Source organism: Malania oleifera, chromosome 4 (assembly GCF_029873635.1).
Source record: "Malania oleifera isolate guangnan ecotype guangnan chromosome 4, ASM2987363v1, whole genome shotgun sequence".
Classification (NCBI taxonomy): Eukaryota; Viridiplantae; Streptophyta; class Magnoliopsida; order Santalales; family Ximeniaceae; genus Malania; species Malania oleifera.
In genome coordinates, this window is record NC_080420.1 from 97,815,137 (window position 1) to 98,044,021 (window position 228,885).

Sequence of the window (228,885 nt, forward strand, 5' to 3'; positions counted from 1 at the left end):
TTTTTAATAGGCATTATGATTTTTATATTAATTTTAGTGCGCTGCTTACAAAAAAAGGCATATTTTTTAAAAGTTTGCATTAGTTTAATGGGTAAAAAAGATGTAGAAATGTAATTAAAATGAAGAATCAATTGATTAAAGACATAAAGTTACTTAAAATGAGTCAATAGACCCAATAATTTATATTACAATACAATAATTTATATTACAATTTACAATTTAAAAAAATAAATATGGAATTGTAAATCTTACAATTTAATTATTTAAATGGTAGTGTACTTGAGTCACTTGAGACTTGACTAATTGTGTAGAAATTAGGATTTATTATAAATTTTAGGTCTAATATTAAATTATTAATAGTCAAGGTATTTAAAAAAATAATTATGTAGAATATTAATTAATAATTTATACTAAATCTGTACTCTAACTCTCTATCTTTATAAATTTTATGTTTTAATAATTTTATACTAATTTTTTAATTTTAATTAATAAATTCTACTTATATAATCATTTATAAATTTGCATACTAATTAAATAATAAATATAAACTGAAATTATAAAATAAACTAAATTATTAGTTTAGAATAAATTGGTAATTTACAATTACATTAACTAATGAAGTAGAAGAACTGAAGAAACATGCCAACTCTCGAGTCCTGAGTCCCCACCGGAGTTGCGAGAGAGCTGCAACCTGCAAGCCCCCAAAATTTGGGGGAATCGAAGGCTTCAACACTTATTTTTGGAGCTGCGACTGCGAGCCTGCGAATGGAGGCGACCTGCAGAGCACAGCTCCTTCAAGCGACAAATCGAAGATTGAAAGCTGATTTTTGGGTTCTTACACTGGACAAAGGAGACAAACTGACGAAGAGGGAAAAATCGAAACACCTTCAAGGGAAAAATCAAACACCTTCAAGACGAACTGCCAGTCAGCTGACCTGCGATGGCTACGAACTGCGAAGAACATCTTCAAGGCAAAAATCGAAGCTGATTTTGGGGATTTTGAAGCTTCAAATCCGTAGATTGAAGCTGTACCAAAGAGACGAAGAGTGAAAGAGGGAACAGCACAACAAATCGAAGCTTCGAAGCTGCTTTCATTTCTTTGGAGGCTTCAAATGAGGAGATCTAATCTAGATGATGGAGAGAGACACACAAAAGGTACGCAGTAGTGTAAGGGGCTGTCAGCTGTAATGTGTCGTAGCGGACGTTACGGGTCGTAGCGGACGTTACGTGTCGTAACGGACGTTACGTGTCGTAACGCTAGTGTAACGGCCGTTATGGACCGTTACGGTTCCGTAATGGCCATTACGCATGTGAATTTTCTGCTCACCGCTAATGCAGGCTGTAACGGAATCGGAGAGATGATTTTCTGTTACGTAACGGCCGTTATTTAATACCATGCTTCAAAACCGTAAAAGAGACAACATCACAGCAACACAGCTTCTGCTCTAGCTCCGGCTATCGGCCAACAACTACACCCGACACCACTCCAGCACCTGGCCAGCCACCGAGCACCACAACAGCCCCACAGTCTCTGGCAGGCCTTGCAGCCCCTCAGGTCCCGACAACCCCCACTATTATTCTCCATGCAAGCCATATGCGCACACACGTGCACCTATATTTTTAATTTTTTATTTTATTTTCTTTTCTTTTTCTTTCATATTTGGTTTATTTTTCTATTTTGATTTATTCTGATGTTTGGGTTTTCATTGTACTTGCAGGTAGCGCGCTTAGGTTGTATTTATTTTATATATATATATATTACCATTCATTCTACTGGGTTTTTATATTTATGTTAATATCTAATATTCATGGTTAATTTTTTTGTTGTATTTGTTATATAGGTTAATTGTCTTATTATTATTGTTGTGAAATTTTTATAGTTGGTATTTTTTTTGATATTTTAAAGTTTAACCTTTTGTATTTGTTGAATTATTATTATTGTAAGATCCTTGATGTTATAATACGTGGTCATATGTCTAGTATTAATGTTTCAGGTTTTTATTATTGTTATAGCTATTTTAATGTTCAATTGTCATATTGAGGGTCACTTTTGTTATCATTGCATGTTTAATATTGATATATGTAGAATAGTTGTTATTATTGTACTTATTTATTTAAAGGCGTTATTGTTTGATATTTACATATTTAGGGCTTTTGTTATTGTATGTCATAGATAATGTTCACATCATGGTCATATTCAATATTAGTATTTAGGGTTTTTGCCATAATTAATGTTCATGTGTAGAGTTATTATTATTGGTCATATTTGGTGTTTACTTCATATCTAGCATATTAATTTTTAGGGTCGTACATCAATTTTTGATTCGATTTATTTCTATGATTTCCCATTTAGTGGTCACATTGAATATTTATAGATTAGTATTAGCTTTAAATTGTTTCCATAATTTCACTGTTTGCTTACCATTGTATAATTACTCACTAAATTTAGAGTTAATCGGTTTCCATGTTGTGATCATAAGTTTGAATTTTTTCCTTAATCTTCGTAATTGCTTCCATATGTGTGTGTTGTGCATATCCTTAATTGTGTGTTAATATTAAAGGTAACTGTTATATTGTATATTACCTTTATTACTATTATTAATAATATTGTTACTATTTATATTACTACTTTTATCATTATTTATTATTACCATTATTGCGATTTTTATTATTAGTACCGTTATTATTATTTATTATTATTATTATTATTATTGTTAGTTACTATCGTTTTTTATTATTATTCCATTCGCATGTCCAATTGCAATATTTTTAGTATTTATATTAACTTATTATTATTTTAGTATTATGATTATTTTCGATTTTTATCCCTATGATTTAAAAAGGGGGTACGAGCTTTCGGGCTTTACGTACCTTTAGTTCTGAGAGAATATATATTATGTATATTTTTGTGATTAATTTCTTTACTCATATATTTTGTCAATTCATGAAAGGAGTGACTTTAAAGACTTTTTAAATTACCTTGGGATAATTTCATAATTAATTAAGTATCGTTCGTAAGAACGAGCGCGTAAGAGGTGCTTGTATTTTCCCCTCACATAACCGAACTCCCAATCCCGATTTTGGAAACATAAACCAATATTCTACCCTTAACTGGGTAGTAATTAAGTTTTCTAACTACACTAAAAAGTTAGTGGCGACTCCAATATTCTCATTTTTCTCGAAAATGTTAAATCACATTTTTTATTTCGCCACCCCGGGGAACACGCGCTCCGAGACGTCGCGATAGCTTGACGACTCTGTTGGGGATCTTAGAGAGTCGAGCCAGTAATTAATTAGAAATTATTTCAAGTTCAAATTTAATAAATCTTTTAGTTGCTCCTCATTTTGTGAATATTAATCGTAAATATTTTATTTTCAAATTTTTTTAATATTAATTGTAAATATTTTCTTTCCAGATTGTTTTGGATAAGAATATTAATGGTAAAAATTTTCTTTCTAAATTTTTTAGATAAGAATATTAATTGTAAATATTTACTTTCCAATTTTTTTCTAGATAAGAATATTAATTGTAAATATTTTCTTTCCAAATTTTTTAGATAAGAATATTAATTGTAAATGTTAGCTTTACAGTGATCCCAAGAGAGGGGGTGAATTGGTATTTTTAAAATTTAACCCCTAAGTATTCCTCCTAATAGCAGTATGTTCACAACCCTATGGTCAGTCTAGTGCAAATAATGTAAATATATTAGAAATTAAATAAAGCAGTTTAATCAATCACACAAGCACCAAAAAGCTATAAAGAGAGGATGACACGCAGATATGTTATCGAGGTTCGGTCAACTGCCTACGTCCCCGCCTTGGCTAACTAGGACAAGGATTATCACAATAACTTGCTCACTTAAATGGGTGGAGCGGCACCTATACAAACCAGGTCAAATTAACGCGGGGCTGACATCAACCTTTACACCAATCCTTACCAAGCTGGATTACCGCCCCCTCGGGCCACGTCTTGAATCACTCAGATATACAATCAAAAGGTACAGTATAAGGGTGCTTTCATTTAAAACAGATTTGTACCCAAATGCGCGCAATAACATACACTACAATAGGATTCAATATGTAATCTCAATGTGGTCTAAATATTTCAACTCTCAAATACGTTTTCTATCAGTATAATGCGTACGTGAGAGTATCAATAACAATCTGTGTATTTCAAAATATCTCAATCAAATGTGTTCACACAAAATACCAAGCAAGCCTCAAGAATATCAATCAGTAGAATATCTCAATCACATGAATATGTATATGCTTGGATTGCAAAATAGATAATCTTTGTATTCAGTAAATGATATATATACTTGAATAAATATTGCCACAAAGATTAATGTAACAAACACAAATATCTTTTCACAAATAGTTCAATAAAGGTTCCACAAGATATTTGAGTAAGTTTGAAAGTATTTTTGCAAGCCAAAAACCAATACAAACTTCCTAAGATGTTGCAATGAGAATGCAACACTCAAAAGTTCAACACAAGTCTTTTTAGGATAGGCTTATCAGAAAAGCCTCCTAAGAATACTTAGGTTATGCTCTCGTGAAAAAATCGATTCACACACTCACGAAATAAGAGAGCAAACCTCTAACCAATAACACTCAAATACACTTATAAATGATACTGAGATGAAGTAGGTAAGTTTGAGTGGCTTTGGAAATAGTATGAGCAATTAGAAGTATTTAGCTTAAGAGTGAAACTTGATTTTTGTTTTTGCTAATCGATGCTTAATTCTCCCAAATGAAAGAGTATATATAGACATATCAAAATTTTTGACCGTTAGGGACCCATTAGGGATTGTTAGAAAACTTTAATGATGTTTAAAACATTTTAACCCTATTTAAAAATTTTAACTGCGGTAAAAAATTAGGAGCAACCCGAGAGGTCCGGTCGACCAAAAATGTTTCGGTCGACTAGGTCTCATATGGTTTGGTTGACTAGGGGTATTTTGAACTAAGGGCTCGGTCGACCAGGAGAGGGTGATTTCTCAATTTTTCAAGGTTCAGTCGACCAAGCCATTTTGAACTGGCTAGTTCGGTCGACCAGACCACTGGTATTTCTCCTGAGGACCCTCAGTCGACTAGGTAGTTGGAGTACAAAAAAAGGGTCAATCGACCAGATGGTTAAAATGTTGACCCGGGGAGGTTTCGATCGACCGAGGCTTTTTAAACTACCTAGTTCAGTCGACTAGGGCCTTGGTCAACTATTGACCTAGGCCTGGTTCGGTCGACCAGGGCAGAATGAACTGCCTGGTTCGGTTGACCGAAAGTGCACCAAGTGTGAATTTCAGTCCCATTTCGAAACATATGAACCCTATTCAAGTGCCTAACAAGCATATGTGCAAATGTGAGTGTCCTAAGGTCATTTATGTCCAAAATCAAGACACCGAAAAAGTCCGGTGTCGGTCAACCGAACCCTAAGGTCTCTCTATGGTCACTTTAATTCATATTTGGTTTTGAGCTTACAAGATAAATCATGCATGTGTTGTGGGTGCTTATTAAAAACCAAATATCCTAATTACTATTACAGACCAAATAGATATGAAATGCATTACAAAAAGAGATTTGGTCTTCAACTCTTCATTTTCTCCATGTGCATGTGCATTATGATTTTGACAGTTTTGGTTCCTACACATAATCTCAAACACCCATTAGATATATAATGAGTATTTGTCATTATCAAAACCGAGCATGACCTATAAGGTCAATAGTAAATATTTTCTTTCCAAATTTTTTTAGATAAGAATATTAGTTGTAAATATTTTCTTTCCAAATTTTTTAGATAAGAATATTAATTGTAAATATTTTCTTTTCAAATTTTTTAGATAAGAATATTAATTGAAAATATTTTCTTTCTAAATTTTTTAGAATAAGCGTGTTAATTGTAAATATCTTGTTGTCATAGTTTGCATAAACATATGATTAATTGTGAATAAGCATGTGACATACATATGGGGTAGCGAGATTAGGCTAAACTTGGATTCACACACTTTCACGCTTTATACCCGGGCTTTACCTGCTAAGATTAGAAAAGAGTGTAATACCGTTTGTCCCCACGTGGCAGGGCTTGTGGGGACTCGCGAACCACTTCGCTTAGTTTGAACATTGTCCAAACCCCTTATGGGCGAGGATGGGGCTCAGATTGGGAACCTATTGTCAGTAGGGTTAGAGCCTACCCGCACATATTTGTCTATAGTTTCCCCTAACTAAGATAAAGCCATGAAGAAACCCTATAAAATAGATGTATCTACCTTAGGTTGGGATAGGATCCGCATCCTTCTCCAAGTGACTTAATCTGAGTCTTTTGTATATATGTTTGGTGTTCTGTTATGCATCTTGCATCCATTTTAAACGTGCATACTACTTAGTCATTATTCTGAAAGAGCCCAATAATGAGACTATGGCCCATCATTTCAAAAAATAAAGCACTTGGTGTAACGACTTGATTAGTTTTCACATATATATATTTTTTATAATACAATAAAACCAGTATAACACATCCAGCAGATCATGATCCACCTGAACCTGTGGGTATCAGGGATATAACTAAACACAGAACAGAAGCCTAAGCAGCAAGAAACATAAAATCATAATATCATAAACACAAGACCATCCATCTCAACACCAGAGTTACTACATCCGTTGTATTTAGGTATATACATCCCAAAAGGAAAGTACTAGGACAGTTGCCACAAAATTCATTCGTCCCTATCAAAACTTACCCTTCAAAGAGGGCAAATCAACGATACTATCTCAACGGAGCTTTATCCGCTCTCCTATCAGGGGCTCCTGAAATGATCATATAGTTTAGGGGTAAGACACCTCTCAATAAGGAAAATAAACTAATACTAGTGTGTGGCAACATGAGTTCATTCATGTTATACATAAAAGCATATATAAGCATATCAAGTACATATGTTTGTATCATTTCTAGGAAAAACATGCATAGTCATAGCAAGGCAGAACATAATGGATTTCCATAGCATAATTCATCTCATATAATAATAATAATACGAAAACAACCCTGGTAGGTTAGCTGGCTCTTGTCATGTATTACCCCCACATGACTGGGTTGTGTGGCCCAAAGGCAGGACTTGACAATGATTGGCCAACCACTGCCAAGTCAAAAGTGCACCCTGTAAGTCCGATGGGTTTGTCATACCTAGTCCGTATACCAGGGGCGCTCACACTTCTTAAAACCACATCGACTATCCATCCTCACGCTACCCCGTACAACAACGTTAACACAATATTATGATGATCACGAACACATAGCAGCGGTATCGTGCAAAGGCTAGCCTAAACCAAGCCAACCAGGTTCTGATAACACATAGCATAAAATGAAACTGTGATATATGAATATTTCATACCATTAATTACCAAATCAATATCATCATATCATTTTGCATATATACGTATATCATGAAAATCATCGGCCCGTATGCTGATATTTCATATTTTACCATAACTCGGCCCGTACGCCAACAAACATATCCATAGCTCAGCCTGTACGCTAGCAAACATATCCATAGTTCGGCTCATACGCCGAAAAATCATATAAAAATCTCAGCCCGTACGCCAGTTTTTCATTATAAAAATCCAAATCTTTATCATATTCCCAAAAAATAGTATTTCATTATAAATTCTACTCATGCCACACGAAATAGGTTTCATATATATATATATATATAAACATATCATCTTATACAGCAATATTTCCCAAACATAAAGCATATATTTTCATGAAATCAGATGCTGTAATAACATACATACATTTTCAAAAAATAACTAGCTTAGTTTATCCCCTTACCTGATTCTTGAAAGAGCCCCTAAAACAATTAAGTTAACACCCGCTGGGTTCCCCGTTCAACACCCTGAAAATGATATTTTCTAGAACTAAATTTCAGTATTTCTATGCGTACTACGCTTTCTACAATTGTCGTAAAGTCAAAAACTGAGTAGAAAGTCTTACCTTGGATTTGGGATGAATTTTGAACTAACCCCACCAACGATCTACTCCGTCAATTATGCAGAGAAGTTCCCTAGGAGTGTCATGGTGGCTTTGGATCGTCGAACCAGTAAGAATCGGGCCCAAGATCTTAGAGAGAAGGAAGGAGGGACGAAAAATCTAAAGAGAGGAGTTTCTCATGTAAATTCTGTTGAAAAATCTGGTTTTAACATACTTATACACTGACCTTTGTCAACAAGCCACGTCACCTCATCGACGAGGTCAAGAAGACAGTTCTTCGACAAACTCTCTCCTTGTTGACGAAATTCAGAATCACTCAAATCCTCTCTCGGTATTTTCTCGTCGACGAACCACACCTTTGTCGACGAGCCCAATATGCCACGTTGTCAACGAACGCAAAGCATTCGTCGACAAAGACCTGCTTTGCTTCCTTTTTAATTTCCTTTTCTCTCTTCCTTTTATTATTTAAATATTATAAATTCTCTGGGTCACTACATTCTCCCCTCCTTATAAAATTTCGTCCTTGAAATTTGTTATTCACGTAGTTCATCATCCTTTAAAACAAAATGGTCTACTTATTTTATTATTTACCCTCACTTATGGCAGAGGAATACTGTGGTTACATTCTAAGTCTTGGGAGATTACATAAACAAAATAAAATTCCCCCAAAACTAAAATGCTACTTACTAACTATTACATGTACCTAAAAAAGAAATATTACCTAACTACTTAAACTCCTTTAAATAATTGTAGATACTTTTGCTTTATCTGCTCCTCGGATTCCCAAGAAGCCTCTTCCACTGCATGATTCTTCCACAAAACTTTTACCAGAGGAATCTTTTTATTACGTAACTCTTGCACTTTCTTATCCAGAATCTGTACTGCTACCTCTTTATACACCAGTGAATCACTGAGCTCTAATTCACCATAATTGATAATATGAGAAGGATCTGGTACGTATTTCCTCAACATGGAAACGTGGAATACGTCGTGCATCCTAGATAATATAGGTGGCAAAGCTAGCCTGTAGGCCATCGGCCCCACTTTATCTAAAATCTCAAATGAACCGATAAACCTAGGGTTAAGTTTACCCTTCTTTCCAAATCGCATAACCCCTTTCAACGGATTTATCTTCAGAAATACATAATCCCCAACTTCAAATTCCAATTCCCTACGGAAGTTTTTAGTGTAGCTTTTCTGTCGACTCTGAGCTATACTGATTCTGTCTCTGATAAGCCGAACCTTATCACGCGCTTGCTGAACAAGCTCTGGTCCTACAATTCGCCGCTCACCCACTTTATCCCAAAATAAAGGAGAATGACATCTCCTGCCGTACAATGCTTCAAATGGTGTCATGCAAATGCTGGTCTAATAATTGTTATTATACGCAAATTCCACCAACAACATGAATTGAGTCCAACTACCCCCAAAATCCAATACGCACACTCGGGGCATATCCTCAAATATCTGTATCATCCTCTCAGTCTACCAATCTGACTGAGGATGGAATATTGTGCTAAACGATAACTGAGACCCTAGAGCTTCTTGCAAGCTCCTCCAAAAACATGATGTAAAGCGTGGGTCTCAATCTGACACAATAGATACTGGCACCCCATGTGAACGTACTATCTCCTAAATGTAAATATCCATCAACCTATTGAGGGAATAGCTTATCTTTATAGGTAGGAAATGGGCAGTCTTAGTCAAACGATCAACAATCACTCAAATGGCATTTTGGTCGTGCAATGTTGTCAGCAATCTTGACACAAAATCCATAGATATATGATCCCACTTCCATTCTGGTATAAATAACGGTTGTAACTGCCCTACTGACCTCTGGTGCTCAACTTTTACCTACTGGCACGTCAAGCACTGGGCTATATACTTGGCAATCTCTTTCTTCATACACTCCACCAGTACGACTCTCGTAGATCCCTATACATTTTCGTACTGCCGGGATGAACTGTGTACAAAGATTTGTGAGCCTCCTCTAAAATAGTCTTTCTAATCTCAGTATCGGCGGGAACACATAATCTGGAATGGAACCGCAAAGCTCTGTCATCTACAACACTGAATTCCTCCCCCTGACTACTTTGCACTCTATCCATCTCCTCTGCTAACTCTAGGTCTTCTTTCTGAGCAGTTTTAATTCTTTCCTACAGAGTAGGTTGTACTACTAAATTGGAAATGTGAGCCTGAGAACCACTTTCAACTAATTCAATGTTGAGTCTCTTCAGATCCATCATGATCAGATACTGGATCTCCATAGCCGCCAACACTGATTTCCTAGATTTCCTGCTCAATGCATCAGCTATCACGTTAGCCTTTCCTGGGTGATAACTAATAGTGCAATCAAAATCCTTAATAAGCTCCAACCACCTTCTCTGCCTCATATTTTGTTCCCTTTGAGTAAAAAAGTACTTTAAACTCTTGTGGTCATAAAAGATCTCACACTGCTTGCCATACAGGTAATGCCTCCAAATTTTCAATGCATGTACCACTGCAGCCAATTCAAGATCATGGGTAGGGTAGTTCTTTTCATATTCTTTCAATTGTCTGGAAGCATATGCCACCACCCTTTCATGCTGCATCAACACATTTCCAAGTCCTTTCAAGGATGCATCATTGTAAATGACATAACCCTCAACCCCTGACGGGATAATCAACACTAGTGTTGTAACTAGCCTCTACTTCAATTCCTAAAAACTCTGCTCACAGTTGTTGTCCCACTCAAATTTGACATTCTTCCTAGTCAGTCATGTCAAAGGTTCTAATAATGTCGAGAATCCCTTAACAAAATGATGGTAATACCCAGCTAGCCCCAAGAAACTCCTGATTTCCTAAACATTCCTTGGCCTAGCCCAGTTCACAACCGACTCAATCTTACTAGGATTCATAGAAATACCATCTCCAGAAATAACATTGTAATGATTCGAATAATAATAATGGTATTTAAATAGAGAGGAAGGGAAATGGAAACAGAAACAGAAGGAGGCAGCAAACTTCGTTAACGAACACTTCGCATTCGTCGACGACATTGCACTTTGGGAGTAATAACCGAGGAAACTTATCAGGTCCTCATCGATGAACACAGGGGATTCGTCGACGAGGGTACAAGAGGGCCTCGTCGACAAAGACAAGTTTTGTCGATGAGAATATATCGAGAGAGGATTTTGGGGAAATCTGAAATTCGTTGACAAAGGTGCAAGTTCATTGACGAACTTTCTACAGCTCGTCGACGAATCCGGCCCTATAAATAATTGAAACCTAGATTTAATTACAGAAAATTAAGACAAATCACTCTTTCTCTCTCTCTCTCTCTCTCTCTCTCTCTCTCTCTCTCTCTCTCTCTCTCATTCTCTCTCTCTCTCTCCCTCCCTTTGGTTTCTCTCTCATCTCTATTCAATTTTGGCTCCGTCATTCACCGGATCGACCATCTGAGGCCACCACGACGCTCCTGGGGAAATTCTCTCCAAATCTGTCGGAGCTGATCGTTGGTGGAAGTAAGTTGAAATTCATCCCTGAGTTGAGGTAAGACATTTTATTTAGAATTTGGTCTTTCCACAGTTGAAGGAAATGATATACTCGAATAAATACCAAAGTTTAGTTCTGTGAGTTATTGTTTTTAGGGAGTTAAACAGGGAATCCTGCGAGTGTAGGACCGAAAATTTTAGGGGGTTTTTTTCAGTGTCAGGTAAGAGAATAAACTAAAGCAGTTATTTTTTCATGAAAATTATTATTATTTATCAATAAATTAATTTTTAGGAAAGCATGTATTATATCTATATATTATGAAGGAAATGCACATTTAGGAAAAATACTGCTATTATGTTGAAATGTATATATATATGTGTGTGTGTGTGTGTGTGACATGCCAAAAATTATGATTTTAGAATATAATGTATGGTTTTATACAGCAAATGTGTGGCATGAATATTACTTTACGTGAGAAATATTATGATATGAGAATGTTATGAATAAAGCATGTTTTCAAGAATATGAAATAATACAGTACAAAATGATGTTGGAAATACATGATAATTGATTTATTATTCAAAATGATATGTATAAGGTATTCGGTGCGAGGCCGTAATTGATAGTCGGCGCGAGGTCGTATTTATAAAATGTTCGGCACGGGGTCGTATTTATGAAATTATAGAAAATGTTATCAATCCATTTATGTTAAACGCTATATTATCATGTATTATATAATATCAGAACCTGGATGTTAGTTAAGTTCAGTTTAGGAACACGATACCGTAGCTTATAGATCAGATATCTATGATCAGATTGGTGCTAACCACCCCATGAGGGGGTGAGAGATGGATAGTTGATGTGGCTTTCAGTGTAGAGTGTAGACGTCCACCTGGTAGTCCAGACAAGGGTGTGGTGGGGCCATCGTACTTATAGATATTTTTGACTCGGCAGTGGTCGGCCAGCCATTGTCGGGTCCCGCTTTCGGGCTGCACAACCCGTTATAGGGGGTAATATATGACATCAACTAGTTATTCATCTTGGGTATATTTTTCAGTATTATTAGCTATACCAGACAGTTATGATTAGTATGATTTATTAGAAATATGAAAATATACGTTTTTGCAGTTATTAAATGATAAATGTTTTCTAGTATAAAGATGTACTGTATAAATATATTATTATTAAATATTCATGTTGTCACACAACTGTATTTAGTTTATTTTCCCTTACTGACAAGTGTCTCACCCCCGAACATTAAATGATTTTCAGGAAACCTAGAGAGACCGGCGGGTTAGGGCCGCCGCTGAGTGAGTTGAGCTTCCCATCTAGAAGGGTAAGTTCTGATCTAGGATTAGGAGATTTTTGTTGTAAGATCCTAGGATTATTATGGTATTTTTGGAGATTGTATATAAACACAGTATTTTTGGATTATAGTAGACTCTAGTATTATATCTATTGTATTTAAGATGATAATGTTTTACATTTACTGCTGCCTAGGTCCCGCTGTGTATGACAGATATCCCCGCTACCCACAGGTTCGGGTTGACCATTTTATTTATTATGTTTTATTTTACATTAAGATAAGCAGGTTGTTACAAACATGCCCCAAAAACATGACCTTCTCAAGCCATAAGTCACATTTACTGAACTTAGCGTACAACTTCTTTTCCCGTAGCATCTGTAGAACCTGCCTCAAGCATGTCTCCTCCACATAGCTCCTCGAATAGACCAATACATCATCAATGAAAATAACAACAAACTGATCTAGATATGGATGAAAGATCCAATTCATCATATCCATAAAATATAGTAGGAGCATTTGTCAGACCAAATGGCATAATAAGGAACTCGTAATGTTCGTACGTGGTCCTGAAGGCCATCTTCAAGACGTATTTTGCTTTCACTTTTACCTGATGGTAGCCCGATCTGAGGTCAATCTTTGAATACACCCGTGTACCTTGAGCTGGTCAAATAAATCATCTATACGGGGTAGAGGATATTTATTCTTGATTGTTACGTTATTAATCTCCCTATAATCTATGCACATCCTCATAGACCCGTTCTTTTTCTTCACAAATAATACTAGAGTTCCCCATGGAGATACACTAGGTCGTATAAAGCCCTTATCCAGCAAATCCTGCAACTGATTTTTCAATTCTGCCAATTCTGCTAGCACCATTCGGTAAGGTACTTTGGAAATCGGCGTTGTACCTAGAAGTAGATCAATAGGAAAACCTACCTCACGATCAGGTGGCAAGCTTGGTAACTCATCTAGAAAAACATCTGTAAACTCTTTTACTACAGGCGTGCTAGTAAGTTTCAATTCATTCGCTATCTTTTCCTTCACAAATGTCACAAACCCCTGACAAACACTCAACAATAATCTCTTCGCCTGAATAGTTGAAACTAACTAAGGTGGAGATTGCACTCGCGACCCTACGAACTTAAATTTTGCTTATCCCGGAGATCTGAATATCACTTCTCGTGAATGACACTCTATGCTGGCAAAGTTAGCTGCTAGCCAATCCATGCCAAAGATCACATTGAACCCATGCATATCCAGCACTATTAAATCGGCCAACAAGATTTTTCCTTGAATCTCTACTAAACAACCCCAGAGCATCCTATTACACCTCACTGCTATCCCAGTCGGTGTAGATACCAACAGTTCAGTATCTAACAATTGTGTTTCTGCCCCATATAGTCTAGTGCACTTCGAAGACACAAACGAGTGTGTAGCTCCTGAATCAAATAATGCAATAACTTTAAAAAAAAAAAAAAAAAAGCATACTAACCATCCCTATCACCACATCCCTGGCTGTCTCAGCATCACCCAGCGTCAAAGCGAACACTCTAGCTAAAGCCATATTCCTCTGTTGGCCCCCACGTGTCGCTTGATAACCTCCCCGATATGGTCTGGGAGCAGGAGCTGCATCGGGTGGTATAGGGCAGTCTCGCACCATATGACCCAGTGTACCATAGCAGTAGCAGACAACTCCACCTGCTCGACACTCTCCCTAGTGTCTCCTCCCGCAAGTCTGATAGACATGGGGACACTGCACTACTTGAACCTCGCGTCCTCCATTCTCTTGCCTCTGTCCTCTACCATGGTTTCCTCTCCTCCACTGATTCTGTCTAGGACCCTACTGGTAGCCTGAAGATGCAGGTCTCTTCCTCTGTCCCTGCTCCTCTGCATCCAGACACTCACCAACCTCTGTCAAGGTTGCTCTATTGACCAGATTAGAAAAATCCTAGATCCGTAGCACCACCACTTGCTTGAAAATGCTCTACCTCAAACCTCTCTCAAACTGCCTCGCCTTCTTCACCTCATTAGGGAAAATATATGGAGCGAAGCGAGAGAGCTCAATAAAACACGTCGCATACTGTTGGACTGATAATTATCCCTGCTTCAGACTCAGGATGTAATAACCCAAGGAAATATTAAGGGCTTCGTCGATGAATACAGGGGATTCGTCGATGAGGGTACATGAGAACCTCGTCGACGAGGGAAGGTTTCGTTGACGAGAAGATACCGAGAGGGGTTTTGAGGCAGTATGAAATTCATCAATGAGGAAGGAAGGTTCGTCGATGAAATTCCTTAAGTACTCGTCGATGAGATCACGTGTCTCATCAATGAATGCGGGGCTATAAATAGTTAAAACCTAAATTTTTCAGCTAAAATGGGCCCAAATTCTTTCCTCTCTCTCTCTCTCTAAATGTCTCCCTCTCCTTCTCTCTTCAATCCCGGCTCCGTTTCTCATCGGATCAACGATCTAAGACCACAATGACGCTCCTGAGAAAGTTTTCTGCAAGTCTGCAAAGCGGATCGTTGGTGGGAGTGATTCGAATTTCATCCCAATCTCAGGGTAAGGCATTTTATTCTGAATTTTCCTTTCCCATAGTTATATAAAATGTTCTATGTAAAAAAATAATGATATTTTATTCGAGGCGATGCTGTTTTCAGGATTTTGAGTAGGGAACCCTACGAGAGTTGGACCAGGCTCAATAAGGGGCTTTCGCAGAAATCAAGTAAGAGAAATATGCTATCTAGGAGATTTTACTTATATTATTAGAGATTTTATATGCATGTATACTAGTTATTGTACAATTTTTATAGAATAAGAGTATTAAAGAATATGTGGCCTAAGTAAATATTATCTGATATAGAATGTTATGCAGTTTTTCTGGAATATCATGCTATATAGTATATACGAGCATATGTACATATACAGTTTTATTCATATCAGTATATTGAGATATTTACACACACACACACACACACACACACATACATATATATATATATATATATATATATATATATACATATACATAGATGTTTATTCAGATTAGTATATACAATATTTACAGATTATCATGTTTTCCTAATGCCATAACACTCAGTTTATACAAACAATTTATATAGACAGAATATACAGTTATATCATCAAGATGCTACAGATATGTTGTTCAGATATTATAGTATTTAGTTGCGCTTAACTTACCATGAATGTGTTCATTTCTTAACTTCTCTTTCAATGTATGTCACTCATCCATTTGAGCATTCTCATCTCTACAACTCTTACTTTTAAAATATGTTGTTTCTTAGTCACCCAACATTCTGATCCATATGGCATAGCTAGTCTTACAATAGTTCTATTAAATTTTTTTTTAATTTTAAGGGTATTTTATGAATAAAAAGCACACTCGAAGCACTTTGTGATTTACTCAACTTGCTTTAACTTTATGCATTACATCTTCGTCAATTTCTCCTTTAGGTTCCATAATAGATCCAAGGTATCAAAATCTAGTAGTATTATTGATTTCTTCATCATCAAGTTAACTTTGTCTCCAATATTCCTCCTATTACTGAAATTACATTTCATATATTTTGTCTTAATTCTACTTATCCTAGAGTCTCTAGATTCTAAAGCTTCTTTCTATAATTCTAACTTAGATTCTACTCCGTCCCTAGTTTTATCAATCAAGACAATATCATCTGCAAACAACATACACAGTAGAACCTCATTTTGGATACTCTTAGTCTGTTCATCCATCACTAAAGTTAAAAGATAAGGGTTCAAAGCAAATCCTTAGTGCACACCTATTATGATTGGAGATTCACTGGTCTCTCTACCTATAATTCTAACACTAGTCATTACTCCATCATACATATCCTTAATGGCATCAGCATACCTACCACATATGCCTTTTTTTTCTTTGAAACTCATCACAGAACTTCCTTAGGTACTCTATCATATGCTTCATTTAAGTCAATTAATACTATATGCAAGTCTCTCTTCTTTTCCCTAAACTTTTCCATTAATCTTCTTAAAAGATATATAGCTTCTATACTTGATCCCTTACGCATAAAGTCAAATTGATTTTATGAGACCTTCATTTCTAGCATTAATCTTTGTTCAACTACCCTTTCTCATAGTTCCATTGTATAAATCATAAGTTTAATTCCATGATAGTTGTAACACTTTTGAATATCTTCTTTATTTTTGTATTTATGTATTAAAATGTTTTTCCTCCGTTTGTCTAACATTTTCAATTTTATAATGTAAGCATACAAAAAAATTTAATAATGCTAAGTGAATGTGTGTGGATTAAGCAAACTTTGAGTTAGGAGCCATTCTATTTGTTGGATCTCCTAGAACAGTGGTGCACTAGTCCAAGCATTCCAAAAATAATAATAATAATAATAATAATAATAATAATAATAATAATAATAATAATAATAATAATAATAATAATAATAATAAAGGCTTAAAAGAATGCGTGTAGATTTGGATACTTTTGTGCCAAGAAAGTTACCTTTGTGTCATAATTATTGTTAAATTTTCCCAACACATTGGACACTGGTGCGCTTGTCTCAACACTCTTTAGTAGATTTTGCTTCAATTAAATTTTCTTAAGAAAAAATGAGAAAGAGAATACAAAGTACGAAAAATGACATATTGATAGTATAACAATAACGAAAAGGTTTTAGCATGATCAAGTTAAGGGGTATTGCTGAAACATAAAATATTCTAACAAATAAATATATATTAAAATAAAAATTTAAATGAATGAAAATTTGCATGGAAAGAATAAAGACCCCACCCGAAGAAAACAATCTAATAAATCAAAATAAATTTTTACAATTTTGATAGAAATCCTAATAAAGTTTTAAAAAACATATTAATGGTCTAAGTTAAACTAATCTTTGCATACTAAGTTGTGGCAAGTAAAAGTGGAGAAATCACATAGATACGAGTTCTAGTACAAAGATCAAGCGAACATTCTCATAGGCAAAGATCGAGTGGACATTCCAAGTAAAAAATATCAAAGTGGACAATCACTCGAAAGAACTCAAGCACAACCAACAAAGCAAATGTAAAGTCATAATGTAATAAGGGAGTGTTTGAGGTAGGAAATATTGTAACTCTTGCAAGATTGTTTCACACATGTGTATTGAGGGAGAGTTAAGCAAATTGCATGTGCATACTAGTTCGTAAGAGTACATAGGATATCACTAAGTCATAAGTTCGGTACTTATGAGTTTTCAAACAAAAAACAAAGATTTTTATAAAAATATCCTTTGCTCAAATGCATTTTAATATATGACAAGTTTTAAATCATATTATTATCATAAACTTTCACAAACTTGGTCCCTGTTGGGTTAAAACCTCATATTAGCACCTAAAAATCAAGTTAATGAAGAAATGGGGCAAACCGTCGATGGTTTGGCCCAGGTGCTTCAATGATTTCAAGTAGAAAGATAAATGAAATTTGGCCTAAATGAAACCGTCCATGGTTTGGGGGAATCCGTCAAAGGTTTGCATTAAGATTCTACACCCAATGGCTAGTTTTCAAAGTAGATAATTATTTTATAAGCCCAACGGCCATAAAATAGTTAGTAGCTCAATTTTCCTATAATGGCAAGACCAAATACTTGTTTATAGATTTATCTTAGAGATTAACATCTTTTGAATATCATTCACAAGCACTTTGCATTTAGTTCATCGTCTCAAGTGCTCAAAATCTCTCATGCTCTCTAATCTTGTAGTGATTCATTACTTGAGAGATTTGTTTGAGGTTTATATTGTATCAAATATCCGCTCATTGAAGGAGCTTCGTTTGTAAATTATTTTTATCTTGTAAGGGTTCTTTGTGAACCAAGTGTTAAAGGGATTGGTTCCCTTGTTTGGGCTCTTTGTGAGCAATAGGGATTGGTTCCCATGTGAAGGTTCTTGGTGAACCAAATTGCAAGAGTTCTTGGTGAACCTTGTTGAAAGGCTCTAGGTGAGCAAAAGGGATATGTTCCCATGTGTAAAGGTTTCTCCGCCGGTGAAGGAGGTTGTTTAGTTGATTGTGGAATCCTTAAGTGCATCTCAAGGTGTGGACGTATGGAAGGGGCTAAACCATGATAATATTGCGGAGCTTTTCTTCCCTACTCTTTAATTTATATTTTGTGCATGGTTTAAATTATGTATATTGTGATATAATCATTTGCATCATGCCAAGATTTTATATTTTGTAAAGAAAATCGAAAATATGCAAAAGAGTCTATTTACCCTCCTCTAGACACGACTCTAAGGCCAACAATTGGTATCAAAGCAAGACGCTTACATTATCGAAGTAACTTATAGAGTGAAAAAAATCAATGGAGTATATGGTGAATACTTTTTCCCAAGGATAATCCGTAGACAGGCCACCAAGGTTCAGTGGCACCAACTATCCAACATGGAAGTATAAAATGACCATCTTCATTCAGTCGCATGATCTTGAGATATGGCAGGTCATCAAAAATGGAGACTTCATCTTCACCAAGAACAATGATAAAGATGAAGAAGTATCGAAATCAATAGAAGAGTTGTCAACCACAGAAAGAAGGTCAATACAACTTAATTTTAAGACAAAGAATTTTCTTTATTGTGCACTAAGCAATGATGAATACAATCACATTTGCAAATGCGAAACTACAAAAGAAATAGGGGATAAGCTCAAGGTCACATATGAAGGTACGTCTCAAGTTAAGAAGTCAAAAATTTACATGTTAGTTAAAGAATATGAAATGTTTAGAATGGATGAAGGAGAATCAATCACATTCATGTTCACTCGGTTCACACACATCACAAATGATTAAAAGCACTTATTCTATGGAGGATAATGTACAAAAAGTTTTCCAATCTTTACTCAAGTTATGGCATGCTAAATCAATCATCATTGAAGAAGCGAATGATCTAACCAAAGTCTCACTTGATGACTTAATTGAGTCACTTATGACCTATGAAATTAAGAACAACATGACTTTGGACACTAAGAAGCCTAGGAAGGATATAGGCATTGCATTAAAATCATCAAGTTCAAAATACAAAGAAATGCTAGAAGAAGATGAGGATAGTGAGGATGATATAGAATCACTCATAAAAAAATTTAGGAAATTCCTAGTAAAGAGACAACAGTTTGGTAAGGAAACTGGAAGAGAGGAAACAAGCAAAAATGATAGCATTAGGTGTTATAGCTACAAGAAGGCTGGACATATAATAACGAATTATCCCTTAAACAAAAACAATGGAAAATTTCGACAAAAAGATTATAATGCCATGAAGACCACTACTTGGAATGAAATCGATGGACTTTCCACCAATGAAGTAGAGGAAGGAGCACGTTTTTGCTTCATGGCTAACAAACAAGAGGAAGTAAGTTTCGATGACGATGAACTTACCTATGATGAATTAGAGATCACATGTACTAAATTATTCAAAGAATTAGCTGTGATCAAAAGAAGGAACAAAAATTTGGAAGAAAATTTGTCAAAATGCTAAAAAAAAAAAAAAAAAAAGCGGGAACCTTGTCTCTGTTCCATCTTGAAAGAAGAAAATAGTTCCTTTAAGAGGCAAAATGAGGAGCTTATTGCAAATGCTGAAGATTTAAAATTCAAATTGAAAATACCTTAAAAGAAAATATCCTCTTGAAAAAGTTTGAGTCATAATTCCTCTTATAATTCCCATGGTCATTTTAGTATCTCATCAAATAGGGCAAATAAATCAAATCATTCACATACAAACAAGACTTGCCTATATTGTGAAATGAAAGGTCACATTTTTTCACTTGCCCATTTAGAGGTGCTAGAGACAAAGAAAGAAAGTTAGAATGGATAGTTAAAAAAGACCAATCCCTTGGGATCCAAAGAAGAATGAGTACCAAAACGAATTACCTAAATTTTAGACTATTGCTTCCTTAGAACCTAGGATTAGTTAATTGCTAGGAATTAGGTAAATTTAACCATACCTGGGCAAAAAGGGATAAGTGATGACTAAGGAATTTATTTAGTGCAAAATTAGAAACATTAGCCACAATAGCGCTCAAGGTATAAAATCACAATTTACGCATAACAATTGCTTGATTGCTACACTAGGGACTCTAGAAAATTAAGCCAATATGATGAACTCAAATGATAAATCCAATATGATCTTTTAACTATATGTATCATTGTTGATTGGTTTATTTCTTTTAAAAGTATTGGCTAAAGTTTATGGGATAAAGTAGAATGCACACTCTCACAAGCTCTTTATTCAAGTTTGTTTTTTAAGAATAAATTTATTGATGACAATAGAAAAACCTTGTATTTTTTAGATGAACAAACTAGATCATCCACTTTCGATTAAAATCTTAGAAATATGCCCAAGTAACCCACCTCTGATAGACAAGAGATGTCTTCCCTAGTCATATGAACACATGATGGTAAAACTTATGAATATGCATAGTCAGCATATTTCTTGCATAAATATTTAGTCTTAGGGAAATTAATCATAACAACATCAATACTACGTACCATCCAACCCCTAACTCATTTTGGAACATTTTAAGCCAAAAGAATAGTTCTTTTCTTTTTTATGATGATCAAAGGGGGAGAAGTAGGTTGGTATTGTAGGTTGGGTGCTATAGGTGGGTGTATTAAGTACAAATTTGTAGTGTTGCTTAAAAGGATTATAAATGAAAGTTTAGATTTGTTACTTAATCTGTTTTAATGAAAATTCAGTTTATTTGTTGATTTATATTAATATAAAATGAATTTTCTAGTTTGTATAATTGTATGCTATAGCTCCAATGGATATGAAATATCTAGATGAATGTTTTAATTATGCCTTATATGCATATAGTAAGGGGGGAAATTTCATCTTATTCAACAATATGCATAAGTTAAGGGGGAGCTTACACTTATATCCTATGAGAACATCAATGGTTTGTCATCATAAAAAAGGGTGAGATTGTTAGCATGAGTGGCTACATGATCCTAATTGTCGAATTTTGATGATAACAACTCATTAGTAGTTTTAAATTAAACTAATCTTTGCATACTAAGCTGTAACATATATAAGCAGAGAAAACACATAGATACAAGTTTTAGGGCAAAGATCAAGTGAACATTCTCATAGACAAAGATTGAGTGGACATTTAAGTAGGAAATATCAAAGTGGACAATCACTCGAAAGAACTCAACACAACCTATTGACCCAAAGTGCATCTAGAGTGGGGGTGAATAGACACTTTTCGAAAATCGTGTATTTTTCTATAAAACAATGAAGCTTGGCAAGATACAAGTGATTTATATTACAATAAATTGCAAAGTAAATAACACAAACCAATAAAGTAAATGAGAGAGAGAAAAGAGCTTGACATCGAGATTTAATGTGGTTCAGCACCCAGCCTATGTCCACACCTTGAGACCAACTCAAGGATTTCCAAATTCACTATCCAATCTCCTTTCAAGATGGAGAAGCCTTTACAAACCGGGAACCAATCCCAGTTGCTCACCAAGAGCTAAAACAAGGAGTTCACCAAGAACCTCCTTACAAATGGTTAACCAAGAATCTTCAATCCAACAACCAAACAACAATAAAAAAAAAATGTAAAGAACACACAAAAATGCTCCTTCTTGAGTTGATGATGCAAATAAAATCCTCACACTACTCTCTTGAGCAAATGATGTATAACAAAAATGAAGAGCAAGAGAGCCTTGAGCAAGTATGAAAACCTAGAATGAATGCAACAACCAAATCTTTCACTAATAATGCTCCAAAGGTTCTCCAAAATCATTCTAATAGCTCATATTTATAGCCAAGAACCCCAAGTCACTGTTTTCTATCCGTTGGGTGTGAAAGCCCTTTGTTGGGCTCGAGAACTAGCCTTTAACTGCCTGTTATTTTCAGGTGCTCAAGGCCAATTGTCGAAAGGTGCCATTGATTCATTTACGAGTTGCACTCGGTTGTCGATGAGTCACACCTTTTTGTCGATGAGTCACCTGGGTTGATAAACATGTAGCTACTAGAGTTTTTCATTGACGACTCAACTACCATTTGTCGACGAGTCACTTGTACCAAAAACTCAATCATGCTTACTGGTTTTATTAGTCTATGAATGCACTCCATTAATCAACTATTCCCCTATTTTTCACACTAATAAGCCTATAAATGAAGTAGCCCATGCTAGGACAAGTGCATTATGAAATATATTTGTTGGCCTAATAAGGCTTACGAATCTTATTTTGATGATAACAAATCAAGGGAATTTAACAAGTTTTGGTTAAAGTAATGATGTTTCAGGAAACAAGCATATAAGTTCAAGATCAAGGTGATCACAAGCCTTTATTGAAAGTCTACACTCCAAAGAAGTGATTAGATGAAAGCTTAATTGTTCAAAGATAAACAAAATTGATGCAAGCTTAAAGAATATTGAAGCTTAAGGTCAAGATGGACTCAAAGAAAGACATACATGAAGACTTTGCATTTAGATTGTTTTTAAATCTTAAAGTCTTATGCAAGTACTTCAATTAAAAATCAATATTGGATGCTTTGAAGTTCATAAGGATTAATTATTGACTTAGAGACCAAGTTTTGAAAAACCCCAAAAAATATCTTCAAAAGACTCAAAGTAATTTGGCAAGTAAAAGCTCACAAAAGTTTTTGGAAACAAACAATATAAAAGCATGAATTTTTTCCTGTCCTGGAGACTGACCAATTCTGATCAGGCAACTGACATTTCTACTAAATAAATTTGAGAAGACAGAATAGGCCCAGTCAACAGACCCTGTGAGTACAGGCGACTGACCCCATTCTGACTTTGATATTTCACTGAAATTCAAAGTCTGGGCGACTGACCCCGATAAGTCCAGTCGACTAAACTTCGTAATGACTATTTTTAAACAGTGAAAAAAAGTTTCCAAATTAGATTTCTTGGTCCCCAATCTTTGTAAAAACTTGGAAAACACTCAAAGAAACTTGAGGAACACGAAATAGAACCTTTTTAACTCTATAAATACATGGAAAACCAAAAGATTTTATACAACTACATACAATCAAGAATTACATTCAGCAATCAAGCCTTATTGCCAATATTCTTCAAAAGCTTTTTTGCTCACACTTTTTGCTTAGATTTTACTGAGTCCTGGTGATCTATTTTCACGAATCTTTGCGCACATATACTGAGTTTTTAAATCAAAGAAAGAAGATCCTGATGATTAATTTTTCGAGCTTCAATTCAATTGTTTATTGATATTTTAAATTGAAGTATATTAGTTATGCTTTAACCTGTACTAATCAAGTATTTTGAGAGTGATCTTTGTACACAAGAATTGTTCTTGTTTGTTTTTTTTTTTTTTACAGTTCAGGATTGTTGAATCATTGGATTACCAATCATGGGGTATCGCTTGGAGAGGAGGGCTTCATCCAACTTGAAGGAGTGTGTAAACAGTTGTTCTGTCCGGTTGAAGGAGTGGTATAGTGAAATCTTTGGGTGGTGTGCCTAAGGCGAGGATGTAGGCAAGTATAACTGAACCTCGTAAAAATCTTGGTGTCACTCTCTTTCTGAATCTCTTTAATTTTCTGCACATATAAATTGCATGGATGTTTATTGAACTGTTGGAAATTAATTTGTGATTGAGAATTGTGTATACCTTCTAAGGGAGTACGTTGATTGAATCTTGCAGAAACCTTCTAAGGGAATACAGTGATTAATACAGGTCATTTATTCATCAGCTACATACTTGAGTCAAATATCAAAATCAAAATCTTGGAGCTTGCTGGAATTTCTATATTAATTCATATTGTGAATCTTATCTTGATTACATTGACTTATTGAGTTTTAATTTTGATTGTTGAAATAAGCATTAAGAAAGTTGTAAAGCATTCAAGTTCATTTATAAAGATTTAAATTAAATTGTGTCTTGGCTGAACTTGTGATTTAAAATCAAACCTTACATATGTAATTGCTAAAACTAAAAAAAGTTGAGAAAGAATTAATAAAAGGAGTCATAAAGAAATTTTTAAATCCCAATTCATCCCCCAATCTTGGGAGTACACCTTACTTTTCAATTGGTATCAGAGCAAGGTTATAACAAATCTTAAATTAGAAGCTATATAAAGATCTCTATGGCACACCTAGGTGTATCTCTTTTTATTGAAGGTCAATCCTCATCTAGACCACCTATTTTCTGCGGTGTAAACTACACCTTTTGGAAATGAAGAATGAGAATTTACTTACAAACTATGGATTGGAAAGCATGGAAAGTTGTCACACAAGGTACCTTATCCCCACTAAAATTTTGTGGATGGTAAAGAAATTCCTAAAGAGGAAAAGGAGATGACCAACAATGATCATAAGATGTAGCAAGTAAATTCAAGTGCTATGAATACATTCTATTGTGCTCTTGATGAAAATGAATTCAATAGAATCATGACATGTAAATCAGTCAAAGAAATATGGGATAAATTAGAGGTAATCTATGAAGGAACAATTGATGTCAGAGATAGTAGAATTGACATGCTCACAAGCGAGTATGAGACCCTCAGGATGAATCCAGATGAAACTATTACTAGTATGTATACTAGGTTCACCCATATAATAAACTTCTTCAATGCTTTAGGGAAAAATTACTCAACCTATGAGATGATTCAAAAAATCCTTAGAGGACTTCCTCCAATATGGGAACCAAAAGCCACTGCTATAACAGAAGGAAGAAACTTGAAAAATACTTCCTTAAATGAATTGATAGGTTTGCTCTTCACATATGAGATGGCTATAAACAAAAGAAATTCTGAAAATAACAAGAACAAGAAATCAATAGCCCTTAAAGCTGCTAAAGAAAGCTCTAGTGAAGATGAAGAAGATAATAAATTAAATGATGATGTTATAGCCTTTATCACTAAAAGACTTGGAAAGTTTTTCAAAAAGAATAAGAAGTTCCCTTGAAAGTTTAAAGGTTCTAAATCTGAAAAAGGAGAAACAAGTAGAAAGGAAATAAAAAATGAACCCCTTACTTGTTATAATTGTAAGAAAGTTGGGCATATTAAACCAAATTGTCCACTGCTGAAGAAAGACAAGAAAAAGAAGAAGAAGGCAATGAAAGTTACGTGGGATGATACAAGATCAAGTTAATCAGAGGATGAATCAAGTGATCAAGAAGTGGCAAGCATCTGCTTCATGGCGAAAGATGTTGTTGACTTTTTGAGTCTTATCTCGTTTTGATTATGAAAAATACAAGTTTCTAATCTATGCCCTCAGTTTGTGTGCAGGTTCATATTAGCAAGATCATATGATGGCATGAAGTGACTTAAAGAATAAAGACCCAGAATAGTCATTTATTGTAATTTATATTAGGTTTAATTCGGGTCTGTAATAGTGAAGTAGGAATGGTCTGAAATAATTTATGCATGTCATGAATGGTAGGAACTATAAGCTCAAGACCATAGATAGACCTTAGGGATCAACCTTCGGTCGACCAACGCCGTATTTTTAGGGTTAGCCCAAAAACCTTAGATTAACCCTAGGTCCCTACACATAACTTTTGCTAAAAAAATCAAGACCAAATCTTAAGTGTGAAAGGGCTTCGGATGACTGAACTATGTGTGTTGAAAACGCCTCAGTTGACCAAATATTTGACTAATCAAAAGGTTGACCTGGGTCAGGCGACGGAACAAAATTGAACTGAGTGTCCACGACCAACCGAACTTATAACCTAACTTTTTCCAACAACTAGGGCGCCTGAACTTCACGTTCAAAATACCCCTGGGTGACCGAATGTTCAATTTTGACATACCGAACTTGAGACCAAGCAACCGAACCTTGAGCTTTTGGAAAATCGCCTTAGTTCAGCAAACCGACCCTTTCCTCGAGCACCCAAATGTGAAAAACAACTTTTTCACCTATGTCTGTTCAAGCAACCGAACCTAAGGTTCGGGCGACCGAAATTCTCAGGTTGCTCAATTTTTACCGCGGGTAATTGAGATTAATTAAGCGTAAATTGAATTTAAAATTCATTAAACAAATTTAAGAATACCCTTTTGTATCCTAACGATCATGTTTTTGTTGAAGGCTATATATATACCTTCATTTGCAAAAATTAGAGACAGATTAGAGATTAGATTAAATTTGTTTTTCTCTCTAAAATTCCTTCAGCATACAAGCCTATATAGTCCACCCTTTTTCATCCCTTTGAAAAATCAACCTTAGTGAGAGTATCTTGAGTTATTCCGTATAGTTCCTACGTGCTTATACTCTCATATAAGTGTATTGATTTTTTATTTTTGTGAGAGTAAGCCTAGAGGTCTTCCCCAGTGATTTAATTCATAAATTCATTTGTGAGGAAACCTTCTTAAGCTTGTGAGTCTTTGCATTCTCATTGCAAGATTCAACAACTTGTCTTGTCTTGTGAAGAAAAATATTTTTGACAAGCTTGTTTTTACAAATATCTCTTATGCTTAATATTTTCAAAAAACTTTTTTGAGATATTTGATCATTCTATTGGAAATCTCTGAAACCCTATTTGTGATTGAGATATATTTATATATATTGTTTCAAAGATCAATTGATAATACACTCTTGCACTTGATTGCTTAATGACATTAACTTGAGTATTGTTACACACGTATTTGCACTGAGCTTATAGTTCTTATATTGTTGATGTGCATTAGTTATTGCTTGTGTGGATTGGTACATATTTGCTTGTGTAAAAGCATTTTATTTGTATGCCAAATTTGAGCTGATCAATTGTATTCTAGGCGTGGGGCTAAAGAGAGAGACTTGCTCTGGTAAAAGTCCTGGATTGGCTTTGATCCGGTTAGGAAAGTTAGGTGCACCATCCTAGTAAGGTATAGCTGTAGGTTGAGGTTAGCCTTGTTAATTGACCTGATTGTAAATGGTGTCGCTCTACCCATTAAGTGAGCAGCAGTGGAAACCCTCTTACTTGTGAGCTCGAGGCGAGGACGTAGGCAGTATTGGCTGAACCCCGATAACAAATCGTGTGTGCACTTTACATTTTCGCAATTTATTTATTGCACATGTATGTTATATTATGAATGTTGCGCATGATTTTATTTCCGCATCTTACATTTATCTGCGCATTTGGGTTTATGTGTATATAGACGGACCCTAGGTTGAGTATTACTGCTGTTGATTTGGATATACCTAAGAATAAATGTTAAATACCCAATTCACCCCCCCCCCCCTCTTGGGAATACACCAATTCCAACAGATGCTGAGGTAAACTCCTACACTAGTTCATCTGAAGGATTTAGTGATGAATCTTGTAGTGATTCGTGTGATAGCATGCCTTCATATAAAGAAATTCAAGCTGAACCATTTGCCTTACATAATAGGTTCATAAAAGTAACTAAAAGAAACATAGCCTTGAAATAACAAAATGAAAATCTAAAGAACCAACTAGAAACCTCAATGTCTGCTAAAAAAGAAAAAGACTCACATATTGATTATCTTAAAAAGAAAATAAATAAGATGTCTCAAGATTTAGTAAAATTACAAGTGAATGGTGAAAGCAAGAAGGAGTTAGAAATAAGTAACCTTAAAAGTAAAGTTGAGGATAAAGAAAAAATAATCTACAATTTCACTAAAGAAAAAGAAAATTTTTAGAAAATGGTTAGACATCAAAAGATGACTTGTGATAAAGAAGGAATTGGATTCAATGGAATTGAAAGCAAAAAGAAAAAGAACTTATACATGGGATGTCACACCCTGAACTCGCAGATGGGTCCTAGGTGTGAATATAGTAACCTGACCTGTCTCTGTATCAATTAAAACGATACTACTCTGAATGAGGGTCCGACCCCATGGGGTACACATGAACCCTATACACATTCACATACATATCCATACTCATCAAATACGAAGCGAAAAATGTTCTTTCTATACATACATCATACCATACCAGAGTTTGTACATAACTAGAATATACGTTCCCAACATTTCAGTACATACTTCAGTGTCTACAAAACCCAACAAGGACAACCCAGTTACAAAACTCGTACTTACACAGGTACTAAACGCAACTAACCGACACCCCCGCTTCCAGACGCTAGGATGCTAGTTTTGGCTACCCGAAGGACCTGAAAAATATTTGTATATTCGAGGTAAGACACCTCTCAATAAGGAAGAAAATAGGTTATATCAGTATATGGCATACGAGTGTTATTTCGACGTAAAACATGACACAATACAATATAGTACAATACAGTTCAATATAGTTCTAGTATTTTTCACAAATTCGTTCCAGCACTTATGATACCAAACATATGGTCAATGTCGTCACACTCAAGCACCCAATACCCTACAATAACCGAAGCCTCACAGCGATATCGTTGTACAATGTAGCTCACACCCATCGGTGATTAGCCAGAAAGAACATGCGATATTTCACACCCTCGAATATAGAGCCGAATACTCTCGCCCACGGTAATTAGCCGAGACATGGTGTCAGCATACGGTAATTAGCCTCCCCTAGCTGATTTACAAAACTTGGAACAATTTTGGAACTCATGTTCCTATACTCATCGGTGTACGGTAATTAGCCGCCCCTAACTATTTTACAAAACTTGGAACATTTTACATACAATAGTTCATTCCATACTTATTTGGTATACGACAAATCATATCGTTTTCAGTTCAAGAATACATTTTAATACAAATATGGGTATGGTCGTCACAACACTTCAGTTTCAATATAATATATGATTTCTCCAACAAAATAGAGATGATATGCAAAACCCCCAAATTTTCCCGAAAATTGTAACCCAAAAATCCCTCATTTTCTCCTGATAGATTTTCCCAAATAAGTAACCAAAACATACATACGATCGTAAACTACAAGTTTACCGATCCCGATTTCAAAAATAAACTGATATAAACAGAATCCCCTTACCTTTTCCCAAAAATCAAAACACGAACTCTACGACTCCAAAACTACGAACCAAGTTCCCAAAACCTATACAACGAAGAACAATACTTCCTTACAATCCGATTCTCTACATATCTACCAAAAAAATGGATTCAGGGTCTTACCTTGGTTTTCGTCCAAAACCACAAAATCATCGAAACGAAATTCTAATCAACTATTCTTGAAGAGATTCCTCCCCTGATCCACGCAGTAACATCAGTTTGTCAAATCAGGCAACGAACAGTGAAGAAATAAAGAGAGAGAGAGAGAGAGAGAGAGAGAGAGAGAGAGAGATTTCGCTGGTTCTAGAGAGAGAGAGAGAAAGAGAGAGTTTTTGTTTACTTAGCCATGAAGCAATGAAATAGGATATTTATAGCCCCCCCTTTGACCCGGCCAACCTCATCGACGAGATGGTGCCTTCGTCGATGAATCATCCATACATTTCGTCAATGAACTGGCTCCTTCGGCGACGAACCCTATTCCGATCTTTTACAATACTAAAATGAGGAATAGCTTCCCAAGAGGGGGGGTGAATTGGATTCTTTTTAATATTTTAATGATTTATTGACTTTTAATTTTAACAACTTAAAAAGCAATATATATATATATATATGTATATAAATTATAACCACACTCAAGAATATAGAAATTTAAATTTACAAATCAATCAATGAAATCATGATAATTCAATTACTCAAAGATGAAAAAAACTTTTGTTGATTTCCCTGTAAACTCTTAGCAAAACTGTGATGACCCAAAAATATATATATATGATTAAAGTACAATAATAATAAAATAATAAAAATAGTCATTAAGTTAATATCAATACAGAAGTGTTTTTCTGTAGGATCCTTGATTCCATGTTTGATGCCTAAGAAAGACCTTGTCTTAGCGAGTGCTCAGAGACCATTGCGGCTCAGTCGCTCCCTAGAGGTCGGCCTGGTCAAAATGGAATTTCATAGGATAAACAGGATAGATACTGTTTGTATACGTAAATAAGTATATATACATAAAATAGTGTTTTGACAGACATAATTTGTAGAAATACATAATAAGATGATAATAATATAGGTATCATATGTGGGGCCCACAAGACTATGTAGGGTCCATATGAGTCCCGGAGCCACAAGACACTGTTTATATACGTAAATGAGTACATAAAACAATGTTTTAACTGATATAACTTGAAGAAATATATGATAAAATAATAATAATATAGGTATCCTATGCGGGGCCCACAAGACTGTGTGGGGCCCACATGAGTCCCGAAACCGTATGAAGGTTTTCACAAGTCTCAAAACTATGCAGGATGCATAAAATCGTATAAGAGTTATTGGAATTACGTACGATCCATTTGGGTCTCGAAATTGTGTGGGGCCCACAAGACTACATGGGGCCCACAAGACCATGTGGGGCCCACATGAGTTTTTAAAATTTAAATTTAATTCTTGATCAAAAATAAAATAAATAAAATAAATACTAAATATAGTTTAAAATTAATAACAATGATAATAATAATGATTAAGAAAAATAATAAAATAATAAAATAATAAAATAATTAGTTAGGTAATGGATTAATTAATAAGGTAAGTAATTAATTAAAAATTTATTTAGTGAGAATGGTGGCAAGCACTCCCAAATGGCCTCCACTCAAGTTTAAAATTAATAACAATGATAATAATAATGATAATAATGATTAAGAAAAATAATAAAATAATAAAATAATTAGTTAGGTAATGGATTAATTAATTAGGTAAGTAATTAATTAAAAATTTATTTAGTGGGAATGGTGGCAAGCACTCCCAAATAGCCTCCACTCAACCCATACCTTGCCCATTCTTTAATTTTTAAAATTATAATTTCACCCATCTCCCCACACTTTTATAAATTCTATTTCTTCTCCAAAATTTTCCTATAAATAGGGAGCTCTCAACCTTCATTTTTCACAACAATTTTCCAAGGAAGAGAAGGATTAGTGAGTGAAAGAATTTGTGGTGGAGAGAGAATTTTTGAATAAATTCTTAATCACCCACTTTTTCCGATCTCATTTCTTAAAGATAATTATTGTGTTCGTAGCACACGGTAAAAGAAGAAGGTAAGTAAATTTTGATTGTGTTAGTTTCTTTTTATTTTAAATTCATACCCGAGCTTATTTTGTACGTAAATTTTAATTATGTTACTTAGTTCCACAAAATTTCCATGAGTTTATTTTTACGCATATTTAATTATACCAGTTCTATCTTTAATATACTTGCATCTATTTTTGGGTTAAGAAATGTTCCAATCCCCTCGGGTAAATTTTCAGCATTTCTTTCTATTCAAAAATAAAATTATATATATTTTTAACACAAAAATTGTGTGGCATGAGTTTATTTCTACGTTACATTTTTTTTTTGTAAATATGAGTAAAGATGAGATTTTCATGATATTATTTTAAATTGCATAAATTATAATAAGATGATTTTCAAACCCCTTATGGCAACGAAAGTTCAAAGTTACAGATGCTCGGTACCGCAGCTTAAAGTTTATACGGATCAGAGTGCACCCACACTGTTTACAGAGTGGTTATTTATATTAGTGGATTTCTCCTGAGTGCACACCTGGTTTAAGTCCAGGACTTAATAAGGAAAATCTCACTTAAAGTTTACGTACGTTGATAGTTTGGTCGGCCAGCCAGCTAAGTCCAGTCTTCGGACCGCACAACCCAGTCATGGGGGTAAACATGACTTACGGCAAACAGGCCTAAGGGTGGTTTTTACAATATATGTTTATACGTATTTAATTACGTGTACAAAGTTACTGATAATTTGAAGGAAAAGTGTAAGTTTACGTGAAAAGGATCATTTTGGTGCTTATATGACGATCTAAGGAAAACGTATAAGGAAAAGTATATGTATGTTTATCATTAAATATTTTTACAGTTTTAAAATTAAAAGTTTAATTTAGCAGTTATAGTATATGATTTAAAAATTTACTGTTGAAATTGATGACAAAAGTTTTATGCAGAAATTGTTAAATTTATGTTTATTCTAAAAGAAATCTTGAAGTTATAGTATTCATTATTGTTTTACGAAATTCTTTAAAAACTCATTTTGGCCACACACTAATAATAATCTTATTTACTTACTGAGCGTCGTCTCATCCCAATCATATTTTATTTCAGATAACTCCGAAGGACATGTCGGGAATCAGGCTTAGCAAGCATGCGGGTGGGGATTAGAAAAATAAAGATTTATTTAAAAATATTAGTATGGTTTCAGATATTTATGTTTGTGTAATTTTCCTTCTTTTGAAATAAATGATTGTAATATGGAATATTAGTGCTCTGGTTTAATAAGAATCGAGTTTATTTGCTTCCGCTGTAAATCGGTAGTAAAGAGTTAATATCCCAAGCCCCTCGGGGTCGGGGTGTTACAAAAACACTTTACTTGATTAAGATTTCCGCAGATTAATCAACGTACTCCCTTCTTAGGTTTCCACAAAGGATTAATCAAAACGTACTTTCTAAATATCAAGTACTTTTTGTTTCTTTCTCAATTTAGAAACTGCAACCTGCACATATAAATTATATGACAACAGCAAGTAAGAAATGTAAAGTAAATCAGAGAGAAAGAGACAAGAGTTTTTACGAGGTTCAGCTTCAACATAGCCTACGTCCTCGCCTTTGACAAAAACACCAAAGGATTCCACTATATATCAGTTCCGTTACCTGGTGGAACAATACCAACTTACAATACATTCCTTCAATTAGGCTAGAGCCCGCCTCTCCAAATAACAACCCCTTATTTGGTTCAACGATTCAACAACTCAAAATCGTTTAAGAAAGATAACAAAGGAATATGTGTACAAAAGAGAACTCTCACAGTAGAGTGAATTAATATACCAATCAACTCACTTTATACCTCAACGTAATTCAAATATAAGAAATTTCAAGCTCAATTACTTGGTATGGATTATCAAATAATTTTCTGAAGAAGCTAAAAGATTTTGATCCTTGGAAAATTTTGCTTCAGATTGTAAATCAATTTTAGATCAGAGATTTTCTCTCAAAAAAATTTTAGATCCTTTGAAAACAAAATTTTGAATACTTGAAGATTAGTTGATCTAAAACCTTTGAAAAAACTTACTTTGATCTAAAAGCCTTTGAATATCTCTAGATCAGAAAAGTTGTTGAAAAGCAGATCTAGAAACTTTAGAGGATTTCTCAATTTCAAAATTCTTTTGAATATTTTATCAAAGTTCTTTCTCTTTTTCTTAATTTCTCTTTGAGTTTAACTATTTATAGAGACTTTAGAAATCATCCATTACTCCCAAAGATTTCTAAAATTCATTTTCAAATATTTTGAAATAAATGTATTCAAAAACGTGGTTCAAAAAATCTTTTTGTTGAGAAATTTATTGCAAACGTTCAAGTGGCAGTCGCCTGCCACAACTTGGCAGTCACCTGTCACAAAGCAATTTTCAAAACAGAATGCAGGCAGTCGCCTGTCTAGCTACTGACTTTTAAAAAGACTTCTATTTTAATTTGGCAGCCGCCTGTCTCAACAAGGCAGTCGCCTGGCCTTCTAGTATTTAAAAAAAATTCATTTCTTAAACCCTTTCTTTTTACTGATTTGAAAAATTATTCTTTAGAGTATATGTTTAAAACATATTTTTAACTTTCTATGAGCTTCAAATTTTTTTATACTTGAGATTTACTTTGAAGTACTTACATTTGAGAATATCCTTAAAAGTATAATTTAGTCTTCGAATTTGTTCTTCCGTCATCTTTGTAGTTACATTCTTTCCTTTGAGCTTTTCTCAATATGACTTCATTCTTCATGCTCTTTGTAAGCCATGAACTTTCTTACGCACTTGAACTCTGTTATTTTCCTGAAAACTTTTACTTAAAACATATTAAATATATCATTTGATTTGTTATCATCAAAATAAGAATTGTAAGCCTTATTAGGCCAACAAACACATTCGGTATCTCTTCGTCAACGAGGCTCTGAATTTCAGCGATGAAAAGTATGAGGGCCTTCGTCGACGAGAACAATGACTTCGTCGATGAAGCCTGCAAAATTTACCTTTTTACCCTTTTCATTTTTTCCATCTACATACCTCGGGTCGGATTCTTACATGGGATATTTCATAGAGGAATCAAAACACTATGCAAGCACATCTTCTACAAATGCTGATGAACACACTACATGCTTCTTGTGTAAGAAAAAGAGACATATAAAATTTGAATGTCCACTTAAAAAAAATAAGTCAAAATCAAGAATGAATGGAAAATCAACACTGCAAAAAAAAAAAAACATGACTTAAAAAGGATTAAGAAGGTTTGGGTACAAAAAGTAACACCTTGAATTATTCTTGTATGTGTGCTTTAGGACCACTCCATTAAAGGACAATTGGTACTTGGACAGTGGGTGTTCAAGACATATGACAGAGCATAAAACAAAATTCACCACCCTAATGCAAAAAGATGGAGGGTATGTCACCTATGGCGACAACGTTAAAGGTAAAATTATTGGAATTGGAAAAATAGGTAAGGAACCTTCCTTAACCATTGATAATGTATTGTTAGTAAAAGGATTAAAGCACAATTATTAAGTATAAGTCAGTTAAGTCATAAGGGACTTGACATAATCTTTAAACAAGACAAATGCATAGTTGAAAAAACAGAAAATTATGATGTTATATTCACTGCTTATAGAGTTAATAATGTATATTGTATAAACCTTGAAAATCTAGTTTCTCAAGAGATCACATGCCTAGCAGACATGGATGAAGCCAGTTGGTTATGACATGGAAGATTAGGACATGCAAGTATGGATCTGTTATCAAAATTATCTAAAAAGAAGTAGGTTAAAGATCTACCCACAACAAAATTCATACAAGACAACTTTTGTGAGGCTTACCAACTTGGGAAGCAAACCAAAACAAGTTTCTAAAAGAAGAAACATATTTCAACTAGTAAACTTTTAGAACTTATTCATTTAGACTTATTTGGTCCTACTAGGATACAAAGTATATGAGGAAAGTAATATGTTTTTGTCATAGTTGATGACTACTCCAGGTTTACCTGGGTACTTTTCTTAGCCTCAAAGATGAAGCATGCAAAATGTTAATAAACTTGTGCAAAAGACTTCAAAATGAAAAGGGATATGATGTTTTAAATATAAGGAGTGATCAAGGAAGAGAGTTTAACAATAAAGAAGTTGAAAATTTCTGTAATGAACATGGAATAAATCATAATTTTTCAGCACCTCGAACTCTTCAACAAAATGGAGTTGTAGAAAGAAAAAATAGATCTCTTCAAGAAATGGTTAGGACCATGCTCAATGAACATAAGCTACCTATATACTTTTGGGCTGAAGTCATAAATACCGCATACTACATAATGAATAGAGTTTCTATAAGATCAAGTTTAAATTAAACCCCCTATGAACTATGGAAAGGAAGAAGGCCTAATATTTTTTATTTTCATGTATTTGGGTGCAAGTGCTTTGTATTGAATGATCAAGATGACTTAGGAAAATTTGATGCAAAATTAGATGAAGGAATATTCTTAGGGTATGCATTAAAAAGCAAGACATTCAGAATTTACAATAAAAGAACTCTCACAATTATAGAATCAATACATGTAACTTTTGATGAGCAAAATCCATTAACTAAAACAATAAATGGTGAAGAAGTTGAAACAACACAAAAGTTAGAAGACTTGAAAATAAAAGAAGTAAAGGATGAGACGAATGAACCAACTCCAAATGATGAATCTTTAGAAAATTCTAAACTACCTAGAGAATGGAAATTCATAAGGAATCATCCAAAAGATCAAATTATAGGAGAACTTCACGTGGTGTAACCACTAGATCCTCATTAAAAAATATATGTAATCATTATGCATTCCTATCTCAAGAAGAACCTAAGAACATTGAAGAAGCTTTAAATGATGATTCTTGGATAATTTCTACGCAAGAAGAATTAAATCAATTTGAAAGAAATAAAGTATGGACTTTAGTTCCTAGACCCCATGATCATTCAATAATTGGAACAAGATGGGTATTTAGGAATAAAAATGATGAAAATGGAATTGTAGTAAGAAATAAAACTAGACTAGTGGCTCAAGGATATAACCAAGAAGAAGAAATAGATTATGATGAGACTTTTACTCCCGTAACTAGAATGGAAGCTATAAGAATGTGTTAATTTAGGTGTAATCCCAAGAGGGGGGGAGGTGAATTGGGTATTTAAAAATATTTTGGTACTTCAATCCTTTATTGAAAACCCAAACTTACAAGTACAAATTTGGATACACACCGATTTCAGTATTATACAACTCAATTGATTTAATCCGTGGATATCTCAATTAATTCAGTATTACCCAATTATTCTCACGTAATTTATATATTCATATATATATCAATATTTAACACATGCACAGTAGATATAATATGAATATAAGTGCGGAAATATAAAGAGGGATAAAGAGATAGAATGCAGATACCGAATTTTTAACGAGGTTCGGCCAAACCCGGCCTACGTCCTCGCCTTGGGCAAAACCCCCAAGGATTGCACTAATCTGTTCCTTTAACTGGGATGGAGCTTCCCATTACAAACCCGCTGCTTACAAGAGACACAACTTCCTCCTACTCTACTGCTTACTAGAGGCGCAACTTCCTCCTACTCCGCTACTCACACGAGGCACAATTTCCTCCTTCCCGGTTCACAACCCGAACCGTCAATACAATAGATAGATGAAATTCCTGAACACTTAGATGCTTCTGAACAAACTAATGAGTACAATAAAAATTCCTAACACATATTGATATGATAAAACTTGAAGCTCAGTATGTATGTAACGATAAGATCGTTATATGAATGATATGCTTCACAAATTTACCTTTTAAATCAATATCTTCCAAAAATGATTTTATAAATAAATTCTTTGGAGAAACATATGATTCGATTCCAGAATACTTTACGTAAGATTAGAAAATAAGATCCTTTCAAAAATAATCTTTAATAATACGCATATCTATGTTCTTGCTATCAATAATTTTTCAAGTTGAATCTTTGAATAAATATACGACCTTGGATATTGCAAAGATTTAAATACTATGCTTCAAAAATAATATTCTTCAAGGATATGTATTTAGAGGCTCTTAGTATTTGCAATCAAATAATTCCAATCCCTCAGAATGAATATTCAAAAATAAGTTTTTGAGATGAAAAAATCTTTGAGTATTATGTAGATCTAAGTTCTTGCTATCAAATAACTCGTACGATTCAATCTTTGAATAAAAATGTGACTTTGAATATTTCAAAGATTTAAATAATATTTTTCAAAAACTTTTTGCACCAGTAAAATATATCTCTTTAAATAAAAATACAACTTTGAATATCACAAGGAATCAAACGTTAGAAAGCTATTCCCAAAAGATTTTTCAAATAAATAACTATGGGAAAATAAGTTTCTTACTCCCAAAAAGATTTTTCAATAAACGAATAATTGAGAAGATGATCGATAAATAAAAAATTAAAAGTTCAATAAACTATTTTTCCAAACCTCAAGATCAAACCTAGATTTAGCAGAATTTGTGCATGTATTTGCTTAGATCTTGACTATGCGAATGTCCAATTTGTAGTGCAGGCAATGATTTTTAGCAAGAATATTCAAAACTTCTCAAGAGATGTGCAAGAATGTTCAAGTCTCTCAATATTATGCAAAAAGTGAGGCATTAGGGTTTCTAGGTTAATTTTATAAGATTTCTCGGCCTTAGATGGATTTATGGCCGTTGGATCAATTTATTTAAAAGAAATTCCACGCGTATCTGCGCTGAACCGACGTTTTACGCAAGCGACCTTCAGTGTTTTAGACATAACTTTTACCATATAACTCCAAATTGGACATTCGTGGTGTCAACAGAAAGCTAAGAGAAAATCTCATGACTTTTATGTTGAACATATTTTAAGATAAAAATTTATGAATTAAGAAAAATGCCTATCAATGTAATGTAAGAAACATAAAGGGAATTTTCCTACTACGTACACCTTTCAGTGTTTTGGCCATAACCTTTTCTATATAACTCCAATTTGCACCAGTAATAATCAAAACACGCCGATCATGTAAGAACAATAAGCTCAATGGTGTATATGTACAATCAACACTCAGAATAGTGATTATCTCAAATCAAGCACAAGAGTGTATCTACAAGCAAATCTTTGAAACTAAGTAATGATAAAATTCCAATATATGTTTAGGGTTTCAAAGATTCAAACCAATAGAAATTTAGAATATCTCAAAAATAGTTTTCTTAATATAAAAGCACAAGGAGATATTCATATCTGAGCTTATAAAAATATTTTTGCACACAAAAATACAAACCCTGATGAGTCTTGCAATAATAATGCAAAGACCCACAAAGCTATAAGATTTTTTCCAACCAAAGATTTATTAAATAAAATCAACGGGAAAAATCAAGCTAAACCCTCAATCCAAAAACCAAGTGAACACTACACAAATGAGGGTTTCTAGCAACAAAAAATAATGAATAAAACACTCACAATGCTAGATTTCTTAAGGGAATAGAAGTATATGAGTGTATGGACTTAGTATGAGAAAATGAGATTTGAAAATTTCAGAGAGTTTTTTGCTAATCAAAATGGCTAATCATTCTCTAATCTAAGCAAATGAACCCCTATATATATAATAGGTTAGAATTATAACCGTTGGGGGTATGTAGGGTATTATTAAATTTGTTTTTCAAATGTTTAGAAAAATTAACCCTCTTTAACCCTTCTTAACCATGGTAAAAATTTAAACAACCTAAGAGTTTTGGGCGCCTGACCCATGATTCGGTCGTCCGAATAAATACAATAGAAAAAGTTGATTTTTGAAGTTCGGGTGCCTGAGTGTGGGTTTGGTTTGCTGACCGAAGGCGATTTCTATTCTTTCAGAAGTTCGGTCGCCTGGTCCAGAGTTCGGTTTATCGAACTTATATGTTCAGTAGCTCGAGGCATTTCTGAACATGAAGTTTGAGCTGTCGAGTTAGTGGGAAAAGTCAGAATTATGGTTCGGTTGACTGGGGACTACGTCCTTTTGGTTCGGTTGCCCGAAACCAAGTCAAAACTTTGACTGGTCAATGGTTCGGCGCCTGAAGTGTTTTGAACACAACTATTTGGTCACTCAAAGCCTCACTGATTTTACCCTATAAGTCCAGTTTTACTTCAATTAATTCCCCTGATAATATATGTGTTTTTGGGGACATCTTATGTGTATGTGTAAGGACCTAAGGTCTCTCTAAGGTCTTTTGAGCTTATTGCATCTACATGCATGATATGCAGTGATTATTACAGATCTTTTTCTATATTACTATTACAAACCCGAATGAGCATAAGATAAATTACAACAAGAGTAAATTTTCTGGGTCTTTAGACTTTAAGTCTTCTCATGCTATTAAGTGATCTTACAAATATGAACCTACACACAAACTTGATAGACATTAAAGTATTTGTCATAATCAAAATTAGGTATGACCAATAAGGTCAACAAAAAACATCACTAATAATAGAGTATTAGTGACAGATTATAATCGTCACTAAAACCCTAATACCATCACAATAAATTCTAAATTGGCTTGGCTCAAAATCATCACTAATAGTTTAGTATTAGTGACAAATTTCAAAACGTCACTAATAATATATTATTAGTGACGAATTTAAAACTGTCACTAATAGTTGGGCTTTAGTGATACTTTTGAAATTCGTCACTAATACTCTACTATTAGTGACGGTTTGAAACCTTCACTAATACTTAAAAAATGGACAATTATTAGTGACACTTTTAAAACCGTCACTAATAATTTAAAGTTAATAATTATTTTAATCATGAATTCCTATAAAAAATTGTAATTACATTTTCGCATACATAACATTAAACCATAATTACTAAAAAATTCATAAATTATTCAAAATTCTAATTCAAATTCAAATACAAATACATTATACAAATTCAATTAAAATACAGAAATTCCATCTGTTCAGATAACAAAAAAAATACAAAAAAAAAATTCAAAATTCAAATTCAAATAGAAATACATTATACAAATTCAAATTAAAATACAAAAATTCCATCTGTTAAGATAACAAAAAAAAAATACAAAAAAAATAAAATCAAAAGCTGCATCCAACTATAGTGCATGACATCGTGCTAATGTTGTGACAGCTGCAAACCTTACAAATTAAGAAATATAAAAAAAAAATTAGTACACAATTTTTTAACATATATATATATATATATATATATAGATATATATATATATATATATATATATATATACGTACCATAAATATCAATGATTTGATAGCAAAATAATTGGACAATCAGACACTAATGCGAAAGAAAAAACAAGAAAAAAAAACTCGAGAGAAGTATAATAATTTAAGTGCGGTTATGGGAAACGCACATCAAAAGAATTACTGATGAGTTCACAAAAAGATTTAGTCATTCGGTATTATGGATAGTAATCTGTAATATTATTCACATAAATGATGAAGTTTAATATTCGTCTAACTTTCACTCATCATTTCAAACAATATTTAACATTCATTTTATCATAATTATTTTTGTACGTAGTTCTATTTTAGAAAAAATTTAACGAAATTTCGGCAGCATGCCGTCTGTAAATTGGACATTTTCCCATAAAACTTGTACCTAAAACCTGATTGTTTTCAGCAAATAAATCATTTCAAGTATCTAACAACCTAAATCCACTACCAGCATGCAATTCACAATATACTGCATCAGCTATGTAGTTGGCATTCAACACAAGCATATATTCTAGTAGTAGCAAACAAAGTTCCTGGTTTTTTAAATTATTGCCAAGGGCGGTGGGGTTAAGAATTTTTTAATAAAGCAATAATTGTCAAGGGTTTAAAAGATGAAAACTTGTAGTTCGTAAGCTATGAGCAGGGCCGGCTCTTCACAATATGAGGCCCTAGGCGAATGATTTAATCAAGGACCCTTAATATTTTTTTTTTAATTTTCATTTTTATTTAAAATTAATTTTTCTAACTTTTTTAGATGCAAAATCACTAATTAAAGTTTTATATTCAAGATTTTCATGTATTTTTTTTTCTATTGATAACATAGTCAATCCATTTAATCTTTCTTGCGACATAGTTGATCGCAAATAATTTTTTATAAGTTTAAGTTTTTGAAAAACTTCTTTCTGCAGAAGCTACTGTCACAGGTATCGTTAATAAAATTCTATAAGCAATAAATGCATTTTGAAAACAATCTACCTTTTTTATAAAGTTCAATGTTTCAATTGGTGTACTCGTTTCTTCCAAACTTTCTTTTAAAATTCTCAATTCTGAAAATAAATCAAAACCATTAATATCTGAATGTGTTCCACATTTTAAAATATTCTCAAGTGTCAAACATTTTTGTTTCAAATTATTCTCATTTAATGATTTTAATATTTTTAAATCATATAAAAAACCAAAAATATTTTCATATGTTTGAAATTGTTCAAATCTACTCTCAAATGAAATAATAGCTTGATCTATTATGTATAAGAAAAAATTAATCCTAAAAGATTCTTCAGCTGAGTGTGTTGTATCATCATTAGCATTCTCATCAAATTGTTTTTTCCTATTAATTACACGTTTTTTACGAAATATAGGTTCGATATTCATTTCAAGTGCAATCTCTTTTACTGAAATCATAAAAGATATAAATCCATTCTCTCTATAATTTTTTAGAAAAAACAATAAAAGCTTTTAATTAATTAATGGCGACATCAATACACATATCTTTTGATTGTAAATTTTTACTAATACAATTAACAGCAAATAGTATGTCATACCAAATAATCATTCCTAATAAGAATTCAAAATTTTCCATTTCATAAGTTGCTATACAATAAGATTCACTCTTTGTTTTTTGATCATCACTAGTTTTTTCTAATTGAAGTAAAGCATCTCTAATTTGAGAAACTTGAAACCTTATTGCTTTAACACTCTCTATTCGACTTTCCTAATGTGTTTGTGATAATGATTTTACAGTTAAATTTGGTACATATTCAGTTAAAATTTTCCATCGTTTCGTAGAAAAAGAAAATAATGTATATATTCATTGTACTACTCCAAAAAAAGTTATAACTTTAGAACAACAATTAGTTATATCACAAAGTACTAGATTAAGACTATGACAACCACACGGAGTATAAAATGCTCTAAAATTTATATCTAATAGTCTCTTTTGTACACCTTGTTGTTTTCCTTTCATATTAGATCCATTATCATATCCTTGCCCTCTTATATTCTCAATACCAAGTTCAAATTTTTGTATGACATTTATTAATTCATTAAAGAGTCCTTCTCCTGACGTATCATCTACTTTTAGAAATTCTATAAAATGTTCTTTTATTTTAATTGGACTTGTAGAAAGATTCAAATATCGTATTATTAAAGACATTTGTTCTTGATGACTTGCATCCGGAGTGCAATCGAGTATGATTGAATAATATTTTGTTTCATTGATTTGCTTCATAATTTTCTTTTTAATATTAAGAGTTAATAAATTTATCAATTCATTTTACATATTATGACCAAGATAATGATTATGAATTTCACCATGTTGAAAACATCGAATATGTTCTTTCATTATTGGATCAAATTCTGCAATCATTTCAATTAAACTTAAAAAAATTCCATTATTCTCTTGATAAATTCATTCATTTTTCCCAAGAAATGCCAAATTATTTTTAGCAAGAGCTTTCACAACAAAAATAATTCTTAATAATACTTTTTTCCAGTGTTCTTTTTCTTTGTTAATTTGTTCTTCTATATTTTTATCAATTATTGTATTTTTTAACAATCTCAACTCTAAATCAGCCCATTTACTCATATTGAAAATATGTTCTTCACTAATTTCGTGACTTTTAAGCTTAGTATTAAGATTTTTCCAATCTTTACGCCCTTCATTAGCTAGTTATTGGTTATTTAATTTTTGGCCAAATAACTTACAACAAAAACAAAATACTCTATCTAAATCTTTACAATATATAAGCCATTTTCTATCATGTTTCTCTCTATTTGATAATTTTCGAATATAATATATATTTGAAAAATGTCTTGAATTTTCATCTTTTGGAAAAATTAAATCATTATCCCTAATAGGACCTTTTTCAACTAATAAATTTCGTAATTTGGTATCTATATTTTCTTAATATTTTGGATCATAAATATTATCATCATTATTTATTTATTTTTTTCTATATTGTTAAAATGTCTTTCAAAAGAAATATCATTAGTGAACATTTCCTGTATATCAATGTTATCTTTATCACTATTATTATTATTATCTATCATTATATTAGATTCTAATTTCATCTCTGGAATTGATTGCTCGTTTCTTGGAGGATTTTCATCTTGTTCATTTATATTTTGCTTAGAACTAAAAATAAATTTATCAAGAGCTCCCTTTTGAGATGATACTAATTCTTCTATTTATTTTTTTCTTCGTTTTTCATATCCGAATTCATATTTTCTTGTTGACATAGTTAAATTTCAAAATTAACACTATAAATTGACAAATTATGTAAACAAATAAAAATAAATTTAATAAATCTATAGAAATAGTAGATTGAAACAATATAACCTGATTATTATTATTATTGCAAATCGATCGGCGAGCGAGACTTTAGAGATATCGGATTCTTACCGGATACAGCGCTCTAACCTCAAAGCTTCCAAAATCTAAGAAAAAATAGAAAAATAATATACAAACATTGAAATCAAAATTAGAATTGAAGAAAATTACAGAGAATCGGAGGCCCAAAGATGATGAACACAATAGTTGGAGCAAAAATCATAGAGAGACCAAAAGATAAGAGTGAGAGAGTGTGAGATGAAAAAAAATTTTTAGAGAGACTAAGAGAGAGAGATGGGAGTAATTGATAATTTGAAATATAATAAAATTTTTAGTTGGGAAGTATAAGACTTGAAAAAAAAAAGAATTAAATTGTATTTATTTTATATTTTAAAATATAATTTTATTTATTTGTTAATTGGGAAGTCAATTATGGGAATAGAGCATAATAAATAATATTAATATTATTTAATTAAAAAAAATTTTGGGGCCCTAAAAGTATATTATTATATTAAACAAAAATTGAGGGGCCCCAAAAATTTGGGGGCCCTAGGCAGGTGCCTTAATGGCCTAAAGGCAGAGCCGCCCCTGGCTATGAGTTTCAAGAAACAGCATCAGCAATGCAAAGAATTCGTCTTCATAGTCCAACACCCTATGCAGGAATGATCTTCTTAATGTCAATACCTAAAAGATCACATTTATCCTTAAGTTCAACAACATAAAGGGAAAGTAGGCAAGATAAAAAATAGGAACAGTCAAGCATTAGAAAATAAATTTCAATAATAGATGCTAGTCTAAATTGTTTGTAATGATTTCTGTTGGGAGATTGTTGTCTAAAGAAGAAAATTCACCTACAATCAGCGAAATTCTTTCTTGAGTTTTGGAATTGAAACATCGAACTTACAACTTTGTCCAAAATGCCAAGCTTTGGATAAATGTTGAAAGAATTTTCAAGTTTTTGTATATTAGCTGGTAGTCCACAAGTATTTGAGTTCTACAAACAACAAAAAAGAACCCTAGAAGTGTTGGTTATAAAGAAAAATTTATATGAAAATTAAAGCACAACTCTTCCTCTTCAAAACACTTATTGTGGCCATTGTCCTCGTTTGAAAGCAACAAAGCAAAATTTCTTATCTTCGAAGCCACGCAAAGGCTGGCCTCTGGACTGCTACAAAAAAAAAAAGTCATAGTTAAGTGGGAATGTAACAAACGATGATGAACTCCATGCTTCCGAAGTTATATTATCTTTAAAAATTAAGATTAATGGGAAAAAGATTTTGAGGAGAGTTCTGTCTGAACACTCGGGCCTTGGGAGACAAGCATAAAATCTGTACTTAATAAAACATTAAAAAAATACTGAAAAACAATACGTAATATCACTATGTATACATCCTGACTGAAACTTCTTATGCATAGCATGGTACACACAACAAGCATAGAACATATACATGTGACATGGAAAATTCATTTTCTATTATTTATCAAGAAAATTAAATTTTAAACCAGATATAGTGCATTAATTGGCATCAACAAAACAAAAATGTGCACACTTATGCCCATGTAGTATGGTCCAAGAGTTTTTGGGGGGGGGGGGGGGTGGAATTTCAGGCAAAATAGTATGAGTGGTTTCACAAAAACCCTAATATGCAACATAGTTTAAAAAGGAACCTTGTATGTATGCTGTGATGATGTCCTCTCCAAGCGCTGAACAACATGACAATATTTTCTAGTATTTGCTAATGGGCAAGGTCCATCATGAGGACACTGCAACAAGAATGCCAATTCAGACATCTTAACAAGAGAATTTTAAATTTTTTTCACAAACGTTGCAGTTGGCCAGCATAGTAATCCAAGAGCAAACAAAAATGACAGACGAAAATAACTCACTTACTGGAGCAACTACAAATGCACCACTTTTGGAAACCACCAAGTCCTTTGAAGCTTGGTTAGATGCACTTTTAACGTTGTGACACTTCTATATGTCGTCATGAGTAGCTAATTAGTGAATGAAAATACAATGACAATATAAATCAAAGAGTTGCTAAAAAAAATAATTAACCCAAACATAAGCTTGGATTTGTAACTAGGATAGACTATCCCCAAGTTTCACCATAGGAATATCTACTCACTTCCAATTCCATGCTGGATAGAAACAAAGCTTTTACATCAGGACTTCTTTGTAAATTAACACATCACTATAAATATTTTTACATTCTTATTGTATTCCATCCTATTCCTAGGAATAAGTATCCCGCCAAAAAAATGTAACCTAAAATCTATTCTAGAATGAATACCAAGCAAGACTGGCAAACCTTGTATTCAAAGATTTCAAGTAGACAATCATTGTATCCTAGGTCTTATGATGATGGCAATGACTGAGGCAGTATGAGGAGATATACATGTGTACTCTCTGAAATGAATAGTATTATATATCTGGGGCAACCACAGAGATCACGAGCAAACATAACCTCAAAGAGTATAAATGCCAAATCCCTTCAAAATTCCAGCCACGCTCACTTCAGAACCCAAAACATTTTTTTGAGTACCCAACTCCAATCATCTTGCCAATGTCATTTCAGTTATGTTTTTGTTTTTTCTGCTTTAGCATGCGAAGATTCTTTCAATCTGGTTTTATTTTCATTCACTGAGATAGCTCTTAGGTGTTTTTCAAGCACTCATTTTTAGTATTTCTAGTCTTCAATTTACATAGCATGAGAGTAATATCCCAACTATTAAGAGGGTCAGATGAATATATACAGGTACACTTCATATTGTTTCACTTTAACAAATCACCAATGTTGATTTTAATTACTGAAGTGATTAAAAATGTTTCAACAATTTCCAGAGCCACAGCCTCCTCTACTCTCACAAATTATCAAACCCAAAACGTCTAATCACTCCACAGCTTGCAGCAACTTGGTTTCTAAAACAAAAACTATCTTCTTCTAGTAAAATAAACTATCTATTTCATGCTAAATAACAAAATCAATTCATTCTGGCATTCTTATTATAAAAATGAGGGGAGAGACTTTTAGAAACGAATCTAAAGAAGGATAATTATTAGGAACAAGAAATCTTTTGCAAAATTTATGAAATAGATTGTGGAAAGCTATTAATAATATGCAAGGCTCTTCTTCTTTTTTTTAATATATCTTTTTTGGGGGAAAAATATCAGAACCAAATCTTTTATAATCAATCCCAAATGTTCATAACATGAAAAAGTAAGGGACAAGATTCCAATCCTCTCCGACTTTCTAAAGCACAAAATTAGATGCTGCAGTATCTATCGGAGAACTTAGATAGGCTTCCATATGAATTCAACTTTGAATAATCTGAAAGATGCAAATAATTAGCAAAAGCAAGAGTTGGGAAATAGATAGCACAAACAAATAGAGGAGAGAGAGAACTCTTCCCCTATTTTCTGAGATAATTGAGCAATTGAAAAGGAAACATCAGTTTCAAAAGAAAATTTTATTTTACATCTTACATATTGAAGCTTAAAGGTTTGAATCCTCATCAGTTTTTGTGGTGTTTTGGTTCCCACTAACGGTAAAAAGCCATTGCAACTAATTTAACTAGTTTACGATACAAAATAGACTGGACTTAATTATGTAGAAAAAATAAAAATAAAAACAAGAGATCTGAATTGAACCATATAATTTCCTATTACAACCATTTCTCAGAAACCAGACAGAATGAAAACCCAAAATCATCATTCTCCAAGATTACTAGTGACGCGGTTATGGTGCTTTCTCAGGCAAAAACGGTATCTAGGTGCGAAGCCTAAAAAAAGAAAAAAAAAATTGCAGACCAGTCTCCGCCAATTCAAATTACGAAATGCTTCAGATAAGCCTAAATACTACAGCCTTGAGTTAAATTATTTAGAAAAATATGGTTTACAAACAAAAGCCAAGTTTGTGAGCTCAGATCAACTCCCCTCCAAATCTAGATAGAGATGCAAAACCTCTAACTTCCTACACGATGCCAGCTTTGAAATCGCCCTCAAAAGCAATTCTTATAATAATATAATATAATAATATATTAATATAATATTATATATATATATATATATGTGTGTGTGTGTGTGTGTGTGTGTTTAAGTGATAACCTAAAACTTCTTTGAAGCTTAGGAAATCAAATTTCCCGAAGAGAAGCAGAGAATGCCCCCCTAAATACCAATCTCTCTTTCCTCGCCTTCTCTCTCTCCTCATTTTCTCGGCGAATGTTCGGCCAATTGAAGAACGGAAAATACCACTGGGTTCCATTCTCGGCCACCAACATTTTCATCGTAGTGGATTCGTGATTGGGGCGTTGTAAGCACCACTCCTGAGATAAGGTAAAGTTATTATTATGTATGTACAGTTTTACAGAAAATAGGGAATATATGTATATCTATATTAAAAGTATTATGTATAGAAACCTAAAATACATATATGTTAAGCAACATGGGAAAGATGATGGTTATATTATTTGTACTATATTTACAAATTCAGTTATATATGATTATATAGAAGCATATCTTCTTAGTATTGTAACTCATTTGCCACATACTAGCATAGCATATTTCGTCTTACTGAGTGTCGTCTCATCCCATTACCTTAACATTTTTCAGGTGATCCAGGTAGGTGAGTAGATCAGGCTCGCGAATAGAGGGGCTTCAGTACTACCTTGTTAGTAGAGTGAGTATTTTTTAGAGTATTTATGTATAGCCCTAGCCCAGTTGAGGGTATTTTCGGAAACAGTCATATATGTATATTTTGGGGACACATTTTAGCACTCTAGTATTGTATATTTTCTTAATTGTGTTTATATGAATTTCATTTCTTGTTGCTTAGGTTGATGGTTTGGTTTAATTTAGTAGGTATCAGAGCATTATAAATTTTACAGTATTAAAAAAAAAATTAGAAAATAAATAGCAGATCGTTACACCTTACTTTTCAATATTTGTTCTAATAATGATTTAAACTAGTCCTAATGAGGTTTTGACTGAGAATAAGATGTCTTGTTTAAAAAATCACATTTGAAAGCTCATTTTGACATCTTATGCAACGGCATGAATCATTATGCATGTGAAAACTCATTTTTAATGTTCTATACTAACATAAACTATATGCACATGCATTTGCTCATCTCTTGCAAGTTATTCTTACCAATCATAATGCCACAAGAGTTACAAGACTTTCCTACCTCACACACAACACAATATATGTATATATATATACACATACATATACAAGGCTTCACATAGGCTCCGTTTGGTTGTGCTTTGAGTGTTCCTTGTGTAGGCTCTTTGTCATGCTTCATTAAGGTTGGTCTGATCCTTATGCTTGCTTTGGTATTGTCTCGTTTACCTGTACTAAACTTTAGTACATAGATTAGTTAACCCGAGGGTCATTAATGGGTTGTTATCATCAAAACCTACTAGATTGGGATACCTTAGCCACTGAGGCTAACACAACCAACAAAGCAAATGAAAATTCATAATGTAATAAGGGAGTGTTTGAGGTAGGAAATATTGTAACTCTTGCAGTGTTGTTTCACGCATGTTTATTGAGCAAGAGTTGAGCAAATTGCATGTGCATACTAGTTCGTAAGAGTACATAGGATATCACTAAGTCATGAGTTCAGTACTTATGAGTTTTCAAAGACAAAACAAAGATTTTAATAAAAATATCCTTTACTCAAATGCATTTTAATATGAAACAAGTTTTAAATCATATTATTATCATAAACTTTCATAAACTTGGTCCCTGTTGGTTTAAAACCTCATATTAGCACCTAAAAATCAAGTTAATGAAGAAAAAGGGTAAACCGTCGATGGTTTGGTTTAGGTACTTCGATGGTTTCAGGCAGAAAGATAAATGAAATTTGGCCTAAATGAAACCATCGACAGTTTGGGGGAATTTGTCGACGGTTTACATCAGGATTCTACACCCAATGGCTAGTTTTCAAAGTAATTAATTATTTTATAAGTTCAATGACCATAAAACGGCTAGTAGCTCAATTTTCCTATAAATACAAGACCAAATACTTGTTATAGATTGATCTTAGAGATTAACATCTTTTGAATATCGTTCACAAGCACTTTGCATTTAGTTCATCATCTTAAGTGCTCAAAATCTCTCTTGCTCTCTAATCTTGTAGCGATTCATTACTTGAAAGATTTGTGTGAGGTTTATATTGTATCAAATATATGCTTATTGAAGGAGTTTTGTTTGTAAGTCATTTTCATCTTGTAAGGGTTCTTTGTGAACCAAGTGTTAAAGGGATTAGTTCCCTTGTTTGGGCTCTTTGTGAGCAATAAAGATTGGCTTCCATGTGAAGGTTCTTGGTGAACCGAATTGTAAAGGTTCTTAGTGAACCTTGTTGAAAGGCGAAAGGGATTTGTTTTTGTGTGTAAAGGTTTCTCCATCGGTGAAGGAGGTTGTTTAGTGGATTATGGAATCCTTGAGTGTGTCTTAAGGCGTGGACATGGACAAGAGGTTGAACCACGTTAATATTATTTGTTGAGCTTATCTTTCCTACTCTTAAATTTATATTTTGTGTATGATTTAAATAGTTTATATATATATATATTGTGATATAATCATTTGCATCTTGCTAAGATTTTATATTTTGTAGAGAAAAATGAAAATATGCAAGAGTCTATTCACCCCCTCTAGACATGACTCTAGGGCCAACAGAAGCCAAATGGTGGATTTGTATGTTTCCATGTGTGTGGGGAAGAGAAGGAGAAAGCTTATGTAGAGAGCCACGAATAATAGAGCAATGACTGATAAAGTAACATATATTTGCTAGCAATATTTGAAATGGAGAAGGAGAGCGAAGGGGATTTGGGTGACAAAGGTGTAAAAAGAGGAAGGTATCATGGTGAGAAAAAAAGGGGAATTTTCAAGTGTGAGAGACATTGGTATGTGATATGCGTGTGTAAAAGAGAGGAAATGGACGCTATAGGAAAGAATATTATAGTGTCTTCATTTTAATTGACTTTCATGAGAGAGAGAGACAAAGAAGTGACTGTTTTTTTATTTATTGAAATTGACTTTCATCCAATAATCTCTTGAAGGGCAAGGACTTGGGCAAAGAAATATGATTGGATCAAGTAATGTGAGAAAAGGAGAGGGGGGGACAGAGAGGTGAAATTTAAAGAGGCAACACTTGAGGGGGAAACATGTCCCTAGCTTCAACTAATGCTTTTTTTTTTTAAACCTATACATAAATAAATATTTGAATAAGCTAATGACATTGTAAAAGGATAAAAATTAGCTAATCAGAATTTACTCTTATAATTTGAAAATTTATAAATATGTGAAAAATAAAAAATTAATTTTAGAGGCTTTTGAAACCATAACAATGTGTTTTATTGTGTCGATATAGACATTTTAAACTTTATTTGTTCCAAACATAGGGAGCGTCTTTGGTTGATATACAAAACGATTGGAGATTCTATGCATTAAAAATTTATCAAATTTTTTTTTTTTTGGGTTTTGATTGGTTTCTCTTTTTTTCTTCGTCCTCTATTTATTAATCTTTCAACTTATTATTCTCATTCTATGTTAGAAAATTAGAAATTCTAACCATAAATATAAATTGTATGAATTTAGATAAAATATGTTATAAAATTTAATGAATTTGATTATGCTAGAGAAGGATTGAGAAATGTTGTGTTTGGCAGAATGAATTGATGGATTTGGACAAATTTTAATACAATTTTGTATTATAACTTATCCAAATTCAATATAAATCCAAATTCAAATCCAAAACCTTTCTAAACATAAGATTAATGATTACACCTCTTACTTATTGAGATGCAATCACATGCTACTAATTTGTCATATATATATTTTTAAAATTTATTTGTTATTATCTTCTTCTTATTTTTTGTTAAGAAATTATAAATTTAATTAGGATAAATCTAAATAAAATGTAATACAAAATTAAATTGAATATGAGGAAGCAAAGGGTGGAATTTTGCAATAATTTTCCATTTTCCCCATAAAGAAAAAGAGACTATTCTTTTTTTTTTTTTCTTCACAGACAAGGCCAGTCCAATGGTCTGCTTACGATGTCATCTTTTATAAGCGCAGCCGAACACTGCTTTTCTCGGCAGCTCCTAAAACCCTAGTCCCCCTCTTCTTCTCTGCTTCTCTGTGGACTGTTGCAGCATTGCGGTGTTCCTAGGCCGTACTGTGGCTTCATCTGAATTGCATTTCCATAGCCCGAATCGGCGCTCACTGTCAAAATCTCAGTTTGGAATCTACCAGTTGGGTTAATGGCGAAATCATCAGAGCAGCTGGTTTCTATCTCCGCCTCGATCTCGACCTCTTCCACTAAGCAACGGGTTCGGATGTTTCGAGATGAAATCCCGTTGGTTCTCAGTAATTCAGGTGGCTGAATTTCATTGGAGTTCCATTTGCATTTTCTCAGCTGTTCATTTCATTTTTTTTTCCATTAATCCTGTTTGTTTTGAACTGTCATTGGTTGCTGAGAAAATGTAGGAAAATTGGAGAACTTGTGGCCGTCGATCTTAGGTTATTATTATGTTGAAACATTACCATGCAAGTAGTTTTAGTTGATTAGAGTCCAGAACCTTGTAAGCCGAGTAGAGCTGGAAAGGTTGGTTGTTTAGAAAACATAAGCAATGGAAATAATTAAAATTCCGCGCAGCAGTTTTTAATTTTAAAAAAAATGTTTGTAGGGTTGTTACAAAGAGTAGACGAAATAATTGTCTACTTTCAGTAGGTAAGAATTAATCTCTTCATATCTTTAAAAGTTATAAAGTTGTTATGGAAATTAGAAAAAGTAAAGCAAACAATCAAAACCATTTCATATATATAGATTTCTGGCTAGGTTAATTTTATATAAATGCATCAAAACTTTTAATAGGTTGTATAACCATTTCTATTTTTTCAGATATGTGTGTCTGCTTATTAATTTTCTTTCCCCTCATAAAAAAAGAAAATTTGCTAAGGTAGAGACTAGAGAAGAATAAGGATAAAACCTGTGGGCATGAAGTCCTTTGAGATAAGATACTGAAGAATAAAAAAATATAAAGAAAACAAAATCAAATGATTGTAGTCTTTCAATCCTGCTTGATATGAATATGGCAACACTGCTAGAGGTCCTAAGATTTGAGACCAAAGAAAGGTGAAAAATCACTGTCTCCAATAATCTGCTATCAGAAGATACGTCTCTTTCAAAAAACAACACACATAGCTGTATATTACAGTATTTTACAATCCTTGATTCAATCCAAGCCCGTGGAACTCGTAAGAAATGCCATTCATTGATTCGGTCATTGTCTTAGTGATCAAATCATGCTGTTTACTACTTCCCCTCCCCCCCTGCTGTGTCTGAGTATTCATCTTGTGGTGCACTGTGCTTGTGCCTATACATATCTCTGTTATTATCTAGGATGGAGAAATTGGGTTAAAGATAGATTCAACTGCTTGTAGGGCAAAACAAGGAGGGATGAGGATAAGCACTAAATTTCATTGTTTGGCAAATGGGAGTAGAACCGAGTCGCCTTGCATTATCTCTAAAATAGAGGTGAATGCAATGTCGTTGATTTTTAATAATTTATGTGTAGAGAATTGGTATTGTTCCCTGGTTCTTGATGATGTGATGTATTGGTATATCTTTGTACATTTTGAAAGAACAATTTTAGAACAACAGAGTTGGTGGTTTTAGGCAGTATGGAGTGGACTAACTCCTGAGGAGAAGGAATGGAGCGAAGAAAGATAATGGTAATAGTCGGTTCCATTCCTTCATTTGATACTGGGAATTAGGAATTCCATATAAAAGAAATCATTTCATTCTAGTGGTGAACATTTGATGGCAGAGACTGCAGTGAGAGAGTTGTAACAATTATGGTGGTATAATGGTGGTTACACGACATTGAGTTGGTGATGCTTGTGGTTTGTAGGGTGGTCATGATGGTGGCAACACTGACATGTTGGTAATGATTGTGGTGGCATTGCTAATGGAGGTAGGGCTTTTAGGGCATAAATTAAATCTTAGTTGTGCAATAAATGCATAATAATGACAAAACAGGACTGAAATGCCTCTGCATGACCATAGCAGTATTAGTTTGAATAGTATGCTACCATACATGCTATAGCAATTGTAGCAGTTTCCATGAACAGGAACTGCTATAGCATTGGAGAAAGATGCCACTTCTTGCTTTCTAATCATTGTTCCTACGTCACAGTTTAACAAAGATTGAGGAATATTGGCATGAGAAGCTGGGATGAGAATGTGTTTGACTAATTACTCTGAAATGTGGTACTGCTTGTGTTGGACAGCAGAAATCATGTGGTTGACAGTACAGCATATTTTTGGTTTCAAGCATGGGGTATTTAATGAGTCATGGTACTTTAAGATGCATGAGTTTTATATTTGCCTTTAGGTTATTAAAGAAAAACCTGTTGACCTCTTGATGTGCTATGGCCCTTGCACTTTATCTTCTCATAACTTGTATGTTGTAAGGGTTTTATTTTTTACTATTTTTTAACCATGCAAGAAAGACGAAAGTACTTAGATTGCTGATTTTACTGTACTTTCACAATTGAGAAAAAAACGAAAATCATAAATCCATTAACTTCCTATTTCTTTAATATTTTTGAGATAGAACTGTGTTGGAAATGACCCACTATCTCCCCTGCCCCCCCTCCTCTTTCTTCACCCCAACCCTGCAATGAAAAGAAGAAAAAAAGAAGAATAGAAGTGTACTGTCAGCATTTTTTGTTATTTTGGAATGATTGGCTGTTGGATTTTTTTTTTTTGTTATTTCTATGTGTTATGTGTATATATGTAAAGTGTGACACTTCACTCTTGATTTGGATTTTAGAATGCTGATCACTATGGGATTAGGATTTTTGGTTACCTTAGTCTGACATGGCTATAGGTCCATTTTAGTGTGTTTGTTATGCTTTGCTACATATAGAAAGGAAATTAGGGATGTAGTTTGGACTGTTGACATGTATACACTGTATTTTGATAAAATTAACTTTGAACACTGATTTGAGCTTTGAATAAGTGAACTGGGTTGAGAGCAACTTAGAATCATTGAATACTACATACTACATAGTGTAGGTTGTTTGGTAAGTTACTTGTTTAAACATCTGAATAGGTTTTTGCCATTTTACCCTTTAAACATTGTAAGGTCATTTGTTTGCTGGGAAACTAAAAGTGCTAAAAGTAGAAAAAATACAAAAAATATGAAAAGTTGTTTATTTACAAACTAAATTAACATACTTGCTTCTCATAGATTAGAGAAGAAATTGAAAAAGGAAAAATAGGAAAATAAGAAATATTCAATGAAGAGGAAAGAATGTTCAATTAGAAGAAAAAGATCCTCCTATAAAAAGTTGAAAGCAAAATCGACTAGAAAACAATCAAAATAAAACTGCCTTCCAATCTCTTTGAACATCTGAGAAAGGCATCGATGCAGGGGCAGCATCAATGATCTGCAGCCATGGGAGAGATGAGAAGAAATTGAAGAGAGAAGGTAGGGGAAGAGGAGAGCGGAGATACAAGGGGGAAACTCACGTTCACTTCAAATTTAAATTCAACAGCCACCTACAACATGGCTTTCGATCCATGGTTTTGAATCACAGCAGCGGTCCGCATAACGGTAACAATTGCGGCTTAAAGGTTGCGGATGTCATGACCATTACATAATGGGTAATGGACACTGTGTCCATGAATTCATTTTTTGCATTAGCAGACTTCTTAAAAACATATAGATTCATATGTTTTGATCCCAAAATCATATATACCAACGCATCATATGTTTTTTTAGTAAATTCTAATAAACTTAAATATAACATATACTACAAGTTTTGGATGTCATTTTGGTTGGTTTAGTTGCTTTTGGTGAGAAGAACCATGCGTTTGCTACTTTTCACTACTTTATTGATTATATAAGTGAAATTCAAACTAAGAAATCTTAAATATAAAGAAACATAAAATATAGAATGCCCTCTTTTGTACTGCTAAGGAAGTTAACTCCAAAGACCTGGCACTGCTGATTTTAATAGTAGCAAACCCATTTTTACCCAAATTTATTTAGAAATTGAACAAAAAAAATGTTTTACAGATAACAGAAAAAATCTGCTTCAACTATTTGAATCAGAGAAAAAAAAAAGCATCTTGTGTATAACAGAAAAAATTGCATCTAATATTGGAATGTTAATTTAATGCACAAGGCTCCTGCGCAATCTGCTTGGGGGGGGGGGGGTCTAGGAAGTGGACATAACATCTTTGCCATTGAGTCGAGGCTCGCCCTCAAATATTGGAATCATATTGAAAAAAAATCCAAGTGCGCCTTGTTTTAGGCATCCAAGTATTTGTTCAAGGTGTTGAAGATAAATCCAATTGCAACACAAGACCATATGTAAGAGCAATTGAGCATCCAAATATATGTTTTTGCTGCAGTTACAGCTTCAAGCTTGGAGCCTCATCGTGTTCAATGTTTGCACTCAATTCCGTCAGATATCCTATTATCCACAGCATCTGTTCATAATAAAAATGAAAAATTTTGGGAAAAAAGGAGCTACAGCGATAACATAGTTGCTGAGCCGACAGAGTAATGTGGAGAACTTCATGAATAGCGAGTAGAGTTGGCTGGCAATGACTGTATATCTTGAAAAAGATTTGGTAGAATTGGAAAAGTTGCAAGAAATTTCAAGAAAAATGCTCCGAGCCTTAGAGATAACCACCATTTGATCTATGCAGAGCTTCACCGATTAAAGAAGTGGGGCCTTGTCTTTATTGTGCTTGAGATGGGCAGAGAAATCAAAGGAAGGAGATGGAGCATTGTTGAACAAGAAGGGTGAGGCCGTTAGGGACTAGTTATAGAGGGGGATGTTGCAACTTTGAATGAGGAGAAAGGGGCACTTGTGTCTAAGGACCCTCTTAATGAAATTTACTAAGGGGCCTTGGTATCACTGTCAAATGAAAACGAAAATGAGAAATGAAAACTAAAAACTTGAACAAAAAATAGAAACGAAGACCAACAACCTGTTAATATATTTAAAACTAAAACAAATTAAAAACTCGATGGAACAAATGCTCATTTTGTCCTTGAATCATATAACAATTAAAAATATGATTAAAATAATAAAAAACTAATATAAACTAAACATATTATAATAAAAATAAAAATTATTATAATTATTTTATCTAATTATTATATTTTAAAATTCACTTTACAATATCTTATTGTACATGACAATTGAAAAATAGTAAAGATATTTTTTAAATGGATTTCATTATTTTTAAAAAAATTTAGAAAATTTATGAACTTTTTATTTTAATTATATTTTAAATTCACATGGTGATTTTATTTTAATTAAAATTTATGAATAAAATGAATGATTTAAAATAAATTCTTGATATTAAAATTTTTGGTAGGTTGCTAGAATAACTGTAAACCATAAAATTTGGTTTTATATTTTAAAAAACAGCTGAAAACCGACGAAGAACAGAAGACTCACAACTGTAAACATACACGTTTCATAATCTGTTACTTCGCTGTATAGGAACAAAAACAGAAAACAGAAAGGATACAAAAATAGACCCTAAGTTTTTAAAAAAACCTTTGGCCGAGGAAGGGGCAGTAGGAGGTTATTCAGAAGTGTTTCCAAACAGCTCCAGTTTACTTATTATTGAACTATTAAGAGGCATGCCTCTATTCGAAGGCTATAAACTGCAAACAAAAGGCCTTTTAGGCTCTTAGCATGCTGTGTTACCCATAATTTTTTATTACTATGTTCAGATATATCTCAACAAAAGGGAATTTGGTTAGCCTTTTTTCCCTCTCTCTTTCTCTCTCTCTCTCTCTCTCTCTCTCTCTCTCTCTCTCTCTCTCATCTTTTCTCCTACTTGAATGCGTATTCTTTTATTGTTATTAGCTCGACAAATATTAAAATCAAACATTTGCTTGTGTTTCATTGTTCTCTCTCTCTCTCTCTCTCTCTTCTTGTTATGAAACCTTACAATTTTTTTGTATTCCTCTTTGCTTATTTTTCTCTTACTTGAATGCATATTTTTTTAATGTTATTAACTCCACAAATATTAAAATCAAACATTTGCTCGTGTTTCATTGATCTCTCTCTCTCTCTCTCTCTCTCTCTCTCTCTCTCTCTCTCACTTGTTATGAAACCTTACAATTTATTTGTATTCCTCTTTACTTATTTTTCATATTCTTTGTTCGGGCTAGATATGTCTACGGAGCTTGTATCACTATTGGTAGATATAATCTTCAAAACATTGTATATTTATGATGATCGGGCTTCAAGGAATGCTGTAGATAATGTGATTGTGAAAGCTTTAGTGGAGATTACATTTATGAAGAGTTTTGCAGCTACCCTTGTTCAGTTCTTGGAAAGGCAGTTAAAGTTCCTATCCCACTTGGGCTGCTACAGGCTTCTCAAGTGGTCATGTCTACTCTTAAGTAAGAGTCAGTTTGCTGTAGTTTCGAAGAATGCATTGTGTAGAGTAGCTACAGCACAGGCAACCGCACTTCAGATTGTGATGCACAGATCTTTTCGCGAGCGAAGGGCTTGCAAGAAAACATTTTTTCATTTGTTCTCTCAGGTTTAGCCTAAAAATAACTTTTTCCTTTTGTTTCACTATGAAACTATTCTTTTGCAGCATTTAATTTCTATTCCTTTTTGTCTGTTGCATTTTCTATTTTTCTAGTCAGTGGACATCTACAAATGCTACATTATGGAGCTAAGGGATGCTCGGATTCCGTACAAAGATAGTCCGGAATTAATATGGTTGTTGCTGGAATTCTCAAGAACAACTTCTTTGTTTGAACAATTCAAGGTAAAAATACTCAACCCTCACTGTTTGTAACAATGGATTTATTTCATATATTATTTTTTGGTGCCTAGTCTTGAGTATTGATGCCATACACTGTTTTGTGCAGCCAATATTTCTTGATATTTATGTTAAAGCAGTTCTCAATGCAAGAGAAAAGCCAGCAAAGGGTCTTAGTGAAGCTTTTCTCCCACTATTTACAAAGATGGTGCATGAAGATTTTATAAGTGTTGTGATTCCATCTTCTGTCAAAATGTTGAAACGCAACCCTGAGATTGTGCTTGAATCAGTTGGGGTCCTTTTGAAATCAGTCAATCTTGATCTTAGTAAGTATGCTGTGGAAATTCTGTCCGTAGTACTACTGCAGGCCCGCCATGCAGATGAAGGAAGAAGGCTTGCTGCCTTAAGTATAATTGGGTCTTTGAGCCAGAAGTCTAGTAATCCAGATGCTGTAGAAGCAATGTTTAATGCCATTAAAGCTGTAATGGGAGGTTTGTATTCTCTACTATTTGTTCCTTTGATTCTTTCTGCTAGAAATTCAAAATATTCATTTTGTTGGTTTGCTGCTGACCAAGGTCTTAAATTTCGATTTCAACTCAAATTTCGAAGCTCCAAAAGTCTGGAAATATCGACAGAAAGTTCGATTTCGATGTCAATTTCAATTTCAATTTGAAAAAATAACAGAAATTAGTAGTAAAGCATGTAATTCTTTGTGAAACTTTAGAAATGGTTAAAAAACATAATAATATAAGTTTAAGGACTAATATATTACAAATTAAATACATATATGTTTTGTATGTGGTGGAAAAGTTGTAAAATAGTATGTGTATCAAACATATTTGTAAGATACTGTACATTAAATAAATTCAGTTAATACTGTTGAAATGTGGAAAAAAAAAAGCTGAATATTCCACTAAAATATGAAAAAGATTACATTCCTTTTAAATAGATGATAATTCTCATCTAATTACTAGGGATATTTACAACCTACTGAAAATAGAATATCCTATTTAAAATGGAAAACAGTAAATTAGGAAAGACTATCTACAAAATCGAGTAACAGGCCACCCAAATCCCCTAGGATCGTGGAACCAAAAATAGCTAACAAACTTATTTGTTAGCTGTAAATCTCCTAAAGACCAGCCTCTAATTAAGGCTGACAGATATATAATAATTCTACACTCCTCAAGTTGGGCTGTAAATATTGATTAGGCCCAGCTTGGAAGTCAAATCATCAAAATTCTTTCTTGGCAGAGCCTTGGTAAGGATATCGGCTGTTTGAAGACATGTAGGCACATACAACATCTTGATTATTCCTTTATTTTTTCTTTTATGAAATGTAGATCAATCTCCACGTGTTTTGTTCTATCATGATGCACTGGGTTCTTTGCAATGCTGATGGCTGACTGATTGTCACAGAACATCTTCATGGGTTATTCGCCTGAAATCTTTAATTCCTTTAGAAGCCTTCTTAGCCATATTCCTTGACAAATGCCGTGTGCCATTGCCCTGAATTCAGCTTCTGCACTGCTTCTTGGCACAACTGATTGATTCTTACTTTGCCATGTAACTAGGTTTCCCCACACATATGTGCAGTACCCAGAAGTTGACCTTCGATCATGCATTGATCCTGCCCAATTTGCATCACTGAATACTTCAATATCTATTTTTGATTCTTCTCAAAAAATAATCCTTTACCTGGTGTTAGCTTTAGATATCGTAGGATTCTATAAGCTGCCTCCATATGTTCCTCATTGGGTTTGTTCATGAATTGACTCACCATACTCACAGAGAAGCCAATATCAGGTCGGGTGTGAGATAAATATATAAGTTTTCAAACTAGTTTTGATATCTGCCTTTATCCACTGGTGTACTGTCTTCCTTGGCTCCTAGTTTGGTTGTTGAATCCATAGGAGTATCTGCTGGCTTGCATCTGAGCATCCCAGTCTCTTTCAAAAGATCTAGAATATATTTCCTTTGGGAGACAAAGATTCCCTTCCTTGACCGTGCCACTTCCATGCCTAGGAAGTATTTGAGATTCCCAAGGTCCTTGATTTCGAATTCTTTAGCTAGAAGACTTTTGAGACAACTCATGTCCTCCTCATAATCTCCTGTTAGAATGATGTCGTCCACATATACAATGAGGATAGGAATTTTTCCTTCAGTAGAGTATTTAACAAATAGTGTATGATCTGATTGACTTTGAGAATAACCATACCTCCTGACTACCTTTGTGAATCTCTCGAACCAGGCTCTTGGGGATTGCTTGAGCCCATATAAAGATCTTCTAAGTTTGCAAACTTTGTTGTGTGTAGCTTGTGTCTCGAATCCAGGAGGAATTTCCATGTAGACTTCTTTAGCTAAAGTCTCCATTGAGGAAGGCATTCTTGACATCTAGATGATGAAGAGGCCGGTCTAAATTTGCTGCCAAAGATAAGAGGACCCACGCTGTATTTAACTTGGCTACAAGGGAAAATGTCTCTTCGTAGTCAATTTCATATGATTGAGTGAATCCCTTTGCTACCAACCGAGCTTTGAATCGGTTAACACTTCCATCTTCATTGTATTTCACAGTGAATATCCATTTGCAACCTACTGGACGTTTTCCAGTTGGCAATTCTGTGATCTCCCATGTTCCATTCTTTTCTAGTGCACTGATTTCTTCCCAGACAACAGACTTCCATTCAGGTGTACCAAGAACCTCTTGTATGTTATTAGGAACCTGGATTTTGTCGAGGTTGGCAACAAAATATCTAAAATTCGATGACAGCCCCTGATATGACACAAAAGTGATTGGGTGTTTTGTGCATGATCACACACCTTTTCTCACAGCAATAGGACAATCACTATCATCATTAGTTAACTCATTATGGGAAGTCTCGGGATTAGAGTTACCTGGTGGATTTTCACTTGATCTAGGGCTTGAATCAAACTCTTGGATTTGCTTACGTGATGCTTCTTGTTCTATCTCCTTTTGGTTCCTTCTCCTCCGTGAATAGGCAATCAACTCATCATTTTTTGTTGGTTGAATAGTGTCCAGATGCTGATGTTTCACAGGAGATTCTAAGGGATGTGAAGGAGAAATAGAGTCAGTAGTTGGAATAGATTCAGAAATTTGTGATAGGTGAGGAGGGTCAAAATTAGAAGAAGGGTGAGATAACTCTTCAATATCCCAAAGCTGGAATTCCTGTGTAATCTCCCCCTGAATTTCCGATTTGGGGTAATATGGTTGTTGCTAAAAAAAGGTGACATCCATGGAGCGATAATATCTTTTAGTAGCTGGTGAATAGCATTTATAACCCTTTTGGTTTGGAGAGTACCCTGGAAAAATGCACTTAAAGGGCTCTAGGATCAAGTTTACCCTGGTGTTGACTATGAACATGAACAAAAGCTGAGCACTCGAATACTTTGAAGGGAATGGTGGAGATGAGTCGAGTATTGGGAAAGGACTGAAGTAGAGTTTGACAGGGAGTTTGGAATTTGAGAACACGAGAGAGCTTCCTGTTTATGAGGTAGGCTGTAGTGAGAATGGCTTCACCCCAAAAATGTTTCGGTACATGTGTAGAGAACATGAGGGAGCGGGCAACATCTAGTAGGTGCCGGCTTTTCCTTTCGGCAATTCCATTTTGTTGAGGAATGTCAACCCAAGAACTTTGTGTATGATACCTTGACTCAAGAGATAATCATCAAGAATGGATTTGAAATATTCTTTGGCATTATCAGTTTTCACAATCTGTATTTTTGCTTAGAATTATGTTTGGATCACAATGTTAAAATTTTTGAAAATCTGACCTGCCTCCGACTTCTCTTTAACGAGGAATATCCTGGTATGTCTAGTGTGATCATCTATAAAAGATATAAACTAGCGAGATCCAGTAATATTCTTGATCCTAGATGGCCCCCACATCACTATGAATCATTGAAAAGCTTTGGGATGCTTTGTAGGGTTGGTTGGGATAAGAGTTGCGAACATGTTTTGAAAATTGACATATCTCACATTGAAAATCATTTGGATTTTTATTTTTGAATAATGAAGGAAAGAGTTTCTCGAGATACAAGAAATTTGGATGTCCTGACCTATGGTGCCATGACATAATTGCACTATCATTATTAGAACGAATGACAGAAAAATAACTTTGACTTCTAGACACTAACAATCGGATTTGTGAGTTCTTCCTTGATGAGGATCATTAACCTCGAGAAGATAGAGCACCGAACACATCTTAGCACTGCCAATCATCTTCCCCAAATCCAAGACCTGAAATTCACACATATTTGGGAAAAATGTAGTAACACAATTGAGATCCCGAGTGAGTTTACTAGTAGACAGTAAATTGCAATCCAAATTTGGCACTAATAGATTTGAGTTGAGTGTTAGATTCTCTGAAATTTTAACAGAACTTGTACCAGCCACCTTTGAGAGTGAACCATCTGCTATCATGACTGTTAAATTTTCATAAAAGGGACTATAAGTAGAATTTTTTTTTTCTATCTCCAGTCATATGGTCCGATGCTCCTAAGTCTATAATCCATGGACCGAGCTTCTCCTTTTTAACATTAAGAGCACTTAAAAAATTACCCTTGTGTGCCAAAGAACCGATACCAACCACAGTAGTAGGGGCTGTTGAAGATTGGCTGAACATTTTTCGCAATAATTCTAGTTGCTCCTTGCTGAAGAGATTGGGCTCGGGTGGTGTTGGTTTTTCATCTACTGATACAAAATTTCCCCGTCCTGTAATGGGCATGAGGCTGCTATCTGAACTGCTGCTGTTGCCTGAGATCATGGCTTCCTGATTGGTGGTGACGTCTGAGACTGAAGAGGTGGAGTCGCGTCACCCAGTGGCCATACCGTATTTGGTCATATGGGAAGATTAGGGTTTAGAGGATGCTCTGATACCATGTTTTAATGTGGAAAAGATTATTGAATATTCCACTAAAATATGAAAAGGATTACATTCCCTTTAAATAGATGATAATTCTCATCTAATTACTAGGGATATTTACAACCTACTGAAAACAGAATATCCTATTTAAAATAGAAAGCAGTAAAATAGGAAAGACTATCTACAGAATCGAGTAACATGCTACCCAAATCCCCTAGGATCAATGAACCAAAAATAGCTAACAAATCAACTTATTTGTTAGCTGTAAATCTCCTAAAGATCAGCCTCTAATAAAGGCTGACAGATATCTAATAATTCTACAAATACAAATGAAATTCATAAATCATTTAAATATTATTTATTATACAAATAATGATAATTTAGACATGAATGGTTAAATTAATGTTACTGTAAGTTTATTTTTTCATATCATTTCAAAAGCACTTGTAATAAACTTTTGTTTCGATAAATTAAATTAAGATAGAAATTTCACTTCACTCCTAAATTTCTCATTTGAATTCTAGTCAAAATTTTGACAAGTTTCGCTAAAAATTTGAGATTTTGATAAATTTTGGATGATTCATTGAGATTTCGATGGAAATTATGTAAGATAGAAATCAACTGCCATTTCGATTTCGAGGGTGACGGAAATCTGAAATTTCAACGAAAATTTCAAAAATTTCATGGAAATTTAAAATCATGCTGCGGACTGATGTTTTTATAATTGCAGTTTATGAATGCAAAATAAGTTTGGAGGAGAAATTTTTCTAAACATTTTGACTTTCCACAGGCTCAGAAGGAAGACTTGCATTTCCTTACCAGAGGGTTGGGATGATCAATGCACTGCAAGAATTGTCTAATGCTCCTGAAGGGAAATATATCAATGGCTTGTCACGTACTATATGTAGCTTTATGCTATCTTACTACAAAGATGATGGTAAAATGCTTCTCAATGATCTCTTGCTTTTATTTATCTCCATTTATTAGGCTCTGAAATCTTATCATATCTCTGTGATATCCCTTCTTTGCCTGCTTCCCTTTGTCTCAAATATCCTACACCTCTTTTTCTCTGTTTATTTTCTTTTCCTTTTGTGTTTTTGAAAATACTTTGCAGGTAGGTTTTGATTTTATCTAATGTTATGATTTTCAGGGAATGAAGAGGTAAAAATTGCAATTTTGTCAGCTATGGCTTCATGGGTGGTACGATCTGCAGATGCCATCCAATCAGATGTAGTATCTTTTATTGCGTCTGGATTGAAGGAGAAGGAAGCTTTAAGAAGGGGTCATCTTCGTTTTCTACGAGTTATAAGCAAAAATGCTGATGCTGTTTTACGGGTGAAGAAGCTGATTAATTTATTGCTTTCTGTGCTTTTCTTTATTGATTCTTGCCTAGGCTGATCCTTTTTCTAGTAACTGGAATTTTATATTACCATATGCTTCAGATATCATCTTTGCTGGGAACTCTTATTCAACTGGTGAAAACTGGTTTTACTAAAGCAGTGCAGCGTTTGGATGGCATTTATGCATTGCTCTCAGTTGCTAGGATTGCTGCTATTGATATCAAAGCAGGTCTAGTCCGAAGTCCACAATTGCTCATGCATTCTCATTGATTATTGCATATATATGTGTGTGCGTATGTATATATAAATTAATTGCCCAGTGAACTTTTTATCCTTTGTTTTGCAGGGGAGTCTCTGGAAAAGGAAAAAATCTGGTCTTTGATATCTCAAAATGAACCGGCTATTGTACCGATATCTATGGTATTTATTCTTTGATTCAGGTTAATGTTCAGTAAATGTGTAAATTCTACTCTATAGTTTGGTTGACAGAGTTGAGATTTCAAAAAATGTTTGTTTATTTATGTAGTGCAACATATATGTTGCATCTATGTTGCCTCAAGCCCATTGCATGTATACATAAGCATGTGAGATATCAGACAAGATAAGGTGTTTGTTATTGTCACTTATTGTGGTTTTTATTTATTTATTTGTTGTTTTGGGAGTTTTGAGGAATTTTTTGTTGGATTTAATTATCCTATTCCTTTTGTTCAGTGTTCTTAATATTTCTGCAATGCACAGCTCAATTCAATGAGCTAGCTTGAGAGGACCTGGTGATTTTTATATTTCATGTGAACTCAATATATTCCATCATTTTTTTTAATGCGCTTTCTGTTGTTCTGCAGGCCTCAAAACTATCAATGGAGGACTGTGTAGCTTGTGTCGATCTTCTCGAGGTGCTGCTCTCAGAACATCAACACAGGTTGACTGATTTATTCTGCATGGTATCATCCTCAGATGTTTCTTAATTTCTATTTAGCATTAGCTAGAAAGTAATCAGAGGAATACTCCTTGTCCTTTTACAATGCAGAGTGTTGGAAGCTTTCTCTGTCAAATCTGTATTACAGGTGAACTATTGGCTGGTGCTAGTTTGATCCCTTTTTCTAAGAATTTCAGACACTGATTGAATATTGCTGCATGCAGTTAATACTTTTTTTAATATGTCATCCAAGTTGGGATGTTCGAAGAGTATCCTCTAATGCTGCCAAAAGGATTATTACTGCTGCTCCACAGTTGTCTGAAGCTCTTTTACTTGAATTTATAAGTTTTCTTTCTATGGTTGGAGAGAAAATTCAGTTGAAGATAAGGTACGGCTAATCTGGAACGAGTCTTTTTCAGTTTGTGTATATCTGTATGTTAAAAATTCTTCCCCCATTCCTTTTAAATTTTATCAATTGAAGAGAATTTTATGCCAATTATAATTAATATGCTTATAATTGCTTTGTGCACAGGATGATATGTTGAGCATGGCATATTGCACCAGTAAATGATATAAATGCATATTATTTTATTTTTGTATAGTCCAATCATTCTGAATTTTGATTGATTAAAAACATTTTTCCAATGTTCTTATAAATTTGCATGGTTTAGTTTACCCAATATATCTTATTGAAATGGCTTGTTAGTTATCCAAAGGGTGAGCTGGTGTCCTCTTGTGAGCAGTGTTGCTGTTGAGTTGGTGTGGGTTTTCATCATTCGTTTAAAGCTGATAAAAAAGTGTTCAATATTTATAAGCTGGACTTGGTACCAGTTTGAATTATAGAATTCTTGGGAATTGCTATGGTCATGAGCAAGGAAGAATTTCAGTGGGTGTTACATCATCTTGTTTCATTTTGGTATGATGAGCCCTGTGGCTTAGATAAGGGGTTTGGGTGACTCTTGCTGAGGTTTGATGGAGGATTCTATTGCCTGAAATTGCTTGCAAATGATTGGGGAAGATAAGAAGCTTTCTATGCAAGGAGCGATTTATGATAATGGGTTATAGTATTCCCATTCTTTTTCTAGAAGAGAAGGAATTTTCAGGTAGGTGGCTGTTTCTAACTTAAAGAAATTAGATGAATTTGGGGAAGAAAACAACAATAAAAATGGTTTTATACATCATTGTGGAAATTGTGGATCAACAAAATTTTGAAGGATCTGTGAAGGAGAGATAGAAACACAGTGAGTATCTATAACAATACCACATCAGATGTGTACTAGGGAGGTCTTGGGTTTATAAGGATGGTTTAGTCTCCAACTATATTAGGAGCCTTTTATAGAACAAAATCATGAGGCTAGTGGGTCAAAGTAGACAATACCTTATTGGAGTTGGGCCGAGACTCTTACATTTGGTATCAAAGCTACCCTAGGGCATTGCCATGTGGGTGAGTTCTACATAGAGGTGTGACCCACTTTGACAAGGGCGACAGTGATCGGACAGGAGAGCCTGTCAAGATCTCATGTTGGATGTGTATTGGGGAAATCTTGGGTTTATAAGGATATTTCAGGCTCCAACTATGTGAGGCACCTTTCATAGGACAAAACCGTGAGGTTAGTGGGCCAAAGCAAACAATATCTCACTGGAGTTGGGCCGAGATCATTACACTATCCAACATGACCAATGTTGATGCTTTTCTAAGATTTCCAGTGGAGGAGTTGAGAGATTTGGTGGAATCACAATTCGAGATGATCATGGGAATTTTCTGGCAAAGGCAGCAGTTGGGATAAGATTCCAAATAATACAACAATAACAATAACAACAAACCCCTGGGCCTATGGCCTGGCGGTAAGGGCGAGCCTTAGAACATGCTGGTAACCCCAGTGGTCCGGGTTCGATTCCTGCCGCTCGTGCTGCACATCCGTGATTTGTCTCCTGCGTGTTGGCTGTGGGCATGGATGGCGTAGGTAACAGATTAGGCTGGGCAAAAAAAATGCTTGGGATACTGTTGTTAATCCAAAAACAACAGCAACAACAACAACAACAACAAGCCTTAAGTCCCACTAGGTGCGGTCGGCTACATCTTTTTTTCTCCGATTCACCTGATTGAGAGCATTTTCTTCTACTAGATTAAGGGCTATTAAATCCTTCTGCACTACCTCATTCCTAGTTATTTTAGGCCTACGCCTACCCCTTTTCATGTTAGAAACAATAACCAACTCACTCCTCCTCACAGCTGCTCTACTAGGCCCATGGTTATGAAAATCATGATCTGGATTATAGGATCGTACGATTCAATGATCCATATTCACCTAAATGATTCAAGTCGCAACAAAAATCAGAATCAAGTAGTATCGTGGTAGAATCGTAAGAGAATCGGTAGAATCGTAGAATCGTAGTAGAACCGTGTAGATCCCACTCTGTTTCCTGGATTGGGATTTGTTTTTCCTTTTTGGGCTTCAATAATGTGGCCCAGCACCTGAATTTCTCTCCTGTTTGACAACCATAGAGCCCTCCAGTGACTGGTGTTTGATCAGCGGCAGCTAGCAGTCTTGCTGTTTGATCAATAGTTCTTTGGTGTTCAACAACCAGAGTTCCTGGGGTTCGACAAAAACTCAGCCCCTGTCCTCATTCCTCAGTCCTCAGTCCTCTTGCTTCTTTGGTACTCGACAAGAACACATCAGTCGTCTTCAACATAGAGTTCTTGTTTGATCAGCAGCAGCCAAGAAAAGAGCCAAGCCAGCAGGCCCAGCAGAGCTGAAGAGGTATTCTTTGAAACAGATTTTTTGCTTTTTGAAAAGACTCAGTAGTGAGCATTGTTTTTTGCTGCCTTTTCCTTTTCTTGCTCTTCTTCTTTTTCATATTTTTATTGTTTGAACTTTTTATTCTATTTTTAATTTCTTATACTTATTAACCAAGTTTTTAGTCTTGAGACTTGTCATAAAATTCCACATATATAATTTTTTAATCTTTATTTTACATTGAAAGTAGAATCTTATGATTCTCGATCCGATTCTATGATTTGATCCTGCAGACCCTTCCAACGATCCCACATAGAATCCCAATTCTAACAACCTTGACTAGGCCTATGTTTCAAATGCCGAAACCATTAAGTCACCACCCCTCCCTGTTCTTGTCTTCAACCAGTGCTATGCATAAATTGTTGCGTATATGCTCGTTCCTTAGTTTATATTTAATGTTATACCACTCATCCACCTTAACGTTTGCATTTTGGCAACTTTTACTTTTTGTACATGCTTTTTAGTTGCCCATTTTGGCAACTTTCACTTTTTGTACATGCTTTTTAGTTGCCCAACATTCTGAACCATACAACATAACTGGCCTTATAGCTGTCTTATAAAACTTTCCTTTTAATTTTAAGGGTATTCTACGATCACACAACACGCTTGACACACTCCTCCATTTTACCCAACCTGCTTTAATTCTATGTATTACATTTTCTTCAATTTCCCCTTCTACTTGCATAATAGATCCAAGATATCAACATCTATTAGTGCTAATAATTTCTCGATTATCATTTAATCTTCTCTCCACTACTCCTTGCATTAATAACATTACATTTCGTATGTTTTGTCTTATTCCTACTTATCCTAAAACCTTTGGACTCTAATGCGGTTCTCCAAAGTTCTAACTTAGATTCCACTTCGTTCCTACTTTCATCAATCAACACAATATCATTTGCAAACTACATATACCAAGGTATCTTGTTATGGATATTCCTAGTAAGAAGATAAGGACTCAAAGTAGAACCTTGATGCATACCTATTGTGATTGGAAAATCTCTTGATTTCCCTTTTACAAGTCTAACGCTAGTCACTACTTTATCATATGTATCCTTAATTACCTCAGTATTTCTATTGTAAACCCTCTTTTTTTCTAAGGCCTACTAAAGAACTTTCCTAGGTACTCTATCACATGCTTTCTCTAGGTCAATAAAAACCATATGCAAGTTCCTTTTCTTTTTCCTAAACTTTTCTATTAATTTTCTTAAAAGATAAATAGCTTTTGTTGGTGATCTCCCGGATATAAAACCAAATTGATTCTCTGAAATCCTCATTTCTAGTTTTTTCTTTGTTCAATTATCCTTTCCCATAATTTCATCATGTAACTCATCATCTTAATTCCACTATAGTTATTACAATTTGGAATGTCACCTTTGTTTTTGTATAAAGGTATTAACATGCTTTTCCACCATTCTTCTTTCTTGGTTTTTATAGTAATGTTGAAGAGACTAGTTAACCAAATATTTCCTTAAGGGCTCTAATTTTGCGAATAAATCTCCTATTTTTAGTCTTCTCCTCATTTGTCACTTCTAAGTTCAATCTTTCATTTTGGTTTTCATTAAACACCTTATCAAAGTATCTTTGCCACATCTCTTTTTTGTCTTCTTCTCTAGTTAAGACATTATCATTCTTGTCCCTTATATTTTTACATCACCTAAATCTTTGCCTTTCTTTTCTCTTGGCTCTAGCAAGTTTATAAATATCTCTTTCTCCTTTTGTATCTTGTTTACTATATAAAGTATCATAAGCTCAATGTTTATCTTCACTAATAGACTCTTTTTGCATTTTTTTTTTTTTGCCTCTTTATGCTGTTCAAGATTTTATATATTTCTACAACTTTGCCATATTTTATACCAATTTTTTTTTTTTTTGTCTTAACAGCTTTTTGGACTTCTTGATTCCACCACCAACTTTCTTTACTACTTGAGTATCTTCATTTGGACTCTCACTTAAAATCTCTTTTTCTATCCTTATGATAGAGTTAGCTATTTTATAATCCGAACAGTATTTGTAACTACCTTACCCCCTATTGTCCAATTACACTTTTTGATAATTTTTTCTTTGAATTTTATTTATTATCTCCCTACAAATAATTATGGATTTTATTCTAGCAAATTTGATCGTAACCGAAGGGATCAATGCTATAGGGGGGAATTTTCCAAACCCAAGAGCAAGTGGTGTCAGGTTCAATGCGATGGGCCAAGTCCTCCGGGCCCCTTAACTTTTCGTCAAAAGGCTTTGGTTAGATGGGCTATTAAAAACATTAGTTAGATACAACTCAACTAGAGCAAGCCCATCTCAATTTAAGGAAATTACAGCAGCTGTACCTTTAAAACCTAGGTAAGAAGTGGTCTGAAAAGAGGAGAGGCTGTAGGTAACTTAGAAATTCAGAGGGTGCTGGGGCGATAAAACCCTGTATGTACATGGCTGTAAGGACAAGGTGCATGCTGCAGAGCAGAAGTTGGTTGACACCTCTTTGTCGTCAATGGGAGACGACTGCTTTCATGATGAGATCTATAAGTATCCCTTGGGATATGGTGATGGGTGTTGGGCGGGGGGGGGGGGGGGGGGGGGGGGGGCTTGATTTAGGATCAGAAAGGGTGTGGGAGGAGTTTCAGAGCAAAGGTAATGATGTGGGAGATAAGGTTATGGTTAGGGAAGTTCTTGTGATAATGATATCGACGATAAGGTTTACATCCGCCATTGGGTTGGGCAGGCAGGTGCAGATATGGAAAAAGGGTTTGAGCCCATGCAATGTGATTTTGATAGGAGATTGAAAAATGTTTCAAGAAGAATACTGTAGGTAGTTTGTGCTTTGTGGACTCTTTTTGAGTTGTAAAATGGAGGAGACATGTAAAAGGAGTATCAAGGGAGAGGAGAAGCAAAAATGTGGTGATGTGTTGGATAGTGAGAGTGATGACACTAGTCAGTTTGGTCATGATGATGATCTGCTTTTGGGATGAGTTTTGGGAACAAATATGGCTATGTTTCTTATTCGTCTGACTTAATTGGGGATTTATAGTATGTTCAGCCATCTCTGATGGAAGGTTTGGAGGGTGTTCGTACCTTTGAGGATAATAATAGAATGGGTTTGGAGCAGCAGTGTGGGGATGGGATTCTGCCAAATCCTGTGATGGAGATCAATGGGAAGGACTTAGAAGCTCAACATCTGCTGGATAAGTTGGTCTTTTGGTTGTCTAAACCCAGAGGCAAGAAAGTTCATTTGGATGGGGGTAAAGAAGGATAAATAAGGGAAAGAGGAATTAGTTAACCTGCAGTGTACAGTGAAATGGTGATTTATAATGGGAAGGTAAAACAAAGGCTTTCTTTTCTAGTTTTTTAATTAGTTTCTTCTTTTTTCCTTCGCAATTTTTTTTGTGTTTTTCGTAGAGGATTTTTTGTGCTCTCTTTTAGATTGTAATCTCTTATCCTTTCCTAATACATTTTTTTTTTTATTGAAAAAAAAAAAAAAAAAAACTCAAGTACATTGAGTTGGGGGAAAGCACCTAGGAGTCCATCACTATGAGAGGAATCATCCCTCTTCTTAAGAAAGGAGTCTCTGATGCATTTCAGCTTAGTTAGGGGAAGATCTTGCGATGTCATCAACTTTTACCTCTTGTTATTGATGGATAAGGTATTGGAATATTCATATGCATAGCACTTAACCTTCTTATTAAGGAACCATAGATGCCTTAAAAGAATGTGATACATCTTGCGTTGAAGAATTTCATACTGCACTGACCCCACAAACAAACTAATTTTAAGGTAAGCTAGCACAGATCGTGGATTTTCAAATTGTATTCACCCCAGCAATCTTGTATGGACTAGGATGTGGCTCGACTATCAAATTCAATTCTTTACAGCTTGTTTAGAAATTACATTTGCACAACCAGCTGGATCAATAATCAAAGTGCAAAGTTTTTTTTTGACAAATCACCCACCTGATTTGGACAGAATACTAAACAATCTTTGTGACCTGGTCCCTGGTATCCTTCTTCATCCAAGTCACTTTGGACTTCTTTCTGAGATTTAATTACTAGTGGTTCTTCATTTTCTTTTCTTTCCTTTTTTTGGGGCAATTTCTACGACCTGGGAATTGGGATACTGAGTAGTTTGATGTCTAAAACCTTGGCCCTTGAAAAGCATAACTGTTGATCTTAGAAGTTGACTTGGAGTGCTCTTGAATCTTCCATGCTGTAGTTGTTTGATAACCTTTATCCAACTGCACAATCAACTTTTTTTGCAGAACTTTACTAGTCTCAAGTGTCAATGTAGCTCTAGGAGAATTACGATGCATATTCTCCTTTATCTGAGTGGCAACCTGTAATAAAACAATATGTTGCCAGTTTAGGTGTGGTTGCTGGCAACTCTTTTCTATACAAAGCAATCTTCACACCTTCTTTCCATTCCGCATTTGCATGAGTAGCCAAATGACAGAATCTACTAGTGTAGTCTACTACTGTCTTGTTTTCTTGCTTCAAATAAAAAGGTTGTAGATGGACACACAACTAGGAGAATTACGATGCATATTCTCCTTTATCTGAGTAGCAACCTGTAATAAAACAATACGTTGCCAGTTTAGGTGTGGTTGCTGGCAACTCTTTTCTATACAAAGCAATCTTCACACCTTCTTTCCATTCCGCATTTGCATGAGTAGCCAAATGACAGAATCTACTAGTGTAGTCTACTACTGTCTTGTTTTCTTGCTTCAAATAAAAAGGTTGTAGATGGACACACAACTAGTAGTTTAGGGGAAATATCTTTGCTTGCTTGGCTTCCTTCCCTCTCATCCCATGTTCTAATTTCAGCATTTCTTCTCCTTCTAAAGATCCCATTTTTTAATCCACCAAATTCTAGCTCTTCTCTTAAATTTTTATTGGGCTAGGGATGATGTATGAGCTTCATTCCTGTCAATATATTGAAAAAAATTCATCAAAGAAAATGCCCATCTATGCTAACATATTCAATTTAATTCCCTTGTTTAAATGATCATTACAGTCTTCACACTGATCAAAAGTGTGGAGAACAAAATTGGTTGAACGACTTTCCTATTTAGTAGGATAGTCAACCGGTCCCTTGCCCATACTTGCAATTTTAGTTGTTCGTCTGTTCAAAGCATTAATAATGGTTTATGGTGTCCAAGGCATTCTAAATGTTCTTCACTCTACTGGACAACAGTTCCACCTTTGCAAACAATTCAACGGTAGTCACCAACTCACCATACAACAACAACAAGAAGCCTTAAGTCCCTCTAGATGGGGTCGGCTACATGAATCCTTTTCTACCAATTCACCCAATCTAGGGCATTTTCTTCTGCTAGCTTAAAAGCTATGAGTCTTTCCTCATTACCTCATTTTAGGTTATTTTAGGTCCACCCTATCCCCTTTTAATATTAGAAACAATAACTAACTCACTCCTCAAAGGTGTGCTGCTTGGACGGCATTTCAAATACCTAAACCATCTAAGCCGCCCCCCCTTATCTTGTCTTCGACTGGTGCAGTGCCTAGTTTATTGCATGCATTTTCGTTCCTTAATTTATCTTTTAGTGTTATAGCACTCATCCATCTTAACATTCACATTCGACAACTTTAAGGGCTTGTTTAGCTGTGAAAAACAGTTTTCATTTTCCATTTAGCTTTCCAAAAAATTGCAAAAGAAGTTAGTTATTTTTTTTATTTTTTATTTTTTTCCAACATTTGTATGAAATAAATGAACAGCAATAAACAATTTTGACACTGTTTTCTTGTGGAAATAGTTTTATTTTTCATTTCTAATTTTTCAAATAATTACAAAAAACTACGTTGTTTTTCAATTTTCCAAATTCATATAGAAAAGTTGGAAAACATGTTTTCATTATTTTTCTAGGTTTCTAATTCTTACTTTGTGTATGGGAGCATGGAATTTGGATTTTGGACTTCAATTTGTATGGATTATAAATAGAATTTCTTCTAAATCCACCCAAATCCAAATTTAGGCTCCAAAATCCATGATTCTAAATATTACCTTAAATAAATTTTGGAAAACTGAAAAACAAGCTGTCTTTTTTGTGATTATTTTGAAATTTAGAAATAAAAAATGGAAAATTATTTTGCACATTTAGACAAATTCTTTATTTTCTACTGTTTTAGTACAAATCTTGAAAAGTTAAAATATAAGTCAAAATTTTCATAAATCTTTGGAAAACTAAAAATTGAAAAATAGAAAATGTTTTCCACAACTAAATGGGCCCTAATTTTCTGTACATGTTTCTTAACTGCCCAACATTCTGATCCATAAAATCATGGCTGGCCTTATAACCATCTTATAGAATTTTTCTTTTAATTTTAAGGGTATTCTATGATCACACAACGTGCCTAACACACTCCTCCATTTTACCCATCTTGCTTTAACTGTATGCATCACATCCTCTTCAACATCTCCTTCCACTCGCATAATAGATCCAAGATAATGAAATCTACTATTACTATTAATATCTTTATTATCAAATTTAATCTTATCTCCTATATTCCTCCTTTTGTTATTGAAATTACAATTCATATGTGTTGTCTTATTTTTGCTTATCCTAAAACCTTTGGACTCTAAAGTGGTTCTCTAAAGTTCTTACTTAGATTCCATTCCACTCCTACTTCCATCAATCAAAACAATATCATCTGCGAACAACACATGCACAAAGGGATCTTTTTTGGATATTCCTAGTGAGTTCATCTACCACTAAAGCAAAAAGATAAGGGCTCAAAGTAGAACTTTGATATACACCTATTGCAATTGGAAATTCTCTAGACTCCCGTCCTATAGTCCTAACGCTTGTAGTTTATTAATCACTAAAGCAAAAAATTGCTTTGCATATTTAATCTTTTACTTATTTGTTTCCTCAAAGTTCAAGCTTTCAATTTGGTTTTTATTAAACAACTTATCAAAGTATCTCTGTCACCTTTCTTTTATGTCTACTACTTTATTTAAGACATTGTCATTCTTGTCCTTGTACATTTTACATTACTTAAATCTTTGCATTTTTTTTTTCTCTAGCTCTAGCAAGTTTATAAATGTTTGTTGCTCCATTTTGTGTCTAGTCTAGTATATAAAGTATCATAGACCCTATCTTAAGCTTCTCTAATGGCCGTTTTTGCATTTTTTCTTGCCTCTTTATACTTTTCTAGGTTTTCTTGCGAAATTTTATACCAGTTTCTTTTTGTCTTAGTGCTGCTGGATTTTTTCCCTGCAACTCTCTCTCTCTCTCTCTCTCTCTCTCTCTCTCTTTTGAACTTTATAATTTCTTTTGAATGAAGGGTATGTTTCTCGATTAAAATGTGTGGATGACTGTGTTTTTTATTTTTTTGGGCTTAGGATGGGCTTGGATTGTTTATGCTAGGAATATTAGCAGGTTGGGTTTTCTTCACTGGATCAAAAATTTCATATTGTTTTTGAAAGAAATTATGCCATTTGAAGTATATAAATGTCTGGGAGCTAGAGGATTGGAAATGAAGGGGTTGAAACAAAAGAAATAGGAGAAAGGAGAAAGGTCTTGCAAGTGCTGTGTGCTGGTTGCCAGTGCATGGCATGTATGGTATTTTTCTGTGCAGCAGAGATTTTTCTGAGATCTGGTGGGCCACATACTGAAGAGTTTAATGAAGCTGGTGATCTGAGCAGTGGATCCTGTAAAAATAGGCAGCTGAAAGTGGGGAGCGGTGGCCAGACCTTCTGGTAAGTGCGTGAGATCGTCTTTTGATGACGTTTTCCATGGTGTCTCAGATACTGGCTGATCTGGGTAGTCAGTTGTCAATGGTGCTGATAGTTTGTGTGCCAGTGGCTTGAAGATAGTGAATGAAGAGGGGGGTGCGTGCAGTGGTTTCAGATAGGTTCTTTTAAAAGAAAAATCCTGCAGTGTTATAAGAGGGGCAGTAGTGACTTGTGTTTGTGACTTTGGTGGCTGTGGCAATTTTGACCAACTGATTGATGTTGGTTTGGGGGGAGAGAGAGAAGGATGGTAGGATCTAAAAGGGAGAAAAACACTTGGATTGAATGGTTCTTTGATACCTTATGATGTGGTATCAGAAGTGAGGGAAGCAGAGAAGAGAGAAGGTTTTTTTTTTGGGAGGGGGGTAATTTAACTAAAAATCTCATGATTCCTGGTGTGATTCTTCTCCACTTAGTGCTCAATTTCCCTCTCATTTTCAGTTTAGTGGCTTTAGCTTGTAATAAAAGATGCTTTGGTGAGTATGGTTGTTGATGACTCTGAAAATAGAACAGTGAGGGGCATTCCCTTGTGGGAAATAACCATGACTGGGATCTGGGATTTGCATCTTTCTATGGTTACTTATACAGCAATGCTCCTCATCTAACCAACCTCAATATCCCTAGGTGGAGGCTTAACAAAAAATGGCTACTTCATAGTTAGTTCCTTCTGCAAGAAGCTGGACGACTGTGTTGAGGTCATGATCAACTTTCCCTGGAAGGCTATGCAGAAATCTCCAGCCCCATCCGAAGTTCTTTTTTTGGCTTGAGAGGTAGCTTGGCAGAAGATCCTCACTATTAACAAATTTTCAGAAAATGGGGAATGACTGTGGTTAGCAGAATCTTTTTATGTAAACAAAAATGCTGAAAATCTGTTGGCCATGTCTTGCTTTAAACTAGACATTTGTGGAATTTGGATACAGGTCTGCCTGACCAGCACTGGGCAACAGATGAGACAATGGAAAAGGAGATCTGGGCCTGGAGAGGCATACCTTCAAACAATGAAAGGAGAAAGGCCTTTGAACTTGATCCCTCTCACCTTTTTTTGGGTTGTGGGGAGGGAGACACACAAGAGCCCTCAAAGGAACATATACGTCTCTTGCTAGCTGGTTTAATGGATCGTGTATGTTGGACACTAGCACAATTCTTTATTTTTTGGATACCTTGTCACATGCCGACTTCACACATTTTGGATATCTTTTGCTTGTACTTGTGTTGAAGTGATTCATTCAGTGGGCCCACCCTACACCATATACGAGTTAATTGATTTTGCATATTTTTTGATTGTCCTGGTCTTTTTCTCGTGTGTGCACACAAGTGGACAGGGTTTTTGATGAAATTGGTGTTTTTCAAATGTTTTGCTGAAAATAGGTGCCTCTGAAGACATTTTGCAATACTGATACTGCTTTCATCTTTAAGATGGAAAGGGTATTCACCAAAAAGTTACATCGCAAGTTGAGCTTACAATTTGTGTTAGAAATCTGCGATGTCTGTACCATCCAAAAAAAGCCTCCCCCCCATCCAGTTAAGCCTGTGACTTCTGTTCCACTGTCTTTTCTTTTTTCCTTCTATGATTGCTTATAAACCCTTAAGGAAAACATAACAAAGATGATGAAAGGGCAGTAAGATGCCCTTGTTACTGTTGCTGTGCTGCCATAATGCTTTTCCCAGTTTGTTTCTAATGATTGGGGCAACAAGATAATTTTATGGGTTTTATGCTGCCATAAATCATGTCCAGAGCCAGAAGCATGATCATAAGAGTAACTATTAGTTAGTAGACACATTCCTTGCAAATGAAAGGGGAAAAAAACAGAAGAATGGGAATCGGCAAAGAAGACCGTCTTTGAAATTGAATAAAAAATTCCTTTAAGAATGAACCTTTATTACTAAAATCTTTAAATAACTTTGCAAGGTTAATGTGCTGAGTGCTTGGCCATGATTTGGGGCAGCTTTGCTATTATCTAGTTCTGGATACTCAATTCAATTCTTATTCTAATTAATAGAGCTAAAGCAGTCATTTCATTTTTTTAAAAAGAACCAGATATAAGTGAGAATTCTATTAAAAGAATTGCTGAGACAACCTATCAGAAAATTATGGAAAAACAACCCAGTGATTCATTCCAGGGATCAGAGATGAGTGGTTGCAGGGTTCACTGAATAAGGATCAAATCACATCCAACAAATTTGAAAAAAGAAGAAAAGAAATTGAATGACCAGAAATTGGTGGCCCAACTGTTTACCTGTGAATTCTGCCGGCCTCTCTCCCCCTTTGTTTTTTCATGGGGGCTGCAATTAATGTAAAGACAGCATGAGACTTTCTTTTTGGAAAGCAAAAAAAGATTGTAATAACTATCGTGGAATTAAATTTATGAGTCATACGATGAAATTATAGGAAAGGGTAGTTGAACAAAGATTAAGGTTAGAAACGAAGATCTCAGAAAATTAATTTGGTTTTATGCCTGGGAGATCTACCACAGAAACTATTTATCTTTTAAGAAGATTAATGGAAAAGTTTAGGGAAAAGAAGAGGGACTTGCATATGATATTTATTGACCTTGAAAAAGCATATGATAAGATACCTAGGGAAGTTCTATGGTGGGTTTTAGAAAAAAAGGGTGTATGTTGTAGGTATACCGATCTCATTAAGGATATGTATGATGGAGTAATGACTAGTGTAAGGACTATAGATGGAGAAACTAGAGAATTTCCAATTACCATAGGTGTACATCAAGGATCTGTTTTGAGTCCTTATCTTTTTGCTTTAGTGATGGACCAATTGACTAAGAGTATTAAAAAGGAGGTTCCATGGTGTATGTTGTTTGTAGATGATATTGTATTAATTGACAAAACTAGGGATGGAGTAGAGGCTAAGTTAGAATTATGGAGAGAAGCTTTGGAATCTAGAGGCTTTAGGATAAGTAGAAATAATACAAAATATGTGAAATGTAATTTTAGTAATGATAGGAGGAATATTGGAGACAAAGTTAAACTTGATGATGAAGAAATAAATTGCACTTGTAGATTTCGATACTTTGGACCTATTATGCAAGCTGAAGGAGAAATTGAAGATGATGTAATGCATAGAGTTAAAGCAGGTTGGGTAAAATGGAGAAGTGCTTCAAGTGTGCTATGTGATCGTAGAATACCCTTAAAATTGAAAGGGAAGTTTTATAGGACAGCTATAAGACTAGCTATGCTATATGGATCGGAATGTTGGGCGACGAAGAAACATAATATCCAAAAAGTAAAAGTTGCCAAGATGAGAATGCTTAGATGGATGAGTGGTATAACATTGAAAGATAAATTAAGGAATGAACATATTCGTGGTAAGTTAGGTGTAGCTCCTATAGAAGATAAGATAAGAGAGGGAAGACTCAGATAGTATGGACACTTGCAACGTAGGCCTTATAGTGCACCTGTGAGGAAGAGTGACTTAGTTATTGTGGGGGGTAGTAGAAGGGGTAGGGGTAGACCTAAAATAACTTGGGAGGAGATAGTGAGTAAGGATTTAATATCCTTGAATCTATCAAAAGAAATGGTCCATGATCGCATAAATTGACGGAAAATGATTCATATAGCCGACCCCACTTAGTGGGAATAAGGCTTGGTTTTGTTGCTGTTGTTGTAAAAAAAGATTGTAGATTCAACTTGTGATTCCGCTTTTCAGTTGATGCACTACGCTTCCTCTTAAAAATGCTATCGCTCCGGAAATTCTGAAATGTAATGGAAGACATCTATTTTGGCAGAAAATTTTGAAAAAAGAGAAACATGTTCCAGAAGCTCCAAACACACACACTCATGATTTGTTATACTTATTTTTCTTTAATCTTGTTGAGAAGTTCTAAAACTATGGGTCTATGAGTTTTTTATTTGAACTGGTTGTGGAGTTGACATTGTTGGTCTGTAGTGATGCAGAAAATTCATTGGATGCTCAAGGCCCCTTCATTCCATCTGTTGAGGTATTGGTGAGGGCTTTACTTGTAATATCATCAGCGGCTTTAGCTACTGCTCCGAGTGCGTGCATGCGTCTCATATTCTGCGCGCATCACCCATGCCTGGTTGGGACTGCAAAGAGGAACACAGTATGGAAGGTAACTTTGTTATTCATTGTATGAGGTGGGGTTATAATTATATATTGAATTTTTTTTTTGTTGTTTTTGTGCCTTTAAATTCTTTGGGTCATTCGGTACATGTCATAATAACCTGGGAGCAATTAAGTTGAAAATTATGTCTCATCAGCATTCTTGTTTTTCCACCTTAATTTTCTTTCTTCCTTCTCCTGAATAAATAATAGAAGTTTCATTTTTCTTGACTAAACAATTAGTAAACATGTAGAAAAAAGTATACCCAAACAGCCAAACTTATTGAAAGTACAACCTGGAATGTAGAGTTTATATAATGCAGTTGCAAAGAAAAAGATAAATAACATTGAGAATTTTAAGGTGAAGTACCACTTGAAGGGTGGTTTAGTGACTGACTTTTTACATTGCATTGGCAATATACGCCTTTTTTGTTTGGAATGTATTTGTAATTTTTTTTCTCACTTAGGAGCTATTAAATGCTGTTGCGTAGGTTCAAATCTTGAGAGTGATCCCCTCTAGCAAAAAATGCTCTAGGCATGATTGTATTTTTAGCACCCCTCAGCTCTTGGACCATGCTTGCTGTCACAGTCTCACTTTTGTATGCCTGTGAAACATCTACGAAAGGGCCATAATGGAAGCCTTGAAGGGGCATGGATGTACATAAGGATAATTCATGGAAGATGCTTGTACAAATTATCTATTCGGTTATGGAGATTTCATGGATGTACCGTGGGACAGACATTTTGATGGCGTTCCAATAAAAATAACTGGAGTGTTGTGTCACGATTCACTCTCAAGTGAGAGGTTGAGATGTGCATTCTCTATGCCCTTGGATTTATATGCTGTCCTTTACCAATTAGGTTATCAAACACTAAAAATCATTTGTATGTTCGAAGTAGCGTAGGATGCTGCTATATTGATAGCTCTATCTTATGTATGTGTAGTGGCATGTAGGCATATGTGAGGATTGTGCTGTGGGGTGAGATCCTCATTGCTTTTGGGATGTGAGCACGATGCCCTTACTGTTTGTGATATGCCTCCTCAACCCAGTTAGGATAAGAGGTTTTATGTGGACTACTTGGCCACCGGATGGATCAATGAGTGTTCTCGTGTGTTCGGATGAATATGGTTGGATATGACTTGGTGTAGTCTTATTGCCTCATGGGTTTGCTTTTGTTGGATTTTGCCAAGGCAAAGGTGATCCTTATGGCCGTGGAACTCTACCCACTTGTCACGCTTGGCTTGACTAGTATTTGTAATATTCTTTTTTTTTTAATACTAATATTTTTTCCTTATTTCTTCCCCAAGCCCCATACAACTTGGAGAATATGAGGGGTTACATCGTGCTTTCAAGGATCTTATCGTAGGCTTTTAGTTGAAAGTAGAACATCTCATCTTTTCTATCCACTAGAAGCATGATGTATTGTCACTATTTATTATTATTATTTTGGATAGATTGGTTGCAAACACTTTCCTTATTTTCCTTCAATCACAGTCATTTCCATGAGGATATTGAGCATAGCTTTGAAGTACAAAAGATATGATTTCCTTAGGTTTATCCTTCTTTTCTTCCCCTTCAATTGGGGAGAGTTAATTGTATTAGGTTTTGGGAAGATGTTTGGGTTTTGTTTTGTTTTTTTTTTTTTTTTGGGGGAGGGGGGGGATGCTCAGTTATGTCACCTCTCTTCATGTCATAATGATGTGATTTCTTCTTTTCTTTTTCTCGGAGCAATTCCTTTTCTTGGGATTTTCCTTCAGCAGGGATTTGAATGATATTGAGGTGGAGGAGCTGTCTTCTTTCCTCATTTTACAGGACAGTTGCCAAAACTTGAATAGGTGGAGTTTGGTCATTGGATTCTTTGGGGAATTGTTCTTGTAAATCTTTCTTTTCTCATCTTATTAAGATTAATGTGATCTTTCCTTTCAATAGGGATGAGCTCTATTGCTGAATATGTCTTTAATGTGTACAAATAGTTCAGAGGGCGTGTCTCAATTGTTTATTATCCATTGTTCTTTTGCTTGGAACTTGTGGAATTCTCCATTTCTGGGGTGTGTGAATGGTTATGGATCTTTCTAAATTCAGTGCAAGCTATGTCAACTATTACTTTTGCTTGTTTTGAGAAGGCAAGAATGCTAAAAGGCTGTAGAGAATGCTTTGGGGCTTTGCTGTGGTGAATTTGGCTGGAATTTTTACAGAAAAGGGATTACCTGTGGGATTTACGTGGGACAGAATTCGATACTTGGCTTCTCTTTTTGCTTATATTTCAGGCTGTTTCAAGGGTTGCTGTTTTCAAGACATCGTTAGAGACTAGGTCACCAGAGTGCTACACTAAGATCTAGTTTTTCTCTTTTGTTATTCTGTCTGAGGATTATTCTCATTTTTTGCAGATTTTTCTTCTGCTTTTCAATAAAGTTTCGTTACATAAGATGAGTGGATAAGAAAAGCTCAACATCTGACTAATGATCTCTCCTCTACCCTACAGACCATGTCCCACCTAACTAAATGATCTCTCCTCTCCCCTACACTTGACCAAAGAAAATCTCTCATAATCCTCTCTATCTCATGAGCTATTCCTCCCAGAATCCTAACAAGAAATTCGAAATACAACAGGATATTGGGAAGGCTAGTCTGAACAACTGTTATTCTACCACCTAAAGAAAACAAAGCTAGCCTATCAAACTGCCTTGCTACCTTAAGCACCACCGGATCTGAAAAGGCTAATGAACGAGGCTTGCAACCCAAAGGAACTCCTAAATAGATCAAAGCCCACTCTAAAACACCACACCCTGTCAGATAGTCAGCTCCAAAATTCTCCCAGGACTAACATTAATGGGCCAATACCACTCTTACAAAATTAATTTAAGGTCTAGAGGCTCTATCAAAAATCTGCACTGTTCATGAATGAGTAGGCATGATCATCTAAAAAGATAATGGTGTCATATGCAAAATGCAAATAAGACATGAAACCTCCTCCTTTCCTGTCTTAATACCTCTTTCAATCCCCCTATCGATAGCCTTATCTATCATCCTACTCAGCACATCTACCAAAAGAACAAAAAGAAAATGGGATGATTCCTTTGCCTAACTCTCCTAGAAGAAGAAAAGAAATCTTTAGGTTGCCCGTTAATATACAGAAAAATAAGCATTAGACTCTAGACAGACAGCCCCTAATCCAACTCGTCCACTTAACTCCAAGGCCTTTCCTCCTAAGCACCCACCCTATTCAAGAAATCCCAACTATATCAAAAGCCTTCTTGAAATCTAATTTAAAAATTGAAACTAATACAAATTTTTTTCCTACGTTGAATATCCTTCACTACCTCATTAGCAACCAAGATAGAATCAACAATCTGCCTTCCTCCCACAAAAGCACTTTGAGCAAGATGAATAGTATCACTAAGGACAGAACTCAACTTATTAGCAAGCATCTTAGCTATGATCTTATCGATAACTCGAAAGCCTTTCCTCTTAAGCATCCTATCCAAGAAACCACACCTAACTATATCAAAAGCCTTCTCAAGATCTAATTTAAAAATTAGAACTTGTATGACTTTTCTTCCTATGATGAACATCCTCACTACCTCATTAGCAACCAAGATAGAATCCACAATCTGCCTTCCTCTCACAAAAGCACTTTGGGCAAGATAAATAGTATCACTAAGGGCAGAACTCAACTTATTAGCAAGCTCCTTATCTATGATCTTATAGATGCTAGATAATAAACTAACTGAAAACCAAAACATTAGGGCCCATTGGTATCGTTGTTGTTTTTTGTTTTCTGTTTCTGTTTCTTCACAGTGAAAAAATAGATTATAAAAACGCGATTGTTTCCATTGTAAATTTTTTTTTTCTATTGTCGGTTTTCAGCTGTTTGCCAAAAATCTGAAAACCAGATTTTATGGTTTTTAGTTGTTTTGGCAACCTATTGGCAAAAATTTTAATATCCAGAAATTGTTTTTTTGGATTAAATAATTCATTTTATGCACTTTTAAATTTAAATCAAAATTAAATGATCTTATGAATTTAAATATAATTAAAGGAAAAATATACATAAATTTAAAAAAATAATAATAAAGCCAATTACAAAGTACTTTACTATTTTTCAATTATCATGTCCAGAAAAATGTTTATTGTAAAGTAAATTTTGAAAGTAGAACAATTAAATAAAATAATTATAAGAAATTTTATTTTTATTATAGTAATTTTTTAATGTAATATTAATATTAATTTTATTATTTTAATCATATTTTTATAATATTTTGATTTAAAGATGAAAATGAACATTTTTGTAATTAAAATTTTAATTTGTATTAGTTTTATAAATGTTAACCAAACAGGCAGGTTTCTAGTTTTTAGTTGTTTTTGGTTTTTGGTTTTTGATTTTTGTTTCCGATTTTCGTTTCTCTAATTTTTGACAGTGATATCAAATGGCCCCTTAGTTGACCTATTCTTTTTCCCCAATTTACCGTTAGCATGAAACTCATAAGAAAATCCCTGTGGTTGACCTATTCTTCTTAGGCATTGGATTGAATCGACACTTTTCCCCAATTTACCGTTAGAATGAAACTCATAAAAAAATCTTCATTAAATCCCCCCCCCCCCCCCCTTCACTACATCCCAACACTCTCAAAATAAGCTTATATTCAACCCATGAGGCCTAGGAGCCTTAGCCCTCTCAAGACTAATGACTACGACCTTGACCTCTTCTCCTTAAAAAGCCTCTCCAACTAAGACATTGGAACATAAAAAATAGGACTCCACTCCAACCCCTTGATCATAGGTCTTTCTAAATGTTCCTCATACCACCACATTTTCCAGCCTAAAGCCAACAGCTGTAATATTCAAGGAAACAAGACCACCACTCTTAGTGAAATCAAGGTCCTTGATGAGCAGGAGCTAAGACAACGACACAACACCGAAGAAAGGGTCAAAATAGTTTTGTTGAAGAAGGAGCTAACTGAGGCAACTAGTCTCGAAGAGATCTCATGGAGGCAAAAATCTAGAGCCTTATGGCTCAAGGAGGGAGACTGGAACACCAGATTTTTCCACCGAACTGGAAATGCTCACCGTAGACTGAACACCATTTCTAGCAATGAAATTGGGGAGTACACCTTAACAGAGGAAGAAGAAATTAAAACGGGCATGTGCAACTCCTATAAAACCCTGTACTCAAAATTTGAAAGCTGGAGAATTGTAGTGGATGGCCTCCGCTTTAAATTTCTTAGATCCTCCGCTAGAGAATGACTAGAGAGACCTTTTGAGGAAGCTGAAATTTTCGATGTCATCAGTGAGTGCGGTGGAGACAAAGCACCAGGGCCAAATGGGTTCACTTATTCATTCCTTTAGGCAAACTGGGGCACACTTAAGCAGGTCTTCATCCACACCTTTGGGAATTATTTAGATCAGGTAGATTTGTGAGCAGCATCAATGCCACTTTCCTTACTTTGATTCCGATGAAATCTGGGGTAATCAACATTTAGGACTTTTGCCCTATCAGTTTGGTGGGAAGCATTTACAAGATTCTTGTTAAAGCCACAAGGACCAAAAGAGCCATACCAGAAGTCGTTAGGCAACATCAGCATGCCTTTGTGGCTGGTAGATGATCATGGATGCAGCCCTCATTGCTAACAAAATGGTGGATTCTTACTGGAGGGAAAAGAAAGATGGTGTAGTGTGCAAGCATGACATGGAGAAAGCCTTTGATCATGTCAACTAAAACTTTCTCCTTTATCTTGCAAGGAAAATGGGCTTTGAGGAGTGCTGGTGTAGATGGATCACTCATTGCATCAACATGCCAAGTTTCTCAGTGCCTATAAATGGGTGCCTTATTGACTTACATTCTTTTAGAGGAGTAAGACAAGGGGACCCTTTATCCCTCTTTTTGTTTGTTGTGGTTATGGAGGTTTTGAGTTTTTGGTTGGGAAAAGCTACTAGAGAAGTGCTTATCAAAGGCCTAGGAGTTGGCAGGAGTGGGAGGTCCTTGGAGGTCTCACATCTCTCGTTGCAGTTGACACAATCATCATTTTTGTGAATGATGCTCACCACATTTTGAATCTAAGATGTATCTTGGCAGTGTTTGAGGTGGCTTCAGGTTTGAAAGTTAAACTTGACAAAAGTGAAATCATTCCGATCGGCGGAACTGCAGATGTGCCTATTCTAGCTGGCCTTTTGGGATGCAAGATGGGAACGCTTTTTGTCAAATACCTTGGGCTACTTGGCGCGAAGTTCGAAGACAAAAGAATGTGGGATCCCATCATTTAAAAATTTGAAAAAGACTGGCAGGATAGGAAAAGGAATTTTTTGTCAAAAGTGGCAGACTCACCCTCATCAAAAGCACCTTGACAAGTCTTCTTGTTTACTTCATGTCCCTCCTGCCCTTCTCGGCTTCCATTGCCAAGAGACTTGAGGGAATTCAAAGGAGGTTCCTTTGGGGGAGTTTGGGGGTGGAATTCAAGTTGGACCTTGTCAAATGGGGTATGGTGAAACAACCTATTCATTCAGGAGGCTTGGGTTTGAAGTCTTTCAACTTCTTCAACAAAGCCCCACCTAGGAAATGGTTATGGAGATTAATGATTGAGAAGGAACACCTTTGGTGGGGAATCATAACCGCAAAATACAGGCTTGATCATAATGATTGGATCTCCCAGGCGGCAAACGACTGCACGATGTAAGGATGTGCAATTTCATCAGAAAAAGGTTGGGATGATTTATTTTCATGCATCAGATTCCATGTGGGAAATGGGGAACATTTACTTTTGTCATGATGTGTGGCACGATCAAGAGGCCCTTATTGTCTTGCTCCCTGCCATTTATAACTTGGTTTGCGAGGAAGATGCCTGCATCAACCAGCACTTCCAAACTTCAGATCAGGGGGTCTTTTGGAACATCCCCTTCCTCAGATATATCAAAATAGCACAAATCAGCCAGTCTGGAAGACAGCTGCCCCCACAAAGTTGCTTTCCTTGCTTGGTAGGCAACTTAAGGTAAGATCCTGACTTTGGACGACTTGCAAAAAGTGGGTTATCCGTCGCCAATAGATGCTCCCTTTGCATGGTTGATGCTGAATCGGTTGAGCATATCCTCTTTCATTGCCCTTGGACTAGAAATCTGTGGTATTTGGCTCTGAATTTGAACGTACAATGGTGGGTCATCACCAACTCTGCCCGGGGAGGGGGGACTCCAGGCCTGGAGAAGGATTTGGGCAAAAAAGGAGAAGATAAAGGCTTCGTCGAATTTCTGATGTGTTTTGAAAGAGAGAAGCAAGAGAGCATTTAGTAAATCTCAGCATTTCAGACAAGCAAAGAGCAGTGGTTAAAGGCAGTAACTATCTGGCATGGTTGAAATGTTGTATTTGATTTTATGTAATCTTTGACCTTTGTGGCACCCTTCAGGGTGGTTGGTTTTTTGTATCTTGGCTGACATCCCCTTGATGCCTTTTCAAGAAGTTCTTTTTATTTATCAGACAAAAAAATGATATTTAATGAATTGTCTTAAGGGTGGTTTGCAACCCCCCCCTCCATTAAATATCAAACAAATATTTAATCATATTTGTTTGAAACATTGAATATTCTAGGCTGCTAGATATATCAAATTTTCTATAAAAATTTAATATAGAAATTTGTATAAATTGAAGTAGATATTTGGTCCATGGAAACATATTTTTAGGTAATGTATTATATTTTTGTTGAGCTGTGGTCAGAAATCATATTTAAGATATATGGATGCTCTTTCAGAAAAACAAGATTTGTGTTTGAATTTGAGGCTGGAGATCAAGCTGGAGTAAAGCTTGTATTCAGTCAACTATTTGAAAAATTGTTTTCCTTACTATGATGCATTTCCTGTAAATAGTCAATTACATTAATTCAATTCCATTTGTAGGTTTCCCTTAGGACAAACTTTGTTAATTTCTTTCCATTTTTGATTAGAATTATTTTGTTAAATGATAAACATTTATTAGATTAATTTCTCATCAATTTTTTAATTTTCTATTTAGAAGCAAGATTTAAACTACTCAAGAAAAAATGAGATGTAGCCTATTCATGCTAGACATAGTCAAAGAAAACTAAAATACTGTCAATCTAGTTTACAAAAGAGACATGGGCTTTAAAAAGTTTCTTCTCACCCTGACTGAAGAGTGTAAACTGTTAACCATTTCTGTTAGCTTTTTCTATGGAATTTTCCTCGAAGGCTTTAATATTCCACTTAATGCCAAGCAATTCCAAACAAAGCCAATTTGATGGCATCCACACCTTGTTGTTCCCCAGCTGTCTAAGGAGATTGGTTACATGTAAGTTCCTCTGACATTATCCAAAGCAACCCAATGAATCCCAAGAGAGGTCCACACCAAACACCATTGCATTCTGACTCAGACCCATTTACAGTGCAAGGGAAGGTGGTTCACCGGCTCTACTTGAGTTTTACAAAGATCACATTGCCTATTCATGCGCTGCCTCTCCCATATTGCCTCCCTTGAAAAGAAACCTTGGAAAGGCTTCTGTTCTTCCAAATAGTTTTCCAAGGGAAGGATGTCCCCACAGGCTCCAAATCACCTTTTAGCATTCTCCTGTTGTAGGACACTGATTAAACTCTATTACTTATCTCCTTCCCCTTGCTCTGATGGTGTACTCATAGATCAGTTTTGACAAACTTAGGTTCTTTTTGGTATCATTTAAGTTTTCTATTTCTGTTTGTGTGCAATAAAGAAATAAAATATGACAACGTGCTTTTTTACACTCTCAGTTTATTGTTTTTGTTCTCTCGTTTTTGCTATTTTTGAAAAAATTGAGAATTAGATTTTATGGTTTTCAGTTATTTGGCAACTTGTTACTAGAATACTTTAATATCTAGAATAAATTTTTGTGAGTTGAATCGTTCGTTTTATACATAATTTTTAATAAAATTAAAACAAAATGTATGTGAATTTAAAATATAATTAAAATAAAAATATCTATAAAATTTTTAAAAATTTGAAAAAAAAAAAGGTCATTTAAAAAATACTTTACTATTTTTCAATTTTTACGCAAGTAAGATTGACTTATAACACTAAAAAATGAGCTTTGAAATATAATAATTGTGTAAAATAATTATAATACTTTCTCTTTTTGTTATAATATTTTTTTAATTTGTATTTTTTGGTATTCTTATTACTTAAATAATATTTTTAATTGCCATTTGATTCAAGGACAAACATGAGCAATTGTTCTATCAAATTTGTAATTTGTACTAGTTTTAATTTGTAATAGGTTGCTGGTTTTCGGTTGTTTTTAGTTTTCATTTCTGGTTTTTTTGTTCCATAATTTTTTATAGTGATACCAGATGGCCCCTTGCAAAGATGCTAACTTCCTGATCCATGGATTTCTTCCTGAATGCTCGGGTTCACACCACTTGTTTTCCTCTAACCTACTGCCAACTTCTGACAAAATCTTCTCCATGTTATGCTACTGAAAAAAGAACAAAAATTAGGCATTCAAAGTGGTGCTCTCCCACATCAAGCATCATGCCAAAAAATGAATTTTATTGTAGAAACAAATATGATTCTGGAAATGAAATTTTTTTTTTAGTTTAGAGCCAAATTTCTATGGGGTCTGCAGAGTTAATATTAGTGGAACGTGTTTTTTCAGATTTCCAGTGGGACTTGCAGGCCTTATTAACTTGATTGTGCTATTTATTTATTTTTTTGGTTTTTATTTCGTTGTAGGAGGATCTCTTGTCTGTCTAAATGCATATTCTTATCTCTTCTAATAACATCTTCCATTTTCTATAATTTTTTTTCTTGGTATATAATTGATTTTATGATGTTAATTAGTCACAAAAGTACTAGCAGTAAATGAATTAATATAGTTTTTTCCTTGCCAGCAGCATTTTAGAAGTGAATACACTGAATATCCATAGTAAATGACCAAATGTTTTTATAGGCTCTTGGTTAAAACAATTGTATCTGCTAAATGTTAAGAATTTCCAAAAAACTGAATTCATTGGACCAGTACCCATGATCTATAATATAAGTTTGCAACAGTTGCAAACATTACAGTACTAGTATATTACCACAATTCCTTTCTCCATTTGCCTTTTGACTCCAAATGTGCATCAAATGTCATGCATTCTACTGAGTCATGCAAACTTTAGTGGCTCCACTATAAGATAATTTTATTTGTCTATTGATTCAATTTTCTGGATCATTTTCAAAATAAACCAGCTACAATGTTTTCCACTAGATACTATAGGCGTATCCCCTTTGACAACTCTTGCAGTGCTTATACATTCTAGACAATATATAGCATATGCATTCATGTTTTTATGCTACATACATGCAGCCAAATTCAACTACTGAGATTGATTGCATTTTTGCTAATTTTTTTTTTTGAGTCTTATTGTTTTGTTTGTTTACAGAGGCTACAGAAATGTATGCAGACACTTGGTTTTGATGCTATTGGCATTGTTACTGCTGATGTGGGGAGTTTGTGCAAGGTAATTTTTTTTAATAATTAGAAAGATATATTGTAAATTTAAAAAGTATTTCATGGAAGTAACTTAATTGTTTATTTGTTATTCATTTTTGAGCTGAACTCGAATTGTATGATCTAGTTATGGGAATCCCTCAATATCTAAATTTTTGATAAATCTTGGATTAAAGGTTTTGTGAGATTCACCCTGCAAAGCTACTGTTTTCTATCCCGTGCAATTTTATTTTTGGTGGAATTGGATTGTCTCCAATACTTTGTGGTTTAAATTGATCTTAGATTTAATCACTCTTTTTACTGTTTCAATGACATTGTGTACCAAAATTTCTATATCCTTCTACTCTTTAAACTTGATTTTTCTTTAAGGTTGCTTTTGGTTTGTGGAATGCTTATTCCTAGGAATATGTTAGTTGTAATAGATTAGTTATAACTAGTAGTTAGTAATACTAAAATAACGTTGTTACCATAAAGCAAACTTTTTATGGACCCATAACAAGACATATACAAGGAATAACAACCATTTCCAAATTTCACCATATGAATTTCTATTCCTTATTACATATTGGATTTTAAAAAATAAGAAATATACAACGAATAGCTATTCCCTTTATTTCTAAATTTTTCTATATTCTGTCTTATTCCAATCCCGCGAACCAAACATAACCTTATATTTTTTTAAAATTTCATTAGAGAGGGATATTTGCAAAGTTTCAAGAATTTCATTCTGTTTTTTAATCAAAAAAGAAAAAATTATATTAATAAAGAAGCAAATTACAAAGTAGGAGGATAAGGAATCCTCTTATAAGAGCAGGAAAAAACTAAAAAATAAAAAATAGTCAAATAGGATAGCCAACCAACCATGCTGGACATTAAAAAAAATGCATTCCTTTGAAACAACCTGCTACAATAGCCCATAAGTACGCCAAATATTGAACCTTATACCTAACCAAAAGCTGAGGAGTCATCTTCTCCTTAAAAATGAGAATGTTCCATTTCATCCAACTACCCCACATTGCATCATACAACGCGCATCTCCGTAGGCTGACCTGTATTTACATTTGCCAAACACCCCCACTCAACACCCAACACCAACCCCCCCCCCCCCCCCCCCCGCAAAAAAAAAAAGAGAAAGAAATGGCCAACATATTTTACATTGACTTTAGAGAAACCCAATCCCAATAAAACCAAGAAGCTTGTTCCATATCCTCCAAGAGAAAGAACAATGCATAAACAATTAAGGGGCAGATTCTGAACTATCAAAGAAAAAGGGACACATCTGGAAATAATGCCTTAGAAAGCGTTCTGCTCTGCAACAGATTGTTAGTGTTAACTCTTTTTTTTTTAAATTTAATTTTTTTTTTTAATTTTTATGACAAAATGTTAGTGTTAACTCTATTAAGAACAACCAACCAAATAAAAATCCTTAAGTTTAGAGGGAACTTTGGCTTTTCAAACACTGTAAAGAGGGTGTTCGGTGTTCACTGCTCTTCCTGGATCGTAAACCCAAAGATAGATTTGCAAGAAAGATCCCCTGAAGAATCCAGCACCTACTTCCTGAAATCCTTGCTATTGGAAGGACAGGAACCATAAACACAACAAAACGATAGCTCCTCCACCTCTCTTATCATTGTGAGACTGATGGAAATCGAAATCCCACGAGAACTTTTCCATATTAGTAAAAAGACAACTGGAATGAGGAAAAGGAAAGTGCCAAATCTGCTACCTGTGGGCCTTCTGCAAAATGAATGGGAAGCCCATTACCCACCCGAAATCTGGTATAGGAATCAAACATGGGTAGAGCTTTCATATGCATCTCTAGGGACTCTCAAAAGAAGATCTAAAACCCACATTAGTATCCCACCATTTTCTTGTGAGCCAAAATTACTTTTAATTATTTTTTTGTGAAAGCTGTCCCCTAAAGGAATCTCCAGAACCATTTACTCAATAAGGCAGTGTTTTTAGACACTAATTTCCCTAGATCCAATCCGCCATCCTTTTTTGATCCACAGACCACCTCCCATCTAACTGAATGATCTTTCATCTTCCCAACCCTAGACCAAAAAAGTTCTTTAGGATTCTCTTGATATTCGCAAGCACTTTTGCAGTTATCTTATATGCACTATTAACTTGACTAATAGGATGAAACTTAGAAATATCTACTCTTCTTAGGAACTAAAGGAATGGAAATCAGATTAATGTTCTTACCCAAAAGTCATTCCAAAAAGGACAACCTTAAAAATCTTCACTAAATCCTGTCTAACCACACCCCAACAATCCTAAAAAAAAACCATATTATAATCATCTAGACTTGGACGCTTACCCCTTTCCATTCCAGACACTATCTTCGTGGTGTCACGGGCCGAATATTTCACACCTTTGTGAATGGACCGTGTGGTGCTAGCTAAAGCCCTCTTGTTTAACTAGTCAGCCTATCGTTTACCACAATTCACCTACAAAACACTTTCATTGTCATTTAATCAAACATAAGCGGAAGCAGTAAGCAAGTTATGAAAGCAGTGGCACGTAAGCAGTAAACATTGAAGCAATGTATTTCATTAACAATACCTCCATGAACATTGTGTGTTTAGCAAGGGAGGCAAGTAGGCTAAACACGTTGACAATAGCTAGTGAGTTTTACAAGTTGATGAACACTCACCCTCCCCTAAAGAGCTTTCTATACTATTCTCACTCTGACACTAGGAAACATTAAAGTGACCGAGGAGTCATGCTGCCTTTTTTAGCATAGGGAGAAACTATTATTGGAAAATAAGCCTACACTAGTATTTACATGATGGAAACCCATCCCAAACACACGAAGCAAGCGGTCACAGGCAAGCATAATACCCTGAACAAGCTCGGCTTGTGACGTCCATGGCCATGTCTTTGCTGATCTGAATATATGGTGTTCCGCTCCAACCTTCTTATTACAGGTATCCCCCTTACCAAAAAGGGAACAGACTTATGATCCAGCTACGCATTTTCAAACCTAAAAGGAGTAGGACCCCACCTAACCTTCCTAGACTAACAAGTTTGTCTGATATTGTGAACATTGTTGATCAGAAAAAAAAAATATGCCGCCTTTTTGTGAATGTATTGCTTTGGGAAATCCAATTATTTGTTTAACCGATACAATATTGACTTGGACCTCGCGACTATATCAGTTCTAGCAACAATCTCCTCTGCTTGGGATTATGGCTGCTCTATAAAACAGTGCTTCCTATACGTGTGTTATCTTATTCTCAGTTATAGAAAATGTTTCGACTTATTTATTTTAGTTCTAATTAATTTTCTTTCTTTTGTATTTTTTAGTGTAATCTTAGATGGTTGAAAATTGATTTCTATGAATTTGACATGGTATGGGCATCATAATTTTGTATATTAGCTGCATCTGCTCTTTATGGGACTTCATATGGTGTTCTATTTGATAAAACATTTCAGTACTTCTTATTTATTTTGCAGGATTTGCAGGGACTAACTGGGTTGATGAGCGCAAATCACCTAGAACAACAAGCAGCAATATATTCTTTATCAACATTGATGTCCATAACCCCAAGAGATACCTATATGGAATTTGAAAAGGTTAATTGTGGAATTTTTTTTCAGTTTACATGATTTTATGGAAACTGGTGCTAATGGAATCAAATTTGGGTAATGCTGCTGACACTTCTTTTCCTTGCCAGCACTTGTCAAATCTTCCAGAGCGGTATTCCCATGATACACTTTCAGAAAATGACATTCAGGTGAAATTGGCTTATTTTAACTGCTAGATTGCTCTTGAATCTTATAGTTAATGGAAAATTAAAATTATTCGTGCCTTCATGTTCATTGTGAGTGCTTGCATAAATCATTTTTATATGTAATAATAGGTTTTGTTAATTTGTGATGTAAAATGAGTTTTTTTATTAAGGGATATTTTGCTTTTCATTGTACAGGAAGACATATTCTACCATGGGGCTTTCATTTCAATTATTTTGAGTATTTTTTTTTTGATAAAAAAGAAAATATAATAAGATAGAGAGAATATACAAGCCAAAGGAGGATACGAAATCCTCAAAATGCAAAAGGAAAAAAAACCAAATTAAATATGAAAACCCTTCTTTAAGCCCTTCCCATTGTAATTCCAAACACTTCAAATTTGCTAGTTCCCTCTGACCCTTCACCTTAGACTTACCACCATCAAGCCAAACTTCATTTTACCTCACAATCAGACTATCGAGCACCTGTTTTATCCAACAAAATATGAAGTTCCTTCCAAGTCTCTCCAACTGAATTGGTTGATATTACACCACTACCCTCTGCTATTTAACCTACCATCATATTAAAAAAAAAAGAAACGAAAACAAATCCCTCTCATCCTTCCATTGGGGATGGAGGCACATAATTTAAATCCCCAAGTGAAGAAGAGTGAGAAATATAGCCATGCCGATCCCAAATCTTGTCCAAAAATAATCCCCCATCACATTCAAGATCACTAATGCCTCCACCATCATTGCCCATAGCATCCCCTGACTTCTTTTATTCCCTTGCAGATGCTGACTGTCTCACTAGTGATACCCTTCTGACAAATTGGCTCTTCCACTACAGTTAAACTATCTTCTTTTATTCATGTTGTTTCCTCATTTCAAAGTCCACCTGCACTTCCTTTCAGTGGCCATATACCTTTTGACTCCTACAATTAACTGATTATTTCCCTCCAAACTGACAATAATACCCTGAAACTCATCCTCGCATGAATTTTGATTCTTAAGGAACCTTCCCCCTTTTTATCCCCACCTGACAGCCCACTGAAGATTCTCTCCTCTACAGGAGATAACTCTCCAGAAACGTGTTGATTTTTGTGAAACTAACATTTCTAAATCTGCCTCTTTCGCTCTATTATTTCTGATGCTGTTGTTTCTATGCTCTTGGCCACTCTGAAACTTCTTTGAAGATGAGGATGCATCGTTGGATTAGCATATATTCTACTCAGAAGATTGATCAAATTCCAGCCGCCTCTTGGAATTGTAAAGAATGAATTTTGGGCTTCATTAAAAAGGGGAAACTGAGATTTATGGTCCTCCTTCAACATAAAATGCTTTTGGGCTTTAAGAATAGGGTTTTGGGCCTACCCATTAAGGTGGGACAGATGAGGTATAACTGGAGGTTTCTTCTTCTCATTAAACAGTCCCAAATTGTTATCTTCAATCTGATCATGGGCCTGCTCAATAGACTGGTCCAAAAGTGATTTACTGAGGCCCCAATTTATATCTTAAATTTGGCCCAAGAGATCATGCCGAACCCTCCCAGCCTTAAATGCCTGTCTTCCACAAAGGAAACCCTAGCTGTCTCTGGAACCTTCGACTCCCCATCTGAAACCCTAGCCATCTTCGACTTCAATGATCCTTGTTCAGTCCCTGTGACAAAAAGCCCAAGGACTTCCCCTTGCATCTTTCCCCCACAACAGCCACAAACTTGCTTAAAATCTGCAGACACGATATCCTCCAACACGCACTGTTTGAATTGAAATTTCCATCTCCTGCAACTTCATTTCTCCCTGGTACCACTTGAGATTGATAATGCCTATCACTAGCCTTGTGTCTACCTTTACCATCAGCGGCAGGAAGAAGAGAGAACACCATTGTGCTAAATTCTTCCCAAATTGAAGCCAACCCATCACCTTTAAAACGTCCAGGAACTGAGACAGTGAACCTCCTACCTCTCCAGCCATGCCTGAAATCCATGAACTTCCCTACCCTAGTTGTATGAATTGCCATCCAATAAGTCACACAGGCCACCCAAAAGCTTTGAAAACCCTTACGCAAGCTTCCAACAAGTGATGAAAAGCCATTGGAGAACCAGTTTGATGAAACTGACTATAACTTGACCCACCTATTGAGCCCCTGATTTTTCTCAACAACAAAAATGCAAGAACCTCCCCCACTATAATCTCAAATCGATGGTCTTCCCTTCGATTTGGATTGAACGAGTGGCTTGAATCATGATCAAAATCCAACATATGAATGGCAAGAGGGAAAATTTAGGGTAGGCTTTGTGAGAGACAGAAAGAATGTTCATTGTGAGAGATATTAGCTTTCCGCTCAGGCTATTCCCTCCTAGCTTTGGGTATGTTATTTTGAGTTTCTTATCATGCTTCTGCTTTGATGTTTCCTTAGCCTTAGGAAGGAAATAACCAAAAAAAAGTCTCTTCAGTTTTTGTAGTTTTTATCTGTAAGCTAGTAAGGAGTTTGCTTTCTGTTAGGTGTTCAAGTTTCCTTTGGGAATGCAATTGCTGGACAGAGACAGCCAAGTCATCATATTAGGGAGGTTTTCCCTGTCACTTGCATACAATTATGTTTGCTAGGTCAAGTTTTTAGCTCAGTGCTTTTTTCCTCTCTCTCTCTCTCTCTCTCTCTCTTTTGGCGGGGGGGGGGGGTTCATAGCTAGAAGAGCATTAACCAAGGTGTAAAACAGTCATCATGAAGCTCAATTATTATTTCTGCGCACTTGGAAACATTTTATATTTGTGCATCTGCCCATGGTTTGAGATAGAAGTAGCAGGATGTGTAGCACACTTGTAATTGGTGTACCAAGTGGAGGCAGCGGCTGTTATCCGGCACGTAGTGGATACAACACTTGTGAGTTTTTTTCTAGCATGCACAGCCTTGTTTATATTGGTAGGGTTGCATATTTAAACCCCAGGCCTTTCCTAATAAAACATTGTTGAGTATGGGTAATGAATTTATGGAAGATTTGTACTTTTTTTTTGACTCTTTATTACTGTACGATATAAATATAATGGATCATTGATTGATCATATATAACAACAACAACAACCAACCAACTAACCCTTAACTCTCACTAGGTGAGGTTTTCTATGTGAATCCATTTCTGCCAATTTGCACGATCTTGGGAAATATCTTGTGGCAAATAGAGGGCTGCAAAACCTTTTTTGCCAATTTATTAATAATTGGTGATAAATATATCGAGGAAAAAACTAGATTGAGCATATACTATAATATATAGTAGCAATCTACTAGGCACATAAAACATACAATAAATTTGAAAATTTTTATTATTCAGTTATTTAAAATTTTAAATAATAAATATATCGAAAAATTGAGACCAACAATCTACATTATATATAGCTTAAGTGTTACAGTCCTGCATCAGATGTGTACTCAAGAAATCTTGGGTTTATAATGATGGTTTGGGCTCCAACTATGTAAGGTGTCTTTTAGTGGACAAATTTGTGAGGCTAGTGAGTCAAAGCGTACAATTCCTCAGTGGAGTTGGACACGAAACCATGATATTTGGTATTAGAGCCACCCTTTTGGTACTTATCATGTAGGAGTAAGCAGAGAAGTACTCTGATGTAGGGGTTAGAGATTGGACAAGAGAGAATGTTAGTCCCACATTGGATGTGTACTAGGGAAATCTTGGGCTAATAAGGATGGTTTGAGCTTCCAATTATATAAGGCAAGGCATACCAAAAACACCTTGAGGCTTAATCTAAAATACCAAATTCCAAAAAGGCTAACACATTACATGTTGAGGCTTATGCATTTTTACAAAAAGCACGCCTTTTGTGCCTGTTTAGTTTAGGCTGACGCATTTTGGGTGTGTGATTCTCAAGTTAGAATTGGTTAGAAAATTTTAATTACATGTTTGTATGAAAAGGAATGTCATGATGTGAGTTTATTTCTAAAACTCTTGAACCTAAACCTTGTCAAAATAACTGAGAGTTGTATCTTACATCATGAAAATAGTTTGAACTTTGTAATAGTATAGCTATCTCTTGTCATTATTATGTCATGTATTCAAGTTAGCAATTTTTGAATGGCCAACCAGTCTTTTGCAAAGTACATCTAGTTTTTTTTTTTTACATTATATTTGTGATTTTCTTAATTTTTGCTTTATTTTAAATATATATAATTTATTTAACATATTTTATCTTAAAAAAATAATTCTCAAAAGGCTTACATCCCAACGCCTTAAGGCTTACGCCTCGCCTCTTAAGGGTTAAAACGCCCCGGCTTATGCCTTTGCCTTTTAAAACATTGATATAAAGTGCCCTTTATAGGATAAAACTGTGACGTAGTGGGCCAAAGTGGGCAATACCTCACTGGAGTTGAACTCAAGACTGTGAAACTAAGCTAGAGTTACGATATTGCAATCATAAAACTCACCATCAAAAAATATGTTATTAACAACTTGAACAAGAAAAAAGAAATAGAGAAGAAAAGGAGACTCAGGTTGAACAGCTAAAAAATAAGTTAGTTAAAATTGTTTATATGAAGCTGTTAAATTATGCATTTTTTGTGAGTGTTACAAAAAGATTTCTTCACTGCTGTCATCCTCATTATACCATTCTTTTGTCTTTAGACAGCTAATTGGGATTGATTTATTGAAGGAAGAAATGAGAGAAATGAGGAGAAAACATAGAAAATATAAAAATAATTGTGTTGTAACAGTCAAGTAGTTGCTGTAGCTGTTCTCGAATGGCCTGTAGCGGATGTTGTCTGATGCCATAGTGGCGCAGACAGCCCTGAGAAAGTCTCTTTGTAAAGTTTGTTTGACCTTCAATGGGAGTTCTTTGCATGCAAGACTGTCATAGCTTATTCTCTACAGGGAAAACTTCAGCTTAGGAATTTGTTTCTCCCTTATCTTGTTTTTGTTTATGCACAGATACTTTCTTCTTCTACTCTCTTGCTACTGAAAATTTGTTGGTTGCAGAAGGACATCTTCATATTTCTAAACCATTTATTTAATTGGGATGCTTTTCTTGTATGCTCTTATATGCGTGCGTGTGCCCGTGTGTGTATTTATATTCCAGTTTATGAATGTACTTACATTCTCGTGAAAAGTGTGCCTGATGGTAAAAAAATCCTAGGTGCAGTGAAGCCCAACAGCTGGGCTTCGCCTAGGTTGAGGCAAGGTGCCTTCTATTTTGTGCAAGCCTAGGTTCAAGGTGCAGATGATGCAAGGCCCTTTTGAGATGTGCATCTTAATTGGTGGACAGTTTGTGTATTAATTTGTTTGCTGCAGGGTATATTGTTGTTGAGCAGTTGAATTTTTATCATTTGCATGTTTGGATCTGCTTATTTCTGTAGAACTGAATCTATGGGTTGAAGATCGCCAAGGGAAGCGACATGAATGACAAGACAAAATTATAGATTGACGTACCTTCTATTCTCCAGTCAGCTGTCTCTCCTCACAATGTTGTAGTATCTAACGCTTGCTGCTTTGCATGGCTGCTAGCATGATGTTTGACTTTTGTTCCTCTACTCCAGATATATTTTTTGTATTTTGACTATGTACTACCTAAAACAACAACAACAACAAAACCAAGTCTTAATTCCCACTAGGTGGGGTTAGCTATATGAATTCTTTTCCTCCAATTTATGCGATCATGGACCATTTCTTTTGACACATTCAAGGATATTAAATCCTTACTCACTATCTCCTCTCAACTTATTTTAGGTCTACCCCTACCCCTTCTATTGCCCCCCCATAGTAACTAACTCACTCTTCCTCACCGGTGCACTATGCGGCCTACGTTGCAAGTGTTCATACCATCTAAGTCGTCCCTTTCTTATTTTATCTTCTATAGGAGCTACACCTAACTTACCACAAATATGTTCATTCTTTAATATCTTTCAATGGTATGCCACTCATCCATCTAAGCATTCTCATCTCGACAACTTTTACTTTTTGGATATTATGTTTCTTCGTCGCCCAACATTCTGATCCATATAGCATAGCTGGTCTTATAGCTGTTATATAAAACTTCCCTTTTAATTTTAAGTGTATTCTACGATCACAAAGCACACTTGAAGCACTTCTCCCTTTTACCCAACTTGCTTTAACTCTATGCATTACATCATCTTCAATTTGTCCTTCAGCTTGCATAATAGATCCAAGGTATCAAAATCTACAAGTACTATTTATTTCTTCATCATCAAGTTTAACTTTCTCTCCAATATTCCTCCTATCATTACTAAAATTACATTTCATATATTCTGTCTTATTTTTACTTATCCTAAAGCCTCTTTGGAATAAAGCCTCTAGATTTCAAAGCTTCTCTCCATAATTCTAACTCAGCCTCTACTCTGTCCCTAGTTTCATCAATTAATACAATATCATCTGCAAACAACATACACCATGGAACCTCCTTTTGAATACTCTTAGTCAGTTGGTCCATCACTAAAGCAAAAAGATAAGGAATCCAAGCAGATCCTTGATGTACACCTATGGTGATTGAAAATTCTTTAGTTTCTCTATCTATTGTCCTTACATTACTCATTACTCCATCGTACATATCCTTAATGACATCAGCATACCTTCTACATACGCCCTTTTTTTTTTTTTTTTTTAAAACCCATTATAGAACTTCCCTAGGTATCCTATCATATGCTTTCTCAAGGTCAACAAATATCATATGCAAGTCCCTCTTCTTTTCCCTTAACTTTTCCATTAATCTTCTTAAAAGATAAATAGTTTCTGTGGTTGATCTCTTAGGCATAAAACCAAATTGATTTTCTAAGATCTTCGTTTTTAATCTTAATCTTTGCTGAGCTACCCTTTCCCATATTTTCATCGTATGAATCATAAGTTTAATTCCACGATAGTAATTACAATTTCGAATATCTCCTTCATTTTTGTATATAGGTATTAAAGTGCTTTTCCTCCATTCATTTGACATTTTCTTAGTTTTTATAATTGTATTAAATAAATTAGCTAACCATATAATTCCGTTATCACCTAAGAATTTTCAAACTTCAATTGGAATGTTATCTGGTCCCATAGCTTTCCCAATTTTCATCTTTTTTAGTGCAAATTTAACTTCGTTAACTCTAATTTTTGCGAATAAATCTCATATTTTTAGTCTTCTACTCATTTGACAATTCCAAGTTTAGGCCTTCTATTTGGTTTTCATTAAACAACTTAGAATTCCAAGTTTAAGCCTTCTATTTGGTTTTCTATAATATTTAGAACTTGAATATATTTTCTTGTCATTAATTCCTCATAAAATTAATAAAATTCTAGTTATTTGTGCTTATGGTACACATATTATAATATATATTGCTTTGCCTAGGCTGAGGCCAGGTACCTTCTATCTTGTGCAAGCCTAGGTCCGAGGCACAGATGATGCATGGTCCTTATGAGATGTGCCTCTTAATTGGTGGAAAGTTTGGGCATTTATTTGCTTGCTGCAGGGTTTATGGTTGTTGAGCAGTTGAGTTTTTATCATTTGCACATTTGGATATGCTGATTTGAGTAAAACTCAACCCATGGGTCGAAGATCCCTAAAGGAAGAAGGCATGAATGATAAAACAAAATTATAGATGGACGAAAGTTCTATTTTCCAGTCAGCTGTCTTGCCTCACAATGTTGTAGTATCTAATGCTTGTTGCTCTGCATGGCTGCTAGTATGATGTTTGACTTTTGGTTCCTGTACTTAGGATATATTTATTGTATTTTGACTATATTCTGCCTATATTTATATAAAATTAGGCCTTGAATATATTTTCTTCTCATTAATTCCTTGTAAAATTTTTAGAATTCTAGATATTGGTGCTTATGGTACATATATTATATTCTATAACACATGTTACTTAAAGCATTTGCATATTCCCATTTTCCACTTTATTTAATTTATTTGAATGTTTTATACAATTTACCTACAATATGCATATTAAAATACATAGAACACATATCTTACTTCACGTAGGTCTATGTTCGCCTTGCACCTTGGGTCTATGAACCAAGAAACCCTTGCACCTTAGTGTGCTTTGAGCATTTAAAAACTATGCTTACTTTTTAATTTTCCATTCTTTCATGTCAATTCAGATTTTTCATACTCCTGACGGAATGCTCTCCAGTGAGCAAGGTGTTTATGTTGCGGAGTCCGTTGCTCCTAAAAACACAAAACAAGCCAAGGGTCGTTTCCGGGTGTATGAGGAGCAGGATGAGCTGGTGATTCTGAATGCTTCTTTTCTCTTTGGTTATTTTTTAATAAACTATAGTGCTTTTTCATTATATGTTTTTGTCTGTTCACAGAACCATGTCAGCTCTAATCATTCTGTCAAGAGAGAACTGGGTAATAGAGAAGCCACTGTCTCTGGGAAAAAAGATGTTGGGAAATCGACAAAGAAAAATGGCATGTTTGGGCATCTGTTTTCTGTTCTTAGCTTCATTTGCTCATTCAGATAAGATTATTCTGATATGCATGTTTATTTGTTTGGATTGAGCTAGATAAGGGAAAGAGTGCAAAAGAGGAGGCACGTGAGTTGCTGCTTAGGGAAGAGGCATCTATACGTTCAAAGGTTAGGGGTATAAAGAGGAATCTTTCTTTGATGCTGGGAGCTCTTGGGGAGATGGCCATTGCCAATCCTATCTTTGCACACAGTCAACTACCTTCCCTGGTTTGTGTTCTATGGACTGCTTTAAGTTAGTTGTCTATTTATTATTAAGTTCTTGCTGTCACCAGATATATTTCTCATCCAATTATTATATTGTGTTCTCATTTTTCATAATTTGTTTTTTTGGGGAAGCATGATTTTAAAACCTAGAACATTGACCAACCCTGTGGCATTGGCCAGACCAGTCAATTAGAGCCAAAGATAGCAACACTGAGGATTACTTTTTTGTTACTTTCCCTTTCTCGCTGTAATAGTCCTGAAAATTATTATTCTTATTTTTTTAAACAACGATTTTACCTAAAGTTTAAGCTGTTAGGTCGAGGATCAACAATGTACATAAAGCCTTAACACTATTATTATCATCATCATCAATCTTACAAATATTAAATGATTATGGGAGAAAATATTTGATTCAATTTGAAATTTATTTTAGGATTAGTGAGTTTGTAGTTTAATTTATCCGTTTATATTTTACATACACACACACAAACATGTGTGTATATATAATTTGTTCGGTAAAAGCTTCAAACTCTTGAATGACTGTACTGGTAACACCTCTCCTCTATCTATTGGCAGATTAGGGGTTGGATTCCCCTTGGTAGCATTCAGTAGCTTTTGTTGAAGAACTTGGTCTACTCAGCTGAGTTAGGCTTAGTTGTGCCCTTCAGCTGGTTTTTGTGGTGTGCCAGATATGCACATTGTAGACGGGTCTCTTAAAATTCCGTGTGTTTAAAATAATTAATAAGGAAAAGAAACAAATTACCAAACAAAACATTTTGTAATCAGCTCTAACATATATTCTTATATTTATATGTACATCAGGCACACAGTTGCTAGGTCCTAGCCAATAATTTCTTATGCTACAGCCTACGGTGTTTGCTGACTGGTCTTTTCCCTCTAATCCTTTCTTCTCTTCTCCCTCTATAACCCTAAATGCTGTACTTTATTTTTGAAAACTTCAGTTTATTTCAGATTTGCAATATTGTATCAGAGCACTAAATTTCTCCAAACCTGATTTAATCTGACCTAGTTGCAGCCAGCTTGTCTACTTTATTCCTTTCTCTGTTGTCAATTCTTAAAATGGAGATCTCTTCTCTGGTTTCAGAGTCTTTTAGGGTTTTGTCTTCTCTTCGTGGTAGTTTGCTAATGTAATGACAGTCACATACTGTTTCTTGTTGACTGCTGTTGTGGTTTTGATGCTTTATGTGATTGGTTGTCGATTGATGATACTTTTACAAATTTGTGAATGTACATTATCTCGTGGTCATTCTTGCATATGCTTCAAGCTGCTTCCAGGTTGTATATTGAGTGTTTGCTCTGCTGATTATGTGCCTGTAGTTTTTAGTTGTGGTCTACTCTTTGTGGTCAAACTGTCAAAGCCAAATTTGGCAGTGAGGGGCTATTTATGTCTATGGTGTATTGTGGTTGGTTTTGATGGCCAATACAGAGAAAGCATATGCTGATACTGTTGCAAATCACAACCATAAAAACTGGTTGTAGTCCTCTAACTATTCTTTGTGGTCTCCGGTTGTGCAAATATAACACAAATGGGAAGTCTATGTATCTGCTGCATTCATGTGAAAGAGAATGAAATACTGCATGTGTGGTTGTGGAATAGCATGGAGCCACAAATTGTTGTGAATGTGATGTTTAATAGAACTGCCAAAGTCATATTTAATGATCTTAGTGAAAGGTTCTTACGAGATAAAAAATCAAACCTATGTTTTTTATTCGAGAAGTTTTTCAAATATGACCAAGAAAAGGGGTCCAGTGATGAGTATTATAGGTATATGGGGACCTCAATATCTACCAACCAAGTAGTTCCGACGTTGAGATGATCACGAAGCAATGAGCAAAGTTCTTGGGTGTGAAGTTTTTGTTTAGGTTGAGTCCTAAGCTTCAAACCTGTCTAGTGATTAGATTCTTGCCATGAAATCTCAACATCCATGAATGAAGCATTTTCTAGGATATGGAAGATAGTCAGTGATAGTTTAGCCATCGATGGCACCACCTCTAATTGTGGTAGGTGAAGTCTTGGACAAGAATGAGGTTTGGATGTGGTCATGGAAGAGATAGTATATAAGGATGGAGAGTTTGTTGTGGCTATTCATGTATTTGCACACATTGTGGCAAGGAAAACCATATTGGTGATTGCTTTTTAAGATCTCTGTGGGAAACCAATTTGGGCCCATAGTTCTCTTTTTGAGGTTGAGCCTATTGTTGACACTTAGAATGTACGTGGCAACTTCACTATAGAGTTGAGTATATCATATGCCATGTTTGAAGCAGAGTGTTCAACAACCCTAGACTCAATCTTCCACATCTAGTTCTACTGCAGTTGAATTTCCTTCCTTTTCATCATCATCAGTTTAGGTTATTGATTCTCTAGTGCCTAGGTGGTGCTAATTTATTTCAATCCTTAAAATCCACTACTTCACACTATGGGTACTCTTGTTCCTTGTTTGATACCTTGGTTACACTATGTTTTGGTCTTGGAAATATTCTTTTGTTTCCTTTTATTCCTTTTTCAATTATATTGTATGTTCCTAAATTTCCTTCTTAGTCAATTAACTAAATATCATTATTGCTCCATCATACCCTTTCCTTCTCATTGCGTTTTTTATTGTCCTAAGGCTAAGAAGAGGATTGGGGGAGGATTTGAGAATGGCGGCGTGTACTATCTCAATTATGGTGATGATATATCGAGTTTCTTTCCATACAACTTCTTCAATTGCAACTTAATAGTGTTCTTTTGTATCACTCATTTGAGTCATCCAGCCCTTCAAAAACTGCGGCTAGTTTTTTTCCCATCTTCAAATCTTTTTCTTGTTTTGAGTGTTAAGCATGCCAAGAAGCACATTAGGTCTTCTTTTTTGTCTGAAGTGAGTCTAGTACTAAATTATGGTTTCTCTTATTCATTCAAATAATTTGGGTCCGTGGGGCACCGGAAAATCGGTTTTGGGATGCATGAGAAATGGAGGAGAAACAGGCGAAACCCTATGGGTCTCTCGCGAAACCCTCTTCTCTCTCTCTCTCTCTCTCTCTCTCTCTCTCTCTCTCTCTCATGCATTAAGTTATGGCTTCAATAAAAGTAGATGATGAAAAATTGTTCGATTAAGATTGAAGGGAAGACATCCGATATAAGAATCGATGAGGTGGGGGAAATCCCTTACTTGTTCGAACAATATTTCTCAAAATAGATGGGTAAGATTCTCCGAAGAGGCTTTAAGTTGGTTTACCAATAATATATCATTTTTTGGTTAGATTGAAAGGGGTTTTCAAAGGGTTTGTCTTGGAAACATACTATATTGGTTGTCGATTCAATGGACTAAGGTGGGAAAATTTCTGGAGTTAGGTCTTCCTAGTGGTGTTAAATAGGAAGGATGGCGAAGTTTTGTAAAAGGTTATTGCGAGATAGCTGAGGAATTTTTTCATGAATCTGAAGGTAAAGGTGAAGTAAGCCCTTTAGCTCCCAAATCGTGGAGTCAAGTGGTGTTGGAAGGGAAGAGAGGAGAAGGCGAAGGAAAAGGCCATGGTTGTGGAAGTTGTATCCAAACATGGAAGAAAGAGTGTGGAGTATGGGAAAGGCACATTTTGTTTTGATGTGGGGGTGAGTTGCAATTGAAGGAATTTGTGGTTTCGTTGCTAGAAATAGCAGCTAATCGATTGGAGAATGTCTATAAAGTTGGGGCATTTAGGGTTTCGGAATAAGATGCAAAGATAGCATAGGCAGCTAGGGTTGTGCTTGGAGAAGATGAGGTGAAGAATTTTGGACCGGGATGCTTGGCTTTTGTTTTGGAACTGGGCCAGGTAATTGAAAAATTAGGAGCTTCTTTTTTAACCCAGCTGGCCCAATTAATTGAACAAGTCCATGGTCTTGGCAGAAAGGATTCAGGCCATTTTCTAGAAACAAAAGAGGTTTGTCCTCAGATGTGTTATTCTCAGTTTGGCCATTCGTTTAAACTTGCCCATCCTTTGAATATTGCTGACAGAGCCCAAATGGCCGATACAAATATTCTAGATGTTCAATTTTCAAATAAGGCCCATGATGACTCTTCTGCTGGTATTTTTTAAAGACAGACTGTTCGTATGGGAGTTAGGGATTGAAAAGAGCATATTTGTGGGAAGATGTAATGGAAGGAAATCCTCAGCCGGAGCAGTTTGCCCAAATTGAGGGAGTTCAAGAGTAGCCTGCATTTCAAACTCAGTTTTCTCTTATCAATGGGTGTAGACAGTCAAGGGATTTAACAGATAAGTTGTCTTCCAAACAGAATCCAGGTACAAACCATATCTTGCAATGCTCATTTCTTAAGTAGAATCATGATGATTAAGATGGCTCTCAATCTTCATTAGAAAGAAGCAAAGAACCGAAAGGATTAGAGGGAAAGTGGCTGTAAAGGAAAGCCTTATTCCAAGCCATTCTAGAATTTTTGTTGATGATTCTATTCTCTTAGTGGAACAAAGGATTCAAGTAGTAGAAAAGACATCCAGTGGGTCTTCTAGTGTGGCTAACAAAGGAAGGGGTTTCATGAAAAATCATGGTTCTTGTGAGGTCAACAGTCAGCTGAACAATGTTGGTTGGGGGGAGGGGGTGGGAAATCAAATAGTAAGAAAGAAAATTTGGATATGTTTAGGGTTTACACTTGTTGGATAGCAGAGCTAATGGGTGTTGAAATGGGGAAAAAGTATGAAGAAAAGTGAGCTACTTCTGCTAAGATAACAAGAAAAGTTTTGAGGAGATATGCAGGAGATAATTTCAGCATGCTAATAGAATCACTTGGCTAGAAGGATGGGACCAGTGAGAGCTTGAGTAGCTGCAAGGAAAAAAATTGGGGAGATTTTTCAGATAATGGCAATGTGGACATCAGTAATTTTGATTGCGATGAGGGTTTGCTTTTAGATGAAATGTGGGAATAGTATGATTATGTTTCTAATTCATTTGATAAACATAGGGATTTAACATATGTGGCACCTCCTCCATCGGAAGGGTTGGAGGGAATTAGTATTTTTGAAAATGATGGTACAAAAGAAAAGCAATTGGGAAAAGATGAAATTTTGCCCTTCTCTATATAGGAGGTTTCTAAGGAAAATCTTCAAACTCAGCATTTGTTGGATGAATTGGGTCTACGCATGTCAGATTGCAGAGGATATGGAATTCGGATGGATGTTGGTAAATCTAAGGTTAAGAAGGGTTAGAGAGAATTAGCGAATTTGAAGTGTTTAGTGAATTATGATTGGAAGGGTTTAAAGAGGGGTTTTCTTGGGTAATGTCTGTGTAGTTTGGTTTTTGTTTTTTGTTTTTTATTTTTTATTTTTCCTTTATTGAGGAATTCTTATCCTCACCTAGATGTAATTTCTCTCTCTCTCTCTCTCTCTCTCTCTCTCTCTCTCTGTTAATACATCTTCTTCTTTTATCAATATATATATATATATTGGGTCTGTGTGGAGTCCAGAATTTGACTGGCCATTAGTATTTTATGTTCTTTATGGTTGCTTTTTGTATATGACTTGGATTTATTTTTCTAAGACATGTGAATTTCTTAACGTATTCAATCCATTCTACCACGAACTAAAAGTTCAGTTTGGGTTAGGGATTTGAATTTTTTAGTTTGATACTGCACCTGAATTTGTGCAAAATGATCTTCAATCTTTTGCTTGGACAAAGGGATTATTCATTAAAAACATCATGTGTACATATCTCTTCGCAGAATGGAGTAGCTGAACGAAAAAAACAGACATTGACTTCACATGGCATGGTCTCTACTCATTCATATGGGTGTTCCTAAAACTTTTTTTGGATTGATGCTCTCCTTAGAACGAATTTTTCTGATTAACATGATGCCTTCCAATGTTCTAGTAGGGGAAATGCACCCCAAAACATCCACATTCTTTATTGTACCTCATGTCTTTGGGTGCATGTGTTTTGTCCATGGTTCACATACTAGTTCGGATAAGGTCTCTTGTTCTGCTCATAAATGTGTCTTTGTTGGGTGCTTGAGAAAGAAGGATATAGATGTCATGATCCTCACACTTGGAAGAACCATGTTAGAGCATATGTCCCCCCCACCCCCCCCTCTTTTTTTTCTTTTTTTTAGGGACACCTTATTTCTCTAGTACCGAGTCCTCCTTAGATAAAAGTAGTTTTGAGTACATCAACGATTTCTAGTCCCCACTTGTGCATTGATTCTCCCATTCCTACCCTTGTTCCTATAGAGAAAACTGTTGCTCCTATACCTAACCTTTCATTAACTAATCTAAAGAAACAATTTGAGGGCTTACAAATGACCAAATGGGTTTGCTAATCTGAATTAAGCACAAACGTCACTACCACCATTCTCTCTTTCACCCTTCACTATCTCAACTTCTTGCTCTAGAGATCCACCAAACTTGACTTGGATTTGCCTATTGCTCACTATAAATGTACCAGAAGTTGTACTTGGCAAATCTTAGGTTCTTATCCTATTGTACATTATGTTACAGTCTTTCGCCTTCTTAATAATTTGCATTCTATCCCTTCCTCACATGTTGTAGCACTTACAACCCTTGTTGGAAGCATGCGATGGATGTAGAAATGGATGCCTTTACTGATTCAAGGGATATGGGACTTGATGGATCTTCCTCTCGGTTAGGAGTTGGATAGGTGTTATTGGGTCTATACTGTCAAATATCTCACTAACGACTACACCTGAGCATATGGTATTGATTGTCTTTAGACGCTCTCTTGTTGGTTGACTAAATTCTGTTCATGATGTCTTTGCCAGTTAGTTTAGTTTGGGCCTTATATTGCTGGATGTGAAGAATGCCTTCTTGTATCAGGATTTGTAGGAAATGATGTACGTGGAGCAACTTCCTGGGTATGTCACTAATGGGGAGAGTGGTATGGTATGTGGGTTGCAGAAGGCCATTTAGTTGTTTATCTTGATGATATCATCATCACTTGCAGTAAGTGGAGAGAGGTCGCAGATGCCAAGTAGTGGCTTTCTTGGCATTGTGATTGTAGTGTAAAAAGGGGATGAACCTTTCTTAGCTAAAATATACGACTTGTTAAGTGAGACTGTTATGTTGGGAGCTTAATAAGTTGATACTCTGACGAATCCTATTGTGAAGTTGTCTAGGGATGTTGGACCAGATTTTGGGAAAACAAATATTGATATAGGCAATTGTTTGGTTGGCATTGATCTACCTGACTATCACTATGCTTCACACATCATTTGCTTGATATGCTGTTGGGTGGTTAGTTAATTTTTATTAAACACCAAACAGCTACAATGGGTTGCTGTTTTTAGGATTCTTGTGTATCTCAAGAGCTTTCTTGATAGGGGTTTGAATGATAAAAATAAAAGCAATATATTGTGAGATCACGGGATACTCTGATGCAGAATGGACTGGCTCTCTTGAAGATTGAAGGTGTACCATGCATTTTTCAGTGGTAATTTTGTTACTTGGTGTAATCTTGATTGTAGTCAGTTTTTTTATGTTTTCTTTTCTTTTCTTTAACAGTAGGATGTCTTATTCACCTTTTTTGTAGGTTCTTTCCATTTTATTGAGCTTTTCTTTCCTATCAAAAAGTCATGCGACTTTGTTGTAGCAAGAAACAAACTATAGTAACAGATTATGGAGCTATGGCTCATATTGTTAGTGAAGTTGTGTGTTTGAAGTCCAGAATCCTGGTAACCAAGCCCCTAAATATGTGTTATTATAAACAAGCCGCCATTTATGTTGCTAGCAACCCAGCTTTTCATAAGAGGACAAAGCACATTTGGGTTGACCCTCATTTTGTGAAGGATGTTGTGTTGTAGAATGTTGTGAGGACTCCATTTATGAAATCTATGTATCCTTTAGAAGATGTTTTCACAAAGGCTTTATTCAAACCCGCCTTGTCTTTTTGTTGTAGCAAGCTGAGGTTAGTTGATATCAATAAGGGGAATGTTTGAAGATAATATGTTGTTTTAGTAATTTGGTGGTATGAGTGGGGCGTATTTTTATCTATATCCTACTATCATCTATATATAAAGAGGGCAGACCTGGAGCTGTTTGCAAGCTCCAGGGACTGCTGACTAGTCCTCTAGTCTCTTCTTGTCGTATCCCTCTTCTAGTCGTAAGTGCTGTATATTCTTCATTGAAACTTCAATTTATTTCAGATTTGCTGCACTTAGAATATCTTCCATGATTTGGTTGACCGAAAATTGGTTTGTGCAGAAAAAATGTTTTCCTCCATATGTAGGAAAGGATGAGATGCATGAGTTTTTAGTCTGAATACGAGATATTGAGATGTGGTATAATGACATAGAATTTATAAATTGTTATGGTATGATATGTGAATTCACATGAGATATTAGGGATATGAGATATTGGAATTTGGAGATATGAAAATGAAACATGAAGTATAGGTGATAATGATTAATAGGAATTTTAATAGGTTTAAAACAGGGAAATTGACAAAAGTACTAAGTTTAAAGCACAGAATATACTGTGAAAGACTTCAATCCTCAGGAATTTAACTTTTTACGAACTTCAGTTCAAACAAAAATCATTATGCTCACACTTAATATAGTAATAGACATAATTGGGTTGATCTCAGTTCTTTCATTGCTTTTGACATCTTGTGTAAACTGATGCATATTCTCCTTTCATCGAAAGGCTTATAAACTTTGAACAATATCAAATCCCAAATGATATTCTATATATGCTTTTTTTTTTTAATTTTGCCTTCCACTATTCATTTTTCTGAATTTTGATTCTGCTTACTGTTCTAGCTTCGCTCCTCAATAAAATGTTTGTGCCAATTTAATTTTTCGATGTTCTAGCAATTGGCAATTAGGCAATCGCAATTGAATTTTGTTGATTTATCTCATGTTAGTTCTATGATGTTTGTAGTGCCACTGTCTTTGGCCTTCCCTTCTTCCTTTCATTGGGTAGTTAAATATGTTTCAGTGACAAATTTTGTATGTCTTTGTTATTCTCATGTGCCTACCCACTCATGTGAGAAAATCCTTGTAGCAGAAAAAAAAGTTTGTGTATTGATTGATCTTTCAAAGCTATTGCTTTTTTTTTTTTTCTGTTCTTTTATTGAAAAGTTGTTTACTTTTTTCTTTTTGGTTCATAATAATTTTCTGTTTCTGTCAAATATCAGGTTAAGTTTGTGGAACCTTTGCTGCAATCACCTGTTGTAAGTGATGTGGCCTATGAAACTTTGGTGAAGCTTTCTAGATGTACAGCTCCTCCTCTCTGTAACTGGGCCCTTGATATTGCAACTGCTTTACGCCTAATTGCCACAGAGGAAGTTCGTGCTTTGTGGGATTTGATTCCTCCTGTTGGTGATGGTGAGGCCAATGAACAGCCGTCTCTGGGTCTTTTTGAGCGAATAATAAATGGATTATCAATGTCTTGTAAATCTGGACCTCTTCCAGTGGATTCTTTTACTTTCATTTTCCCGGTAAATGTGACCTACTATTTAGTCATGACTGAATGACATAGCATTCAGAATGCTGATTTTTGTTCTACTATACTCATTTTTCTGTAGTAATCTGTATCTGTTGTCAGATAATGGAGCGGATCTTGTTGTCCCCCAAGAAGACAGGACTTCATGATGATGTGCTTCGAATTCTTTATTTGCACATGGATCCAGTATTACCCCTTCCAAGGCTTCGAATGTTATCAGTTGCGAATCCAAACATCCATTTTAATGACCCTCTCTTTCATAATTGCCTTTTTTTTTTCTCTGTTTTTTTTTCCATAGTGTCACTTGTTGCTTTCTTCTGCTTTGCAGGTTCTTTATCATGTACTTGGTGTTGTTCCAGCTTATCAAGCATCTATAGGACCAGCACTGAATGAGTTGTGTCTGGGTCTGCGATCTGATGAAGTGGCAGCTGTATGTGTTTCCTTTTTCTTTTTTTTTTTTTTGTTCCCTATGGATTTTGTGTGATTCTTAGTTAATGACTTGTAGTTTTTCATTTGTCTTCTTATGATATCCACAGGCTTTATATGGAGTATATGCCAAAGATGTTCATGTCAGAATGGCCTGCTTAAATGCCATAAAATGTGTTTCAGCTGTTGCGAACCGTTCTCTTCCTCAGAATGTTGAAGTTGCAACAAGCATTTGGATTGCATTACATGATCCAGAAAAGGTATAGCTTGCTAAATAAATTATTGAGAGTATACTCTTTCAAAGCTTATTTTTTTCCTTAATTTTTTGCTGAACATTAGCCAAATAGGTTTGTCTGTTTTAGTCTTTTATGGTGATGTAGGTGTCTTTTGGTAGAATAAAGTGTTAAGTCCTGATGTCTGAATTGGGGCTTAAAACTATTGATTACTAAATAGGTTGAAGTTTTTTGGTGTTGAGCATCTTAATATATAAGAAAATTATCCCAATCATGCACCAAATCAAATCTGCTCACCGATCACCCGAAAAATCCAATACAAAAAAAAAAGATATTTAAAAAAAATTATTAAATAGTTTCTAAAATGAAAGTTGCATCAAAGAGCGCCCACTGAATTGCAGATGGTACAAACCCATTGTTGTTGAGCAACAAAACAGCAATGCTTGATGAGTACCAAGCCGTGATGAGGCGGGTTGTGAAGAGCCAAATGCCAAAGTTGGACTGCATCGACACTAATGCAGATGAAGCAAACCATCTAGGCTTTGTGGAAACCCCACTAAGCTCAAATTCCTGCAAAATCAATGGTGGTTTTGATCTGTTTAGTATAGTTGATTCAAATATCCAAGTGAAGGAGGATGAATGGATAGAGGCAAGCTTTTCCACATCTAAAAGAGACAAACCGAAAGGATGCTGTCGAGCTTGTTGATGATGGCAGCAAGGATGAGACTTCTAGATGATGGTGAAGGAGACAAGGCTTTTATACGACACTGTTGGAGCCTGGAAAGAAGAGAGGAATATGAAGCAAAATGATCAATGTAGATGAGGCTGAGGGTAAGCCAACTCGCGTTCAAGGTCTGAATAAATTAAGATAGGAAAAGATATCTGATGATTCTGACTGAATAAGAGACATTCAGATGTCATTTAGATGTATTTCCAAATAATATGAAATCTGACATGTTCAACGGTTCATTAATTCAGATTTAACTTACATTTAGAGGTAGATAAGTACCAATGAACACACTTGTAAGCTCAGATTTTTAATTAAATTCTCCAACTGTTCTTTTCTGTCATCATATCGTGGCTGGAAGCTTTATATTGTCCACAACTCAAAGTTGATCATTTTCCTCATGCACATGTTGATCCGCAATCTTTTTTGTTTCTCCATGAAGTCTTCTTTATCAATTACATTTAGTTTGTGCTTCCGAATACTAATTATCTGGTGGTTCATTACCCTTTGCACTGTGCTTGCATTGCTATGCGTGCATGCCAAACAAGTGAGCTTACCAAGTTTTTTTTGCAATCAGTTCCTAGGAACCCATTCTTGTTAGCATCGCTTCAAGCCTTCAACAAGTATGTGAAGATGCCTCGCAAAAGGATTCTCCCTTTTTTGTTGCAGCCATGATCTTGGTGTTTTTCTCAGTCTGCAAGAAATATTGTTGGTTGATGTGCTTTATTGCATTAGTCATGGCTTTGTGTAATTGCCACTTAAACCTGGCATTTTTGTACTCATAGCTACCAGAAAATGCTAACACCCTAGTGAGCGAAGTATTGTTACGAACATTGTGAAGTATGGTGCATTTTTCGTTGCTAAATGCTAAGTCATATGATTCAAAGTTTTAATTCAATATTTTTTTCACATGAAATATTTTTTTTTATTAGTTTAAAGTTGGGAATCATCATATTTAGTTCTATTTTCTATCAGTATTAATTTCACAACAAAAAATCTCTTCTAGATTTAGGAACACCTCAACTTCCTCTCCAAAATAGACAAGTTCCCTTAATTTTTTTTTAATATCAATATATCTATTTAATTATACCCCTAACTTTCCTCATTTTATAGCATGTGCTGTAGTGCGATCCCATTCCCGTTCTATGAACCAGAACGTTCCACGTTCTAGTTAATATTGGGTGTACTTTACTCTTAAGTTCCTCCATTAGAAAGGTTGTAGCTGCATATCACAGCTGCATTATGCATCATGGCTTTACATGTTCCTATGTGTGCTATTCTTTCAGGATATTATTTATGTAATTATCTGCAACTTATTTACCTATTTTTCAGAAATATAAAATCAGTTTCTTGCTAGATTTCCGCTTGTTTAAGTCATTTGGTTTTTTCGGCTGCATGGAAAACTGCCCTTGGAGTTTGAGGTGAAAACATTAAATGATTTTACCCTCAGGAATTCAACTCTATAAGTTGTGCAAAGGGAGTCTTTAAAGTTATAATGTAAAGGCTGTCTTTTTCCCTAGTTTTATAACAGTCGAGATGCTGGTGATTTTATTTGCTGATGCTTTAAGTTGGAAGAAAATGGAATTTCCCCTATATTTATTTGATGGATCTATCTGGCATGTTCTATATAACAGCTTCTTCATGGGCTTTTAGTTTTTCCAACATATTTTTGATTTTCTAGACGCTAATTATCTGCTAGAATGTAAATGTTAATGGTCACCGACTCCACCATTGTATCATTTGTTTTGCCGCAAGTTTCCTCTTTTATAAGTTAGTTGCATTTTATTATTGTCACGTTTCTTTCAAATCAGTTGGTCGCAGAAGCTGCGGAAGATATATGGGATCGCTATGGATATGACTTTGGGACTGATTATTCGGGGCTTTTCAAAGCACTTTCCTATGTCAACTATAATGTTCGCTTGGCTGCTGGGGAGGCATTGGCTGCTGCTTTGGATGAAAGTCCAGATACCATACAGGTATATTTGATTGTAACATATCACCCTGCATCATTTTTTTGGTTTGGTTTCTTATGGTTTGATGGAATGTTCAGGGATCCCTTTCTACTCTTTTCTCTTTGTATATTCACGATATTGGTGTTGGTGAGGGCAATCTTGATGCTGGTTGGCTAGGTAGACAAGGGATAGCATTGGCGTTACACTCGGTGGCTGATGTGTTGAGAACCAAGGACCTTCCTGTTGTAATGACATTCCTTATTTCACGGGCACTGGTAAAATTTGCTTTGTTGCTTAGTCTAAAATGTTCTCAATCAGTTTGTAATCTTATAATATTCACTAGGTTTGTGCGGTCCTGAATCCTTGGAAGCAATTTTGATATTATTTTAGCAAAGGTGAAAAAAAGACAATTTTGTATGTTTTTTTCCCGTATAAGTGTTTCAGGAATAGCAGATATGTACACTAACTCGAATTTTTTTTGTAATGATGACATTATTATTTACATAATGGTGTAGTGCCCCTTTAAAAGAATTTTTCATGAAATCTGCTATGTTTTTCATTTAACTATTATCACCATGCCTAAGAGCATATTTGACTTCAGTATCCCTTGATTACTTGATATGAAAGTCGAACAGGTGAACCTTCTCTATGAGGGCACCTGGAATGTTTCGTGAGCTTGACAGAGGTATCTGGATAGCTATATTAATTGTTGAACTATACATCTAGGTGGGTCTCTCCCAAGCACTTGAGAAGAATGCCCTTGGTTTTTTTAACATGAATTATGAAATGCAGATTCTTAAAGGTTTGTATACAACCTAACAAACTAAGCTTTTAGGCATGGTCTTAAATTTCCACGAAATTGTAGAAATTTCCGGTTTCCGTCACCCTCGAAATTGAAATGGCAGTCGATTTCCATCTTGCATAATTTCTGTCAAAATCTCAATGAACTATCCGATATTTATCGAAATCTCAAAATTTTAGCAAAACTTATCAAAATTTGAACTGTGCAATGAAATTTCCTCGGAATGCAAATGAGAGATTTTGGAGTGAAGTGAAAATTTTCCCTTAATTTATTTTATTTATTTTTATCGAAACAAAAGATTATTACAAGTGCTTTTGAAATTATATGAAAAAGTAAACTTACAACAACATTTTATTTAACCATTCATGTCTAAATTATCATTATTTGTATAATAAATATTATTTAAATGTGACGAGTTAATATTGTCACAAATTTTTGTATGCATTTAATTTGCAGGCTGATCCTAATGGGGATGTTCGGGCAAGGATGATTAATGCTGGTATTATGATCATTGATAAGCATGGCAAGGAGAATGTTTCTTTGTTATTTCCAATTTTTGAGAACTACTTGAACAAGAGGGTTAGTTTTCCTATTTTAAGTCACAATATTTGCTAAATCACAATACTGTGTTTTTTCCATAAAACATTTAGATACTTGCGTGCAAAGAATTTCAGTTATTTTTTGTGGTAAGGCTCAACCAGTTGGATATTGTTCGTTATTGTTCAGGCATCAGATGAAGAAAAATATGATTTGGTTCGTGAGGGTGTAGTTATTTTCACTGGGGCTTTGGCAAAGCACTTAGCTAAGGTTTGAAATTTGTAATCCATCCTTCATAGAAATAATTGACTTTCTAGATAGCTTTCTTCTGTTAACCTTCTTATCGTGTACCAGGATGATCCTAAAGTTTATGCTGTCGTAGAGAAGTTGTTGGATGTGTTAAACACTCCATCAGAAGCTGTTCAGCGGGCAGTCTCAACCTGTCTATCTCCATTAATGCAATCAAAACAAGTATGTGGCTAGTGTTGCTAATGTTGGGATTTCAATTAACTTGTTTATTACCTTATTTCTTCCTGCTTGAAGGCATGATATATAGGAATTAGGAATTAGTTTTAGCTTTGCACTGGTCACTTTGTGGTGTTATTAGTTTGTTGCTATTTGAGCTTCACTGATTGAATTGTTGATTAGTGGACAATCTAACAAGGTAAAGAAATGGTCATGCATTGCTGGGCAGTATAAGTTTCTTTCCTACAATTGAACAAAGGATTTCTGTAGCAATAAATTGGAGAAGGAACAAAAATAATCTGAGGAATTCAAGAGGGAAAATTGTTATTTTAGGTTTTATACTTGAATAGAGAGCTCAAATCAGAATTTTATTGAAAAAACTAAGAAAACTGAAGCAACGGCCTCCAAGAGGGGGGTTTTATACTATGTTTCATAAAACCATAAAATCTGATTCTTTAATTTTCCTTCAACTGATTTTTTCTCAGTCCAATTATTTTTAAAAGATCAGGAAAAATAACCTAGATAAAATGACTCAAAAGGACAACCCTAATAAGTAAGAATTTTATTCTCATTACATTCTTTTCATTCCTAGTAGCTGAACATGTCTAATAGAGTAAAATAATTCTCTCAGATAAAAGACTCCAATGGCATAAATGCCTTTGAAAGAATTAAATTAGTAGCATGAGCAGTACTCTGCTACAGTGATGGGAACAGTGCTTGGACAGTCAATTGGTACAGTATCATAAACGGTGAACATGCCCTACTTAGCCTCCCTCTTAGACTTGGATGCTTCTGCTTCATTTGTACATTAGCATTCAATGTGGAGATTTTTTGTTCTTTAGAGGAGCTGGAACATGTGTTTGGCACCAAAAAAGGGTACTTGGTATTCTTGGTTTATTGTAGAGTTACAAAAATTATATAATCATAGTGTCCTTGTGACATTGTCAATTTCATGTTTCTAACAGGCTGTTTGGTACCATTTCCATTTTCTATTTTATATTTTCATTGCAATAAAGTGAGAAAGTAGGTGAATGACAATGATTTTCTATTTTATTGTCAGTTCTTTTATTGTGGCAGAAACAAAAAACAAGAATTTATGGTTCTGGTTTTCAGTGTTGTCACAATCCTTTAATATCCAAAATTTACTATTGTAGATTATATCATTCTACACAGAATTTTTGTTGAAGATAAAAGTAAAGTAAAGATGTGGATTTAAATATATTTGAAATAAAATTTTTTATTAAATTTCTGAAAACATTGAAAAATAATAATAAATCATTCAAAAAATATTTTTATCAATATTCAGTTGTCATATACAACAGAATTGTTCCTGTAGCAATAAAAGTGAGTTTGAAATAATAATAAGGTAAAATAATTATAATTAAAATTTTTTATTATATTATTTTCTTATTTTTATTATTTTGCCTTTCATTATTTTAAGCATAATTTTTTATTGTTGTTTGATTCAATGACAAAAATGAACATGCGTTTTATTAGGTTTTTAATATGTTTTAGTTTTATATCTTCTTTTTCTATCAAAAAATATGTGTGCTCTAGTTATGAACATATTAACCAAACATGTTGCTGGTTTTATTTATTTATTTATTTATTTTTATTTTTTAGTTTTCATTTTGAGTTTTTTCCCCTAATTATTGACATTGATACCGACCCTAAGTTACCATGTTCTTTCTATTGCACTCAAGAACTCTTTTTCTTGATATACAAGCATACATTATGCAGGCACCTTTGGCTAGGTCAATTTTCTGTCTTATTTATTTGTTTATTTACCCAATTTTGTTCTCTTAATTTTGGTTTTCTCCATTGACGCCGTTTGTAGAATCTAGTTATAGTTTAGGTAATGTTTGGCTCCCCTTCCTTGTGTGAACTTCCCCTTTTAGAAGTAGTCAAGTTTAAAGCAAAATAAATGTCTTCTTAGATTTTAAAATAGTCGAGCCTATAAAAGTTGGAATACTTATAGAAGTTGCGTGAACTTGTGGTTTTTGAAGTAAAAAGTAGCTTTTTAGCCAAATGTTTTCTATTTCATCTGTGTATATGAATAATGTATCATTCTTGGTGATTTCAAATGTTTCAGGATTATTACTTTTTTTTACCAAACATGTAGGAGTAGCTTTTTCTTTTCAACAACTCATTTTTTGGAGCTGGGTTTCACATCAACTTGAATCAGCTCCTTTCAATAAGTTTTCCTCTCCCCCCAAAATAGGAACCAGGAAAGATTTTTGTTTTCCTTATTATCTTTTTAACATAATATATCCTGTATTTTTTTTCTCATCTTTAGTCTCTAATCATGTTTATTCTTGGTTTTAAGTGGATGCAACAGCTATCTACTTTGGGCTTGTTACATTAAATTCTATCTTTCTTTCAATTTAGCCTTCGTGCAATCTGAAAACTGAGCTTTTTCATTAGTTCAATTTTTTTTTTTATTGTTCACCTTGTTTAACATTTTCTTGGTCTAGGATGATGCACCAGCCCTTGTTTCTAAGCTTCTGGATCAACTGATGAAAAGTGAAAAATATGGGGAACGGCGTGGAGCAGCATTTGGACTTTCTGGGGTAGTTAAGGGATTTGGTATTTCTTGTCTGAAGAAGTATGGAATTGTGGCCATATTGCAAGAAGGTCTTGTTGATAGGTTTGCTCTCCATCACTTGCATTTTCTGTTTCATGTATACAAGGGCAAACTTTTATGATTTCCTTTATTTTGAAATTGCTGTTTTGTGCTTAACAGGGAATATACAATATTTTGGTTAGATGTTTTAAGGATTTAGTGATAGAATGAAAGAGGGATTATTTATTTTGAGCTAGTTCTTCTTTAATTATTTTCAACCTCAATAAATGTGTTCAGAAGTAGTCTACAGTGTTATTTTTAGGGGAAAATAATTAACTTGTTTTAGAGCGAAACTGGATATGCTTGCCTTTCGCCTCACCCTAATTCTTATTGTAATTTTTATGAATGGATTCACAGTTATTTATCCATTTCTCTCTCAACTTTTTCCATAGGTGACTGGAAAATGCAGTGTATATGCCTTGTTGCATACTGTCTGCTGGGGGCCAGCTGGCAGTTAAAAAAAAAATTCTTCACAATGATATGGCTTCTGTAGTTTTTTCTTTGTGATTCATGTAGACCATACAGCGTTTTGTGCTTTGGTAGTTCAGTTCTGAGTAAATTCTGGAGGGTGAGGTCCTTGTGCGTTAATGTTTTATTTATTCATGATATAATCCTTGGAAACAAATATTTTTCTTGTTCCTGCAGTCAAAAATAACTTGTTTCTTCATCACAATTAATGCAAAAAAAAAAAATCAAAATTATTGCAAAATAATGTACCAAAGTTCACCCAAATATTTATGGGTATAATGTTCTAAGTCAGTGAGGTCAGGTTGGGATTTAGAATTTTGCAAAGAATGGGATGTGGGATTATTGATCAGATTTATTTTTGGGAGGTTATGTTAGTGTGTCATGAATAATATTTAGTTGCTCTTTAAAAAATATTTGTTGGAATTTTGAGGGTTGGGCTTCAAAAGAAGGAAACAATCGTTTACATACTTGTCAGAACAGCTAATTCAGATGTTATGTTGCATTCTGAGACAAGTTTGGAGGTAGTTGATTTAAAATTTTTAGAGGGAATTCCGGAAGCATAAATAAGGATCATAATTACGTGTGTGATTTTGTGGTCCCATTTGGTGCTAATTGGCTTTTTGCATGATTAAGTTGTTGGATCAGACAACCTTTGAGAATTTAAGGGACATTGGGTATAATTTGTTACCTGACGAGTATGTATTGATATAGTAAATTATTATGTGACATGCTTTTGTAATTAGGATATTCTGAATGTTGTGTAGAAAATAGCTCTCTGCCAAAAGCAATGTTCTGACGCCTTCAGCATGTTTGCACATGTGTGTTCTTGAGCAGTGACCTCCACATTTCAATTGAAAGTTCATCTCATGCCCCGTCAAAATTTCTCCTCGTGCTATCATGATTGCTCAACCACAAATTTCAAGTTAGGTACATTTTTAAAATTAAAATAATATAAAAAAGGAATCAATCAGATTGTTGTTAGTGGGCCCCACACTTCCACCTATAGTATTCCACTTAGTGGTATGCTATGCTGTTGCAATTTCAGTTGTAGTAGAGGGGGAGCAAATTTGTATGTTTTATGGTGATGGTCAACTTAGAAATAATGCTGCCTAAGATACTGTAAGGACTCTGAAATATAAGGTAGAATGGGAAAAATGAGCTTAAGAATTTGTCAACATACATTATGGCTCAAATTCTGGAAAGAGAGGAAGGCGTAGGGTGAGGTAGGACCGTAGGAGGGTCATTTGATGTTATGTGGAGGAAGTAGAGGATTTTGTCTTGGACTGTTATGGGTTTAACAGGACTGAGGTATCAACTGGCATTGGTTTTTTATCTTTTTCAAAGCAGACGTGGCTTTGTCGTGATTTCTATTAGGAAAGTGAAAATGGAGATCATTACCTTGTATGTGGTGAGAAGTATTTGGGGAGGACAATATACGGATTGGGATTGCCTAGGGGCTGAAGGTAGTGCTGGTATTTAAATTCTGTGGGATAAATGGGTGATGGAAAGATGGGCGGTGATTTGGGTTCTTATTCTGTATTTTCTTTATCTTTTTTTTTTTCTCCCATTTTACGATGTTAGATTTCTTTTGTCTAGTTCCTTCAAGATGTTTGTGGTCCTGACACTGCCTAAAATAGATTTGTGGGACGACATGGTAGTTGGAAAGGAACAATGGGATCATTTTTTGAATTTAAATAAAAAATGAGAAAAAAATTCTTAGAAAATTTTGACTTTCTGCCAATTTTGAAATTGAGAAGGATAAATTTCTTTCTTAAAAAAAATCCAAAATTCCATTGAAATTTTCATAAATTGTCCAAATTATTGAATTTGCAAAATTTTAACAAAATTTGTTGAAGATTTAACCATAGTACAAAAAATTTCTTCGGAACTGAAATGGAGTTCTGAAATTGTTCAATATTAAGGCCCAGTCTCTCTCTCTCTATCTCTCTCTCTGTGTTGAAGATTTAACCATAGTACAAAAAATTTCTTTGGAACTGAAATGGAGTTCTGAAATTGTTCAATATTAAGGTTCAGTCTCTCTCTCTCTCTCTCTCTCTCTCTCTCTCTCTCTCTTGTTGGAACAGAAGAATAGAAAAAACAGAGTAGAAAAATAATGAAAAAATGCCTCTTTAATTTACTGACATGATGAAGAAATTACATACATAAAAAGCTACAGTGCTGCGGCACTTTTTGCTGAATTTTTGAGATTCTCTTCCATTTTTTCGCTACTTAAAATGACTGGGATAAGGCCACTATTTATAGGTCAGAGCAAATGGGGAATAGATGGGAAATTTTAATATTCTAGGAACTTTAACAACTCATTAAATAAACCTAGAAACAAGGCAAAGAATATGACAAGTTCCTAGACTAAATAACTCACTCCTGTGCTATTAATGGATGATATCTGTATTCCACTTTGAAAAACTGAATTAACTAACTTCAGTGGGTTCGTGGCTTTCTCACAAATTCCCCTTTAAAGCCGTGAGTCCTAACATGTCTCTGAACTTCAAAAACTTCTCAGTAGTAATAGGTTTTGTGAGCATGTCTGCTTGTTGTTCATTAGTGCTGATGAATTCTAGCTGAATTTCTTCCTTCTGCACAAGGTCACGAATAAAGTGATGCCTGCTGGCATGAAAATCTGGGTTCTTAGTTAGAGCTATTGCTGACATATTATCACAATAAATGGTTGTAGGACCCTCTTGCTCCAGTCCTAAATCACTAAGTAATTATCTCAGCCAAACTCCTTCACAAGCAGCCTCTGTTGCTGAAATATATTCTGCTTCTGCAGATGACAAGGCAACAGTGTTTTGCTTTCTTGAACACCATAAAATGGTGCCATTTACGAGGCAGAAAACATATGCCGATGTGCTTTTTCGATCATCAACTGATCCGGCCCAATCACTGTCAGTGAAACCGGTCAAAACAAACTCAGAATCTTTACTGTACTTCAGTCCAAGTTTTAGTGTGCCTTAAAGGTATCTCAATACCCGTTTTGCTGCTGCATAATGAAGTACACTTGGGCTGTACATGAACCTATACAACATACTAACAACTTGTGTAATATCAGGCCTAGTATGAGTCAAGTAAACAAGGGATCCAACTAAACTCCTATACTGATTTTCGACGAATTTCTTAGCTCCATTATCAGAATTTAATTTTTCATTTAGAGCAATAGGAGTACTTACAGCCTTACAGTCCTTCATATGAAATTTCTTCAAGATATCAGCTGCATACTTTTCTTGGGAAATGAAAATTTCCCTTCTTCCTTGCTTAACTTGCATCCCGAGGAAGTACTTCATGATTCCTAAGTCTGTCATCTCAAAATTTTTCATCATTGAGTGCTTGAAATCAGCAAGTAAATGAAGATTGCTTCCAAAGTAAATCAGATCATCAACGTACAAGCAAACAATGATGAAATCAGTTTCTTTTTAAAAAAAATAAAGAGCTGGTTCATGAGAGCTTTTCTGAAATCCTAAATTCTGAAAATAAGAATCAATCTTACTATTCCAAGCTCGTGGAGCTTGTTTGAGGCTATACAAAGCCTTGTTCAGTTTGTACACCTTTTATTCTTTGCCCTTCACTTCATATCCACGTGACTGCTCAACATAAACTTCCTCATTCAGTTCTCCATTGAGAAACGCAGATTTAACATCCATTTGATACACATTTAACTTCAATTTGGCAGCTATTGCAAGTACAAGCTGAATTGTCTCAATTCTTGCCACCGGTGCAAAGGTCTCGTTGAAATCAACTCCAAGTTGTTGAGAATAACCTTTGGCAACCAATCTGGCCTTGTACTTCTGAATGGAACCATCCTCATTGTACTTGGTTTTGTAAACCCACTTGAGACCAATATTGTCTTTGCCTTCAGGAGGATCCATAAGCTTCCATGTGTTGTTCTTTTCAATCACGTTCAGCTCTTCTTCCATGGTCTTTTTCCATTTTTTATCCATCACTACATCTTCAAAATTTTGTGGCTCACAAGAGAAAAAGCAAATTCTGAATTTTCATTAAAAAAATAGCTTCTAAAATCATCATACCTCTCCAGAGGTGTTCTAACTCTTTCAGATCTTATTAGGACAGGTGAAGAGGATGAAGTTCCTTTATTTTTTGAATTTTCAGATTTTGAACTAAGGTTCTCGGGTGCAATTTCAGCTTCTAAAATTGCTGGATTCTGAGATTCAGTAGCTAATTTAGGTCTTGTTGCTTCAGTTGGTACAAAATCTGGAATATTTGTTGAGTTCTGGTCACTGGAAGTCGACTGTCATACTCTCCTTTCGTCAAAGATGACATCTCTTGCCACTGTCAGCTTGTGATTAACAGGATTCAGCAGCCGGTAGCCCTTTGATTCATCGCTGTACCCAATAAACAGAAGCTTTTCTCCCTTCTGATCAAACTTGTCTTTATTGGGAGCTTTGTTGAGTGAGTAGACTAGACAACCAAACCCTTTCAGATAGCTAACATATGGTTTTCTCCCACCAAGCCTCATTGGGAGTTTTATTCTTCACTGATTTTGTTGGTGACCTGTTTAAGATATAAACAGTGGTATGTACAACTTCAGCCCAAAGAGGATTAGGAAGTCCTTTACCTTTTAACATGCTCCGAGCCATTTCAACAATGGTCCGGTTCTTTCTTTCAGTAACTCCGTTCTGCTGGGGGCTTCTACTCACTGTTAGTTGCTTTTGAATGCCTTCCTTCTTGCAATAATTCATGAACTGTGATATATGAATTCACCTCCACGATTAGTTCTTAAGATCTCCATTTTTTTCCCACTTTGCCTTTCACTGAGGGCTTTGAACTCCATAAATATTGAGAAGGCATATGATTTTTGCTGAATAAAATACAACCATATCATTCTAGTAAAATCATCAACAAAAAGGATGAAATACCTTTTGTTTCCAAGAGATGGTGTTCTTGTGGGACCAAATATATCCGCATGAACAAGCTCCAAAGGAGTTTTGGCCCTCCAAGAAGTTTTGGGGTAAGGAAGGTGGTGCATCTTCCTGTAAATGCAGCCTTCACAAGCTTTTTCAATTTGATTTATTTGGGGAAGACCACGAACCATATCCTTTTGCTTGAGAAGCTGCAGTCCCTTATGATTTAAATGCTCATATCTGAGATGCCATAGTTGAGATTCGTTTGAAATTTCACTCTTCAAGCCACTGGACTCGTGTAGTTGATGGAGAGTGGAAAAACCTTGTTTCGAGTTATCTCAACTTTAGCCATTAGTGAGTTCTTCTTGTCTATGATTCTGCATTCATTTCCTTCAAAATGGACTTGATATCCTTTTTGAATTAACTGCCCCACACATAAGAGATTGTGAGCGAGACTTGTGACATAAAGAACACCATGGATGAATTTTTGCTCACCTGATCTGGACTGCATTGCTATTACACCCTTTCCTTCAACTTTTACAAATTTCCCATCACCAAGAATAACGGAATTTGAAGCATTATCATCAATTTTAACAAATAACTCACGGTTACCTATATGTTTGCTGCAGCCACTGTCGAGGTACCAAACCTTGTCATTGTTGCTTTCAACATTGAGACAAGTGAGAAACACTTGATCTTCATCATTTTCCTTGCTAAAATTTGCTTCTGAACTTTCATTCTTCTTGTGCCAACAATCCCGGTCTGAATGGTTTGGAATGCGACACCTTTTACACCTTAAATAGCATTCAGTTGAGGTGTGATTTGACTTCTTGCATATGATGCAATTTTGTCCTTGATTGCTAGACCTTTGAGGCTGAAAATTCCTACCTTTGCCACGGCCTCTTCCATGACCACGGGACTGATTATTTTGGCCTCTTTGAGACTGGTCTTGTTACTGAAAATTTCCCTTCCTCTCTTGATTTTTCCGGTTCAAATTAAGCTTTGATTGAAAAGCCTGCTCCAAGGGCTAACCTGAAGATCTTTTAATTCTTTCCTCATGTGATTCTAAAGAACCATAGAGGTCAAACATGGTCATAATTGAGAGTTCTTTTGATTCTTCAATTGCTGCAGCTGCATGATCAAATTTTGGTGGTAAACTTCTGAAAATTTTTTCAACGATCTTTTTTTCTTCTATCCGATCACCATAAGCTCTGATTTGGTTGATTATTTCAGCAACCTTGGAGAAAAAATCTTTGATGCTTTCACAATCTTTCATTGCCAAGCAATCAAAGTTCTTCCAAAGAGATTGTAGTCGGATCGAGACTACTTTATTGTTTCCTTGAAATTCCTTCCGCTGTGTTTCTCATGCGTCTTTAGCCTTTTGAATGCTAAAGATGCAGGGATAGATGGTCTTGCTGATCCCTTGATGAAGATAACTCAAAGCAAGAGCATTATTTTTTATTTTTTCTTTGTTCTGGGCAGATCTCTGAGATGAGGTTGCTGTGCTTGTGTTTGTAGAGGATGAATCATCATTTTCTGAAGTTGAATCATCATACCCTTCTTCAATAATCCCCCATAAGTCTTGTGCAATGAAGAAAATTTTCATTTGATCAGCCCAGTACCCATAACTTTCTCCTTCGAAGATGGGTACTTCGTTTTGAGAATAATTGGACATAGTTCCAGCAGAGGAAGAGGTGTTGGATGACATGGCTCTGATACCAAATTTTGTTGGAGCAGAAGAATATAAAAAACAGAAAAGAAAAATACTGAAAAAATGCCTTTTTAATTTACTGATTTGATGAAGAAATTACATATATAAAAAGTTACAGTGCTGCAGCACTTTTTGCTGAATTTTTGAGATTCTTTTCTATTTTTTCACTACATAAAATGACTGGGATAAGACCACTATTTATAGGGCAGAGTACATGGGGAATATATGGGAAATTTTAATATTTTAGGAACTTAACCACTCATTAAATAAACCTAGAAACAAGGCAAAGAATATGACAAGTTCCTAGACTAAATAACTCACTCCTGTGCTATTAATGGATGACAGCTGTATTCCACTTTGAAAAGTTGAACAGAACTTTGAATAAGAATCACACTGGCTGCAACTTGCTGACTGAATAATTTTATTGCTGAATGTTCTGCTGACTGTAAGCTGAGTTGTCTGCTGACCTTTCAACTAAATAACTGAATTAACTAACTTTAGTAGGTTCACGGCTCTCTCTCTCTCTCTCTCTCTCTCTCTCTCCCCTCGCGAAGCTTTGATGGAAATTTTGAAGTTTCAATAATTTGGGCTTTTGGCATGAAATTTCAACAAAGAACAAGAATTTCTTTTGATGTAAATGGAATTGTAACTGTTTGAAGTTTGAACAAATCATTTAGAGTTTTGATATTTTTGACAGCTAAAAGCTTTTGTTTTAAGTTTTTGGTTCTTTGAAACAACTGTTCATTTTGCGCCTTTCCCATGTTGGTTTTATAATTTTATGTTTTATTTAACAATTCGTTGACACATACTTATATTTCGTCGACACATACTTATATTTCGGTCTTTGTTGATAATCTTGTAAATCCAATTATTTTGTTACAAAATTTTCTTCATTATTGTATACTTTTCGCACCTTCATCTTCTTTTCTTAAGTTGCTGAGGCAGATAAGTTTTTCAAATTTAGTGAAAGCTACTTTAAATTTCAGGAGTTCTGCAAGATGTCGTGAAGGAGCTTTACTAGGATTCGAATGCCTTTGTGAGACACTCGGAAAATTGTTTGAACCGTATGTATAACGACCAACTATGACGCAATCAATGACTTCTTAATGTGGGTTTCATTATAGAACTAATTTCCAATTTTCCTTTCTCCTTTTGTCCAGGTATGTAATTCTAATGTTACCGTTACTTTTGGTTTCTTTCTCTGATCAAATTGCTGCTGTCCGTGAAGCTGCTGAATGTGCTGCACGTGCAATGATGTCTCAGCTAACTGCTCAGGGAGTCAAGCTTGTCCTCCCGTCTTTACTAAAGGTGTTTTCCTGCTTGTTTTGCACTTCTACTCTTCTTTTCTCTTAGAGGAAAAAATATCAATTTTCTCTTTCAATTTTGCTTTTGTTATTTACATTTTTTTGTGTTTATTGAAACAAATCTTCACTTTTGGCTTGCTTTAAATCATTAGCTGAATGCTTTCTGAAAGGGAGCTTCTATATTTTTAAATTTGCAATCTGCCTGTCTTATTAAATGACAAAAATGATAATTATTCAAGTATTTAATTTTATTTTTTCCATCGTCATTATGGTGTATGCTACCCTGTGAATTGTGATTTACCTAGAATGCCTAATATGTTATAAGTTGTGGAAGACATATTTTCATTGTCAGTACCTTTTGTAAATTTTTAAATCTTGAAGCATGAGGAGAAAAATCAAAGGGTTATGCATTAAACTATAACAAAAAGAATATCGTTCACACTCGAAATTACTCTTTGGTGTGTAACTCTCTTTCAGAAGTAATGGAAAAGGTCCTTTTGAGAATTTTCTGGGTTATTCTGTCCTCCAGAGGAACTTGATGGTGCAGGGAAGATGCTTAAACAACAACTAAAAGAAAACATAACATCTTGTAAAGCTATGCACCAAATAATTTTTTTAGGTTTTTTTTTTTTGGGGGTGGGGGTGTTTATATGATGAATGATGACTGGGAAGATTTATTAACTAATTATATCGGTTCTGTCATTCTTTGATCTATGTTCACTATCCAATCCCTAAGTACTTGCTCAGGAGTTCCCACTAACAGTCTCAATGGCACAAGTGCACTAGGCACACAGAATTTGTGAATCTCCATGCAGATTTGGGTTTTTGGCCCCAATACCAACTAAAGGAAACCTATGTAAGAAACCTTTGAGCAAGTAGCAGCATACATACACAATGAGAAAAAAAAATCCTTCATAATGAATTTCTAGAGAATTTAGAGACTGAAGCCAAGCAATACATTGTTTAGGATTTGTGCTGAATCATTTTACTCAAGTGACTGTTCACATTGAAATGCAGATTGTTTCCTTCAGCCCTGGGTCGCCTCTGTTGTTTGTTCATAGTGTAATATTGATGATCTGTTTTAGTAATGAGTTACCTTAGTTGCTTGCTTACCATGGAATATAGAGGATCTGGTTGTGCAATGAGTTCTCTGTTAGCTACTCATTCTAGCAAAATAGCTTTGCACTATTGCTTTTTATTTTTTGCAAAAGATCTTGCAACACTTTATGTTGCTTTTTAACTGGCCATTTTGGCTTCACGGGGAATTATGCTCCACAATGATTTCACTTTATTACCTTGAGTTTGAAATGCTTCTATTCTTCCTAAGATATAGTAAACATTTTGCAGTCATGTGTAAATGTTTCCAGCCTGCCATAATTAGAAAGGAAACCTATGGTCAAGCAAGCAGTAGGCTGAGAATATTCTCTCATGCAAGATAGCAATCAATGCATTTGAATTCAAAATCTTTGTGTTACATATCAGACAATCTTTAAACCACTTTTCAGAATTAATATATATTTGTGAAATATATCCCAAATATAGCATGTCAAATCAACTTGGCAAGAAATATTCTTGGAGATTTTTAAATTGGAGTGTAGTAAGTATGCAGTTTTATGGGGTCCTTGGTTGGAACCTAATGCGTGGATTTTTCCTGGGAAGAAGTTGTATTCGTATTTGGTGTGGAAAAAGATTCAGTTCTTGACTTCTTTATGGCATACCGGGTTTGGTTAGAGAATCTAGCTTTCATGATTTAAATAGGGATCGGAAGAATTGGTTGGATTGATATCTGTTTTTTGATGTTTTAGTTTTTCTGTGGTTGTTCCAGTTTTTTTTTGGTAGATGCCTTTTCTTCCCCTTGTAAATTTTCTTCCTTTTAATGAATTTCTTTTGCTATAAATTATTATTATTTTTTTAAAATTGGGGCTGGCTGGGCTCCCTTTTTGAATTTCCTATGTAGGTTCTTCATATTTTCAAAGAGCTTACAAAAATTGCTTGCATTGCCAAATAATGATTGCAAAGATTGATCATTTTTAAGTTGAATAAACAAATGACTGGGAAAGTAGCTTGTAATATCTTTTAGTTCAAATTCTAGGGAAAAAGTCAAATAAGATAAGAGTTTCTCAAGAATCTCAACATGCATGTGATTAAGCCTTCAAAGGCTTTGTCTCGAGATATGTGCTTTTGTGTGGGAGTAGTTTGGGTACCATTCTCCATTTGTTCCTGCAGTGTTTTTTTGCTTGAGGTCTGTGAAGCAGATTATTCAGAGTAATTAACGAAATTTGTTGTATCTGAATCCTGTGGAGGAGCTTTTGAGTATTTTTATTTGTTGGTTTTTGGAAGGGTAAGGATGCGGGGAATTTGTGGAGCTGTGCCCTTATTGCTGTTTTATAGGGAATTTTGTTGAGATGGAATGCTCTTGTCTTTTATGGAAGGCGATTGTCTCTGGAATTAATCTGGGATAGGGTGCGCGATTTGGTATCTCTTTGGGCTTTTACTGCTGGTTTTTTGAAGAGCTGTTGCTTCGAGGTTGTCAAGACTCAAATGTGATTGGGTGGCATTGGGTTTACTTTTTAAATCTTTCTTGTTTCTTTCGTTTCAGAACTCCTTGCCTTTTTCTTCGTAAATGTTTTCTCTTTTTGTAATATTTTCCCCTTGCTATTCTAATTGGTTTGCCTTTTCTTTTCAAGAAAGTCTGGCTGTAACTTTACTTTGAGCCATCTCACATTAACTATGAGTTAACTCATCGACTAGTTATAACCGTGGACTTAAATTTCTGCAAAATTATCGAATTTTTTGTCGAAATTTCTGATTTCTGTCACCCTCGAAATCGAAATGGCTGTCGATTTCCATCTTCCATAATTTCCGTCGAAATCTCAACAAATCATCCGAAATTTATCAAAATTTCGAAATTTTAGTGAAACTTGTCGAAATTTGAACTATGTAATGAAATTTCCTCGGAATTCAAATGAGGGATCTAAGAGTAAATTGAAATTTATCTTTTAATTTATTTTTATCGAAAAAAATGATTATTACAAGTGCTTTTGAAATTATATGAAAAAAATAAACTTACAACAACATTTTATTTAACCATTCATTTCTAAATTATCATTATTTGTATATAAATAATATTTAAATGATTTATAAATTTCATTTGTATTAACTGATTCACTAAATATGTTTAAGATACATTATTTTACAAATATGTTTGACGCACGTATTATGTTACAACTTCTCCACCTTATACACAACATAAATGGATTTACTTTTAATATATTAGTCCTAAAACTTACATTATTATGTCTATTAGTCATTTCTAAAGCTTCATAAAAGAATTCCATGTTCTCCTACTGGTTTCCATTATAATTTCAAATCGAAATTGAAATTAACATCAAAATCAAAATTTCCATACTTTTGGAGCTTCAAAATTTGAGTCGAAATCGAAATTTAAGACCTTGGTTATAACAAAAACACACCTACTCAAAGATACAACAACAACAACAAAACCAAGCCTTAGTCCCACTAGGTGGGGTCAGCTATATGAATCTTTTTCCGCCAATTTATGCGATCATGAATCATTTCTTTTGATAGATTCAAGGATATTAAATCCTTACTCACTATCTCCTCCGAAGTTATTTTAGGTCTACCCCTACCCCTTCAACTGCCCCCCACAGTAACTAAATCACTCTTCCTCACAGGTGCATTACGTGGCCTACGTTGTAAGTGTGCATACCATCTGAGTCGTCTCTCCCTTATCTTATCTTCTATAGGAGCTACACCTAACTTACCACGAATATGTTCATTCCGTAATTTATCTTTCAATGTTATACCACTCATCCATCTAAGCATTCTCATTTCGACAACTTTTACTTTTTGGATATTATGTTTCTTCGTCGCCCAACATTCCGATCCATATAACATAGCTGGTCTTATAGTTGCCCTATAAAACTTCCCTTTCAATTTTAAGGGTATTCTCCAATCACATAGCACACTTGAAGCACTTCTCCATTTTACCCAACATGCTTTAACTCTATGCATTACATTATCTTCAATTTCTCCTTCAGCTTTCCTAATAGATCCAAGGTATCGAAATATACAAGTGCTATGTTTATTTCTTCATCATCAAGTTTAACTTTGTCTCCAATATTCCTCCTATCATTACCAAAATTACATTTCATATATTTTGTATTATTTCTATTTATCCTAAATCCTCTAGATTCTAAAGCTTCTCTCCATAATTCTAACTCAGCCTTTACTCCGTCCCTAGTTTCATCAGTTAATACAATATCATATGCAAACAACATACACCGTGGAACCTCCTTTTGAATACTCTTAGTCAATTGGTCCATCACTAAAACAAAAAAGATAAGGACTCAAAGCAGATCCTTGATGTACACCTATGGTGATTGAAAATTCTTTAGTTTCTCCATCTATAGTCCTTACACTAGTTATCACTCCATCGTACATATCCTTAATGACATCGGTATACCTACTACATACACTTTTTTTTTCAAAAACCCACCATAGAACTTCCCTAGGTATCCTATCATATGCTTTCTCAAGGTTAATAAATATCATATGCAAGTCCCTCTTCTTTTCCCTAAACTTTTCCATTGATCTGCTTAAAATATAAATAGCTTCTGTGGTAGATCTCCTAGGCATAAAACCAAATTGATTTTCTGAGACCTTCGTTTCTAACATTAATCTTTGTTCAACTACCCTTTCCTATTGTTTCATCATATGACTCATAAGTTTAATTCCACAATAGTTATTACAATTTTGAATATCTCCTTTATTTTTGTATATATTAAAGTGCTTTTCCTCTATTCACCTAGCATTTTCTTAGTTTTTACAATTGTATTAAATAAATTAGTTAACCATATAATTCCGTTATCACCTAAGCACTTCCAAACTTCAATTGGGATTTTATCTGGTCCCATAGCTTTTCCCATTTTTCATCTTTTTCAAACTTAACTTCGTGAACTCTAATTTTGCGAATAAATATCATATTTTTAGTCTTTTCCTCATTTGACCATTCCAAGTTTAAGCCTTCTATTTGGTTTTCATTAAACAACTTACTAAAGTAACTACGCCATCTTTCTTTAATGTCTTCATCCTTAACCAAGACAATATCATCATCACTTTTTATACATTTTACATTTCCTAAGTCCTTACTCTTCCTTTCTCTAGCTTTAGCAAGTTTAAATATATTTCTTTCTCCTTCTTTTGTACCTAATGTATCATACAACTATTAAATGATCTATATTTAGCTTCACTAATGACCTTTTTTACATCTTTTCTTGCCTCCTTATATTTTTCAAAGTTATCTCTATTTCTACATTTTTGTCATGTTTTATGCCAAATTATTTTTGTCTTTATGATTTTTTGTACATCTTTATCCCACCACCAACTCTCTTTGCTATTCGAGAATCTTCCCCTTGATTCACCTAAAATCTCTTTTGCTATCTTTTTAATAAAGCTAGCTAATCTATTCCAAAAAGTATTTGTATCTATCCCATTCTCTATAGTCCAATCCCCATCTTTGATCATTTTATCTTTAAATTTTATTATATTTTCTCCTTTTAGGTTCCACCATCTAGTTCTCTTACACTGGTTTATTTTATATTATTTCTTCCATTTTTTAATACATTTATCTAACACTAAGATTCTATGTTGTGTGGTTAGGCTTTCACCTGGAATAACTTTACAATCCTTGCATGATAAACGATCTACCCTCTTAGTTAAAAAGAAATCTATTTGACTTCTATTTTGTGCACTTTTAAAGGTTATTAAGTGTTGTTCTCTCTTCTTAAAATAAGTATTCATTATACTAAAATCATATGACATAGTGAAGTCTAAGATCATCTCCCTTGACTCATTTTTGTCTCCATGTCCATACCCCTTATGTATCCTCTCATAATTTTTATTATCTCTTCCAACGTGTCCATTCAGATCCCCTCCTATAAATATTTTTTCAGTCCCTGGTAAGCCTTGTATATTACTATCCATGTCTTCCCAAAATTGTCTCTTAAGATTTTCTGCTAAGTTGGATAGTTTATTTAAGCTTGGAAGTGCATGGAGTGTTATCATGGTTTCACATCGGCTATGTAGTAGGGAGATCTTGGGCTTATAAGGTTGGTTCGCATTCTAATTACATGAGGTGCCTTTTGTGGGACAAAACTGTGAGGCTAGTGGGCCATAGCGGATAATACCTCACCGGAATGGGGTAGAGACCATTATACTTGATCTTAGAGCAACCTTGGGGGTACTATCATGTGGATGGATCCTACACAGAGGTGTGAGCCACTCTAATGAGATGGTCATAGATCGGGTAAGAGAGCATGTTACGTTCTCACATCAGATGTGTACTGAGGATGTCTTAGGCTTATAAGGTTGGTTCACACTCGAAATATGTGAGGCGCCTTTTGTGGGGCAAAACTGTGAGGCTAATGGGTTGAAGCGGACAATACCTAAGAAAAGTTGGGCTGAGACTGATACAATGGGGAGCGTATCAATATCTATGCGACAATTAGGATCTTATTTGAAGCTGTACTAGTTTGTAGTTCCATATTGGCTAGTCACGTAATAAAACTTTGGGGACGAGTGATTGGGCATGAAATAGGGCATGTAACAGCAGTGTGGTGAATCACATTCTTGATTTTCCACATTTTTTTAAGTAAAATGAAATCACAAATAAACATAAACAATATGACAAGTTCGTACTCCATTGTTGGAGCATACTTCATGGCACAATCACATAAGCACATCAAATATCTATTCATAAGCAACATAACATGGTCATAGTTCATACTCAGAATTCATACTTGATGATATTTGCATGAACAAATAAAACATGCCTCAGCTCATTTTCACTCTCTTAAGTAATTAGTCTACAGAATGATAGGGTCACGTCCAGTTCCTTAAATTAATTAATAGAAGGGGAAAGGGATCTTGTGATTTTTTATTTTTTTATTTTTTGATGATAAGGATTTTGTGAATTTTATCCTTAGAATCTTGCTAGGGGGCTGGTATTGGGTGGATAATATCTGGGGATTGTGGAGGATAATGTTGTGGATGTGGAGGACATGGATATTGTCCACATGGGGTTCTGGCTCTTCTTAATGTTAGTGCTACTCATGGACTGTCCAGTTCCAAAGTCTGCAAAACTTTGTTCAACATCATATGAGGAATCCTTAGAAGTTTCCCATGTATTTCTTTCTTGACTACTACAACTTGCCACACTGGCCCCGCACATAGATTACTCATTTGTTTGTAAGAAAACATGTAATCTGGTGGATAGACACGGTGGGAAGAGCTGTAAACCAAAAGAAAAAAGCCACCGGGAAGTGCTAATGTAATCCTTAAAAAGCACCACTGTGAGGCTAAGCTTGCCCCCCTCCACTGCCACTGCTTGTCGACTACTATCCTCTAGCAGTGTCAAATCATCATCATCATAAAATATGGAACTAAGCATAATTGTCCTTGTCCATCTACCCAAGTGCCTCCCTTTCTTCTAGTCATGGAGCTAGTGGGCCATCCTTGTAAAAAATATAACCAAAGTCTTAAATTAATCTTAAAATTTTGAAGCTCCAAAAGTGCAGAAATTTTATGTCAATTTTGATTTTGATTTGAGAAAACCATGGAAATTAGTAAAAGCATGGAATTCTTTTATGAAACCTTAGAAATAGTTAATAGACATAATAATGTAAGTTCTACGACTAACATATTATAAATTAAATAGATCTATGTTGCGTGGGAGTGGCAATAGTTGTCATATAATTTGCCTATTAAACACATTCATAATATAATGTGTCTTAAACATGTTCAGGTAATATAAATGAAATTCATTAATAAATTAAGTAATATTTATTATAAAAATAAAGATTACTTAGGCATGGCTAAATAAAATGTTGTTGCTAATATATATCCTTAATTTTTCATATAATTTCATAGATCTCGTAATAATTTTTTTTAAATAAAAAAGATAAATAAAGAGTGAAATTTCACTTTGCATCTAGTTGTCATGTTGGAATTCCAAGGAAACTACATTCTTTAGTTAAATTTTTGACCATTTTCTCTAAAATTTTAAGATTTCAATAAATTTTGGATGATTTATTGAAATTTCGGATAGAAATCAACTGCTATATCGTTTTTGAGGGTGATGAAAAGTGGAAATTTGGATGGAAATTTGGATAATTTCGTGGAAACTTAAGATCATGAATATAATCAAGGTGAATGGGGTTAAAGTTGGCCTCTGTTTCTCGAGGTGAATCTCTTGAGTGGCATGCCTTCTTTACAGCTAACACAAGTGCCTTGTCTTTGTTTTTGAATGCATGAATTTCTCAGGGTCTTGAAGATAAAGCTTGGCGAACAAAGCAAAGTAGTGTGCAACTACTTGGTGCCATGGCTTACTGTGCCCCCCAACAACTATCTCAATGTCTTCCTAGGATTGTGCCTAAACTGACAGAGGTTTATCTCAATACTAGCTTTACTTCTGTAGTCTTTTTGTTCTTAGTACATGTTGGGCTTTCTTGTTTGTTCAAGCTGTTCTTCTGATTGTAGGTGTTGACAGATACCCATCCGAAAGTCCAGTCAGCTGGGCAAATGGCTCTTCAGCAGGTTTTATTGCATGTTGTGAGCTGTGGCCACCGTTTTTCATTCTACCCTTTTATTTTAATCTTTTCCCTTGTGTTTTGACTTCTAGGTTGGGAGTGTGATAAAGAATCCAGAAATATCTGCCTTGGTCCCTACTCTTTTAATGGGTCTTACTGATCCCAATGACTATACAAAATACTCCCTCGACATTCTCCTTCAAGTAAGTTAAATTGATTTATTGTTCAAACCAATAACAATTGTTGTTTTGTGTTAATTTACTAATCTTCTGTTAATGTGTTTCAGACAACATTTGTTAATTCAGTTGATGCTCCATCACTTGCACTTTTGGTGCCAATTGTCCATAGGGGGCTAAGGGAACGAAGTGCTGACACTAAGAAAAAGGCTGCTCAAATTGTTGGAAATATGTGTTCATTAGTGACAGAACCGAAGGATATGATCCCATATATTGGGTTGCTACTCCCTGAAGTGAAAAAGGTCGCTTCTTATTCTTGGAGTTTTAATTATGACCTGTTTCTTTTTTATGCCTTAGTCTCATATTCTATCTTCTAAATTAGAACAGGTTCTTGTGGATCCTATTCCTGAGGTTCGGTCTGTAGCAGCCAGGGCACTTGGATCTCTTATAAGAGGAATGGGTGAAGAGAACTTCCCAGATCTTGTTTCATGGCTATTAGACACACTTAAATCTGACAATAGTAATGTAGAACGCTCTGGAGCTGCTCAAGGATTAAGTGAGGTTAGTAACTATAAGTTACTTATCCTTCATTCTATAATTTTCTCTTCATTATTCTGTAATTTGTAAACATTTCCTTCTTAAATTCCTCTTGTTCATGCTGCATTGTGACACATTTCTGACTTCGGGGTATTGGGGGCACTTGTTATCAGAATTTTTTCTTGATTTATAGATAAGTCATGAATCCTGAGAATAGATTGATGATATTTTTAGTTTTTTGCAGTTTGAGGCCGATAGTGCTGTACATTGGAGTTGTTTTCCTTTCTTATTCCTAATTCATTTGTTGATTTATTAAAACTGTCAAATAATGATATTCCTTATTATAATCAAATTGATGTTCTATATTATATTCAAGTACTACAAATTTGATATCAGTGGAAATTTTAAAGAGCATAATTTTAAAAAAAAAATTGATTTTCATAGAATTTTAATTTCAATTTAAAGAAATATTTTAAAATTGAAATTTATAATAAATTCTGGATATTATGAATGAAACCTTGGGAAATATAAAAATAGATTATTGTGAAAGCTTTAGAAACGAGATGAAAAACCTCAAACTTCTCTCTTTTTTTAATTTTCGGCTGTACATTGGATTTGTTTTCCTTTATTATTCCTATTTCATTTGTTGATTTTTAATACTGTCAAATATTGATATTCTTTATCATAATCCAATTGATATTCTATATTATATTTAGGGACTAAAATTTCGACATCAATGAAAATTTCAAGGGGTGCGATTTTAAAAAATTTTGATTTTCATAGAATTTTAATTTCAATTTAAAGAAACATTTGAAAATTTAAATTTATAATAAATTATGGAAATTTTGAATGAAACCTTAGAAAATATAAAAATAGATTATTGTGAAAGCTTTAGAAACAAGATGAACAACCTCAAACTTCTCTTCTTTCTCTTTTTTAATTTTTGGCTGATATTCTTGAAATTTTGGACTAAATTTTGCAAAAAAGAAACTGAAACCTATTTGTTTTGAACCCTCACAAAGTTTCACAAATTTTCAAAATTTAAGACTATGATTACATTAACTAGTGCATGGTCTTAGATTTCCATGAAATTGATGAAATTTCGCATGAAATTTTCATTCCCATCACCCTCGAAATCAAAGTGATAGTCGATTTTCACCTTACAAAATTTCCATCAAAATTTTTACTTTAGAATGAGCTTGGAATTTAAACATGAGATTTTGATGCAAAGTGAAATTTCCCTCCATTATTTTTTTATTGAAACAAAATATTATTACAAGGAATTTCGAATTATATGAAAAATTAAAACTAAGATATAGTAACAAAGATTTATTTAACCATTCATGTCTAATTTTATCTTTATTTGTACAAAAAATAATATTTAATTGATTTAAGAATTTCATTTATATTAACTAAATATGTTTAATAAATATATATTATATTGCGAATATATGTTTAATACGTATATTATATTATGATTATTTTTGATACACATTGTATTATGACAATTGCATCTCATACATGACATAGATGTATTTAATTTATAATATGCTAGTCCTAAAACTTATATTATTATGTCTATTATTCATATCTAAAGTTTCCCTACGTAATGCTTAAGGCTTAGCTTGTTGTTGTTGTCGTAACCATTTCTAGAGTTTCATAAAAGAATTCCATGCTTTACTACAATTCCCATTGTTTTATTCAAATTGAAATTTCCATGGGAATTTTGGTACTTTTGGAGTTTTGAAATTATATCAAAATCTAAATTCATGACCTTGATCAAGTGGTACTGCATTGGCATTTTATGTTGTTAGTGGTCATGTTGACGTTTGTTCAACTTGAACATGCGCAACAGAAGCACACAATCAAACACGAAACAATCAACAACTAATGCAATCACTCGATGATGAAATATACTCAAGAAACAATCGAACAATAATAAGAAGAAGCAAAAAATACAACTAGAACGCACAAGATTTACGTGGTTCGGCAATAGACTACGTCCACGGGAGCAGCAACCTTGGTTTCACTATGATCAATGTCAAAAGCTACAATCTTTGAAGCTTACTTGAAGCTTAATCTGTTCTAGGTTACATAATGATGTTTATATAACCATCTAATGCCTATAGAAGAGTTCTAGTAAACCTAAACTACATCTATAGTTATCCCCGGAGGAAAATCCTCCAGATAAACCCAATCTACAAGCCCTTGATTTGAATATAAGCCACATCCCCAACAATCTTTACCTTGGCGAATATTCACCACCTTGGAAATTTGAAAGCATAACTGCTGCTCCACTTGAGCACGTAGATCAGGACCTGCCTCCCCTCTAACATCTGGAGATGTAAACCAAGTCCAAGCCTTGCTTGAACTTGACCGTGGTAACAAGAACTTCACCTAGCTGAACACCCAACTCCTTAAACGATCCTTCGAACCACAATGCTATCTTGGCAGCCTTAGTCTTTGCTAAGAACTCCAATCCAGTTGTAACCAACGCACCCTGAGACTGTACCCCGGACTTCCAACAATTAGGCCTTCCCACAACGTACCCCGTTGTAAGCCTCTTGTCTTCCAAGCCCCCTGTGTAGTCTCCATTTGCAAACCTCACAACTGACATAACCCTCTGTTGCCCGTCGATTTACTCAAATGTACTGGCATAGGAAATCTTTGACACAACCCAAACATCACCGTTTGTTTTTGAGTACTTAGCGGTAGACTATTTAGTTAGATTCTCCAACGGTGTACCAGTGATAGGTTTAACATGAACCATGCTAAATCTCACTAACACTTGATCCCCAAAACCACCCTGAGATAACCACAATCTCGTTTTGTCCATACAATCGTCCTAAGATAACACCAATCTCCCCGCAGCTGCAAAGTCACCCTGAGATAATCCCAATCTCCCTGTAACCTTGCGAATCTCCAACCCAAGAACACTCTTGGTACTACTCAACACCTTCATGTCAACTTCCATTCTCAATAGTCCTTGACTGATTTACCTCAGTCGGAACCTTTCCAACACTACGCATGTCACACATATAAAACAACAGAATACTTGCCCACCTGCAGCCTATCTCCCACTCCCTCTCTGGGAGCACCACCAACCCCCTCATTTGATTCTTATACAATACCTCCATCTTCTCCACTATGACACCTGTCTACCTACACTTCTCCTAGCCGCGCATTGCCTCCTGAAAGGTAGTAGGACCTTTCCTTGTAGTAATGGTTGTATAAGACATCAAATCACACCTGGGCGGTGGCCTGATAGTGCCTCTGAGCCCATTGTGATCATGCTGGTTTCCCGAGTTTGAACTCCCTACATCATAACCAATGTCATCTCTGTCCTAAGTATGAAACTCCACCTGCATCACAATCTCCTTTTTGCTCTAGTTTATCCCGTGATACTGCAAGTCTCCTGAGTTAGAACTCCCTGCACTCCTTCCCTGAGTTTCCAACTCTACCTGCACAATATGCTGATTACTGCTACTGCAGCTTTCTGGCACCTGTTTCTCTTCATCTACTTGAGTACGATGTCCCATGACTTTAACACCTAAAACCATGTTTCCACTAATCGTCACCCTGTTTGCCATTGGATCACCTAGCTTGAACCCATCTTTCTTATATACCTGAAAGATGCACTGTCTGGACATACGACCAAACCTAGATCCCACCTCATTAGAAACGAGCATGGCTGGACCTTCAAAGTCTACCGCATAACCAGTCCAAGCCTCTCCTGCAACTGTCCCATCTAGTGATTCCTTTGGCGATCGATTAACCGAGAAACATGCCATACTTGCTGACTTCACCAAAAAGTTCCTTGCAAGCCTTGCATACACCATGCCTCGCTCACATAATTCCTTGAACACCAGCGTACTCAAAAACAATATTTGACCTGAGGAACTCTCTCCCGATTTGGTACTCCACCTCAGCCACAAGTTATACCTGGCAAACAACTCCAACTTGTGCCGCATGAGATACTCCCAAACCTTTCGTGATAACCTCACGAAATATCCATGTCCAACCCATGATGCTGCCCTCACTGGTCCCCAAACATCCATACCAATGTAGTTAAGAATACCCACCGTTGTGTATGTGGTTTGTAGTGCGTGGAGATTCCTTGCTATTCTCTGTCCCTTCATCACCATCAATACGCCATCACACACCATTTTTGTCTCGCCTTTGGAATTGTAACTGTACTCGTTACAATCCAAAGCACCCAATGATATCACGTTCTTCCGTAGATTGGGTGCATGCCTTACCCCACATAACGTCCTTACCACACCGTCACACATTTTGATCCTAATATCCCCCATTCCCTTAAGTTTGCAAACCGCACCGTTTCCCATCAAAACGGAACCAGGACTCACCAATCTATAAGTTGTTAACTAGGCTTTGTTGGGCGTCATGTGAATAGAACATCCCGAGCCTAGGATCCAAGAACCCGTGAGGCGTTTTGAACCTAATGAAACAGTAAGCATCTCACCATCACTGCTCCTTGAGCTCCCTTCTTCAACTACATTCACAAATTTTGAAAAACCGTTATACATATATCGGCTTTCCAGTTTTCGCCAAACTGATGCCGGAGAATCCTCATCCATGATGTGATACAACACGTCATCGGCCAGACATAACTTGATCATGGAAACCGCCTTTGCTTCAAGCTCTTTCCAACTTGCGTCATTCCTGTCGTTCGACTTCTTTCCATATAACGCCTTCACCATCCCTTGTTGCACTAGCAAGTCCTTCGCCCTTTGTTGCCAAAGCCCAAAATTACCAATTTCGTCGAACTTGTTTACATCGAACTTAATCAAAAAGACCCCAGCAATTGTAGGACCAATAGCTCTGATACCACTTGTTGACGTTCGTTCAACTTGAACACGCGCAGCAGAAGCACACAATCAAACACGAAACAATCAACAATAATTAATGCAATCACTCGATGATGAACTATAATCAAGAAGCAAATCAAACAATAATAAGAAGAAGCAAAGACACAACTAGAACGCACAAGATTTACATGGTTCGGCAATAGCCTACATTCACGGGAGCAGAAACCTCGGTTTCACTATGATCAATGTCAAAAGCTACAATCTTTGAAGCTTAATCTATTCTAGGTTACATAATGATGTTTATATAACCATTTAATGCCTATAGAAGAGTTCTAGGAAACCTAAACTACATCTATAGTTATCCCTCGGAGGAAAATCCTCTAGATAAGCCCAATCTACAAGCCCCCGATTTGAATATGAGCCACATCCCCAATAGGTCACAAGATTTTGTATGGGCTTCAAACAATGTTAAGTTAGAGCCATATATCTTGATTATGTTGGGTTTCTTTGTGAAGTGCTTGATTGCAATTGTTGAAGAGCTTACATTATCTTTGCTTTCTTCTTATTTCTGCTAGGTTCACTTTTCTTTTTTTCTTTTTTCTTTTTTCTTTTTCCTTTTTATTGGAAGTGAGCAAAATGCCAGGAAATGAAGGAAAAAGCCTTTTGTTCTAAAGAAATTGTGGAAATGTGGTTTGAATCACATGATCTAAAAGTGGCAATGCCACAAACTAAAGGTTTAGTGTTAGAAAGTGACAACTGTTGGAAAATGGTGTGGGTGACAAGTTTTAGGACCATGCATTCAGTTTGATGGAAGGACACATAATTCAAACTGAAGCATTTCTACTGCACAGTTTAAATGTGAGCTGTTAAATATTCCAAAGCGTTTTATTTCTCCCTACCACACATTTTTGAAGAGGAGTTCATTCCTCAAGGAACTCTTACTACTGTATTTTTTTGTATTTGGGGAGTTAAGTATGCCTTTTATATCCCCTTTAGGCTCTAGATAGTACAATTAAGAGAAGTAAATTAAATGATTATCACAGTACCAAAAAAATCTTGTGAGAGATTATTAATTTGTACTCAAAATGTGGAAAGAATTTAAAATTGCTAAAGTATATGGTTTAGAATTTAATTTAAATGCTCTAGAACAATATGAATTGTTGGCGTTGAGGCTTAGCTCAAGTGTTGAAGGCGTGGGATCATCTAAGGAACATCCAGGTTCAAGTGTTGTCAATCAAATACAGTATGAATTGCTATGGGGAAGCATGGTTTTTTTCATCTCTCTTTGGTCTTTGGAGTTTGATCATGTGGGCTTTTGTGGGGCTGCTCTTAGCTTTGGTCATCTGACTTTGGTTCTGATTGTATTTTCTTAAGGCTTTCTTTGTTGGGATCTTTTCCTCAGTTTTTCTACATTTATTTCTTCTCTCTAATAAATGTTCTTCTTTTCTCTTTGTTGTCCCTGACTCCCTAGCTTCTGTCCAGTTTGTAATACCTTGTGAGCTTGCCTAGGCTCCTTGGTGATCCATTCATTATGGTCCAAGTTATAATTTACCTCCAAGTAATTCCTTGAAATCTGATCCGCTCCTACCGTAAACCTCCAAAGCCACTTGATCAATAGAGCCTTGTTAAAATAGATAAGCCTTTTACTTCTCTCTATGATCATAGTGAGAGTACGAGCAGGGTGATATCCTTTGCTCTCTCAGATCTGAATCATTATCCACAGAAGCCTATATTTCTTGATTCCCTGATGTTCTTCGATTTTTCTGTAATCGCCTTAGTCACCTCTCCCTCCTCTTCTCTTTACCTTTGTCTAGGTAATACGAAGCAGGTATGGGAATTGCTGGCATGCGCACATATTTGTTATGCATGTGTGTGCATGTGTCCACCTGCACATGTATGGTTGGTGCATATTATGTATGCATCCTTGTGCTTGTGCCTGAATGAGATTTAGATTTTGAATTTGTCTGATTCACATTTTGTCTTCCTTAAATTGTACAGTTTTTCCTTTTGTTGGCGCTTGGGGTCGGTAGAGGGCGGCAATCGATTGTTATTATTGCTGGATAAAAGTGAATGAATGTTTTTATTTATTCAACTTTTGACAAATAAATTTATGTTGTATTAGAAGGCACCAAAAAAATGGTGCATCAAATGTACACAGAGGGCATAGAAATCATAGCCGTGGGTCTATGCTCATATCTGAGGGAAAAAATCAAGAAAGCCTAGCTGTGAGTAAGTTAACTCTTTGTGTTAGGTAACTCTATGCAGTCCAAGAAAAGTAAAAAAACTTTGCCTGTTCTTTCTGTTCCTTTCTAAAGATCTATTGCTCTAGCAAAATTTATGCGTTGTGTGCTTGTGCCTGCATTTGTTCTCCCTTTCATTGTCATGTTTTTTTTTCAGAGGTTCGTGTCTTCTTTCATTTTATTTTGTTAAATTTGTAGAATTGCTAAGAGACTATAACCTGCGTTGATCTGCCTCCAGGTTTTAGCTGCACTTGGCACAGAGTATTTTGAGCAAATACTTCCTGATATTATCCGGAACTGTTCTCATCAAAGAGCATCTGTGCGTGATGGATATTTAACGCTTTTCAAGGTGAGCTTTTTGAACAAGTGATTATCCTGTCCCTGGGTTCTGTTTTTCAATCAACTTATAGGACTTCTTTTTTTCTTCTATACAGTATTTCCCAAGGTCATTAGGTGTACAGTTCCAGAACTACTTACAGCAGGTGTTGCCTGCTATCTTGGATGGTATTTACCTTTTCCTCTCTGTGTTGTGCTTTTGTGGACAATTCTCTGTATGTCAAGCCTCTGCAGTTTCTCTGTTTGGTTATTGCTTCCATATTTTGAAAAATACTGCTTCTTTTATCCTTTACAGGGCTTTCGGACGAGAATGAATCTGTACGTGATGCAGCACTTGGTGCTGGGCATGTTCTGGTGGAGCATTATGCAACAACGTATGTGGTTCATTCAGCTTTTTTCCCCCTCATTCTTTTGGTTGTTTTCTAGTTTTACTAATTGATATTCTGGATTTGGATCCATCGCCAAGAATGATATTGAGTTTGGATTTAGCTGTCAAAGTTTTAGGAATAGTTTGCAGATAATTTGACAAGGATTTGATATGACAACATGCATAAAGAATGTAGCTATTTAGAATTTATTTTGAAATGCGTTGTCGCACTTTTGTCATATTTTACACATTAGATAATTTTTAGTCTTATTGCTGGGGTTTTGGTGTTTGGGAGACTGCTTATTCTCTTTTTCTTGTTGCCAGGTCTTTGCCTCTGCTTCTTCCTGCTGTAGAAGATGGTATATTCAATGACAACTGGCGAATTCGACAAAGTTCTGTAGAATTGTTGGGCGACCTTTTGTTCAAGGTATAAGAGACTATATGCTCTTCAGCATATATTTCAATTTTCTATTAGAGAATCTGTTGTCATTTGGTAGGTGAAATATTTTTTATCATATTTAGGTTGCTGGAACTTCTGGGAAAGCAATACTTGAAGGTGGTAGTGACGATGAAGGTTCTAGCACTGAAGCACATGGACGTGCTATCATTGAGGTATTAGGGCGGGAAAAGCGTAACGAGGTTCTTGCAGCATTATATATGGTTCGAACCGATGTCAGCTTATCTGTGCGTCAGGTTAGCATCAATGACAATTTGAATGACATACGTTGTGCATGTCCTGATATTTTCCTTACTTTGACCCTCTTAAGCATCCTATTTCCTATGTTTAAATTGATCTGCACCCTGTGTGTCTTTCTCTTCATTTCATTGCCAGGCTGCATTACATGTGTGGAAGACAATTGTGGCAAACACTCCAAAAACTCTTAAGGAGATAATGCCTGTTCTAATGAATACACTAATTATTTCTCTTGCATCATCATCTTCTGAAAGGCGACAGGTTAGGATTTTAGTCACTTCTTCTAGTCAGTTTCTTAGATATAGCTTGCTTGACTTTTAACCTATGTTGCTTCTTTATTTCTAGGTCGCTGGCCGATCTGTGGGTGAGCTTGTTAGGAAGCTTGGTGAAAGAGTACTGCCTTTAATCATCCCAATTTTATCCCGAGGGCTAAAGGACCCTAGTACTAGCAGAAGACAAGTGAGACTTCTTCCCATTTCTTTTAAATTACTACACCAAGATATAAAACTATTGCACTGTTTTTTGGGTTCTTTTTTGTTTGAGTGGTAGATGTTCTTGAGTGGTCCTTGGTTCCATGTTATTTATCTTTCATCAATTAAAATTAAAGGACTTTGGGTATCGATTGTTGATATTTCTACCTCAACAGAATGAGCTAGATAGTCCGGATATGTATTTAGAAATAGGATATATGAACACAAAATGTTTTACATAATTTTTACTGTTAAAAGCGCTTTGAAACTGTCACAACGTCATATTGAAATTTGTTAAATTAAAAATTTCTATAAAATTTTTTTACAGAACTACTGAGTTTTCATATTGATGATTTATGTAACCAAAGTCTAAAGTAACTGAAAGAGAAATTTTTTAATAGTAATAATGTTGGTGAAAATTTTTTAAAAAGGAGGGTGACTTCTTATATATATATATATATTCTGCAAGCAGTGAAAAGCTGAAAATTAATTGAAAATTTGACATTTTTTGTGAAAAATTATGACCAGTTAAATCTTTCTCTCTCCAGTCCATCCCATCTGTAAAAACCTCAAATTCTCTACCTTTTTCTCTCTCCATGTAGGGCCTGTTTGGTATCCTTTCTGTTTTTTTGTTTTTTGTTTTCATTTCTTCATTGTGAAGAAACAGATTATGAAAATGTATTTGTTTATGTTGTTGATTTTTTGTTTCTGTTGATGGTTTTCAACTGTTCACAAAAAAAATTTAAAACTAGACTTTATGGTTTTGAGATGTTTTGGCAACTTCTTGTTCAAATATCTTACTATCCAGAATTAACCCCTTTCTTTTTAATTAAATCATTCATTTTGTCCGTACTTTTTAAATTAAAACAAACTGATCATATGAATTTAAAATACAATTAAAATAAAAATTCCCATAAAACTTAAAAATAATAAAATCCATTGAAAATATTTTTACTATATTTCAATTGTCATTCACAATAAGGTTGTTCTTATAAAGTGGATTTCGAAATATACTAATTAAGTAAAATAATTATAATAATATTATTTTTATTATAGTATTTTAAATTATATATATTTTTATTTTAATCATATTTTAGTATTTTAAATTATATTTATTTTATTTTATTTTAATCATATTTTGTAATTGTTATTTGATTCAAGGATAAAAATTAGCATTGTTTAATCAAGTTGTAATTTGTTTTAGTTCCACAATTAGTAACCAAACAAGTTACTGGTTTTTGGTTTTTAGTTTTTGTTTCTGGTTTTTGTTTTCATAAATTTTGAAAGTGATATCAAACGGCCCTATAGTCTTCTCTTTTGTTTGTGAGGAAATGTTATTTTGTTACCAAACTCAGAATCCTCTAAATTAGGAAGTTCATTTTAATTTATTTATTTTTATTATCAAAATATGCTTGTCTAATCCACTTGCCTAATAGGGTGTATGCATTGGCCTGAGTGAAGTAATGGCCAGTGCTGGTAAGAGCCAGTTGCTGAATTTCATGGATGAGCTCATACCTACCATTCGGACTGCCCTCTGTGATAGGTTTGCCATTTACATATTCAGGAATTGCAGTTGTCCTATATCTAATAAATGGGTTTTAATCTTTCATTATCTGAGGACTTGATGGTTTTCATTTCTGGGAACAGCATGTCTGAGGTTCGTGAGTCTGCAGGTTTAGCATTCAGCACTCTCTATAAGGTGCTCTTTTTAGTATTTCATTGCCATCTGATTTCTGTTTAATATGTTTTGTGAAAGAAGATTGAAAATAAACTGCATTACTGTAGAGCGCTGGAATGCAAGCTATTGATGAGATTGTTCCAACGCTGCTTCATGCTCTGGAGGATGATCAAACCTCTGAAACAGCTCTTGATGGCCTCAAACAAATCTTAAGGTAAGATAGCTTTTAAGTTCATGTATATTGAATTTTTTTTAGTCTTTTATGTTTTCCTGGCTGCTAATTTTTCTGCTTAATTTTAGTGTCAGGACTACGGCTGTTTTGCCTCATATCTTGCCCAAGCTAGTCCACCTTCCTCTTTCGTATGTATTATTATTTTTATTATTTTTTATTTATTGTGCAAGATTTTGAGTAGCTTCTTTTTTACCTAAAGATGTCTATATTCTTCCAGTGCCTTTAATGCACATGCCCTTGGAGCTTTAGCAGAGGTTGCTGGACCTGGTCTTAACTTCCACCTTGGTACCATTCTTCCTGCATTGCTTTCTGCAATGGGTGATGATAACAGGGTATGCTACTAACACGCAGATGATGTGTTTTTAGCTTTCACTTCCTCTCACCATGAATGAGAATTACATCTCTGGACCTCATTTTGGCAGTTGGTTTAAAGGTTTTCGGTTATATGTTTCTCATGATCTCTTCTATTTGATTATTTTCTGCTGATTGGAAACTTAGGATGTTCAAACTTTGGCAAAGAAGGCTGCTGAAACTGTGGTCTTGGTCATTGATGAGGAAGGCATTGAGCCTTTGATATCAGAACTTCTGAAAGGTGTTGGTGACAGTCAGGTATGCTTGCAATTATTGTATTTTCATCTGCGCTCTCTCGCTCTCTCTCTCTCTCTCTCTCATATTCATATTTTTCTTCCATGATCATCTGATTCAGGTTTCAATCAGAAGAAGTTCATCATACCTAATAGGATATTTCTTCAAGAACAGCAAATTATATTTGGTTGATGAAGCTCCAAATATGATATCTACCCTGATTGTTCTGCTTAGTGATTCTGATTCGGCCACCATTGCAGTAACATCCTCTTCCTACCATTTCATGCTGTCTCTATTGTATTAGTATATTGCTCCTTACAAAATTATGGGTACAGGTCTCGTGGGAAGCCTTGTCAAGGGTTATTGGTTCTGTTCCTAAGGAAGTGCTTCCTTCTTATATAAAAGTAATTCGTGATGCAGTATCTACTTCCAGAGATAAAGAGCGTAGAAAAAGAAAGGTGAGTGGTTCCAGCATTGCATTTGAGTTATATGCTTTGAGTGGACAATGCTATAAACCACAATGAACCAGAGATTGAACGTGTAGATGGTTCCCTCTGCAATTTCAACTTGCTCAAACACCTAATGTTTTGTTTTATGAACTTGCAGGGAGGGCCTGTTATTATACCTGGATTCTGTCTCCCAAAAGCTCTTCAGCCGTTGCTGCCAATATTTCTCCAGGTATACGCCCTCACCTCATGCATTAGAAACTTCTACATCCAAGCAAATTTTATTTTCTTGACATGGCTATCCTTAAACTTTCCTGGTTTTACGAAATGAATAAGATAGTCATATGAAATCTCCATATTTGTTCCCTCAATTTTTTTGGTAACTGGGGAAGGTTTAGTGAGGTATGAACCCTGATCAAAAGCCTGTTGGGATGAGCCTTATAATTGGGTCATCCCTTGCCTCTATTTGTTTCCTCAATATTACTTCATCTTCTTTTTTCATTTTTATTTACTTTTAATCACCTAAACGCATTCTATTAAGGCTTTAACACCACCTCTTTTTAGACTGTGAATGTCTCTTCTCTTGTTGTAAAAAATTGAATGAAGAGGATATATTTGTGTGATTCAGAAGCATTTTTTTGACCATGTTTTTCAAATTTCTAGCAAGTTGTGATATCCATTTATACTTCTAGGGTTTGATAAGTGGATCAGCAGAACTAAGAGAACAGGCAGCTCAGGGTCTTGGGGAACTGATTGAAGTGACCGGTGAACAAGCACTGAAGGAATTCGTCATCCCAATTACTGGGTATGATCTGTGTATTTTTATGGTTTGCCCCTGGATTCTTTTAAAATTGGAGCTTTTAATGGTGGTTTTGATCTTCAATGTAAAATGTTATGGTTATTGTAAAGTTTTGGATATTAAATGTGCTTAACTCCTTCTGTAAATAAAGCCCTGTTGTCCTTTTCCTTCTAAACCTACAAACTAGTGAAAAATTGGTTGTGAAGTTGCTCAGATGTGGGAACTGTCAAAATATTTGAGGATCATCTATCAAGTTGAAAGATGCTTTTGCTTTTGCGTTTTTACCTGATAAGAAATGAATTTCTTAGTCTTTTTCCAAGTAGCGTGTCATCAGAAATGAGAGGGTTCGTTGCTTATGTAAGACTTCAAGAATATATATATTTTTTTCTAGAAACCACATTTAACTCTTAAGATTTGACTTGTGTCAAGACCCAAGCAAGTTGATGAAATTTGATCCATTCCCTTATACAACGGTGTTAAAATAATCCTCATATTTTCTTGATCATGTTATGAATTTTGTTAGAATCTTCTAATGATTTCAAGTCCAAATGCTCATTCTCTTATCTTGAATACATTCTCTGTTCTTTCATGTTTCCAATGGCTGATTGAGACGGCGTTCTCTGATAATGATTTGGAAGGAGGTGATTTTTTGGGGGGGGGGGGGGGAGTTGGGAGGATTACCTATTGACCTGTCTAGTTTTATTTATTTATTTATTTATTTTAAAATGATGGGAGGAAGGGAGGGTACTCCATTTCCTCCCACCCCTCAAAATGCTTACCTCATAAATCCAAGGTGTTTTCATGAGACAGTAATTAAAATCCGACTTTGGTGTTTGCGTGTTTTGGAACCACAGGCCTCTCATTCGGATAATAGGGGACCGGTTCCCTTGGCAGGTGAAGAGTGCCATTTTGTCAACTTTGAGCATCATGATAAGAAAGGGGGGGATAGCACTCAAACCTTTCCTTCCCCAGCTTCAAACGACATTTATCAAATGCTTACAGGATAATACAAGGTTAGTTTAGATTATCATATTTAGTAATCAATATTATAATTGAAGGAACTGTATGTACTGTACAGGATGATCCTGTTTAATATTACTGCTACAGGTTGTTGGGCACCATTTGACATAAATTATCGCATATTATTGCCCGTCTTGGATGCTTCTTGCCCCATATGCTTACCATCTAGTTTGTGAATGCAGGACTGTTCGCTCAACTGCTGCTTTCGCAGTTGGAAAGCTTAGTGCATTAAGTACTAGAGTTGATCCATTAGTTGGTGACCTCCTGTCCAACTTACAGGTGATATACTCAAAATTTTGCAATCATGTCATGTGCTAAAATCAAATGTTAGATAAGTTACACTGCTGAATTGTGATCATTCAGGCATCAGACGGTGGGGTCCAGGAGGCAATATTGAATGCTTTAAAAGGTGTTTTAAAGCATGCTGGCAAGAGTGTGAGCAGCGTTGTTAGAACCCGTGTCTATGTCCTCCAGAAAAAATTGATCAATCATGATGATGAACAAGTTCGAATTTCTGCTGCAAGCATATTGGGTATCATATCACAGGTCTGGTGAAGATGAGCCAATAAGGAGTATTTTTTCTCATTTTTATTACATCTAGGTTTCTATTTTTTTCCATCATTTTCTTTTTTCACTTAAAAGAATTTAGCAGTCACATCTTTTTAAGATGTTTTAATTTTGGTTCAAATATGAAGCCTTGAATTTCTTATTACTTGTATTTTACCAATATTTGGAGGTGAATGGTGAACTATGACTGCAGTTGGAGCAGTGGTGCTGATATTTTATTTATTTATTTCTTCAATTTTTCCTGTGGTATCAATGGAACCTTCCATGGCTTGTGGGTTTGAAAATTGCAGCAAGATCTGAATTCAGGTCGGGCTTGGGATTTCTGGCAAACTAACCCAACTAGTGTCTGATTTTATTCATGCTTCTATGCTAGACTCGAGCATTACATCTGATGGGTGGGTTCTGTATTCTCTTTTTCTTTGAAACTGTACCAGTCAACCCCCACAGTCATCTATAATTTTTAAGGAGAAAGGCCATTCACCTAGGTGCTTTAACTTAGATTTTGATTTTGACTATTGCATCATGACAGATTCAAGGTTGTTAAAATTGGGATCCTATGTAGGATCACTAGGATGGTTTGAAGGATTGGATCTTAGAATAGGATCAAGGATCATAAGATTCTTCTAAATATGTAAATAAATATGAAAAATGCATTAGTATGTTGATTCCTATCTTTGTCAAACCATCTTATAATGAAAATAAAATAAAAACTAATAAAAAAAACAAGGACATAATTTTCAACTCAAATCTGACAAGTAAAATGTGGAGATGATCATATGTAGAACTCGTATTGCCAACTAATGCTGTGTATTGTTCAATACTTACGTCTGAGGTTAGACTGGTTTGCGCTCAAGGCAAGGTGTCTTACCGTTTGATTTGAGCTCTTGTTGATCCCTAATCAGACCCACCCACCACCAAGTTTCAGGCTTATTCCATTGCCATTACATCTCATTTTATTTTATTTTTTGGATTTTTCTTTTTAACTCTTGCAATTTTCATATTCGACTCAGCACCTTCTAACATTGTTATGATTTGTTAGTTACTCTCTGAGCTAACTTTCAGTATGCTTTTGCAGTACATGGAAGAAGATCAGCTGTCTGAGTTGCTTCAGGAACTCTCAAATTTGACATCATCTTCTAGCTGGTCTGCTAGGCATGGCTCTGTACTTGCAGTGTCATCCATGCTTAGGCACAGTGCTACAAAGATGTGCTTGTCTGAAACATTCCCATCCGTTCTCAATTGCCTTAAAGTTACCTTAAATGATGAGAAGGTGTGGCAATTCTGGCAAAATTACGTTTCATAGTTCTAAATTTCCCTGTTTTCTGACTCAATTCTTTGACAGTCCCCTGTTCGTGAAACCTCAACGAAAGGATTGGGGAGGCTTCTACTTCATCAAATTCACAGTGAACCCTTAAACCCTGGCTCACTTTTGGAAATTCTTCTGCCCATAGTATCAGCTTTGCAAGATGACTCCAGTGAAGTCAGAAGAAGGGCATTAACTGTATTGAAAACAGCTGCAAAAGTACATACTTGAATCTTTGCATGTTTTGTTATATAACAATTTCTATTTTTTTTTTTCCCTAACATTTTTTCTCTTAGTCTAATAAATTTTGGATAAAATGTTGCATGCATTTGACTTTTTCATTAAAATCTCATAGGAAATTACTAGATAGAATGTAAATTTTGTAAACCATATGGCAGGAAAATCCTTCAGTAATCATGTCCCATGTTACAACTTTTGGCCCTGTGCTTGCTGAATGTTTGAAAGATGGAAATGCTCCTGTGAGAATAGCAGCAGAGCGATGTACTTTGCATGCATTCCAGTTGACAAAGGGTATAACCTTCTTTATTTTTGGCTTCTTTTCTTATCTTTAAGCTGCTGAGCTATATAATTAATGTCAGTTTTCTTGTTTATTTCACTGCTCAAAAGGGCCATTTTACTGGATCATCTGATATGCTTTTGCATATAAAGTTAGATGGGCAAAACAAAGAAATTGTTTTTTTATGTTATTGGGTTCTGTTCTCTAGGAGCGGAAAATGTTCAAGCTGCACAAAAGTTTATCACAGGCTTAGATGCTAGACGATTATCCAAGTTTCCAGAACAAAGGTATATTATTGTCACTTATTTGGCCGTTCTTTTTTCACAGATATTTTGTCAACGTATAGCTTTGCAGATGACATGTATAGATAATAACAGAAAGTTTACTCTGCATTTGTTTAAGTATAAATTTTCGATTGCTCTGTATTCTTTGGTCCAATGTTGGATGCTATACCGAAACCTGGAGGTTACAAGTTTAAGAGGCAGAAACTGCCTTCCCAAAACAGAGAGATAAAGGCCCACAAGGATTATGCAATCCTAGAACCCTGTGCTGCAGGACCCTTATGCAGTAGGTGATTTGTGTGTCCAACATTTAAGCCCACTAAACCAACTTGTGAGAGTTGTAAGCCATCTATTCTTGCGGACGGATTGTTAGAGAAGTACTTGTTTCTTCAAAAGTTCTAGTGTTTCTCTCTCTCCTCACAACACTATCAAAAAAATAGTGAGTGGAATCAAAGGCAAGATTCTTTTCCTTCCCCTCCTTTGCTACACTTTTCTTTGCTCACTTCTCCTTTTCCACTATTTCAGAAGTGGTCCTGTGCTAGCCAGTGAGAGCAGTAGCCGGATCCAAGCTGTTGCATTGTTAGTCAACATACATACCCACCAAAGCATCTTTCTTGCCTGCTAACTTGAAAATAGCAAGAAATTGAAAATCAAATGGGGATAAGCTGCACAAAATGTTGTGCCAAAATACGTCCCCATTTTCAGCATTGAAGTGGATGAGAGTGAAGAAATCCTACCCAACATTCCTAGTTCACTTCCAAACACTTATCCATAGGCTGTATGGGCTCGTGGAGCCTGCCCATTGTGATCAAGGTCATACTTTTAAGGCAATAATCATTCTCCATCGTAACTCTTTTTCACTCATGAATCTGCAGAGCCATTTTCTGGGGGCCTTAATTGAAAAGCAGGAGAAATTTGAGACTCAAGCCACCTCTTGGAATTTGTTGCTGAACAACTTCCTGTTTAACTAAGTGGAATTGAAAACTTTCTCTGTACTTAAGTACTTCCCCAATGAAATATTTTTTGAATGTCTTCCAAGGCCTCAAAGCAAGGAATGGGGATGAGAGGCAGGAAGTAAACTGGTAGGCTGGAGAGAGTGTTTTGATGATAATGCATCTTCCACCTTTAGAGAGGGAATTTTGCTTCCAACCATCCAACTTTCAAATCTTTCAACAATAGGTTCCTAGATCCTGGTTTCCTTAAACTTTTTGCCCACTGCCCTGAGGAAACCAAGGTAGTTCAAAAGACATGTCCTCATATTTCAATCAATGATGCTAGCCAAGAAAATTCTGTCATTCACATTCCCTATGTGAAAATGTTCTCCCTTTTCCAAATTGACTTTCAAATTGGAAACTGCTTCGAGGCAAAACATGAGCATCTCAGATTAGGTATTTGATGAGCTTCTGTCCAACAGAAAATCATGGTATTATCCACAAAAAGGAGGTGAGAAACTTCCAGTTCCCTGCCATTTCCTTCCACTGTCAGCCCTTTTTGAAGTCTCATTCTTGTGGCATTTTTCAGCAGGAGGCTGAGAATCTCCATTACTATGATGTAGCAGAATGATGAATAATAGAGGAGATAGGGGATCTCCTGCAAACCTCTTAAAGAGTGGAAGAAGTCCAAAGGGCTGCCATTAAAAATCCTTTTTTGACTACAAAATAAAATCCAAGAAAACAAGGTCAAAACTCAAAAGCTTTTCCCTTGTCAAGTTTGCAAACAGCTCCTACCTTCTGATGGTGGTGTGACTTTCCATAATTTCCAAAGCAATAAGGGCAGCCTCCAAGATTCGCCTCCCTTAAGCAAAGGCTTCTGGTGCTGTCTGATGACTTCAAGTATTGGATTTTTAGTCTTGAGGACAGAACCTTGGATAAAAGCTTGTAAGCACTTCCCGCCAAACTTATTGAGTGTTGATGTTACAACCACCAACTTCTTAGACATCAAAACAACAACAGTATAGTTTGCTGTCCACAAGTCTGCCCACAGAATGGAACTTATCAAAGACCTTGATAATGTCATCTGTGAGAACCATCCCAGTTTTCTTGGAAAAATGCTATGTTGAAAGAATTTTTCATGGCACAGAAATTTTTCCTTAATAAAAGAATTTTCCAGCCCACCAAGCTTTTGAGAGGCAGATTCTTCTGAACCTCAACTTGCTGTCTCCAAGTAGATGGCTCAGAGTAAAGGGTTTTATAGAATTCGCAAATACGTTCTTTGATGTCCCAACCTTCTAAAGTTTCCTCGTTAATTACTACGTTGTTCAAGCTGTTCTTTATCTCCATAAGCCCGTGAGAAATTTCATTGGCTTCAAGATCCTGAAGTTTTCTCAAGATGGCATTTTTCTTCATATGGATATTTCTGAAGGTTTTTTTTGGTCCACCATTTGAGTTTTCCTTTAATCTCTTTCAACTTGGAAGCTAGTACAAAGCTTACAAAGCCTTTGAAGTGGAGAGTGGACCACCACTCCTTGACAAGTTTCTCATAACCTTTTTGTTTGAGCCACATGTTTTCAAAGAGGATAGAAGTTGGTTCCCAATTTACTCCCCCAGCGTCCAGCAGAACAGGGAAGTGATTGGAGATATGCCTAAGGAGGAACTTATGGATGACCTTGGAGAAGTGTTCCTGCCAACCTGTTGAGATCAGAAATCTGTTAATTCTTGAGAAAGAAGGGATCTCTCTTGAGTTGGACCAAGTAAAAAAGGCCCCCACATGAGGGAGGACAATAAGAGCATTTACATTAGGGAAGTTCTGGAATTATTTCATTCTTTCTTTCTCCATAGTTCTCCCGTTTCTTTCATGAGGGAAGGACACCATGCTGAAATCCTTCACCTGGTTCGTTGACACCAGTGAAAAGCCAAGTAAAGCTTTCATCCAACTTCCTGAAGAGGCAAGAGACAGAGAAGGTTACAGTTGTGTGCCCTACTAGCTCAGCTCAGCTGCATTTCTTCTTCCAGATAGCCAAGAGCCTACCAGCACTGCCAGAAGCCCTAAGATAAATCCAACTGCTCTTACTGTATCCCCAAATACAGGTGGTGAGATTCTTGTCAAGAGTTTCCAACTTAGTTTCGTGCTGGCAGATCACATCCGCCTCTTCCTTTCCTTCCAAAAACACTTCAGAACAGACCTTTTAGCTTTATCATTGAGACCAGTAACACCCCGAGAAATAAATCATAACATCATAAATCCTGAAAATAATGCCTGCTGCGACTGGCCTCCTCAAGATCTGAAGAACTCCCATTCCTGTCATGGTTTACTGAAAAATCGAACTTCTTCAGTTCCCTGTTCTTATCTTTCTTCTTGTTGCTACTCACATTCCTCAAATGGTTATATTTGCCTGCTTCCCTTCTCTTCTCCTCTATTTCCTTGAAGATATTTCCTGCATTTTCCTCTATGCTGTTTAATGAGACTCCAAGGGCTTTGCTTGCCATTTTGACTTTGTGAGAATCCAATTCAAAACTTGATCCTTGTACTGTTCACTAACACAGTGAAAGCATTAAATGTCCTCGAATTTTGTGATTGCATGTTCACTAGGCTGTAGCCCAAGAGTGCTTTGTCAATTGTTGCTGACTGGGATCAAGCCTAAGTGAGGTAGAGCTGTTTCGCAAAGGGGTTTTCATAACTTGTCTAAGCATCAGATATATTCCTTGATGAAGCACCAGAATCAGGCACTTCCATCTCAGTTTGGTGTGAGTCAGGATGGACAGCTTCTATGTTGCAGAGGGCTTAGGAGGTGCTGGATGATGGCTGTCCAACCTCCTAAGGTGAAACAGGGAGTTTGCTGGGGTCAGTATCGTGGGAAAGACCATGAGGATCTATTGGGCCTTCACCTTTAAAAGAGTCAAAAGGGCTTTGTGCTGGAAGAGAGGGAAGGTGTAGGGCCGAAGAATAGATTCTTGACCCAGTCCTAAAGCAGCTGAACTCTTCAGGCCTGGGAAAGGTGGGCCCAGTTTCTTCAAATTTGAAACAATTTAGACACAGCTGTCTGCCCATGACCAATTCCCTGACATGGCTACTACAGCTTATGCAAATGAATGCATGTGTACAGTCATTGTTGTTGAGCTCACTGTGCAGGGCTTATCCTAATTCCTGACAGAAATGCTGATGCAATTGCCGCAATGAGGACAGAAGCACATTTCCATGGGATCTAGCTCTTGGTTTCTTCATGGGACGGAAACACGTTCATCATTACAGTCGGAGCACTGGGAGGTGAGTTGCCAGAGGTCTGTACTGGAAACAGGCTCATGAGCCTTTTGCTTGGGGCTGGGAGTGTTTCATTAACCCAGTTCTTCTGCCGCTGTTGATATCTTAAACCCCCCCTTGTAGTCAAAACCTTGTGAAAAGGTGACGTACCTCCATCCATCTCTGTCAGAGCTATGAACTTGAGTTGATCCTTGTAACATTGAGTCTCTTTGAATCATCAACTTGCCTCTACTGTTGCCCAGTGAGTAAATTAACTACTCTTAAAACCTTAACAAGGGATGATGCCATTTGCTTTGGCCCAAAAATCTCTACCCAATATAATCTTCACCTCATATGCAAGGCCTTCATTTACTTTCCCCCACTTAAGAGATCTTTCATCTATTAGATTAGAATGTCTCCTTGGACCCTTCCCATCACAATAAAATTGGTGGAAAATCTTGTATTGCTCAAGTTGGTACATATAATTTACCACCCAATGATGATTTTGAGTATAAAATATATATGTATTTTGTGTGTGTGTGTGCATAATTTTATTGCACATTTTGTCCAATAAAGATTTCATCTTCTGCATTAGAAGATTGCCGTAGCCTTCATCAAACCTTACTATTTTTAACAATGTGGACAGCTATGTTGTCACCAATATCTTGTGCATTAACATCCATAATATTTTGCATCCCTTGATATAACATTTAATGCTTTGATAAGGTAGGCTTGTGAAATAGGATGCCTCGATTGTTGCCAGTAAGCAAACTAATTATATCCATTTGTAGAACTTAACCCATCATCATACTCAAATCTTTTATCCAAGGTCTTAAATCTTGACCTACAACCTTACTACTTCTGACAATTTGGACTGCTATGCTTTCACAAATCTTGTGCTATAGCAACCATAAGTAATATTTCACATCCCTTGATATAACATTTAATGCTTTGATAGAGTAGGCTTTTGAAATAGGATGCCTTGATCGTCGCCAATAAGGAAATTAATTATATCAATTTGTAGAACTTGGCCCATCATCACACTCAAATCTTTTAATCCAAGGTCTCAACTCTTGACCTACTATTACACACAAATCCTCTGATTCAAGCTATCTACTCCATTTCATTCCCACCACTATGGAGCTATGGTAAGTCAAAGAGCACGCAGAGAAGATTGCCCACCATTTGTTCTTGTATGGACTATAAGATATAGGCTTTCCATGAAAGCTCTACAAGTTGAATAAGCTATGACCCTCTTTAGATTGTTTTGTAATATTCTAGTGGTTGCCGCAAGAATAACATCGTAGTTCTTGCAAAAGTAATAACAATCAAAGTCGTAGGTGGGTATTCACATAAAGGGAGCACCTTGGATGATTGAGGAATTTGTGAAAGCTAGGTAGGCGCCATCTTTGCCATATCCAATTTCTATGTCAACATCGGATTTCCCTTTCAATAAACTCAAAAAATAGAATAGCCCAACCTTTGATGTTTTTAACCACTGAGACTGATCATAGGCACCATTGGGGTAGCAAGGTCGAGCCTTAGTCTTGGCTAGGAGTCGTAGAGATAGGTCGTTGGCTTATTCCATCGACATGCTTAGGTCATTCTCTCAACAGCTTGTTAGTCTGCTATGCATGAAAACAAGAAGCTCTATTTCTTCCTCGGGAATCCAGTATGTGAGAAATTTTTATACAAGGTCTCACATGTAGTGTACGATAGACATCTAGGACTTCATAAGTAAGCAACAAGACACATTTACGTATCTTTATAGTAGTGATGAGCATGCTTAGAGAGGTGGCAACATTGGCAGGAATGTGGTTGTTAGATTAAAAGGAGAGACATTGCATGCGTAAGTGTCAAGGGCCAAATATTTCACTTCTTGTAAAGGTCCATGCTTCGCTAGCCAAAACACTCTTGTTTAACTAGCCAGCCAAAGATTGTTGTGGTTTAGCACTATAACACATTAACAACTGTTGAATGTAAAGTAATGGAAGTAGTAAGCTATTCATGAAAGCAAATGGCAAGCAAGCAATAAATATTGAAGCAACACAATTACACCTCCGTAAGCAACATGTTTAGCTAGGGAGGCAAACAGGCTAAACACGATAAACAAATTCTATTTGTTTTACAAGATTAATAAAGACTCACCCTCTCCTAAAGAGCTTTACATGCCTATTTAGCTCTCGCATAAGAAAACATCAAACTGACCCATGAGTCATACTCCCACTTTACATTAAGACATGAACATACTCCAAGCATAAAACCTATACTATACGTGATGGTAACTATCACAAAGTCTAAGTTCACATCCCACAACTTGACACTATGATAGCACCAAGTGACACACTTCGTTAAGCCAATGTCACACACTCTAATTTGTTGGTTAAGTCCTGTAAGTGTATAGAAATTGAAACAACATTCATAAGGAAACATTATTTATAGGAGCAACAATTCCCAACCTTTTCTATTATTCAAAGACAAGAAATACACACTCTTAACATGTGCAGGAACTATACATGAATTTCTCCTGTGTCCCATTCCACCTACATGTTAAATTGATACACAGTTGACACCCCAAATTGCATAGGGTATGTAGTTGACAACCCCAACTACCTAGCTTGTGCTATACACAACTGGTATTTGCCAACAAGGCTAGAACAAGTTATGCTTACAACTAAGTGGCTAAAAAAAATGCCAAGATGTCACCCCACGAATTTACCCACCAGCCATGCCTATCTGCTAGCCTTACAAGGAGAAATTGCCAAGTAACTGTCGTGCCTGGTCAACATGTCAACACTACAAGCTTTTGACATTGACATTGCATGATACCCATTGGTCAGCACTTTGTGTCAAGCATGGTTTCTCCTTAACCATGAGTTATTCATGCCCCAAGAGCATCATATGTCAATGAAGCACTTGACATAAGTACATAACCGAGTTTACCATGCAACCATGTCAATCGAAAGAAACCACTGTAAGCAACCTTGTCAAGGAGTATGGCCCACCCATATGTTGGAAAAATGAATATTAAAATAAGATGCAAAAAAAAATTTAGAAAACTTATTGGTTGTGGTGTGCGTAGCTCTACCCCTAGGGAAGATTTTGTCCCTCCAATACATTGTAGAAGACTCGTTGACATCTACCCCGAGGATACAACAACCTTTACGATTGGCGTGCACTCACCAATTGGGAACAACATGGCTTGGTTAATCCAATCGACACATATTTAACAATGACCACAAGAAAGAAATCATCATTGCATCAGCAACAAAAAGATTTTCAAAGAAAATAATTTTGCGAGGAAGAAGAAAGCACTAGAAGTTCTGTACTTATCTCTCTTTGCCTTGAGATACATGTATATATAAACATTTATTTTAAAACGGTTACAAAACAATCATAAGTCACAAAATGGTTACAAGAAAATTCAAGAAACTGAAAATAATATCCGTTAGAGGAGAGTGGTAAAGGCTTTTCAAATATTTTTACTGAAAATACCAACAATCCCCCTCTATTTTGAAAGGCTAAAAAATATTTGTATCAAGGATAAGTCAATGAAAATGCCTTCCACCCATACATCTGTGACTGAATTCTAACCCAAAAGGGTTGTAGGTAGGGGGGAATGCATCAGCAGCAACAACGACAAAAGAAGTTTTTATTAACGTCTAATATTACCTTAATAGGGCCAATTAAGAGAACCAATGATGTAAAAGAAAAAAAATGATTATACAAGCGTAGATGGAACCCATTGAAATCAGCAGAGAGCAAGCATAGAAAATGGGCAATGCTCCATAATAATAATAATAATAATAATAATAATATGATGATGATGATGATGATGAGCAGTGTAGCATCCATATCATTAGACTTTGTTTTTTTTTTTTTTTTTCCCCTGAAATCTTCCCTAAGATTGCTGGAAAAATGAATATTAAAATAAGATGCGAAAAAAATTTAGAAAACTTATTAGTTGTTGCGTGCTTTGCACTGTCCCTAGGGAAGATTTCACCCCTCCAATAAAGTGTAGAAGGCTCATCGATGTCTACCCTTAGGATACAACAACCGTTCCGATTGGCATGCACTCGCCAGACGGGAGACTAGAATAGTATGTCATGTTTAACGTAGTCAACACGTATTGTAACAATGATGAAAAGAAAGAAATCATCATTGGTTTAGCAACAAAAAGGATTTTCAAAGAAAAAAATTGTGAGGAAGAAAGCACTAGAATTTACGTACTTATTTCTCTTTGCCTTAAGATATATGTTACAAAAACAATTATTTTAAAACGGTCATAAAATTGTCACAAAAATGGTTAACAACATCAGTTGAAACTGTTTTATGACGATTAATAAAACTAAATAAAATATTTAAATGACCATTGGAGGTGAGTAGTGTAAAGGCTTTTGAATTATCTTTACAGAAAAAACAAACACCATGTCCATCCCCGACCATGTTGAATAGTCAACTTAACATTTATGTGCTCCCCTTTCAACAAGATAAACTATCCAACTACTAAGTGCTAGGACAACCCATGATAGGCCATCATAAGCTATTGCCTTGGCACATGAGTTGCCCATGCCATGTGCCTTGGTGTCACGAGCTAAGCTTGTTCAGGGCATTATACTTGCCTGTGACCGCTTATCTTGTGTGCTTAGGATGGGTTTCCATCATGTAAATACTAGTGTAGGGTTAATTTCTGCTAGTAGAGTCTTTGTAAGCCAAATAAGGCAGTATGACTCCTCGGTCACTTTGATGTTTCCTAGTGCCAGGATGATAATTACATAAAAACTTCTTTAGGGGAGGGTGAGTGTTCATCAGTCATTGTAAAACTCACTAGCAATTGTCAACGTGCTTAGCCTACTTGCCTCCCTCGCTAAGTACAACATGTCAACGAAGGATTTGTTAATGAATTACGTTTGCTTCAATGTTTACTGCTTGGTTGCCACGGCTTTCATGAATTGATTATTATTTCCACTGCCATCTGATTGAATGTTAATGAAAGTGCTTCGTGGATGAATGTTTGTAAACGATAGGCTGGCTAGTTAAACAAGAGTGCTTTAGCTAGCGCCGCACGGCCCGTTCACAACGGTGTGAAAAGAGGCGGACCGTGACATTTGGTATCAGAACCAAGTCGGTGACACTTGGTGAGAGCCCAAGGTTGAGTTGCTACGTGAATTCGATTGCCTTCATTGTTGGATTTGGAAAGCTTTGGTAAGTGATCATGGCACCAAACAATGCTGAGAGGATCAGCGTGCTGAAAGCACAGGTTGAGGAAACAACCAACATTATGGCCGCGGAGGTGGCCCAGATGAGAGAACTTGTTGATGAAGTGATGGGATCACAAAAACATCAAGCAGGTTTGATAGGCGACATGTCAGAGGACTTTCGCCACACTGTGGAAACTTTGCGAGCCCGGATGACAGATCTGGATGCAAAGGTAAATGTGATGGTTCTTGCTATGGGGAACTCCAACACTCCGGGAGTTAGCAAGACCAAGGTGCCAGAACCCAAGACGTATGGGGGTGCCTAAGATGCCAAGGAGTTAGAGAACTTCTTGTTTGATGTGGAGCAGTACTTTCGCGTTGTAAGGATGGCCTCAGAACAAGCAAAGGTGGATACTGCGACCATGTACTTGGTTGGTGATGCCAAACTGTGGTGGCGTACCAAGTACAAAGAAATTGAAAATGGAAACTTTGTAATTGATAGTTGGGCAGACTTGAGGAGAGAGCTTAAGGCCCAATTCTTTCCTGAGAACGTGTATAATGCAAGGAGAAAACTGAGAGATCTCAAGCATACGGGGTCAATCAACGAATATGTGAAACAATTTTTTGCTTTAATGTTGGATATTCGGGATATGTCGGAGAAGAACAAGCTGTTCTATTTTCTTGAGGGGATGAAACCATGGCCAAGAACTAAACTTCATAGGCAAAGGGTTCAAGACTTGTCAACTGCACAAGCGGCTGCAGAACGCTTGACAGACTACGCTGGTGATGAAACCACTTCGTCCAAACGGTTTGGCGGAGAGGGCAACAGTGGAAAGTCTTTCAAGAATGGCAAACCCAAGAGTGGGGGAGCCAACTCTAAATCATCAACCTCACAGGAAGCTTCGTCGTCTCAAGGGTTCAACACACGCAATGGAAAGGGGAAGAGTAAAATTGAGTGTTTCTTGTGTCGAGGTCCTCATAGAGTTTTTGAGTGCCCTCACAAAGCATCACTTAATGCCTTACAGGCTTCCATTGTAGAACAGGCAGTGGAAGACGATGGGGAAGAGGATGATGCCCCGAGGGTGGGTTCAGTGCAGTTAGTGAACGCATTGGAAAAGCAGGCAAAAACACCGAAAGTTACACGAGCAAAAGGGTTAATGTTTGTGGACTTGAGGATAAATGGGAAGAGTACTCGCGCTCTACTCATAATTTTGTTTCGCAGTTGGAAGCAGGGAGACTTAACTTATCCTTAGAGAAGGATACAGGATGCGTGAAAGCAATTAACTCTGTAGCCCAGCCTACTCTGGGAGTAGCCAAGCAAGTGGCTATAAAGCTTGGACAGTGGGAAGGTCATGCGAATTTCACAACGGTGCCATTGGATGACTATCCAGTCATTCTAGGAATGGAGTTCCTAATGGGGACGAGGGTAGTGCTGATGCCTTCGGCTGGTTCCCTGTGTCTGATGGGAGATCACTCGTGCATGGTGCAAGTCGTTGCAACGAAAGGAGACGACAGGAAGTCCTTTTCAGCCATACAACTCAATGAAGGATTGGGTCAGGGTGAGCAGACACGTCTAGCCACGGTGGTGGTAGACAAAGAAGTAGGCCAAGAGCTAGAGCCTACGACCATCCAAGCGGTGTTGGATGAGGATAAGGAGGTGTTGCCAGATAAGCTGCCTCAAAATTTGCCTTCACGACGGACTGTGGAGCAAGAGATCGAGTTGTTATCAGGAGTGAAACCACCTGCTAAAGGGCCATGTCGGATTGCGCCTCGAGAGATAGTAGAGTTGGGGAAGCAACTTGATGAAGTGGAAGCGGGATGTGTTCGCCCTTCCAAAACATCGTTGGGAGCATCGGTGTCGTTTCAGAGGAAACATGAAGAGCATCTACGGAAGGTGTTCGACAGGCTGAAGGGAAACAGTCTGGATTTGAAGAAGGAGAATTTCTCTTTCACTCGGCGGAGCAACAAATTCCTTGGTCAAGTCGTTGAACAAGGTCGTATCCGGAGGGGTATGGAAGGTAAGGATGATTCAAGAATGGAAGATCCCAACGACAGTGAAGGAGTTGCGTTCCTTTCTTGGCCTTACTGGATGCTACAGGAAGTTCATTGAGGGGTATTCACGGAGAATGACTCCAAGGACAGGACTACTGGGGAGGTATTATTGGCCACACACGCGGGATGATGTGATTGATTATACCAAAACTTGTCTCACTTGCCAACAAGACAAGGGGGAGCGGAAGAAGTATGGTACTTTCATGGCCGCACCAAAGTACTGTTCGGCAGAGGGGGCGACACAATTGTTCCTTGTGACTGTTGTGAAACATTGGGGTGTTCCCCAAGTTATTATTTGTGACCAAGATTTAATGTTCACTGACAACTTCTTGACAGAGTTTTTCAAGATATTGAGGTCACACCTTGACATCTCTTCGAGTTATCATCGACAGACAAACGAACAGATGAAGAGATTCAGAGAGCTGCTAGATGAGTACTTGTGCCATTGTGTCAATGACAACTAGAAGAATGGCGTGTAACTACTTGATGTGGCTCCATTCTGTGGCAACGCCCAAAGGCGCTCAACAACCAACAAGAGCCCTTTTGAGCTTGTTACAGACCAGCTGCCGCTGTTACCTCACACAGTGGGCGAGCCGTACAGACGAAAGAGTCCCAGGGCGTACATCTTCACCAGTGAAGGGAGAAAGAATGCAGAGTTTGCCCAAGCCTATCTGGAGAAAGCTTCTAAGAAGATGAAGAAGTGGGCAGATCAGGAGAGAAGACCGCAATTTCATGTCAATTGCCTCAAACCATTCAACGCCAACACCAATGACCTGAGCAGAAGTCAGTCAAACAGCGCAGAGTTGAAGATAGTGCAACCTGACAGACATGATGTTGAAGAGATCCTTGTAGACAGGAAGTTCCTATCCTCAAGGAAGAAGCGGCAAAAGTTCCTAGTGAAGTGGAAGTGCCTTGATGACAAAGAAATCAGCTGGATTTCTATGGAAGATTTGAAGCCATTCGTGGACAAAGTTGAAGTGTAACTTTCGCCAAAAGTCTACGAGGCCGTCGACCGCATAAGTGGGGGAGAATGTCACGAGCTAAGCTTGTTCAGGGTATTATGCTTGCCTGTGACCGCTTATCTCGTGTGCTTAGGATTGATTTCCATCATGTAAATACTAGTGTAGGGTTAATTTCTACTAGTAGAGTCTTTGTAAGCCAAATAAGGCAGTATGACTCCTCGGTCACTTTGATGTTTCCTAGTGCCAGGATGATAATTACATAAAAACTTCTTTAGGGGAGGGTGAGTGTTCATCAGTCATTGTAAAACTCACTAGCAATTGTCAACGTGCTTAGCCTACTTGCCTCCCTCGCTAAGTACAACATGTCAACGGAGGATTTGTTAATGAATTACGTTTGCTTCAATGTTTACTGCTTGGTTGCCATGGCTTTCATGAATTGATTATTATTTCCGCTGCCATCTGATTGAATGTTAATGAAAGTGCTTCGTGGATGAATGTTTGTAAACGATAGGCTGGCTAGTTAAACAAGAGTGCTTTAGCTAGCGCCGCACGGCCCGTTCACAACGGTATGAAAAGAGGCGGACCGTGACATTGACAATGTCAAACTACTCAAGGGTCTAACAAACCACACCCACCAGAAGGCACTAACGTCCTTGTTGAGAGGCTATCAACATAGTCCCTAATCTGTTTCTCAGAATGTCATAAAGTCACATCTCACTCCCGTGTAGTTGCTGCTTCTAACAAACCTTTCCTCTATAACAAGTGATGGGTTCTTCGATTCTTTTTACTTTGTCCCTCATCAAGGATCCTAATTGACATCATTGTCAAACTATTTCCTTATCATGAGTAGAGCTCCCTTTGCCTACCTCCTATTCTCATTTAAGAGGTCTATGTGGTAAGGCTTCAAGAAACTCACAGGGAAAGTGGGTGAACCTTCAGTCTCTCAAGTAGCTTCAATCTAAATTCAACATTTTCCACCTCCTGAATTTCAAATGGGCCATCATACTTGGGGATCAACCCCCTATGCACTATCTTGCTACTAATTTTCTTTCGCATATGAAGTGTTTGTTTCAAAAGAACCATGTCTCCTTGAAACTGAACATCCCTTATCTTTTTGTTTGCATGTTTTTTCATCGTCCGACCTATCTTGAACAAGCTGTCTCTTGCCTCTTCAAGAAACCTCTTATTTATTGTATGCTAACTGATATGTAGCAGGACATTTCCCACTAGTACGCTGTACATGCAATTCATGTGGGGTGTGGTCGAATCCCCAAAGCCAACTCAAATGGACTCATCCTTGCGGAAGAAGATTTATGTAGATTGTAGCAGAACTAGGCATTATCAAGTAAATCAACCCAATTCTTCTGACTTGCAGTCACATAGTGCCTCAAATACTCTTTAAGCAAAGCAGTCGCCCCCTCAGTTTGGCCGTCAGTTTGAGGGTGATTGCTTGTTGAGAACTTCAACTCAGTCCCCATTTGGTTGAACAAGGGTGTCCAGAATCTACCTGTAATTTTGTCTTTGTCACTTACTATATCCTCTAGCATCCCAAAGTGTTTAACTAGATGTTCGAAGAACTCTGTGACCACTTTTGCAGGACAAGCATGTAGTGCTGGTATGAACACTAAATAATTAGAAAACCAATCTATAATCACAAAAATGGATTGCAGGTTCTTTACCTTTGGTAATCCCCAATAAAGGCACATTTCTCCATGGATTTTTTGGAATAGGAAGAGGTTGCAGCAACCCTACCTCCCTTTGTCTCTCCCAACTTGTCGACACACGAGATGTCTTGACATAAGCTTTAACATCTTCCTCCATTTTAGGTCAGAAATACGATCTGGTTAGAAATGCCAGCGTTCCTTCCCTTCTCGGATGACCAGCCCATTGTGCATCATCCACCTCTTGCAAATAACTCATTTTTGAGTCTTCCAATAGAAGGAATGTATACTTCGCTACCCATTGTGTATAACGAACTGTTCTCCTACCAATACCGGCATACACTTCCATCATTCACCATCTACTGGAGTCTATTGAACTGTGAATATGTCTTTGCAGCATCTCGAACACGGTCTAAGAACCTGCATTCTAATTGTGTAAGGGTTGTGACATATGCTTCCATTTCTTTCTGACTCAAAGCATTAACTAATTGGTTCTGCCTCCTTCGTTTGTGCACCCATTCAGAGTTGAACTCAGCTAGAAACTCTTGCCACCAGGCTTCTTCTGAGTTTTGAAGTAAGTATTGGCCACATTATTGGTCCCCCCAATGAACTGAGTTCCCAATAGGTAATGCTTCCAAGTCTCTCAGCAATGCACTACTACGGTCATTTCTTTATCATGAGTGGAGCACCAAATCTTGACTTCGTTTAGTTTTCTACTCACAAAGGGCACTAGATGTCCCTCTTGCACTAGAAATCCTCTGATGACATTATCAGAAACAACTATATGTACCTCAAACGGTAGATCAAATATAAGCAACCACAGCACCAGTTCTGATGACACTGCCAGCTTCAGGCCATCAAAGGCATTTTGAGACTTATTTGTCCATGCCAATTTATTGGCTTGAACTAGTCTGTCAATGGGACAACTCTTTTCGAGTACCCATGGATACTTCCAGTAGTAGTTAGCATAATCCTGAAACAAATGCAACTCAGTCACCTTTGATGCTGCAGGCCAGTCAAGGATGGCCTTTATCTTTTGTTCATCCATACACACTTGCCCTTTTCTAACCCAATGATCCCAAGAACATAACTTCTTGACGAAAAAATTCAAATTTTCCCTTCTTGACATACAATTAGTTTTCCCTCAACTCACTAAACACTTTCCTCAATTGCTGCACAGTCTTCCAAAGAATTGTTGTAGACAATGATATCCTTCAAATAGATAACAATAAACCAACCTATAAATTCGTAGAAAACATCATTCATTAAATTATAAAAAGTTGCAAGGGCATTAGTCAAACTGAATAGCATTACTAGGAACTGGTAGGAATCATATCAAATCACACAGGCCGTCTTAGACTCATCCCTTTTTGCTAGTCACTTGCCAATAGCCTGACTGCAAGTCTAACTTTGTGAAGAATGATGCTTTTGCCTATTGATCGAACAACTCAACATTGGGACTAGATATTTGTTTTTTTATTGTGACCTTGTTCAAGGCCCGATATCTACATACATCCATGGTGAACCGTCCTGCTTCTTTTGGAACAACACGAGCACCATAAGGGGCATTGGAGGGTTGAGCAAGTCCTGCACTAAGCAACTCATCCAACTGCTTTCTTAATTTTTCCAACTCCAAAGGTCTCATTTTCTAGCAGGGCTTGTGCAGGAGGTCTAGCACTAGGAATCAACTCTATTTGATGATCGGTTGCACATTTGGGTGGGAGAGATTTTAAGAGTTCTGCGGGCACAGAGAACTCTCCCAAAAGTTCTACAACCACATCGGGGACTTTCACCATCTGATTTGGTTTGATCTCCACAAGTGCAGCCAAGAATGTAGAGTCCCCCTTTCCTCAATCCTTTATTCAATTACATGGCTGAGATGACACCCACCTTCCGCTTACCACACTTCTTGCTTGGATCCTTGTACACCGCAAAAACAAATGCAAGATGCCTTCTCATAAGAAATTAAAATTCCAGCAATGTGAGGCATTAGCATCACTTTAGCATTCACAATGAATTCCATGCCAAATATCATATCAAAATCATCTAAGGGCATCGTTGTTGGACTACATTTTCCTTCCCATGATCCCACTGTTAGGACAGTTGCAGCCATTCCCTGAATAGGCCTTGCCTCTAAATTTACAACCTTGATCCAACTTGAATTTTGAGTGAGTTTGAAGCCAAGCTTTATTGCCTCGTTCTCTGCAACAAAGTTATGCTTGGCCCTATAATCCACCATAGCATTGACTTCAACATCATTGATCTTCACAAGTACATGCATTAGACCTTTCTAAGGAAATGGATTCGCAACAGTGATAGCATTCAGCAACTGCAATAGGTTGACATGTGAAGGCGCCTCTTTATCTGAATCACCATCTTTCGTATTTGAGGTTACCAATGCATTCAACTTCTTTTGCTTAATACAGTCACGGGAACAGTGAGGACCATTGCAGATGAAACAACTAGACTTCTGGGAACTTTGGGAAGCATCCTTCCCTTTGTTCTAGTCTTGACTTTCACCTTTAGAGTTCTCCCGTTTATCCTTCTTCTTCCCCCTTATCCTCCTTGGCCTTACCCTTAACCCTGTCTTTCTTTATCTTGGCCCTGGGACCCTCAGACTTAGCGTTGACTCTAAAATCAACCAAGCCATCTCCTACTGCAATAGCTGCTGGGAGATCTTTTGCTTCTTGTCTACGTAGTTCCTTCTTGGACATAATCCTGCACAGTTTCGGTGATCTTCAATCATTTGAGGGAATCCCTTGCAGCCCAAGTCGTGTTGCAAGGAAGGAATTGATCTTTCAACTCTTTCTTCAAGGTTCCCTACGTCTCAACTCCTGCATCATCCTTTGTCTGCATACACCACCATTACTTTGCACCACTCGACAGACACATCGATGTTGTGGCAACCTTCTCATTCTTAGGAATGTGAGCAACCTTGAAATATTCCTCCTTGCCCTATAGGACAATTGTTAAGGTTCTTTGCACTATGACTTCAAAGGATTTTCGAATTTTGTGAGGCCTCACCCCTACTAGAGCTTGAGAAGATGGTGCTTTTCACCAAAGTAATTTCACCATCTATCGAGCCAATTTTGCCATTCAAGGTTTTTGTAAGGGGTGTTATGTCACTCAACTGCATTGATATTTTGGCTTCTGTGGAAACCACAAAATCAGCATGCCTTTGTTGCAATTCAACCAATTCGTTGGTAAATAGCTCGCACTGCACCGCCAATTGAACTGCATCATTAGCCTTTGGAAAGGTTGTGTTGGACATAGCTAGCATTTTCCACCCACATGTTAATACACAGTTGACACTGCAACTACCTAGGGTCTGTAGTTAACAACTCAATCGCCAAGGTTGTGCTGGGCTCTACCAACATTTTCCATTAAGGCTAAAACAAGTTATGCTTAAAACTAAGCTGCTAGAAACATGGCTAGATGTCAACCCACAAATTTGCCCACCAACAAAGCCCATCTCCAACCTTACAAGGAGAAACTGCAAGTAATTGCCCTGCCTAGACAAGATGTCAACACTGCAAACATTTGACATTGACACTACATGGACACTACATGCTACTCACGTGTCAACACTTCGTGTTAAGCATGGTTTTCCCTTAATTATGACTTATTCCACGTCCCAACAACACCATTTGTCAATGAAGCCTTCGACATAACTGAGTTAACCATTCAACCATGCCAATTGAAACTAGCCACCATAAGCAACTTTGTCAAGGGTCATGGCCTCAACTATGTCCACCCCTAACCATATTATTTGATCCCCCTTTAGCAACATAGACTATCCAACCACCGAGTGCCAAGACAACCATGATAGGTCATCTTAAGCTAGTGCCTTGGTGCAAGAGTTGTCCATGCTATGTGCCTTGGCAATGTCAAGATACTCAAGGATTTGATAGTAACCCATCCCATGTACACAAGGCAAGCAGTCACAGGCAAGCATAATTCCCTGAGCAAGCTTAGTTTGTGACACCAAGCCATTTCTTCTACCCCTTTATAAGCGCTTTTGACCAACTTTGGGTTGCTCTGTAATTTTACTTTGAAGTTGGGTACCCATAACCCCACTTAACTTCAGGGGTGTCTAGGTTAACTTAATGGAGGCTCTTCTTCTTGCCTTGCCTTTTGCCCGCATTATTACTCACTACTTCATCATAATGATGTCTACTTACACATCCATTCTTTCCATTCTCTAAATTCCCTCAAACTTACCTTTCTTGCCATTTACCCTTCTTGCCATTGTTATCTCATGATCATCATGATCATCATGACCATCATCTTTACTTGATTCAATGAATCCCTCTTCTTAGTTTCTCAAAGATTCATTCCCTTTTCTTTATTAATCCTCCTCTAATTCGGTGAATCCCTCTTTCCCTTCAGTTAGTTTACTAATAATCCATATTATTAATTTATTAATTAATAACATAAATAAATATAAAATGGGAAAATATTAACTTTAGAAATTTCATTTTATAAAAATTTGATTGGGTAATATGAAATTTGGAAAATGATTTTACGTAGCATATAAATTATAACTCGTAATAATATAGATTTGAGATTAAAAAATCAAGTTAAGAAATAGGAAAATATTAGCTAAGAAATATGTACTTGTAATTTGTGAGTGGTAAACAGTAACTTAATTCTATTGTATGAATCTAGATTATAAGTTGCATATAGTAAAAAGTAGACGAAATAAAAAAACGAAAAAATAATATTATGATGATGATGGGAAAAAAGAAAAATTAAAGTACGCAATTGAGACCATGCATTTTTTTGGTGCTCCAATCTACTGAAATCTTGATTTCATGCTTCTTTCTTTCTTGATCCAATCAAGTTTCTATTCCTCAGAATCCTAGAGACTAGGAAGTAAAGGAAAGTCATTTGAAATCTTTTACAGTTGATGCCCCCTTGGGGATGCTCAGGTGGTAAGGCTTGGGCCTGGCTGTCCGCATGGTCGAGGGTTTGAGTCCACTACCCTTGAGATCATACTCATGATTTACCTGGAAGCTAGCTGTGGAGTCTGTCATCCTTCCCTCGGTTTGGTGCCGCTTTGGGGGGATCCGAAGGGTTCGTCCAAGGCTGGAATTCTGGGTTATAAAAAAATAATAAATAAATAATCTTTTACCGTTGATTAAGTCAACTGACTTGCATAGTATCCCATGTGGGATGTTATGCCATCATTTCTCGGAGAAATTTGCAATATGGATGATACAGGCTGTCTATTGGGTGATGCCTTGTGAATTTTGCCAACTATTTGTGACCGAATGAGGGGTGTTAATGGGCAATGACATGTATAGGACAATTTGGTGGATGATGAAAACTGATTTTTAATACCATGCTGCTAAGTTATGATCCATTGCATCCAATATTGTCTAACCATCATCCATTAGAGGTGGAACTGGGGATCCCTGGAAGTAGAAAGATTTTTGAGATTAGGCCAGCTTTTGGCATCTTTAAGATTGAGCCCTTAAGACAAACCTCTCCACCAAAAATGCAAATGGATAAAAAAGTTCTGCGCTTTTGGAGTCGTCGATAATTATGCTAACCCAAATGAGAAGGCATATAGAGGCTCTTTCTTTCCTTTGTGGTGTTGGAAGACCTGTTTGTCTTAAAGAAATAATTAGTTAGTCTAGACAGGGTTAAAATATTGCTTGATTCCTCGTGCATGTAGCATGTCTGCAAATCCATGGATTTCTTTTAGATTCCTTTTTTTTTTTTTTTTTTTTTATTGTGCACACGCCCAATCATGTGCATGTGTTTGTGCACATGCTGAAGTTAATTTCAATATGATTGTTTTATATTCATTTGTGCATGTAGAAATTTATTTAAATTGAGAATGGATTTTGAAATGCAGTGACCAGAGCGATGACAGTGAAGATGATTTGGCAAGTGGCTGAACCTTTCTCTTCATCATCTTTATTGTTATTATTATTATTTTGGAGCTTTCTGCCAAGAACGAGAGAATGAGGATTGACACGAGCGTCTGAGCTCTGCGGCTGATACATTCTCCGGCATTTATTTGTCCTATTATATTTATAGGAAAACATACACACATAAAGATGCATACACACGTAGATGACGAAATGCCATGTAATTGCCGAGGGAAGATGAAATTTTGCAGCTTGGCCTTCCCTTTTTTATGATTTTTGTACAATGTCAATGTTATTGAGAAGCGCTTCAGTAGGACTTTCCCCGAGACCTTTTTTGTCTGTAAATCATGTCTCTCTTCAATGATATTTTTTTCGTCGATGGAAGTAAAGATTATTGTGTGGCATGTAGATATGGTCTTGATTTTTTTCTCAAGTAAAAATTCTGACTTGTATAGCAGAATGCTCGCCTGTCTGGAGGACCATTTGCTATCGCAAATGTTGGCCTTTCCGGGTTACAAACCCTCGGAAGGTTAATGCAATTGATGCAGATTATACCTCAATGTGCAATTTTGTGAGTATTTTGGAAGAGCAGGCGGGAGGTTTTGCGGAAAACAAACTAAAAAGGTAAATGAGTTGAGCTGAGCCAGAGTCAAAAAATTGAACACATCAAATCTAATGTAAAAGAAAAGGCAATTGACATATTTCTTGAATGTTGTCCGAGGAATGAGTTCTGAAAGGGCTTCATATGGGTGGCCACGACTTCTATAAAGCCAATATTTCTAAGTTAATATAAAGTTAATGCTGTAAAATGGGTATAAGAAATTGTTTCAATAAATGAAATTAAAATAGACAGGGTGTGTTAAAAATAACTAAAAAAAATTGAAGGAATAAACGCACGATTAATTTATTTTTAGTATCATTTCATAAGTCATGATAAATTGAAATAATTTAATATTAATAGATTAGCATCAATCTTTTCGCATTAAATCTTAAGCTTCTAAATTCATCTTCCTTTGATAATTTGATTAAACGAGGATTATGAATAAAATGAGCACCATTGCACGGCATTATGATGAAGGTCGTCAAAGAGTGTACCATCTTGTACAATCTTACTCTTCTATACAGGTAGACTATTACCTTCGAATCCGTGCACCTGTGCCTAATTGATTGGTTATAAAGAAGCAACCTTATCAACAGTCGCATAGTATTTTCTATGTAGATTAGGAAAATGAGAGTCTTTATTAATGAATTAAGCAGATATATGGGAAAGATGTAAAATGTCATTGATGTGAATTATTGACATAAGAAATAATCAAATTATGGACTAGAGGAATTTAGAGGTTTTGTAAATGTTTGTCCTTGCCATGAACTCCACCCAACTCCCCTTCGTCGACTCTCCAAGAGAGACAATTGCAGAGGCCTTCGCAGCAACTCTATTCCATCAGTTTCCTACCTCTGCTCCCTAATAGCTAGAGAGGTCGTGTTGCTACCGTACTGCATCACCCTTTGCCACCTCCTCCCCCTCGATTGTTTGGCCAGCCATAACCCACTCGCAGGTGCTCCATACGAGGATGGGAGAGTTCGATAGCTTCAAAACTGAGTTCAGTAATCCGTTTGGATTTGGTGACCTATGCATTCCAGAATATCCAAGTAAACATGCATGTCTCTTACATTTAATTGGATAAAAAGAAATTCTTTGTATTATTTCTTGTATCTCAATTCGTAAATCAATAGACCACGTATATACATGACTTACAAATCAACTAATTACTATAAACTAACTGGAAAACAAATAACTGACTTAACAAATTGGAAACGGTCAACGGTTACAGGGCAAACCGTCGATGGTTTCAGACAAAAACAAAACTGTAGATAAAAACAAGATAATGGTTGCAATGGTTTCAGACAGAGAGCAAACCGTCGATATATTCACTGTAACCATCGACGGTTTTATCCTAAAACATCCTGAAGTCTCAGTTTTCTTCTTTATATTGCATACCATGCTCTTCTGTCTTCACATGCAGGCTTCCTCATTAATAGAAGTCATAAATTTAATACTCCCCTTCAAGATGGAGTGTAAATATTGATTACACCCATCTTGGAAAGAATATTAAAGAAGAGATTGTAACTAAGGGGCTTAGTCAAAATATCGGCTAACTAACCAGCTAAAGAAACATGTAATGCTTTCAAAATGCATGCCAACAGTTGTTTTCTAACAATATGACAATCAATGTCAATATGTTTTGTACGTTCATGAAAAATTGGGTTGGCGGCTATATGCAAGGCAGCCTCATTGTAATGAAAAAAACATAGTCAGTTTACATTGGGGTGCAAGTAAATATTTCAACAAATGTTGCAACCAAATAATTTCACATGTAGTCGTTGCCATGACACGATATTCAACCTCTGCTGTAGACCTAGACATTGTATCCTGCTTCTTGGATTTCCATGAAATGAGGGATTGCCCAAGAAACATACAAAAACCAGTAATGGATTTTCTAGTGTCTCTGCATGCACCCCAATTTGCATCACAAAATGCCTTCAACTGTAAATCATTTGATGATGTAAAGAATAACCCTTGACCAGGGTTGCTTTTAATGTATCTCAAGACACGATGAGCAGCAGCCAAATGAGTTTCAGTGGGATTTGCAACAAACTGACTTAATATTTGAATAGAAAATGACAAGTCGAGTCTTGTAATGGTCAAGTAGAAAAGTCTGCCTACTAATCTTATGTAACAAAGTGGATTAGAGAGAGGCTCTCCTTCTGTTTTGGATAATCTCAGGTTCTAGTCCATAAGAAATGAAACTGGTTTACATGCCAAATATCCTGAATTAGACAATATTTCAAGAGCATACTTCCTTTGTGAAACCGCAATGCAACGAGAAATCTCAAGCCCAAGAAAGTATTTCAAAGGTCCGAGATCTTTGAGCTTAAATTGAGAATGAAGGTACTTCTTTAAATTAGCTACAACATCATCCTCATTACTAGTTACTGATGATATCATCTACATAGACCAACAATGTAATGAACGCATTATTTTTCTGTCGAGTGAACAAAGTGTGATTAGCTGAGGATTGAACAAAATCATGAGCTAGCAAAGTAGAGGAAAACTTAGAGAACCACAGTCTTGATGCTTGCGTAAGACCATACAAAGACTTATGCAGTCTACACACAAGTTGAGAGCTAGTGAAATCAGCTTGAGCAAACGATATTAACTCCCCCTGAGCAGATGATCCCTTCAAATTGTAACGACAACCAGGAGTTTAGGACATGTACACCTCCTCTTCCAAGTCTCCATGCAAAAATGCATTATTGGCATCCAGTTGATGCGAAGACCATTTCTTGGATGCAACTATGGCTAACAAAACTCGTACAACAACTAATTTGACAATTGGTGAAAAGGTTTCCAAGTAGTCCAATCCTTCCTGTTGTGTATAGCCCTTAGCAACTAATCGGGCCTTATATCTTTCCACATAACCATTAGAGTTATATTTAATCTTATAAACCCATTTACATCCAACAACTTGTTTGTTAGGAGGTAAATGAGTTATAGTCCAAGTTTTTAATATCTTCCAATGCTTTAATTTCATCAGCCGTGGCATTACACCATTGAGTGTGTTGAGTGGCTTGTCTAAAAGGCATTGGTTCTTTTTGCAAAAAATAGAAAGTGCGAATGCTTTATGAAAATAAGAAAGATTACAATACGATAGAAAATTAGAAATTGGATATTGAATACCTGAGAGAAGACCTTTACTCAAAAAATCAAATGATGAAGTGGCATATGCAATATTAGCTAAGTTGCAATGGTAATATGCAAGATATGATAGATTTTTGTGAATTTTAGTGGATTTTCTAATTTTAGGCTGCGAAGCAGTAGAATCAAGATTTTGCTGAGAAGTAGTTGGAGCTGAAGTATTTACCGGTTCTTTTATGGAGTTGGAAATAGTATCAACAAGATATGAAAGAATGTTTTGAGTAGTTTGAGTTATAGGATATGTGAATATATCAATAGGAACTAGATCATCTATTTGAGGAACTGGCATGACTACTGACGGAGTGGAAAGATCATAACCAATTTTGAATGGAAATATAGATTCTCGAAAAATGACATCCCTGGGTAAGAATATGACATTGGTTTCTAAATCATAAAGTTTGTATCCCTTGGTGCCATATGGATATCTAATAAAAACACAAGGACGAGCTCCAGGCGCAAATTTAGAAACATTATAAGATAAAGTAGATGCGAAACGGAGACAACCAAATACTAAAATATGAGTATAAATTGGTGGTTTTGAGAATAACATCTCGTATGGTGTTTTATCAGATAGAATAGGAGGAGGTGTTCAATTGATTAAGTAAGCTACTATGAGAACACATTCACTTTAGAAAAAAGGGGTAAATTGGCATGGAATCTAAGAGATCTTGTCACATTTACTAGATGTTGATGTTTACGCTCAACCACACCATTTTGTTGAGGTGTAGCAACACATGTTTGTTAATGCAAGACTCCTTTAGAAGAATAGAATTCAGGCGTATCAAACTCAGCTCCTCTATCAGTCCTTATAGTTTTGATATGAATATCAAATTGTATCGTTATGAGCTTAAAAAAATGACTGAACCAGAGAGCAAGTGTCAAATTTATTTTTCATTAGATATACCCAAGTATAATGCAAATGATCATCCACAATTTTTAGAAAATATCTAAAACCAGTAATTAACTCAATAGAGAAAGGACCCCAGATGTCACAATGTATCAAATCAAAAATTTTATTTCTGATGGAATGACTAGTATTGAATGGCAATCTTTTATGTTTTGCCAATGGGCATACATTAGAATTGAAATCTAAACGAGTATGTATGTTAGGCAACAACTTTTGTAGTGTTTGAATCTTATTAAGAGAAGGGTGGCCTAGCCTAAAATGCCAAAGATCAAAAGAAGGAAGATTTATAGAGGAAGTGAAATTTATAGCAGAAAAAACACTAGAATTCGTAGCAGATGCTTACAGCAGATATAATCCATCAACTTGCTTAGCCACTCCTATCGTCTTCCATGAGTGTAGGTCATATATAAAACAGAAATGAGAAAGAAATAGAAAACAACAAGAATTTTTTGTTAGTATTTTGACTGAAATGAGGTTGAAAGAGAAAGATGGGACACACTGAACAATATGAAGAACTAATGAATCTGATATTTTCACAGTTCCAACATGTGTAACATGAACACTTGTTCCATTAGGTAGTTTTACTGATATGTTTATAATAGAGTGGTAGGCTCGCTAAGGTTTGAGTCCTTAACTACGAAAAATAATATTTATAAAACCTAACTATCCTAAGTTCATTAGATAATGGGTAAGTTGGGTATCGATCCACGGAGACTTGAAGCGCAGTTATGAAACCACTTCCAATTTAGTTTACTAAAGCCTTGTTATGAAAAAGAAGTGAAAGATGGTATTTTTGCAATGGTGATTATCTAACAACTACTAGAAAGCATGTAACTGAAAGCAAATAATTCTAAAAAAATGGAAAGCAAGTAAATTTCTAAGTTACCCTATGTAAGAACCCGACCCGTGAGATATGGAATAAATAAATAAGGAAAGGGTAAAACAGTAATTTGGGCAGGCTTCGTCGACGAAGCCAGAGTTTCGTCGACGAAGACCCTTCTATTGTTCAATGACGAAATGCAGAGGTTCGTCGACGAAGAGAAGCCGAGAGGTTTGGGAAATCCTGAAATCTCAGGCTCGTCGACGAGACCACCACTACGTCGACAAATTTCCTTCGCTGGCTCTTCGACGAAGACGCCACCTCATCGATGAAGTTGGCCGAGTCAAAGGTGCTATAAATATCATTTTGGGTTGCTTAGAAGCTAAGATATCCTAATTTATCTCTCTCTCTCTCTCTCTCTCTCTCTCTCTCTCTCTCTCTCTCTCTCTCTCTCTCTCTCTATATATATATATATATATATATAACTCGAAACTGCACTCTCTCTCTCTAGATTTCTTCATCATTTGTCATTAGAATCAACGAACTGACGTTACTACGAGGATTAAGGAAGGAATCTCTACGTGTTCTGTGGAATGGATCTACGTTTTGAGGTCTTCGGATTTTGACCCAAAAATCAAGGTAAGACCCGATTTTCATTTCCATTTCGGTAGTTCTTTAGAGCGTAAGATTCTAAGTAATTATTGTACTGTGATTTATAGGTTTTGGAAACTTAGTTTTCTGTTTAGGAGTCATAGAGTTCGCGTTTGGATTTTCGAGAAAAGGCAAGGGGATTCTATTTATATCGGTTATTTTTTAAATCGTATTCAGTAGAACTGTGGTTCACGATCCTGTGTATGTTTTGGCTACTTATTTAGGGAAATTTAACTGGTGAAAATTACGGGATTTTCATATTACAGTTTTGAGAAAAAGAGGGCATCAGGTTGCATCTCTAGTTTCGTTGGAAAACCGTGGATATATTGTATTATATATTGTGTTATGGAGATGACTGTGCCTTGACTTGTTTTAAAATGTATTTTGAAAATCATGATTTTGAGATTACCAAATGAGTGTGGAATGAACTGTTATATGAATATGCATTGAGTTGTGATTTACTGAAATGAGATATAGGAACATGAGTTCCGAATTGTTCCAGGTTGTGAAAGAGTGTCCGACTCTATATTCAAGGGTGTGAAATACCACCTTCCAGTAGTAAGAGTGTCCGGCTCTATATCTGAAGGAGTGAAATATTGCCTCTTACCGGCTGATCACCGAAGGGTGTGGATCCACTAGATGTACCGGTACGATGCCATGGGAGCCTGGGGCTACACCATGTGTCGAGGACGCCGTGTAACATGGGCCGACTTCGTGCCGAAGGATGTGATGACATTGGGTTGCTTGATCGTGTGTATGTTGAGAACTATACTGGAACTGTTTTATGAAAAATACTAGAATTGTATTGAACTGTGATATGTTTTATGTCATGATAACACTCATATGCCACACACCGATATAACCTGATTCTTCCTTTCTGAGAGGTGTCTCACCCCTATTGTACATACATGTTTTCAGGTTCTTCGAGTAACCAGAACTAGCATCCTTGTGTTGGGAGTGTGGTGGTCGGTTTACAGCGTGAAATACTTGTGTAAGTACTAGGACTGTAATAGGGTTGTCATTTTGGGTATACCTAGCACCCTAGGTTATGTTTTGTAATATGGAGCCTAGACTCTGTTTGTATAGACTCTGGTATGGTACTAAGTATGTATGGAATGAATTTTTCTACTGCGTATATATCGTATATGTGAATGTTTATAGCATGCACGGGAACCCCACGGGGTCGAACCCTCATTCATTATAGCATCATTTATTTTTTGTATGATACAGGGACAAGTTAGGTTACTACATCACACCTTGGGTCCCATTGTCAGGTTCAGGGCGTGACAGCTTGTTATCAGAGCTAACCAAGTTGCTAGGTCTTGTAGACTTGGTTAGGCGTAGCTATGTGTACATACCAGAGTATAGGATGTAGGAAATGGGTAGAATAGGTTGAGGGTTCTTTTGTTGCTAGGCAAGGACTCGTTGGCGGTATTTTGTGTTTTTCCTAGAATGACGATTTTAGTAAAATCACGACAAACCATTGATGGTTTCTTATCAGTGTGATAGGACAGACCTGGACCCATGAGATTGGTAGTTAACATGATTAGATGTCAATGATTGTGTAAATTGTACATGACGTAGGAATTCTAACCGATTCTTATTCTATTTTTCAGAATGGAACCCAAGGATAACAACTTGGATAGTGGCTCTAAGGAGACTGCGAGCGATGAGTCTCCTTCTGTGCCTCGAGGGTTGACGAGGCAGGTTATGCGGGAGATCGGGCGAAGTGTTAGAAGACGTGAACATTCTCCTACTATTGCGGGGTGTACCATCAAGAGGTTCACATGTATGCGCCCTCTAATATTTTCAGGAGGACCCGATCCGATGATAGCGGAGGACTAGGTTGAGAAGATCGAAAGGATTCGGGAGATCCTATACTACATAGATAAGCACAAAGTCCTCTATGCTACCTTCCAACTGTCTGGGGAGGTTGGGCGATGGTGGACTGCGGTGAGTCTGCTGGAAAAGTAGAGAGCTGGTCCTATAGAGATGATATGGAGCCATTTCAAGGAAGTTTTCTTTGAAAGATACTTCCCGGGCTCCACACGTGATGCTAAAGCGGATGAATTCTCTATTCCGAAATAGGGAGATATAACGATGCAGGGTTATGCTGGTCGGTATATAGAGCTATCCCATTTCGCGCAATGCTTGATCTCGAACAAGTATGAGAAGACTTGGAGGTTCGAGAAGGGCTTGAGGAAAGACATTCGCAGATTAGTGGGTATGTTGTAGATCCGTGAGTTTTTGATTTTGGTGGATATGGCCATTGTGATCGAGACCGGAATCCGGAAGGATGAGGTGGATCAGGAATCGAAGAAGAGGCTAGTGCCATAAGGTTCTAGTTAGGGATCATGGAAGAAGAAGAATAAGGGCTCGGGTTACCACCAGAATATTGAGTGTCACGGTGCTCAAGTGGATCAGTCGCGTGATCGTTGTATCAGGTGCCACAAATGGCATGAGGGTGAGTTCCAGTCATTTGGGGGTAACTATTACAGTTATGGCAAACCAGGCTATATGGCTCGTGACTGCCACGCACCGAAGAGAGACACGCCTGCATCTAGTGTGAATCAGGGTAGCAATCAGATACCTCGGGGAACCAGTCAGGAGAACACAACTCTAGCGAGGGTATATTCTCTTACTCCAACGGATGCTGACCATGCGAGGAATGTAGTGACAGGTACCTTGTTATTACTTTCAAATAGAGCTGTTGTTTTGTTTGATTCAGGGGCAACCCATTCTCTTGTATTTGTGAACTTTGTAAAGCTATGTGGGGTTGAGACCTAAGTTATGAATAAAGGGTTATCTATAGTTACACCGTCTGGAAGTGTGACGTTCTGTAGGAGGATGTTCGGAGGCTACCCAGTGAAATTTAGGGGAGGCTGCTACCGGTGAATCTTGTGGTATATGATATGTCTGGTTTTGACATCATACTGGGGATGGATTGGTTATCCTCCAGTTATTTTGTGATCAATTGTCGTGGAAAGGTCATAGTGTTTAGACCTCCTGGGGAGTAGGAGTATAAGTTTGTAGGATCATATATGAGTTTGATGCCACAAATTCTATCGGCATTACAGGCGAGGAGGTTACTCTTGGATAGATGTCAAAGGTACCTAACTTGCGTGAAGGAACCACAACGGGATGAGTTGAAACTTGAGGATATTCGAGTGGTTAACGAGTTCTCGGATGTGTTTCCAAAAGACTTGCTTGGTTTACCTCTGGATCGTGAGGTGGAGTTTGCGATAAAATTGCTATCTGGCAAGGCACCGATCCCTAAAGCTCTGTACCAGATGGCTCCAGCAGAACTTCAGAAGTTGAAGGAGCAGTTGTAGGAATTACTGGACAAGGGCTTTATTCGACCTACTGTTTCGCCCGGGGGAGCTCCAGTTTTGTTTGTGAAGAAGAAGGACAGGTCGATGCGTATGTGCATTGATTACCATGAGATCAATAATGTGACTGTGAAGAACCGTTACCCGTTGCCTCGTATCGATGATCGTTTTTACCAGCTGCAGGGGATGCAGGTCTTTTCGAAGATCGTCCTATTGTCAGGGTATCATCAGGTGAGAGTTAGATCTGAGGACGTTGTGAAGACTGCTTTCCAAACCAGATATGGCCATTACGAGTTCTTAGTCTTGCCTTTTGGCTTAACGAATGCTCTAACAGTATTCATGGATCTGATGAACAGAGTTTTCCTTGAGTACTTGGACCAGTTTGTAGTAGTGTTTATCGATGATGTTCTGGGATACTCGAGGAGTCCGGAAGAGCATGAAAACCATCTAAGGTTGGTGCTACAGATTCTGTGGGAGAGGAAGTTGTATGCTAAGTTGAAGAAATGTGGGTTCTGGTTGAATCAGGTCGCATTTTTAGGCCATATGGTGTCTAAGGGCGGTATCTTAGTTGATCCTAGCAAGATTGAAGTCGTGGTCGACTGGGTGAGACCAAAGAGTGTACAGGAGGTTTGGAGTTTCCTAGGACTGGCGGGTTATTATCGTCGGTTCATGGAAGGATTCTCTAAAGTGTCTAGGCCTCTGACACGATTGACCAGGAAGGGGGTGAAGTTTGATTGGACCGAAGATTGTGAGCAGTGTTTCCAATGTCCTTAGGATACCATAGTCCTAAGTCCATAGTACCTATTAAGTATCTGAGAATTCTCTTAACTGCCATTAGGTGTGATTCCTTAAGTGCTGATTGGAAGCATGCACACATACACACACTAAACATTATGTTGGGTCTACGGGCAGTTAGATATAGTAGACTTCCAATCATACCTTTATAATACTTTGAGTCTACGAGTTTTCCCTTTTCATCTTTGTCTAGGCTGATAGAGGTACTCATAGGTGTTCCTATGGGTTTACCATTTTCCATACCGAATTTTTATATCATTTCTTTTATGTATTTGGATTGACTTATAAAAGTCCCATTCTTTTCTTATTTAATTTGGAGTCCAAGAAAATAGTTTAGTTCTCCCATCATGCTCATTTCAACTTCTTCTTGCATACATTTTGCAAACTCTTTACATAGATGTTCATTAGTGGCTCCAAATATTATATCATCTACATAGATTTAAATTAAAAGTATGTCATCTTCCTTAATTTTAATGAACAAGGTACTATCTATTTTTCCTTTTGAAAAACCTTTCTTAATTAGAAATCCACTAAATCTTTCATACCAAGCCCTAGGGGCCTATTTTAATCCATACAAAGCCTTAGTTAACCTAAACACATGTTTAGGATTTTCTATATTTTCAAAACCAGGGGGTTGTTCAATATATACCTCTTCATTAATATACCCATTTCATAATGCACTTTTGACATCCATTTGGTATAATGTAAATTCTTTGTAGGAAGCATAAACTAGCAGCATTCTAATAGCCTCCATTCTCGCTACAGGGACAAAGGTTTCATCATAGTCTATCCCTTCTTCTTGGTTATACCCTTTTTGCTACAAGTCTAGCTTTGTTTCTAATGATTATAGCATTTTCATCCTTTTTATTTTTAAATACCCATTTAGTTCCTATGATCGAATGATTTTCAGGTTTGGGTACCAAATTCCATACTTTGTTTATTTCAAATTGGTTTAATTCTTCTTGCATAGCAATTATCCAAGATTCATCCTTAAAGGCCTTTTCAACATCTTTAGGTTCATTTTGAGATAGGAATGCATATTGATTGCATAGGTTCTTTGGAGAAGATCTAATAGTTACACCTCTAGATGGTTCACCTATAATTTGTTCTTGAGGGTGATCTTTCTTATACTTTCATTCTCTTGGTAATTCCATATTTTTCGATAGGTTCATCTTTTGAGTTTTCTTCACTTACTTCCTTTTCTGCCTTGATTTCTATCTCATCCTCCTTTTTGACAATATCATCCTTTTCTTCATTTTTGACTTTTCTTGAAAAAGGATTTGACTCATCAAAGTCTACGTGAATCAATTCAATTATGGTGAGTGTTCTTTTGTTATAGATCGTATAGGCCTTACTATTTGTAGAGTATCCTAGGAAAATTCCTTCATCTGATTTAGCATCAAATTTCCCTAAGTTATCTTTGTCATTGAGTACAAAACACTTACACCCAAAGACATGAAAGTAAGTTATGTTAGGTCTTCTTCCTTTCCATAATTCGTAGGGTGTCTTGTTTATGTCTAATTTAATAGAAACCCTATTAATTATATAGTAAGCTGTATTTATAGCTTCGGCCCAAATATACTTGGGTAAGTTATTTTCATTAAGCATAGTTCTTGCCATTTCTTGTAGGGTTCTATTTTTCCTTTCCACAACTTCATTTTTTTGTGGGGTTCTAGGTGTTGAAAAGTTGTAATTTATGTCATGATCATTGCAAAATTTTTCAACGTCTTGATTCTTAAATTCTCTTCTTTGGTCACTTCTTAGTTTTGAGACATTGTGCCCTTTCTCATTTTGAAGCTTCTTGCATAGAGTGATAAAAAAATTACAAGCTTCCTCTTTGTTAGCTAAAAACAATACTCATGTATATCTAGAGTAATCATCAACAATTACAAAAGGCGTATTGTTTTCCTCCTAAACTTTGAGTTCTAGTAGGACCAAACAAGTCTAAGTGTATGAGTTCTAGGGGTCAACTAGTTGATATGTGTTTCTTGTTTTTGAAGCTTTTCTTAATTTGTTTTCCTAGTTGACAAGCATCACACACTTTATCTTTGATAAACTTGGTGTTGGGCAAACATTTAACTAAATTCTTTTTAGAAAGCTTAGATATAAGATTCATGCTTGCATGTCCTAGCCTTTTATGCCAAAGCCAACTATTTTCACTTATGGCCGCTAAGCAAGCTATATCTTGAGAGATCAAGCTATCAAGGTTTATGCAATATACATTGTTCATTATGTGCAGTGAATAGTGTCTTTTGATCCTTAAAATCTTGAATTATGCATTTGTCTTTCTTAAATACATATGCTTTGAACATCTGCTGTCCAAGTACCATTTATCCTTAGACGGAGTGGTCATAAAGCAAACCTACAAGAAAGGATTTATGTTGTTACTTTAGGAACCCAAACTTTCTTAACTTTCTTTAAATCTTGTCTAGTTTTAGCATTTATTTTCCATTCATTTTTTACTTTAATGTACTTTTTCTTGAGTGGACAATTAAACATTATGTGTCCTTTATTTTTACACATGTAGCAAGTAGTATGCTCATAAGTGTTTGTTGATGAAGTACTTGCATAATGTTTGGATTGATTTACAAAGTATTCCATAAACAAGTTTTTCTTTCTTTTGTTTGGTGTTCCATTGTAACCAATTCCTTCTTTGTTGTTTGTCATCCTTTGTTGTCCTACCATTTTTTAGAAGTTATCTTTACCTTTGGTAAAGTTGCAAATAACCTTTTCCTTTTCTTGAATTTGGTTTTTAAGATCATTTATTTCTTGCACTCTCTTGCTATCTTCATTCACTTGAGACTTAACTAATTTTTGAGACAAATTATCTACTTTCTTCTCAAGCTCTTCAATCTTTAAGTCTTTTTCTTCTTCAACAAGTTTTGAGGATTCAAGCTGATTTCTAAGTATTTCGTTTTGTTGTTTCAAGCTTATGTTCCTCTTTGAGACCTTAATGAACTTATTATGCAGAGATAATAATTCAACTTGTAGTTCTTTATAAGAAGCCATGCTTTCACATGAATTACTACATGATTCATCACACAAATCTTCAGAGAGAGAGTAGTAAGAGTTTACTTCTTCGTTATGTGCCGTGAAGCACATGTTCGCTACTTCTTGATCGCTTGACTCACTCTCCGATTCACTCGAACTTGTGTCATCCCAAGTTGCCTTCATTGCAAGCTTCTTTTTCATTTTTTCCTTCTTGAGTTGTGGGCAGTCCGACTTGATGTTTCCGGCCTTTTTACGGTGATAGCAAGTGGTAGGTTCATTTTTGCTTTTGTATTCCCTTTTATTACTTTCACCTTTTTCAGCTTTTGATCCGTTGTATTTTCTAGTGAATTTCTTGTTTCTTTTGAAGAATTTTTCAAGTCTTTTAGTTATGAAGGTTAAGTCTTCATCTTCTAATTTACTAGATTCATTATCTTCTTCATTTGAATGTTCTTTCAAGGCTTTTAGAGCTATAGACTTCTTATTCTTATTTTTTGTGCTTCCTTCTTTCAAAATCATTTCATAGGTTAGAAGTGATCCTATGAGTTCATCTAAGGAAGTTATTTTAAGGTTTCTACCCTCCATTATGGTCGTTGCTTTTGGTTCCCAAATAGGTGGAAGTGCTCTTAGAATTTTGCAAATCATCTCATAGGTGGAATATGTTTTTCCTAAGGCACTTAGTGAGTTTATGATATGTGTGAACCTAATGTATATGCTTGTTATAGTTTCATTGGAATTCATCCTAAAAGCTTCATATTCACTAGTTAACATATCAATTCTACTTTCCCTAACATATACTATGCCTTCATATGTTACCTCTAATTTATCCCAAATTTCTTTAAGTGTTTTACACGCCATTACTCTATTGAATTCATTTACATCAAGTGCACAGTATAGGGCATTTATTGCACTTGAGTTAATTTGCAACATTTTAAAATCTGATTCGATTAGTTCTTTTTCTTCTTTAGGTACTTATTTTCCATCTACTAGTTTAGTGGGGATCATATTTCCATTTGTGACAACATTCCATGCCTTCCAGTCCATTGTTTGAAGGTAGATTCTCATTCGTTGCTTCCAAAAAGTGTAATTTAGTCCACAAAAAATGGGTGGTCTAGATGAGGATTGACCCTCACCAAAGGGAGCTACTCCCATTTGCCATCTAGATCTTTATATAGCTATTTGTTAGGTTTTGTTATAACCGTACTCTGATACCAATTGAAACCTAAGGTGTAGTCCCAACAAGGGGGGTGAATTGGGTTATTTAAAAAAAATTCTTTAGTCTTTTTAAGAGTTCTTGATTTTTTACAATCTTTTAAAGACTTCTTAAAATTCTTATTGATTAGGTAGTCTACACAAACACTTACTTCAACTATTCAATCCGCAACCACAACAACCAATTTAATAACCATTCAAGCCAAACAAATATGATGCAAGTAATTAATATTAGTTTTGCAATATTCAGCAACCCTATTTATGAATGTGCAAGTCCTGTAGTTGGCTTTTGAACTGAAGATTAAAATAACATCCAAACACTTTTTCAAGATCAAAATTTAAATAAACCTTTAACTAATGGTTTTGGGTTGTTAACCAATCAACGTACTCCCTTATGGTTTTCGCAAAAAAATTGATTAACCAACGTACTCCCTTTTGGTTTCTGCAAGCCCAAGAACAAATTAGGCTTTAGTTTATTTAATTTTCAATATGCGTTATTTTTATAATTGAAAGAATTACAACATTCACGCAATTTATATTTTTACTAAAATTTAAAAAGAGTAAGGGAAAGAGAGTGACACCCTTGTTTTTACAAGGTTTGGCTTACCCTGCCTATGTCCTCGCCTTAGGTCAACCACCTAGGGATTTCACTATACCTTGTTCCTTCCGGGTGAAATAAAAACCTTTTCAATAACCAACCTCTTTTTCAGGAAGAGAAATCTCTCCAAGTAACAACCTATGCTTGGTCCAACGATTCAACAATACCTTGAACCGTCAAAGACCTAGTAGAAAGTAATGGATATTCACATACAAAAACACTCTCCAATACAGAGCAAGTTGTACAAGTTAAATATCAAATCGTACTTCAAAACCAAAACTAAATAGAAAATGTGGAGTTCAAGGTTTAGAAGTCACCAAATGTTCTTTCTTATTGATATAAGAATTTTAGATGCAACTCAGAATCAAAGCCCCTTTTTAATCCAACAATTTCGTAGAGCTTTCTTCCAGCAAAAGTGTGATCAAGAATGAACTTTAGGAGAGTTTTAACATAGAAATCGTGTATTGCTTGAATGTATTCTTTATTTAGCAAGGAAGGTATTTATAGACATTAACATGAAGCATTTAGGTAAATTTTCAATAAATATTAAATTATAGAATTAATTTTTGAAAATCTTCCATTTAGGTAACTTTTTAAAAAATATTAAATTATAGAATTAATTTTGAAAATCTTCTATTTTGGTAACTTTTCAAAAAATATTAAATTATAGAATTAATTTTTGAAAATTTTCCATTTAGGTAACTTTTCAAAAAATATTAAATTATAGAATTAATTTTTGAAAAATTTGCCGCAAGTTTGAAATTCAAAAATTCTCTACATAGTTAGTCGGCTGACTCACTCGACTGGGTCACTAGTCAGTTGGCTAGGCAATCCTCTCTTTTCAAATATTTTTTATTTTTGATTTCTTTAAAATCTAGTTTACTTGGAAAACTTAATTATAACCTTTCAAAAACATTTTCAAGAGTTTTTTCAAGTGCTGGTCTCCAAGTCTTTGTAACTTTAAGGAGCTTCACATATCTAAATAGTAATGACTTGAAGTATTTACAAATATCCTTCTAAGCATGATTTCCTGAATCACTAAGTCTTGCAGCCTCTTAAGGTTTAGTCTTTACTTCACGGTCTGCTTGGCATTTAAGCTCTTCATGTATCTTTTATTTCTTCAATGTTCAGAGAAGCTTTCATTTGTTTGACTTTGATCTCCAGCTTACTTCCATGATTAATCATGAGTGTCATTTTACTTAGACCTAAATTAAAATCACTCAACAACGCATGTTAAAACATCCTTCATTTTTTTATCATTAAAATAAGATTGAAAAGCCCAGTTAGGCCAACATGGTGTTTTTAAATATGTTAGAAGTTAAATTTAAATATGAAAAGTAGATCATACCCGCATTTTTTTAGAATTTAACTGATTAACGGGAGCGTGTGATCCTATGGATGTTAGGATAGTAATTATCTCGAGGTTGAGCTGATTAAACTAGGGTAAGTGAATACAAGGATTTGTGCGAACACCGCAAGCATTGTTTTAGGATCCTTGCAAGCATTTCTCTAGGAAACAGGTAAAAGGAATAGGTTATGTCAGGAATTTTTAAAAATATTATATAAATATTTTTCTGATTGTATATGCATGTGGAAAATGATATTTCAAGAAAATCTATATTTTTTCTAGGAAGATAAAATGTTATAATTTGTTAGATAAAATTTGTGTGGCATGAGGATAATTTTTATGGTTTGGTTGTATATGATGATTTTACCAGTGATAATATGATGCCTATAATGTCGAGTATGATATATTGATTTATACTGGAATTGAAAATGATGGTTTTATACCGAAATGTGTTTTAACTGGTTGTTGATTTATAATAAACCTGAGAATGATGGTTTTATATGAGATGTGATTTGACTGGCTGTTTTCAAATTTATGAAAATGATATTTTGATACTGTTGTTATGAAAACTACAATATAATGTTGGCAGGATATGAAGAGTTTGTTATATTGTTGGATATCAAAATGACAATATAACGCTAGCCGGATATGAGGAGTTTGTTATATTGTCTGATTTTATGAATTTTACGGAAACTGCAATATAACGTTGGCAGGATATGAGGAGTTCGTTATACTATTGGTTATGAATTTGCAATATAACGTTGGCAAGTAATGAGGAGTTCGTTATACTGTTCGTTATATATATATGAATTAAGAACCCTGGTGGACTATTGATGCATAGAGCACGGTACCATAACTAGTATATTAAAGGAGTGAGTGCAACCACACTAAACTGGTATGGTAGTGTTGGTGATTGACAGTCGATTGGGTCTACGGAGAGATGTTGACCACCCTGGGTTTGGGCTAGTTGCGGTAGACCAATTGTACTATAGACATATATTGAAGTTGACTTAGCCTAGTGGTGGCCACCCTCGATTAAGTCCAACCTTCACGCCGCACAATCCTGTCATGGGGGGAAGCATGACGTTTTCCAGGAAAACTCTACAGAGGAAGTTCTTTATGAATATATGTTGGTTTATTTACATGGAGGCATTTTATTAAAATTGAACATGTTTTGAGAAAAGTAAGTGTTATCAATATATATATATATATATATATATATATATATATATGCGTGAGTACAGTTTTATGCATTTTCTCAGTTGAAATTAATGATTAAATGGATGCGTTTTATTATATTAAAATTCATATTGCCACACACTAAGAATAACCTATCCTGTCTTACCGAGAAGTGTCTCACCCCATCATGATCTAATATTTTTCAGATGCTATAAGGAGTATAATAGAAATCAGAATGCGCAGTGGAACCATGGGTGGGACAAAAGGTTTTATTTAATGTTGTTATCAATTTAATTTTGTTGTAATGAGTTTAGAATTTTAAGGATGTTAATTGTGCCATATGGGAATATTGTTTTTATAAGGTGATAGTTTAGTACTCTGGTAATTTTGCAATTAAGGTCTTCCGCTGTCTGTATCAGTGAGTATTATAATATGAAATAGTTAGGTTATTACAGGTGATGTTAGAGAAATTGAACGAAATTTTACGGGTCGTTACAGTTGGTATCATATATTTATATAGAATAACACTCTGGACCCCACTTTCGGGTTCGGGGTGTTACAAGTCGTATCAGAGCTTAGGATATAGATTTTGTAGACTCTAGGGATGATTATTACCAGAGTATAGGAATGTCGTAGGATTAGGATAGGAATGGGTAGGCTAGGTGTGGTAAGAGCAATTGGATATAGGATGCATAGCGGAGTAAAATACAACAAGCAATTGGAATTTTAGAGTTTTGTCTCACAGCCGAAAGCGGAAATTCATCGAGGGTTTTCTATGATTTTTCTAGAATAGCCGGAAGTTTTGGAAAATTCATGGCAAACCATTAACATTTTTCTGCTAGAATGCTACACTATGTTCTTTATCTTGTGTAAATAGTCACTGCAAGGAATGAGCCACCATTTGCAATATTGGAATATTTGAAGTAGAATTTTGTGCATTTTTTGTATGTGCGCATCTTGCACATTAGAGTGTACTCCTAGTTTTCTATGGTTTCCTTATGATTTAGTGTGCATGGATATGAGAGCAACTGAAAGAATGTTAGTGGTTACCTTCGGATTTAGATGTTTAGAAATTGCAGGGATTCTTAAATGGTGAAGTCCTTGGGGATATTGGTTATCCTAAGGCTTTATGAAAAGTTATAGTTCTTTGGTGTATGTTATTCTCTCTCGTATTTCTTATGTTTAAAGAAAATATTCAATTTTTCCATAAGTTAGACATGGGTCCTTAGACCACTTTCTAAGGAGAGTGGTGGGTCAAATTCAATTCCAGCCTGCCATAAAAATGTCACGGAAGTAAATGTAGGTTTTGTTTGAGCAAAATAGGAATGGAAGATATTTTTACAGTCCATGAGTCAAGTATCCAATGAACTTAGAATTTCAAAGAGTGAGGATCTTTTTTAATTGGTTAAAGAAAACAAGAAATAATAATAATAATAATAATAATAATAATAATAATAATAATAATAATAATAATAATAATGGGATAAATTTAAATTAAATTGGGTCACACACAAAAGGATATGGAAATAAATAATTCAGGTGAGTGAGTGTGAGAAGATCCTGTGATAAGAAATCATATTACTAGCCCATAAAAATGTATGCAACACCCAAGGGAATATCAACATGTAAAAGAAACTACGATGCATAAGGTGTCTTAAGACTCGTCCCATGATTAGTCGAGCTAGTCATCTCAGATTTGGAAGTTATGATTCTTGTATCTGTTTAATAGGACAATCTAGTATATTAAGTTGATGAGCTAACGAAAAATTTAGATGGAAACTATTAAAATTCTTTAATGTTTGGAATTAGAATTCAAATAAACGAGCACACATATATATAGTATGGAAGCGAAACTTCTACAAAATAGTGTCTGATTGAAAGAGAACCCTTTAATTTGCAAGTGGAAAAGTTTGGATAGGGTGTTTCTTTTGCTTGGAGGAGAAAACCCAGATTTGTAGCTAATGGAGTTAGTTTCCCTTATTTAGTGGTTAGATGGATTTGGGAATATTTTCCTTCGCTTTTGAAAAATTGAAGAAAAATACTCATTACAAAAAATTAGCGAAATAAAGACTTGGATGGGGACAAAAGAAAATTTGAATGGTAAGCTTAGAGAGTTGGGTTTACGAATGAATAGCAAAGGTTCTTGCAAGATTGGTAGGTGATTGTGGGTTTGGAGAAGACAAGTGTAGTTGTAACTCCATTCGCAAACAGTTATTTCGAGATTGGAAGGAGGTCCTATCAGGTTGTTTAGATTTACTGAACGGTGGAAGGCAATGTGGAAATTTTGGTGGTTTTGAATGAATGTCATTCTTTAGGCTGAAACATTGTATGTTAGAAGAGAATCCTTCCTTTTGGTTTATTAAAAAAAAAAAAAAAGTCAACCAGTGAGAAAAGGTAGTTGAAGAAGTTGCTACTAAAATTTTTGAACCACTGCATTTGGGGTTCAACCCACAACATGTTGAGTTAGTAGAAGAAGAAAAAATAGTTGTGGTCTTTGTTATTCGTCTCTTGTGTTTTAAAATTTGAGATTGAATTCTTGTGTTTTAGAGTTGTTTTGGGCCTAAAGTTTTTTCACCGAAGAATTCCTAATCAATCTTGGAAGTCAATATAAATCTCATGTGACTTGATTTAAAATTTCAGGAGTAGCCATAGCATCCCAATAAAGTAAATCAATTTAAAAGTTTGTGCCACAATATGGTTATTGATATTAAAAATTATAATTAAGTTATGAAGTCAGTGACCCGGCCCTATAGGGAAGTTGTTGATTTTATAATTTAGTTAGCATGAGAAAGTAAATTTATCAATGTGGTGAGGTTACCCTAATGCCCTTAGGATAATGGGTAACTCTTTGTCATATTGATTGAATTTATTTGTCTTACTAGTAAATTCATACGTTTTGCAACCTTGGTCCATAGGAAGGTGGAGTTTACTATATACAATTTTAATATTTTATTTCATAGCATTAAAGTCATTTCTTGGTTTTGTAGTTTTTTTCTTTAGTTAATAGTGCACAACATGTTCCAATGCTTGAAGATAATAATTTTTCTGACGGGAAGGATTCCCTTATGTTTACTTTTGGGTATGCACTTCGGGAAGTGAAACTGTAATAACCCGAGGAATTTGTCAATGAGGATATAAGAGGAGCTCATCGACGAGGACAGGTTTCGTCAACGAGAAAATACCGAGAGAGGTTTTGGGGCAATCTAAAATTCGTCAATGAGGGAGGAAGTTCATTGACGAAATTCCTTAAGGACTCATCCACGAGATGACATGTCTCGTCGATGAATCTGGGGCTATAAATAATGAAAACCCAGATTTTTCAACAGAAAACTGGCGCAAATTTTTTTCTCTCTCTCTCTCTAAAACACACCCCTCCCCTTCTCTCTTCGATCCTGACTCCGTTTCTTGCCGGATTGAAGATCTAAGGCCACCACGACGCTCCTGGCGAAGTTCTCTGCAAGTCTGTCGGAGCTGATCGTGGGAGAAGTTGGTTTGAAATTCATCCCAAATTCAGGGTAAGGTGTTTTATTTAGAATCTGCTTTTCCTGCAGTTATAGGAAATGTTGTTTGCAGGAAAATACTGACGTTTTGTTTTGGGGGATGTCATTTTCAGGGTGTTGAGTGGAGAACCCTGCAGGTATAGGGCCAGAGTTCAGTGATGGCTTTTCAGAAAATAGGTAAGGGAAATATGCTATGTTAGGCAATTCTAGTAAGTTTTCAGCATAAATTATACGCTTTTACCAGATTATTATTTATAGCAGAAATTTTATATATAAATATATGCATGTATACCAGTTATTATACAGAATATGAGTTTTTAAAGTATGTGTGACCTGAGTAGATATTATCTAATATGGAGTTTTTATATAGTTTTTCAGTATATCAAGTTATGCAGATATAGTTAGATATTTACAGATTTTATACAGAAAGAATACGTATACATATACAGTTTTATTCAAATGATTACACAGACAGATATATATATATAGCAGTATACATATGTTTATTCAGATCAGTATATACAGAGTATATAAAAAGTTATGTTTTCATAAATGCCATAACACTCAGAGTACACAGATAGATTATACAGATAGAGTATATAGAAAGATGATATATTTTTAGCATCAAGATGCTACAGATATTACAGTATTTACAGTACAGAGTTATAGTGTTACGGTTATTTTGGAAACATGATGAAAACGGTAAAAGAGTATATATGTATATATATAGTATTAGATCCCTGTGAAAAGATTACATACAGATACAGATACAGAATATAGAGCACGGTACCATTGCTAATACAGATAGAGTGTAACCACATATCTCAGATAGTGTGTGGGTACCGTCAACTGTGCTTGAAGTGTATGCAGCTCCCCAGTTCGCTGGGTTGAGGGGGCTAGTTTGATGAGGTAGCAGCCATTCCCGTGCCTAGGAGAGTATGCAGTTTGGCCGGACTGAGGTAGAGTAGAGTATAGTGACTTTCCTAAAGGGCCGACCAAGTTAAGTCCCGCCTATGAGCCGCACAACCCTGTCATAAGGGGTCAAATCATGACATACATAGTTCCAAGGATAAAAGCACAGTTATGTATATGTATACAGTTTTATAGTATTTAATTAATATAGTATGATATTAGCAGTATGAAAGTAGAAAAACTCAGATGATACAATTATGTTTTAAATTGCGAAAATGTAAGATATGTTTTACATACTTATCATTTTATTACAGCTCAGATGTTATTTGAAGTATATAAGTAACTTAGTCGCCACACACTAGTAATAGCATATTTCCACTTACTGAGCATTGACTCACCCTATTATTCTAACATTTTTTTAGGTGAGCCGGTTAGGTGAGCAGATCAGGCTTGAGGATAGAGATTTCTTGATTAGCCTGGTTGTAGGGTGAGTTTGTGGCAGAGTTTTGTATTTTTGGGTTAGATGATACTTGAGGGAAATGTTTTATGGCTATAGTCTGTATGTACTAAATTCTAGTTTTGTATAGTGTATATGGATGTATGACTTATGTTTCTGCTGCATAGGTATGATTATATATATATATATATATATATATATATATATATATATATATATATAATGGTGAGAATTTTGAGGTCGTTACAATTTTGGTATCAGAGCCAAGGTTGCTAGGTTCTATAGACTTTAGAGTACAGTGGGAACCAATACCAGAATATAGGAAAAGAATTTGAGGTTTTGCTCTATGATTTGGATACAAGATTTCGTGGTGGTATATGTGTTTTTCCTGGGGTGACGATTTCAGGAAAACCATAGTAAACTATCAATGAGTCGTGTGTTTGGGTTGCAAGATTGGATTTTGGGATTAGGAGCATGAGGGATGATTAATGGAAGATCTAAAGTTTTAGTTGAATAAGTTAGGTCTGTATGGGAAATAGGATTCTGAAATGGTGTTCTCTATATTTGCAAGATGGACCCAAAAGGCAATAGCGCTCATGCTAGTGGGGACGACGGAGCGAGTCCTTCTAGTGCAGGGGGTGGAGATTCAAATGTTGTGCTATGTAGTGTAGCTCAGCAAGTTATGGCTAAGATAACGTGAAGCTCTAGAAAGCATGGAGGCCCATCTCCAGCTCAGGGATGCACCATAAAGAAATTTATGAAGATGAATTCGCCAGCCTTCTCTGGAGCGACTGACCTTGCAGTTGCTGAGAACTGGGTGCAGGAAGTAGAGAAGATTCTGACAGTACTTCACTGCACCAACGAACAGAGAGTGTTGTATGCTACATATAGACTGGTGGGGGAGGCCGAGAGGTGGTGGACAGCTACCAGACTATTGGAGGAGCAGAGGGCTATACCAGTACTGATGACCTGGGCTTGATTCAAGGAGGTGTTCTTCGATAAGTACTATCCTGCCTCAATCAGAGAGGCTCGAGTACAGGAGTTCCTGAGTCTATTATAGGGTCCATTGAATGTCTAGTCGTACGTGGCGAGATTTATCGAGCTCTCACATTTCTGCCCATATATTGTCCCCAATGAAGTAAAGAAGGCGAGAATGTTCGAGAGGAACCTAAGGCGAGATATTTACCGGCAGGTGACAGTACTAAGGATCCAGGATTTCTCAAAGTTGGTTGTTAGGGCTATTATAGCAGAGGAAAGTTTTATGAGGGAGACTGAGATGCAGAGTCAGAAGAAGAGGACCGCACCCTCGAGTTTTTAGGCGGGTCCTAGTCGAGGCCCTTGGAGAGGAGGTAGATCTGGCGGAAGCCAGAGGTAGATGGTAGAGCACGGGGGATTTCAGGGCGGACAGCTTCCGGCCATTTGTCCTAGATGTGGACGGAGATACCCAAGTAAATGTTGGCTGGGGGAGAATATATGTTATTGTTGCGGGAGACCTGGCCATATGACTCGATCATGTCAGATGCGGTCAAATTATACACCGACTCCTAGGCCATTTCGAGGTGGTTATCAGGCGCCCCGCAAAGGCCACCAGAGGAATATTGCGCCGTCGAGGGTCTATGCGTTGACGCCGGGTGATGCTGAGACGGTTAGAGACGTGGTCACAGGTACCCTTATTGCTTTACCATATACAATTGTTGTTTTATGTGATACAAGTGCCACCCATTCTTTTATATCAGCGAGATATGTCCAAATAATTGGGGTAGAGACTCAACTATTAGATGTAGAATTATCTATGGGTATGCCGATGGGATCTGTGGTAAAATGCAGAAAGCTGCTTCAGAATTTCCCAGTGAATGTTTAGGAGAGAGTATTACCAGCTGATCTCATGGTACTAGATATGTAGGGGTTTGATGTGATACTGGGCATGGACTGGCTAGCCACTTATCACGCCAGTATAGATTGCCACCAGAAGGAAGTAATTTTCAGACCCCGGACGAACAAGAGTATAGATTTGTGGGTTCACGTGTATGTGCCATGCCTAGCTGGTGTCAGCTATTCAAGTGAGGAGACTACTACAGGGTGGTTGTTAGGGGTATGTCACATACATAAAAGAATTTCCAAAAGAAGAATTGAAGCAAGCTAACATACCAGTAGTAAGGGAATTCCCAAACATCTTTCCAGAAGAATTGTTTGTTTTGCGACCTAACCGTGAGATTAAATTTACTGTAGATCTTCTGCTGGGATCTGCACCAGTATCTAAAGCATCATACCGTATGGCTCCAGTCGAGTTGAAAGAATTGAAAGATCAGCCACAGGAATTGCTTGACAAAGGTTTTATCAGGCCCAGCGTGTCGCCCTGGGGAGCACCAGTTCTATTCATGAAAAAGAAAGATGAAACCATGATATTATGCATTGATTATAGGGAGATAAATAAACTGACAGTCAAGAATAAATATCCTCTCCCTAGGATCGACGATTTATTTGATTAACTCTAGGGGACCTGGGTTTATTCTAAAATTGACCACCAGTTGGGTTACCATCAGGTGAAAGTTAGAGCAGAGGATATTTCGAAGACTGCATTCCGTACCAGATATGGGCATTACGAGTTCTTAGTGATGCCGTTTGGGTTGACTAATGCACCTGTAGTATTTATAGACTTAATGAATCGGGTGTTCCATCAATACTTAGATTAGTTTGTAGTTGTGTTCATTGATGATATACTGGTCTATACGAGAAGTTTTCAGGAGCACGAGCATCATTTAAAACTGGTGTTGTAGGTATTAAGGGAAAGAAAATTATATGCAAAATTCAAGAAGTGTGAGTTTTGGTTAAGGCAGGTTACCTTTCTCGGCCATGTGATCTCTGAAGCGGGAGTATCAGTTGATCTGAGTAAAATAGAAGCAGTACTGAATTGGGAAAATCCGGGAAATGTTCAAGAAGTTATGAGTTTTCTGGGATTGGCAGGCTATTACCGACACTTCATGGATGGTTTCTCCAGGTTGTCAGGTCTGTTAACACGACTTATGAGGAAAAATGTGAAGTTTAATTGGACCAACGACTGTGAGAAAAGTTTTCAGGAGTTAAAGCGGTGGTTAGTTTCAACTCCCGTACTGGCTATCCCGTCAGGGGAGGACGGATTTGTGATATACAGTGATGCTTCCCTGAAGGGCCTTGGGTGCGTATTAATGCAGCACAGTAGGGTTATCGCGTATGCATCTAGACAATTTGAAGAATATGAGAAGAATTATCTTGTCCATGATTTAGAATTAACCGCAGTGGTGTACGCTCTTAAGATCTAGAGGCATTACCTATATAGTGGAAAGTGCGAGATTTTTACGGATCATAAGAGCCTGAAATATTTCTTCACCCAGAAAGAGCTGAATATGAGGCAAAGAAGATAGTTAGAACTTATTAAAGATTATGACTGCACAATTAGTTACCACCCAGGGAAGGCAAATGTAGTGGTTGATGCTCTGAGTAGGAAATCAGAGGGACCCGTATTGGAAACTATGGAGATTCAGCACTCAATTCTAATAGATTTAGAGGGGCTCAACATAGAATTAATAGAGGAGAGTCCTCAGGCAGTCATTGCCAGTCTAATGATTCAGCCTACGTTATACGAGAGGATTAAAGCAACTCAGGGTGATGATGCAGAGTTGGCAGAGGTAATGGCTAGGGTACAAGATGGCCAGGGTGAGGAATTTAGCATGTCAGATGACAAAACCCTGCGGTTCCATACTAGGCTCTGTGTTCCTACAGATACCGAGATCAAGAGAACTATATTGGAGGAGGCTCACAGATCCCTATACACCGTACATCCAGGTAGCACTAAAATGTATCGGGATCTGCGAGAGTATTTCTAGTGGAGTGGAATGAAGAGGGAGATAACCGAGTTTGTTCAGCAATGCTTAACGTGCCAGCAGGTTAAAGCTGAGCACCAGAAACCAGCAGGGCAGTTACAGCCATTGTTTATTCCAGAGTGGAAATGGGATCATGTTTCGATGGATTTCGTTATGGGGTTACCGTCAGTGCATCAGGGATTGAACGTGATTTGGGTGGTTGTTGATCGTTTGACGAAGACCGCTCATTTCATTTCGATTAAAGTCGGTTATTTCATGGACAAATTGGCAGAAATATATATTTAGAAGATAGTTCGTGTTCATGGAGTACCGGTATCCATAGTCTCTAACCGAGACCCTCGTTTTTGGAAAAGTTTTCAAGAGGCTATAAGTACGCAATTAGAATTTATCACTGCTTTCCACCCTCAGACAGATGGTCAGAATGAGAGGACGATCCAGACACTATAAGATATGCTTCATGCTTGTGTGCTTGACTTTGGAGGTAGCTGGACTCAATTTATGTCGTTAGTCGAATTTGCTTACAATAACAGCTATCATACTAGCATCGGCATGGCACCTTACGAGGCATTATATGGTAGGAGACGTCGATCTCCTCTCTTCTGGGATAAAGCAGGTGAAAGGCAAGTGTTAGGTCCAAAGTTTGTACAGCAGGCGTGTGATAAGGTCTGACTAATTAAAGAAAGAATCAACACCATGCAGAGTCAGCAGAAAAGCTACGCAAACACTCACCACCGAGAGCTACAATTTGATGTGGGAGAACGAGTATTTTTGAAGATAGCTCCTCTGAAAGGAGTTATGAGGTTTAGGTGTCGCGACGTCCCGGGAGCACGTGTGCCCCAGGCGGCGAAATAAAAAATAAATTTTCAATTTTCAATTAAAGATTTGAATGTCGAAGTCACCACTAACCTTTTAGTGTGGCTAGAACACATGATTACTATCCCGTTAGGGGTAGAATGGGTCTATGTTACCAGAGTTAGGCTCAAGAGTTCGGTTACATGAGGGGAAGGTACAAGCACCCCCTACGCGCCCGTTCTTACGAACGGTACCTAATTAATTTGAAATTATCCCTAAGTTAATCTAATAAGTCTTAAAATTACTCCTTTTATGAATTTATAAATATAAATAAATAAATAAATATAATATAATATATATACATATATTCCCTCAGAGCTTAAAGTACGTGATGTCCGAAGGCTCATACCCCCGCAATAAAATCATAGGGATAGAAAATCATGAAAATAATATAATATTATAAAATAATAAATACAATAATACATAATACAAAAATATAAATATACCATAGAAACAAAAATACTAAGAATATCTACTACGGATATTAATAGGAAATGATAACAATGGTAACAATAATAGAGACATACTACTATAATAACAACCCTATATTAATAATATTACATTAATAATACAACTGGAAACTATAATAGCATGTACATAATAATATCACAACACTACTACATAAATAATAAAATTATAATAATTATATAACACACACTAACAACACATAATCACAATAACACTGCCCTGATGGTAATCTCATATTAACAATAATAACACATCAATAATATAATAGTAATGATACCATAATAATAATAATAATAATAATAATAATAATAATAATAATAATAGCAATAAGATATGCACAAGACACACATATGTAAACACTTAATTAAGGAAACCAACCGAACTTCGGATTAAAATATGTAAACTAATGAAAAGGGCAAGAAAATGATTGAATTTATGGAAACGAGTTATCTCTAAAATTAATCCGTACCTATTCAATATGACTACCAAAATTAACACACAACCTTAACTATACAAATATTAAATATAAAGTGAGTACAATAATGACCAAAAACCCTAAGTACATAATTTATATGGAAGCAATTTCAACCCTAAAAGTACACAAAGATACTATGAAGTGATCAAAACCCTAATAAATATGAACATGACATAATCCAAACTCTAAAAAAAATACCTAAACTGTGATAATGTGAAATACTTAAAATCCTATTAAATATAAGCATTAAATAATCAAGACCCTAACGATACTACTACACGATAATGAACGATAGTATATACAACACAAAATAATAAATCATAATATTATATAGATATGTACAATGACAAACCATAATAGATATGAATATGTATATATGATAATAAAACAATATGAAACAATGAGCCTTAATATGGAATCTAATAAAAATCTTAAAATATGCTTAAATAATAACCTAACATAATTACAACCCTAAATATTAATATGCCAAATATGAAATAAACATTAAATATGTCCAATAATAATAACACTACATATAAACATTAAGTATGACGTACAATAACAAAAACCCTAAGTATGTAAATATCAAACAACAATGCCCTTAATTAAATAAATACAAAGACGAAGACTACCCTAAATGCATAAACATTTAAACATTCAATAATAACAAAAATAACCCTAAATATGAAAATCGAACAATTAAGATAGCCATAACAATAATAAAAACTCACCATATGAATATAATAACAAAAACCTTAATCATGAATTCTTGTATATACAACAACAATAACTGTTTTAAATATGCACACATATATGTTTACATGCAACACCAATAAATACAAAAACTCAAAGTAATTAAACTTGAACACACATTAATAATGAAAACTCTACAAAAAGATATGAGCCTAAATATTAACAAATATTATATAAAGATATTCCCAAACAATATTATATGTCAAAAAAAAAATTAAACTTTAAATATTGAGACAAGTTAATAAGACTTCTACAAATAATAACAAAATAAAGTAAAAACATTAAAAATAAAATACGATAAAAATAAGAAAGGTCCTGCACACACATGAACAACAATCGTTAAATACTATAAAAAATAATAATAATAATATTCAGTATTTAAAATATATGACAAACACAATAAAAATCCAAACTTGAATAAACCTATTTACATATATATATATATACATACATGTATGCCTGCAAAAATAAACAACAATTTTAGTGTCTCAAATATACCAAAACAAACAAAGATGTAAAATAAATAAATGAATAAATAAGTAAATAAAAATAAAATAAAATGCATGTGTGTGACAGTGTGAGTACGTGTGTGCTCTGTCCGTGTACAGTGTGTGTGTGCGTGCGTGCAGATATAGGGAGGCAGGGACTCACCATGGGATGGTTCTGAGGTCCTGGGGGCTGGTGTAGGTGTCGCCGGGACTGGAGAAGTTGGCCGGAGAGTTTGGGTGCTCTGGCGATTCTGCTGTGCTAGCCGTGGAGCTTGGCTGCGGCTGTGGTGCCTAGCCGGAGTTGTAGAGGTGGTGCGGTTGCAGGGGCTGGCCAAGGATGACCGGAGAAGGTTGGCCGCGAGGTATTCAGGTCCTGGAGTGGTGGTAGACGATGGGAGAGTTGCCGAGGGAACTCTCGGCTGTGGTGGCCGATTTGAATTGCAGAGGACCTGGAGGATGACTGTGTGATGGCCGGATGGCTGGAGGGTTGCAGCGTCCTGGTGTGGCCGCAGCTGGAGAATGATATGGAGGAGGGGCTATGGGGTTGAGTGAAGAAAGAAGCAAACGAAGAAGAAGAAGACGAAGAGGAGAAAGAAGAAGAATGCTTTTTTTTTTTTTGGTCTTCTGTGCTGCGCCGGCTGTGCCCCCCCCTTTTGGTTCCGTGCCTCATTGCCCTTATATAAAAAAAATTGAAACCCTAAAACAAAACTTCCCTTTTTTGAATTTATTTTTTTTTTTTTTATGCTTTTATTCTTATGGTAATAATGAAAATGGAAATAGTAATAATAATAATTATTATAGTAATAATATAAGGATAATAAGGTAATAATAATAATAATAATAATAATAATACTAATAGTAAATAATAATAAATAATTATAGTAAAAAATAAAAATGAAGATACTATCGATAAAATAATAATAATAATAATAATATTAATAAAAATAAAATAATAATACTAATATTAAAAGTAATAAATAATAATAATGATAACATCACCAAAAATAATAAAAATAATAATAGCCAAAATAAGATACTAATGCTAATAATAATAATAATAATACTAATAATAATAATATATCAAAAAAAATAAAATAAATAAAAATAATTATAGTAAAGTAAAAATAAAATAAAAATAATAAAAGTACTAGTAATAATAATAAAAATGAAAAATAATAATAATAATAATGATAATAAAAATACTAGAAATAATAATAATAATAATAATAATAATAATAATAATAAGGTAATAATAATAATAATGAAAATAATAAGAGGGGACCCCGTGTTCTATTTGGTTAGGGCAAAAATAGGGTATCGACATTGGAAAGAAGAGCAAGTTGAGCCCTAGGTATATTGGTCTTTTTGAGATATTAGAGAAAGTAGGACCAGTTGCCTATAGGCTAGCTTTGCCACCAACTTTGGTTCGAATTCATGACGTGTTTCATGTTGCTATACTAAGGAAATACGTCCCAGACCCATCCCATATTATCAGCTATGCAGAAATAGAGCTTAAGGATTCATTAGCTTATGAAGAAGTACCAATACAAATCCTAGACAGAAAGACACAAGTACTGTGCACCAAAGAAATTCAGTTAGTAAAAATTTTGTAGAAGAATCACACTATAGAGGAAGCTTCTTGAGAGCTCAAGGAGCAGATCAGACAGAGATACTCGCAGTTGTTCAAAGAGGATGGTGATAGCAGGTAAAGTATAAATAATTAGGTAAAGTTTCTTTTGCAGGTACATGTATTGAGTTAGTTAGTGGGTAGTCTTTTAGTTTCATATGTGTAATCTCCCATAACTTAGATTGTAACCATGGTATTCCTCCGCCATAAGTGAGGGTAAGTAATAAAATAAGTAGACCCTTTACCTTTACGAGATGGTAGAGTATATAATGGTGTTCAATCCAAACAGTAAATTTTGAGGACGAAATTTTATAAGGAGGGGAGAATGTAATAACCCAAGGAATTTTCCAGCATCTCGTCGACGAACACAAGGGATTCATCGACGAGGATATAAGAGGAGCTTGTCAACGATGACAGATTTCGTCGACGAGAAAATACCGAGAGAGGTTTTGGGGTAGTCTAAAATTCATCGATGAAGGAGGAAGTTCGTCGATGAAATTCCTTAAGGACTCGTCAACGAGATGACGTGTCTCGTCGACGAATTTGTGGTTATAAATAGTGAAAACCGAGATTTTTCAGCAGAAAATTGGCGCAAACTCTCTCTCTCTCTCTCTCTCTCTCTCTCTCTCTCTCTCTCTCTCTCTCTCTCTAAAACACACCCCTCCCTTTCTCTCTTCGATCTCAGCTCCGTTTCTCGCCGGATTGAAGATCTGAGGCCACCATGACGCTCTTGGCGAAGTTCTCTGCAAGTTTGTCAAAGCTGATCGTGGGAGAAGTTGGTTTGAAATTCATCCTAAATTCAAGGTAAGGTGTTTTATTCAAAATCTTCTTTTCCTACAGTTATAGGAAATGTTGTTTGTAGGAAAATACTGACGTTTTGTTCTGGGGGATGTCGTTTTCAAAGTGTTGAGTAGAGAACCCTGTGGGTATAGGGTAAGAGTTCAGTGAAGGCTTTTCTGAAAATAGGTAAGGGAAATATACTATACTAAGAAATTCTAGTAAGTTTTCAACATAAATTATACGCTTTTACCAGATTATTATTTACAGCAAAAATTATATATATAAATATATGCATGTAGACCAATAATTATACAGAATATGAGTTTTTAAAGTATGTGTGGCCTGAGTAGATATTATTTGATATGGAGTTTTTATACAGTTTTTCAATATATCAAGTTATGTAGATATAGTTAGATATTTATAGATTTTATACAAACAGAATACGTATACATATACAGTTTTATTCAAATGATTACACAGATATATATATATATATATATATATATGTAGCAGTATACAGATGTTTATTCAGATCAGTATATACAGAGTATATAGAAAGTTATGTTTTCCTAAATGCCATAACACTCACAGTATACAGATAGATTATACAAACAGAGTATACAGACAGATGATACAGTTTTAGCATCAAGATGCTACAGATATTACAGTATTTACAGTACAGAGTTATAGTGTTATGGTTATTTTGGAAACATGATGAAAACAGTAAAAAAGTATATATGTATATGTGTGTGTGTATATATATATAGTATCAGATCCCTATGAAAAGATTACAAACAAATATAGATATAGAATATAAAGCATGGTACCGTTGCTAATATAGATAGAATGCAACCACATATCTCAAATAGTGTGTGGATACCGTCAACTGTGCTCGGAGAGTATACAGCTCCCCAGTTCGCTGGGTTGAGGGGGCCAATTTGACGAGGTAGCAGTCAGTCCCGCGCCTAGGAGAGTATGTAGTTTGGCCAGACTGAGGTAGAGTAGAGTATAGTGACTTTCCTAAAGGGCCGACCAGGTTAAGTCCCGCCTACGGGCCACACAACCCTATCATGAGGGGTCAAATCATGACATACAGAATTCCAGGGATAAAAGCACAGTTATGTATATGTATACAATTTTACAGTATTTAATGAATATAGTATGATATTAGCAGTATGAAAAGTAGAAAAACTCAGATGATATAGTTATGTTTTAAACTGCGAAAATGTAAGATACGTTTTACAGACTTATCATTTTATTACAGCTCAGATGTTTTTTGAAGTATATATGTAACTTAGTCGCCACACACTAGTAATAGCATATTTCCACTTACTGAGCGTCGACTTACCCTATTATTCTAACATTTTTTAGGTGAGCCAGTTAGGCAAGCAGATCAGGCTCGCAGATAGAGATTTCTTGATTACCCTAGTTGTAGGGTGAGTTTGTGGCAAAGTTTTGTATTTTTGGGTTAAATGATACTGGAGGGAAATTTTTTATGGCTATAGTCTGTATGCACGAAATTCTAGTATTGTATAGTGTATATGGATGTATGACTTATGTTTCTACTACATAGGTATGATTATATATATATATATAATGGTGAGAATTTTGAGGTCGTTACAGAAACCACCTACCCCTAAGGATGGTGATGCACAAGAAGTCTTTAATAAGCATGCATGGTGGGAGAAAACCAATCGTTTAAGTCTAATGCTCATAAAGTCTCGTATGGGAAAGAGGATTAGAAATGCGATTAGTGAGCATGACCTTGTTAAAGATTTTTTGAAGGCAATCGAAGATCAGTTTGTTAGTTCTGACAAAGCTCTTGCTAGTTCCCTAATGAAAAAATTCACTAGCAAAACTTTAACAACTCTAAAATTGTTCGTGATCACATCATGGAGATGAGGAACCTAGCAGCTGGATTAAAATCCTTAAAGATAGAGATTATTAAGGAACCATTTTTGGTTCACTTCATTCTGAACTCTCTTCCACCATAGTATGGACATTTCAAAATTTCATACAACACTCATAAAGAAAATTGGACAATAACGGAACTCATGACCATGTGTGTTCAAGAGGAAGAGAGGTTGAAGCATGACAAACTAGAAAGTGCTCACTTGGTGGCTCATGCGAAGTCAAAGGCAATAAGAAGAAAAATTTGTCAATAAATAAAAATGATGATAAGGCACTTAAATGTTTCTTTTGTTGCAAGAAGGGTTATATGAAGAAGGATTTCCTGAAATACAAGAAATGGTTAGAAAAGAAAGGTAAACTCCTATCTCTAGTATGTCATGAATTTTTTTTTTTTTTGTAGAAGCTCCTAAAAATTCTTAGTGGATTGATTCTGGTTCTACAATCCATATTGTGAATACCATGTAGGGCTTTCTCAACTTAAGGAAGCCAATAGAAAATGAGTGATTTGTCTATTCAGGAAATAAAGGACAATCCTCAGTCATGGGTGTTGGGAAATTTAGAATAATTTTGCGATCGGGATTTGTTTTAGATTTAAATAATGTATTTTATATACCAGAATTTTCAAGAAACTTGATTTCTGTTTCGAGGTTGGCTATAGTGGATTATGGTTTCTTATTTGAAAATTTTGTTACTATACTTAAAAATAAAGTTCCTATTGGTACTGGTATTTTAGTTGAAAATCTTTTCAAGCTTGACTTAGATCCTAATTTTGAGCAAAATTATTTATGTTTGAATGTTACTACTGGTATTAAAAGGAACCTTTTAGATGAAAGTTCCTCTTTATTATGGCATAAGAGATTGGGACATATCTCTTTAGAGAGGATTAAGAGATTAGTAAATAAAGGAGTCCTAAAAACTCTTAATTTTACTGATTATGAGACTTGTGTGAAATGCATAAAGGGGAAGCAGACCAACAAGATATCTAAAGGTTCAAGAAGGAGCTTAGACATTCTTGAACTCATACATATGGATATCTGTGGACCATTCTCCACTCCTTGCCTAAATGGTCAGAGATTTTTATTTCGTTTATTGATGACTATTCTAGGTTTATGTATCTCTATCTCTTGAATGAAAAATTTGAAGCACTAGATGCTTTCAAGGCTTATAAGGCAGAAGTAGAGAAACAGAGGGAAAATAAAATCAGGGTCATAAGATCTGACAAGGGAGGATAATATTAGGGTAGATACATAGAAAATGGACAAATGAATGGTCTATTTGCGCAATTCCTTGAGTAATAAGGTATCGTTGCTTAATACAGTATGTGAGGCACACCTCAAAAAAATGGTGTATCTAAAAGAAGGAATCGCACCCTTATGGACATGGTAAGGAGCATGATTGCTCATTTCAGTTTACCACTAACCTTGTGGAGTGAAGTGCTAAAAACTGCTGTGTATATATTAAATTGTGTTCCATCCAAGGTTGTTCCCAAGACACCTTTTGAAAATTGGTATGGATGGAAACCTAGTTTGAATCATACACACATATGGGGTTGTCCTGTTGAGGTGAGGATTTATAATCCTCATATAAAGAAACTTGATCCTAGGAAAATCAGTGGGTTTTTCATTGGGTATGTGCTAAACTCTAAAGGTTTTAGGTTTTATTGTCCATCTCATTGTCCAAGAGTTGTTAAAGCAAGAAATGCAAGGTTTCTTGAGGATTGTGAACCTAGTGAAAGTGATCTTTCTCGAACTATTAAGTTCGGAGAGACATGTGAACACACTGTTGGGGGTCATTTGGTTGAATTGAGTCAAAATCGATCACAAGGTCATCAAGAAAAAGCATTGCTAGGACATAATGTTCACGAAGAAGAGGTTCAACCCATAGCAAGTAAATTGTTACAATCAGACTTTACTGAATCATTACCTAATAAGGAAGTAGTAATTTGGAATTCCTCAAGAATAAGGAAACCTACAATTTCAGATGACTATATTGTATACTTGACGGAGTCTGATTTTGATGTTGGACCTAAAAAAAAAATCCAATCACGTTTTCTCAAGCCATGAGTGCAGATAAATCTACACTGTGGCTAGATGCCATGAAAGAAGAGTTGGAATCCATGCATAAGAACCAAGTTTGGGATCTCGTCGAATTATCAGAAGGGAAGGCAACTATCGGCTATAAATGGGTCTTTAAGACCAAGCGCGATGCTTCTGGTAATGTCGAACGATATAAGGCTAGATTGGTTGCTAAGGGTTTCACTCAAAAGGAAGCCATTGATTATTATGAAACCTTCTCTCCGGTCTCGCATAAGGATTCATCTAGGATAATCATGGCTTTGGTAGCTCATTTTGATTTAGAGTTACACCAAATGGATATGAAAACGACATTCCTTAATGGGGATCTTGATGAAGAAGTATACATAAGGCAACCTGAGGGTTTTAGTGATGATAGTCATAAAGTTTGCAAGTTAAAGAAATCAATCTATGGTTTGAAATAGGCTTCTCGCCAATGTATTTAAAGTTTCATGAGGTTATCATCTCATTTGATGAGAACATTGTGGATCAATGTATATACCTTAAGGAGAGTGAGAGTAAGTTCATTTTCTTGGTCTTGTATGTAGATGACATTCTACTTTCGAGTAATCATTTGGGTTTGCTATATGAGACTAAGCAGTTTCTCTATCGAAATTTTGAAATGAAGGATTTGGGTTAAACCTCTTATGTCATTGGCATAGAGATTCACAGAGATAGACAACAAAGAATTTTGGGTTTGTCTCAAAAGGCTTTCATTGAAAAGGTTTTAGAGAGGTTTGGTATGAAAAACTGCAAGTCCTCAGTAGCTCCCATAATCAAAGGGGATAAACTTTGAAAAGACCAGTCACCCCAACATGCATTGGAAATGGAGCAGATGAAAGACATTCCTTATGCATTTGCTGTGGGAAGTTTAATGTATGCTCAAGTTTGCACTAGACCTAACATAAGCTTTGCCGTTGGATTGTTGGGTTGTTACTAGGGTAACCCAGGATTCCAGCATTAGGTAGCTGCAAAGAAGGTGATGCAATATTTGCAAGGAACCAAGGATTACATGTTGACTTATAGACACACTGATTTTTTGGAAGTAATCGGGTATTCAGATTCAAATTTTTCCAGTTGTGTAGACAGCAAAAAGTCAACCTCTAAATATATCGTTTTTTTTGCTGAAGCAGCTATATCCTGGAGGAGTGTGAAATAGAAAATTATTGCTACGTCTACTATGGAGGTAGAATTTATAGCCTACTATAAAGCATCAACACATGCCTTATGGTTAAATAATTTTATCAATGGTCTCAAAATTGTTGATTTTACAGAAAGACCGATAAAGATTCTCTGTGATAATTCTACTGCAGTGTTCTTTTCTAAAAACAATAAAAGTGGAAGTAGAATCAAGCATATCGACATAAAGTATCTTAGTGTGAGAAAGTATATCAAGAAAAAAATTGGTTATAGTTGAACACACCACTACAAACTTGATGATTGCAGATCCAATATGACCAAAGGTTTATCGGTTATGCAGTTTAAGGGTCATGTGGATAATATAGGCCTTTGTGGCATTTAGTTTTTTCTTTCTTTTCTTGTACTTGTTGACATTTTGTCACACAGAGAGTTATTTTGATGAATTATTTAGTATTACGCATATAAAGATCATCATATCCATCGAGATATTAAGGTTGGACTCGAATGACGTTGATCATTCATAAAGTTTTTCCTAAAGTACTTATGAAGTATTATGCATTGTAACACATAGAAGGGAATGTTTGATAAATAAAGTGCTACCGCTATGGTTCCTTGTGTAGTATGACTTAAGTGAGTGGAAGCAATCACAATAAAGATTATGTGCATGCAATTAAAGTTATATCATGACTCATTTAGATAAAGAATTTGTGTTATGTGAACCAAGTGGGAGAATGTAAGAAACATTTATATTATTTTATAAATATTCCCTTACAGTGATTCACATTTCGCCTTTATTTTATGGTTCCAATAACCACATTAGGTGATAGTTGTGATTGTTTAGATTCCACATTAAGTGCACTTGGCGGTTATTTATCCAATGAGTCCATGAATTAAAAGTCTTATTAGTGATAAAGTTGCAAAGTCTTCATATTTATTCCTTGATGGATGGAACTAATGATGGAGCTCAAAAGTCATAAGAGTTATGAGGGGTCCCTAGTCTTGCCTATAAAAGGGCCTGTGTATTCCATCAATCTATCCGATCAAGCCTAAGGTAAAGACTAGAAGACACTTCATAAAATTATAGTTCTCTTTTCTAGAGATTGAAGTAGCTCTTAGTAGTATATTTATAAGTCAAGCACAATGGATAGAGGTACAAATTTTTCCGCTGCTCATGTTTTTAACATGTTATTTTGTTTGATATTCTTTCACTATCATCCTGTTTTCATTAGGAATTATGGTAGATAACAAAGTAATCTAGGACTAGAGCATTGAAAGAAAGCAAAGAAAGTCACATGATATCTTCAAAGTACCAAGGATTTCAACTTACTTGAAGGCAATCTTTAAGTAGTTGGCTATTTAGATTCACATTTTTCTAGATGTTTAGATACCAAAAAATCCACTAAAAGATTCGTTTTTATTCTTGTTGGAGCAGTTATATATTTTGGCGAAGCATTAAGCTAACTCTTGTTGCTTCTTCAACTACAGAAGCAAAGTTAAGCGCATGACATAGAGCATCATCACATGCACTTTATCCAAAAATAAGGGTTATTGATTTCATATCATGACCATTAAAAATTTAATATGGATAATGTGGTTTCTATCTTCTTTTCTAAAAATGATAAAAGTAGCAACTAAAGTAAATGCATTAATATTAAGTATCTTGTTATCAGAGAGAGAGTGTTAAAAATAAGGATGTTTATGTCAGCACATAAAGATTAAGTTAAAGCTTAAGAGATCATGTGCAGAATGTTAGACTATTAACTTATTATGTGGAAAGTAGTAATTGACTAAAGAATATAATGTCACGATTCATGCATCGATATTTTTTAATTAAGTGAAAGCTTTTTATTTCACGAGACAGAATTTCTATAAGTATTCTTTTGTAGGCAATATAGTTTTTAGGTCTTATCATCCATTTGTCATCATATCATATAAACCTAGTGGGAAAATGTTGAAAATATTTCTATCCATTTCCAAATGCTCACTTAAAACTATATACATGTATGTCTATTCATTAATAGATAGACTCAATTACTGTCACAAATTCCTAAAAGACCCTTTTTTTTCTGGTCAATTAAAAGCTTATGCTTATGCTACATTACGGGATTAGTAGCCCATCTCCCATATCATATACCTTAATTTCCAATCTTCCTAAAATTCAAGTCCGACACTCGAACAAGAATATCTCAAACTTTGATTATTGAGATGTCTGTCTGGAAAAGCAAATTCATAAAAGATTAGCGAAATTTATGTTATTAATGTGATTTCTTTTATGATTGAGAATAAATTTTTTGAGCTTTCAATGACAATTAATAGGGTCTTGATCCTACAATTCTATAAAGGCCTACCATATACCATCAAGTTTAATAAGGAATTGTAAAGACTAGCATATTTCTACTCCATAATTGTTCGAGGGCTTGAGCCTGTCTTTGAACTAATAATTTGAGCCATAAATTGTTGAACATCAGTATTGATTATTCCATTGCATTCATATCCAACAAAGACAACTCAGTGATATTATAATTATGCCTTTCTTTTAGTTTTATTTAATTTATGTAACACATAAAGCATCTGATTATGTATTTACACATAAATGTTCATTGAAAAATAAACACTTTAGAGAAGAGTTTGCATCGCTACTTTATCACTTCTCAAGAAATGTAATTCCTTGCCCTCACGGACATGGCGCAGTGGAAAGGCATCAATACGTAAGAAGGAGCATCAGAGGTTCAATTTCAGGTAGATACACTCACGAAGCTAGCGTACCTATAGATGGTGAGAATTTACTCTATGAGTCAGCGAGAACCGTGGATGGTGAGAATTCGCTATGTGAACCAACCATGGATGGTGAGAGTTGTTTGTGAGCCAGCATGGACTGTGGATGGTAATGGAGATGTATCCCGGGGGTTGGATTGACCGAACATCCAACTGATGCACGGAAGTCGTGTCCGCATTCCGGACTTTACCTTATCAGCGAGACCTAGGGGGAGGACATTAATCCGTAGGTTTGGTGCTGCACCAAGAGGTCCAAAGGGCTTGTTAGTAGCTAAAGTTCCTATGTAATCAAATATATATATATATATATATATATATATATAATTTTTTTTTTAAAATTTTGATAGGTTAGCAATTAATTTAATTATATTCAATTTGGTCTTAAGAAAGTTTGGTATGATTAGTTATTTTATGGCAAAACCTAAAATCCAACCAAATCACATGATTTTTTTCCTAGCCCTTTTAGTTAAAACTATTCAATACTCAAAAAAATCAAACAAGTTGCTCGATTTAATTTTTTTTTTTTTTTAAATTAAGTTAGACAATTTATTCATATCATATTTTAGACAACTAATCATACCCTTATATCTTAAATATTTTGAATCATTTTAAGAAAATTTAAATTGAATGGTTAGTGTTTAATCTAAAATCATTCAAAATTAAGGAATATGATTTGTTGTCTACAATATGATTTAATAGGCTAGAAACATTCCTAAAAAGAGTTAAGCATAAAAAATAAAAATAAAAACTTATAGCACAACAATCAGCCAATTGGGCTTTTCAAATTTTGTTTTTATCTTTTAGAAGAAGGTGTAGGTAAATATATTTTCAATTTTTTTCTTGTTGTAAATTGTAGCAACAAAAGTTACACGTGTTATTGTTCACTAAAAAAATATGAATTCAGTATATTAGTCGGCCAGTTAAGCCAATTTGGTCAATTAATAAAAAAAGAATGGTTAACTATTCATCGCACCGAACTACCCTTCTTACGTGAACTTTACCCGACCAACCAAATTTTCGGTTAATTCGGTTAACTGAATTTAACTAAATCAAATTACGATTAATTATGGGAAAAGTTATGATTGTATGCTGTCAATATTTAATTTATATTTAATTATCAATTATATAATAATTATGGAGCCCTAATCATAAATTATATAATTTATATTTATTTATTAATTAATTATATAATTTGGTCAAATCGGTTAAGCGAAATGTAATTTCTCCATAACCGAACTGAAAATCGAGTAACCGATTTTACCGAAATGTAAAATCGAACCAAATCGAATTAAAAATTAATCGAACCAAACTAACCGAATTTGGTCGGTTATATCGATTAATTTAGTTTTCACCGAATTATGCACACCCCTACCCCAACTACCTAGTTTTGCTTTAACTATAAGTTTTTTCTTTTATTTTTTATTCACACGACACGCAATATAACTTGAATATGGTAACTCTTTTCTTACTGTCATGTCTTTAAATTTATTTTATTTTTTAAGTTTTAGTTAAATTTTAGACCGTATCTTATTTTGATTCTTAAAGACTCAAAAACCTTTAAAAAAAAATGTTGATAGGACAGGACAAGCAAATACATGCTCTAAAAGAATTTTTTTTTTATTAATTTCTAAAAAAATAGACAAAAAAATGTCATTTTTTGTTCCGTTAGTAGCTTTTTTTTTAATTTAAAAAAATTTATTTTGGCTCTTAATATTTTGAAAATGAAAATATAATAGTTTTAATCATATATAATTATTATCTAATATTAATCACACATATTCTAGTAAATACATTAAATAAATAAATAGATAAATAAATAAACCGTATGTAGAAAGGAAGGATGACTTCCCTTGGCAGCTAATGTAGAGAAGACAAGGCCCACTCAAAACGTACACCAGACCAACCGCCGTTGGAGTAAGGCAGGGGCTATTTTTGTAATTTCACCCCATACCTCCCGTTAGGTAAATACCGTAATGTTAAGTAGGATTGCCGCGTCAGCCGCTGGGTTCGTCTGCTTGCCTTGAAAGCCATACAGACTACAGTCCCTCAATGACTAAAATGCCATTTACCGCTTTCCCCATCGCTGCATTGCATTTCATACAGACCCTATGATCGGCCCACCCACCTACGCCCCATTCAGATTTGGTAAAAAAATTATAATGCTTTTTTTTTGTGGTACATTTTTTTTTAATATTTTTTTCCATTAAACATTAAAATAATTTGTTTATTTTAAAATTAATTTATTATAACTAGATAATCATATTTTTTGAATTAAAATTAAATTCAATCATAGATAACAAACTAGTAATATTAAGATTATGTTTCGTCAAGCCGGGTTCACTCAAGTGGTAAGGGCGATTTGTAACTTTAATAACCATAAGGTCACGGGTTTAAAACCTCCTTAAAAGTTTATTCCGGTGAATTACCAGGGTGCGTCAATAGATCGACGATTTTTACTCCTCGAGTTTGGTGCCACAACACAGTATCGTTAGAAATAAGGAGGGAGAACTAAATTAATAAAAGGTCAATACCTGTTCTTCTTTCTTCTCTTTTCTGGACCATTGTTATGTTGATGCCTATGTGGTGCCTCTACATCTCTCGGTCAGGATCTTTCAGGCGAGATAGGACTTCAACCCACGCAACAATGTTTACTATAAAAGGAAAATATTTAAGAGAGAGATGTCTTAGAACAAACTGAAACTTTTATTAATTTTTCCTCTCCGAACAATAGGGTCGGAGTTCCCCTATATAGGCTGATACCTGTTCTCAAAGGATAAGCACAATCTCGCTTTTTCCTTGATTTGATTTAAAGTAAAAAAACAAAAATCTTCTTTAAAAAAGCTAAAGTTACATTAATAAAGAAAAGAAAAAGTAAGGGATAGCAACATCATGTCTGCTGACTCACTTTACAAAAAGACAAGACAAATGGAATCTACTTTAATAAAACTGGCATGACCATTCGAATCACACCCATTCGACGAAACTTGGATATGACACAATTCTAGATGAGTGTTTGATATGACCCTACCGATTAGTCCAATCAGTATGGCCTAGGATACGATGAAATTCTAAACTATTATCTAGAAAAAAAAAATTTGTCTTTCTTCAAAGATCTTTTAAGACTTCGATGACTTCTTCATATTTATCTTTTTTCACAAAATCTGCCAGAACCATCTGGAGTTCATTTTTCATTACTTGAGTTGACGGAAGATGACATTCGCAATTTCTGATCTGACTTATTATTTTTCTTACTTCAATGGCAAAGTCTAGTAAGCTAACATCTTCAGAAGGTTGGAGAAATTTTCCCTCAATCGCAATTAGGGTTTCGCAATTTGCAAACAGCACACAGTCTAAAGCAGATCTTACTTCAAGAAAATAGATTCTCCATAAATTTTGAACTAATTCATAAAACTTTCTACACTTCTGGAAATCATCCCAATTTGGTGCTTCATCTTCGAAATCTGAAACTAGTCCATCTTTCCAGTCCTCTGGAAAAAGGTTCCAAAGCAGAATTTTTCCTGTCTTTAATTCAATTGGTTCTAGATCCACATCATCTTAGGATCGCTTATGTATGTGTCTCCCAAGCCACATAAGCAAATTAATGATGTATAGGTGCTTGGCTTTACATCAAGCTACTAATAATTGACATGTACAGTGCCTCTTTATATTCCTTCAATCATCATCATTATAAGGACTTTTGAATTTTCAGTACTTTTTCATCTTTCAAGACAAATACAATACAGGGTGAATAAGATTATGTGTTGAAGATATTAAGAGTTTTTTTTAATAATATAAGAAAAAAATAATCCAAAATTTGTCACAATGGATTTATATCTATTAAAATAAAAGTGGCATTCCTATTAAATTGGTGTACAAGATGGTAGTTGCTTCATCTCTTCTAAAAGAGCACCATCATTGCCTATAAGTACTATACCCTCAACAAAAACTGAAAAAGGATTATAAATATACTCCCACTTATCTTCAAGCAAGCCATTTTTTTTAAACCCAAAATTGCAGTTGTTGTTACCTATTTTTGTCTATACTAATTTCAAATCATAATTTTTGAATTTTAACAGATTGAAATATTTTTGTGACACATTAAAATCTAAGTTGGACTAATTTTTATTTTTGTTTCATTAATTTTGGGTTTAATTTCACAATTGTGGCAATATGGTGAAAAGAGGGTCCTTTTAAGGTTGTATTGGGAAAGTTTGAGTTCTTGACTTAAAACCCTAGCCTTTTGCTTATAGAAAGATGCTTAAGCAAGGAGACTAGATTTTGTCAATTCACCAAGCACACGAAGCACATTTCAACCAAAGGCTCGAGACGGAGTTCAGCGAGTCTTCTTCCCTTTTCTACCTTTGTGTTTATCGCAACGTCTCGGAGGAGGGTCCGGAATGAGAAGGAATAATAATAAAAGTTCAATGAAGTCGCCACTAACCTGTTATTTACCTAGATGCGGTATGTTCACCTAATTACTACTCATTGATTGGTTTGTAGACTAATCGTAAGGCTATGGAACCAGTAGCCTCGGTCTGCGTTTACCAGAGTTAGGATCAAGAGTTTAGTTGTGCAAGAGGAAGGTATTAGCACCCCCTACACACTCATTCTACAAGCGGTACTTGATTAATTCTATATTATCCCTAAATTGAATCGAATGGTCTTTAATAAACTCTTTTAAAAAATATATTAAATTTTAAAAAAAATTAAAATAAGGTACAATTTAGGAATTTCTTATAAAACCTCCAAAGGAACTTCCCTCATAAGTAATATAGGTGAGGTTTGAATACCTCTTTATCCTTTATTTAATCATTTGGACACACATACACAAAAATAGAATATATACAGATAATAATCTAACAAATTCATCCAATTTGATCAAAAATAGTTTTAAAACATTCCTAGATTTTTCCAATTTTTTTTTTTATAATTTTCTAAAAAAAAATTTCAACATTTTTTTTTTGAAATTTTTAGGGATTTTTAAAGACTTTTTTCTTCATTTTAGGTTATTTTCTTTTTCATTTCTTTCACTATTCGAGTCAAAGTAACTTACCTAATTTTCCTAATTTTTTACTATTTTACCAAATTTTAAAAATTAAATTTTAAATTAAATAAAGGAACTGGTAGTTCATACAGGTCATACTAGGTTAACCTGATTGGGACATATGGCATGCCTAAATTTCCCAGCCCACAAGAGAACAACTTAAAATTTTAAATTTTTATAAGACCAGTTGACTAGTTGAAGGAGTTGATTAACTGCTTCAATAGTTTTCTTCTCCTTTTTTCTACATTTTTGTCTTCATTTTCATATGTTCAGCTATGTCCTTATCTTATTGAGTAAAAAATGACTATCAATAGTACTGTTTGAAATTAAAGGACGGGTGTATAGAAGTGCTAGTACTTTCCTCTAAAACAGTCGTACCCCTGAACTAGACTTTAATGTCACAGGCCATGACTATTGATTTCTTCCACCTAAATTGAGATTGAGACTGATTTGTAATAATTCGGTGAACTTAACCACATATAGACACAAAAAAAAATAAAAATAAAAATAAAAAAATGAGGCTACTAACGCCTCCGTAGAACCCTTCACATGATTAAACACCCCATTACAAATCATTTTTCATCCACCCATGTTAACAACAATGATTTCATCAAGCTTAAGATATCATTATATTAAATTTTCTTTAATTTATATATATATATATATATATATATATATATATATATATAAAATCTTTCCCAGTTCGTACAATAAAAAAACTTAGCGTCTGGAAAACTAATGGCAACGACCAATGAAGAAGTCACTAACTCTTTTAAGATCATACCTCTTCAAAATGCGATTGTAGGATCTCCTAGCCTTATGGGTTGAATGGATTTAGCATCGATTATGTCTATTTAAATTTTATATTACAAAAAAAAAAAAAAAAAAAAAAAACCAAGATTTAAAACTATGCATTCAAAAATTTTAGGAGTCAAATAATGCAATTAATAGTGGGCTCCAAAAGGAAGGGTAAGATAAGTGGGCCTCAAAGGTTCAAGTTTCGGAGTACTGGGCCTATACATGCATCAAACGGGCGTGGGCCTGTGTGGAAATTGTTCCTATTCACTATTTCTTAACTTGGATTTTATGAACAAGTCAAAACCAAACACATTTCGCAGTATTATTTTAATTTAAAATTTTGTTTAAGAAAAAATAAATAGAAATTTGACTTTTTATTGTATTTTTTCTCTTTCAATCAAACATGATTGATAATAAAATTTTATTTTACATAATTAAAATGAAAAGAAATTAAAGGTTAATAACACGTAAAATGCAATTTTTGTTTATTGATGTACTAATATATTTATTCTCATTTTTATTTTTCTTACTATTTTTTAATATTAAGTATTGAAATTTCACCTAATTTATTAATATAGAACCTATATCATCATAAAATTATATATTTAATTTATTGAATCTTAAATTTACTATTTTCAGTTTACAAAAAATTTATTTACATTTTTCTTGATTTATTGTTATTAACACATTCTAATATAATCTTCAAATTATTGTAATTTATTAAAATAGATTGTTTATTATTTTGTCATTATTTTTCTTGATCGTAATATATATTACTGATATAATATATTTGCATAAAAATATTTCAATCAAATATGTAGAATTAATTTTTTAACCCTGATTTTACATTTGAAATCTTCATTTGACATTAGTATGTATCTATATTTTATTTTTCTAATTTAATTTCACATTTAAATTGCTCGTCGTGAACCGTACGTGGGTTGTTTCCTAGTTTCTTTGATTTTTAACACAATATATTTCATGCCAATTTCTTCTTAATTTCATGTTGATTAAAAAAAAAGAATAAAATAAAATAAAATAAAATAAAAAACTAGTTCATATATCATTTTTCAGTTAGAAATTTTAAAGAAAATGCTAAGACTAAAAACACAGTTTTCATTTAGTATCACTATCAAAAATTTTGAAAATAAAAGTCAAAAAAAAAAATTAAAACCCAAAAACACAAACTAAATACCAAAAATCAACAACCTATGTGGTTAATATTTCTAGAACTAAAAAAAATTTAAAAACTTGACAAAATGAATGCTCATTTTTATGCATGAATCAAATAAAAATTAAAAAATGATTAAAATAATATAAATTAAAATAGTATAATAAAAATAAAAACTTAGAATTATTTTACTTAATTATTATATTTCAAAATTCACTTTAAAAGAACATTTTTACTGTAAATAAATTTCTACTAGTTTTTTTTTGTTGAAATTTTATGGGTATTTTTATTTAATAATATTCTTAATTCATATGATCACTTTATTTTAATTACTTAAAAAGTGATAAAAAAATAAATGATTTAATCCAAAAAAATTAATTATGGATGTTAAAATATACTGATAACAAGTTGCTAAAAATAAGTGAAAGCCATAAATTTTGATTTTCAATTTTTTAGTAAACAAATAAAAATATTTTTAAAAAATTAACATCCAAATAAACTGTTTGCATAATTTATTTCAAAAATAAAAAATAAAAATAATACCAAACAAAGTCTTTTTTTTTTTTTAAAAGAAGTTATTCTCTACCTCACATTTTTAAAAATGCCATTATATTTGGTTATGGGTTCACTAATGGAGAGGGTGGAGAATGGGAGGGTGGGACCCACAGTGATGTGACTCACGTAACCACTTAAAATATGAGATTATTCATGACGTACTCAACCCCCCTCCATTAACACATCATCATTAATTCGACCTAAACTACCATGATAGGCTTCACACCCCCATTCTTTTTTTTTTTCTTTTTTTTTTCCCTTCTTCTTTTCGAAGCCAAAAACGAGAAATAGAAATTAAGTAGAAATAACTTGTTTGGTTATATTTATAAAATCATAAAATATGATTTTTAATTTTTTTTTGCAAACAACAGAAAATCAGTAACAGAAGCAAAAAACTGATAACAGCAACAAATATATTTTTATGATCTGTTTTTTCATTGTGGAAAAACAGAAACCTAAAATAGAAAACAACGACGATACTAGTTAAACAAATCCTTGACTAATGACAATTGTTGCTAATTATTTTTCTAATAGGGTATATTTTTTTCCCTTCTTCTTTTCAAAACCGAGAGTCTTCGGGTTCTATCCCAAGCCCAACTAATCCATGGGATGAAGTGGCATTGCCTTAATTTTTTAGAGGTCGTTTGATATCACTGTCGGAAATTAGAGAAATAAAAACTAAAAATGGAAGCCAAAAACGAGAAGTAGAAATTAAGTAGAAATCACTAACCTTTTTGGTTATATTTATAAAACCATAAAATATGGTTTTCAATATTTTGGGTAAACAACAGAAAATCGGCAACAAAAACAAATGCCATTTTATGATCTGTTTCTTCACTGCAGAAAAATAGAAACCTAAAACAGAAAACAACGACGAAGCTAAACAAACCCTTGACTAATGACAATTACTGCTAATTATTTTTCTAATAGGGCAATTCATGGAACTTGCTTGTTCTTTTTTGCCTTTTTTTTTTTGTTTATTTACTACTTTGTGTGTTTTTTTTTTTTCAAATTAAGCTTATATTTTTTAGAGAAAATGAAATAAAATTTATCATCTAATTTTTTACATTTTCAAATTTTATTGTATTTTGTCTCCATGGCATTCTCAAATTAACTTAATGCAAAGTTTATTAAATTAGTTTTTTGTTTTCTTTTGATGTCTAATTTTAATTAGTAAAGAACTCACAAATGATTCATAAATATTTAGAATGTAATATATTGATATAATCTAGCAAATTTTTCATGTACATTACAGGTCATTGCATATGAATAATATCGAATAAATATTTTTATAATTTTATATAAAATGTAAATATTAAAATTTATTTATAAAAATTTAATGAATGTATATGCATTTACTATTATAAAAAAAAATATCTATATATAACTTCTACGGATGAAAAATATTAATATACTTATTACAATTTCTAAATTGTGATATGCTATATAAAATACTTACAATTACTATTTTTTATTTAATGGTCTATCAATGAGTTTTCTTTTATTTCAACTAAATTTAAAAATTTATTATTTGGGGACACTTCTAGGTCTATAAATTTATTTCTAGAATTTAGGGTTCGATAATTTTTTATTGATAAATAGAGGGTCTACAAATTTATTTCTAGAAGTTAATTTTAATAATATATATTATTATTTTTTATAAATAGTATCAAACACTTCACAATAACTTTAGTAGATATCAGAGAAATTTAACTATTTAATTTGGCACAAACCTTTTATTTTGGATTTATAATATCATTATACCTATTTTATTGAGTTTTTTTTTATTAAAATCTTAACCTATTGAAAATAAAATTTTGAAACACAAAATAATCTAACTAATTTGAATTTAACTTTTTAGAAATGTTTTTCATTTACTTATGAAGAGATCGATAATACTATTTTTTCTATATATGCATGTTTGCTTAGTTTGACTTTTGGCGAAATGATTTTTTTTTTAACTTCAAATATCTAACTTATACAAAGTTGATTTTATAAATATAATTTTGAATAATTTTAGTTGAATTTATTTTCTTTTATGAACATTTTGTTTTATTTTTAAGATATACGGATATTTTTTTCATTAAAATATTTTATCATATCTATACTTTTTTTATTGATTTATAGTATTAGGCATACATATTGTTAGTTTGTTTTTCTTTTTAACGAATTGAAACTCTTTTCTTTTAAGTTATACCATAACTTCTAACTATTCTACCTGTAATTTACCTAATTTTAGTGAATTAATTTACAATATAGAAATTTATTTATATTTTTTTAAAAAAAAGAAAGTAATTTTAACATATATATATATATATATATATATAGCTTAAAAACTAGAGACACTTTGCAGCGCACAAAGAAAGTAATTTTAACAAATAAACACCTCTAATGTTATTTGTTCAAAGAACATTTACTTTCAAATTTTGTTTACTCCCAAAAAAATCGAAAAAAATGATTAAATTATTTTCTCAAAAAAATATTTAATTTTGAAAAAAAGGAGGAATTAAAAAGAAAATTTTATGTGAGAAAATAGAAAATATGTGAAAGGATTTTTGATTAAAAAATATCATTAACACCTCAAGAGTAGCAAATGAGTTGTCTTTTGACAACTCAGGGTGACCAATAGTCATGCATCTCTTGTTACATTAATAGGAGAAATAAATTTGTGTCTCTCAAATTTTAATCAATTCTATTAATAATCAATCTTAACCCAATCGGATTAGATCAAGTGGTGGTAAGGGTGACTTTTGACTTTGATGACTTCAAGGTCACGGGTTTAATTCCCCTTTTTAAGACATTATGCTAGTAAATTACCATGAGTGCATCAATGGGTAGACAACTTTCACTCTTAGGGTTTGGTGTGTCGCCATAATGTCAAATGTGGCACGATGGTGGCTGGGGTCCTGAGTTTTTTTTAAAAAAAAAATAATTCTAAAATTTTGAATATTTCATTGAATATGTGGAGAGCACGTCCGTGGCCTTCTGTTGCAAAAAAAAAAAATTAAATATAAAAATTATATGAGCCATAATCACTTCACACCAAATCAAAGTATAAAGTAATGAAATAAAATATCATAAGAAGGTCAGATACGATATTTTAGTGATTTTGAGGGATCTAGAGTCAAATTCTATAAATCCAGACTGGAGGCTGGAGGGGGCACAAATTGTTTTTCTTAAAGGCCCAAATAAGAAATCGAGATTCGAGGATAGAAACCTGCACCTGTAATTTTAAAACCAGTATTTATTATTTCCAACATCCTTCATTTATTATTTTATTAATTTCACCCCCCTTCTTCTCATTTTATTAATTTTCAGTCCCCCTTCTTATATTATTTTATCCAACACTATTTATTGTATGTTGTGAGTACAACCACATAGAGAAGATTGGTTGCGACCCACTCCGCAGAGGTCCGGAGTAGAAGCCTCTCCAAATAAACAAATATATAACATATAAATATTTTATATATATATATATATATATATATATATATATCTGTTTATACTATTAATTAATTAAGTGAAAAAAAAGGATGAGATAATTTTTAATACTTTTTTATTATTTATGTTATTAAAAAATATCTGCATTTACGAATTACAATTTGATAATGATATTTTCCGAATATGAATATTTGATAAATTAATTTTAATTTATAATTTTAAAATATATTTTCCTAGCTATTATTATTTTTTTATTTAAATACAAAATAACAATAAACTAATTTTATCTTGAATTCTTCAAATATCTCAATAATTTTTTATCCTTCTAAATAATAAAAATTTTGAGGACCATAAAGAGTACACATAGACTAAAAATTTTCAAATTTAAAATTTTAAAAACATAAGATAGTTCATTTCTTCAATTTCTTGGGTTTCATAACCTCAAAGTCCAAGCTATCTACATAACCATTATTTTAATTGCCTTTGAATTAATGACTTCAATCATTTTTCAAATGCAACGTATGAATGTGCCAACATTGTTTGGTTGGTTCGGGGTAAACCTCATTAAGTGGTGGACACTTTGTTATTTAATGCATGACCATGGTATGATATGGGAGCGAGATTGTCAATATTGTCAGAACCATTAATTTTGAAAGATTTTCTACTGGGGTCGAAAATATGAATTAAAATTTAAAATAATTCTACATTATATTTTGTTCAAATTCACACATAGAATTAGTATGTTTGGGTTTGAGTGGAGAAAATTCTTGTAGATCCTTTTTTTTTTTTTTTTCCTAAAGATGGCTTGATGCTAGCAAGCTTCATGCTAGTGCTTCTTGAGAAGATGATCTAGATGAGTCACATCTGCTTTACTAAATTGACAACATATATTGAGATAAAGTTTTCTAGATCCCATCTCTAATTGAGGTGGACATTATATGTAGCCTCATATTTTGAAAATCTATATGAGAGTCTTTTTTGTGGCGAGGTATTTATTGGGAGCAAATGTTCAAAGCACTTATCTTGGTGTCGACACCAGATTTTGGTCCTGGGGGCATATGATGGATGGAAAATTGTTGTTAAGCATGGCAATCCCCCAAACAAAAAGTTAAAGGGGTGGATAAGACTCGAGAAAATACATGGATTGAAAGTGTGGAGTCGCCACATTTATTACTTTTTGTATAGGGGGAAAAAAACCTTAAAAGGTTTGTGATATAGAGAACAAGGGTTCAACAATAGATATGTGTGTACGGAAGGTGGTAAACTAACCATTCTATAGGAGATTAGCCAACCAACACCCTACTAACACCCGTTCTAAAAACATTTACTACTATGTGTGTGTGTGTGTGTGCGCGCGTGTCCTAAATGAGAAATAAATAACGAATAGAAAGAAATGAGGGAAAGCCCCCTTTTGGATTATCCATTGAAGAATCACTATCCAAGAGTCAAAACAACAGAGTTGAAAGTCCTGACATACTATTGTCTGAAAAGGGGAATTAGCCTCAAAATATCCTAAATTTTGAAATTAAAGGAAAAAAAAATGAAAATGGTTTGATTGACTATCATGATTAGATTTAAAGATGCCTCTTCCATTTGAAATTAAAGTTTTAGACAACTCGACATCAAAATATCTAATTTCAATCATGGACTAGATGAGATGGATGATATTCTTGATTGAATTTTGAATTGAAAGAAAACAAGTGTTCTCAGTCTCAAGATTGTAATTAGAGAATTTAATGCTGACATAGTTGAAAATCTTCTTATTGACATCAGGTCCTAATGGAGAGTTAAAGTAAATCAGTCATTTATGAATTTTACTAAGTCCTTTAATTGACAATCAGAATTTGAAAATGTGGTTGAAATTAATCATTAATGAATGGCTTGAAAATCCCTAAATTGAGTCAATTCCAAAAGATTTGAAAAATCCCTAATTAACAATCAGAATTTTAATGTTCTATTTGTGTCAATTATCAATTTAAGATTTAAAAAATATATAACTGTCAATTAGGGTTTTAATGCTCTAATTAAGTTGAGTCTAAATTAAGGATTTGAAAATTCCTGATTGACAATCAAGATTTTAATGCTAAGATAGAGTCCTCTCTTAATTAAGGATTTGAAAATACTTGATTGATAATAAGAGTTTTAATGATAAGATAGAGTCAACTCTAGATTGAGGATTTGAAAATTCCTAATTGATAATAAAGGTTTTATGCTAAGATAGAATCAACTCATGATCGGGGATTTTAAAAATCTATAATTGCTAATTAGAGTTTAATGCTCATGATTAAGTCAATTCTTTGATTGAAGATTTTGAAATCTTAGATGGTCAATTAGACTTCAATTGCTTTGATTGGATGAAGTATCTTTGACTAAGGCAATCATCATTTATGCAAAATATGTTAACATTTTTTTTTTTTTTAAAAAGAAGAGTTACCAATTTGAGAAAAAATACTTTGACAAATAAGGAAGATTTTGAAAAGTTACCAAACACATCGTCGGGCCTAGATGGAAACAATTTGAATGGTTTTTTTTTGAAAGAGGAAAGTTTTTAAGGAAAGGGATTTCAAGCAATTCCATGGTGCAAGCGTCAGTTCCCATTCGCCCATACGAGATTAATAGAGGCGCTTGTCCCTTGTCTAGAATTGAGAAGAGAGAGGACTGAAGGGACTTGCGGAATAACCAGAAGTTATAGTAGCATGTTTACCTATATGGCTGGGTTTTTTTTTATTATTATTTTTTATTCTCAATTTTGTGAAAAATTTTGAAAAATCACATTCCACGGTTTTCAATTACTTTAACACCCACAATTAACTTGTCTGAATCAAAACATTCTAAATAGTTTTGAATAAAAAGTTGAAGGAGAAAAGATCATGTTATTTTATAACATGACTAAAATAAAAATAAGTCATTCAAAAAATATTTTACCATTTTTAATTTTCATACACAATAGAATGGTTTTTGGATGGCTCAAAAGTGAATTAAAAAAGATATAATAATGAAGTAAAATGAATATAATTAATTTATTTTTTTATCATAATATTTATAAGATTATATTCATTTTCATTATTTTAATCATATTTCTTATTTTTATTTAAGAAAAAAGGTAAACATGTATTTAATTAGCCAATTAATTTGGTTTCATTTTAAAAACATTAACTAAATTTTGTCGATTTTCAGTTTTGAATTTTCACTTCTAATTTTTAGTTTTCTAAATATTTTACAATTTTTAGTTGTTCTTGGACCACTAAAAATGATTAAGTATAATTAATTTATATTTTT

General features: G+C 35.1%; 1 protein-coding gene across 1 annotated transcript; it reads left to right on the forward strand.

Annotated features, from left to right (window-relative positions):
* The first annotated feature begins 52,427 nt into the window (after positions 1-52,427).
* On the forward strand, positions 52,428-175,351 carry LOC131154214 (protein ILITYHIA). Its single transcript, XM_058106834.1, has 60 exons — positions 52,428-52,709; positions 58,547-58,923; positions 59,029-59,157; positions 59,261-59,642; positions 64,825-64,971; positions 65,185-65,369; positions 65,477-65,603; positions 65,721-65,794; positions 66,217-66,293; positions 66,402-66,438; positions 66,515-66,678; positions 80,730-80,913; positions 91,295-91,372; positions 94,825-94,944; positions 95,046-95,105; positions 103,195-103,320; positions 103,405-103,504; positions 103,600-103,769; positions 112,900-113,202; positions 113,310-113,426; positions 113,536-113,637; positions 113,744-113,893; positions 116,405-116,569; positions 116,644-116,820; positions 117,804-117,926; positions 118,074-118,154; positions 118,239-118,355; positions 120,824-120,996; positions 129,012-129,089; positions 129,186-129,333; positions 137,673-137,795; positions 137,889-137,945; positions 138,031-138,141; positions 138,225-138,416; positions 138,502-138,675; positions 145,959-146,069; positions 146,155-146,224; positions 146,352-146,430; positions 146,748-146,850; positions 146,946-147,116; positions 147,256-147,378; positions 147,463-147,576; positions 149,024-149,130; positions 149,235-149,286; positions 149,373-149,479; positions 149,566-149,625; positions 149,715-149,829; positions 149,996-150,106; positions 150,204-150,341; positions 150,418-150,540; positions 150,689-150,760; positions 151,221-151,333; positions 152,182-152,340; positions 152,530-152,626; positions 152,711-152,893; positions 153,990-154,184; positions 154,257-154,436; positions 154,616-154,748; positions 154,943-155,021; positions 174,928-175,351. Exons 1-60 carry the CDS (start codon positions 52,595-52,597, stop codon positions 174,968-174,970), a joined length of 7,881 nt encoding a protein of 2,626 aa, XP_057962817.1. The 5' UTR covers positions 52,428-52,594; the 3' UTR covers positions 174,971-175,351.
* The last annotated feature ends 53,534 nt before the right edge of the window (positions 175,352-228,885 follow it).

Bases quoted from the DNA above. Each gene is read 5' to 3' on its own strand.
- LOC131154214 (XM_058106834.1), top strand. From the start codon at position 52,595: ATGGCGAAATCATCAGAGCAGCTGGTTTCTATCTCCGCCTCGATCTCG. The intron at 146,431-146,747 runs GTATGTGGTTCA...TCTTGTTGCCAG, and splicing joins GTGGAGCATTATGCAACAAC to GTCTTTGCCTCTGCTTCTTC. The intron at 152,627-152,710 runs GTGATATACTCA...GTGATCATTCAG, and splicing joins ACCTCCTGTCCAACTTACAG to GCATCAGACGGTGGGGTCCA.